Source organism: Anolis sagrei, chromosome 1, assembly GCF_037176765.1.
Source record: "Anolis sagrei isolate rAnoSag1 chromosome 1, rAnoSag1.mat, whole genome shotgun sequence".
Taxonomy (NCBI): Eukaryota; Metazoa; Chordata; class Lepidosauria; order Squamata; family Dactyloidae; genus Anolis; species Anolis sagrei.
In genome coordinates this window covers 48567492-48855849 of record NC_090021.1, presented here as the reverse complement: position 1 = coordinate 48855849, position 288358 = coordinate 48567492, and the positions used below count along the sequence as shown (strand labels likewise).

At 40.6% G+C, this 288358-nt stretch overlaps 3 protein-coding genes across 5 annotated transcripts; 2 read left to right on the top strand and 1 right to left on the bottom strand.

Annotated features, from left to right (window-relative positions):
- Positions 1–102359: 102359 nt before the first annotated feature.
- On the bottom strand, positions 102360–131195 carry MRPL14 (mitochondrial ribosomal protein L14). The gene is made up of 3 exons (XM_060754046.2): positions 131091–131195; positions 110772–110865; positions 102360–103160 (listed from the first exon to the last, which is right to left on the bottom strand). The coding sequence occupies exons 2-3, from the start codon at positions 110843–110845 to the stop codon at positions 102797–102799; spliced, it is 438 nt and encodes a 145-aa protein (XP_060610029.1). The 5' UTR covers positions 110846–110865; positions 131091–131195; the 3' UTR covers positions 102360–102796.
- A 92-nt stretch (positions 131196–131287) lies between these two features.
- TMEM63B (transmembrane protein 63B) lies at positions 131288–227106 on the top strand. 3 transcript variants are annotated; one of them, XM_060754044.2, is made up of 24 exons: positions 131288–131476; positions 184073–184274; positions 185965–186048; positions 188748–188782; positions 195392–195482; positions 198436–198473; positions 199026–199168; positions 202118–202169; positions 202360–202468; positions 203811–203881; positions 204649–204729; positions 205562–205685; positions 207965–208098; positions 208231–208368; positions 208647–208800; positions 209956–210062; positions 213977–214063; positions 215951–216016; positions 217567–217729; positions 219290–219395; positions 219777–219944; positions 220985–221100; positions 222458–222541; positions 224178–227106. In XM_060754044.2, exons 2-24 carry the CDS (start codon positions 184095–184097, stop codon positions 224340–224342), a joined length of 2496 nt encoding a protein of 831 aa, XP_060610027.1. In that variant the 5' UTR covers positions 131288–131476; positions 184073–184094; the 3' UTR covers positions 224343–227106. The 3 variants fall into 3 exon arrangements, with proteins under 3 accessions (XP_060610027.1, XP_060610026.1, XP_060610028.1); XM_060754043.2 differs by having other exon boundaries at positions 224175–227106; XM_060754045.2 differs by lacking the exon at positions 188748–188782 and having other exon boundaries at positions 131289–131476; positions 185965–186044; positions 224175–227106.
- A 14129-nt stretch (positions 227107–241235) lies between these two features.
- LOC132761299 (calpain-1 catalytic subunit-like) lies at positions 241236–272607 on the top strand. Its single transcript, XM_060754047.2, has 22 exons — positions 241236–241391; positions 247821–248111; positions 250179–250248; positions 252410–252528; positions 252774–252907; positions 253256–253424; positions 255053–255136; positions 255218–255303; positions 256665–256739; positions 258417–258577; positions 258876–259045; positions 259153–259164; positions 260674–260885; positions 261887–261926; positions 262848–262913; positions 263446–263503; positions 263613–263677; positions 266387–266455; positions 266584–266662; positions 268391–268507; positions 269940–269998; positions 271052–272607. Exons 2-22 carry the CDS (start codon positions 247884–247886, stop codon positions 271076–271078), a joined length of 2100 nt encoding a protein of 699 aa, XP_060610030.2. The 5' UTR covers positions 241236–241391; positions 247821–247883; the 3' UTR covers positions 271079–272607.
- Positions 272608–288358: the final 15751 nt, after the last annotated feature.

Below are 288358 nucleotides of genomic sequence, written 5' to 3'. Positions count from 1 at the left end.
AGATGCCAACAGGGGACAGACAACAGAAGCAGGCAGGCAGTGTAGGGATGGTTGCAAGGCAAAGATGACAAGTAGTGGAGGAGGCAGACGTGAAGAAAGTAGCAGAGAAGGCAAGCAGGCACCTTAAACATAACAACAACAACAACAACAACACCTTTTCCTGGTGGGCACAGTTCCCTAATAAGCTTGTTCTTCTCCTTCAGCCACTGGAGGTCTGCATGTTCTTACCTTACTGTAACTTATACCTTAGGTTCCTGTCTTTTCCACTGAATATAGTTCCATCAGTAGGTGGAACTGGACTTATTTGTATTTTGGTCAGTGGTGATTGGAGGCTCCCATACCAGTGGGATGGTGAATCCATTCCAGGTTTTGGTTTGAGAGTAAAAGCCTCTATAAGGGGTTATGGACTGATTTGAGGGCTAGGTTTCAGCACCTTGGTTAGTTCTTTTAATGTCTGGGCTAAAACCTAAATCAGGATCACCAGCAGCAGCTCCCACCCATTTAAATGTTTCCATGAGTTTCTGTCTCTCTTCTTGCTTGAATGAAATAAAAAAGTTCTTCCCTCAGTTTAAATAAAGCCACATCCTCCAAACCCCCAGTAGGTAGCTGGGGTGGTGGTGGTTACAATGCTGTTGTCCAAGCTTACCTTGTTTTCAAGAAGCATTCTAGTCAGGATCTTGGGAAGAACTCCATTATTTCCTCTTTTTTGCAATAGTTACATAGCTGATGGTGAGCATACCCTCCAACTGTTTCAATTTGGCAAGGGCATTCCCAACTAATTCTTTGCCATCCCACATATGAGGAAGTTTTTAAAATGCCCCAGTTTCTCCCTCTTCCTCCCCTCTACCCTCAAACTTCTTCAATTGTTACACATTGAATTCAAAGAGCATCATAATTTGCACTCTGTTAACTCAGAAAAGGGAAAATGAAAGGAGGGTTGGAATTTTGCCATCCCCTCTCAACTTAGACAAAAGCAAACTGCTGCTTTGTTTTTTAGTTTGTGTGGTCTTCTAAGGTTGACTTAAAGCCAAACTTCAAAACTGCGGCATAGACACTGCGAACTGGGAAGTCCTGGCCCTTGGGCATTCTAACTGGAGGTCAGCTGTGACCAGCAATACTGCAGAATTTGAAGAAGCATGAATGGAGGGCAAAAGGAGGAAGAGGAAGGCATGTTAAGCCAACCCTGGCCAGGACCACCTTCCACTTGGAAACCAATGTCCTCACCGCAGGAGAACATGCAGATCAAGAATAGGGCTCCACAGCCAACTACGAACCCACCGCCAAGACACTGGACTTGAAGGACCATCATCCTTGGGCTATAAGGGATCACCTAAGTAAGTAAGGTCTTCTTCATTAATAACTTCTGCTATACTGACAATTGTTTGACCAAATGTGTCCCATTTTTTGTCTTTGAAATATTGGAGAAAATGGGTAGAAAATTATGTAAGTTGTAGTCCAGACACATCTGGAGGGCCACACTAACCATCTTTGAGTTTATTAAAATGCCTTCTAATTTAATTTAATTTTAATTTAAAAATATTTCTATACCACCCCTCTCAGCCCGCAGGTGACTCAGGGCAGTTTACAAGGCAACAATTTAATGCCAACAACAGCATAAAATATTTTAAAACATGAACAAATAATATAATATCTTAGCAAAATCAATTAAAAACATAAATCCTAAGTGTCTCTTAACTAACAACATTGTCCAAAATCATTTCTACAAACATCCGTTCTACAGACATAGATGTCAAAATCTTGCCAGGACCCTACATAATGGAGTCTTCAACTTCCATTTATTAAGGACTCAGGAGCTACCATCTGGCTAGACAGCTCTGCCAGAAGGAAGGTGGGGAAGCATTTTCTCCCACACTGATCTAAAGACTCACAGTCTTGTGCCCTGAAGACAAGGGGCCAGGTTGAAATGTTTTGTTTACTTCCTTCTGTGAGAAAGACAGAGATTTCACAGGGCTATTTTCCCTGCCATGGTAAAGTGGGCCTGTTGAACAGATCTTGGCAAAGAGGACCTTGTTTGTTTATTCCTCCCAGGCAAGGAAAACATCTGATTACCTCCTGAGATGGGGACCCTTAGCGGGGACTGTTCTTCCCAATGGTCCCTGGAGATCAGAGTAAAATTGTGGCTTGTAAACTCCTAAGCTCATCATCATGAGAGCTATGGAGGCACATGACTGTTTTGTTCATGTCCCCCTCCCCTGCTTTCCACTCTCTCCCAGCTGGAGTTCCTCAGTGTGTACAAACAAACAAGTGTCCATCTTCCCCTTCCTCCTGGGCATGTCCTCTCTTGGACAAACAATGCAAATAGTTTCCAGCATCCAGAATAGAGTGGCCACACTTATTCATCTCAAAGAGAGAGAGAAAGGGAATGCATCACAGAGACAGAGAGGACAAAGGAGGACTGGAGTCTGCAAAACATTGACATATGCTAAATTCTATGTATATGTACACATTTAAAAATTATTATAATTTAAATGATTTAAATAAACTTAAATCTGATGAGAGGAATGAATGGCCCTTCAGATATTGATGGATGCACCTAATAGTGAAGGCTGATGGAACAGAGACATCTTTGGTCATCTTAGTAGATGACTAATGGCAGGAACTGTACTGAAACTCTTAGCTGATTTTGTTATTATCAATCATCCCCCAAGGCTGACTCATTGAAATAGTTCTTGAAGACACTTGTACAGTAGCTCCAATCTTTCAATTGACCTGTGAAATCCCTCAGAGTTCTGTTTTATTCCTGTAGCTCTGGGAATAAGCATTTAGTCTGTCTGTACTAGATGGGGTTACAGTGCCCTTATGATGCATGTCTGCAGTTTGGGCATACTCTTATATTTAGCCTTTGAAAAATGTTTTAAAATTTCAATTAGCATATTTTGCTGCAGCCAGATTAAGTGGTTTTTGTTAAAAGAAGCGACAACTCAATTTTTTCAACAGCTTTACTGTCTATCAGTCTATTTCGAGGGAGAATTCAAATCACTGGTTGTAACCTTTAAAGCAGTGGTTCCCAACTTGTGGTCTGTGGACCACCATGGGTCCACAAGAACTAAAATATGGTCCGTGGCCTCACCATTACTACACCTTTGCAGCGAGTGGCTGGGCATGCGAAACCTTCTTATAGTGCTGAGGCAATGGAGATGTTGAGAGTCGAGAGGCTGACTACCCATGAAAGGCATCACAACAAGCCTTCTGACTGCTCCTGCTCCTCCTCCTCCTCCTCCTCCTCCTCCTCCTCCTTCCTCCCCCTGAGCGGAGCCATTCCATGTGGCGCCTGGAAGTGGGGGTGCCTGGGGTTATTTGGGGTGCTGATTCAGAAAATATCATTGGATTGACCACAACAGCTCTAGATTATTATATGGTTTTCTGTGGGTGAGCAGATGGTGACTACTGAGTGGCATATGCTGTGTATCAGAAACTAGAGCTGATTCAATTTTCTGAATCAGCATCTCAAATAACTGAACCAAATCTAAAGTTTACCAAAAACTGATTCGTAACCCTTTTGGTACTAATGTTGGAGTGTGGCCCCTGGTCAAAGTGGTCCCTGGTCATGTGGTCTCTGGTCAAAAAAAGGTTAGGAACCACTCCTATAAAGCTTTATAACAATTGTGTCCAGGTTATTTGAGGGACTGGCTCTTTCTATATGAGCCTGATTCAGCTCTGAGGTCTTCAGGAAAGGCCCTTCTCATTATCCCCAGCACTTTCTCAAATTTGTTTGGATGGTTACTCCCAGACTCCATAGCTAGAAAAGCTAGGATGGCTTCCCCTTTGTTTGCCTTTTTTCAGGCATTGTATAAATAAACTTTCAAGATTTGATTGTGATTTGATGATGGCCTTTTATGCTGAGGAAGAGAAATACATGACAGAAAGACAGAGAAATTGTGTTTTTGTGTAGATTTTTATCTTATTCTGGTGGTAATCTATAATGGCTGTAAAGGGAGAAAAGACGGGATATAAATGAACCACGACCACCATCACCATCACCATCGTGTCATCATCACATGAGATGTAGTCCAATGATATCTGGAAGGCCAAATACTCTTTGTTCCCAATTTAAACATAAATACATTACATCTCATCCTAGTGGAGAAGACTCATTTGGTTACCTGTGTACTTACTCTGTCAATTGTCCAGAAGCCAACTGTTGATGGTCGAGGATTGCCATGCTATTATGTAAAAATAAAGTGATGGCTTCAAATATCAGAAGTGGGTGGGCAGTGTATACAGCCCCTTGGCCACTCCTTTTGAGCTTAAGACTCTTTGTTTGAGGATTGACATGGAATCATACAGCCTGGCCTGCACTCCTTTAACTAACTTGGAAGTGCAGCCGAGGACAAAATCCTACCAAAAGTGTTGAAGTAGGATTGTGTCATTGCTCTGGTTCATTTTGTACATGTAACTGAGGAACATGACATCTCATCCTTTGCTTCAAGCAGACAAATGTCTAAGGCCAGTCCTATTGGTAGGTAATTGAACAATACAGCATCTTCTTAACAACCCTTTTCTTGACCCTTTTGACCTCTATTGGATTTTTTAAGAAAAGTCTTCACCTATAAGGACAGCATGGAGATGCCATCCTAGCAAGGGAGTTCCAGAGCCCAGTCACCAAGAAGGCCGTGTCTCCACCATCTCTTCTAGTGAAAGTGGTGAGGCTGAAAAAAGGCACCTGTCTTGGTGATGTCTCCCTCTTCACTTTGTTAATTCCAATCTATAGCAGCAATTTTAAAGAGAGAAATCTTGAAGTTAAATGAAGTGAGAAAAGGAATCTAGCAACACTTTTGAGATGGCTAGAGAGCATACCACACTCTTCCTAAAGCAGCTCCACTGGCTCCCGATGAGTTTCTGGGTTCAATTCAAAGTGCAGGTGATTACCTATAAAGCACTATATGCTTTGGGTCCAACCTATCTTTGAGACTGCATCTCCTTCTATGAACTGGTGTGGGCATTGAGATCTGCTGGGGAGGCCCTTCTCTCGGTTCCACCACCGTCTCAAATATGGTTAGTGGGGACGAGAGAGAAGGCCTTCTCGGTGGTGGTGTCCCAGCTCTGGAATGCCCTCCCTAGAGAGATCAGGCTAGCCCCCTCACTTCAAGCCTTCTATTCCAGTTTAAAAACTTGGTTTTTTAAAAAACCTTTGATATTACATAGGTTTTTTAGGATTAGTGTGAGGACTTACTGTTGGTGTCACGTGGGCACTGGGCTGTGTCAATTGGAAACAACTTGTTTTTATCCGTAGCTATGACTACATTTTATGAATTTTAATGTTTTACAATGTAATTATATATGTGCGTGATTGTAACTCTATGGTTTTATCATTTTAGATTTATGTATTGTCTATATGCAGCACTTTGCTGTATTTTGTTAGCTGACCTGAGTCCCTTTAGCGAGATGGCGGCAGGGTAGAAATAAAATTTATTATTACTGTTATTATTGTTGTTGTTATTATTATGTATGCACTCTATCAGAGCATCTGAAGAAGTGGATTGAAATCCACTAAAGCTCATGCTAAAATGAAATCTCAAAGATGTTGCTAGTTTTCTTCTCTTGCCCTCATCTCACTTCCTTTGCACACTGATACATACTAAAACTGCTATTTTCTTGAAGAGGAAGGATTACTAGGAAAATTTGGCCCTGCACAATACTTTTCTATTTAGGAGGCTGGACAGTATGAATCAAACCATGTCATTTCATGTTTTGCCCAGAGCAAAAACTTGATGTCAGTCTTCCTCCTGGTTAAACCCCTCCTTAGTCATCATTTCTTAAAATAAGATGATTTGTGATCTACCAGCAACTGAACAAGAATTCTGTTGGAAATGCACTAGATTGGTTAGTGCTTAAGAGAAAAGCTGATTCACAGAGACTGTACATATTTTCTTAGGTCATTTCATAGAATCATAGACTCATAGAGTTAGAAGAGAGCTTGTGGACCATCCAGTCCAACACCCTGCCAAGAAGCAGGAAAATTGCATTTAAAGCACCCCCGACAGATGGTCATCAAGCCTCTATTTAGGAGGCTGGACACTCTGAAGCAGAGAGTTCCACTGCTGAACAGCTCACACCTACTTTTCCCTATCCCTTGTTATGAACATTTGAAGGGAAACTAACAGATGTTCACATGGTCTTAACCAGAAAAAATCCACATCAGTTCCACATCAGATCCTGTGTGTTCAAACCATGAACAAATGTGTTTAAGTCACTGGAGTAAAATACTGGAGTAAAATGCATACAAACGTGTATCCAAGTTGGGGGGGAAACTACACAGAAATATGTAGAAATTTCCATGCCAGGGGCAAGAGAGAATGTGCAATCTGATATGGACCCAGTTTGGAATGAGCCTCAAGGTGCAAATGGGTGAATCTCAATGAGTGTGTGCTTTGCAGATTTGTGCCTCTTTTTAGCTTAATTCTTGCAGGCTAACTTGTGTTATTTATGTTAAAGTAGCAAAACACCTATCAGTATGGAGTTCAGTATCTGAGTATGAGGAGGTCCTAGTCTTGGACAGCACCTGGTAAGGGCTTTGTCTGGTACCTCATCACTCAGACAAGACCCTCTATATACAAGCCTTTCTCACTCACTGACCAATCTATCTAGTAAGACAAGTCAGCATTGCTGGCAGGATGAAGAATCAATTTACAAAAACAAACCTACATGGCTGAAGCAAATGAGCCATGCCACATATTTCAAGAGAAGGTTTTAAAAGGGGAGAGGTCATTAAACAAGGTCAGAAAGCTGTTGACCTGTGAGAAAATATACTCCTGACCCTAAATATCAGTTGGACACAAAGCACAAGAGGAAAATATGTCTGTTGAGCTACCCAAGTGAACAAGTTCTTGGGTTTTTCTAAAGACTGAACATCCCTAATCTGAATTTCTGAAATTTGAAATACTTCAGAATCCAAAATTGTCTATATTGACTAAAAAGGGGGCACCTTCGCTTTCTGATAGTTCTGTATACACATACCTTTGATTTTTTGCACAAAATGATTAACATTATTGTATATATCATTACTTTATGAAACTTAAATGTTGTGTTTAGCCTTAAGTCCAATCTCCAAGACGTTTCAGTGTGTGTGTGTGTGTGTGTGTGTGTGCAAATACTGGACTGATATTTGTCTTCTGTGTCAACACTGGTTGTGGCTATGTGCTTCCAAGTTGTTTCTGTCTATCCTGACCCTAAAGCGACTTATCAAAGGTCTCCTGCCTATATTTGCTCCCTAGTAGATGTGATGGGGAGCATACCCCACTACTCATACAAAACAAAACAAAACAAAAATTATTCTTGAATGTCCCTCAATACCCTCTAGGGCAGGCATGGGCAAACTTTGGCCCTCCAGGTGTTTTGGACTTCAACTTCCACAATTCCTAACAGCCGGTAAGCTGGCTAGGATTTCTGGGAGTTGAAGTCCAAAACACCTAGAGGACCAAAGTTTGCCCATGCCTGGTCTAGGAGCTTTAGGGGGCTTTTTGCCATATTATTATATCCTTCTGATAAAAAAGGCCTTTTCATGGAGCTAAAATAGCTGGGAGGAGGAGGGCAAAACATGGTGAAAATGTCCCACATCCACCATGAGGGCATTTGGGGATGTTTGGGTGCAAATATTTGAACAAAAACTTGACCCCTGTGGTTCCCTAGAGACTACCAAAGCAGGCCTGTGGTCCTCATGAAGCTCACAAACCACACTTTGCACATTCCTGCTGTATTGATTCCTATCCAATATATACCATAATGAAAGCATATTTAAAATATTAGACTAGATTTAGTCTGCAAGTTAAAAAAAATTAAATGAAAAACATAATCAATCATCAAATGCCAAAGTGAATAAAAAGTTAATATCCTTAGAACAGCTGTTGATAACAGGGCTTCTTGGGGGTCTTGGAGGTCTCTCATTCACTGGGATGCCATAAGTTGAAGTTGACTTGGCAGCACTCAACATATATTTTATTTCAAGAGGGACCCAGACGGTATCCTGGAGCATGGCCAACACCACAAAAAAGGCCTTCTTCTCTGTTCCCAGTTACCCAAGACATGCCAAAATCCAAAAGGCTTCTCATGGAGAATGCAGCAGCCAGGCAGATCTATGAGTCAATAAGTATTCTCTCACATATTCCAGTTCCAAACGGTTGACGGCCTTCTTAGTTAATAGCAAAACCTTAAAATGGAAGTTGACAGCTAGTGCCAATAGTAGCACAATGCTAATTAATGAAGTAGTGTGTTCAGTTCTCAGTGCCATAGTTTAATAATGCCAAATGTAATTATATCCAGAGAAAGCAGATAGAAGAAAAGTTGAAGGAGTTGGTATAGTGAATCTAGAGAGTGGGTTGTGAGAGCACAATCATCTTTACATATCTGAGGAGCTGTTATACAGATGTTGAAGTACAATTTTTCTTGCTCCAAAGAGTAGGACAAAACGAATGGTTTCACAAGCAATTCTACAAAATGTTAGGAGTAGCTTTCTTATTGTACAAGCTGCTTGAGAGTGGAATGGTAGATGCACCATGAGGCTGGAAGTCACCTACCATGAATACTCTCATGATGAGTCCATCCCGTATAAGTATCAATATGTACTACTGTGGAGCAGTGGTTCTCAACCTGTCAGTCTCCAGATGTTTTGGCCTTCAAATCCCAGAAATCCTAACAGCTGGTAAACTGACTGGGATTTCTGGGAGTTGGGGACCCACAGGTTGAGAACCACTGGGGACCCACAGGTTGAGAACCACTACTATAGGGGGTATTTGATATTTCTTCACATTCAGTGATACTATTTATTTCAACTTCAGTTTGACCCAATCCAATAATATGAAAGTTTACATAACTCTTTTAAGGATCCAGACTAAGAATTGACATTGAGGGTGGGGGTTGTACAATTATTACTTTTAAATTTGCTGCTATACAGATATATGTGCATCTTTGTTTTGATTATTTAAATACTGGCTTGTATAAAAAAAAGAAAGACTGAGAAGTGAAGGGACACAATGAAGCATTTTGTTTGTAATTTTTTCTGAGATGTTCTTCAAATCTTGATGTATGAATACGATTTTCATAATAGAGGACAGAGAGCCCCCATTTCAGTATCAAAGTGGCTGAAAACTGATGACAAATCATTTTAAAAGATGTGTACAGAGATACGCCATAGTGCTACCTTTCCATGATGGTGGAATTGCGTTCTTCTGTGTGGAGGAAGGCTATGCTATAACAACAGTGCTTTTGCTAGGTCTCCCATGTCAAACAGGATTTTGCTAAGAAGCCAAAGTAAATTTGTCAAACAGTTATTGGACAATAGCAGTACTGGGGGTGATATTGATAGAGGAGTTGTCAGAAACAACAGCAGTAGCGTCATAGCTAATCTTTGGAAATTCTGATAAAAGCATAACAGAAGCAAAATTCTTCTTCTCTGGTGCCCAAATCTAGTAGTAGCAATAGTAGTAGTCTCAAAGTGACTCATAAGACTATGATACACACATGCGTATAGCAACTGAATTTGTCTTATGGCCACAAAGTTACTATTTTTTTAAGCTGTTCTTACAGTTTTAAATAACATCTCTATTTTCAATATTACTTTTAAATTGGCAGGATAGTGGTTCATGATAATAATGAAATGATTTATTAGAAATTGTCTACTTGGGTTTTGGGTTGTATAGCCATGTTCTAGAACACGGCCATACAGCCTGAAAAACCTACAACAACCCAGTGATTCCAACCATGAAAGCCTTCAACAATAAATTGTCTACTTTTTTGAAGAAACAGCCAAACAAATATTTAATTCTGTTTTAAATATTGCGCCATATTGTAATAACTAATATATCTAGCAAATGATGCTTTATACTTCAAACAGTATGATAGTGATTATTTTTAATTTGAATGTCTTTTTCCTCTGCGGTTTTTAATATGTATTTTATGTGCCGCCTGATAGTCTATTGACTGTAATAAAGTCTATTGTTGTTGATGCAAAACCTTCTTAGTATCGTGCAAAGTGAAGCACAGTAACCCTACTTTTTAATAACTTTTGCCACAAAACCCACATATTGAGACAATTCAAAGTGAAACCAGAGTGCCAGAAGATGAAACTCCATGGTCAGATAGTACTCAATAAGTTACTTGGGTACGATAGTAAATAATTACCACTAGCACTGTGAATGATGTAAATGTACAGAAAGGGCATTTCACTGTTAGCATGCAGAGACAAAAAGAAAGTCTGAAGCTACATAACACATAGGGACGTGGAACATGGGAAGCATAAATCAGAAAAAGCTAGACATCGTAAAACAAGAAATTGAACATATAAACATTGCAATGTTTGAGGCACGAAAGCTGAATTAGACAGAAATGGGACATTTTGAATGAGCATATGACTCAGGAAATTAAAGTCTGGGAAGAAATAATGTTGCATTAAAATGAGGAGCGATGTATCAAAATCAGTCAAAGGATATAATGCAAAGTCTACTCAAATACTACCAAAAGATGTTGCCTATTACCTGGTTGTATGATAATACCAGGTAGAAGACATGTACAAGTACCACTGTGGCTAATAATCCAGTTAGACTCAAGTTGTCAAGTCAACATGATCAGAGGCAAATGGAATATCCAACACTACATGATATATATTATAGAAACATGATGTGGGGAGCCTGAATCGAGGGGCGGGGGCAGATATAGTAAATTAAGAAATAGAAGATATAAACATTGCAAAACTCAGAATGCGCAAGCTAAATCTAACAGGAATGGGAGATTATAGAAGAACCCACAAGTTATTTTGGAAAGCATTCAAACATGAACATAATGTTTGTTATATCTTGATAAATGTTCATATAAAGTAATTACTATGGAGATTATAGAAGAACAAATGATTTATTTTTGAAAGCATTCAAACATGAACATAATGTTTGTTATATCTTTGTAAATCGTGTTTGTTAGTTTCCCATGTTCTTTACTTATATGTATAGTATTCTATCTTGAATTACAGACAAGACTGCAGCAACAGGACAACTTTGTATTTATACTAGATTTATAAGAATTTCAAAGAATTCTGGGAGTTGGAGACCCAAACAGCTGAAGGACCACAGTTTGAGGATGCCTTGTATACAGATTGAGAAATTCCAGATGTACAAAATGGGCTGGGGAAAGGAAGAGGCACTAGGGATCACAATGCAAACATACATTGGATAACGGGAGGCATCAAAAAATTCCGAAGGGAGGGGAATCAGCCTGTGCTTTTTTTATTGTGAAGATTAGAAAAACTATGAGTCATTCTTAAAAATATAGGTATGCCACAACTTTTGATTATCCCTAATATGCAACCTGTATTCAGAAGAAAATAATTCCACAGTATATAATATGGAGAAACAGAAGAGCTTCAAATTTGCAAGGTGGCATGGCTGCATTTTATTACTGTCTACAGACCTCTTCACGCCTGGGTTTTTCAACCCCATTTTTCCTTCTGTTCATGGGGTCTGGATAGGGCCTGCCAAGCATCATCCAATGACATTCATCTCAAAGTGGAGGGGAAGCATTGCAAGATGCTTCCTTCTCCATGATGGAGATGAAAGTGTCATACTTTCCTCTCCTTTTCCCCATATGATGGGGAAAAGGGCAACACAGCAACATGCATTCCCACGCATTGCCACCCTTTCTCCAGATCTGATGGGGATGGGGCACCAACACAAAATGGCACATCCTCAAGGTCCATGTGAAGAAGTCCTACATTGTACAGTAAACATATCATATGTAAAGCTTTATTAAACTCTGAGGGAGGAACATTGACAGCTTATGATAAGCAGATGACACTATACTAATAGGAGAAAATTGCAAAGACTTGGAATGACTATCGAGGAAAGTTAAAGAAAAAGTGCAAAGGCAGGTTTACAACTTAACACTAACAAAAGTAATAACTAACAATGATTTACATAATTTTGAAGTAAATAGTGAAGACATTAAAACAGTCAAAGTTTTCCTATATCATGGCTCAGTCAAAACAGAAGAAGCTTCCCCATGTACTCCCTAAAGCTTACAAAAAAGGTCCCTGGCAGCCATAAATCTCCTCTCACTTCCTCTTGGTGTAAGAAAATGATGCCTGAGGAGATGGGAAAGGTGAGGAGGAAAATACATCCCAATAACCCATTAGACCCAGGCTTTTCAGGAAAGCCTGGATATAATGGGGTATCTAATTAATTTGGAACAAACCAGGAAAAAATTGGTTTGTTCTGGATTAATTTGTTTTTATTGAAAGCATTGTTTGGATGCCTCCAGTAAAAAAACAGTCAGATCCTGCTTTGGGGGCCTGTCTGGATGGGCCATCTGTCTTTTTGCTACTGGCTCTTATGACTGCTGGTATCTCAATGAACCACAAAATCTTCAGGGCCCATAATGGCATCATGACACCAAGGTATCTATCCTTCACAGTGCTGAGAAATTTCAAGCCAATGGCCAAGGAGAAACTTGGAAAGTGCCTTCTCCACAACCATAGTTAAATGCTTGGATTATTAACAGTGAATGAAAGAATGAAAATAGGAATAAGCAAACATCATTTGTATCCCTTGAATAGTATAAATAATTCATAGGAGATAAACTGGGAACATCTGTACTTCTTTGGCTCAGATCTAGAGTGAAGCCATCTGAATCAGATACCTTTCACCTGTACTTTTTTTATCTTCCTTTGTTTTACGATACTCTTCCATCTGTCACATGGGATTGGGCTCTTCTACATCGTGGCATCATTGTGCATTGTTACATAATTACTTACTTGCTTTTCCATTTCACTTTCCACTTCTTCTCTCTGTTTGCTTTAGGGAGAGGCTGTGGCTTGACAAAGTACACAACCACAGTTTTGGCTGACAGTAAGGTGTAAATTTAAGACCCCACAGTGGATATTATTATGGTTTGAGAAAGACGGCACGTATCCTGAAGGTCACTGTAATAGACTTACATTCCTTTGGTCAGTCACAGAAAGAGGAATTAATCACAAACCGACATACAGTCAACAAAAACTACTTCATTTTTTATGTTTTCTTTGCTAATAGAAATGGCTATGGCTTTTTTTCATATGTGTCTGGTCCTGTAATTTTACCCTTACTAACTTGTAAAACAGCCATATTTTTCTTTGAATACATTTGGGATTCTTCCTTTCTCAGAGTGTTTTCACACTTGAGTGCCCTCAGTTAGAATGTATCTGCATCGTAGAATCAATGCAGTTTGATGCCAGTTTAACTTTCAGGACTCAATGCTATTGAATCAGAAAGTGTTGGTGTGGCTCTTTGGCTGAACAGGCTAAAGGACTTGGAAGAGTCCAATCCCTATGATTTCATCGCATTGAGCCATAAAGTGGTGTCAATGGGCATTCATTCTACAGTATAACTGTAGCCTTAGTTCAAAAGAAGTTATAATGAAAGATAACTTCTTCATGCCTGCCACGCAATAGCATGGCCAGTTCTACCCTTAGACAGATTAAAGCAGGTCCCTTAGGCAATGTACAGTGGTGAGCTGTTCAACATAGCTGTGTGGATTGTGTAATTTTCTCTACAGTTCCATCAAAAACACCGAAGAAAGATTCAACTGCTAAAGCAGTAGAGGAATGTAGAGAGGATGCCATTTTGTTTTTGGCAGCAAAATGTCTTAGGTGACATTCTCCAAAATTAATGATGGACTATTTCATAACAATAGCATAAAGATTCTACTTTAACTGCCATGGCAGCATCCTATATAATCCTAGTGTTTACAGTATGAGAGACATTTAGAAATTTCAGCCAGAAAGCCCAAGTGCCTCATCTACATGTCCCAAGACCCAACAGGAAGCTGCAATTACAATTATCATGGTACTATAACTATGTAGTACAAATGGGCCCTATGTGAACATGGCTCCCTATTTTGCAACAAGTGGTTGCCAGTTGTTTATATTTATATTGTTTATACCATTTATGAAATGGGAGATTTGAGGTTGGTTATTTTCTTTTCTTGTTTTGTTTGGTGGGAGGTTGTGAAAGAATTGGTGGATATACGAGGGTTAAAGGGAAAGTAAGGCTACATGGGGAATTTTCACAGGGGAAGTTGGTATCAATGCTATGTAGTGGGAAACCAGTAGAAGCTAATGAGCAGTGCTAGTTGTCAGTAGCTCATCGACTGGTGTGATGAAAGTTAGAGATGAGTGTCCTCATTCCGTTTCCCTCCAAGTGTGAAGTTCACGCTGTAATATGCTACCTAAATGCTAAGGGCATAAATGCTGCTGTGATTCATCGTGAAATCATTCAGTTTATGGAGAGGACATAATGTTAGGAAAACAAGACCATGAAGAAACTTCGCAGAACCATCCAAAACAAACAAATTAATCAATTTGTACTCAAATCACCCCAGTGATTACAACAAAATACCTACATAGTAATCTACCAAGAAAGGCAATATTACATAGATATAAAAAATAGACTATTATTCATAAAAGTTCATGGAAAACATGGTTACAGTATTTGAAAACGCTGGGAAGGGATCCTCTGTGTAATAAACAAGGGCTAGCATTCGGTATTGCAGTCATGGATGCATAAGCTCACATTACTGAACTGTAACTGATCCTTACGAACACTACATTGGCTTTATCAAGTGAGAGAGGAAAATTGCAATTACAGCAGGACAACAGCATCCAGTTCCCCAACTTTTTACATAATTTTGGTCCTTTCCCAATGACGGTTGGAAGAGGAGGGCATTAAAGGATTATTTGAGTTTGTAAAAGAAATGTTTATCAGGCTGTTTCCCAGCAGGAAAGCAACAGGAAACAGTGATGTCACATGATAAATCTAAGGCAAAGATACTGTTGTCATGTTGCAATTAAGATTTGCTGCCTCATGTGATAAATTCTATGTCACCTTTGCCATGATTTTGAGTGTCCTCCCAACCTAATTTAGAAGAAGAAGAACCAGAAATACTTCTAGTCTCATTGGGGGGGGGGGGGGGGGACAAACAAGATGGAGAATAGGTTGTTCAAAAAAGATGGATATAATATATGGCAGTATAGGAATAGAGCAGTTGCAATAGGATCATTTTAGCTTAAAAATACAGTAATCAAATACAGGAACTTAATTTTAGGCCATGGTTAGAGACCATCTATCAAAGTGATCATCAATTGAATGCACAACGGAACATCCATGTCTTTAGTTCTTTATGCAATGTGGATAAGGAGGGTGCTATAACCTGATCTCCCTGGGGAGGGAATTCCAGAGATGAGGGGCACCACCGAGATTGCCCTTTCCCTCATCCCCATCAACTGCGCCTACGACGGGGGTGGGAGCAAGAGAAGAGTCTCCCCCAAAATCTTAGTGACCATGTGGGGTCATAGGGGAAGATACGGTCACGAAAATAGGCAGGTCCTGAACCGTTTAGAGCTTTATAAGTAATAACCTGCACCTTGAATTGGGACTGGAAACTTATTGACAGTCAGTGGTAGTTGCCATTCAGACAGAGGAGGCCCCATTCTGCTTACAATCGGGGTACAGGAGGAGGATGTTTCGACAACCACCACCTTCCCACCAGTCATACAGGTGTGACAAGCACAAGCAAGAGCCTTGTTATAAGGTCTTGTCTCAAATTACTATATGGAGGGAGGGGATGGAAACATCATTCTCTTAAACTGTAACTGACAGCTGAACTAAGTTCCAAATATAATTGGGGTGGGGGGAGAGAAATGCAACTGAGTTATGCATCTACACATTCATAGCTAAGTAGTATAGAATTCCAGCCAATATATATTTCAAAGCCAGTACCACTTTAAATTGACAGCTATACTTTTCCTCCTTATCATCACTCTACTACTTTTGTTTCCATCTCTTGTTCTATTTTGTTCTTCTATTTTGAATTATTTTACAATATGAAATATGTGAAATAAATATGCATTATATGTGTGTGTGTGAATACATAAATCTCCTATGTATTCCTATTTCTTAGGATTACAAATATGTCTCATTAAATGAATCTTACATATATGTCAGGTGTGGAATTCATTTAGTAAGACATATCTCTACAGCATGAGTAGTGAATTCTGCAGGGCTGTGAGGTCAATTTTCACCCCTAGAGCAGGCTGTACCTCTCCTTTATTGGCCAAAACTTTATTCATCACTGTTAGATTTAATTCATCCTCTAAATAGATTAAAAGCCACAGAAGTCTCCTTTTGCATAAAAGAAGTGGGCAAAAGAGTGACTATATATTTTGCCTCATATCTCAGAGACTCACTTTTTAAAATTCTATGAATCTGGATCTGCAGTGGTTCAAATTAACACTTTATTTGGCTAAAACCTAGCCAAACAAACAAAATTGTAATCTTAATGATAGTACTCAATAGTAGGAATTACATAGGAATCTTGTGAAAAGGATCCAGCAGTCCAAAAAACCCATTTTGCTGAATTGTATTTTTGTAAATAAAGCTGAATACTGAGGGGGCCGCCAACCATTATTCCTACACTTGCAGGTAGGGGGTAGCAGTACACAGATCTCACTCCACAGGTACAACCTCAACTTTCAGACCTGTCCTGGCACTGGCACTAATGGTGTCTGAAGTGGCAAAATGCAACATTATAACACCACTCAATGGCTGGGGTTTATTTTGTTTTTCTCCTGTAACTGCATGGCATTAAACACTTAATTCAAAGCAAATGCTTCTCCTCAACCCAGATCTTTCCATTTTATATCCCATTATTTCTTTAAAAATAATTTCAGCCAAACTTAATCAGACAATGCAAAAAGATACTTTTAAAAAAGTAATATAATGTGTAAAGGCCATCCTCAAAATAACTTATTTGTAATTGGAAGGAAGTCATTAATAGTTTTGTTTAATTACTTATTTCACCACTTAGTGGTTTTACACTGCTTTTTAATGCCCTTTTTTCAAAAACTAAAAAGGTCTAAATTTGAATATATTTATATGCATTTTTTTATTTACTTTGTTTTATACCTCACCCTCTCTTCCCCACTGAGGAACTCACAGCAGCCAAGTTTATTGAATAAGAAGAATCTCCTTTAAAAGATGTCAGAAGAAAATTGTTTGGTCAACCCAAAAGTAGCGAGAAAAGGAACAGATAATGTCACTACACAAAAATGTAATAGTTATTAATTGTTACGCTTGGAAGTAGAAGACCGAGAACTATTTTGCCCACTTGTTTTGTGTGAAAGGAGTCTTCTGTTGCTTTTAGTCTGCATATGCTCATAACCTACTAACCCACTCATTTATAACATGTTATATATCATGTTGCTGATTTTAGAGCTATGTATTTATCACGTCAGAAGTGAGTTGAGGGAACAGTTAAAATGCATTTAAAAACACAAATAAAATTTAAAACTTGGTGGTATACCAAATGTCCTTTGACCAGAAGCTGGCCACTTAGAGTGCCTCTGGTATCACTGTAAGAAGATCCTCCATTGTACATATGGCAGGGCTCAGGTTGCATTGTAGGAAGTGGTCTGTGGTTTGCTCTTCTTCCCACTCGCAGGTTGTGGACTCCACTTTGTAACCCAATTTTTTAAGGTTAGCTGTGCACTTCGTGGTGCCAGAGTGCAGCCTGTTCAGCACCTTTCAGGTCATCCACTCTTCTGTGTGCCCAAGGAGGGAGTTTCTCATCCAGTGTCAGCCACTGATTGAGGTGCTGGGTTTTAACCTGCCACTTTTGGATTCTTGCTTGCTGGGGTGTTCCTGCGAGAATCTCTGTAGATTTTAGGAAACTGTTTCTTGATTGAAAACATTGACTTGCTCTCTGATATCCTGAACAGAGGATGGGCCAAAGATGTCAATGCCTTGGTCCTTTCATTGCTGGCTGTTACTTCCCGGCGGATGTCAGGTGATGCAATACCAGCTAAACAGTGTAATTTCTCCAGTGGTGTGGGGCATAGACATCCTGTGATAATGTGGCATGTCTCATTAAGAGCCAGATCCACTGTTTTAATGTGGTGAGATGTTTTCAACACTGGGCATGTTTATCTACACTGATTAAAAACCCTGGACTTACCACAAAGACTTCTGGCAACTATCTCTCATTTTCTGGATTTTGTGTAACTTTGTCCCACTTTAGACGAAATTGGTGAAAACTCCAGAGTTTACTAGGAACTCCAGAATATCCTGGGGTTTTGCTACAGTCTGGAGAGCTGGATTGGGTCTCATACAATCCTATTCCATTTCCAGACTGATACTGGGCCATCACGGGATTCCCTGGGAAGGGGAGAGGAATAACAGGCTACCCCTATGTTGCCATCATTACTCCTTGCCAAACACAGAATCCATGCAAATGCTTGCCAATTGTGCATCTGCTGATGTCAGATGGGGCACCCATATGATAGGCCAGGAGGAGGGGAAATTGACCCCCTCCCTCCTTTTTGCTAGTCACACAGATTTCCCATTCTGATATTAGAAGGTGTGACTGCAATAGCCAGGTCGTAACATGGAGGTTGGTGACTGGCAGGGAGCAACAGCAGTGGCATAGAGGTCAAGTTAATGACCCCACTCCCAGAGTCAGCCTGCATGCGCTGGACCAGTGGCTGCTCCAGGGCACTTTTACATCAGAGTAGACTGATCAATGTAGATAGAACCCTGGTGTGTTATATCCAGATTTGAAGACAATAAATATCTTGTCTTGATCCTGTTAACTGTAAGGCTCATAGACCACATCATTCTTCTCATATCCCTGCTGTAGTAACATGTTCATACAATGTTGAAGAGAGAAACCAGAATGTGACGAAGCCGTGCTAGTGATCATTCTTCCTGATATTGCAATGCAGTTATCCCCTGCATTCTGACTCCAGACTAATTTGGAATGTGCCTGAGCTTGCTATTGTAGACATGAAAAACAGAATGATGCCAAGGACGACAAGACTATACCAACCACTGTGTCAGTTAGTATGCTGCCGTAACACTGCCCTCCTTGAAGTTGGCATGAAGACGGCAGACACAAATATTAATAGGGGAATAGTTGTGTTTTGTTTAAAAAAATCTCCTATGCCAAATGCAGGTTGTTAATGGGTTGTTGTAGGTTTTTTCGGGCTGTATGGCCATGGTCTAGAGGCATTCTCTCCTGATGTTTCGCCTGCATTTATGGCAAGCATCCTCAGAGGTATTGAGCAGATTGTTAATATCAAAAGCAAGCTGCTCAACCATAATCTGAAATAATTTCCACATAGAAAATGTTTCCCTTTCACAATGCTGGCATTCCAAGCAGAAACATACACAGTCCAAGGGCCAAATTGATTCCAGGCCAAGAAACTGGAAAGAGAATGCTGGCAGTGCATGTAAGTAGCCATGTCTCTGTGGGCATGAAGTCCCTATATTAGTGCCTAGACCTTACCCACTAACATATATGAATCCAATCAGACATCTTCCAACCACGATCAGACTTTTAAATAAGTCCTTTGTTGGTTCCACTGGATATTTTAACTGACAGATTACAGCATTAGGGGTGGACACTTTGCCATTCTTGGGGCTCCTACAGAATGGCTAATAGAATCACTCATTATTTTTGCAAGCTATGCATTATGCCCAATATTTGGCCAATGGTCATGATGTAAGTGAGCAGATGCCAGTTAATGTATTGTCGAAGGCTTTCTGAATCACTGGGTTGTTGTAGGTTTTTCAGGTTATGGCCATGTTCTAGAAGCATTCCCTCCTAATACTTCTAGAACATGGTCATACAGCCCAAAAAAAACCTACAACAACCCAGATACCAGTTAATCAATATTAGAACCGGCCTCTGTGCCATTTACAGAAGCAAACTGGACTGGGTATTGAATTTTACTTCAATATTTTACTTCATACACACCACAGCTGAAAAGCAGTTTATGGAAAGAGCACAGGCAATGTGGCACACACAGGAGGCAATTACTACTATGACTGCCCCCTCCATTACCTTCTGCCTGATGCCGTTGCCCCACTCTGTCTCATGGTAGAACTGGCTGTGGTCCCAGGTCAGGGGCTGAGTAATGTTAGGCATCTCAGAGCCGAGTCATGGATCATGTTCTACTTTTCTGGGCACCTAGGTTCAAATTATTTAGGCTGCTTCAACGTTTCTTAATCTTCTTCTGTCTCAAGGCTAGACATCATTGCCTGAAGCTTTCAGGATCTCAACACATCAGCTGTTTCTCAAAGTCAAAACGCTATTTAATGGTGTGGGAGTGGAGAAGATTACTTAAATCAGCCACTTACAAGATATTGTGTAGCCTAGTTCTCTGCAAATTCACAGTACCTCCCACAGACTGTCTCACACACAGTGTGTGGGGTGGGGCTGCTGCCAGAATAGGGTCAGGGCTTTAGGGCACTCCTCCTTCTTCTCATGGCTTTGTCTAGGATCACTCCACATTTCCCTGGTACGTTATTGGCCACTGGGAGCTGATACCATTGCAGTGTCATTTAGATCATTCCCTTGCAGGTTGTAAAAGCATCATGTATAATGCGGTGCTTGAGTTGCTCATAATCTGCCTTGATTTTTTAATTGCTTCTTTCCTCTTCTCTTTATATCTGCAGTGTGTGTTTGCCAAAAGATTTTGGATGGCTGAACCACCAAAGCTGTTTCATGGAGAATTTTTAAAAAAATGCAAAACAGTGACAAACAGCAAAATATATTTCCATGCAGTGCTCTGGGTATGTATATACATACATACAGGAAGGCAGACAGGCAGGCAGACATGAGCTATGATGTATTCCTTATTAACCCTTTATATATGTTGTAGAATTCAGAAATAGTTACAACTAGAGGTAAGATTACTGATGCAAATAATCCATTATGCCTGTTTTTCTTGAACTTCAAATACAATCAGTCCTCTGTATATCCATGGATTCTGCATCCCAGTCTTCAATCATTCATGCCTGAAAATATTCCAAAAAATCTAAAAGCCAAATCTTGATGCTTCCGCCAGAATTTTACTTTGCCATTGTATATAAAGGGACTTGAGCATTCACAGATATTGATATCCATGGGAATCATAGAATCATAGGAAGAGACCTCATGGGCCATCCAGTCCAACCGCCTGCCAAGAAGCAGGAAAATCACATTCAAAGCACCCCAAACCGATGGCCTTCCAGCCTCTAAAAGCCTCCAAAGAAGGAGCCTCCACCACACTCCAGGCAGAGAGTTCCACTGATGAACAGGTCTCACAATTAGGAAGTGCTTCCTCATGTTCAGGTGGAATCTCCTTTCCTGTAGGGTCCTGGATTTAAATCCCAGCAGATACCAAGAAACCACTATATGTGAAATTTTATTCCATATGTATGTTACAGTAGTGCAGTATTCTTGCCCTAATGCAGTCAGAGAAGTAGACTTGTTTCAAGGTGAGGGAAAAGGCAAATTGGCCTTCTTTTGAGGACTACCTTCTTCCAAGAATTCTGTTTATACATATTACATTTTTTGTTTGGTAGATTTTTTTTGTTGGTGGTGGTTTGGTTGTTATTTTAAAGGGATATATTAATACCTTCATGATGGCATGACAAAAGTAAATAATGAAAATAAAATAAACCATGTTTTTCTGTTAAGGGTCACATTCCCTCGAGGTTAATATGCTGAGGTCACAGGCTGCTGGTGGCCAGTACTAGAGTCCTAAATGGCAAACCTTTCTTAACTGCAAGTTCTCTCCTTCTTCCTCCCATTTTCTGCTATCCACAAAACTCAGAACCAGACTTTTTTTGAACTGCAAATCACAAAATCCCCAGGTGTTCTCTCTAGGCATTTTTAGGTCCTCTAATCAGACTCTATGATATGCTTCCACCAGAAGTCATTCATTTCAATGGGGTTTGCTTTTATATAAGGCTTCATATTTCCTTCCAGATATATGGTTCATATGATAGTGGAACCATGTCCTTACAGAGTAATTATAAGTAGTACCAAAATAATAAATACATATAAATTCAGTCTCAGTCTAATGGGCACTACAGTAACACAAATACTATGTCACTAGTGGAGTAATTATATGCAAAGACTAAATGCCTGAAAGACTTCAAAATACACCAACTTGGAATTTAATTATATTTAAATCAGTGGGATTTACTTCCATGTAAACCAAATAGCATGGAGTGTAAACTACAAATGACCTGAACTACAGATTAACGTTGGGTGCCATATATTGAACTGCAACCCTTAACCAGCACAACCAGCACAACCAAGAGTAAAGGATAGTGTGAGCTGAAGCCCAATGACTTCAAGAGGGCTGCAAGTTGTCCATTCTTTGCCTATAGCCACAATATCACTGTCCACATGCAAAAATATATTTTGAAGCTTGAAATGATAGCTAGGAATAATTGCAGAGGCACAAATATACAAAGGGGGGAAAGCAGCAATAGAATCAGGTACAACCCTTTTATCACATTACTGCAAAATCCATTACTATGTCTTGTACTAGAATGGGACATGAGAGAAGCCTCCCACAGGATGGTAAAACATCCGGGCATCTCCTGGGCAACGTCCTTGCAGATGGCGATTCTCTCACACCAGAAACAACTTGCAGTTTCTCAAGTTGCTTCTGACATGATAAAAATATATTGTACTAAAACAACTGAACCTCCAAAATTGCATGTTTCAGATTTACAATACAATGGACCCTTGGTATCTGCTGGGGGTTCATTCCAGGACTGCAATGTGGATTCTGAAATCTGTGGATGCACAAGTGCCATTGTCCCTTAGCAAAATCAAGAATGCTTTATTATTACATGGGTTGAAGGACCAACTGTAGAAGATATGCAGTTAAATAAGCTTAAGATACAGTCCAGGGTCAAAATATATTGTTGGTGACCTTGGTTACATGCCATTGCCTTACTGAACAGAGATACTGAAGTTTAGCCTTTGACTCCTGCAGGGTTCCCCATGCCTTGCTCTTCCGGGCTATTGTAAAGTCTGCCTTCCTGGGAGGACAAGTCCGTGAGCTCATAAAGATTTTTCAGAGTGGAAACATTTCCCTTTTGGAACAGATCAGATCACACCAGGTATCAAGTGCTTCAAAGAGAGAAACACCAGAGTACTGAAAAGACCTTCAACCCCATCTCAGATGGCAATGAGTCACCCCAGCAATTTACTGCACTTCAGAAACACAAACACATACACACACATATCCTTTAAAGCATTATATTAACTGACAGCGTGGTTCTTATGTACCAGGGTAGTTTTCTTTCTCTTATAATGGAGAAAAACATAGATTCAGTTCAGTTCCTTCTCTTGTTCTCTTTTCACATTTAAAAGTCTAATTTGTAAGCTAATTTGTTTCTAAAAGTGATCACATTTCAATTCTGTATCAGAAGTGAGGAAAGTTTTGGCATGACAGAGTTAAAAAGAAAGAGGGGCATACAGTAATCTATGGTAAACTGGAGGTTTTCATGTAATAATTAGGAAAACAAGCATGTCATATCAAACTTGCCTGATGAACACATCAAGTTAATTGTACAATATTTTCATGAATTTGATACTCTAAAGTACAAAGACAGTTTAACAGTATCTGTATGACTGAAGTTATAGTTTACTTCAGTGGAGTGTAGCTACAGATTACCAAATACTTGGGAGCAGGAATATTCCATTTTTCCTATTTTTTCAGATTTTGGAGTATCTGTATATTCCAATGAGATACCTTGAACATGAGACCCAAATCTAAAGTGCATTTATGTTTCAAATACACCTTATACGCATAGCCTGATGGTAATTTTATGCATAATAGAGTATTTGGAATAATTTGTGCTTGAAATAAAGTTTTAGTAGATTGAAACATCAGAAAGCAAAGGCCTCACTGTCTCGGCATTCTGGGCAAAGAATTTTGGATGTTTGGAATATTTTGGTTTTTGGAATTCCACATGAGGAATTCCAACCTATAATGCCATTATCAAAAATGTGATTGGATAAGAGACACTACAATTTTTGTGAAGAAGAAAGAACTTCCTTCATAGGTCTACCCATACTATAGCATTAATACAGTTTGACACTACTCTAACTGCCATGGCTCAGTACTATGGATTACTGGATTTGTAGTTTGGTTAGATGCTAGAACTCTTGAGCAAAGAAGGCTAAGATCTTTTGAAATTATAACACCCATAATTCCATAGGATTGAGCCATGGCAATTAAAGTGACATCAAATGGCATTAATTCTATTGTGTAGATACACCACTAGGAGCCCCAGCACTCCATGCAATCAGGACAGCCACATGACCTTGGAGGCATATATTGACAATGCTGGCTCTTCAGCTTAGAAATGGAGATGATTACCACCACCCAGAGTCAAACACCACTAGACTTCATGTCAAGGGGAAACCTTTACCATTAGATACACCAAGTGTATTTCTGTCACTTGCCAGCCCTTTTTGAAAATTGTGGTGATAGCAACACAAATAACACTATTATCTTTTTTTGCTACTTTAACAAATAGTGAGGTCGCAAGCCGCCAAGCATTACACTCACATCCCAATTATTATGATGAATTGGTTCCTGTTACTTCAGTTATGTAACATAGCTTTGGGAAGTGATGCTGTGCTCTATTTTTAATTCAAATATGAAGGTTACCCCCAACAACAACAACACTCACAGAACTGTGGCATTTTGTCTGCTCCTTCTCCTTCTCGTTGACTTTGTGGGTGTGGATGGAGGACTAAAACATAAAGGTCAGACCTAGGCTCAAACCCCATTCAGCCCTGAAATGTGCTGGCTGACCTTGGGACATTGCTATCTTTCAGCTGACTTTTCTCACACCTGTGAGACCAAATGTGCTGAGAACGAACCTCTCCATCTGTCAACCCCCCTGAGTCCACTAGGGCTGAAAGGCAGGACAAAAATAGCTTCAACAAATAAGCAAGGAGCTTGACATAAGTATTTATAACCTCCAAATGAGTCATCAAGGTATTATCTCCATTTTTATTACGTGTTCTCTGAAGCAGACCTAATGCTGTCTAGTGTCATTTGGTAAAGTGTCTCTTCTATACTTGTGAGATTATCACTCTCAAAAATCCACTCGTTTTTAGAGCTGTAGTGTCTGCATGTGTCCATGCATTGTATAAAATTCTACACTGATGTCATATCCTGTGCTGATGTCATTTTGAAATGAAGGCCATCTGGTAACGCTGGCAGGGAGACTTTCCAGTTGCACGAAACTGAATGGCACACTATATTCTGAATCACTCTCCACAATGTATTTATTTAGTGTCTTTCCAGCTAACACACCCATTGCCAATTTTGTTGCTTCAAGCACTCCAGGTGCATGGAAAAAAGCTGCTTAAAATAACGATATACATTGGATGGACTTTAGTATTACATAACTTTATTCCTTAATGAACATGTTCAGTCTTTAAGTTGTTTCCATAGAAATTCCCTTCTGAAATTCCCTTTCTGCTTTCCTTCCATCAGTGGGCAAAGACCATTTTTACCAACAGAGGAAGAAAGCTGGTGTGCTGTTTGAACTGCTTTTTATTATACCCAATAGCAGCCAAGACCTTGTCCTGGGATAGTAGACAGATAGATAGATAGATAGTAATAAAAATAATAAATAGTGCCTCTATATAAAAGCTAAAGCTGAACTCGCACTGCTGAACCTGGAGACAAGGATTTTGAAAAGATGATGATGACCAAAATTAAACCTCAAAATTAAACCCCCACTGAATTCAATAGAACTTATTCGTGAAGTATAAGAATATATCTCATTCACATCCACACCCAATTTGTCTTCAGTAGGTGTAATTCTGATCTTTGTAAGCTGCTCTTGAAGCTTCAAGATGATTGCCCCAATACAGCGAACCGTGCAAGTTTGCAAAACCTAAATGGGACAATTTGTGACCATAAGTTTTGGAGGTCTCTCATGGACAGACTCACTATAGATTGATGTCACCTTCATGGCAAATAACAATACATATCTGGAAACCCTTTTTCAACTAAACAGAAGTATTAAAATATTCTGATATATGTATATGTATATGTATGTGTAGAGAGAGAGAGAGAGGTGAAAATATGTATGCTTGAATATATGTATGCTTATACGTTTGTTCCGCAAAGACTCCTACATGGCTTGATGGATTTGGATCAAACTTGGTATACGTACTCTTCATGATCCAACTTAAAATACTGGTAGGGTTTCAACTAAAACAGCAAGCGTATTTGGGAATAGGACTCTAAAAATGAATAAATAAGTATGTATGTATGCAGCACTCAGGTATAAACACTAGAAGGCAGTATATAAATAAAAAGGCTAGATCAGAGGAAAAGTTGAAAAAAATGAAAGGGTACTAGAACTTCACCAGGAAGGCACTCTTGGAGGCCCAGAGCATTACCATAGTGATGAGTGGCCTTCTCAGGGGGTCAGGCAAAGATGGAAGCAAGCTGGAGAACAGCTATAAGATGATAAAACTCAAGCAATAATTTAGTTCTTCACAGAATCCTATATTCAGAAAATGCATATGTGGGCAACACCAGGTACACAAGTTAGTATATCATAAAATAAATTGAATTAAACTATATTGGTAAGGGGAAAGGACAGGACCAAGAAATGTTGCTGCCTAAAGCAAATGGGGAATGGCATCTCCCTCAATCCAAGGTTCATAGGTATTAAAATCAGCCAATTTATGTTCACCCCTAAAGTGGAAAATCCCATTAGTACCACTTCCTGTCCCTGACAACAATAAAACAATAAATTGAGACTGGTATCCTGTCAGTGACATTTGCATGTAGAAATCCTGCTATGAAGCTGAGGTGAATTATTCAGCATGACACAACAGATCTATTGTGCTGACAGCAGCAGAGTTGCACAAAAGTAGTGTTGTGCATTACAACAGCACAGAGTAGTTGTGCATTACAAAACAGCATCCAGCCAGTGACATACATTGCTCAATGTTGTTATTCTGGACCAGAATGGTCTAGTGCTAGTTTTGCATATTTCTGCAAGCTCTATCAATGGTCAGCCAAGAGAGAGGTATGATTCAGATGCTGCAGATCCTGGTTACAGCAAGAGAGGCAACCCAGGGAGGGAGCTCCTCATTTCCAACCATGCTGAAGAGTTTTCTGTCGGAAACTGGGCAGCCATCGAGGGTCTTCTGTTCTAGTCAAGCGCTTCTGGCTTTGCCTGAAGTGACCGCCGCCTCAAGTTACCAAAGCAATTTGGTAAGCACCTGCTCAAAAAGAGTCAAGGGCCAGAAACGTTAGTGGGACTTGCTCCCAAATTAAGAAAGGATTACTTAACAAGTGTTAAATGCCCGATTTGTTACGGGCCACATGCCCTTCGTTAATACTTTAGACTCACAGTTAACTGGAACTCAAACAGTATTAAACAAATAACACAGCCTTCACAAAGCTGTTTGTATAATACAGTAAAATACATTACATTTACAATACATTGGTTTTAATTTGCCTTTAATGACAGTTCATGCATGTCCAGCCCTAATGGACCGATAGATTGTACTCAGCACTTTACCTCTAGCCCTTTTTGCACAAGTCCATGACTGGCCCTCTCTAATTCTGATCATGTCCACTATATTCCTAGTTACTAGTTGTTCAGGTTTGCTTTTCATACATTTTAATGATGTTTTATACCCTGCTGTTTTAAATGGTTTAATTAGATTGTTATATGTTATTCTGTTTTTAACTGTGTTTTAGGTGTAAACTCTGGTGTTTGCTCTGGCCTTGGTCCCATATGTAAGCCACCCCAAGTCCCTTTGGGGAGATGGTGGCGTGGTATAAAAATAAAGTTAAATCAAGAAAAATATTTCTAAGATCTACAGAGACACCTGCAGGAACACCTCAGCAAGTGAGAGTCCAAAAGTGGGAGGGTTAAAACCCGACACCTCATTTGAAGCTGATACCAAATGAGAGACTCCCTCCTGGGCAATTGGAAGAGACCTCGTGGGCCACCCAGTCCAACCACCAGTCAAGAAGCAGGAAAATCACATTCAAAGCACCCCTGACAGATGGCCACCCAGCATCTGCTTAAAAGCCTCCAAAGAAGGAGGCTCCACCACACTCCGGGGCAGAGAGTTCCACTGCTGGACAGCCCTCACAATTAAGAAGTTCTTCCTCATGTTCAGGTGGAATCTTCTTTCCTGTAATTTGAAGCCATTGTTCTGTGTTCTAGTCTCCAGGACAGCAGAAAACCAGCTTGCTCCCTCCGTGAAAAGCAACAGAAGGAAAGCATGTAGACAATTCCAACAGAAAGGAGGAAACCATGAAAATGAACAAAATCTGGCTACCAGTGTTTTTTAAAAAAACTCCAAAATCAGGACAGTAAATAAAAAACACCACTCTGAAAACAGGAATTCCAGACATGAAAAAATCAGGGCCAGTTAACACCTCCCAACAAAGGATTTCCCCCAGGCAGATTTCCCCCAGGCAGGAATAAGCCAGGCCTTAAAGCTACAAGGCTTTGCAATACTAATTGGGGTGATTAATTGCAACATTCACACTTGCCTCCAACAGACAAGAGTTCTTTCTCCCACCCTGGACCTTCAACAGATACATAAACCTCCCTTGCTTAATGTGTTGTTGAAGGCTTTCATGGCCAGAATCACTGGGTTCCTGTAAGTTTTTTGGGCTGTATGGCCATGTTCCAGAAGCATTCTCTCCTGATGTTTCACCTGCATCTATGGCAGGCATCCCCAGAGGTTGTGGGGTCCTCTGAGGATCCCTGCCAATGACGACTAAAGCTTTGGAAATGGACTATGATAAGCGGAATGAATTTATTAATTACAGACTTGGCAAAACGGTGGCCACCAGGCTGGCATTTTATTGTATTTTTATTGTATTAATGTAATGTTTTAACTGTTATAATTTATTGTTACTATATATTTTACTGTGTGAATTGTAGGCATCAACGTATGCCGGTTGGAAGCCTCCCTGAGTCCCCCTTCGGGGGTTGAGAAGGGCAGGGCAGAAATACCCTAAATAAATAAATAAATAAATGTGGGCGAAACGTCGGGAGAGAATGCTTCTGGAACATGGCCATACAGCCCGAAACACTTACAGCAGCTCCCTTGCTTAGTTTCCAATATACCTCACATCCTCTGAGGATGCCTGCCATAGATGTGGGCGAAACGTCAAGAGAGAATGCTTCTGGAACATGGCCATACAGCCCGAAAAACTTAGAGCAGCTCCCTTGCTTCGTTTCCAATATACCTCACAACCTCTTGGGATGCCTGCCATAGATGTGGGAGAAGCGACAGGAGAGACTGCTTCTGGAAGATGGCTATGCAGCCCGGAAAACTCACAGCAACCCATGAAAGCCTCCCAGAATATATTGAGCTGGTTGTCGCCGTAAGTTAACGGGCGACTTGGAAACAAACAGAAGGAAAGCTACACATCATTCATTGCGCACTGTATCAGCAATAGAGGCGTCCTTTTCCCGCCCCGATTGAGACAAAGGGTGCGCGGTCTGCACTGCAGAATTGGGAAGGCACCAGAGCACACTGAAAGGCATCTACCCTTCCGGGGGTTCCCTAGCAATGGGTCAGCAGGGCAGTGTGGATGCGCCCAAGGAAGGAGGCATCTCCAAGCGCCGGCCGCCTTCCTCTGACCACCTGCAGGCGCGCCTTGTGCCAAGAGAAAGGAGGGGGCGAGGCGAGGAGGGCGTCCCTTCCCCGAGGCATCCGCCTCAGCCTCGGTTTCGGGCTCCGCTTCTCCCCGGCCCCGCCCACTCAGGAGACTCCAGCCTCCCCTCCCTCCCCTCCCCTCGCCCGGCCGGCTCCCAGTGCGGACTCTCGACTTTGCACGTAGCGAATGGAGGCGGCTGCTGCTGCCGCGCCCCCCCTGCCGCCTCCTCCTCCTCCTCCGCGCATGGCAACTGCCACGCCGCGTGTAGTGGTTGGCTCTTCCCCCCCTCCCCGCCCCTCCCTTACATTTCCAATTCCATCCCTCGTCGGGAATTGTGAGCGAAGGGCTCCAGGGAGGCGGGGCTCCTTCCACAGCTCGGCTGCTAGCTGTCCTTGAACTGCTCCTTCAGAGAAACGGAGAGCAAGGACCCCCCCCCCCCCACACACACACACACACACAAACCTGGGCGTCATTTCACTGTCCTTTCCCTTCCTTGCGACCAATCGAACTGTGTGCCATGCCCTCGCCTTCCCTTGAGGCTGAGAGAGAGTGACTCGCCCAAGGTCCTCCAATGGAGATTCGAGCCCTGCTCTTCCGAAATCCCTAGCCTAGTGCTTCAACCAAAAGACTATGTATTATTATTTATCTGAGTATTAAAAACAAACAAAAGGTTTGCAAACTTGGTAGTTGATTTAAATGTCCTTTGACCAGTAACTGGCCACTTGGAGTGCCTCTGGTGTTGCTATAAGAAGGTCCTCCATTGTGCACATGGCAGGGCTCAGGTTGCATTGCAGCAGGTGGTCTGTCGTTTGCTCTTCTCCACACTCGCATGTTGTGGATTCCACTTTGTAGCCCCATTTCTTAAGGTTGGCTCTGCATCTCCTGGTGCCAGAGCGCAGTCTGTTCGGCGCCTTCCAAATCACCCAGTTTTCTGTGTGCCCAGGAGGGAGTCTCTCATTTGGTATCAGCCATTGATTGAGGTTCTGGATTTGAGCCTGCCACTTTTGGACTCTCGCTTGCTGAGGTATTCCAGCAAGAGTCTCTGTAGATCTTAGAAAACTATTTCTTGATTTAAGTCATTGGCGTGCTGGCTGATACACAATACAACTGTTTGGTTTCTCTCCTGACACGATAAATAAATAACTTAGTTCTTGTGGGTTTTTTCGGGCTATATGGCCATGTTCTAGAGGCATTTCTTCTGACGTTTTGCCTGCATCTATGGCAAGCATCCTCAGAGGTGAGGTCACCTCTGAGGATGCTTGCCATAGATGCAGGCGAAACGTCAGGAGAAATGCCTCTAGAACATGGCCATATAGCCCGAAAAAACCCACAAGAACTGAGTGATTCCAGCCATGAAAGCCTTCCACAATACAATAAATAACTTATCTGAGTAGACCAGATATAGGCAAACTTGGGCCAGTAATAGTATGAAAGCTGCGTCCGGAAGCTCTGAGCCTTATGCTCTTTCTGCTTTGCTCCTTTGGGAGCACTGTTTGAGCAACACAGAATGGAACACAGATATTATCAAAGGAATGTAAGAATTCTTTAATGGTAAAACCATAACCTGAACCCTAAGCCATACCCTAAACCTTACCCTAAGCCTAACCCTTAACCCTAATCGTAACCCAAACCCTAACCCAAACCTTAAACCTTACCCTAACCCCTAAACCTAATTCTAACCCTAATCCTAACCCTTACCCTAAACTTTATCCTAACCCTCCCCTCCTTTCTATCCTTCCACCAAATTGAAGTTTATTCCTGCCCTCAGTGTGCCGCTCTCCCCTTCCCTTACTCACAACCGCCGTTGCAGAAAGTGCGTAACACTCGGAGCCTCCGGACCCAGATATCATACTATCACCCTTGGGCCTTCTCCCCAAGTGTTTTGGACTTCGACTCCCAAGTCTCAGGCCCTTTCCTTTTCCTTCTCTCACTCCCGCCCCCATTGCAAGTGTAACTTGTGGGGGCGACGGAGAGGGCCTTCTCTGTGGTGGCCCCTCGGCTCTGGAATTTGCTTAAGTGGCTGAGAGGGAAAGAAAGGGGCCTGAGGCTGTTAGGAATGGTGGGAGTTGAACTCCAGAGCCAAAGTTTGCCTATGCCTGCTGTAGAGACTACTGGCTGCTAAAGGGTGTATACATATTTGCTGGACACCCTATATCAGTGGTTCTCAACCTGTGGGTCCCCAGGTGTTTTGGCCTACAACTCCCAGAAATCCCAGTCAGTTTACCAGCTGTTTGGATTTCTGGGAGTTGAAGGCCAAAACATCTGGGGACCCACAGGTTGAGAACCACTGCCCTATATGTATCACCACCAGTGGTGTTGCGCATCTTCCCCTGAATTTTGGTCCTCCTGGTGTTTGGGACTTCAGCTCCCAGAATTCCAGACTGTGGACCAAGTTTGCTGAGGCCTCTGGGAGTTGGAGTCCGAAACATCTAAAAGTCGAGAGGCACTGCAGGAGCATCTTTAGGAGCTGAAATAGCAGAGCAACAAAGCGCGGGCCGTGTCCCAGAGGCCACGCGGGACAGAAAGGAGAAGGGTGTCGAAGACATTCCTCTCTTTAGATTAACACCGGGCTACTTGCTCCTCCCACTTCGGAACAGCTGTGGGAGCGACATGAGTGTGCGCCCACGAATGTTGTGTCTTCCATCATTTTCCCCACAGGCACACACACCCCTTTTTCCGAGGCTGCTTCAAACAGCCACAGAAACCGACGGGAGTTAGGAGAGAGGCTCGCGGCTCCCCAGAGAAGAAACCGCGGCGCGCCACAGGGGCCTTTGGTGCCCTCAGAGCTGTGGCAAAGTCTACACGCCGCTGTGGCCTCAGAAATACCCGGGATTTTTGGTCGGAAAGGGCTTCAAGGCGCCCAACCACCAAGCCCTCCAATATATTTAGGTGGGCGAGCTTTTCCCTCAAGTTCTCCCCGAGCTTCCCGGGTGGCGGGACGTGAGGGGAGTTGCGGGGTGGCGAGAGGAAAGGCACCTGGCCCTCTCAGAGCCCGCGGCCATATTATGGGATGTGGGCACTGGCAATAGAGGCTGCGGGTGGGCATTCAAATGAGGCGCCCTCTTGACAAAAGGGAAATGCTAAGCGCCGTGGCGTGGCAGGAGGAAAGAGGCGGTCTCTTTGGACTGAGAGAGCAAGTCTCGAGGGAACCATGATTAAGCTTCCCTGCCTGGTCTCTTCCTCATTAAAATGCTGTCTCTCCCCACCTTCTCCACACACACACACTCAACTGATTTCCCCAAAGGAACAAAACAAATAGGTATTGCACAAAGGGAAAAGAAAGATTTGACGCCTCTCCCCTCCAGCACCACTGCGCTGCTACCACTAACCACCACTCCGCACAAAACGTCTTTAGGAATTTCTCTTTCAGAGATGCAATGAGGCTGATTGGTACAGTTTGAGTGTCGGAAAAGAACCCTGGAGAATAACGTTTGATTCCCTGCTTGGACAAGTCGCCCATTCTCGGGAAAGCCTATTGTTTGAAAACATACAATTGCCTTGCACCTCACTTCAGATTCAGCCCATCCAAAAGAAGAATTCACCACAAAACAATTCTGTGTGAAGCAATGCCTACGAAAGATTTGATGTGGTAGATCAGCCAGTTTTTACCCCCAACTTGTGTGCCAGTGACTGACTGTAACTACAGTATTATTACGATATTAGTACAAGGTGTTGTCCAAGGCTTTCATGGCCCCAATAACTGGGTTGCTGTGAGTTTTTCAGGCTGTATGGCCATGTTCCAGAAGCACTCTCTCATGACATTTTGCCCAGATCTATGGCAGGCATCCTCAGAGGTTGTGAGGTCTGTTGGAAACTAGGCAAGTGGGGTTTATATATCTTTGGAATGTCCAAGGTAGCAGAAAGAACTCTTGCCTGCTTGAGGCAAGTGTGAATGTGGCAATTGGCCAGCTTGGTTCGCATTGAATGGCCTTGCATCTTCAAAGCCTGGCTGATTGCTGCTTTTGTTTAGAGGTGTTAGCTGGCCCTGATTGATTCTTGTCTGAATAATATGCTGTGTTGGCATAGCATGCTGTGTCTACAGACCACCAAACACAGCATCCCAACACAAATCAAGGCATGCAGACTAATTCAACCAGAGAAGTCAGCCATAGCACAGCACCAACCTGGACACAACATATTATTCAAGAACACAGAAATGCTGGACCACTAACAACTACCATGTTAGATGACACAGAGAAGCCACTGAAATCCACAAGCATGTGGACAATTTCAACAGAAAGGAGGAAACCATGAAAATGAACAAAATCTGGCTACCTGTTTTTTAAAATAAAACTCTAAAATCAGGACAGGAAATAAAGTAGGGGAATTCTAGACAAGAATCAATCAGGGCCAGCAAACACCTCCAAACAAAAGATTCCCCCAGGCAGTAAGCTTTGAAGCTGCAAGGCCATTACATGCAAATCAAGGTGGCCAACTGAAACATTCATACTTGCCTCAAGCCGACAAGAGTTCTTTTTGGACATTCCACAGATATATAAATCTCACTTGCCTAGCTTCCAACAGACCTGACAACCTCTGAAGATGCTTGCCATAAATATGGCTGAAACGTCAGGAGAGAATGGCCATGCAGCCTGGAAAATTCACAGCAACTATATTAGCACAGCTTTTTAAAAGCTTGGCAGTGCATAAACTATCACTTTGCATAGTACTAATATGAGTATATATAGTTTGCTGCTCTGTTAGCTTCAGGCCACTTACCAGATCACTGCCTTTTTAAAATATACTGAAATCTTGCCTTTTTATCAAGATACAATGCATGCAAAATCTTGGGTATTTCATGCACTAATAGTGTTGGTTATAATGGTGTTTTCCTCAGCAACAGATATACTGTGTGAAGAGGCGAACACTTGTTTCTGGAAGCTTGGACTAGGCACCGAAGACATCTGTTTGGCCTCTGCTCTCCAGAGCTTGTTCAGTGTCTTTAGCAATCTGTGTCTTCCTTTTGCACTTCCATGTGCTTTCTGCAAGAACCACTAATATAATACCAGGATAGAAACAAGTGTCTCGACATTGTAGCCTTTTTAGGTAGATATGGAAACTGCTCCATATGGGAAGTAGAATTAAACATCTTAGTTGTTATGCATATGTGACTGCCATCTGTAATATCTGTTTCATAGAATTATAGAATAACAGAGTTGGAAAATACCACAAAGGCCATTTACTGCAACCACCTGCAATGCAGGAAAAGCACAATCTGTGTATGAATATGAAATATCCAAGCTGTCTTCATCCGTGGCTTCCCAGAACATCTTATTATTATATGGACATTTGCACAGGGGTAGTGTGTACTTTCCTTATAGAGTCATCATGAATAATGATGTTTCAGATGTTGGATTCAGCTCCAGTGATCCTTATCATTCGCTATGCCAGCAAAGGAGGCTGAGAGGTGTAGTCCAACAACCTTGGAGGGCCGCATGATTCCCACCTGTAGATTCTCACCTTTGTTGGATCACCTGTTGACCTATGGTGACCTCCATAAATTTCATTGGATTTTCTTAAGACAAGGAATGCTCAGCAGTAGTTTCCTATTTTCTTCCTCTGAAATATTGCTTATAGATACTTTTATTATTTGGCAGCCCCCATTCAAATACCAACCAGATCCAACCATGTTTACCTTTCAATATCAGATGGGAATCAATACCTTCAGAGGACTTAGGCCTCTTTTTAAATAATTTTAGAACAGAGTCTCCTTATTTATTTATTTATTTATTTATTTATTTATATCCCACTTTTTCCCATGGGTGGGACTCAGATGACACCCAACTCTACTGCTCATTTCCACCAAAAGCCAAGGAAGCAGCCCAGACCCTGAACAAGTGCCTGTCAGCTGTTGTAGACAAGGATAAACAATTTGAAATTGAATACAGACAAGATGAAGGTTTAATGATCTGTCATAGGGCAGTTCAGGGTATAGGGCCACACTCCCCCTGAAGCTACAGGTCCTCAGTTTGGGGGTTCTTCTGAACTCATTGCTAAGCCTGGAGGCCCAGGTTTTGGTGGTGGCCAGAAGGACCTTCACACAACTAAAACTTGTGTGTCAGCTGCAACCATACCCTGAGAATTCAGACTTGGCCATGGTGGTCCATGTCTTCGTTACATCCCATTTAGACTACTGTAACAGACTCTACAAGGGGCTGCCCCTGGTAAGTGCCTAGAAACTTCAACTAGTCTAAAGATCTGCAGTCATGTTACTTGCAGGTGCTGGACCCAGGGAGCGTACTACCTCCCCGCTACAGCACCTGCACTGGCTGCCAATATGTTTCCAGGCTAATTCAAGGTGCTGGTTTTGACCTTTAAAGCCCTAAATGATTCTGGTCCTACTTACCTATCTGACCACAATTCCTCACACCAACTCGCCCAAACATGAAGGTCTTCTGGAGAGGCCCTTCTCTTGCTGCCGCCACCATCGCAAATGCAGTTGGCGGTAACGAGAGAGAGAGGGTCTTCTCAGGGGCTCCAACCGTTTTGAGCAGCCCTCCCCAATGAGCTTAAAACAGCTCCTCCCCTGACATCTTTTTTGAAAAACAACTGAAGACCTTCCTGTTTAAGCAAACTTTTAATGAAAATATTTCATTTGAAATTACAGAAAGGCGAACTTTCAATGAGTCAAGCAGAGTTGTCATCTGAACTAACAAATTCTTGCAACAATGGTATCTAGTATCTGTTAAATGATTTTAAAATGTTTATTTATGTTTTATTGTAAAGTTGGTTTTATTGTTTATTGTTTATGTATGGTTGATTTGTGTTGTTTTAAAATGTTGTGAGCTGCTTTGGGTCCCATTTAGGGAGGAAAGCGGAATATAAATAAAGATTATTTATGTATTTATTTAAACCAGGAAGAATTCTTTTAAAAATATGTATAGAAAAAGCATGCATCGACTGGTACATAACTTACAAAAATATGATTAAGGAATGGAGCAATGAAAATAATATATGGTTAACTAGGTACATGGTGCAGGAGAAGTAATGACTATCATATATGGATGGTACCACCAATCTAGCTGAAAGAAAATTGTTAATTCATTGTAACACCAATGAAATTTAGGTATGGAAAAGGAAAGAACCAGATTCACAACAAGCCTCTTTTACAGGATAAAAACTGTTGCCTGGCTTCAAAAAATAAGGATAAATGGTGTCTTGGTTTGGCAGAGGCTAATGTGTGTTTTCCCAGGAGTTTGTGCCTGTAAAATGTCTAGAAACTAAAACCTCTCCCTTTGTACTAAACATTTCTCCAGCTGTGAAAAATGACTGCAAAAGCAATGACGAAAATGTCTTGAAAAGCACACAGCTTTTGTCTGGCTTGTAAAACCTACTGAAATCTCCACTGTCACATGAGAGTGAGAAGAAGTTTTGGGTGTCAGTAAAGGGCAAAACACTGCATTTAAGCATTTATAGCTTCCATTTGGATTTGGGACTCCTCTGAGAATCTGGACATTCTCTGATCTAATCTGCATCAGACTCTTATAGCCATCTTTGGTTATCTCCAGCTCACAGCTGGTTAAGATACTGGGCTGGGCTGTCCTGTCCTGATATGACACTAAACTTTTGGAACAAAATCCAGTTGTAACTTACACTGGTTTGATTTTTCTTGAAATCACCAGACTTTACAATATTGTCATCAAGACAAAAATTGACATCTTTGGCCCACTGCATTATTAGGTTTCACTTTCATGGTTTTGATTATTCATGAGTTTGTAGTAACTGCTTATCTAGCTTAGCCTCCTTCCCACAATCTTTCTGTTGTCCTAGCTCTCCACCATTGTTCGGATATCAGTCAGTACGCCAATGCTTTAATCAAGAAATAGGTTTCTAAGATCTACAGAGATGCTCACAGGAACACCTCAGCAAGCGAGAGTCCAAAAGTGGAAAGCTAAAACCCAGAACCTCAACCCATGGCTGATACCGAATGAGAGACTTCCCCCTGGACACACAGAAGACTGGGCGACTTGGAGGACACTGATCAGACTGCCTCTTGCACCATGAGATGCAGAGCCAACCTTAAGAAATGGGGCCACAGAGTGGAGTCCACAACATGCGAGTGTGGACAGGGGCCAGACAACAGACCACCTATTACAATGCAGTCTGAGCCCTGCCACATGCACAATGAAGGACCTTCTTATACCAGATTTTTAGTATAAGTATATGTTATGTTTGTATTGTCTGGTCTGTATTGTCGGAATTTATTGTACACTGTTCTTTTATGTTGCTGTTCACCGCCCCGAGTCGCCCTCGGGCTGAGAGGGGCGGTCAATAAATGCAAAAAATAAATAAATAAATAAATAAAATAAATACCAGAGGCATTGAAAATGGCCAGCTACTGGTCAAAGGACATTTAGAATAATGCCAAGTTTTTTAAACTTTGTGTTTTTTAAATACATTACAACTGTACTCTCGGTTCGCTTCTGATATGATAAATACCACTGCCTTGTCAGCAGTGCCAGTCTCTCACTCCTTTCCCACCTTCCCTCATCACAGTTTTAAACTTCTTCCTCCATCATTCCCTCCCCACTTTCCCATTGAAGTTCCACCTTGATTTTAAACCCTTTTCTCCATTGCTCCCCTCCCCAACTTCCCATAAAAAGCTTCATCCAGATTGTGGTTTGTAATAGCTGTTATTTGTGATTTTTAAATCTTTTGTGGGGTTCTTTGTCTCTAACACCAATGAATATGGAGGGCCAACTGTAATATAAGGCATGTGTGTAGCCTGTCTTCCATGATACATCTATACAATAAATATTCGTAACAGTTTGATAAAAGATACAGAAAAGTCTGAAAAACAGCTTGCAAATAACTGTTACAAAATATCACAGAAAGTGTAATTCAAGCAATCTCTTATAACGTTTAGGCAGTATATCAAGTCTATTCATTTTTGCCAGGTGGTCAATTTGGACAGTGCAGAACCAAATCCCTACTGCATTGATTGTGATTTTAACATCCATTTTCATTTACTGTGTTTATGTGATCTTAGATCTTTAATGTATCATCTGTCAAACTGTCAATTATTACTTTAAAGAGTGTCTATAAAACCCGGTGCCTCAGAGGCCCACAGGTATGAAATGTTTGGTTGGCAGGCATAAAGAACAGGTGCTTTTCCGTGGTGGTCCCAGACTTTGGAAGGCCCTCTCTAAGGCCTCTTCTGAAAACATGCAATCAGTGTTGCCTGTTTTAAAATGAGTGCTTAAAACTTGTTTATTCCAGATTGTTTTCTCATTAGTAGTTGTAAAATGAATGAGCTTCTTAAAAGATTGGCCATTCCCGATTGCGTAAGAAAGCAGTTGATGTTTTTAAGCTGACCTCTGTTTTATAACTGAACTTTTATGCTGCTGTCTGCTTTTGTGAACTTTGGCAGTATTATTATTTTATGTTTTCATTTATTGTTGTCACCTACTTTGTGCAGACTAGTTCTGTAAATGCTGTTATAAACCATTCCAATAAAGATATAGATAGCAAAATATCTTCCAGATCCTTTTTAGGACCAAAATAGGATATAAATGGTTTTATAAACCAATTCATAAATTAGGAAAGACTGTTGGACCATTGTAACAGTCAGGTTTGGCCCATTTTATGACCCCTAATGCCACAATCAGAAATTTCAGTTTTAAGAGTATAAGATGGTATCTATTTTTTAATGCTTGCCATTGATACCATAATGTAAATGGGTTTTATGTCTGTCAATACCATACAAATACACTTGCTTGATCACAGAATACACCAAACTGGAGTAACTATGAAACTAATCTGTCAAGTATTTCAAGTATTTCCCACACAAGTACTGATTTTTCTTTTGTTTCCTCTAGAATGCATATTTTTGAACTGACTTTGACCAGTTTTGAGATTTACACACAGGTTAATATTATAAACATTTCTGTAAGTTCATTACCAAACAATAAACTTTCCACTGGGTTGTGGATTCTTTGATATTTGTTTAACCAAATGGTTGGGGCTAATTGGTTAGAACTTGGTGTGACACAATTTTTAAGAATTGTAGAGGATGTTAATCAAAGTATTATTCATTTTTTTTTAAAAAAATGCTGGCTAAATTTCCTAATTCATTCTTATTCTCCAAGTAAATAGAACATCACTACTATTATTTAAAATGTCTGTTGTATCATATGACTTCACACAATTTGTTATAGATTCAGCAGACTGACAGACTATCTAATGAGAATGAAGACTATGCTATGCTGGCAATCCTACTCCACCAACTAATTTGAGTCCCTTTGGAATAAAAGCTTCAGATTTTTTAACGTGTTGCTCTGGAAGGCAAATTTCTTACACAGTTTAAACAATGCTTGGTGTTTCCACTCATACTGAATATTTTGTTCAAATTTGGAACCAACCAAGTATAAACAAAATAATACAATGCATTGATTTGTTTAAATTCCAATAAAACTAAGTAAATGACCATTTTCCTAACCACAATCAGAACCAATGCTATAGCAGTAAGGAGCCAATGGAAACAACTTGAGTAAGCGTTTTTAATTGCCCAAGAAAGTTAAAAGGTTCTTGTTTGTATCAAAAAGATACAAAATATAAACTGGCAAAGCTATATTTCAGAGTAATAAAGAAATAAAGAAACTATTTTAGAATTACATGAAATAACACTTGTCAACTATTCCTGAAGTCACATTGCCTTTTACAATTACCACATTAATATGGAACTTACCTCTTCAGATTGTCTCCTGCCTTCTCCAGCTCTTCTTCAAGACAAGCCACTGTACAGATACCACAGAGAGGTTCAGAATGTAAAATATTATTTGCCTGAGGCTAAAAGAATTCTCTCAATACGCGAGAGCCTGTTGGCCCTTAATAGTCAAATTATGGTTGCCTGAGTTCATAGCAGCCAATCAGCAGCATCGTTTCTATGGAAAAGAGGTCTACCAAAGGGAAAGAGTATATTAAACACTTAAATGTAACAGTGATGGCTGACTCAACATATCAAGTTGTATCAGCCTCTGAATTCCTTTCTGATGTTAGTCTTCAATTTGCCATCTTCTCACCAATATTTACTTACATTTCCTCTATGATTCTATATACGCAGAGAAAGTTATGACCTAACTCACTAGTACGTCACCCAGCTGTATAAAAATATCTGTTATAGTAGCTGATTTATAAGAAGTTCACACTTTATCTGCCATCTATACTAGAAACCATGTCTTGAAACGTCTCGGTGCTTCGCCAAAGAAAATCCAATAACTTCTTGAAATTGCTATTGTATTCCAAGATCCAGAGTGGGCTAATGTTTTGATTTCTTTTAAAGCTATGCTGAAACTATTACTGCAGCCCTGCAATGTTCTTCTGAACCCTAAGGTCTTGATGAGCAGTGAATTGTTGGTGTAAAGAAATATTACCAATAGTCGTTTGTTCTCTGTTCATAATTGATGAATACAAGAACAGGAAGATGACATCATGATATATGCACAAGAGGGACACAATAGTGTTAAAGATATGGAGCAGCCCTCCCACTAGGAGTCACTCATCCTTTATGGGTTTTTGTATCTTCCCATTCTTTCCCCTTTCCCCCTTTCTACCCTAGAACAAGAGTCTAAAGCAAGCAGAGCAAAGGAAGCTGAGCCCAGCTGCAAATCCAATCAGTATTGCCCTGGCAGACAGACCTGCACAGCTGGGAGCTGGAAACGCACTTTTCCAGGCACAAATTGATACCAAATGGAGCAGATGGAAGAAGGCCAGTTATGGCTCATGACTCATGCAGACAGACCTCGACAAGGAAGAGCTTAAGTGCTAGAAGCCGCACCAGATGACAGAGCACTGCTGGGAAGTTTCATATAATGTGTGTGTGCGGGCTGATTTACAGAAGGTAGCTTCCAGAATCTCACATTTTAAACAAGGCTGAAGATCTATGAGAATTAGTAGGAGTCCTGATGATCAGCAGGCCCAGGATCTCAGAAAAGTAGCCCACCTGCAGGAGACTCAAGTAGACTTGCTTCTTGCTAAAAGCAAGAAAGATATTTGCCCCTACTGTGCACTAAGGACCAATATGTACTGCCTCTTCAAAATACAGGTTATTATCCCAGTTTCTGTTCTCTTCATGGCAAAATAACATGCCGTAACTCAATGAGCTAATGCATGTCTAAAGCACAGTATGGGTTTCATAGTGGATAATCATCTCAGCATGCAAGTATCTAAGTAGCTGTATATCCTATACATCTTGTCCTTCCATAGACTTGCTGAACAATTGGAGATATCCAAGACTGCCTCATTTTTTCCATTCTCATGTGAATGATACTGATACATACACCACAGATACAGTTATGCACTTATTTATACAATGCTTTAATATGAAAAACTTTAATAAATGTCACTTCTGAAAACCTCAGCAGACTGAAGGCCCTTGCACACTGGCCCTTAGCTTTACACCTACATAACTTAATTTTTCACATATATTTATATGGATGTCTTCTCCACATGCAAAATAGAAACAGCAAAATCACAAACGCCTATATATATATATATAAAGAGAGAGAGAGAGAGAGAGAGAGAGATCCTGCCTTTCTCTCCATGGGGACTCAAGGTGGCTAACATCTCTCCATACTAAACAGTTTAAAAAGAGTAATACAAAAGTTTACAAACAATTCAATAATAACAGTGTAGTAAAAACAGAACTGGCTGCTGTTCTTTGGACCAAATGAAGCTTCTGAGCACTTTTTAAGGGCAGCCCCATGTAGAGCACATTACAGTAGTCCAGTTGGGATGTAACCAAGTCATGTACCACAGTGTCCACATTTGACTTCTCCAGGAACATGTGCAGTTGGTGAACTAGCTTTAACTGTGCAAAACCACTCCTGGTCACTGCTGATACCTGGGCCTCCAGGTTCAGAGCCAAATCCAGGAGTACTCCCAAACTGCAAACCTGCATTTTCAGGGAGAGTGTAACCTCCTCTAACACAGACTAACTCCCTATTCCCAGACCTGTCTTATGACTGACTAGGAACACCTCTGTCTTGTCTGGATTAAGTTTCAATTTGTTTGCACTCATCCAGTTCATTACAGCTGTCAGGCACCAGTTTAGCACAGAAACCGCTTCCTTGGAATTAGGTGAAAAGAAATGATAGATTTGGGAGTCACCTGCATATAGATGGCACCGCAATCCAAAACTCCAGATGACTTCTCCCAGTGGATTCATGTGTATGCTGAACAGCATGGAGGACAGCATAGAGCCCTGAGGGACCCCCCCCCCCCCAGGCCAACGGCCAAGGAGGTTAACAGAAATCCCTCAGCACCATCTTCTGAGAATATCTCTCCAGGAAGGAACGGAGCCACTGAAGAACAATACCTCCAAGCCCCATCCCAGAAAGGCAACTCAGAAGGATAGCATGGTTGATGGTATTGAAGGCCACTGAAAGGTCCAGAAGAACCAAGAGACCACTCCCCCTGTCTAGTTCTCTGTGTAAGTCATCCACCAAGGTGACCAGAGCGGTCTCTGTCCCATAACCAGGCCTGAAACCAGACTGAAATTGACTGAAATTATCAATTTCAGTCTGGTTTCAGGCCTGGTTATGGGACAGAGACCGCTCTGTCCCATAGATAATCTAGATAATCTGCCTCATCCAGGAACCCTTGGAATATTTTTTTAATCATGTCAGGAGCGACTTGAGAAACTGCAAGTCGCTTCTGGTATGAGAGAATTGGCCGTCTGCAAGGACATTGCCCAGGGGACGCCCAGATGACTTTGATGGACTGCAGGTCAGATCATTAGATACAACTGGTGAAGGAGGCTGGAATCCACTAAACTTAGTCGTCTCTAAGGTGTCACAGAATTTTGAGCACAGGCATTAAACTTAATACAATTTAGTTTAACCAATCCTTCCTTCCACTGCTTGAAATTGCAGAAAGGAGGCAAGTGAAGGAAGGGAATATAACAATATCTTGTTTTAATAAAAAAAAGTTTTTAAAAAAGCATTTGGCGCATCCAGTTAACAAAGCAGAAAAATATTAATAACAAACTCTAATGCACCCAAATCCCAACTCATGATGCAATGTTTTGAAACATTAGCCCCCTCTAAGAGAGGAGTTTAAGTTTCATGGACTTTCAACACAATCCTTTGATGCTTTTGGAGGGAAGAGAGATTATTCTAGGATGACTTTAGATTAAAGAATGGATCTTTAGTTGATCCTAAAAAGCACCACCCCACCAACTTCAAAAAGAGCAGCATTCCATATTCTAAATACCCAACAACCCACTTGTTAAGAGATCAAACCCTCACTGAAAATGCTGTGGCCAAAGAAGAAGGAATCAAGCCGATGTGATGCAATGAAATAAAAAAAATAATGAGATGATTTTTGATACTCAAATTCGTTTTGGCTCATTGTGAAGAGAACGGCTCCTTCATGTCTATGACACCACAAAGAGTGTTTATTCTTACAAGTAGCTGTGAGACACCACTGTCCACACAGTCTCCAATTCAGTCTCTGACCAAGGAACCAGAGAGGATTTGAAGAACACCCAGCAAAATATTTTCAGCTGTACGTATGCTATGTAATAGCTATGAAGCCCAGCTGAAATGTTCTTGCATAAGAAGCTAGGTTTGCATTTGTACAATAGAATAAATGCAGTTTGACACCACTTTTGACCTTGGCACATGACTGCCAGAGGTGCTCTGTTTTGTCAAAGGACAAGGGGAACCTGGTGCCCCACATCACACATCACCTGGCTTCAGCTGAGGGTGATCAGTGTGGAAGTATGGAGTGCATGTGGAATGTGCTGCTTCCTCCCCCCCCCCCCCCCCCATGGATTCCAATGGCAATGCGGAAGCCTTCCTGTGTTGCCCTGGTGGCAGTCTCCCTTCTGCACCCATGGAACTGTGCCGGCATTATCTGATGGCAGTCGGCAGGTTCCATGGGTAACCTGGGCTAAACTGGTGCATGCTTCTGATTTTAGCCCCATGTGAAGAGATTCACATACCGTGTTTTGAGGTATGGCAATTAAATTCTACAATGCAAATGCAAACCTAGCTTCTTAGACAATAACCTTTCAGCTAGCTTCATAGATAATACAGTAGAGTCTTGCTTATCCAATCTTCACTCATCCAACGTTCTGTATTATCCAACCCAGTCTGCCTCCTGCCCAGATCCACAGGTATTCCAATACATTGCAATATTTTGGTGCTAAATTCGTAAATACTGTCATTACTACATAACATTATTGTGTATTGAACTGCTTTTTCTGTTGATTTGTTGTAAAACATTATGTTTTGGGCTTAATTTGTAAAATCATAACATAATTTGACATTTAATAGGCTTTTCCTTAATCCCTCCTTATTATCCAACATTTTCACTTATCCAACATTCTGCCGGCCCATTTATGTTGGATAATCGAGACTCTACTGTATATAGCTATCTACATCCCTAGATAGTCTTTGGACTCTATATCACTATGCCGATATAGTGCTTTTATTCTACTTTAACTACCATGGCAAGATTATGGAATCATGGGATTTGGAGTTGGAAAAGCTCTCTCAGCTTTATGCAACTACAAATACCAGAGTTCTGCAGTGTGCCAAGGCAGTGAAAGTGTCATAGTGATGCTATAACATCACTATATAAAGCCCAATGGGTAAAAAAATTGACTGTTGGAAATTGTTTTCTTAAAATGCAATTCTCTTATAGTTTTTAAAAGTAGTTCGGAGCAAATCACAATGAAATGTCAATTGATGAAAATATTCCAAAATGGAACCACCAAGCTCTGAATGCTAGCAAAATACAAAAATCCAAGTATGCCAACCCATCTCCCCACATTTCTCGCCATTGGCTATTCTGGCTAGGATTTTTTTTTTTTGTCGTGTCAGGAGTGACTCCTGTTGTGAGAGAATTGGCCGTCTGCAAGGACGTTGCCCAGGGGACGCCTGGATGATTTGATGTTTTTATCATCCTTGTGGGAGGCTTCTCTCATGTCCCCGCATGAGGAGCTGGAGCTGATAGAGGGAGCTCATCCCCCTCTCCCCGGATTCGAACCTGCGACCTGTCAGTCTTCAGTCCTGCCAGCACAGGGGTTTAACCCACTGCGCCACCGGGGGCTCCTCTGGCTAGGATGATAAGAATGAAGTCTAATAATGGTTATTTTATTATTTATCTGTCTATTTATTTATTTATTTATTTATTTACTATATTTATATCTCGCCCTTCTCAACTCCAAAGGGGACCCAAGGCAGCTTTACATATAGGCAAGTATTCAATGCCTTGACACAACATATAATTAAAATAAACATTAAAATTAAAATTAATACACATTAAAAATTTTAAAACATTACAATCACTTTTAAAACCACGCCATCCATAATCGTAGTCCAGGGCCATTCCAGTAATCATTATACATAATCTGTATCCATCAGTTCATCTGTCCTTCCATTAATATAAAATTAGGCTTCATGACACTCTGGCAGTTCAATTTTCTTTTCTTTTTTATAATTTTTATTGATTTTCAAACACATTGGGAATAAAAACAACATATAGACAATAGTAAACAATAGTAATCAATAATAGACATTTACAAATACCGATACACCCAGAAGAGAAAAAGAAAAAGAAAGAAAGAAAGAAAAGAAAAAAATATACACCAACATTATGAAAAAACACCAACCTACACCCTACCATGACCTCCATTCTTCTTACTTTACCCATTGTCCATGTTTACTTTCTTTCTCTCTTTTTACATTTTCATATCGTATCTTCCCTTTATGTTTGGAGAGAAAGTGTATATTGTATTCTATCTCTCTTATTTCATTTAACTTAACCAATCTTTTCTTTCTATATATTCCTGTAACTCAGTCCAATCTGTTGGGTTTACAGCTCGTCCATTATGTTGCCTTAACCAATATGTAAGCTCATCCATATTTTTAATGTCTATTATTTTTCCAATCCAGTCCCCTTTTGTAGGTATTTCCTCCTGTTTCCATACCTTAGCGTACACCATTCTTGTGGCTGTAGAAAAGAAAGTAAAAGTTTTTCCTTGTTTTTGTCTTTAAAGATATCGGCATCCCACATCCCCAGTAGATACATCTCTGGCTTTAGTAGGATCTCTATTTTTAATATTTTTTTACATTCTGAGTGTATCATTTTCCAATATTTCTTTGCCTTCTCACATGACCTCCACATGTGGTAGAAGGATCCCTCTTGCACTTTACATTTCCAGCAGTTCTTGTTCACTTGTTTATACATTCTTCCCAATTTTTGTGGTGTCATATACCACCTATGCATCATTTTTAACCAGTTTTCCTATAAATCTGATGCATATGTGTATTTTAACCTTTTACTCCATATTACTTCTCACTCACTTAACATAATTGTTCTTCCAATATTCTTAGCCCATTGTATCATTGGCAGTTCAGTTTTCATTCTGATAAACAGTTCACTGATAAACAGTTCAAGAAATCTCTCTGTGTGGCGAAATATTTGGAGGCATGTCCAAACCAGACAATTTTTTTTGTGTAATCTGAAACCATTCCATTTTTTTTCTTTTCCACTCCATCACCCTATCTCATTCACTGAATTTTCCAAGGGCTTCAAATGGCATCATTCACCACTTGCAACCTTCCCACAGTTTCCACCGTTCCTTTCTTCCTCCCCTTTTCCCCCTTCAGATGGAAAATCTGTTAAAGAGGAAAAACAGAATGCATGTATTGCAACTTCTAACTGCTAGCAAAGTAAGATACTCATCTGGAAACACTTCACATCATATCACAACCAGCCTCAAACCTATGCCATAGCATAGAAGATCAGGAATGGTGAAAACCAGAGGTTTTACTGCTATTATCAGTCTTCTTTAGGAAACAATGGTGGCTGATGGTTCTTATGTTAGTAAGATAGTGGTGCTGCTCCAGGTTTTAGTGAGTATGATCTTTTTAGTCCATGTAGACAGATTCAGTGCCTTGGGACTAGCCTGCATAGATTAAAAAGAATCATACCAGATTGGCATTGCTATTCTGACACATGACGTTCTTGACTATTCACTTGTAATGCAGATCTTTGGGCTTTAATCCTAGCTTTTTACCTGTCATGATACAGAAAATATGGATTTTGGATGTGCGGCTAACCCTCCAGTTGGCATTGCTTCACTTTGGAATTGGGGAGAGGCACTAGTAGTAGGCTGGACTGACTGGTGGGAGGTAATCTTCCCCACCAGGAAGTAATTTTGTTCCAGGCTGAATATTATTAAAATAATTAAGGAGACTGTGTGTGCATGTTATTGAACACAACTACCCCCACCCCTACTAAAAGAGAGGCATAGTTTGACCCTGAAAGGAAGTGATAGTTTCCCAAGGACATGGAGCTAGGATGAACTGCAACAGCCTCCATCCATAACATGAAGCCTATCCTCACCCTTCCGGGACCAGCAGCAAACCCCAACCTCATGAAGCCCATTTCCTTTCCGCATACATATTTTGGCTCAGCTCTTTAATCTAAACCATTCTATAGTAGCGCATATCTGTAGGGAACTACAATTTCCCCAGGTATAGCAGGGCCAAGTGCAGATTGCATGAAGCTGAGCCCACTTGAAGGTTCCCACTGGTGATCCCCAAGCCTCCCAGATGTTGCTCCAGATCCTGATACTGCAGTGGCCAAAGGAAGCCTCCTGCTTCACCACACCAGTGATTGTCCAAAGAAAGCCTGATTGCAGTAGAGACCCCTCTAGGGCAGTGGTTCTAAAACTATGGGCTGCGGACCACACGTGGGCTGCGAAAATGAAAATCTGGTCCATGAGACACCTTCCTCTTTATTTATTTTATTTTATTTCCATTCCTTTCATGCTGCTTGCCACTCCTTCCCTGTCGCTGACGATGGCATATGTTCTGTATCAGAAGCTAGAGCTTATGTGGTCTGTTCAATGCAATTTTCTGAATCAGCACCCCAAACTAAATCTAAAGTTGACCAAAAAACTGATTTGTAACACTTTGGGTACTAGTGTTGGAAAGTGGTCCCTGGTCAAAGTGGTCCCTGGTTAAAAAAAAAATGGGTTGGGAACCACTGCTCTAGGGACGTACAACCTCCATTATAGCAAGACTGAAACATCATTCCTATGACACTACAATGTATCTCTGTTTTGGGAACTTCGCCAGCACTTTCCCTTCAACCCTATACAATGTATCTTTTCTTTTCTTCTTTGAACCTCCACAGCAGCGCAAAGATGATAATAAGAACAAAAAAGGGAACAACTTCTCCTATACTTTATACAGCCAAAACAGACCCCCACTTTTCCCTGAGTTCAACCTAAGAACTTAGGATGGAACCTCCCATGGTCCCTATCCCTATTTCTTGTCTTTATTTCTTTATTTTATTATTTCATTTTATTGTTTTATTTTTGATATTATGAAATACTTTAGACTGAAGGCAGAACAAGATGATCTCTTTTAACCTCCTGAGCAATCTCAAACTTTTCCAGGAATTCTCCTCCACCCTGAGAGGAAAGCATGGCCAGGACAATAATCTATTGGACAAAAGTCTTTCCTGACACCCGGCAGGAGGCCATCTATCCATTGGCCATCAGAAACTTCCCCTTTGGTGAATCCAGGCAGCCACTGGACAAAGACCCAGGAAAAGCTTTTTGATGACACACTCATCTTCAATAGATATTTTCAGGACCTTTTCTTTGTCTTCCCAGCATGGGAATATATCTGGGGAACCAGTATCCATTGTCCCCATATCATGGACCTGGTATCTGTATAATCCAATCAGTTCACCTATCTGGACTCTAATTTCTGTCTCGGAGCATTCGCTGTTGGCGGAACTCACCAGGCTTCCCTCAGTATCCACAGGGTCCTGGGAAAAACTCATATTTTTGACATCATACAGACACTTGCATATCGAGGTATCACTCTTAGCACACAGCTGATTAACAGGAAATATGTATATTACATGCATGGCAGAAAGAAAGAAAAGGTAGAACAGACATGGCCATGTGTCCAAAAAGTAATGCAAAGGATTGGAAATGTGGAGTACCATCTAACAGCCAAAATGAGTTGAAGGGGGGAAATGTATGGTCAGTTATGTCACCATGATTTTGGTGGTGTTGAGGGAATCACTGCAGGGTGCCAAACATTTTGTTCCTCAATATAGACAATCCCTTGGATAGTTTCTAGAAAATCCAGAGTATAAAGTGGAGCAAATGGATTACCCCAGGGCCTTTCCACACAGCCCTATATCCCAAAATATCAAGGCAGAAACTCCCACATTATCTGAGTGTTGACAGATAACCCACTTCAAAGCAGATATTGTGGGATTTTCTGCCTTGATATTCTGGGATATAGGGCTGTGTGGAAAGGCCCCCAGTGAAATTGCTGTCACCAGCTACCCTTACAAGGAGTCTCTCAAAAGGAGCTCCTTGGCATATGATTTGAAAACCACAGACACAGAAGATTAGACTTCTTAAAAGGAGTATTCTTGGTTATTTAAAATTTTCTGTTCCAGGAATCATGGTTCCAGGAATAGAGGTTGAAATAGCCATTCCATCCCACTAACCACCACTAACATGGCAAGTTCCTGGTGTGATTGGTTAAGAAAGATGTGGCACAGTAAAGTTAATCCCAGCTAAATTTGTCATGTGGGACTTAGAAAAGTGATCCTTAATTCACCAAAAAAAGGAGACACATCTGCCAAAGGTGAAACCACAGCAGCTGTTCCGTCTCTTGCCAGGGCTGAGTTTCAAGAAGCTGATGCAGGAGACCCTTCCAACAGCACATAACTGTATGAATAAGAACTTAATCGGCCACAAAAGCAATGGAATACATTCCCTTGCCTCTCTTTAGTTAATGACTAGAACATTTGTATTGATTTATTGTGCCGTTTCTACCCTGTCATGTATCAAAAGACTTCGGAGTACATGCAATAAATAAGAAGGGTCTAAAATAGTTGTACAAAATGCCTTAAATCAGAATCTTAAAAGTAAAAGAACCAACCCATGGCCTCTTTGGCATGAAGGTACGTATTGCTAATCCTATCTAAGACAGACCTATGAAATAAATGGTATTGCACAAAACAAAATGATTGAGTACCTTCTGGGACTGACAATGGACAAAAGGAACTGACAATGGACAAAAAAAGAATTGCATGGATGTGAGAGAGTGACATATGAATAATTATTTAATAGACTCCCTGCTTAGCCATGAAAACCCACTGGGTGACCCTGAGCCAGGCACACTTTATTTGTTTGTTTGTTTGTTTGTTTGGAATACTTTTACCCCGCCCTTCTCAACCCCTAGGGGGACTCACAGGGTGGCTTCACAGTCCCTCAAAAAATCTGTGAAAAGGTCACCATAAGCCAGAAATGACTTGAAGGCTCACATTTATTTATTTATTTACATTTTCTTTAGCTTTAGCACAGCTGGTAAATCACCATCAATGATAAGATCTACCAACCGAAATGTTGCCAGTTCAAAGCCTCAGGTCAGCGTGAGCTCCCAACTGTCAGCCCAGCTCGCTGTTTACCTAAGCAGTTCGAAAACAGCTTAAGCTGTAAGTAGAGAAATTAGGTACCACTAAACAAGTGGGGAAGGTATTTTATGCCACCATAAAGAAAAAGATCAGAAAATGCCCAGGAACAAAAAGGAAGGTGGAAGTCCTGATGGCTCTTCGTCATAGGTGATGGAGCGACAGCACCCCCCATGGTTGGATTCAAGCACAACCTTCAAGATGCCAAAAAGCTGGATGTCAATACAACATATGTCCTTTTAGTTCTGTCTGTCTTTGTTCTATATGTCCAAAATGGCACTGAATGTTTGTCATGTATGTGTACTGTGATCTGCCCTGAGTCCCCTTGGGGGGATAGGATGGAATATAAATAAAGTGTTTATTATTATTATTATTATTATTATTATTATTATTATTATTATTATTATCTTTTTCCTTCTCTTTATTGTTTGTAATATATTTTAGTAATATTTTTAATTTTTAGAAAGTGGACAGCTAGATCTCAACTTGGTCCCCAAACAGAAGCAAGAGTTAGTGCCAACTTGGCATCTAAGAGGAGGATATTGAACTGTTCCAACTATTTCTTTGTGGCTGAGGGTGTATAATAATTACATTACCAGATAGTTAATCAGGACTGCATTGCCAGATATTCAGATGATGAAATGCTGTCACTTAAGTAAAATAATTATACTTATATAATTAAGTTGTCACCGTAGGCTAGGAGTTAAATGATTCTTTGGGGAAGACTTTAGTACTTTGCATATATGTTTCTACCTGTCTCCCCATTTCATGATTAAAGAACGCCTACAGTTACATAAGATGAAGTGCTGTACTGTGAAAAAATACATAGGCCTAGAGTGCATCAAAACTAGTAGCAGAGTGATGGAAAACAAGTGGCCCTCCAGATGGAATTAGATGATAACCTCCAGCTGTCCCAGTTCAAGGGGGACAGTGATTACTAGTGATGGGGCCATCTCAGAGAGGTACCCAAATTTGTGATTAGTCATTCCTAGAAAAGAACACCTGATACTGCCATACTGTCTTTCTAGCACCAGGCAAACATTTCAGATATGACTTCAATCCTGCTGGTTTTCGGTGCTGCTTTTAGGTCCTTTCAGATACATTATGTCCCTATCTTAACTCGTTTATTCATGGATCCTTTTAAACTTTGCTGAGAATATAATGGAAGGGGGTGCCATTAAAAACATTTCACAGAAATAAATAATCAGATAAATAACTAGATATTTGTGGCCTTGTTCTTAATTCCATGGGAACAGGCTGTGATGTCATAAAACAGGATTTGGTGGAAAGAACAAGTGAAACAAGTTGATCAGTATGGCAAGGGAGATCAAGGAAAAAACTAATCTTGTATAATCTTAGGCTTCCTGGATAAAAGTATGTGGCTTTGCCTGGCATAGAAGGGGACCCGAAGATTCGTTTAAATCAACTTCTTTGCTCCGATGGAAAGAATGCACATGTGAAGCTGAGAAGCAAGTTCACTTCCTCTCCAAGGAGGCTGATTAAGGTTTTTGCTGGTTCATAGAATTTTTACCTGAACTAGATGCCAGACTACTATGGGAAAGAAAGAAGACTCTGCAACTAAGTATTTCTCGATTTTCAATGTAAAATCCAACAGTGCCAAGAACTGTGAATTACTGTCTTGGCAGCCTATGGTCTGGATGTCAGCTGCAGTGATCAGTTTTAGACTTTATTTGCTATAACTTCACGGTTTTGCTTCTTTCCAAGGCTGTCCTGCTCCTTAACACCAGATCTTGGGAACTGGAGCAGTAGCAGCCAGTACTGAGTGAATTAATTTATATCCTGCTTTTCTCCCAGTGTGGGGCCCAAGGTGATTTTCCTTGTAAATAAAACCAAATACAGTTAAAACAATGAATAATGCAAATGTTAAAGAGTGATTAACTAGATAACTATATTAAAATAATATAGTTATATATTAATATATTATATATTCAAATAATATAACGGTGCTCCATGCAGTCATGCTGGCCACATGACCTTCGAAGTGTCTACAGACATCACCGGCTCTTCAGCTTAGAAATGAAGATGAGCACCAACACCCAGAGTAGGACACGGCTGGACTTAATGACAGGGGAAAACCTTTACCTATATTAAAATACAAATTTAAAACAGTTTCAAGGGCAGTCAAAACATTACAATGAGCGCATCCCACTCCATAGACTTCCTGTAATGGCCAGTTAGCAGTCAAAGGCTCAGCTAAATCAGATCTTTGCTTGATGGGAGAAGACATCAGAGAATGAACCAACCTAGCCTCCTATAGAAGAAAATTCCACAGCCTGGGGACAACAGGCAAGAAGCTTCTCTCCCTTCTCCTCACAAACTATACCTGAAATAGGGGTGGGACCAAGATAAAGCCATCTCACAGAGATCTTAATACTAGGATGCTAGCCAGCACTCAGGCAATTTCTCCTTGGATACCTAAACTAGGTGGAGACCCTCAAATATGATAAAGAATGTTCTCCTTTTTTGCCAGGGTTGATTTAAGATTCAACTGGCAAATGAACAGGATTGTATATCCTTAGGCTTGGGCAACAAAATATTTTTAACTGACCCTATAATTTACTCAATTTTTTTTTTCATTTTCACATGCTAAACTTAAGAGATTTTTTTTTCTCAACAGAGACTGAAGGACCTGCTTGGTTTCATGTTTTATAAAAGTCTCACATTGTTCCAATACAGGGCCAATCCTGCTGTTGAGCAGAGATGGTGGGAGGCATGATTTAAAATGTATTTAAAATCAAATGAAATACACAGCATATCCATTAAACATTCTTTTTCCCAACCAGTTAAAAGCTGAAGGCCTGTTTACATTCAAAAAGATATTTGTTGGCATCACCATCCCAAAGGTTTTCCCTGCTGTGTCCTCACAAACAGAGCCCATGAAGGTGATGGGAGTGAGAGAAAGCCCTTCCTTGGAGACAGTAAGACCCAGGCAGTTGTGCATGGACAAAAACAGACTTTCCGATATTCTAAACCCATACTGCATATTTCTATGGATCATATTCAAAGTGCTGGCTTTAGCTTATAGAGACCTAGATGGTTCCATCCCAGCTTACATGTCTGAACAGATCTCCCCCTATGAATTATCTCAGATCTTAAGATCATCTGGGGAGGCCCTGCTCTCAGTCCCACCTCCTTCGCAGGCACCACTGTTGGAAGCAAGAGACAGAACCTTCTCGGTAGTAGCCCCTTGGCTGTGGAACTCCCTACCCAGCCATTTTAGATCAGCCCCCTCCCTCCTCACCTTCATGGCTCATGGCTCTGGAATGAAGCCTTCAGAGAAGAACCATGGTGCAATTAGATTAACTGGAACTATGTGCAATGACTACTGGAATGACCTGGATTATGATTGCAGATTGTGTGGTTTTATACTGAGATTGTTTTATGATGTTTTAATGTATTTAATTTTAATTTTAATCTAAATGTATTGTAACTGTAAATTGTTGTGAAGGCATTGAATTATTGCCTATCTGTAAGCCGCCTTGAGTCCCCTCCGGGATAGAGAAAGGTGGGATATAAATATAGTAAGTAAATAAATAAATAGATAAATAACCAACACTATAAACTGTGCTTGGAAACAGACTGATAGCCAATGAAGGTTTTTTCAGCAAGGGAAGTATATGCCCCCTGCTACCCCTTTTGTGTAAACATACAAAAACAGCTAGGCTGTTTGGAGCAGTACATGGCCTGTAATATTGTTGATGGCAACTTTTAAAAGCATCTCAGTTTTAAAACAGCTCCACAACATATTTGGGTTTCCTTGCATCGGATCTGGACTGTGGTTTCCCTGTCGTGTTAGCAATAGATTCGTGTCCAGAAAAGTCAGAGACGTCTTTCCATGGAAATACCAGTGATGTCAATTCCAGGCCTCTGAATGCCTGATTCTCTGCATGCGGCTCTAACCGAAGGGGGAATTTGCTGAATGGAAGCCATGTATAAGTTCATATGCAATGTTAACAAAAAAAGACTCCTTGTTCTAGGCACACATTGCGTGTTCAATCTCATTCTGTTTAAATGCCCATTCTTTTTCATTGGCATCCACCAGCCTCTCTTTCCTCTGAATGAAAAGGGGAGGGGGGGGCGCAATAATGACATAATTATTAAAAGAGAAAGAGAGGGAGAGAACCACCAGACCCAGCTGCAGCACAGAAAAAGTCTGAAGGGAAATCTGAGAGCCTGTGGTTCTTTGTTAGGGTTGCCTTGGCTATAGAATAGGCAGGGTGAAACATTTTGCTTGGAGTGCAATCTCATTTGGTCATATGGATAGATGGATGGAAACTCTTTTAAGGTGGTTCCTATTTCTGCATTCAGCCCGCTCTTTGTCTGAGCCACAATTCCACCTGTTAGGACCTTCTCTACCCCTGCCCTTTCACCCTTTTCTAATCCCCGATTACTCCATGCTCATGTGCTTAGTCAGAGCACATGAGCGGTGTCAGGCTTTTGGCAGAGTGACAGACACCCTGCACTTTTGAAGTAACAGAGACTTTAAATTCAGTATACTGCATCCAACCAGCTTTGGAGACTGGAGATATTATCTCCTCTTCCTGCTTCCAACACTTTACTAGGTATATTCGACACAGAAGTTTATTATTCCAGCTTGTGAAATGAAACACACATTAGGTATGGACCAATTCATTCATATATCCAGGGCTTGTGTTGTACATATGACAATTAAACTTTGCAGTCAACATGTGCACTAGACGGACAATGGGATTTTGGTTTGCAGCCCACATTTTCAGGTTTTGTTTTTGTAGATTTTATTACTCACTAATTTGATCAATTTGTCCTCTCTACTAATCTCTAGTTCCTTGGGTGAACATTGATCATAGAGCAGTTCTGCACAACCTATGGCCATCTAAGTGTTTTGGACTTCAGCTCCCAGAATTCCTGAACAAAACAGCTGGAGGGCCACAGTTTGAGGATCTCTGCCATCTATATAAATAAAAACGTAATGTTCGTTTGTGGGATTAACTTAACTCAAAAACCACTGGACGAATTGACACCAAATTTGAACACAATACAACTCTCAGGCCAACAAGTGACCATCACTCATAAAAACACTGAAAAACACAGCATAAGAGACTTTAAAAGCAAAAAACCCCAAAAATTACAAATGTGCAAAACTATATATATATATATATATATATATATATACACACACACATACATATATATATATATATATCTCGCAAACACACATGTACACAAATATAGATACACATACATATACACACACACACAACACATATACATAGACTGGGCCACAGCAATACATGGCAGGGGGCAACTAGTATACAATAAAAGTCTTGGTTGTGGAATTTTGAATATAGAATCTTTCAGTTTCTTCCTATTTTTACTCTATAGTTTGAACATAATCTTGGATTAAGGTTGTGTTGTGGGAGATTCCCTGAAGTTTTTTTAATCAAAGTTTGCATTATGTCCCTTGACTGATTTTACTATCTCTCTCTTCACCTTGAGTACCACCCCATTTTGGGAGTTAGAGGCTAAAACACCTGGAGGGCCACAGGCTGTGCAAGCCTACCATAGAATCACTGTGGAGGATCTAGAGCAGTGGTGCCAAATGTGTGGCCCTCCGGATGTTTTAAACTCCAGCTCCCACAATTCCTTGCCATTGGACAAGCTGGCTAGGGTTTCTGAGAGTTAGAAGCCCAAATATCTGAAGGACAAGAGGTTTGAGATCTTTAATCTAGACAGTCCTAGAGAAGTGTTCTCTCAAATAAAAAAGTAGGTTTTTATTTGCAGTTTTTCCACTTTTGCAGACGACTATGTGCCTCTAGCTCCTGCAAATGAAAAGGGTTCACTATAGTTTGTCCTGAAGTGGCATAACAGTGTCTGGGCCAAAGCTCAGAAACATCAGGTTTTTGAACTATAACTCCCAAAATCCCCCATCTAGCATGAGGTATACTAAGAGCTATAGACTATAATCTCGTGTAGCATTGACAAAGCTTCTTTAACTGTGGGCCATGACCCCATTTGGGGTCCCTTAACTAAATTTGGGTGGTTGCAAAAATTTGTGTAGTTTGCCACCTAGTGGCTGTTTTATAATACAGGCGAGAAAAAGGGAGCGCCAACTGAGTATGTTCTGCCACTTGAGGCTACAAACCAAGCCTGTCAGCTTGGCATGAAAAATGTTGATGCTCTATGCCCCGCAGTATTAAATATTCAGCCAAGAGTTAATTTGTTATGTTAAAATAAACAAGTACATCTATCTTATTAATATGCAAATTTGCTTTAATAATTAATATTTAATAAATAGTAATATTATATGTATACCAAAGAATGGTTTTGAAATAAAGTACTTCATGATTTATTATCAGTCAATGTTTGAGGCAAAAAAAAAGTTGCAAGTAGTTTTTTTAAAAAAAAATCCTGAATTAGAAAATCAATTTTCTAAGCTCAATGAGACTATAATTTGGGGGGGGGGGGGGGGGTTACAAAACAGTGGCCAGAATTTAGTTGGTGACTATGTCAGAGGTTGTAAGGGAAGGTAGATGACATCTGACACCTTGAAGCAAACTGCATATCCAGTGCTAACATCCTGCAACATTCAAGGCCTTTTTCCTCCTGACACTACTGCTTATGCAGCATAGTTACACCAATATAGTGCATCATAGCACTCACAAACAACATTCCTCCCTGCTGCATAGATAACCAATTATGGGTGCTAGAGTAGATAACTTTGAGAAAGGATGGTGTACACACTAAAATTTGCCAAAGACAGAATTAGCAGCAGTCCTCTTCTCCTGATACTATGACTTGATAGGTAGGTTTAAAAGGGAGAATTCTTAGTGGAGATTCTCCGACAGTGATCTCTTGTCATTTGGGTTAATTGATGTTGCAGACATGTTGAAAAAATGAATAGCATTACAATTTATTTATTGCATGGAATAAACCTCATGCTCAGAAAATAAAGAAGGAATTTCCAACTATTTAGAACTGTAGAATCCTGAATCCTTATTCCAAGTTATTTTTAATAAGTTACGAATGTATACCTTCCAATTACCTGTTAAAATGGAGGGAAGGAGATAGCTTTTCCCTGAGTCAGGCCACTGCTTCTTCCTAGACCAATACTGACTGACAGCATCCTTCAGACTTTCAAGTAGGGTTATTGCATAGCCTTTCTCTTGTAATGTTTATTGAGATGATGCATGTCTGTTTGTTACTACAAGACGAACAGGGCTATGCAGATATATCAGATTCCAGCTTGATTCCAATAGTTTCCATTATGTGCCATGAAGTAATATATGAAGAAATTACTGGAGGAAGAAACTCCTTGCTCCCATCAAAAAGCTGGTGCCCAATGCCTATTCCATGAAAGGTTATTTATGTATTTCCCTATAGATGTCAATGGCTTTTAAAAATAGTGTCAGAAGCCTTTTGAGAAACTGCAAATCGCTTCTAGTGTGAGAGAATTTGCCGTTTGCAGAGACATTGCCATGGGGATGCTCGGATGTGTTGTCATCTTGTAGGAGGCTTCTCTCATGCCCTTGAATAGGAATCTGGAGCTGACAGGCAGGAGCTCACTCCATGCCACAAGGGAGAACTTTATCACAATTGGAACAAAAGTAAAAGACCTGGTGCAGCACAATAACCCCTAAATATACTAGGGTTTTCTCTCCTCTTTATTCCTACTTGAGATATAGATTTCCTCCATTTACTTCGGGGTTGCCAGCGTGAAAACCAAAGAGGGCTCATGTACCTTTAAAGGCAGAAGAGGGTTTTTCAGCAAGTGTTGCTTGTTACCTGGTTGCAAATTCCATTTTCTGCCCAAATATTAGTCACAAAAGCCTTTTCCAGTCTTCAGCTTTGCAATTTAAATCCTCCTGTCATCCCTTTCATGAATTATTCAACCTCCCATTCCTTATTGTGCCAATATTTTCTGTTTTAATCATCATGATAAAGTGCTATACTATTTTACCATTCTAACTGTAAAACAAGGGAGGAGGAAACGTTCATTCTGGAAGTGGACATTTAACGAAAGAAGGAAGTTCCTAGTAAATATCACACCCTCATTGTTGGGAATGCTCAGAAATACAGAAGGAACTGAGATGATAAATAATCTCCTGGGATTTCACCCTTGCCTATACTAGACATTTCCAGGATGGGTAGGTTAAAAATTGCAGCTAAGTCCTGGAAATTTACACACACACAATCCCGGCCAGGACATATTATATAATAGGTAGAGTTTGATTTTTGCATGTTTGAATATTCATAGATTTGTTCCATGTAGAAATCTGTAATCCTCTAGTGTGACTCTATGGTCAACTTCCTTCAGTCATCCTGGAGAAACTATAGACCTCTAGAGCAATGGTGCTTAACCTGTGGGCCACAGACCACCAGTGGGCCACGAGGACAAAAATCTAGTCCACAAGCCTCCTTCCTCTTTATTTATTATATTTCATTTATTTTATTTCTGCTCCTTTTACACCACCTGCCACACCTTCCCTGTCACTGACCATGGCATATGTTCTGTATCAGAAACTAGAGCTGATGTGGTCTATCCAAAGCAATTTTCTGAATCAGCAACCCAAACCGGATCTAAAATTGACCAAAAAGTGATTCGGAACCCTCTTTTGGTACTAATGTTGGAGAGTGGTCCCTGGTCAAAACGATCCCTGGTCAAGTAGTCCATGGTCAAGTTGTCCCTGGTTAAAGTGGTCCCTAGTCAAGCGGTCCCTGGTCAAGTGGTCCCTGGTCAAAAAAAGGTTGGGAACCACTGCTCTTGAGAGACCATCTCTCTAGGAATCTCTAGCTTAGACATGGGCAAACTTTGGCCCTGTAGGTGTTTTGGTCTTCAATTCCCACAATTGAGCCTCAAGGGATCCCAAGAAGAGGAAATCTGGCATCTCTTTTTCTTGCCCAGAACTGTATCCTCTGTTGTTGATGCTTTTCAGCAATTCATTTGGGACACAGCTGGCAGGTGGCTAACCATGTACTTTCCTTCCATGAATTCATACAAAAAAGTTATTCAAAGCCAACAAATTAAATAAAGAAGTAGATGTTGTAAAAAATGCAATTGGTCCTTCAAAAGGGAAATATGTCTTATTCCAGTAACAAGAAGAAATAGATGAGAGGATTTCTATTAAACTATATTCAAACTCAATCACACCTTCTGTTATCTGTCTGTTTCACAACTGTTTTTCTATATGCTGCTGCCAATGTCTGCTTGAAATAATTCATTTTCTACTCTTGCAAGTGTTAAAATGGGAATTTAATGTTTTGTTTCCAGAAATATTGTCTTTATGCCATACCACAACAGTTGTTAAGTGGCCATAGTGAAGTGGATTTGTCTTGCAGAGCTTGCAGTGTCTTTCTGCTCCGTGCAGATTTACAAGGCCAGGAAAGGTGAGACTGAGGAAAGAAATCCTGGCATCTTCCAGAGACTTAAATGAGAAAAACCTCTTTGGGGCACCATTGTTTTTTCCTAGGCTCAAGATGAGTTGAGAACATAAACATTTCCTCTTTATATGAAAGACTTGATGAGTTAAATCTTACATTAACATGGTGGTGGGACTACATCCTCCATTACTCATGAAGGTAGATGATCACTGCTGGACATATGCACATACTGCCTTCATTGTTAGCTGTATGCTATCCTGCTTTAATAATGTTGGTCGAATTTTTAACAGTTTTTAAGAATTTGATATGTTGTACATGTGTGTAATGTATGATGTCTATTTAAGTTGTTATTTTTACATGTTATTGAGTTTGTTTTTTATTTGCTATATGTTAAAAATGCATTTAATGTTTGCCATTGTGTTTTATTTGCTGGAAGCTGCCCTGAGCCTTTCGGGGAGATAGGGTGGCTTACAAATGAAGCATTATTGCTGCTGCTATTATTATTATTATCATCATTATTATCATTATTATTATCTATCCTTCACCCCCTGCCTCCTCTCATTTGCTATTTGTTCTTATTATCTTCCCATTTGCTACTTGGTACAGTCACTTCATTCTGTGTAATGCTAGCCTTGCCTGAAGTAAACACAGAGAGACACTCCAAGCACGATGCACTTAATTTCACAACACATTGCCTCTCCTGTCCTGAAAGTAAGTCACTCTGAATGCAATAAATGTGTATTCTCACAATTTCTGACACACCTGTGTTTGGCTTCTCTTTCCATGTAGAATACTCCTATTCAAATGGCTTTGAACCTTAATACTCTAAAGAGCACTTCTCCCTATACAAACCTTGTCAAGGACTAAAGGACAATACAATGCAGATGTGGGAAAGGTTCTTCTTAACTGTGGCATCCCAAACTTGCAATGTTCTTTCCTCAGAAGTCCAATTCATAGCAGTGCTTCCTTTATTCAGATGTTAAGTCAAAGCATGCACCTCAGTGATTCACTCCAAAATATTTGGACATGTTTAAAATTGCTCGAACCCTTTTCATCTTTTAAAGATCTATCAGCTATTTCAAGCTACAGGAAAGGAGATTCCACCTGAACATTAGAAAGAACTTCCTAACTGTGAGAGCTGTTCAACAGTGGAACTCTCTGCCCCGAAGTGTGGTGGAGGCTTTTAAGCAGAGGCTGGATGGCCATCTGTCAAGGGTGCTTTGAATGTGATTTTCCTGCTTCTTGGCAAGGGGTTGGACTGGATGGTCCACAAGGTCTCTTCCAACTGTATGATTCTATGAATGTGGTTGTCGTATGTTCAAATTTTATTTATTATTTTAATCCACTGCTGCTATTTTACTTGTAGGTCACTCTGACATGATATAGACATGATATGAAGTTGGATATAAATGTTTAAGTTTGTGTGTGTGTGTGTAAACCCAGAGATCCCGCATTTAGTGAGAGCTTTTTTTCCTCATAATCGGAGCACAGGTTAGATCATCTGGCTCCTGTTGTTCCACAAAGGAAGGAACACACTTGTACTGTTCCTTCAAAAACCTTGTTCTCAGCAGAATTTTTTGTCACATGGACCACCCACTAGACAAGGAAAACCAAACGTCCAACTCAAGATTGCCAAGTGAGCCAGATGTCTTCTGTGCAACTTTTATTACCCCTGCCTGGCTTGCTGGTGAATTGAATTAGTGGAAGCCCAGCAATTGGTGCTTTGCAGCTTGTTGGGAAAGGTGATAATTAACCATTTAAGCATGAAGGGTCCAGCCAACTCACGTAGCGGTAGTTCTGAAAATAAGATTTTCAGTGCCAATGTGATGGAAGACATAGAGCAGACCTAGAAAACCTTCAGTCACTTCACCTCATCTATGTCCTGAACTCATTGTGTAGCAGTGGGGGGAAAACTTTCCAGCTTTAGTTCCCTATCTATAAAAATAGGACAGAGATTGGTAATGTCACTTTTATGGCTACAGTTACCAGAATTTTTCAGTCAGCCTGGCCACTGACCATGTTGGTTGATGGATCTGGAACCTGTGGGCCAAGAAAGCTGTTTTTCAAAGTTCTGGGTGTGAGGTGGGGGCAGTAATAATACACACAAATACAGAAAATATTTGGAAGGGCATTTCTCCCATTTTTACAGTAAGGCTATAATCTAAGCAGGAAAAGGCTTGCTCCCAAATGTGAGAAGAGACCTCCTAGCCTGCTCCTAACCACTAGCTACAACCTTTGGTATGGTTCCCCCTCATATTTTTCATTCTGTGCTATTTGTGGCATTGTGCTGTAAATAAATAAATACAATTTACCCAATGGTGCCTCATTCATTTTACCACTAAGGTCATTCAATGCACAGATATGCATTAAATGAAGGTGCTGCTGTTGTTGTTGCTGCTGCTGCTGCTGCTGCTGCTGCTGCTGCTTCTTCTTCATCATCATCATCATCTTCATCTACTCCTCCTCCTCCTCCTTCTCATCATCATCATCATCATCATCATCATTAATATCCCGCTTTTTCTTTCTTAAAAGAGACTCAAAGCAGATAACAACCAGTCAATTGCTGATGGCAGCGTTTTTTAGGATTAGGACAGCTTCCATGGTTTTGGGTAGAAAGGAGTAACAGAGTAGGGTATAATCTACATATAGGTGGTACCATTCTCTAAACCTCCAGATGACCTCTTTCAGCGGTTATATGTAGATGTTAAATAGCATGGAAATCAAGACAGAGCTCTGAGGGACTTCATAGGTCAACAGCCAGATGTTCAACAGGACTCCCCTAGCAACACCTTCTGGTTTTGCTCTTCCAGAAAGGAATGGAGTCACTGTAAAATTGTGCTTCCAAATTCCATCAAAGTGAGGTAGCCCAGAAGGATACCACAGTCAATATTACTGAAAACAACTGACATCCACAAATGTGACCAAACCATGTTGAAATGGATCCAGATAATCTGTTTCAACTGAGGAAGGTCTTCTCTTTGTCTCACCTCCTGCTGAAGTGCTTTTGGTGGGAAAACAGGAGAGAGCCTTTTCGGTAGCTGCTCCCAGACTGTAGAACTTCCTCCCAAGACAAACTAGAATGGGCCATCCCTGCTGGCCTTCCACAAGAAGGAAGAGACCTTTGCTTATGTTTGTGTGGCTCGTACAGTAGTATATGATTTTAAAGGCCTTGAATGTTTGCCTATGCATGTAAATACTGTAATTCACTTTGAGTCCCCTAGGAGAGAAGGGTGGAATATAAATAAAGTGTATTATTATTATTATTATTATTATTATTATTATTATTATCTTCCAAGATCAGATGGAATCTGGTCCCTTTGAGGTATTTAGCCCCTATCAGCTAAAAGGTTTCTTGCATACAAAGATGAAAAGGGATTTTTTTTAAAATTAAATTAGATTTTTAAAATGCACAAAGCATCAAAAACAGCAAATGGAAGTCTAGCACATTATAAAGACCTGTTTCCCCTTCAAAAAGTTAATTATCAAAGTCCTGCCAGAATAAAAAGTCTTCCCTGGCCTGCTAAAAAATAATGAGGGTGGCAGTCCAACCCCTCTTGGAAGGGAGTCTGGGAGAAACTATGGAGGAGGCTTTCTCCCATGTTCCTGCCAGTTGTAACTCTGGGACCAAGAGATCTCAAAAGTCTTCCATTAGTAAATGACAACAAAGTACTTCAAATAACCTGAACCTGGGCTGCGCTAAGTACAGAACAACCTATAAAAATATGGGGGTTACATTTATCCATTCTGACACTGTACTCCCTAGACATTTTCTAGGTTCTCTAGTGCAATTCTATGGTATTTGGAGGCTGGTCCCTATGGTATTAATTTCAATTTGTTGTTCATTCGTTCAGTCGTCTCCGACTTTTCGTGACCTCATGGACCAGCCCACGCCAGAGCTCCCTGTCGGCCATCACCACCCCCACCCCTAATTTCAATAGGGTTCACTAATTTCACACAGTTCAGAAATGTTTCCATCATGGCTGGCTACAGGTGTCATTCTGTAATTGCAAAAGCATGCACAAATGCAACAATATCTCAAGAAGGAAAGGCCAGATCCAACACAGATAAAAGGCAGGGACTGATCCTGGAAAGACATCCTTCCTTGACACAAAGGGTTGTAAAGGTTGGAGGCCAGCTTTTTGCCCACTCACAAACACACCCACTTTAATGTCTGTACAAGCAGAAATTCAACACATGACTTGGGAAATACTGTTGAATCGTGACAAGATAAACGTTCACCTGTTGAATGTTTACCTTATCACCACTTTATGAAAGGAAGGAAAACACAAGTGAATTGCTTACCAGGCAAGCCAGATTCACTACACGGGGAATATTCCATCCCAGTGACAGTGATATATATATATATATATATATATATAGAGAGAGAGAGAGAGAGAGAGAGTCCCAAATATGTACACACCCTTTAGCAGCCAGTAGTTGCTACAGCAGGCATAAGCATATTTGGGCCCACCAGGTCTTTTGGACTTCAACTCCCACCATTCCTAACAGCCTCAGGCCCCTTCCTTTTCCCCCTCAGCAACTTAAGGGCCAGAGGCTGTTGGGAATTGAAGTCCAAAACACCTGGAAGGCTGAAGTTTGTTCATGCCAGCGCTACAGTGATTATTTGAAGGCCGAGCAAAATGATAGGCTCAATTTCAAAGCAGCATATATCATACATGGATATTGAAGAATAGAAGTTACAATAATGATTCAACCAAAATTACAAATTCCTTCTGAAATTACAATTTTGTGTCGAGTGTTCAAATTGTGATCCCTGTGCAGCAATCCACATATCTCATTGTGGAAGTGTCTGTTGTGATGTCATGACACCTCTCTTCTGTTCACAGAATCATAGAGTTGGAAGAGACCTCATGGGCCATCCAGACCAACCCTCTGCCAAGAAGCAGGAAAATCACATTCAAAGCACCCCCGACAGATGGCCATCCAGCCTCCACTTAAAAGCCTCCAAAGAAGAAGCCTCCACCACACTCCAGGGCAGAGAGTTCCACTGCTGAACAGCTCTCACAGTTAGGGAGTTCTTTCTAATGTTCAGGTGGAATCTCCTTTCCTGAAGTTTGAAGCCATTGTTCTGCTTCCTAGTCTCCAGGGCAGCAGAAAACAAGCTTCTTCCCTTCTCCCCATGACTTCCCCTCACATCTTGATACATGACCCTCATCAAGTCTCCTCTCAGCCTTCTCTTCTGCAGGCTAAACATTCCCAGCTCTTTAAGCCGCTCCTCACAGGGCTTGTTCTCCAGACCCTTGTTCATTGTAGTTGTCCTCCTCTGGACACATTCCAGCTTAGAGCCAACATCTCTCGCTGCCCAGAACTGGACACAGTGTGATCCCAGGTGTGGTCCGACCAAGGCAGAATAGAGGGGTAGCATGACTTCCCTGGATCTAGACACTATACTCCTATTGATGCAGGCCAAAATCCCATTGGCTTTTACTTTTGCTGCCACATGACATTGTTGGTTCATATTTAACTTGTTGTCCACGAGGACTCCAAGGTCTTTTTCACACGTACTGTTCTCAAACCATGCGTCCCCCATTCTGTATCTTTGCATTTCATTTTTTTCTGCCTAAGTGAAGGATCTTGCATTTGTCTCTGTTGGAGTTCATTTTGTTAGTTTTGGCTCATCTCTCTAATCTGTTAAGATTGTTTTGAATCCTGCTCCTGTCCCCTGGAGTATTGGCTATCCCTCCCAATTTGGTGTCATCTGGAAACTTGATGATCCTGCCTTCTAGCCCTTCATCTAAGTCATTAATAAAGATGTTGAACAGGACCGCGCCCAGGACAAAACCCTGCGACACTCCGCTCGTCACTTCTTCCCAGGATGAAGAGGAAGCACTGGTGAGCACTCTCTGGGTTCATTAGATCCACCTAACCGAAGTTTTGCCTAGCCCATATCCGACTAGTTTGTTTGCCAGAAGGTCATGGCGGACCTTGTTGAAGGCCTTACTGAAATCTAGATATGCTACATCCACAGTGTTTCCTGCATCTACCCAGCTTGTAACTATCAAAAATGTAACTCTATTGCCATCTTTCATGCTGGGAGGGATGTCTATGTTGAACCACTTTGGATCTCAATCAAGAGAGAAAAACAGGATGATAACAACAATTATAATAGTAGGTTGTTCTAAGGTTTTTTTGGCTTTATGGCCATGATCCAGAAGCATTCTCTCCTGATGTTTCACCCGCATTCTCAGAGGTTGTGAGGTCTGTTGGAAACTAGGAAAATGGGGTTTATATTTCTGTGAAATAATGTCCAGGGTGGGAGAAAGAACTCCTGTCTGTTGGAGGTAGGTGTGAATGTAGCAATGGCCACATGCCACAGATATATAAACCCAATTTTCCTAGTTTCCAACAGACCTCGCAGCCTCTGAGGATGCCTGTCATAGATGCGGGCAAAACGTCAGGAGAGAATGCTTTTGGGACATGGCCATACAGCATGGAAAACTTACAACAACCCAGTGATTCCAGCCATGAAAGCCTTTAACAATATATTATAATACTTTTGGGGGGGGGGGGGCGGTGTTGCAAAACAAAACACAATCTGGGGTGTGCATTTTACAGGTGGAGCTCCCCTATGAAAGGAATGGCCCTTTAAAATCCAGGGTTGCATAGCATATGGCATTGAAAGCGATGCTAAATGGTATTCATTCTGCAAGATAGATAGATACACTCTGCCTCTCCTGCTGCTATGGCGGAGGGGGTTGGGGAAAGAGAGAGATGAAAGGAGGGATGTCGAAGCGAAAGGAGCATTGGGCAGGCTTGACTGCAATTGCAACCCCAGGCGCCGTCATCCTCCCCAGGCAGCCTCATCCTGGCTAGCCACTCTCCCGCGCTGCCTCCCGGGAGCCTTCCCTTGGCCAAGGGACACCTTAAAACCGGCGGCGGCGGCGTCTGCGGCTGGGCCCGCCCCCCTTTGGCCTCTTGGGAAGCAGCTGACTCGCTGGCCGCCTGCCAAGGGCCCGCTCACTGCCTGGATCACGGCGAGGCAACGTGCAGAATGACATGTAAACCTCCCCCGCCCTTATGCTAATACCCGGGGGCGGGGCCGCCTCGCCTCCTTCCAGGCTCCGCGCTCTGCGCATGCGCGCGACTCCCACGGCTTCATTCATAAAACCTAGGCTTCCACTGCCACCTAGTTTAGGGACGGCGGAGCTGCCTCCCCAGGCCCGTGACACCACTCTCACTGCCATGGCTCAAGAATCTGTAGTTTTGTAAGTTTACCCAGGTGTGAATGTTGCAGATTCCCCTAGGCAGCAGCCAGCTGGGCTTTGAAGCTGCAAGGCCATTCAGTGCTAATCAAAGTGGTCAATTGGAACATTCACACTTGCCTCAAGCAGACAAGAGTTCTTTTTCCCACCCTAGACCTTCAACAGATATATAAACCTCACCTAGTTTCCAACATTCCTCTCAACCTCTGAGGATGCCTGTCATGGATGTGGATGAAAGAGAATGCTTCTGGAACATGGCCATACAGCCCAAAAAACTCACAGCAACCCAGTGATTCTGGCCATGAAAGCTTTCAACAATACATTGACTTGCCCAACATCCTCCAGTGGAGATTCAAACCCTGCTCTTCCCAAATGCCTAGCCTAGTGCTTCAACCAAAAGACTATGGATCATTATATATACAAGCAAACCAAATATGGGCCCTCCAGGTGTTTTGGACTTCAACTCACACCATTCCTAACAGCTTAAGTGGCTGAGGGGGAAAAGGAAGGTGCCTGAGGCTGTTAGGAATGGTGGGAGTTGAAGTCCAAAACACTGGAAGGCCCAAGTTATTATTATTATTATTATTATTATTATTATTATTATTTGTACCCCGCTAACATCTCCCGAAGGACTCAGTGCGGCTTACAAAGGCCAAGGCCCTCAATAAAAAAGTTTGCCCATGCTTGAGCTAGAGCCAGCCTCAGGTGCAGCAGCCCTACAAAAAGCGGCTGGGGGAGCTGAAGATGTTCAGCTTGGAGAAAAGAAGGCTGAGCAGGGACCTGATAGCCATGTTTACGTATTTGAAAGGATGAAGAGGGGAGGAATTTGTTTTCCTCTGCTTTAGAGACTAGGTGGCATAAAAGAGATCCCACCTAAACATTAGGAAGAACTTCCTGTTGGTAAGAGCTGTTCAGCAATGGAATATGCTGCCCCAGAATGTGGTGGATTCTCTTTCTCTGGAGCAGTGGCTCTCAACCTGTCCTTCAGCTTCCAGAAATCCTAACAGCTGGTAAACTGGCTGGGATTTCTGGGAGTTGTAGGCCAAAACACCTGGGGACCCACAGGTTGATAACCACTGCTCTGGAGGTTTTTAAGCAGAGGCTGGATGGTCATCTTTCAGGAGTGCTTTGTGTCTTTCCTGTATAGCAAGGAGTTGAGGCAGTGACAGACTTTGTATTTCTAGGTGCGAAGATTGCTGCAGATGCAGACTGCAGCCAAGAAATCTTGGGAGGAGAGCCATGGCCAATCACGATAAAATACTGAAGAGTAGAGACATCACACTTGTAATGAAGATCTGCATAGTTAAAACAATGGTAGTAATCTATGGGTGCAAGAGCTGGACCATAAGCAGGGCTCAGCAAAGGAAGATAGGGACTTTTGAACTGTGGTGTTGGAGGAAAATTCTGGGAGTGCCTTGGACCCCGACAAGATCAAACCAGCACATACTCCAGAAAATAAAGCCCGACTGCTCACTGGAGGGAAGGATATTAGAGGCAAAGGTGAAGTATTTTGCCCACATCATGAGAAGACAGGAACGCTTGGAGAAGATAATGATGCTGAAGAAAATGGAAGGAAAAAGGAAGAGGGGCCGACCAAGGACAAGATGGATGGATGGATGTTATCTTTGAGGTGACTGGCTTGACCTTGAAAGAGCTGGGGGTGGTGACGGCTGTCAGGGCTGGTTGGAAGGGACTGAAGGAATAAACAACAAAAACAAAGGAGTTGAACTGGATGTCTCTTGTGGTCTCTTCCAATTCTGTGATTCTATGATTCTACCCTGTGGAATTAATGTTGTTTGATGCAATTAATCAAACCTACAAATAAAGATGGCCAACTGTATGTATGTGTATGTGTATATGTTAGACACACACACACACACACACATATACACTACCCTCAGAAGCTAGAGCTGACAAATTAGAGGATATGGCTGTGAAGGGGAATACCGAAGCCATTTCAAACTTGCCTGTCCCCTGTTTTGTCACACACTATCCCATTTGAAGAGGAAACCGAATCCTTCTTTGGCACTGCACAGGCAAATCTTTCAGCAATTGAAAACTTTGTGGACAAGGCTTGGGCCTTGGCACATCTGCACTTGAATTTGCCACTGCCACACATATAGGTTTGCACAAAACTATTACTACACTTCAAATTACCAAGCATCTGGCAAGCCTGGCTGGATCTGATAATAGCCCAGGTGCCAAAGGAAAACATGACTCCCCTGCTTCCCCCTCCCCATTTCCTCCCCTCCCCTCCTCACCCTTCCCTTCTCTCTTTACATCCTTTCCCTTGAAATGTGCCCCTTTCTGGCCCACTTCCAAGATTTCTCTTTTTTTTTTACTTTTTCTAATACTCTTTTTCCTTGATTTTCCTAATCCCAATTTTTCAAAAGATCCCCCCCCCTTCCTGCTTTCTTTTCCCACAGTGTCTCCAGGACACTGTGTGACCTTTGCTTCCTAAAGCACTGCCCAAAATGCTAACAGAAGTATGCATCTTAAAGTGAAAAGCATGAAACTATAAAGTCATGGGTGGGCAAAGTATGACCTAACATATGTTGGACTGCAACTTTTGTCTTTCCACATCTTTCTTTGGACTTACAGGAGCTGTAGCCTATGAAATGTCTATAGGTGGCCCTCTGGTTTGCCCCAGTCATAACACTTGTCTGCAGCTTTGCCCATATTAGACACAGCTTAGAAAATTAGTGCCTTGTGTTACAATGGTCAGAATTGCCTCACTACCATGACCTTGTTTATTTATTTACTTAACATCCCATTTTTCTTCTATTACACAATAATGATTACAGGATCCAAAGCAGCTTACAACATGAGTTACAGAAAATTTTGCTGAAATAAATAGGCTATAAAGTTAGAGAACAATGAACAAGCAATTAAATAAATCAGATTAAAATTAAACTTGGTTGTAAGATCAGAGATATTTTGACCGAGGACAATGTGTTACTTGATATGAAAGACAAGCTCTACTTTGGGTACCAAAGCCACGTAGGCTGATTGACAGATTTCCATCTTGCTGTTATTTCTTGGTATCTGTCTCACTCTACCTAATCACAGGGATGCCTTTGATGACATCCCTAAAGGAGTTCCTCCAATTCTTGGTTGACTCATAACAGTGGCATATCCCACACAAGATCTTAGTGTCTACATACAGTGTCCCACACAGGATCTTTGTGTCTTCATGATTAACCTAGTGGAATAAGATCATATGTTGGAAAGATGTTTATTTGCTTGTTCATTTCCTTTATATCAGTGGTTCTCAGCCTGTGGGTCTCCAGGTGTTTTGGTCTTCAACTCTCAGAAATCCCAGCCAGTTTACCAGCTGTTAGGATTTGTGGGAGTTGAAGGCCAAAACATCTGGAGACCCACAGGTTGAGAACCACTGCTTTATATGCTGCCTTTCTCCTAGACAGCTCCAAAAAAAGGATAAATTTTCAAAGCAGCTACATATTAATTTCTTGAATTCTATATCTGTTCAGTTTCTGGATGTCAAGGTGACCAATACAATGGCCTTCTCGTCTCTGTCTCTACACCTCAGTCTAGAGTTGTTTCCATGTTGCTCGTGGATGAACAGCCCTGAAAGATAAAGGCTGTTCCAAGGATGCCCTATGAAATAAATAATCAGCTAGTACTGAACCATAGCAGATTTAATCTAGTCAAGACATGGATGAAGACTATGTGAAAATTCCTGTGGCTCCAAGTGTTGCTATCAAGGCCAGTCCTGTCTGTTAGGGAGAGAGGGGATGTAGAAATCTACACTGTAGAATTAATGCAGTTCAACACTACTTGGACTTCTATGGCTCAGTGCCATGGAATCCTGGAATTTGAGGTTTGGTGAGGCATCAAGACACTTTGGCAGAGTAGCCTAAAGACCTGGTAAAACCACAACCCCCATGATTCCATAGCATTGAGCTGTGGTGTTTTGTTGTTGTTTATTCACTCAGTCACTTCCGACTCTTCGTGACCTCATGGACCAGCCCAGGCCAGAGCTCCCTGTTGGCCATCACCACACCCAGCTCCTTCAGAGTCAAGCCAGTCACTTCAAGGATACCATCCATCCATCCATCTTACCCTTGGTCGGCCCCTCTTCCTTTTTCCTTCCATTTTCCCCAGTAACATTTTCTTCTCCAAGCTTTTTTGTCTTCTCATGATGTGGCCAAAGTACTTTATCTTTGCCTCTAATATCCTTCCCTCCAATGGGCAGTCAGGCTTTATTTCCCGAAGTATGGACTGATTGGATCTTCTTGCAGTCCAAGGCACTCTCAGAATTTTCCTCCAACATCACAGTTCAAAAGCATCTACCTTCCTTCGCTCAGCCTTCCTTATGGTCCAGCTCTCACATCCATAGGTTACTACAGGGGAATACCATTGTTTTAATTATGCGGATCTTTGTTGCCAGTGTGATGTTTCTACTCTTCACTATTTTATCAAGATTGGTCACTGCTCTCCTTGAACTGCATTAATTCTACAGTGTGGATGCACCCTGAGATGGCTGCCTCAGCTGGCAAACAACAGAAGGCAACAAGGAACGGGTTATCCATCCTAAATTAGTTTTATTGATATACAAGCAAATAATCTGTGAGGTAGGAGACATCGTTGAACGCTTGCGCCCCAGCTTTCATAGTAAATATCCCAAATTCAGTCTCTGGCTCTCCAATGAAAAGCAGGAAAGGAACCTCAGACCGTTGCTGCCAGTAAGTTTGACCACTATTGGTTTATGTGGGATCAGGACAGTGAAAGGCAGCTTCCTTGCTTTCTGCCTACTCCTTTTCCTTCAGGGCAACGTACACCAAGGAAGAGTTTGTCACGTTCCTCAGAATTCCTTCTCCTTTGCAGGAGATAAAACAGTTCCTGTGAAAAGAAAGGGAGCTATAAATCCAGGTGCTCTTTTTTCCTTCTGACAGGTTACTAATCCACAAAGCCTGAGGGTGTCACCAATGTAATCCTTTCCAACCCGCTAATGGAGAACACTCCCAAGGGTTCTGCTCTTCCTTTTCCTTCAGGTTTCTTAATATTCTCTTCTACTCCCCACTCCTCACATACATATACAGTAAGGAAAGAGGTTGTTATTACTGGCAAAGGACTCAAATGTGTCCACTCCTGAGCACAGATTTGTATCCTGACTCTCAGCTACCACTTGACCACATGTGGAAAACTCAAGGCCTGCTGGCCAGATCCAACTCACCATGTAATTTCATGTGGCCTTCCAGATGCTGGACTACAACTCCTATATTCCTCACCATTAAACATCATAATTAAAACTGGTGTGAATTGTGATACTGTAACATCTGGAAGGGATGAGGGAGCAAGCTTGTTTTCTGCTTCCCTGAAGACTAGGACATGGAACAATGGCTTCAAACTACAAGAAAGGAGATTCCATTTGAACATGAGGAAGAACTTCCTGACTGTGAGAGCTGTTCAGCAGTGGAACTCGCTGCCCCAGAGTGTGGTGGAGGTTCTTTCTTTGGAGGCTTTTAAACAGAGGCTGGATGGCCATCTGTCAGGGGTGCTTTGAATGCAGTATTCCTGCTTCTTGGCAGGAGATTGGACTGGATGGCCCATGAGGTCTCTTCCAACTCTATGATTCTATTATTCTATGGTGTGGTTTGTTTTGTTTAGTCAGGATAATAGGGTTTGAGTTGAGATGCAAGGCTTGTGAGTATGATGCCCGACTTTGAAATGTCCTTTAACCTTTCCCTGGTCTAAGATCCACAAGTGTGATTGAGCTGCAATTCCCATTATCCCCAGTCCACATGGTGGATAATAAAAAAGGAGTTATCATTTAGTGGATTTTAGATACCCAAACTGGGTAAAAGCAAAAGTGCACTGACCACTATTTTTAAAAATTACAGTTGTCCCTTTGTATCCACAGATTCTCCATCCATGGATGCAATGTCCCTTTGAAGGCAGCCATAAGGCTGATGTGGCCCTAGATGAAAGTGAGGGTGACACCCCTGACTTAGACCATCTAGAGGTGTTCTCACTGCCTCGGTTCCCCACCTCCACCAAGCTTGCAAATGTTACTTTTTGGACAATGGCTCCCAGAACTTCCCAGACGACATGGCCCCCTGCCCCTGCTGTCTATGGGGATAATGCAAAAAAGTAATTTTTCTAAGGCCACTTTCTCCTCTCTGTGAAACAAGGCATCCGGACCACTGATAGCAAAATCACGCCTGCACAGAAGTGGTTGGCATGCGTACAAAAGGCGTATGAGCATGGCCTCCAACGCAGGTGCAGGCTCTGCCAGTTTGCTAATCTGAATGGAACTCACTGTCTGTCTTTGCATCTCCGCTGGGGGAAGAAAGAAAAGAAACAAACTCCTCTGTGAATGAGCTGGCAGGAAACAGAATAGCTGGAGGATAGAGACAGCATCTCTGTACGTGAGGCAGAGCACGCAGGGCTGCACCTGATCTGGGACGCTCCCTTTGCATCACTGGAGGAAGTGGCATCATTGGCTCATCCATCGGCCTTGGGCAGCCAGATGCCCATCTACAAGCAATGGCCAGGTCCCAAAGAGACACCAAGGGCTGCAAATCAAGGGTGGTAGTGTTTGATTCACTAACCTGAAAGAGACCACAAGAGTCATTCGGTCCATCTCTATTTTACTATGCAGCAGTACAGAGTTCACCTTACATCCCATAGCTGAAGGCAGACAAATTCAGATCATTTGAGAAATGCATGACAAACAATGTCATTATCTATACTACAGAGCATGGAATTGTACAGCCCTCCAAGATGTCACTGGACTGCAATTCCCAGCAGCCCTAACCAGCATTGTCAGTAGTGAGAAATGTTAGGAGTAGCATTTCAATGTCTGGAGAGCCATACAATTCCAACTCTTGCTGTACTGAGTTACCCTTTTTAAGTATCCACAGCATGAGGTTCCACTTCAAAAAGAATATTACAAACTGGGAACATGCCCTTGGTAGAACAAAGCTCATTTTAATGTGTTGTTGAAGGCTTTCATGGCTGGAATCATTGGATTGCTATGAGTTGTCCAGGCTTTATGGAAAACTCACAGCAACACAAAGCTTATTCTAGTTGCTTTTGGAAATTGCTTTATAATAGCATATTAGTGAGAACCCTTATCATTTTTATGCCATTCTCTTATGAATCCTAAGTATATAGTCCCCTAGTGATTAAAAAGCAGATGGCAATGCAAACTAATGTATGTATTTCTACTTTTTTTACTTTCCCAACACCACAATTTGCCATGGGAATGAATTACTCTTTAAAAAGCACACTTCTATGTCTTGTACCGGCAAGGCATCCCAAAAAACTCATCTAAGATTTCACATGTATTTCTGAGCAGAATTTGATTCCCTTTGTATCCGTGACACTCTTTCCAAACATTAAAGAGATAGACTCATAGAATCCTTGAGTTTGAAGAGGCCTTGTGGGCCATCCAGTCCAACCCCCTGCCAAGAAGCAGGAAAATCGCATTCAAAGCACTCCCGACAGAAGGCCATCCAACCTCTGCTTAAAATCCTCCAAAGAAGGAACCTCCACCACACTCTGGGGCAGAGATTTCCACTGCTGAACAACTCTCACAGTTGGGGAATTCTTCCTAATGTTCAGGTGGAATCACCTTTCTTGTAGTTTGAAGCCATTGTTCCGTGTCCTAGTCTCCAGGACAGAAGAAGCCAAGCTTGCTCCATCCTCCCTATGGCTTCCACTCACATATTTATACATGGCCATCATGTTTCCTCTCAGCCTTCTCTTCTGCAGGCTAAACATACCCAGCTCTTTAAGCCACTCCTCATAGGGCTTGTTTTCCAGACCCTTGATTATTTTAGTCACCCTTCTCTGAAAAAAAAATCCCGTTTGACCCAAACATTAAATTGTGGTGCCCAGAATTGGACACGATATTGCAGTTGTGGTCTGGCCACAGCAGAATAGAGGGGTAGCATGACTGTACTCCTACTTATGCAGGCCAAAATCCCATTGGCTTTTTTAGCTGCCACATCACATTGTTGGCTCATGTTTAACTTGTTGGCCATGAGATGGGAGAGGACACACAAAGTCATCTTCAGTCCTCATACATCTCTTTCCTCCTAATCCACAACCAGCAAAAAGAGACGAGGGCTAAATTTTAGCTGCTAAAACATGACATGTCCAAATCCCTGGCTGCATATTATACTCCAGGATGGGGGGAAAATCAGCTGTGCCCAATGGGTGAGTTGGCTATGATTTGTTTTTTTTCCTGGTATAACACAACACTGATTTTGTTCTTTGCCTGCAAATTGTAGTTCAGGAAAGGACTATGCTTTCATTATTATAGGAACAAAATGATATAGTCCTTTCATGTTTCATATTTTATCACCCTTTAAGAAAAATTAGATTGTGGTTTTCCAAAATCTCCGCTCTCAGTTTTAAGCCCTGATAAAGTCCACAAAGATAAGGTAGTAAGGAATACATGGATTCTGGGAACAAAGCAAAGTACATTATCCCAAAACTAATTTAGCCAGATACTTACCTAAAACCTCTTTAGTCCAAGAATTTCCTAAAACAATACCAGTCCAACACGTGTGGCATTATAGTGAAAAGGAGATAGGGAGAGTTGGGGGGAGGACCACAGCTGCAATACCTCTGTATTAGAGACAACAATGTGTTATGCAGCTGTTCTGCAGGTGTAGGATGTATCATAGTTGTGGTTCCAACAGATTGCTAGTGGAAACATGTTAAACGCAACAGGCAGAAAGAGGGTCCCTCCTAGCCAGATTCCGAAACTTTATTAATACGAGAAGAGAGTTCCCAAAGCTGTGCAAGAAATTACCCTGTAACCACCTGACCCTCTGTTCATGTATCTCTCATGCTTCTCACATGTTTTCTCCTTCTTTTAACTTGTACTATCTTTCACCTCCCTTGCATCTTTTGCTCTTCACAGAGCTTGTCCTATCAGCCAAGGACTGAGTGAATCCCTAGCAGAAACTCAACCCTATAGTGCCACCTAGTGGCTCCTTTGTGTTCTACAGCTGTCTATCCCAAACAGGGGTGCAGCTACAAGTTGGGGGGAAATACATTGCCTTCAAGTATGAAGTCTGTCCCTGATGAAATTTTCCTTCAGTTCCCAAATTTGTAGTATTGCAGAAAGTGACACATTAAAAACTGTTCTCATTTAGGATTTACCATTTTGCATTCTCTTGGTAACTCTGCTTACTCATTTTCTCTGAATTTCTAACTGTTGAATTGAATATCAGACTTACTACAGTATTAGAAATTTGGAGAATGAAGGAAAATTTCATTAGGGAGTTCAATTTTTATTGGGGAGCAGTATCCATATTTCCTTTTCTTTGTTCAGTATCCATGTTTCCTTTTCTTGTTCTTGTTTTTTATTCCCCTACTTACTGACACTTTATAATATCTTTCTCAATATTTAATTCATTGTTTATCACCAGAAAGTTGCTACATATTTTTGTACAATCTATTTTTGTCTATTTATATCTTATCAATTACAGGTTACAGATGCTAAGGAGGCTGTCCAGGCCACTGTGATGGTCTGGATGAAGGTGAACAAATTGAAGTTGAATCCAGACAAGACAGAGGTACTCCTGGTGAGTCGCAAGGCTGAACAGGGTATAGGGTTACAGCCTGTGCTGGGTGGGGTTACGCTCCCCTTGAAGGCGAAGGTTCGCAGCTTTGGGGTCCTCTTGGACTCATTGCTGAGCCTGGAACCTTAAGTTTCAGTGGTGGCTAGGAGGGGCGTTTGCACAATTAAAACGTATGCACCAATTGTGCCTGTACCTTGGGAAGACAGACTTGGCTATGGGGGTCCACACTCCCGTTACATCTAGGATAGACTACTGCAATGCGTTCTATGTGAGGTTCCCTTTGAAGCACTGTTCGGAAGTTTCAAATATTCTAACAAGAGGCAGACAGGTTAATAACTGGAGCAGCATACAGGGAGCACACAACTCCCATGTTGGGTCAGCTCCACTGGTTGCCAGTTCGCTACTGAGCACAACTCAAAGTGCTGGCTTTGTCCTATAAAGCCCTAAATGTCCGTGGCCCAGTTTACCTGTACGAATGCATATCCTTCTATGAACCATCGTGGAGATTAAGATCCTCTAAGGAGGCCCTGCTCTCGGTCCCACCACCGTCACAGGCATCATTGATGGGGACGAGAGTGAGGACCCTCTCAGTGATTGCCCCTTGACTATGGAACTTCCTCCCTGACAAGATTAGATCAGCCCCCTCCCTCCTGTCCTTCAGAAAGATGGCAAAAACTTGGCTGTGGAACCAAGCCTTTGAGACAGTGCAATAAGGCAACAATATGAAACTTTACCCTGATGACCAGATCTAGTCTGGCTGATCTGAAATGGTTTTAAACAATTAATTTTAAAGTGGAGATCATTGATTTTAGTGTTTATGGATATTTGTAGTTAATTTTATGTTCCAGCATTGAATGTTTGCTGTATATATGTTGTGCTCTGCCATGAGTCCCCTTTGGGGTGAGAAGGGCAGAATATAAATATTTTAAATAAATAAACTGTGTAGCTATTTATTACCAGATAACCCTCAGGGGCTGTTGAGATTATTAAAAATTCTGAATTCCTCCCATGTTTTGTTCTCCATGCCTCCTATCATACTCATAGCACTTCTCTGAAACTTCTACAGCATGTATATTCCCCTTAAGATGGATGGGAATGTCTGGCCATTGCTTGGCACACTACGAGAGTCTTCTATTTAAAAATAATATTATTTCTGGGGGGAAACTAATGGTGAAAAGACTATTTGAAAAAAAATAAAGGGAGATATTCCTATGCAATATGTTGGGGACCCTAGGGTTTCAAATATGATTGATATGGTGGAGATAATTCTTTTGTATACATATGCAAGGAGGAGCAAGAGCCCACACTCTGTAGACCACTGCTTCTTAAGCTATGGGTCCTGACCTCAAATGGGGCCCACTTAGTTCAATCTTGGGATTACAAAACATTTGGCACTAGAATGAGGTTTCTGAATGTCACCTTGTGGTTGTTTTAGATATTTACATGAATCTGTTAGCAGCAATGTGCAGTGTTTACTCTGCAGATGTTTCAGCTGTACTTCATTGAAAAAACCTTGTGAATACTGATTATTATCAATAAATGTTTGATTTCATACCAATTTTATATACCTATATCCCTGCAATCTTGGGTAAAAAGGGGTTGCAAGTGGGGGGGGGGGGGAATTAAAAATCCTGCTGTAGATGATGGTGATTCTTCATTTTTGCCCCAACCAAGTTCTCTCCTCATTCCTGATTAAGAAATGGACGTTTGTATGTGTTTTAAAAAATAAAGTGCTTTTTGGGTTGTTGGTTTTTCAGGCTGTATGGCCATGTTCCAGAAGCATTCTCTCCTGACGTTTCGCCTGCACCTATGGCAGGCATCCTCAGGGGTTGTGAGGTCCTCTGAGGATGCCTGCCATACATGCAGGCAAAATGCCAGGAGAGAATGCTTCTAGAACATGGCCATACAGCCGAAAAACCTACAACAACCCAGTGATTCTGACCATGAAAGCCTTTGACAATACAGAGTGCTTTTTATCTTTATGGACACTTTATGGGCAGGGTGCAAATTTGATTAAACTAAAACATTAAACTGTAGCACAGGCAGTCCCAGAGTTACAAACATCTAATTTACAAATGTCTCATAGTTAAGAATAAGGGTGAGACAACAGGAAGCAAGAGAAATGTACCTCTTGGAAGGGAAATTCTCTCCTGAAAGAGATGTCATGGGGGGAAAGTTCCTCACCTGAAGCTTTATCACCAACAAGCCAACCTTTTCAAAATCCAATTATCACAGGGACAGAAAGTGAGGTGAAATCTTCTGAAAAGGGCCACAGACAGCAAAACAAAACCACAGCGGTATTGATACTTCCCTATGCTATTCAAAGCTCTGTCTATCTATCTGGAGTTAAACTTAAAAATTTACCTGTTCTGACTTACATACAAATTCAGTTTAAAACCAGACCTACAGAACCTATCTTATTTGTGACTTGAGGACTGCCTGTAGCCCAAAAGCATTTCATTCTAAGAAGAACAAAGAAGGCAGAAAATACAGTAGAACATAAAAATGACCCATTTACAATGCCTGAGTAAACAAAGGTTTGAAGGTTTACAACCATCCCTTTGAAGATTTACGACCAACACTAAAATTGTCATTTTCGGTATCCTATTTCACCTTGATTCCATCCCTGGCACTGTGTAACTGGGATATGTTACGTATACCTGACACTTGAATATTGTGTTCTGTCAAAGCATTGAAGGAAGTGGGCTGTAAATCTACAAAATCCCATACTGAATTGGTTAGTCTTAAAGATGCCAGAAAACTCCCTCCCCCTTCCCCTCCATTTTATACACATTTTTCCAATAGGATAAATAAACAGAAAGGTTTTGAGTTGGCATCAAAATAATTACAGTGTGGGTACCACCTGCTAGTATAGCCAAAGTAAAAGCTTAAGAAGACTCTTACAGCTTGAATGCTTGAGTAAAAGAGGGAATTCCAGAAGAAAAAGAAGCTTGTAAAAAACATCTCACAATTTCATTTTATATGCCCATAAATAAAGCTGGACCATAGAAACAAAAAATACTTAGATGGTAAAAAGTATGATAGAAGGCTTAAAATAGAATAAATAATTTTACAAAGTTAACTTTCAACCCCCCAACCTTATTTAAAATTCAATGTTATATATTGTTGCTTGCCATGCAACAGGTAACAAGCAATACTGGCTGAAATTCAGTTTCCTATACAACTATTAAAGGGAAAGAAGATCTCGCCAGTTTTCACTCTAGCAAACCCTACCAGCCCATGGGATCAATATACATAAAATACAGCAAAGACACACACCTCCTTGTTAACAGATAAGGCAATTCAATGTGCTTGGAGAAGTGGTGCCTGGTGACCTTAAATCATAGATAAGCTGATATAGCAAAGGACATTCTTTCAGAGATTTGGGTCCCAAGCCATTTAAAGCTCCGAATTACACACCAGAACTCTGAACTGGGCCCAGTTGCAAGAAAAGGACAACCTGTCTGTGCATCTCTTTCAGAATTGATGTGCTATCTGCAAGGAACAGTTCCCACCATTACGTTCTTTTAAAGTCTGGGCTAATCTCAATCACTTCCAGCAACATGGGAGTCATTAGATGCTATTGTACAGAGAAGGATGGAAACAGTATTCACTGTTATGTATTTCTCAACGACAAAAATGGAAAAGTAACACAGAGAAGATAATTGTGCATGGTATTAATCTAGTGGTGTTTCTACATTGAAATCTTTTACCCAAATTATTCTGCACAGAAACATACATAGGTTGTTTGTGTGCAAAAAAAAAAAAAAGACTTCGGGGGGGGGGGGGGGGATCCACATCTTTTCTAACAAAAGACATTGTTTTGTGCCAATTCCCCCACACACATTTTACCAAAAACATGCCTTTGTTTTTCCTGCAAAATTGGTGTTTTGTGCACAAAAGACATGATATTTTAAAAATAAAAACTCATATTTCTAAAATTGTGCAAAAAACCCCCCTTTGTTTTCAGAAGCAGACTTGATTTTCTAATGTAAAATGGGAGTAAAAACATTGTTGAGAAAAATACAAGTGGGGTTTTGTATGCAAAAGTTTGAAAAAAATCAATAAATGTATCTTTCCTTTTTGGTACAATAAAATGTGAGGTTTTTTAGCCAATAATGTTATTTTTGTCCTAAATCTTCAAGCGTTTTATGCAAAGGATATGTAACTTCTAGGAAAAATAACTTCACAAACATTTCAGGAAGTGCATATACCAGTGAAAATTACACAGCAGGGAGGAAACTATCACCCTTATTTACTTGTATGAGAAAAATAATTCAGTTTATCAGCCCCTATCCAACCTACCCCTCATACCTGGGATTGGTTCAGCACCTGCATTACATCATCTAAGAAGAATAAAGAGACCTGAGTATTATGAAAACTCAAGTGCCAACTCAGATCCACTGATTCTTACCTTCAAATCCATCAGTGGTTACACCTGGATTGACTATTTCAGCACTGTGTTAATAAGCCAACCTTTATTAGAAAAATAAATACTCCAAGTCTGTTCCCCAGGTGAGAGCTTTCTTTGTGTTTATATATCCACCATTACTAAAGAGACCTTTGGGATACAGCTTAGCAAGTCTGGTAAGTGTAGAACATCACTTTCATGTCAACAGAGAACCCTTCTCCACATTACTAAATCCTGGGAGGAACTAGAATATTATATCCCAGTTCCTCCCGGGATTTAGTCCCTGCCCCCATCCCCAGCCCAAACCCGGGCCTTCCCTTACATTAAGGTCCCAATATTTCCAGGTGCTTAATTATTCTTGAGTAAACTGGGATATGCTCTGGATTAATTTGGGTTTTCCTGAGGCGTCATTTGGATACCTCAGGTAAACCCGAGACAGGTTGGAGAATATCAGCCTGTCTGGAAGGGTCTTGAGACTATATGTGTTTATACACATTCAAACAGGTGCACCGCAAAATGACCACCATGACTAAACAAGAAGGTGGAATGCCACTACAGGAAAAACAAGCATACATGAAGACAAACTGTGGCAAGCCAGGAGAAAGAATCAGACTTCACTGGATGAGAAGGACTAGCCCTATCATTAGGATGGTAGATTCTAGAGAGGCATCATCGACAGCAGCTTCTCTGTGGTGATTTCTTCCATTGCAAGAAAGATCAACATGTGTCACACAGCCCGTGACACACATACACCTCCTACTAGCCTTCTGCCTCCACTTCTGTAAATGGAATGATGAGACGGGCCATATCTTGTCCTTTGCTTCAGGCAGCAAAATGTTTTGTGATGTGAAGGAGAAGCAAAGTCTAGGGATGTATATAAAATAAAGTTTCATTCCAGGAATTAAATACCACCAAGAGATATTTATTTGGGCTTCTTTTGGGGTTGTTCAAAAGAAAAGAAATTACACCCATGTGTTACTAATTTTAAGCAAGACATATGCTATACAAGTATAAAAGTTACATGTGCATATGTGCCTACTAGTGGCTTAAACATAAAATAGGTTCTATGAAAACGAATACAGTAAAACAAATAAAAAGACATACATGTAAAACTAACCCATCATATATTTATACAGCTATTTAAAAATCAGCCTCCAGGGACTTTATAAAACATGTGTACAAATTGTCTGTGGATAGCATTCTAGAAAGAGGTGAAGCCATAACAGTTTGGCAGAAAATGCACGGAGAAACTGTTTCTCAAAACAGCTGGTCTATTTCAATTTGCTCTTCCTCCTCTATGAACATGTGGCACACCTGGCACAATACTTGATGCAATTCCCTGTGAGGCAGGGGGCCAGCCCACAATCATGGGGCCATAGACATCAGCATGGCACTGATGTCTATGGCCCCATACAGACCTGACTTTGGACAGTCTTTAGAAACTTTAGTTAGTGGGTTGTTTAGTTTTTTTGGGCTATATGGCCATGTTCTAGAAGCATTCTCTCCTGACATTTCACCTGCATCTATGGCAGGCATCCTCAGAGGTTGTGAGGTCTGTAACAGTAAATGTCACCACTCCATAGCAACATACTTTACTTCAGCAGCAGCTTCTTGGACTAACTATAGTTATGCTATGGACTAACTATAGTTATTGCTATGGAGGGGGGACATTTTCTGGTACATTATCTTAGCAGTGGAACTCTTTGTTTGGAGCACCTTCACAAACATCTTTGTGACCTTGAACAATTGCATTTTTTTAATTTAAAAAATCTAAAGTTTTGAATTTCTGACATCTTCTCTTGCTGTTCTCTCTCACTGTCACAATTGCTCTGAGTGCTATGTAGAGTTGTGGTCCTTGGACCAATGTTAGTGAAAACCTGGTTCTGGGGTCACACCTTTAGAGATTAACTACAGTGTAATAATAACTACAAAATATGTGCAATGATTCTTGGAATGGCCCGGATTACGATTGTAGATGGCGTGATTTTAATAGTGATTATAATGTTTATATGATTTAACTCTAATATTTAAATTTTAACTTAAATGTATTTAATTGTCTGTTGTCTAAAGGCAGCAAATAGTTGTCATATGTAAAACCGTCTTGAGTCCTCTTCAGGGCAGAGAAGGGCGGGATATAAATAGAGTAAATAAATAAATAAATAATAAATTAGTTTGTGAGCTATTGTCTGCCAATTCTTGTTGTGTTTACAGGAAAGCAAGAAACAGTTGGAGCCAATAGGCACGAAGAAAGTACAAGTCTCTGACAGATTGGAGGAAAGCCCTGCTGGTCACCTACACCAGAGAACTTCAAAAGCAGGTTTACTGTGTTTTTAATTTTTAAGAAAACACTTGTTCAGATAAGAATGGAGGTAGAGGCCAAACTGTTGTTTTTAAAATGATAATGTGTACATTCAAAGCACGTAGATAGTAAATTTTCTGAGATTCACACTGAGATGTAACTTAGATCATAAAAAAAAAACCTCGGGACCAGACTGTGCCAGTTGAGATCTCCCTAAAACAGTTTAGCAACAAAGGTCATGCTTTGTTCTTCACTTGCTATCATATCTGCCCGCCTTCTTACCCAAACATATGCAGCGCCAGGGGCAGCTGGACAAGAATCAAACAGGTGTCAAGGCAGCGAATAGGTTGTGCTTTGCATTCCACTCCCAGAGACAATCCTCTCTTATCCAGCCAATCCCTATTAATGGGAGTCTCTGACTATGTTGACTTAATTGTTATTTATTTCTCAGGCAGTGCAAGGAGCCTTCTATCAAGCTGCCTCTGGAATGTTGGCAGCCGGTGATTCCTGAGATGTAGAGCCAGTCTTCGTAAAGGAAAAAGCCTTCTGCCAAAAAGCAAAATGAAGGTGGAATCTGCCTTGTTAGAATTAGAAAAGTCTCCTGGTTTTTAAAGGACACTATCATAGAGAGGGAAAGGATTTGAGGCTACTTCTTCAAACTGTCATAAGAAGCAGAATCATATGTATTGAGTGGTGTAGTAGAGTGAAAGTCTGGATCCAGGTCCTAGTCAGTGCTAAGTCATGAAACTCACTGGGTGATCTTATTTATTCATATATTTTATTACAATATGCATGTTATTCCCTATTTTCTGGAATCTCAGGGCAGCAGAAGGATAATCTCAATTTTAAAACAGTTTAAAATTATGTGGACTTCAAATTAAATCAATTTTGGCCAAGATGCTGTAATTAAAGGCCATGTTTTTACCCGGCACTAGAATGAAGCCACCAACCTAGCAGTTTAAAAACATGCAAATGTGAGTAGATCAATACTTCAGTGGGAAGGTAACAGTGCTCCATGCAGTCATGCCGGCCACATGAAGGTGTCTATGGACAACACTGGCTCTTCGCCTTAGAAATGGAAATGAGCACACACACCCCAGAGTCGGACACGGCTAGACTTAATGTCAGGGGAAAACCTTTACCTTTACCTAGAATGAAGTCTTCCAGTTTCCCAAATGGGATGCCACAGTTTAGAAGACCCCCTTGGTCCAGTTTCACTCTTATTCTCTCTTCCTGGCCTGCTCCACCGGATTGCTGTAAGGAGAAATTGCAGGAGGAGAATGAAATGATTGTATTTTGGGTGAACTGGGGGAAAGGTTGGATATATAACTATTAAGTAAGCAAATAAATGAGATTAGAATCCACGCCAAAGCCCTAAACCTAATTTTCATGTGGTTTTTTGCCTAATATTTCCTTAGCATGCTCTGACCTAGGTTTTCTTTATTTGTTTTTTATTTCCAAGTTAAGCCTCACAGCTGTTGGGGGCAAAGAACCTTCATCACAATCAAAGACAGCAAAGCTAATCAGGTTCTACCCCAATTCACCCAGTGCCCAACCGGATATCTGTAGGAAGCACGCATGCAACACATGAGTGCAACTATACCCGCCCATTCATGTTCCCCAGTAATTGGTACTGACATTCCTGTTTAGAGGGAAGAATGTGTCCAATCTCCTTTCAAAGCCATCTAAGCTGGTGATGATCAATGCATCTTGTGGCATCTAATCCCACAGTTTAAGTATGCATCCATATTCTGCCACAGGACAATTATCTCTCCTGAATCACCCACCATGCATAACCATTTCATTAGTAGCATCTCCCCTTTCCTGCATTTTTGTAAGCTAAGTGATAGTTCATTAGATTGAAGACAAACTCATTCCAACATTGCCTTGTCTCATTAAAACTGAAAACTTCAGTTGCATCTCATGGGAAAACGTGATTTCACCTTGGACTACAAGCCCAGATTCCAAAAATGATTTAGATGTAATGGGAAACTGTCATTTAAATAAACCAGAGACAACTTCAACTATAACAACAACAACAACAACAACAACTTTTCCTTCTCTTCCTCCTTCTCCCTCTTGTTCACAGCACACAAGAAAAGAATTAGAGGAATGCGTTAGAACATCATTATCTATTAACCAGACCAAGGACTGCCAAAGGACAGAAGAAAAGATGGCGTATCTCTTAGCAGAACCATTTATTTTGCTTTAGGAAAGATGGCTGCTGCAGAACTGTCACAGAACTGTCTGTCAGATAGAACTTTTGGCGTATATGGTCCAGGTTGTTAGTCCAGAAGAGATCGTTTAGCCAATCATTCCTGATTCTTAACTCACCACATATGTTGGCCAATAGCTCTCATGTAGGCAGCATGGGGGTGCTGTAATTTACATTAGGAGATCACAAATTGAGAAATAGCTGATCTCTTCCTAGGAATTTATGGAATAGCCATGATGGGTAAATTTAATGAAAACTTGGAAGATTTCAATTACTTCTGTACTCAGAGTACAAAGAAATGCAGATGAAGAAAACATGACAGATGTTGTGCAAATTGAGGACTGACAAAATATTAGAAATTATTTAGTCAGTGGTGGGAAAGGGTGTTTCCGAAGTATTCCCCCAGTATTGAGAATCTTCACACGAAAGGATATTTCTGCCTAAGAATTCTCATGTGATTCTCATATCCACCACTGTTTGGCTCAACAAGGACCTTTTCCAACTGGATCGGACTTTCTGTAGTTGTTATTGGGAGCTGATTTACTGGGGCAAAGTTAGGATTACTGTGGTTCCAACTGATGCTGGCTGGTTCTTCCACAGGTCTCTTGGGTGAGCAGTGTTCGAGACCTGAGCCAGTGAAGGTGCTCTGTCATAATTACATCACTACTACAGGGTCATTATTTAGTTGATCAGCATAAATGGACATTATCATCTCCAGAGTGCTTAGAGCTGGATTCAAGGATGGAGCCCCATGGCAGCACAAAACAAAGTTACTCATTGCTTCTTGTGAGACTGAAATGACCAAAGATTTATGTATGTAGTGGAACTGTATTAGCTCCTAGATGAATCTCTGGTATTTTGAATGAAGGTTTCTCTTCTCCTTATGCTAAAATTGATGGGGGGAAATGGGGCTGAATTCCATGAAGTTTATTTGCAGATAAGACCATAGTTCTACCCACCAGGGCTAAGAAAACTTTTTTTCTGGAGGGAGCTGAATTCTAGTTTGGGGCAAATCCTTGGGGTACTGTTCCAGAAGGGGAAAGCAATTGGAATATATTCGCATCAAGCAGACAAAAGCTCAAGATCCCACGAATTGCAAACTGCCTACAAACTACACATTTAGTTTTGTGTAACAACTTGAACAACATCTGCAAAGCACACAGTTCAGATCCATGCAAGAGTTTCTAAAGCTTGCTTACTTACTTACCTATGAGTATTCTTTACTGAGTTTAGTTGGGATTTACTTCAGGGTAAGTATGCCTGAGATTTTATTGTTAAGAATGGTTTCTTCCGTTTAGTTAAGGATGATGAAGTTACCGTAGCTTTTCTTTCAGCCATGGTATGAGAAGAAACCCAAGCTGGACACGCTAAAACTAGGGTATTGAAATGTTGATCTTTCATAATGTTGAAGGGATTTGTTCATTTGTGAAGCTATTTTGGCTTGGACAAACTAATTTAATAGGGGATCTTTTCCATTCTTATGTTCTCAGAATGATTAGAAAGAAAATATTCAACTTGGCAGGAAAAGAAAATTATCTCACATGTGAGAGAAATTATGCAGTTCAAACATTCTCAAAAAGACAACTAATGCTGTAGTTTTGGTTATATGCAGGCATACTCAAATTTTAGAAAATTAAATGTCAAATTGCCAAATAACAGAGTGAGGGGATCCCAGTTTGCTCTGGACCACTAACAAAAAATTTTCAACTTAAAATTGGAAATTGGCAGGCAGTGTTTTTCAGTGTATAGAAAGAAGAAGAAGAAGAAGAAGAAGAAGAAGAAGAAGAAGAAGAAGAAGAAGAAGAAGAAGAGGCCATGGTCTGAAAAGGTCTGTGCCTTATGCCACTATTAAATGTAAAGTCGGCCTGCTATATTCACTTGCGTTAGAGCCCTCACAAATTGTGGGAAAACTGTAAATTAAAAAAAACTTTTTACTTGAGAAAACACTTCTCTATGAATCTTTCAGTCCTCCAACAGGACTCTATGGAAATGTTCTGCCAGAAACTGACCACTGAGTGACACTTACGAACCTAGAGATTTCTAGAGAGGTATTCTTTCTATGGTCCACCACCATGACTCTCTGGTCAATTTCCAGTGGAAGTTGACCAGTCATATTGGTGGACCTAAAGACTCCTTAAGAGACATTTTAATAGAATCTACAAAAGTCAAACCCACAAATTTGAAGGGCAGACTGTACAACAGAAGCAGAATGAAAAGTTGACCATGCTAAAAGTTGCTCTTTGAACAACTCCTCCTGGAATCCCATAGGATTCTGGAAGTTGTGATCCAAAACAACTTTTCCAATCTTTATCTTAGTTGACAACATTATTCAAAATCTGATAAAGGCATATGTATTAATAAGGTGGATACCTGGTTCCATGACATTGATTTGCCGTTTGGACTAGCAAAGACACCAATCAGGCTCCATTTATAGCAAGCCAAGCAAAACTGAGGTGTGGTGCCTGGGCCTCAGAGTTGCCAGCTGCTGCGCTGGAGGCAAGGAACTGTTCCTCTTGCAAAGTTTGCTCTGAGCACACCTGCCACTGGAGGAAAGCTCCAGGCAAAAGTCTGGGTGCTGACAAAGACCAACCTCCCTCAAAAGAAATACAAAACAAAAACCCACAACTGAACAAATAGAAGCAGCAGGGAAAGGGTGAAAAGGAGCTACGTGAGCTTTCTCAGGGAGACCCAATCTTATTAATAAAAGCTGCTTCTTCCCAAGGCCTTGATAATTCTCCTGCTCCAGATTATTTACAGCTGTGGAATTTAATACTCCAATGAACAAAGCTTCCCAAAGCATGCCAGAGAAAGCGAGTGAGAATGTGAGAGGTCTGAGTGGTGTTAACCCTTCTGAGCACTGTAGGCTTCCAGGCCGAATCACAAGGGCCTTCCACTCAGATTTTGCCACTTTGGGTCAGGTTGCTGTATCTCTCGAGCCAAGGTAGTGCTCCAGATCTCTTTAGCTTGGCACCACATGTAGCATTGTGGGGAGCAATAGGAATTTCCCCCAATTCTGTCTTCTGGGCATAGTGTTGCTGTCCCTCATGGATGATGGTACATCTACTCAGATGCTGCAGAGGCAAAAAGAAAGAGCGGAAACCATCATGCTGTAGTTCTGCTGTACGATTTTAAGAATGTTTTCTCTCACTCCCAAAAGACCTAGAAGGTAGAAAGACCTTCCGTTATTTTTTTAGATCTTTTTTAGAACTTTCTCAACACATAGCCAGTCATTTGGGACTTTAGCATAGCTGGTAAATCACCAGCAATGTTAAGATCTACTAACCAAAAGGTTGCAAGTTCAAAGCCCTGGGCCAGTGTGAGCACCCAACTGTCAGCTCTGCTCACAGTTTACCTAAGCAGTTCGAAAACAGCTTACAGCTGTGATTAGAGAAAATAGGTACCGCTAATGCAGGGGAGGTATTTTAAAAGAAAAAAGATCATAAAGAAAAAGATCAAAGAAAGTTGGTGACCAGAAGGAAGGAGGAAGTCCTGATGGCTCTTCATCATAGAGGATGGAGCAACAGTGCCCCCCTGTGGCTGGAAAGCACCAACAAGCTGGATGTTCAACTGGATGTCAACATAACACAATATACCTCCTTTCTGTCTTTGTCTGTCTTTGTCCCGTCCAAAAAACGGCATTGAATGTTTGCCATGTATGTGTACTGTGATCCATCCTAAGTCCCCTTCGGGGTGAGAAGGGTGGAATATAAATACAGTGGTGTTGTTGGTGTTGTTGTCGTTGTTGTACTTACTACTACTATTATTATTCTTCAGAGAAGGTACGGTTTTTATCTTTCTTTAACAGTGCTCTAAATGGTTAGGCAACAGGCAGAAAATTCAGCCAGGGAACTTTCTACCATCAGCACATTTTCATGGTGAGGTGAACCTCATAGGTTGAGTCCAGGGGCTAAACTTGCTTTGATTTCTAGGTAGGGATCTGGGGCTAACTTCGTACAGCTGGGCCTGATGTTGTAGCTCACAGCACAGGAAGAATGGTAGATCACAACATGAGATGGGAATTTAACTTCTCTCTGTTATTATTATTAAAAACATCTGTTTTCAAAGGTGTATCTATCACATGTTTAGTTTAACAAATAATCAGCATATCATTTGCTCCTTTAGGCAAAACTTCTATTTTTTTAAAGGATACATGTCCTAGCCTATGAAACAAAGAAAATGTAAGAGGAAGCACTGATCAAGCACAAAACTGTGTCATCTCCTACTCCTTGTTGATCTATCAGAGGCATTGTTGTGGCTGAACCTTGAGCCATGGAAAGGTTACTTTTTTGTATTACAATAAATCCCCAGTGGAAAAGCATAATAACCAAAATTCTAGATCACTTACTTAATTAGGTTGCTAATATAGAATGTTGTTTATAATGTTTTTCCACTGGTCGTGCTGGCTGAGAGATTGGGAATTATTATTATTATTATTATTATTATTATTATTATTATTTACTTTATATATCCCACCTTTCTCCACCCCGAGAGGGATTCAAGGCGGCTTACAGTATGGCAATAATTAAATGCCTTATAAACAATATACATCCAATATACAATTAAATAAACTTTGTAATGAAAACTTTAAACAAGATTAAGAGCATTAAAACATATAAAACATATAAAACATTGCAGTTACAACTATAAAACCGCATTATCCACAATCATAATCAGGCCAGTCCAGTATTCATTACACATAAAACCAAGTCCATCTGTTGCACTGTATTTGCCAAACACTTGATCCCAAAGCCTTGTTTTCTCCCTTTTTCTGAAGGTCAGGAGGGACTGATCTGATATCGCTGGGGAGGGAGTTCCACAGTCAAGGGGTCCCCACTGAAAAGGCCCTAGTAAAATTTACATAACTAAGTTATGCCTCCCGGTCCAATACAGCTGGAAAGACAGAGGTCTGTTACCGTGGGGATTGGGTGCAGCAGATTGACATTTCTCCCTTCCTCTGACCAGCAATATGAAGTGTGACAGTTAGAAGCAGGCATCACTCTACTGTAGCCCAATCAACAAGAGAATAGATTTCCATCACTTTCAGCAGATGATGCCAAGTAAATCAGGATTGGAGGTGCTTACAATCATGACAATAGGGCCATTATCATAAATGTATAGGGGTTGCAAATTCAAATCAGTTACAGATATGTAACTCTTAGGGCTGGGCGGTTTCGTTTCGTTAATTCGTAATTCGTTAATAATTCGTTAATTTTTTTAATTACAAAATGATAACGAACCATTCTGGAGCAATTTTTTTAAAAAACGAATTTTTAAATAGTTTTGTAAATGCTTCGTATTTCGTTATTGTATTCGTTTCGTTATTGTTTTGAGGTCGTTTCGTTATTATTTCCGCATGTCTGGGGCAAGTTTTATGGTTGTTTTTTGTTTAATTAGTGAAAAAAAATTATAATATCACACCAACAGTCAACAACAGAGGGAGAGGGAAGCTTCAGAAGTTTTTGGAGGTTTTTTAGCGTATTTCGCGGTCGCGTCCGCCATTAATGAATCGATTCGTTATTGTTTCGGAAATCGATTCGTTAATGTTTTGTAATTTTTTTCACATTTACGAAATTTCGTAAATATTGAACTTTTTAAAAGGAAAATTTTGTAATTATTTTAAATAACGAAACGCAAAACCCCCCAAAAAACGAATCGATTTTAGAAACAAATTTTTCTGTTGTTACCCAGGCCTAGTAACTCTATATTGGGAGCACCTGGCGGCACAGTGGGTTAAACCGCTGAGCTGCTGAACTTGCTGACCAAAAGGTTGGCAGCTCGAATCCAGGGAGTGGGGAGAGCTCCTGCTGTTAGGCCCAGGTCCTGCCAACCTAGCAGTTCGAAAACATGCAAATATGAGTAGATCAATAGGTACCGTTCCAGTGGGAAGGTAATGATGCGCCATGCAGTCATGTTGGCCACACGACCTTGGAGGTTTTTACAGCCAATGCCAGCTCTTCAGAAATGGAGATGAGCACCACCCTCCAGAGTCGGACACAAGTAGACTTAATGTCATGGGGAAACCTTTACCTAACTCCATATCATGGATTTGTAATTGCAAAGGTGGTTTCTAGCCAATGCTTCCTAATGTTCACCTGGGAATACATGAGCTGTAGTCCATCCAAACCCAAGCAAGAGCCAACTCTCTTAGCTACAACTGCTTATTCAGCTATGAATTGATAAAGGAGGCACTTATACAGGCATAAGCAAATGAGTGCCAAAACGGGAACTACATCCATCACTGGAGTAGCAGCCTGTTTTTGAGGGACTCTTCTTCCTCCTCTTTCTTCTTGGTTTACAAATCAGTCCTCTTTCTTTCTTGATTGTTTTATGCTCTGGCTCGCCAGTGCAAACAATCCAAGCCAAGAAAATAATTTTGAAAACAATAAGAAAGACAGACTGGCCGAGTGACCTCTCATTCTTTGGCTCTGGCCAGCCTAAGATCAAACATCCTGCCTTCAGGGCAAAAGACTCTTTCTTCATAACAAATGTGTGGATTTCATCCCCTTTCAAGTGCACTCCAGTGGTAGGACTCTGGGGAAGGGGAAGCATGTCTCCCAAGATTGGCAGGCATATTACACACTGGCTTCCAGAGCTGGCACTATTTTGCTGGAGTTGGCATCATTAGTCTCAAACAGGAGTTTGTAACAGTAGTGGATCAGGTGCAGCCTGAGTGGTCATTTATCACAGACCATGCTGGTTAAGGAGCCACAAAGCCATCACCAGAAGGCGGCAGTTGGTCTTCAGTAACAGGGGTTCCCAAATTGTGTTAAGAAAAAAACCCTAGAGTTATGCAAAAGTTTTAAGGGGTTCTGCGGAAAATCTTTAACATTGTTTTAAAAGTCCAGTTTGAAGATATTTTTGAAATTCAGTATGCCTCAGTGTTAAAAATGAAGTTTGAATCTGTGCTAGGAAGGACTGATAGCTGTCAGTAGCCGGAAAAACTATCCGAACAATTCTCAGTTCTCTCCTTCATGTCCATATCAATGCAGATCAGGCTTTTTAGCTCATGCTTACACTAAAGCAGACTTAGTTGGATGCTATCCTGAATTTACGCATTTAGTTGTCAGACATAAAGCCCAATTTCAAAACTGTTTTAAGTACTTTAAGTACAAAAATGAAACAAATTCATTCGATCATCACTTTAGGTGTGAATCTAATGTTTTCTTGCACCAAAATAGAGGTTTGTGGTTATATTTGAAATATCTTTTCTTTTTTTCAGTAGGAGCAGATTAGAGCCACTGTGCCATGACACAGTGTGCCTGCTTCAGTGTGTATGTTGACAAACATAACGAGAAACCTGAGTCTGGGTGAAAAAAAATTATCATGTCAGAAGCGATTTGAGAAACTCTAAGTTGCTTCTGGTGTGAGAGGATTGGCCATCTGCAGAGACATTGTTCAGGGGACACCCAGATGTGTTGCCATCCTGTGGGAGGCTTCTCTCATGTACCTGAATAGGAAGCTAGAGCTGACAGATGGGAGCTCACCCTGCTTTGTGGTTTCTAACCACCAACCTTCAGGTCAGCAGTTCAACCAGCACAAGGGTTTAACCCATTACATCACCATGGCGCTCTCTCTCTCTCTCTTTTTATATATATATATATAGATATGCCCCCATATATTTATAAGTATTAGGCTTGGTTGATCAAGAAAAAAATGGTTCTAAACTCGTTTTGTATATAGGGGGCGCTGGCGTTTCGATTTTAAAATTATTTCTCAAATTTTCTTGAAAAAAAGATTGGACATAGCAAAAATCTGAATAGCTTCATTTACTTCGTTAATTGAAGGTGCCCCTCCCCCCCGTTAGTTTAAAATCTCGCAGTTTCCCTGGCCTCCCTGGCAACAAGCGGCGATGCGGTTTCCCCCAGTGGCCGTCAAGAGCTGGCCGTAGCTACACCCACCTCATACCTTCCATTGAGACATGCCACCTCCAGGGATGGAGAACATTTGGGGACAACCTGACATTTGAAAGCCCTTCAAGCATATATTGGTCCCACCTGACTGGGTTCTTCTGTAGACAATCATCATAAATCTTAGAAAGCAAGTCAGATTTTTATTTTTTTATTTTTTATTTTACATACTGACCTTTTCTTCAGATTCTCAGCTCAGATAATTTGAATAGTCTTGGGAGTAAATTTCACCTCGACTGTGCAGAAGTGCAGTGTAGCCTTCTTTACATTTGTATTCTCTATCTCCCGATAAACATTTCTTAGTACATTACAAAGGTGTCACCCTATTGCACATATACATGGATCTGGAGCTTCCTTATTCATATCTGAAGTGCTTTTTTCCATTCACTAAACGCCAGTCCCTTTCCAGCCTTGTCTCATGTAACAAGATCTATCCAGCAACATTATTTTTCACAGACTTTCTGAATTGTTCAATCACTTTTGGATAAATTTTATTCAGCTTAATTTCTATTGCAGAGTGTAGAATGAGTCTGAGTACGGTGAATGCTTTAATAACTACAAGAGTTGTTAGAACTTAAGCTGCCTGGATTTTACACACTCCACTTTATAATCACGGTTACATAAAAAACCAAAGGAAATTAACTTTGCACATGTGCAGGGACACCTTCTCTTTAATTATTTTTCTCCTGTTCCAAAACTAATCTCTCTGATGGCTGTCTCTGGTAATCTTGTTATTGCTTTCAGCAGAAAAAAGTTAAGCAAACAAAAAAAACCAAAAAAGGTTCTTGTGGAAAATATTTTTATTTGTGTGCGTTTATGTGTGTTTTTCTTTTAGTGTTTGGGGCCATGGTGTTGTAGCGGGTTAAACCGCTAAGCTGCGTAACTTGCTGACCGAATCCGTGGAGCAGGGTGAGCTCCCGTCATTAGCCCCAGCTTCTGTCAACCTAGCAGTTTGAAAACATATAAATGTGAGTAGATTAATAGATACTACTCAGTTGGGAAGGTAACAACCCGCCATGCAGTCATGCCAGCCACATGACCTAGGAGGTGTCTAGGGACAATGTCGGCTCTTCAGCTTCTAAATGGAGATGAGCAGCACCTCACGGAGTTGGACGCAACTAGAGTTAATGTCAAGGGGAAACCTTTACTTTACCTTTTTATTCTTTTTATTCTGTTCTGCTTTATATTTTAACTGTATTTGTTTTGTTTGGTTGTATGATTGATAACTGGCTTGAGTATCTTTCTTTCGTGGAAAAGTAGAGTATATAAATTAAAGAAACATCAATATCTCCAAATGAATGAAGTAATTATTACCTTCACCCACATGTGAGATAGCATCAGGCTATTCTGTTTATTCTTATTCTTATTCTTGTCATTGCTGTCATCATCATCACTATCATCATCATCTATTTGCATACTGCCATCAAGTGTTCATGGTGAATTACAATAAAACAAGCAAAAAATGGGTTGTACCAGAGGTTTACAATCTAAAATATATGTGCATATACATAAACACAGAGGGAAAGAGGAATACAATTGCAAGCTCTCATTTCCTCATGGGTAAGAACCAGGCAGAGATACTACAGTCTGCCTTCAGCAGGATGGATTCCCTCTTGCTTTTCTTGCCAGATTTCTTTGTGAACAGCCAACATCTTTTCCTTCGACCCGGGAGGCCTCCTTTTCTTTTAGGAGACTTTGGGCTTTTTTTCCCCCCATGCAAAAGTTGCCTGTGGCTTGGGAACGCGCTGACAGAGGTAGATTTTGGTTATTTAATGTCAATCAGGCTTAATAAAATCTCTTAGAATCCGCTCGGCTGTTCATACCATTCTTATTCCTGCACCAAAACTGCCCCCTACTGGTCCCTGGGCCTCTTTACTGTGCTGTCAAATAGATTTCAGAACTCTCTGGTGGCAGTTTAGGCTAACAGAGTTGTTTCAGCATCAACTTGTTTTTATGGTTATATTTTATTGTGATATGTTTTTATTCGGTTTTGTTTTTAATGATGCTTTATTGAGTTATGTGTTTAACTTTGTGCTCTCTAGGCTTGTCCCTTTGTAAGCTGCCCTCAGTCCCTATGGGGAGATGGAGGTGGAATATAAAAATAAAGTTGTTGTTGTTAATATCATTATTGTTGTTGTTGTTGTTGTTGTTGTTGTTGTTGTTGTTGTTGTTGTTTTCCTGGATTACAGTCTACTTTCCTAAGATGAATGGAGCATAAAAAGTCATGGAGTTGTAGGAGTAGATTACCATTAATTCAAACACATACTAAAATACATTTTAAAGGGGCCACATGAGTGTTGCTTTACTTTACAGGTGACACGAATAGTGTTAAAGGTTTTCAAAATTACGGTGTGTCTCTGAAGCAAAAGGTCTTGGATGTAACTATGGGTGCATCTATACTGCAAAATTAATCCAGTCTGTATGACTATGGCTGCTGCAGCTCAATGCTATGGAATACTGAGAGTTATAGTTTGGTAAGACATCAGCACTCTTTGGCATTTCTAAAGGGAACCTATTTTGGACTTTTCTTGGCAAGGTATATCCAATGAAGGTTTGCCAGTGGCTTCCTCCAAGGCTGAGAAAGTGTGACTTGCACAAGATCACCAAGTGTGTGTTGCCATGCCTGAACAGAGATTTGAACTTTGCCCTCCACTGTTACTGTGACTGTAATCTTAATTTACTATTAAGAGATTATTTCTATGAAAGTATACAGAACTGTATGCAACATTCCAGATATGGCTGCACCATGGATTTGTACTAATTTCTCTTTTGTTTTCCATCTATTTTCTCATTTCCCAATCTTGTAACCAGAAATACAAACAAAAACGAAGTGTAGTTGAGTGTAGTTCCCAAAGACAGTCAGCCTGGCATTGTGGTTTGAATGTTGGACTATGACTCTGTTGACCAGGGTATGAATCCCAACTCAGCCATGAAAACCCACTGTGTGACCTTGGACAAGTTACACTGAGCCCCAGAATACCCTCTGATAAGTTTCCTTAGAGTCAACATAAGTCAGAAATGACTTCAAGGCACAATAGCTCTCAAGCAAAACTACGGTATATGCAGTGAAATCCATTACACATTAAGTGACAATGGAATTTCATTAAATGGCTGAACCACAAAACTTGTGGATTTGGTGTCTTTGATTATTCTTGGAGATGATTAAAATGCTCTATCTCGGAATCTCTGGATCCTTCAGTGCAATTCTGTGATCATAAGATCAGGTCTGAGGACCTAGAGATTCCTAGAGAAGTTTCATTTATTTAAGGTTTTTCATCCCTCAGCAACAAGAGTATCCCTCTAGGCAGCCAAACCAAGAAATCCCAGTTGGATGCCCCCCCCCCCCCCCCCGTCACGAGGGTCCAGCTCAAGGGTCAAACCAAGAATGGGCAACTTGGAAGTCCCTGAACAGACTCAGAAGTGGAATGGACAGATCAAAAGACAACCTGGCAAAATTGCACTCCCTAAAAGAATCATAGAGCTGAAAGAGATGTATGTCATGGGCCATCCAGTCCAACCCCCTGCCAAGAAGCAGGAAAATCACATTCAAAACACCCCCAATAGATGGCCATCCAGCCTCTGTTTAAAAGCCTCCAAAGAAGGAGCCACCACCATACCCTGGGACAGAGAGTTCCACTGCCGAACAGCTCTCACAGTCAGAAAGTTCTTCCTACTGTTCAGGTGGAATCCCCTTTCCTGTAGTTTGAAGCCACTGCTCCGCATCACAGTCTCCAGGGCAGCAGAAAACAAGCTTGCTCCCTCCTCCGTATGATTTCTCCTCATATATTTATACATGGCTATCGTGTCTCCTCTCAGTCTTCTCTTCTGCAAGCTAAACATGCCCATCTCTTTAAGGCACTCCTCATAAGGCTTGTTCTCCTGACCCTTGATCATTTTAGTTGTCCTCCTATGAACACATTCCAGCTTGTCAGTATCTATCTTCAGTTAGGCACAGTATCCCAGCTGTGGTCTAACCAAGGCAGAATAGAGGGGTAGCATGACTTCCTTGGATCTAGACACTATATTCCTATTTATGCAGGCCAAAATCCCATTGACTTTTTTAGCTGCAGCATCACATTGTTGGCTCTTCCACCTTATGTGACTGTGGAGCAGAACAGACAACTCCACATCTGTATGCTCACCCACAATGCCCTGCCTCATGCGCAGAGGTAGAACTGTTTAAAGCTACAGACAATGCGGTCTCTGTTGCCCATTTTTTGGTCTAAAATTATTTAGTCACTTGTACTCCTCCTATTTTATCAGTTTTATATTTGTTTATTTATGCAATGCTTTTGACTCAACTTTTTTAAAAATGGTGGGATCCTGTGCTCCTAACCCCAGTAAATGTGGAGAGCCAACTGTACCACGTTCGGATCAATGGTGAGAAATTATGGATATAATATTCTACCATAACTGCCTCAGAAATGCAGATGTCCTTGAAAATATACCATAGAATAAAAACAACCATGAACGATCTGTTTTCATGTGTTTAAATTGTTTTAATAGTTTTTACTGTTTTTAATACTTCCAATGTTTAATTCTTTGTTTATTTCTAATACTTCCAATGTTTAATTCTATTTTAAAATTTGTATGTGTTAGGTTTTAATTCACACATTGGTATGATTTTACTGTTAACTGCTTTGACATAGAAAAGCAGGATATAAATACCGAGACTAATAATCTTAATAATCATAATAATCATTTGAACTTCATATACAAACCCAAAGCCTATGTACAATCAATAGACTTTGGCTGTAGACAGGCCAATCTCCTATACTCAACCAGAGTGAGAAACGCACAACTATTTCTGGGATGGACATTTGTAATTTTCTGTTCTTCTTAGGGGGTGTGTTTATTTATTCACAAATATTCTCCATCATTATGCCCCTTTCTGAAATAATTCTGAGGAAAACTGTAGGTGGGCCCCCTAACAGGAAAATATTTGCTGAGCTGTCTGGCATACCTACTGTTATTAAGCCTCTTATTTAAGGATTTATTCAAAATATTGCAAATAAAGTATCTCTCTGTGTTGTGATTAAAGAATTTCCCATTGTCTTGTCTGATTCTGTAGTTCACCATCACTATAGGGAAGATGAGATTCCAGTGCAATATTTAATATGACAACAGCAGGAACTGTTCAGCTTTAAAGAAATGTAGACCCCAACAGTTCAGTGATCAATTGAGTAAATTGAATAGTTTCTTCTAAAACTAAGTGATAACTTAATCCAAGTTTTTCTGTGTTAATAAAAAATATCTGTAGTAAAATGTTAACTTTTATTTTGTCACCAAAATTTATTCTGCAAAAGGAAACATTTGAGAATTCCTAGTAGCCATTATCATCCATACACCTGCTGATTTTATTTGTTTTGAGTGACATCATAACTCAAAAACCGCTGGACTAATTGCCACCAAATTTGGCCAGAAGACACCAACTAACCCAAGGAGTGACCATCACATAAAATAAATGGATTTTTTCATTTGGGAGTTGTAGGTAAAGGTAAAGGTTTCCCCCTGACATTAAGTCCAGTCGTGTCTGACTATGGGGGTTGGTGTTCATCTCCATTTCTAAGCTGAAGAGCCGGCATTGTCCATAGACACCTCCAAGGTCATGTGGCCGGCATGACTGCATGGAGCAATGTTACCTTCCCGCCAGAGTGATAACTATTGATCTACTTACATTTGCATGTTTTCGAACTGCTAAGTTGGCAGAAGCTGAGGCTGACAGCGGGAGCTCACGCCACTCCCCAGATTTGAACCTGTGACCTTTCAGTCAACCAATTCAGCAACTCAGTGCTTTAACCCACTGTGCCCCCAGGGGCTCCTTGGGAATTGTAGTTGCTGGGATTTATAGTTCACCTACACTCAAAGAGCATTCTGTTGCTCATCTCCATGTCTAAGCCGAAGAGCCAGCATCGTCCATAGATACCTCCAAGGTCATGTGGCCGGCATCACTGCATGGAGCACCGTTACCTTCCCGCAGAAGCGATACCTATTGATCTACTCATATTTGCATGTTTTTGAACTGCTAGGCTAGCAGAAGCTGGGGCTAACAGTGGGAGTTCACGTCACTCCCCAGATTTGAAACTGTGACCTTTTGGTCAGCAAGTTCAGCAGCTCAGCGCTTTAACCCACTGTGCCATCGGGGGCTCCTCCTTTACATAATATGTCCTAATAATAACATTGGGTCATATGCATATAAATTTACTTTTAATTCTCCCTTTCCAAACTTATTTTGTTTTTGTTTCTAATTAAATTAGCTAGGGTTTCCATCATCATTGCAAAAGGGATTGGTGAGAGGTGACATCCTTCCTTTGTTCCCCGTTTAATCTTAATGGTTCTTGTTTTGGAGTTGTTAATTATTATTTCTGTCTGACTATCCCTATATAATTCCCTGATTACCTCACAATTTTTTCCACCAATTTAAATTCCTCACAAAGTTGAAACAGGAACTGGTGGTTTTCTGTTTTGAAGGCTTTAATAGACATGATAAATCTGTTTTAATTTTATACTGTATATGGTTACGGCACCAAATGGCTGCCGGGTTGTAAGCCATCTTGATTCATCTTCAGGTTTGAGAAAGGTGGGATAGATATACCCCACCTTTCAGTATCAAAAGTCTTGTTTTCTTTCTCTCTTATTGCATGGTTGACTGCGTTTGGTATGTTTCTGATTGGATCTGCAACCTTTCTGTTTTTATTAAATCCACATTGATCTTCCTCTATTAAATTTGACATATCTTTCAGTTTATTAGTTATAATCTTTGTAAAAAAAATTATAATCCACATTGCATAGTGTTATTGGTCTATACGAGTTTTCTGTCAGCCAGAAGTTGCTCATCCATTTAACGCAATTGTTTGATCCAAGAAAAAGTGGAGCAGGGATGAGGAAACAGGTTTGATATAGACGTAATATAAAACCGTACAGTGGTTTTACATAGATAGCACACAGGAAACATTAGCAGCATGATTTCTATATAACCCGGAGATCACCACCAGGTGGCACAAAGAGATGAAAGAATCTCTGTGCTTATGAATGGAACAAGTGAATGGTCAAATTTTCATCCTATTTTTTCATCCTTAATTCTCATACACTGCATCATTTTCAGAAGATTGGATCCTATCCCACTTACAAAGCTTGTTCATCAGTGTCTGAAGACATGTTAATTCTTATTTGTATCCTGACTGATTAAAACCACCAGAGAAGACCTAGCTAGGATTTTGTGTGTTTTTCAGGCTGTTTTCCAGACATTCTGCCTGAATCAATGGCAGACATCCTCAGAGTTTGTGAGGTCTGCTGGAAACTATGAAAATGGGATTTATATATCTGTGGAATGTCCAGGTTGGGAGAAAGAACCCTTGTCTGTTTGAAGTAGGTGTGAAGACATCACAGCCCTGTTTCACCATCAATTGGGAAGAAAAGTAACTCTTTACTGGTCCTTCGGGTATTCCTGAATGGAACTCCTGGTGGTGCAGCAGGTAAACCGCTGGGCTGCTGAACTTGCATCAAATCTGGGGAGCAAGGTGAGCTCCTGCTGTTAGCCCCAGCTTCTGCCAACCTAGCAGTTCAAAAACATGCAAATGTGATCAAATCAATAGGTTCCGCTCTGGTGGGAAGGTAACAGCCTGCTGTGCAGTCATGTTGGCCACATGACCTTGGAGGCATCTACGGACTACACTGGCTCTTTGGCTTAGAAATGGAGATGAGCATTCCCCACAGAGTTAGACACAACTAGACTTAATGTCAAGGGGAAAGCTTTACCTTTACCTACAGGTATTCTGGTGGCATTTGATAGCACTCTTTGTATGGCTGATTAGGGACTCGGGGGAATAATTTTGCACTGGTTCTGGTCTTTCTTGCCTGAACTTTTCCAGTGGATTGTGATAGAGTACTTTTGATCAGCTGTGGAGTTTCTCAAATGTCAATACCATCCTCTATGGGGTTTTTTTAAAGCATCTACAAGGATATCTGAAACGTCATGTCTTCCCATATGAGGCTGCCATAAAATGGTCATCTTTAGATCCTTTTGTATTTGTCAACACCTCGTGAAATTAGGTTGGTACACGTAACTGGGTTTTTCTGCAGCAGCTCAACTGTGGAACCCTATACACAAAAAAGTTATGCTGGCCCCATCTCCTTTAAGCCTCCTGGCAGGCCGCTAAATAGTGCTGTTCTGCATGGCATTCAATGTTTGAAACTACTGTTTCAAACCTGGACTCTATGACTGTTTTTAAGTCTTCCTTTGGAAGGTTTTAAACTTTGTTTCTTTGTTTTACTTGGCTTTTATTTGTTCATCACCCCAGGAGCCCTTGTGGGCTGGAAAACAATACAGAAATACTCTAAATAAACAAATAACAGTACAATAAATACAATAATCATTAAAATACCAAGGAAACTGATACTGGAAAAATTAGAGGGCATTTTTATTTTATTGATACAAACACAAAGGGAACACAACTGCTTCTAACTGTTTCTAACATTACTGTTTCTCTTTATTGAAACCATAACATCAATTTTTGTTTTGGGAAGTTGCTTTTGCTGGCAACAGCCTGGACAAAGTTTGTATAAACAATATGAAACATTGCAATAGAATAAAGGCTGAGAAACCCATCATGCCAATAAAAATAGTGGACTGACACCCTGAACTTTAATTATACCATGTTAGAACAACTCTTGCAAAAAAGGGAACAATATATCCTTGAACAGAACTTTTAGTAACAGTCTTTTAGTTCACACACCTCTAGAAAGTCATGCCAGATTTATTTCATTTTAATTCCTCAGAATTTGGAGAAATCAAAGTGAGAAAAATGCCATTTGTTAAGATGATACATTGCATTGCCTTGTTTGTCACACAAAATTCTGGGCAATGGCCAATATCTTCGAGAAGTCTTGCCGTTTCCGAAGATAAGAAGGTAATGGTGTTTTAATCCTCGTCCCAACTGGATTCCCGTTGTCTTCAATAAGAACCACGTTGTTTGAATCAAACCTGGGGGTCATGCGAGGACCGGGCATCTTGTGACCAACAATTAAGGCTTTTTTCTTTTCCCCTTTGATAGCTAGTAGGATTTTGTCACCTACTTTGCCCACTCCATTTTTGTTGTAGACATGGATGCATTTTGGAGGCCGATGGTAGGGTGTGTTTCCCAAAGCACTGTTATCCACCACCCGGACACGAGTCATCTTCTGTATGGCACCGCAGAGTCTGCTGAGGCTGGGAAAAGAGAAGCAAAAATGTTAGATACATGCTCTGCAGAAACAAGCCCAGTTCCAGAACATCAGGTAAAGAAACATACAGTATTACATGTAGAGTCAGCCCTCCCTCTTACTAGGATTAAGGCATAGGGCCTGCAAATAAAGAAATTGCTATATTGTCACTTGAAGAAACACCTATCCAAGAATTTCTAGTTCTTCCAACTCTATGGTCACTATCTGCAGGAAACTTATCAGAGTCACACCAGAGAATTTATGAGATTCCTGGAGACATATTCTCTCTAGAAATTTCTAAACCTTCCAACAAGACTGGAGGAAATCGACAGCAGTCCCACTGGAGGACAGGATTCTTAGAAAGAACATTTTTAATCTGTGAATGAACAAACCCACAAATGTGAAGGGCAGACTATAGTACTATAGACCCATCCACACACACGTTAAAGTTTTATTTAAAGCTGCTTGGAATTGCTATTGTTGCTAACTTTAAAATACAAATTAAAACAAAATACAATAAAAATAGATACTACAAAAGTTAGAAGCATTTAAAATTAAATGTTAAAAGGGCAACTAAAATAGGATGATGATGAAGAAGAAAATAAAGCTCACAGCCAGTTAACAAAAACTCCCACAAGACTCAATAGTTAACCATCAAATCCCTAGCTACATTTATATTTATTTATCTCTCGATATATAAATGTCAAAGTATGGGTGTTTGTTTGAGCCACAAAGGCTACTAGATCACTTGATGGATCTGGACCAAACATAGCACACATACCCTTCATGATGCAATTTAAATTACTGGTGGGTTTTGGAGGGGTTAATAGAGGATGATAGCAGTTGGAGTCCATCCACATCCAGAGAGCTGTGTAATTCCTACCAAAAACCAAAGGCACAGCTCTACTCCTAATCAATCAGACAGCTCAGCCTACATCTCCCAACATCCTTATCCCTTGGCTAGGCCGGCTGGGGATAATAGAAGTTGCAACCCAACAACAAGGCTGAGCCATCTAACCAGTTAAGAGGAGAGCCCTGAATTACAGCAGAGCCAGATCTCAGAGTGATGGCAGTTGGAGTCTGGCAACATCTGGAGCTAATGGGAATTGCAACCAGCCAGATATGGAGCTGATGCAACTTAAGAGTTGGGCAAATTTGGAACTGGTGGGGTGGCAGATCCAGTTGGCTAGACCTGTAGCCATGGGGACTGCAGTCTGACTAGATCTTGGGCGGGTGGGAGTTTTTATTAAAAGTCCCATTATATGTGTATGCATTTCTATTGTGACCATTCATAAAATGAAATAAAAGCAATGTGTATTTCTAAAAAATACCATTAGAAAAGACCTAACCTGGGCAACACTGGGTATATATGCTAGTATTAAATACAAACCATCGGCAATTGCTATGGTGATGATGTCAAAGTACACAATTGTTTTGAAGTACAAAACTGTAATTTTCACACCTTTGCCATTCAGGAAATCTTTCCTTATCTGTTAAAGAAACCTGGTATGCTGGAAAATATTTTAAGAAGAATTTCACAATAAAATTCAGAGGGTGGGGGAAGAATAAGAAGAAATCCGTTATGAAGTTTGGTTCAGCCCAGAAGGCTGACTGATGCTGATAAAATACCAGTCTTACAGGTTCTTCTGGATTTGTTTCTCTTTCCCTAAAGTTACAAAGAGGAATTGGGCTGAGAGAAATCAGACTACAGCCCTAGGAGAAAAACTAGTAGAACTAGTAGTTTACCTCCGTTTAAGACGCTCCATTGGCTGCCGTTCATTTTTCGGTCCCAATTCAAGGTGCAGGTTATCATCTACAAAGCCCTGAACATTTGGGGCCCAACTACCTTTGTCACCACATTTCTGTCTATATATCTGCACGATCCATTCATTCAATGGGTGAGGCCGTCCTATCGCTCCCACCACCACTGCAAGCGCAACATGTGGGGACGAGGGAGAGGGCCTTCTCTGTGGTGGCCCCTAGACTTTGGAACTCGCTACCCATTGAGATTGGGCAAGCACCCACTTTGGCAGCCTTCAGGAAGAGCCTAAAAACTTGGCTGTTCTGGTGTGCCTTCAAGTATTGAACAACAAACCTCTTACCTTTGACCAATTCCTTTGACCAATTTGACCTTTGACCAATTTGACCTGAACATTAGGAAGAACTTCCTGACTGTGAGAGCCGTTCAGCAGTGGAACTCTCTGCCCCGGAGTGTGGTGGAGGCTCCTTCTTTGGAAGCTTTTAAGCAGAGGCTGGATGGCCATCTGTCAGGGGTGATTTGAATGCAATATTCCTGCTTCTTGGCAGGGGGTTGGACTGGATGGCCCATGGGGTCTCTTCCAACTCTTTGATTCTATGATTCTATGAATTCAGCACATAATGTCTTTCGATGCACTTTAGCTCACCCTTCAGTGAATTAAATCCCATTGTTTGCCCCCTTCAAACATCCCACCAGATACATTACCCTACTCATCCAACTCACCCAGGGTTTTAAAATCATATCCGTTGGATTTGGCCCTTCCCACTTGGTTCAATGTTTTATTTTGTTTATACTCGGTTTTATTTTGGATTTGTAAAATTTATTTTATTGTATTTATTTGATGTATTATTTTATGATATTTCGTTGTATTTTTGTTCTGTTGTAATTTGTTGCGCTTGGCCTCATGTTAGCTGCCCCATGTCCTCTTGGGAAGATGGAGGCGGGGTATAACTAAAGTTATTATTATTAGTAGTAGTAGTAGTAGTAGTAGTAGTAGTGTAACACAATGGGGTTTACTTCTGAGTAAGCATATAAAGAATTGCACCATTAACTCTCAAAATGACTTCTGAATAGTTACCAAATGACTTCCACTGTGCCCTTACAACTCGTATATTAAATATGACTAAAGCTGCTTTCTTTAAAAGCAAAACAAATCCACAGAATAAAAGCACACCAGGAAATCTTAGTCATTTCCGGAAAGCTGCTTCTTTTTTAGCATTAAAATTTTAACACTAAATGACAGAACACCGTGGAAAAGGCAAGCAAAAAGTATTCATAAATTACCATACCTGACACTTAGTAGACTTAAAGAGAATTTGCAATCAGCTTTGTACTGTAAGGTTAATTCCTCACAAGGGAGAACGGCTAATTAGATACTGGTCTGACAGGTTTTCTGAAGATGATTTTTCATTTTTTTAATGGCCTTACACTTTGGAGAATTGGATTAGAAAGGAAGAATCTCTGCTCAGTAAGTAAAGGCAGTTATTTATACTGAAAAACAGGTATCACAACAAAACTTAATTGGAAAATATTCAGGTTGAGATCTCAGGCATGAACAGGCAACAGGACTTCTTTACAGTTTGTTTGTTTTTTTAAAGGAAACACCATATTTTTGCATCTTATTACGTACTAGTTACATTTATACCCTGTTGAAGGCAACATATATGGCTCTTCTCTATATTCCTCATAAAAGTTTTGCAAGTCCAACAGAAAATCAAATGGTCAACATTATTGCCAATACCATAGTTAATCACATTCGAGGTAATAGTCAGAATTTTTCCTCCTCAAACAAACAGCTGCAGAACCATTTGGGATCAATTCTCCCTCCCTCTTTCCCTCCCTCCCTCCCTCCCTCCCTCCCTTCCTCCCTCCCTTCCTTCCTTCTTTCCTCCCTTCCTTCCCCGAAGACAAAGCAGTTTAAGAACTATAAAATGGACGTCTCTGAAGCTCCATGCTTCTCTCCTTTTTTCTTGCTCTGAGGCAAGACAGTTGAAAAAACCTGAAATGGGGGTATCCAGAACTGGAATTGTCTCTTCTTCCTCCTTTCTCCAAAGAAGGAGGGAGAAGGGAAGAGTGCACCTCTAGAGGACTCTATTTTATAGTAATTAAACTGCCTTTGGAGAAAGAAAGAAGGAAGGAAAGAAAAATCAGTCCAAAATGGGAGTGTGACTAGTGTGCCAGAAAAACAATAATACAATTTTTGGCAACCAAACAATGGAGGTGCAACTACTACACAATGGTGACTATTATCCAACAAAATACAGTATTTAGAATAGCTGTCATTTTGTTGAAGACATTCCTTTATGACCCTCTTCCAAAGTGGTCGTTGTTTATTTTCTTAAAGGACCGCTTTGCCAAAATTGCCGCAGAACATGATACAGACATTCTTGTATCCTGGTATTGCCATAGTACATTCGCCGTGTTTTAAATTATCTTTATTTATATTGATTAAAAATGCCTTCAGTGATTATGACATTTCTTTCTAAGTGCTTACAGAACAATCTGCTCTAACATCTTTCCTTCAGACTGACTGGGCAGTGTTTCCGTCCTTTTCCCCACCTTCACCCCTTTTATTTTTTGAAAATTTGGACAACTTGGTCTCTAGGAATTCTCAAATATTACTGCCAGTGGTTCTGAGATAGCTTCTGACAGTTCTTTAACACCCCTTGGACCTAGCTCACCTGGCCATGAATGACTGAATTCTTTCAGAGGAGCCAGATATTGCTGTACGATTGCACTACCTCCTTACCTGTTCTGTGCTGCACCTCCCCTACTGTATCACCTGCTCCATTTCCACAGATAGAGCACTATTTTCCTTTTGAGAGAAGACTTAGGAAAAAAAATAGGTATATCTACCTTTTCTCGGTCCTTGTTAACATTTCACTATTTTCTACATGTAGTAACCCTACTAATTTCTCCTTTGGTTTGGACAAAAAAAAAGCCCTTTTGTTGTTTTTAACCTCTCTAGCAAGCCTGAGTTTGTTCCAAGCTTTAACCCATTTCACATGCTCTGTACAGGAGAATAAACACGCATAACAAACAAGCTTCTCAGTTGTGTAGGTTATGTTTCATGTCATTAAACCAAGACAATGGCTTTCTTGATGTAAGAAACCACGATGACCAAATTTAGCAAATTCTGTATAGTCAATTAGTGAACTTTATCCTTCAAAAATAGTAATAAAGACCGAAAGTTTTATGGCTTCAGATGGTCAACACACAGTTGTCATTTCTGTTCAAAGAAATTCAACAGCTGTCATTCCAAAATGGAAAACAGATGGACTGCAGTACATTTGAACAACACAACAGAACCCCAGAGGCTGGCTGAAAATGCTGACCTTGGTTGACATGCTGTCTGCTTCCATAAGATAAAGGAGTTGTAAGATGCAGACTAAGACATTACAAACAAGTTGGATCCTTAGAGCTTAGAGGACCACAGCTAAAATGCTGGAGCACACAGAACAACAGTCCCAGGTTCAGTCCTCAGATCTCAAGGATGGGCTGGGAGAAAGACCTGTTTATTTTCCATTAGTATTCACAAGTCCAGATATCTGCAGTTTAATTCCCATTAGCTCCAGATAAAGGCAAAGGTTGATGGGAATTCAAAACGTGAAGGGTTGGAGCAATATGAGATTACAGAAAGTTGTGTAGACAGTATGGAGTTAGGTGAACTATAAGTGAACCTCAGTATGATGGTTCCTTATTTTCCTACATCAGGCTCTCAATGTGGCAACCTGGAGACACCATGGAGTTAAAGATCTAAAACATGTCTATGTACATGAATTGCCATATACTGCGGAAGATAAATATTACTAAAGGAAATTTCCCATAATATATTGTTCCCAAGGAATATATTCAGCTTAGGTACTCTGCCTTGGAAACGCTCACCTGTGTAAACAAAATTTTGCACAACATGCTTGCCTCATCCAATCTGGGCCCTCAGGGCATGTCCCCAGATTGCTGAGGGGGGGGGACGACGACACTCAAGAAGTTCTTGAACAGCCCAACCTTTCTGTCAGGAACTTACTCATTCTTTAAAGAACTCATGTAATGGAGGAACCACAAAAGTCAAGGGTCTTTGTTCCCTCTTGAAAGTGAAGCATTTGGCACAAATTGTCTTCTAGAGAAGCACGCTAAATGCCAAAGGAGGAAGAGGGGGAAGAAAGGTCACATAACCATCTGGATTTGATAGAATATGAATGAGCACCTGAAGCTAACACAGATTCTGGGAACTGGGTACTATTAACTAAATGGCAGTGGCTTTTGCAAAATCTCAGGCAAAATATTTCTTCGCGTATCTATTTAAGAGTCTTTTAAACTAGAGATGCCTGTGATTGAACCTGCTTGTTTCTATTTGCATATTTACTTATTTTTAAATGAGCAAAATATGAAGAGGGATAAGAAACCAAGTCAAGCTCTCCTTTTACAAGTGGAATATATGAGAGTGGATCCCCATAACATGGAATTTCTTCATGTTGATAGACTGTGTAGCTAGAGCTGATGGGAGTTGCAATCCAAGAATATCTGGAGGGCTACAAGTAAGTTCTCCATCATGGTAATTTCCTGTACTTTTGTAACTGTACATCCTGTACAACAACAGATTGTAATCTTAAACACTATGGGAATACAAATTGAGTTTCCTGTATCCAGAAATCCAAAATCCTCCAAAATCATTCACATGGGTGGCTGAGAGAGTGACACCTTTGTTTGATAGTTCAATGCAAACAAACCATATTTCATGTACAAAATTACGTTTAAAATTGTGTATAAAATTACCCTCAGACTATAAGGTATACATGAAACCTAAATTTATACTTGAATGGCATCTCCAAGATATCTCTTTATGTACATGCATATACTTCAAAATCTGGAAAAATCTGAAATTCAAAGCACGCCTGGTCCCACGCATTTCAGAGAAGGAATACTCAACCTATATGCACACAAGGTCTATTGATAGTATTAACGTAAGTACACAAGGCTTGTGTGTCAGCAAACATGAACAGAGTTGTAAATCTTTAATGAAAAGGTCACACCTATGCTGTAAAAATATTATTTTCCAAAATCACTCTTGAAAGAGACTTCGAACAATAAGCAAGGAAGGAAAGAAACCCCTAATTTTATTGTGGTTCTTCCCCTTAGCCATTTTCTTGTCCCAGCTCAAGCGTTGCTTGTTTATTTCTGGCCTTGATTTGCAATTTAGTAGGATAAGGTGGCCAACACCAGGTTTATCACACAGAAATGAAGAGGACAGCTTTGGCCTTTAGTGATACCGCAAAAAAGCATTAGACATCCCATCTGTGGAAATTGTCTTCCTGTGTTGCACAACATCAAAATTAGAGAAAACCACAACAATTCAGTCTTCCAGTTATGTATCGACTCTAGGAGGAATTAAAATAAATCTCTACAAGACACTCTTGTCTCTTTTGTTACTGGGGTGCCTTTTTTATAGAAACAGCCAGAAATATTATAATTTATTAATGTTATTGTTACTGTTTATTTCATCACTTTTTACATTAACTGACATCCAAAACTATGCAGATAAACCTTTAATCCCTCACTTATTTTCACTCTAGAAATAATTATGGGTGACATATGCAGATATAATGATTTTTAGAATAATTAGAATTTTAAAACAATAGTTTTTTGAATTAATTGTTTCAATCAATGAGAAGAATTCGGAATACACTTAGTATAAATAAACAAAATAGCTTTCTAAAATGGCAGACAATTTCATATAAAGTTTCTTTTTCAGAAAACAGAGTGGATTTGCATAGAAACATTTTAACAAATTTATTTATATTCTGTTAAAAATATACTTAAGTGCAAAGCCACATTAACAATGAGTCATGATGGAACAAATACCTGAAATTTCTTTGATTTGTTGCTGTACATAATTCTGGTACGAATAATCCTAGGGACCTTTTCAATAAAGCCATTGGGATTCAGGGAGGAAATCCTAGACAAAAAGAGAAAAAATAATTATTGTTGGCTTTAGTTTGCTATAAATATCAAACAAACTTAGGAACATGAGGGAAGAGCAAGATTTTGACATCAGGGATCAAATGTCCCTAAGATACACATTCTGTTGTCAATGGAGTACCGTAACATTTCCTCCTCAAATCCAAATCAAAATGAAACAGATGAATATAATGCACTTTAGAAATGTGAAAGAGTGCTAATGTCTTGCCAAACTACAGCTCCCAGGATTCCATAGCATTGTGCCATGGCAGTTAGTAGTGTCACACTACATTAAATCTGCAGTGTAGATGCACCCTCAGTTGGCAGCATTTTCAGCTTTCATTCCAGTAAGAATTGTGTGTGAGAGAGAGAGGGAGTGCAATCATTAACCATGCCACTGGTTGGGAACCTCATTCTGTGAAGAACTTGTGTTGACCAGCCAGAAACTGGCCTCCACACATTAAAAAACTCATGCACAAGTGTATTCCAAGATAAATAAAACAAAACCAAAAGTCCCATGCCAATCAGCGAGTTGCAATAGGGGCAGGACTGTGAAATCTGGAAACCCCGAGTCACAGACTGGCACACAGGCGGTGGATATGGATTCAGTTGTTCTACATCAAGGCCCGAGGCAGTTGAGTAGTCCAGTAGCTGTATCCATGACTGAGCAGTCCTTTTTATGATCCATTCTGCTCATCTCACATGGAGAGGGAGCTAGAAAAGATGTGCTAACCATACATCTGCCTCTGTAATCCCTGACTGGACTACTGTGTCCAGAGGGGTCACCATCTTGTGGTCAAAAAAAGAAAGATGAACTTTGGAACATAGAATGTATGGACACTGTTAGACAACACAGACAACGAACGACCTGAACACAGGTCTGCTATTATTGCAAGGGAGCTGAGGAGCTTTAACACTGACATAGCAGCACCTCAAGAGACCCGGAGAGCAGGAGAGGGACAGCTGAAGGGGAAAAAAGGAGGCTACACCTTCTTCTGGAAGGGACTGCCTGAAGAATGAAGAATACATGGAGCTGGCTTTGCTATCAGAAACGACCTGGTGACACATCTGTCTGAAGCACCCATTGGCATTAATGAATGACTCTCAAACCTCCAAATTAATCAGCAGACAACCCTCATAAGTGCCTATGTACCAACACTAGATGCTGATGAAGATATCAAGGAAAAAATTTACTGTCAGATGGACACCATCCTATCGGAGATACCTAAGGAGGACAAAATCATCCTCCTGGGGGATTTTAACACAAGAGTTGGATGAGACTTCAGCTTGTGGCCAGGGACCATAGGGAAAGATGGGGTTGGAAACAGCAACCAAAATGGCATCCTGCTTTTCACCAAATGTGTGGAACACAATCTCGTCATCACAAACACACTCTTCTGCCAGAAAAAAACAAGCTTAAGACAACATGGAAGCACCCTGGTCAAAGCATTCTTCTGAATGAAGCAGAATGTGTTTGAGGATCGGGACATCCATAGAGAGACCAAGATGCTTGTTTATGAAGCCACTGTCCTCCCAACCCTGCTATATGCCTGCAAAAGGTGAACCATCTACAGATGTCATACTCCTGGAACAACTCCATCAGCGTTGCCTCTGAAAAATCCTACAAATCTCTTGGAAAGACAGGCAGACAAACATCAGCATGCTGGAAGAGGTAAAGACCTCTGCCATCAACTCTGCTGGACTGGCCATATTGTCTGAATGCCCAACTACCATCTCCCAAAGCAGTTATTCTACTCCCAACTGAAGAATGGAAAACGGAAGGTTGGTGGACAAGAAAAGAGATGTAAAGATGGGCTTAAAGCCAATACTAAAAAACGTGGCATAGACACTGAGAACTGAGAAACTGTGGCCCTTGAGTGTGCTAACTGGAGGTCAGGTGTTTCCAACAGTGCTGTGGAATTCAAAGAGGCAATAATTTATGGTGAAAGGGAGAAATGCGTCAAGAGGAAAGTACATCAAGCCAACCCTGATCAGGACTGCTTTCCATCTGGAAACTGATGTCCTCACTGTGGAAGAACTTGCGGGTGCACAGTCACCCACCGTCAAGACCCTATACTTGGAAGGCCATCCTACTCGAACACGAGTGATTGTCAAGGATGATGCACTCAATAAGTTCATTTTTCTTTATAGCATAAAAGTTTTGCTTTGGGTAATTCTTTTTTTCCCAAATTATCAAAATATTATGTATTAGAATAAATGTATTGTAAGTAAGAAATCCTGCTATATATACATTTACCAAGGAATTGGAAGAATCAAGCTCCCTATTAGGAAAAAAAGAGTTTCTATATTCATGTCTCAAGCCTTCAAATGGATATTGCATATTTTTAATATCTTGCTTTGGGTTTTGGAATATGGATACTTCTTTATTTTATGCAGCAAGAACTTCAGATTCAAAGTGACCTATACATTAAAGAGAGCTTTTGGCAGACCATAAAGTAACCACACTCCTTGACAGCAACCACAAAAAGGACATAAATAAAAGCATTCATTCTTCTTAGCTTTAAGCATCAAAATTATCTGTATGCTAATTATGTGCCTGCTTGAGGGAAAAATCTGCCCTCGCTTTGCTTATTTTTCCTCTGTTGATCACTTCCTACACTCCATCTAAAAACCCTTAATAACACATAAGAGACAAATAGGGTCATACAACAGAGTCGCATGATGCACCCCTAGCATGTGGGTTACTCAAGCTGTGCATTGGGGGGGGGGGCAAATTTGGCATTAAGACAATAGTGCCTGTTGTAATACAAGTCTTACTCTGTGTGCAAAATTATTTAATTACAGCATTTACGGTTCTGAACAGTGAAAGCTCATTTGAAGTCTTTATACAAATAAATGGACCATAAGCCATCAGGATGTAACTCAGTTTGCTTTGAAGCATCGGGTCAATTTATGTAGTCCTGCCTCTGGAATGGAAAACTAACTCTGGTCTATGCTGTAGGGCAACTGTGAACTACTGTGTCTCAACACAGCCAAGTCAAAATGGACACAACCTGCAATAAGGGTTATAACAATTAAATATAGAGCAGTAGGCTAGTTGTAGACAGTAGAGCCCCCATATCCACCGGAGGTACTTTCCTAGATTTACTGTGGAAATGTCAACCATATTGGACAGTTTCTGGGAAAGCATATCACAGAATTAGTCTGAAGGACCCAGAAAAAATCTAGAAAAGACACCTCTCTAATCATAACAACAACAACAGTGAAAACTGTAGTCAGCAAAGAATATACTCAAAGGGTCATAAAAATTCTCAAAAGCAAGCTCAATGGAGGAAATACTATCAAGGCCATGAACACCTAGGCCATACCTGTCATAAGATATACTGCTGGCAACTGGATGCAGGCAGAACTGGACAATTTGGACAGAAAAACAAGAAAACTCATGACCATTCATTATTCACTGAACCCTTGCAGTGATGTTGATTGGCTATATCTACCTAGAAGGTCTGGTGGCAGAGGACTCTTACAAGTAAAACAAGCAGTCAAAGAAGAAAAACATAATCAGAAACTTCTCAAAGCACAGCAGACAAAGATTCAGTACAAGAAAACTGCACTCCAAACCAGAGCTGACAGCTGGCACAACAAAGCATTGCATGGGCAGTTCCTTGACAAAATTGAAGGGAAATTTGACAGGGAGAAGACCTGGCTATGGCTCATGAATGGAACACTGAAGAAGCCATCAGAACAAATGCAATTAAGGCCAGGATCGAAAAATCAGTGGATGACCCAAAATGCAGACTGTGCAAGGAAGCTGATGAAACCATGGACCATATCCTCAGTTGTTGCAAGAAAATTGCACAGACGGACTACAAACAAAGACACAACTCTATGGCCCAGATGATTTACTGGAACTTATGTCACAAATACCACATGCCAGCAGTAAAGAATTGGTGGGATCATAAACCTACAAAGCTCGTGGAAAATGAACATGCAAAAATACTGTGGGACTTTCAAATTCAGACTGACAAAGTTTTGGAACACAATACATCAGACATCATGATTGTGGAAAAGAAAAAAGTCTGGATTATTGATGTCGCCATACCAGATAACAGCCGCATTGAGGAAAAACAACAGGAAAAACTCAGCCGCTATCAAGACCACAAAATCGAACTGCAAAGGCTCTGGCATAAACCAGTACAGGTGGTCCCAGTGATCATTGGCGCACTGGGTGCCGTGCCAAAAGATCTCAGCCGGCATTTGGAAACAATAAACATTGACAAAATAATGATCTGTCAACTGCAAAAGGCCACCTTACTTGAATCTGTGCACATCATTCGAAAATAAATCACACAGTCCTAGACGCTTGGGAAGTGTTCGACCGTGATTTTGTGATACGAAATCCAACATATAGATCTTGTTTGCTGTGACATACTGTGCTTTTGTGTCAGAATAATATTTATTTATTTATTTATTTATTGGCCACCCTATCTCCTCGAAGGGACTCAGGGCAGTTTCCAACATATAAGGCAAACATTCAATTGACAGAAAGAAAACCATATACACAAATTACATCAAAATAAACGCATTTGACAATATAACGCAACCTTATTTAACTTAATGACAAAATAATAACTAAAAGCATTATAAAATACCAAAATCCCGCTAAACACACTTAAAAAAATATTAAAATCCCATTTCATTGTAGCTCCATCAGTAGAGGTTCAACTAACCAATGGCCAGGATTACAAAATTAACATGGCCAGCTATAAAAGGGCTGGGTAAGGGATAGTGCAAATAGCATATCATATGACCAGGAAAGTGGATGAAGTGCAGGGCAGAGTGCTATCTGGCTATCTAGTGACTGGGCCTAGGGACTAATCATTCTCAAATTTCTGGAACATCTAGGTTTTCAGATCCCTACAAAAGGAGGACAGTCTGGGGGCTTGCCTAATCTCCCTGAGGATGGTGTTCCAAAGTCAGGGCCACCACTGTACATTCTTTATAATTAGCTCTAGTTAGAAGCCTGGCTGCCAATCTTTGTACCAACTGCAGTTTCCGGATCATCTTCAAAGGCAGCCCCATGTAGAGTACATTGAAACAATCCAATCTGGATGTAACCAAGACATGGATCACCGTGGCCAAGTCTCGCTAACATTTCTAGTACCTCCCATGCATGCCATAAAACCATGCTGGAGGACCTAGAAAATGCCTAAAGAGAATATATATTTTTCTGATGCAGGTAAGTAAAATTGCAGATACTGGTCCCCAGATACAGGGATCAAACAGTAACCCAACATGGAATGTGAGTAGGGAAACTATGCATTAACATTTAGCATGGTGGTTGTAATCCCCTTGAAATTATGGTAGTCTCAAGATGCAAATAGGAGACCATTTCAGGGCTGATGTAAATGACCACAGTGTTCTGTTATCTGCAACTATGCTGCAGAGCTGTTGTATCTCATGTATTTCAACTAAAGTCCTTCCAAATCAGTAATATGGATACATTTGCTTTGGATGTACATTGTTCAGAACTGAGGGTATACCAACACTGTAGAAATAATGGAGTTTGGGACCACTTTATCTGTTCAATGCTCAATGCAATGGTTTGTAGTTTGGTGTGGCACTAACATTTTTTGGCAGAGAAAGCAAAAGACCATGTGAAACTATAGCTTCCATGACTGCATAGCATTGAGCCATGACAATTAAAGTAATCTCAAACTGCATTGATTCTACAGTGTAGATGAGCCCTAAGTTAGAAAGTGGAGGTTTTTTTTAATCTTCACTGACATCTTTTGGGCTTTTGGCAGCACCGTTTTTATTAGCAATTCTGATGTGGCCTGGGGACATTTAAAAACAGCTCTTTGTATGATCTAGGACAGGGGTCCTCAAACCCGGCCCTCACTCAGGGTCAACCTAAGTCTGAAATTATTTGAAAGCACACAACAACAACAACAACAACAACAACCCTATCTCATCAGCCAAAAGCAGGCCCACACTTCTAACTGAAATACTAATAAGTTTATATTTGTTAAAATTGTTCTTCATTTTAATTATGATATTGTTTTAAAGTGTTTTTTGCACAACAAATAATATATGCGCATAAGAATTCATCAATGGTTTGTTTGTTTTTTTCAAATTATAATCTGGCCCTCCAACAGTTTGAGGGACAGTGACCAGGCCCTCTGTTTAAAAAGTTTGAGGACCCCTGATCTAGGAGAAGGACTGAATTTGTGTAGCCCTCTATAGGTGGATCAGCAACCCACAAACTTACTCACCATTGGCTTTGCTGGCTCGAGTTGCTGGCAATTACAGTTCAATAACTTCTGAAGGGCCACATAATTCCCACCTCCATGTATGAAATATCTTATCCAGTCAATAACACGATTCCATGCTTTTTCTATCTATGAATATCTTTTTCCATCCATCATTTTTATTTAGATTGGATCCCATCTTACTCCAAGACTGGAGCTCAAGGCAGTTTACAAACAAGTAGAAAACTGCATGTTTTCTGCAGTCCTCAAGTAATGAACAAGATAGCTTCTGTAGGTTTAGTCCTAAGCTGAATTTGTATGTAAGTCAGAACAGGTACATTTTAAAGTATAACTCCAGCCATAAATGTGTGTGTGTGTGTACACAAAAGCATAAGCTTCGGAAGAGTTAACACTCCTGTGGTGTTTGTTTGGTTGTCTGTACCCCTATTTAGAAGATCTCACCTCACTTTCTGTCCCTGTGATAACTGAATTTTGAAAAATTCCCCATGGTAACTCTTCCGGGAGGGAATTTCCCTTTCTAGGGGTACATTTCTCTCACTTCCTGTTGTCTTACCCCCATTCTTAACTATAAGACATTTCATAGAATCATAGAATCAAAGAGTTCGAAGAGACCTCATGGGCCATCCAGTCCAACCCCCTGCCAAGAAGCAGGAATATTGCATTCAAATCACCCCTGACAAATGGCCATCCAGCCTCTGCTTAAAAGCTTCCAATGAAGGAGCCTCCACCACACTCCGGGGCAGAGAGTTCCACTGCTGAACGGCTCTCACAGTCAGGAAGTTCTTCCTAATGTTCAGATGGAATCTCCTCTCTTGTAGTTTGAAGCCATTGTTCCGCGTCCTAGTCTCCAAGGAAGCAGAAAACAAGCTTGCTCCCTCCTCCCTGTGGCTTCCTCTCACATATTTATACATGGCTATCATATCTCCTCTCAGCCTTCTCTACTTCAGGCTAAACATGCCCAGTTCCCTAAGCCGCTCCTCATAGGGCTTGTTCTCCAGACCCTTGATCATTTTAGTCGCCCTCCTCTGGACACATTCCAGCTTGTCAATATCTCTCTTGAAATGTGGTGCCCAGAATTGGACACAATATTTCAGATGTGGTCTAACCAAAGCAGAATAGAGGGGTAGCATTACTTCCTTAGATCTAGACACTATGCTCCTATTGATGCATCCCATTGGCTTTTTTTGCCGCCACATCACATTGTTGGCTCATGTTTAACTTGTTGTCCATGAGGACTCCAAGATCTTTTTCACACGTACTGCTCTCGAGCCAGGCGTCCCCCATTCTGTATCTTTGCATTTCATTTTTTCTGCCAAAGTGGAGTATCTTGCATTTGTCACTGTTGAACTTCATTTTGTTAGTTTTGGCCCATCTCTCTAATCTGTCAAGATCGTTTTGAATTCTGCTCCTGTCCTCTGGACTATTGGCTATCCCTCCCAATTTGGTGTCGTCTGCAAACTTGACGATCATGCCTTCTAGCCCTTCATCTAAGTCATTAATAAAGATGTTGAACAGGACCGGGCCCAGGACGGAACCCTGCGGCACTCCACTTGTCACTTCTTTCCAAGATGAAGAGGAAGCATTAGTGAGCACTCTCTGTGTTCGTCCACTTAACCAATTACAGATCCACCTCACCGTAGTTTTGCCTAGCCCACATTGGACTAGTTTCCTTGCCAGAAGGTCATGGGGGACCTTGTCGAAGGCCTTACTGAAATCCAGGTACGCTACATCCACGGCATTCCCCGCATCTACCCAGCTTGTAGCTCTATCGAAGAAAGAGATCAGATTAGTCTGGCATGACTTGTTTTTGATAAATCCATGTTGACTATTAGCGATGACTGCATTTGTTTCTAAGTGTTTGCAGACCACTTCCTTAACAATCTTTTCCAGAATCTTGCCCGGTATCGATGTGAGGCTGACCGGACAGTAGTTGTTTGGGTCATCCTTTTTTCCCTTCTTGAAGATTGGGACCACATTGGCCCTCCTCCAATCTGCTGGAACTTCTCCCGTTCTCCAAGAACTCTCAAAGATGGTTGCCAATAGTTCCGAAATGACTTCCGCTAGTTCCTTCAATACTCTGGGGTGTAGTTGATCTGGCCCTGGGGACTTGAACTCATTTAGAGCGGCCAGGTATTCCTGGACGACTTCTTTCCCAATTTGGGGTTGGATGTCCTCCAATCCCTCATCCACTCCATCTTGCGGAGGTTGAAGACTCTCTTTTTGTGAGAAGACCGAGGCAAAGAAGGCATTAAGTAGTTCTGCCTTTTCCTTGTCCCCTGTCAGCATTGCCCCATCTTCTCCTCGAAGAGGTCCTATCGCCTCCTTGTTTTTCCTTTTTCTACTGACATAAGAATAGAAGCTCTTTTTATTGTTTTTAATTTGTAAGTCAGATGTTTGTAACTAGGAGACTGCCAGGATTTAAAACACAAAATTACAACCAAAACAGTATTTAATGACAACAGAATTAAAGCTATCTAAATCTTACTTTAAAATAACAGTATTTAATTTTTTTCTTAAAAATTATTTTCTAACAGCTTGCTGGGAAAAAGGGTCTCAACCTAACCACAAAAAGACATCAAAAAGCAGTTATCTTGTTTGCCCACAGGAGGCGTTCCAAAGTATGGGAATGCCATAGAGAAATTATTCTTCTGCATTCCCACCAACTTTGGTTGTATTCTGGAAGGTTTCACACACACACTTACAAGCAGCCTTGAGCATTCATTTGGTTTATGGACACAAGATTTCTATGAAAGTGAAAAAAATGCAAACAAAGAAAACTTAGATTCTAGAGAGAAGACCTTTCTAGGCATTTGCAGGCATTCTACAAGAAGCTGACCATAGAACATTCTGGAGGGCCTAGAGCCATTCTGGAGAGGTGTCAAACCCATTTTCATCAAGGGCCACATCAGCCTTATGGTTGCCTTCAAAGGGCCATTTAATCCATGAACGGAGAATCCATGGACACAAAGGGCCAACTACATATATTTTTGTTTTACATCATGGTCGGTGCTCTTTTATTGAATGAGAATGCCCATCATTTTTTATTACCCACCATGTGGATGCGGGATAATGGGAACTGCAACCCCACAGCACTTGTGCCTCTAAGGTTGGAGAAAAGGTAAAAGACACTTCAAAGTCAGAAATCATATCCACGAGCCTTGTATATAATTCAAACCTCATTATCCTTACTAAATAGAACAAACTACAGCCTTCCAGATGTTATTATATTCCAACTCCCATCAGCTCTAGTTATGATGTCTAATGATGAAGAATATGGAGTTAGAGTCCAGCATCTGAAAGGCCACATAAAATGACATGGTGGGCTGAGTTCATCCTGTAGGCCTTGAATTTGACACATGTGATTTAGAAATTCCTAGAGAGGTAAAAGAAATTAGTATTCTCAAGCATGACCTCTGATGGAAGTGGAGCATAGAGTTGAGCTGGAGGATCTAGAGATTCCTAAAGAACATTTTAATCAAACCTACAAATAATCAAACCTGCAAATGTGGAGGGCTGACTACACACACAAACTATTTTCACTTCTGAAAATCTTAGATTTTCCTAGGTAGGCAAAAGTCTCCCTATTGTGCATGGTTGTTGTATGAACCCTCTCCCCTGAAGGTCAGAAACAAGTTAAGATGAGGATTGCCCAAAATACAGATAGAAAAGGCACTCCTGTTGTTATTTATATTCTTCTCATGGTTCAATTATTCATGATGCACCAATTTTCAGGCAGATGCTGGCATTTCACTCCTTTTCAAACCCACTGATCAAAAAAGTCTGCTAAACTTAGAATTCATGTTCACTGTGTAAAGCAGACGTGTGGAAAAGTGTTTTCTGCCAGAAGGAAATTCATAACACCAGGCTATTGTCCTTGTAAGTAGCAAGACACCATTATTTTCCTATTTTACACCATAAGTGCTGTACTTAATCTCCGATCGTCACTTTATTTAAAGCAAAGCAACAAAAAGGCAATTCCTTCAACATTTGGAATCAAGATATCTCATTCCTTTCTACCATCTAGGAATATTCAGATTGAAATCCTGAGATAAGGGAAAGGCAGGTAGAGAAACATGTAAAGTCCTAAATAAGGTATTTATTTTATAAGGCATGCTGCTGTGTGCCTCCAAGTTGATTCCAACTCCTGTTGACCCATCACAAGTTTTCTGGGGTTGAGGGTATGTCACGTGACCAAGATCACCCTGTGGGTTTCCATGGCCGAGTGGAGAATCGAACCCTTGCTTCAGAGTTGTAGTTATTTTGGTGAAGACTTGGGAGAAAGTGAAGTTGAGCCCTTTCCTTGCCTGCTGAGTCACTCTTTGAAATCCTCCGGTCTTGAGATAGAAAATATGGGGCACACCAAGGGGATTTGGACTTTATCCCATATCACCCCTCACCATTATCTTCACTGATAGCAGATGATGATATCCACCAATACTTAGAGGACACAAATTCCACTATCCTTGTCCCAGCCAATTAAAAGTACTCTTTCTTCCCTCCCAGTATATCTGGGATAGAAAGCATATGAGGATTTGGCAGGAGGGAAATACTTATTTCACTTGCTAGTTCTCTCTGATCTCGACTCTGTGTGCACTCATATTATCTTAGCAAACACTAGTCTTGTGACATGTGTTTTCAAAGATAAAGTTCAGCTCCACTCTCAGTCTCAGTATAAACAGGGCCAATGGAACCACTCTGTTGTGAGAGAGACAGACAACCTTAATGTGGTAAATTTGCAGGATTTGGAGTTATAACTACCAGAATTCTTCAGCTAAGGTATTACTAAGAGCTGTGGTTTTTTTTAAAGGGATTGCATTCTTATTGTATATCTAGGATTTTTTTCTGAATACAGAAACATTAACTAATCATATGTCCTACAGTAAGACGAAGAGACAAAAAGGACACATCCCTTGGAGACAAAAAGGGCACATCCCTTGGATACAAGAACCATAACAGGGGAATGTTCAGCACATTGGGAGGACACCCAACTAAGGGAAATATGTGCATAATGCTCACAAATGCTCAAGAAGCTATCAGAAGTTTGCCTCTGTACACTCCATCATTGAGTGCAATATTAAAAACTGGCATACTTTTAAAAGTGCCTCTATTATTACTGTGATTATAAGGAGTATTTCAGACTAACAGAACAGTAAAGCACTCAAAATAATGTATCTCATATACCTAATGAGAGCACAAATGTCCATTTCTTATTTGATTGTACTATTAGCCCGCTCCAAAGTAAAACAAGGAAATGCTTAAAGACCTTAATGTTCTCAGCAATCCAAACACCTAAGCATTTCACCCTGCCTCCAGAAACTTAATGCTGGCCCTTTGGAATTTAAAGTATTTCCCAGATCTGCTTTCAGCCATGGGTCAAAAGAAGCATTTCATTAACTTTTGAGCAATGAGGAGTTCTCAAAGTTCTGTAAGAATGGAAAAAATACTTCAAACAAGAATGCAGAAGTATCATTCTCATTTCTATGAGTGCTTCTTGACAGAGGGCACCTAGTGCCAGCAATCTGAAGGTGCAACAGTAATACAGGTTGAGGCAAAATGTGTTGGACCAGAAGTTTTTTTTTAATTTTGGAATATCTGTATTTGCATATACATTGTGAATTAGGATGGGAAAAAGATGGCTAATTTCACATCTAGTGTGTGCTGAGTTCTTCTTCAAGGACAGTCAGCAAACTTTCCATCCTTTTAACATAGTACCTGGGAAAGAAAAATCCTTCCTCTTGCAAGTCTTTCTCATTCTGTCTGGGCCAGATTCAGGCAGAAGTCAATGAGGACATTCTGTATTCACACTTGTAGCCATTTCCAAGGCTCCTGCTCCACTACACACAATTACTGAGAAGTAAATGTGAAAACATCAAGAATATCTATATCTTACAAGGGCTTGTGTAAGTAGAGTGTTCTGTCCCATGTCAGGGATCCTTGAGGAAAAACTCAGCAGCTGCTGGATGCGTGACTAAATGGGTGTCTGGTGACAAACGTTTCCTTTTGGGGAGGAGAATCAATCTGCACTTGATCCTGTTCTCCTTGTGATCCTCTGTAGAAAGAAAGATGGAAATAATGCTAGGAGAAGATAAGAGGATAGCAAGCTGGAGACGCTATCATTCAGAAATCATCTTCACCCATTAGACTTCATAAATGAGACAGTATAGCCATCAATACATTCATTCATTCATTCATTCATTCATTCATTCACCCATCTCTTTATTTATACCTCTCCTTTTCCCCAGAATGCTATTCAAAGTGGTTTAAAGAACAAAAAAAACAACAATAAAAGGGTGTATTTTTTAAATATAACTGTTACAATTAAAGTATTATTAAACTATTATTCAACTTACTTTTAAAAACATTACAAAATCTGTGCGTGTCTAAATCCCATTTTATGGCAAAACCAAAGTTTGCTTTTTGGATTTTGTTTTCTTTTAGAATAGTTTCAAGCCATGGATAGTGGAATCCATAGATACAGAGGGCTGACTGTATTTTAAAACAAGGAATAAAAGCAATCCAGGGCTTTCTCTTGGAAAGCAATCAGTTACCAAAGGTTTATTGGAACAGAAAGATAGTCACTTGTCACCAAAATACTGCAAAGAAATGCCATCTTCCATATTCTCACCAAATATGATTGTCAAGGCAATGTCTCCCCTGAAGTTCTTAGGGCTTCTTCAGGCTTGTATGAGATGGTTTGGCTGAATCTCCATCTGAAAGAACTCTAGGCCATGCTATTTTCTCAACCAGATACTGCTTCATTCAGGACCTTTCAAAAGTTTATATCCCACTCACCATATTGGTCAGAGCCGATAATTCCTTACTAGCAACTATAGAGGCATCAGGAAGAATAAGGTCCATGCTGACAAATTGGTTTTATAACTTGGATAATGTGATGCCCTCCAAATATTGCTGGATTGCAATAACCATCAGCTCTAAACAACAATGTGCCTCATTTGAAGCTGGAAAGCAATTTATGTGAACTAAACAGAACACCAAACATCCCGTATTGGTGTCCTTTAAGAAATGATGTGGTCAAGTCGCAGGAGCAAACTATTAGGTCTGAAACTGACAGCCAAAGCAAACCATTTGATTTCTTACCTTCCTTCTCCTCTGCCTTAAAACTAGTGGATATTTCCTTCTAAGAATTCCAGCAAAATGGGTGGGAAAGATGTATAACATGCAACCTCTCTGACCTAGAGCCCTCATTTTTATCCTGAAGTAGGCAGAGTAAGTAACTGGATGAGTTTCATGGGGAAAATCTGAACTTTGTAATTCCATCATGCAAATTCTATGGAAACCCATAGAATCCAAAAACAGGAAAGGATCCAAAAGCCCTTCTAAATCCAATAGCCTACCTACACAGAAACACACAGCTATGTCATGGCCACTTGGTGTTGCATTTCAACTCAAATAGGATATTGTAGAGTTCAAAGGGCTCCAGAAAAAAATCAACAACATTCTCCAAGGGCTGAATTATTTTTTTCTACAAAGAGCAGATAAAATGTTTGGGACTTCAGCAGTCAGTGGTGTATATCCCTTGAGGTCAACAGTGGACTTGAATGTAGCTGTTGTTGGAACTTATTATCTGTTGTTTGGGAGTATGTCAGGGTCAAATGCTTTTGTAGAAAAGGGCTTTTCAAGTATATGCTCCACAAATAGAATGGTGAAAAGAAAAAATATTCTGTAAATCTAGACAAATCTGAAATGGTGAATTTTAATCATAGCTATCAAGCATTTAAAAGCAGATTGCAAAATCCATATTTATGCCCACCTTTCAGGCTTCCCATAGGCACTTTGTTGGCCTTCATTCTGGTCCACCATTTTTTTTTCACATTCTCATCTGAAGACTGACTAAACTCAGACTTTGCGGTTTTACCACAATGATAGCTTCCTAAACATCCAGCATGATGACATGTTCTGGAGAACTTTTGATTAGTTCTAGAAAGGTACTGCTCAATTTCAGGTGTAAGATTTTTGAAAAAATAATGTTTCAGAGGTTGGTAGCAATTGGCTGCAAAGGAAATGAAGCAATATAGAGCCAGTTTGTGTGCATCAGCCAGTTTAAATAACTGCTTACATAGGATTATCATACTATATGGCATTGTTTGAGTATTATTAATGTGCTTTTCCTGGTCATGGAGGAAGGCTTGCAGTTCCCTATTGTTACATTATTATTTTTGTAACATAATGTTTGTGAACTGCTTATTTGTATCTCAAGAAGCAAAGTTTATGTTACATTAAAGATATCACACACAGCTTTCCTGGTATTTTCTATTTGTCTTCAAGTTGTTTCTGACCTTGGGTGACCCTAAGGTTGACCTATCACAGGGTTTTCTTGGCAAGACTTGTTCAGAAGAGGTTTGCCATTGCCTTACTTGTGAGGCTGTGCGAGTGTGACCCAGCAGGTTTCCCTAGCCAAGTGGGAATTCAAACTGTGATTACTAGAGTTGCCAGAACTCGAAAGTACTGCAGTGCTATATAAGAGAGCCCTTTATTCAGAGTAGGACAACTATGTATAAGAAGGAGAGGTTTGTATCATGAGTGTTTTGTCATTTTTTAAAACCCTTTAAAAAAAAAAACAGTACCATGTAACAGTGAATGTCAAGATGGGAATAAGTGGGTGGAGGAAAGTATAAATTGGGAGTATCTATCTCTATTTATTTTATTTATTTATCATGTTAGTATCAACCAGACAATTGTATTACATTTTAAACAATTTTTAAACAAACAGACAAAACAGAGTTTGCAAGCTTGGTAGTTGATTAAATGTCCTTTGACCAGTAGCTGGCCACTTGGAGTGCCTCTGGGGTTGCTGCAAGAAGGTCCTCCATTGTGGCGGGGCTCAGGTTGCATTGCAGCAGGTGGTCTGTGGTTTGCTCTTCTCCACATTCGCATGTTGAGATAGGGCCTTCTCGGTGGTGGCTCCTCGGCTGTGGAACGCCCTTCCTACAGACATTAGACTAGCACCATCTCTAATGGTATTCCGCAAAAAGGTGAAGACCTGGATGTTTGCGCAGGCGTTTGAGTAATTTAGTGCAATCTGGTAATGGAACATAGGAATGGAACAATGGACGACGAACCTGGACTACGCTTGGATGATGAGAAGATTGGGTACGGTTGTTTTTTGTAATAATTGTGCATTGTAATTGCTTATTGGTAATTTATGTATAATGTGTTAAGTCAATTGTTATATGTTGTATGGAACCACTGCTGTTTCTACTGTTTTTACTGTTTGTGAACCACTGTGAGTCGCCTTCGGGCTTGAGATACAGCGGTATATAAGCAAAGTAAATAAATAAATAAATAAATGTTGTGGATTTGACTTTGTAGCCCCATTTCTTGAGGTTAGCTCTGCATCTCGTGGTGCCAGAGCGCAGTCTGTACAGAACCTTCCACGTTGCCCAGTCTTCTGTGTGCCCAGGGGGGATTCTCTCATTTGGTATCAGCCATTGATTGGGGTTCTGGGTTTGAGCCTGCCACTTTTAGACTCTCGCTTGCTGAGGTGTTCCAGCAAGTGTCTCTGTAGATCTTAGAAAACTATTTCTTGATTTAAGTCGTTGATGTGCTGGCTGATACCCAAACAAGGGATGAGCTGGAGATGTCTCTGCCTTGGTCCTTTCACGATTGATTGCTACTTCCCGGCGGATGTCAGGTGGTGCAATACCGGCTAAACAGTGTAATTTCTCCAGTGGTGTAGAGCGCAGACACCCCGTGATAATGCAGCATGTCTCATTAAGAGCCACATCCACTGTTTTAGCGTGGTGGGATGTGTTCCACACTGGACATGCATACTCAGCAGCAGAGTAGCATAGCAGAAGGGCCTGGCATCCAATGATTATCTATGGTGGCACATTGCCCAATTCCATAAGTGAGGGCACAAATATCAGACTTGACTGGATTACAGAAATTATCACCTTTCTAAAAGCATCTGTTTCTAGGTGTTTCGACCACAACTCCCACCATCCCCAGATAGCATGTGAAATGGGCATGCAAATCGAGAATGATAGGAAACTTATTACAATGCACTTGGGAGGCAATAGACTGCAGACGAGTGTCCTGTGTTATGTATGTTTCAAGTCATATGTAGGATTGCTGAGACAAAGAAACACTATGGAACTACTCCCACATTTTAAGAAGATAAAATCCAGCAATTGCCTTGACCTGCCTCCAATCTTAAGCGCCAAACAACCCCACAAGACAACAGATCAGGATAGTACTGTCCAGATAAATCTTTTTCTTAACCTCCACAGGGAAAGATGGACTTCACCCCCCACTTTACAGCTACCTAATGCATCATTCCACAAAGGAGATGAAACAGATCCAGGTGATACAAACTGATCTATGTGCCTCCTTGGAATAAAGTCCCACAGAGTTTAATAAAGCACTCATTCTGACACACTGGCCAGGGAAATACTATTCTGAAATATGATGGACCAACTACAGAAACTCCATATCTGTGAAGGACTTTTTATGGATTCACAAAATCATGGATAATCCAGCCCAGTCAAAAACTTCCAGACCAAGAGCGGCATTAAGTTGTGCTGGTTGTCTGGGAAAATGCTTAGAGAGGTCATATTTTGCTAAACATAGATGAATGAAACTGCAGGCACCAGTTCAGCAGATACAGTCATTGCACTGTGCTGATTTTTCACACAGTGGGTTGACTTTCTGATTTCAAACTACAGAAGAGAGAAGGGCTTCTGAAAAAACTTTATTACGGTCACTGCACCACACAGTATTGTTTCAGAATTTTCTTCAGTGTACAAAAAGAAAAATGGCTGCTGCAACTCCCCTGCCCCATTCTTCTATTCCCCAAGGAAAACCAACCCTTATCTCATGCAAAACAACTAAAAGCCATAAGAGTTTTCTGGGGCCATTGAGAAAAGTGAAACTACCTCCTACTACGATCTGGCATCTTCAGTGAGATGACAATAGTCACAACTCATGTGGATATGGCCAGAAAGTTAGCAAATTATTTCTCCTCTCTATTATGACTGAATTCCCCAAACAGGATGTGTACACCTACTATAGAATCAATGCAGTCTGGCACTACTTTAACTGCCATGGCTCAATGCTATGGAGTCATGGGAATTGTAGTTTGGTGAGGCACTCTTTTGGCTGTGATATTTATTTATTTATTTTTATTTATTTAGTATGTTTATATACCATTTTTCTCACCCCTGGGGGACTCAAGGCAGTTTACAACATATTAATGGCAAGAATTCAATGTCAACATACATATGATAAAAGAAAATCACAATAACTAAAAATGGATATATAACTATAAATTAAAATCATTAAAATCATTAAACATAGGCATATAAAACATGTAAACACCAAGTCAAATCATTAAAACACCCTAATATAAATATTAAAATAATATGATCCAAAATTGTCTGCTATGGCCTGATTGTCACAGCACATGTTTCCTGATTAAATACAACCAACATTTTAATGTTTGTGTGCATGAGAGATCAGCTGACTTTTGATGGTTCATTTTCAAGGGGACTGGAATACACAATAACCCTGCAGTCCAGTTTTGCCTGATGTTTTAGAGCCCCTTCTATTCTGAAGAGGGCCTTGATCTCTTTCTTCTCCAATTCCAGGGTCAAGGTAGATAACCTGTCATGGTGCTGCAATGCCAGTATGATCTAGTACTGGTATGGGTAAGCTTTGGCCCTCCAGGTGTTTTGGACTTCAATTCCCACAATTCCTAACAGCCTCAGGCCCCTTCATTTTCCACGCTCAGTTGGAATCCAAAACACCTGGAGGGCTAAAGTTTGCCTGTGCCTGGCCTAGTGCTTTGCACACTTGGCGGTGAGTGTGGAGAGTTTGGTTGGCTCCCCTAATCAGCAGAAACCCGCTGAGAGACCCTAGGTGAGCCACACTCTCTCAGACTCAGAGAAAAGCAAGGGCAAACCTCTTCTGAACACATCTTGACAAGATAACCTGGTGATATAGTGACCATAGGCTGGAAATGACTTCAAAGATGCCATAGGACAAATAATAATAATAATAATAATAATAATAATAATAATAATGCAACAAAGCATTGCATGAGCAGTTCCTTGACAAAATTGAAAGAAAAGTTGATAAGGAGAAGACCTAGTTATAGCTCATGAATGGAACAATGAAGGAGACAGAAGGCCTGATACTTGCAGCCCAGGAGCAAGCCATCAGAACAAATGCAATTAAGGCCAGGATTGAAAAAACCTGCAAAGCAAGTGGAAAATGAACACGCAAAAATACCTTGGGACTTTCGAATCCAGATTGACAAAGTTTTGAAACACAAATACACCAGACATCAGAAAAAAGTTTGGATTATTGATGTCATCATACCAGGTGACAGTCAAATTAACGAAAAACAGAAAAACTCAGCCGTTATCAGGACCTCAAAATCGAACTGCAAAGGCTCTGGCATAAACCAGTACAGGTGGTCTCAGCGACAATCAGCCAGCATTTGGAAACAATAAACATTGACAAAATCACGATCTATCAACTGCAAAATGCCACCTTACTTCAAAAATATATCACAGTCCTAGAGGCTTGGGAAGTGTTTGACTTGTGATTTTGTGATACGAAATCCAGCATATATATCTCATTTGCTGTGTCATATTGTATTTTTGTGTCAGTAAAATAATAATAATAATAATAATAATAATCTTTATTTATATCCTGCCACTACCTCCCTGACGAATTTGGGGCGGCTTACAAGGCACTCCAGGGTGCACATATAACACACAACAGGTAAAATGGTACAAAAGCATAAAACAAGTCATCTAAAATTATAGCAACAACCGCCGTCAACACATGTAGCATAAAATCAAAATAATACAATTTTAAAGCAACAGTAGATAAAACTAACTGCTGTCAATTCACAAGACACCAAGTGTCAACTTCATATGGGCCCATTCAGCCTACTCAAGGTCAAAGGCCTATCTGAACATCCATGTTTTCAGGTTGGAAGGGAAAGATTGAAGGGTGGGGGCTAATCTCATCTCTTTTGGGAGGGTTATTACAAATACTAGGAGTCCCCGGTGACGCAGTGGGTTAAACTGTTGAGCTGCTGAGCTTGTGGATGGAAAGGTCACAGGTTTGAATCCGGGGAGCGGGGTGAGCTTCCGCTGTCAGTCTCAGCTTCTGCCACCTAGCAGTTTGAAAATATGCAAATGTGAGATCAATAGGTACCGCTCCGTCGGGAAGGTAACAGCGCTCCATGCAGTCATGGTGACCACATTTTTTTTTTGTTGTGTCAGGAGCATCCTGTTGTGAGAGAATTGGCCGTCTGCAAGGACGTTGCCCAGGGGATGCCCGGATGATTTTGATGTTTTATCATCCTTGTGGGAGGCTTCTCTCATGTCCCCGCATGAGGAGCTGGAGCTGATAGAGGGAGCTCATCCGCCTCTCCCCGGATGTTGGTCTTCAGTCCTACTGGCACACGGCTTTAACCCACTGCGCCACCGGGGGCTCTGCTAACCACATGACCTTGGAGGAGTCTATGGACAACGCCGGCTCTTTGGCTTAGAAATGAATATGAGCACCAATCCCCAGGGTTGGACACGACTGGACTTAATGTCAGGGGAAAACCTTTACCTATCCCAAATGCTATAGAAAAAGGAATATATGCACCCTAGGCAGAGTGGTGCAGCAATTTCACTTACATCTACATTATATGTATACTGACTCGAGAGTAAGTAAGGCTTTTTTAAAACGTAAGGATGTATATGAGCTCCAGAATTAGGGTATTTTGAGGAGGGGCGACAGAAGAGTCAATATTGGGCTGGTGGAGAGACCAACTTCCTGTAATTAGCTGGAAGAGTATTGACTGTTCTTCTCCGCCTCCCCCCTCGCAAATATCCTTAGCTGGAGGACTATTGACTCTTCTGCCCCCGCCCCCGGAAATATCCGAATTCTGGAGCTCGTGTGACGTCACGCAGGGACCCCCCCCCGTTCTAAGAACGTTTCCCCCCCCCCCCTCCGCGTCACTCACCAGCTCGGCCGCGCCAAATGCTCCCCCAAAACCGCGCAGGCGCCGTTTGCGTGGAAGAAGAAAAGAAACCACCTCAGGAGGCGCGCATGCGTGCAAAATCGGGGAGGGGAAAAAAACCCTCTCCTCTATCCTTGCCCCGCCCCTTTCTCCTGCCTGCGGCGAGCAAAAGGCCACGCCCCCCGCTCTCTCTCTCTCTCTCTCCCCTCCCTCCCTCCTTTTTCTTATTCGTTCAGCTGGGAAGCCGGGAGGTGCGACGCAAAGAGGAGGAGGAGGAGGAGGAGGAGGAGGAGGAGAAGTAGGGAAGGGGTTCGCCTTCCTTTTGCCAAGTGGGGGGGAGAAAAAAGAGGAGCGCAAGGAGAGGCGAGGAGGAGCCGCTCTGCCTTGGGGTAAGTGGCTATTGCAATGCCTCCCGGGGCTTCTTCTCCTTCCTCCTCGCTCACCTTTCTTATCGGCAAGACCTTTGTGCTGGAAGGGGAAGCTGGCCCTTCCCGGAGTGCCGGGTGCCGCCTCCCTCCTTGCCCCTTTCCCCAGCCAGGAGGGAAAGACCTTGGCTCCGAGGGCGAGGGGAGCCATGGCAGCAGCTTTGCCGGCCCTGAGGACTCCCTCTCGCCTTGGCCCCGTCCCTTTGCAGGGAGTCCTGCGGCAGCTCTGAGGCGGGGAGAGCCTCCCACTACCCCCCTCCTCTCCTCTCCTCTCCTCTCCTCTCCTCTCCTCTCCTCCCAAAGAGCCGCTCCTGCTGCTTTCCCCTCCGAGGAAAGAGCTGCTGCTGCTTCCCGCTTTCGTCCTTTCCTCCGAGGAAAGAGCTGCTGCTGCTTCTCCTCCTCCTTGCTGGCTTTGATCCTCCCCCTCCTCCTCCTCTCCCGGACAGAGGGACCTTCATTCACCATTCGGTGTCGTCCTTCTCTGCTCTCTCCCAACCTTTCCTTTCCTCACCACCCAGACTGCGTTGCACTGCAGTTTCCTTGGATTCCCCCCATCCACAATGTCAAGAAGAGAAGGCCAAATGCTTCCTTTGCCATCCATAGATAGGGATCGACATCAAGATGGCAAGGAGGAGGAGGAGGCGGGGTGTTTCTTTGTTGCTGTCTCCCTGCCCCCCCCCCTTTTTTTTTTTCCTAGGGTGGTGTGATCGCGTTGGTCTGCGGTGCTGCAGTCACTCCCCCTCTTCCTTCCTGTTTCCCTTTCCTCCAGGAAGAGTGCAGGAGCCGGGAAGCGGGGGAGAGGGAGGAAAAGAGAGCCACACTCCCCTTCTTCCTTTAGGAAAGGATTTTGTTTCCCTTTCCTCCAGGAAGGGTGCATTAGCCGGGAATTGGGAGGAAAAGAGAGCCATTTCTGTTCTTGGAAGGGTCTGGAGAAGAGTGGCTCCAATGCTGCTGGGAAACAGGCCTCAAAGAGGCTGCAGGCACAAAGCAACCCCCCTGCCAGGCTCCCCTGCTTCTCCCCCCACCCCCTTTCTCAGTTCCTCCCCAGGGATCTCTCCCTGAGGATCATAATGGACAGCAGGCTGTCAATCTGTAGAGCTTCCCCTTAATTGCTTGAAAGGATTGGAATGGGTTACTCCTACCCAATCAGCATGGGAGGAGACAAGGTATGTGTCTCCCATACAGTTCCACCCTCAAGCATTGGGCAACTGCCTTCTCTGGCTTAAAGCCTGAGGAAGGGTTGTTCCGACCCAATCAGCGTGGGAACAGTATGGATGTGTCTCTTTCCTACATGATTGCACCCCTAAAGCAGGCATGAGCAAACTTCGGCCCTCCGGGTGTTTGGACTCCAACTCCCACAATTCCTAACTCAAAAACGGTAGAATTCCAGACAAGAAACAATCATGGCCAGCTAATCACCCCAACAAAGGATTCCCCAGCCAGATCCTTGAAAACTGCTAGGCCATTAAATGCTAATCAAGGTGGGCAATTGCTGCATTTACACCTACCTCAAACAGATAAGAGTTTTTTCTCCCACCTAGGACATTCCACAGATATGTAAATCCCATTTTCCTAGTTTCCAACAGACCCCACAACCTCTGAGGATGCCTGCTCTAGATGCAAGCGAAACATCAGGAGAGAATGCTTCTGAAACATGACCATACAGCCCAGAAAACACACAACAACTCAACCAGTAGGCTGTTAGGAATTGTGGGAGTTGGAGTCCAAAACACCTGGAGGGCTGACGTTTCCCCATGCCTACCCTAAAGTATTTGGACAGCTGCCTTCTTTTGCAAACCCCAGAAGCAGCAGATCGTTCTGAACTTAAATTACAGGTGTGCACAAGGATGCCTTCATCTAGATGCCATCGGTTGCATTTCTTCTCCTCCTCTAGCATCTGCATGGGTACTGACCTGCTTCTCCAGTTTCTTTGTGCATGCGTCCCCACCTTCCCACCCACACACCTCATGTGTTGTCTCCTCCTTTCGCTGCAGGATCAACCTCCAACCCCTTCCAGCCCTCCCTCCACAATGCTTCTCCTCCTGTTCTGATCATAAATAAAGCATTGGTTGAACACAAAAAGAGGCATATGGGAAAAGGGGCTGGGTCGGGGAGTGACTCTTGTGATGTTCTGTTCCAGTTTAATATGATGGTGCTCTGCAGTTCTTTCTTTTTTGAAATCCTCTCCCCCATTTCTGCTCATCCTATCCATACTGGCCGTTTCTAAGTCAGGGTCTGTAAGTGTGGGTGTGACTAGCTGTCAACGTCTAGTGATCAGTATTGGGAGTGACATGTTTGGTGTTGGTGCAGCAGACTGAACATTTGGGATGCTGGATCAGTGTGGGATACATTTTTGTTTGTTTGTTTGTTTATTAGAGAGCAGAAAGCTTGCTTCTGACTGGGTTTTAATCCAGCATCCTAATGAGAAAATACAGATGTTTTGCCTGTATCTTTTGCTCAAGGCTTGGATGTCTAGTTACCAAACAGTTAATTATTGTTCGTATTGGAGAAGGCTTAAGGCTATGTTATATCTTCTCCGGTTGTACCATAATCAAGCTTCCGTTGTGTGACTTTTTGCATATATGCGTATATGAAATTTGACAGTTCTTTGTGGCATTACAAAGAATAGACTTGTAAAACATGACTATGCTGTAAATTGGTTGCCATCCATTAATCCTCTTTTTATTTCAACAGCTGTTTCTGCTGTTCTTCATTTGCATAATACGTTAAACCTGCATATCGATTTATAGTTTTAGTGTTGATTTGCCCAAGAACCTCAAAGGGCATTCACTGTTGTTCTCATGTCAGAGATGTCAAACTAATTCTAAGAGATACTGACCTGTCCAAGGTCACAAAATGAATCCAACCTGGTTGTGCAGTTTGAATGCAGGCAAATGCAGGCTTCCTACATATGCATCCAGCTGTCCATCACTGGATCACATTTGTTCTTGGTTAGTCTGAGATTACAGTTTCTCCTATGGATGATGCAACACTGCAGTGCTAAACTGGAAATTGTGTTGAGAGATGCAGAATGAAGGGAAACACGTTAGAGCAATAGCTAGTTTTCATTCACACTTATTATTGGTTTACAACAGAACTACACATTTCTGTGATCATCCAGGTGTACAGGGACTTCCTTAACCAGCACTTCTCACCACTGATTAGACTGGTCTTTGGGAACTGGAGTCTCAGTATTTCAGGTCTTCAGCCCAGGTCTACAACATGAACATCTGATGATCTTTATGCAATCTGTATAATACTTGCATGAGTTTTGATCAATTACAAATTGGAAAAACTCTAGCTTTTTCACAAATGTTCCACATGGGAAGAACAGTGCAATCTAGGTGTGTTACATGCATTGGGTTAGTTTTCCTCAAGAATATTTACCCAAATTGTTAATTAAACATTAGTGTTATTGAAGTGTGACAGACCAACTCTGCTTCAAGGGATGGTCTGTAATCAAAAAAGCAGTTCTTGAAGCATGGGGTGGAAAACATCTTGTTATTTGAGATGGTTTCTTAAAACACATCTAATGAGGAAAAGTCGTAGTAGAACAGTGGTCCCCAAGAACTAAAATATGGTCCGCGGCTTCAGTGTTACTACACCGTTGCAACGAGAGCGACTGGTCTTGCAAAACCCTCTTATAATGCCGAGACTTATTAAATATGGTTTTCTGTGGGTGAGCAGGTGGCAACTATTGGATGGCATATGTTCTGTGTCAGAAACTAGAGTTGATGTGGTCTATCCAGTGCAGTTTTCTGAATCAGCACTCCAAATAACCAAACCTAATCAAAAGTTGACCAAAAACTGATTCATAACCCTTTTGGTAGTCATGTTCGAGAGTGGTCACTGGTCAAAGTGGTCCCTGGTCAAAAAAAGGTTGGAAACCACTGTAAAGGGGTGGTTTGTGCCTCTTTTGTGTAATACTGTTTTATGTCTGCAATCGATCCTCTGTGTTTTCTGGGATTAAAGAGACAAGATCCTTGTCAAAGTGGGAAAACTTTACATTAAACATTGTTCTTTTTAAAAAAAAAACTGCGAGAACATTTCTAGGAATGTCTAGGTCCTCCAGTCTGACTTAATGGTCAAATGATGACTGTAGTATTTCACTGGAGGACCTAGAAAGACCATATTAATCACCTCTGTGAATAATCAAATCCGTAAGAGTCTAACCTGCATATGTACTAAGAAATGAGTACAGTTAGAAAGTCAAGGATGTTTGGTAATTGAGAAGTCAACTTGCTAATGCTTGATTTTGTTAAATGGAAATACAGCCATGCTTGTGGTTCTATATTTCATAAAATGCAGCTGATTTAAGATGAATCCTTTGTCAAATATATATCTCTATCTATCTATCTATCTATCTATCTATCTATCTATATTCCTCAAGAATTAGACAGGTCCAGACATGGATATTGATATTGTGTGGGGGAGGGAATCATGCCATTCAACATTAAAAAAAAACAAAAAAACAAAGAGTGTGAAATCTTAACAGTAATCCAACATTTTAGTAGATATGGAGCAGCTGTGTCAATTATATACCCCATAACATTGACTCTTTCAAACAGTCTTTGGGAATGCAGTGGAAAGTATTGTTTTGTTTCTTGACTGTTATTCTAAGCATATTTATTCAGTGAGCTCAGTGGAATTTATTCTATAGTAAGTGTATTTAGGTATGCAGTCATAGTCTCTTAGCAGATAGGGCATGATCAAAGGTATTTGGAAAAAGATAAAGTAAGTCAGATTCAAGTCCTTTGGTTTGGATTTTTCTTCTGAATTAGTGAGACAATAAAGAAGACTCTGTTTCTTCTTAGGCCATAAATCCAAAGAAGCAATTCACTGGTTTTAAGATGATAACCTAAAAAGGACATTATCTACTGAGTACATAGACTTGGCATTTTAAGAGGTGAGACCTTAAGGCAGAGAATGTCTATTTTAAAGTAGTTTGAACTTTTATGTATGCCAAAAACAATTTATATTGTATGGATTGTGTTGAGCCCCAATATCTTGCATTACTTAAACAGAAGCATAGTTAAATTGTAGGACTAAATTAGCAGTGAAATAGATTGTTAAACCTGAACTTTATAGGAAATGCTCTTCTGGTAAGACACTGCATATTTAATCTTTCAGGACAGAAACATAGCTTCTGTTAACCATAATTCAGAATGATTTTTAATGCTGTGAGTTTATTAATCATGTAATTTGAAAACACAAAATATTGTGGCTTATTTTATGAGCCTTTTTGCTGCTTTGCATTACGGCCAATTGATGTGTGTACTTCACTGTTTGGTTATAAATCACATGCATATTAAATTGATGGATCAGCATTAAACTTCCATGTCATGCAATGGTAAACACTCACATGTTCTTTATCTCTCAGTCTCTCTCTCCCTCTCCCACACACACACACACACACACACACACACACACACCACTGGAGGCTAGAAGGAAAGCAGATCCAGTTAACAATTTAGTGATATCAGTGGGGATTCTGTAAGACTATTTCAGTCTCAAGATCAAGCTCAGCTTGATCCTGCTAATAGCTGCTCAGTGCAGGGAAGGGGAAGAAGGAGAAACTGACACATGGACAGGAAAGCCTTCAGTTGTGTTACCCAATGACAGGTGAAATGATCATGACAATTAGAGAAAGGAATCTGTCCCACTCCCCCCCCCCAAATCCCCACCAATCCAATGATATCACCCAGGATGGTAACTCATTGTACTATTAACATGATTCATTTATAGCACAAAATGAAATCGTGGTGGCAAAGGTGTAATGATGTGCTTCTCTCTTCACTGGAAGCAAAGGAGAAGCCATGACTTCTGGTTTCTTGTGATTGATGTTTTGCTTGGGTGACAAGGAATGAATAGGGCAGGAGCAAATTAGAAGGAGTGGTCGTGAGAGGAGGTGTACCTTTTCCTGTGACACTGGTCATGAATTAGGTGTGACCTTGGTGCTGGTAGGCAAGTTAAAGAAAGTGAGGGAATCTCGCTTCAAGGAGGCATGTGGAAGTTCTGAAGCAGTAGAGAATGCTGCCTTACCTTTTCTTCTGTAGAGCTGTCTGCCATCTTCTCAAACAGGTCCACTAGACAGAGATGGTGCATAAGTCCTTCAAGGAAGTGTAGTCTAGCATGCTTTCTCCAGATTCCTTCTGTGGGTCCTGAGAACTCTCTAGCCTTGCAACATGTGGCTGCAGGCAGAAAAGGAGATGGGTTGGAGAGTCTTAAGACACAACACGTGAGTTATTTGAATACATTTGCTAAATTTCAAGGGAGCCAGGGAAGAGTCTTTTCTTCTGACCTGGGAAAGTATTTTGGAATTCATCATATGTGGGAGTGGGGCAGTCATTTTGCTGTCACCCCTTCTGATGGCTCTGTACACTATCTCCCTATTGACAACACTGGCACATTTCATACCTTCAAGAAGGTAGAAAACATATTTCTGAATCACAGTTCCTAATTTAAAACCAATTACGTTTAATGCCCAGTTTATTTTTGTTGATAGCCATTGAAGATTGTACAGTTCCTCTTCAGCTGACAGCTAAATCATATCTATGTGCTGCAATGACCAACTTATATTAACCAGATGTTGATAGAAAACTCCCTTTAGGAAGTAAAATCAGAAACTTATGGGATAGGGCAATCATGTCAAAGGAATCAAAAGTCTCTTATATAATAAAACTTTCTTGGAAAATGTACTGTTGGTTTGACAGCCCACAATACCTTTGCGTGCTTGAACATTAGCCACATTGTCCAGGAACGTGTGGAAAGCTATGTGATTCCCAGCCCTTAACAAAATCTAGTGTTAGATCCCGAGTAGACCCACTGGAACTTAACAAGTCTCATTCATGCGAATGGATCTAGTTTGGATTTTAGCCATCTTCTGCATGAAATGCTGGATAAGTTATCCTGATAATTTGAAATGAAGTGCTAAATATATGTAAGTAATATGTCAATCTCTCTTTCATCTCCTACTGGGTAAGGAGTGAAGAGGGGATTCTGGGCCATTATTTGGTGCAGGGTTGTATTGGTTGTGTGTAAATAAGCTGAAATATATTCCACTGTTCTTTGGAGTTCTGTTGATCTTAACATAGATGTTGCATCTGTTCTGTGATGCTACATCATTTGAAGGCTGAGATGTATACCTTGTGGGTGCTTCTAAGGATAAAATGCATTCATATTTTTTAATTGGAAAATATTACATATCATAAACTAGCAGCATCCATCTGCTAGAAAATGCTTCCAAGTTTGAGTCCCAGATGTTGGGTTTCAGGTTCCAGAATCTCCAGGCATTGGCTATGATGGCTGGAGCGTGTGTGAGATGAAATCAGCATCATGTTGGAAACCAAAATGCTAGTGATTTATTTATAAAAGGTAAAGGTAAGGTTTCTCCTTGTCATTAAGTCTAGTCGTGTCTGACTCTTGGGGGTGGTGCTCATATCCACTTCTAGGGTGAAGAGCCAGCATTGTCCATAGACATGTCCAAGATCATGTAGCAAGCATTACTTCATGGAACATTGTTACATTCCCACTGAAGCGGTACCTATTGATCTGCTCACATTTGCATGTTTTTGAACTGCTAGATTGGCAGAAGCTGGGGCTAACAGCAAGAGTTCACCCACATCCCAGATTTGAACTGCTGACCTTTTGGTCAGCAAGTTCAGCAGCTCAGTGCTTTAACCCACTGCATTACCAGGGGCTCCAATTCATTTATTTATTTATTTATTTATTCATGCTATTTATTTTTTATTTATATATTCATGTTATACTAACAGTCTCTTAAGACCTCTAAAAATTTCCAGCCCAGTAGAAGCTATAGTTGTGAGGCTATAGTTCATGCATAATTTTTTTTCTATTTCTTCATTTCCCAAACTCAGAGATAATCTCAATTTGGCATGGCTTCCCCAGTGAACCACACCATGCTGGTATTATTTTTCTCTCCCTCTTATAAACTGCTAAGATTGTTTTTCAGAAACTCCAAATGTCATATCAAGGAAATTAATTTCACTTCATTAATTATGCTTATGCTTTAATGCCACATAATTTATTGGATCTGCTTGTGAAATGTGTCATTGTTTTGCACTAAAAACACGACAGATCAGGAAAGCTCATGTTGCTATAGAGAGATCACAACCCTGTGGCACCTGTTTTTCAGCATTATAGAGCAGAGCATTCTGTTTTTCCATTTATTATTTATTATTCATTGGTTTAACACTTTTTAAGTTTCTGAAGCATGCTATATAATGTGTCAACCATAAACCTTCTGGGAGGTAATGATGTGCCTTGTGGTTGTTAGAGACAGGATGGGTTACTATTGGCAGTCAAATTCAGATTCTATAAGCAATGCTGTCAGAGGGGCACTTGATGATTCTTTCAGAAAACAGCTTGGCCTGGTTTGTCATCATGTAGCTGAGTTTGCACATAGAGGGGAGGATTGATTCAACCTTACATCAACAAAAACCAACAGGAGATGAAGTTCTTTTTTAAGGAAACACTACAAAGAATACAGCAATACCTTGACTTAATAATGTAATGCATTCCACGACCATGTTCTTACTTCAAAACATTCTTGTCTCAAAGCATTTTTCCCATTGAAATCCTATTAATCCATTCTGCCCCCCCTCCCAAAAAAACCACCCCATTTTTGTTATGTATTTAAAATAAGAAAATTTTCTTTATAAATAACAAATATTGTATAAAATGTTCAGAGATAAGCAGTGTTTGGTTCCATCCAGCCACTGTGGCAAGGAAGCACATTTGAGGCAACAAAATGTGTTGGCCAATGCACAGCAAAGCAAAACAGCATCATTTTCTTCAAACTGTAATTCCAGCTTCCCTCCTTCCCTCTCTTGTTCTTGCTCTGCCTCTCTCTCATCTTGAAGGGAAACATACCTTAATCTCTGTTTAGGCTGAGGCTCTGCTGGACCAGGGTGGGCTGCACTCTCTGGAGTGGAATCTCCAGATTGGATTCCTCCCAGAACGTTCAAGGGAAGTAATCACATGGAGGTGGGGTTTCTGCCTTGCAGAAAGAGCTGCTCTGGCTAGGAATCCAGGTTTTGTTTCCCTCTGCCTAGTTTAGGGGGGCAAACTGCACTCTTATGTCAAGCCATCACTCTAGACCAAGTGAGGATTTGTAAGTTAAAACATACTTCCATTAGGACATTCTTATGTAGAGGTTCTACTGTATGTCTCTCATTCCCCTGGAGTCTGATATTGGCCACTGCTTCATCTGGGTTGGCTTCTCTGTAGTATGGTCTTGGGCCAACCTAATACTGTCCTATCATTGACAGATCCTTTGAAACACTCCATGTTGGAGACCAAATTCCCCATGAAGGGTGGAATTCTGTGAATTGTTCCTAAATTAGCTTTTTGAAGGTCTGCTGATAATTTCACCTTATACATAAGTTCATGCATATACACATGTGCACATATGTATAGCAATTGACAGATACACAAACATACATATGCTCACTCTCATGGGAATGTTTCCATACTGCTGCAGAATGTTTGTTTAGGAATTTACAAGTACTTGTGTGTGATCAGTTAGCATCCCAGTTTAAGAAGAGAAAAAACAGAAGCTGATTGACAAAGTTATAAGGATGACTACAGTAACTACTTCCTATTGGAAGTAGGAAGTATTTGTGAAACAAAGACAGCAGTTGATATTGGCTATGGAGTAATAGTGTCACAGGGTGGTATACAATGTTTCACTGCCTGAGATTAAGGATCCCCTTCGTAGCACCCCTGCTCATACAGAATCTAATTGGATTGGCAGTTTCATCTCATATCAACACTGGAATAGTGTGCTTCATGACCCCTGAGAGCAGGCGTCTTGTTTAGGAGGTGCAGGACTAGTTATGTGGCATATACAGCTCTCTTCAAACAGAGAGAAATGACCTGGAGGACCAGAAGAATTGCTTGGAGGAGTGCCTCTAGAATTGGTCACCTGAAATGGTCATTTGGCCTAGGTAGGATTGAATCTGAGGTGTCATTGAGTGTATGACTTATCTATGGATAAAAAGGTAACTTTTTCAAAATGTATTTGGAATCTCCCTTACTGTACTAAGTATAGACATACCTTTTCTCACAAATATTAGCTCTGAAAACATTGGTTTCCTCCTTGCAGTTAAAGTGATAGTGAGCCGTAGTGATTGACTAGTGCTTCTCACATCCCAAAGCAACTCAACTGATGTCATTAAATTGTCTGTGACTGCTGTATATAATATTAATAATTAACAGTTACATGGATGAGAATATAGAAAAGAGAAAAGAAACTACCTGAGATATGGTGAAGGTGAAGACCAAAGCAGAGCTTGATTGGCTAGTGTGCAAGGCTGTTATTTCAATGACAAAACCATAAAGAAGTCAGGCTTCAATTACTGCTGGGGAAGACACCAAGAACACTTGTGTAACCTATATTTACCAAAGATCTCTGAGGAAATATATGATGGGATTAAAAAATAGTCTCGTTATTAATATATGATTGGCTAATAATCTGAAAGTAGGAATAAATGAACAGGTTTGTGAATGGGGGTAAAAGTTGGGAATCCCCCAATGGTTTGTATTTGGATAAAATCTTAGAGTTGGAAGAGATCTCATGGGACAATCCAATCCAGCCCCCTGCCAACAAGCAGGAAAATCACATTCAAAGCACCCCCGACAGATGGCCATCTAGCCTCTGTTTAAAAGCCTACAAAGAAGGAGCCTCCACCACACAGCAGGGCGGGCAATGTTGAATTAAACTAGGTAATAGATCTTTTGTAATGGAAGGTGACCAGTGAGGAAAGTAAGCTGATCTTTCTGAACTGAGTGAGTGATCTGAAACCCTGCTTGTAAAATAGTGAAGTTTATTTCTGAGTACAAATTTAAATGATTTTGCAGAGGAAATGGAATGACTAGTAATATTCAGTGACTAGAAGGATATAAGAACATGCTCTAGAATTAACAGTGGAGCATTACCTCTCACAATGGCAATAAAGTTACTTTTTCTTACATTTTGAAAATCTGAGAAAATGCCTCCTTTTAGTTGAGAATTGCACTGGTTTGAAAAAAGTTCTATTGATTTCTTTTTCTGGTGATGAAACTCTAGCCATGCTTGATTTTCAGCTTAACTAAAGGCCAGTTGAAGTAGATTGAATAAGTACATGATACAAAGCAGGTTGAACTGGCCCCCATTCTCCTTTGTTGTCATTTCTGTCACCGCCTCCATGTGACAGATAACTTTCTGAAGATGAGAGTTCTTCCTGTGCATGGAAGCTCTCCATACTATGTAGTAATTATGAGGTTGTAGTTTATAAAAATGGGAAATGTCAACATAAATTTCATAAGAAGGGATGCTCTGTAGAATGAATTAGAAACAGGTGTGAGAATTTTTATGCTGAAGTGCAGAAATCAATGAGATTCAATATCCTTTGATTAAGTATTGGAAATCTGATTTTCTAAATAATCATGTCCCTATTTATATCTGAACTTGCTAACCATGTGGAATTTTATCTTTCAGGCTAGAACATTGTCTTGTGTGTGTGTGTGTGTGTGTGTTTAATATCACTGTTCAGTTGCTGTTCTTGGCTGATACTTTCTCCATGTGCCTTTTTAAACCTCCTTTGATGATATTTTTTATTGTTTCCCTTTTTAGCCAATTGTATGATCAATGGCTTATCAAAAAATTGAAAACTAAATACTCAGACAGCCAAAAACGTATTTAAAACAGGAAACCAAATTAAAAAAAATTCCACTGTCAAAAGATGGAGAGGTGAGGCTTTCCGCAATTCCATTTTTCACCACAAAAATGTATAGCATTCTCAAAAGATCACCTACCCCTCCTTTTTCTATATATATCAGATTTGCAGGGCCTGCACCAAAGGCAAAAATGCTAAAAATTGCACTCTGCCCTCTTCGGACCTTCAAAAAGGGAAGCTAGTTGGACTGGAGAGGAATGCATTTCTAACTCACTTCTATTACCTGTAGCACTTATTGTTAGCCTACCAGAAATATTAAAAGGTCTTTCAAGAGAGGCAGAGTGCAGTGCAGTTCCATAAAATGTTTGCATATTTAATTTGTGCCTGCAGATAACATTTCAGTGAACAAAGCTGGTCTTCTTAAAAAAATACCATTTTGAATGTTTGGTGCCAGAAAAGGAAGTTGTGTCACTAGCTGACTTTCTGTTCTCTTTTGGATCAAATCTGAAATTGGTCTCAATATAATTATGCAAGCTTAGATCTCCTGATATGAATAGTAAGCCAGTTCTGTGGGTTTAAATACTGAGCTGACAATGTAGTTTCTCAAGGCTGCGTGTTGCAGCAAGTAGTGGTTCCCCTTGATTGGAGATGCTGACATGACATGTTGCGTGCAGAGACACTTGGCCTTGGTCTTCAACATTTGTGTGGCATTCATTTTTGAATGTAAACTGTATGGAATTTTTTAAAATCCCAAAATGTTATTGCATAAATGTGTGCCTGTTTAGCACTTTTGGAATGACTCATCATAACTAAAGAGTTAATAGCTTAGTGTCTGCAAAGATTAGGGATAGGGCACATTTTCATTGCAAGATGTGTTTTACTGCATTCTTCACAGTCATTTACCAGTGATTGAGCCAACGGAGTTTCACAGTGATGTGGTAAAGTCACCTTTGACCTTTGCCTTAACTTTGAATGGGACTCTCTGTGCATGCAATTCTGATTACAGATAACATTGAATAATTGTTTGATTTTGGAGCGAGAGCATGAGAAACAGTTGCTGCATGCAAGGAGAGCAATAAGGCCTGCGGTTTATCCACTTCTAAGCTTGGGAGGCATTGATGGAAAGTAACAATAAATGATTTTTTTTTTTAGTATCCATAACTGGAATGAATACATTGAATATCAAAGAACTTTCTAGTACCAATTTAAATTGTATAATTGCCTTATCCCCAAATATGGCAAGTATGGGGCATTTCTAAAACACATGGGTTAAAGAAGTATCATTGCTCAAGAAGAAGCGGATTTAGAAAAACCTTTATTCACAAGACATTGTGGTGATCTCTGGTAAACCATGGATAGCCTGAAGACAAGCTGTGTGCTTGTGTGTTTCTTTCTCAAATCCTGCCCTCTCCTTCTCCTTGAACTTTATTGCATATTTCTGCCTTGGCTTGTTACATGTCAGTCTGCAGAATTCTGCAGCTTGAGAACTACTGAGAAAACTTGGTTTAAACACTAAACACAGATCATCCAATTAGAGTAAATAGTTAGTAGGTTAGACTGATGTTATGTCTACAACCAGTTTGAACAACAAGAGCCACCTAGTAAGATGGTAAAGTCAACAGTGGGCCAATAAAAATAAAATTGCCCCAGGTTCACTTAATTCCAGCCAATAGAAATTTAAACTATGAATTTACCTTAAAAGGTTTTCAGAAATGCTATAATTTGGAGTATGAAAAGTCTGTTTCAATCCAGCTTCCAATCAGCAGTGAATGTGTTTATTGCTCAAGGGCATGAAAAATGTATTTGAGAGGGAGCCATCAATATCCCTTTCTGACTATCCCAGTGCAATTGATTTGGCACATAAAACCATTAGAATGATTTTGCAATTTATGTAAGAAATAGAAAAGAAATACTCTAAAAGTTGTGCAGGATCCAACTCCTTTGAAAAATCAACACTAGAAGGTATAGGAAAGCTTGCTGTGGTACTCTGTCACCCCAAAAGGGTAAAGTATAATATTAAGTACCACATACAGTCTTTAAGCCAGTATCACAAACAGACATTGGAGTAGGTAATACTATGCATTATAAGGGAAAACACAGCGCTAATGTAGGAGCCACTGTTCAATAAGCCTGCAAAGGCTGTGTGGATAAGTTATTTTCATCTTGGACCAGTCATGGTGGATTACAGTTGGAGGGAGAAAAATACAAAGAGGAAGCTATTCCAGCCATAGCAACAGTCAGTGACCCCCTAAAGGAGGCCCTTTTTACGCATGGGGAATCCTGCTTTCAATCAGAAAGGTTATTGAGGCTTTGTTAGTGAGTGTGCTCTGACTGAAGTGTACAAATATTGATTTCATGCCCTGAAAATAGCCTTCCATCTGGAACTGATGGGAAATTGCATGACAGTGAGACCATGCCTGGGATGAAGTTGCAAATTTTGCACCTTGGGCTTCTTCAGCCTTTCCCGCCACCTGCTGCCAAGCTTCTTTCTTCCCTTGAGAGGAAGTGTCACTTAAAACTGCAGACGGCCAAATAAAACAGCATGTAAAGAGAGGAAGAGAAAGTCACCAGGCTAATTTGATATGGAGATCAGCGTGTGAAATGGTGATTCTCTTTGCTCTTGGGTTAAGAAGAGTCATACCCAGTAATTAGACTGAAAGCCTGTTTGCACATCCTATTTCCAAGCATGGGCAACTAGGTCCTTTTTGGGAGGCCCACAATATCAAACGTGAGTATCAGACATCAGGAATCTGTGACAAAGAACAGTAATCCCCATAGGCATTCATTTGTTTGGGGCGAGGGCAGTCCAAAGAGAACCTAGTTGAGTGAAGTATCTTGAGTGCCTCTTTCTACCACCAATGAATGGGTTGTGCCAGATTTTACATACAGTACCTTCCAAACTGATTTAGCCAGAAGTGAAAGTGGGACAAAAGAAGTGTTGTGTGCTGTTTATTAATAGAATGTATATTCCACCATTCAACAATAACAGGAACCAAGGGGAACTTGTAGCAAGATGATTAAAAATAAACAAATAGATACAAATTACAGTTTTAGAACAAGATCAGATAATTACATTTTCAATTAAATTAACTTAAAAACAATTTAAAAGTGGAAAGTATATTTCTCCCTCCAGTTCAAAAGCCACTTTCACAGAATTTATTTATTTATTTATTTATTTATTTCACATATTTGTATCCCGTCCTCCCTTCTCAGGAGGGACTCAGGGCGGCTTGCAACAGTCAACCATTTGATGCCATCATACAGATTCATAAATAACAATTGCATTTAAAACAGTAATTAAAACCTTTTAATTATTTTTATTGGAGATTATTAGGGGTTCTGAAGAGGGGGGAAAGAGTATATTTTGTTATACATAAAAAGTGGGGGAACAATATGTCAGAGAGAAAGTAAGAAACTGAGGAAATAAAAGGAGGAGGAAAAAAATAAAAATAAAGGATAAATTAAAAGAATACAAAAGGGAGGGGGGAAGCTTGTTTGTCTGTGACTTCCATCTACTCTTCAGTGGTCAGTTTTTTTCCATACTACTTCTTGTTTCATTACAAACTCCAGCCTTTCCGTTGAATATCTCAAAAAACGTATTCTCGATTTCTCTTTTATTATATTCTTAGTTCTAATTTAAATTGTTTAAAGTAGTCCTGTACTGGGTCCCAGTTTGCTTGTGCATACTCATTATTTCTGATATCTTACATTGCCAATCTTCTATTGTAGGCACTTCTTTAGGCTTCCAATTTCTTGCATACACTATCCTTGCTTCTGTACATAAATAGTTGAAAAGGATCTCTTTATTTTTTTTCTTTTTCCAAGTCCAGCATTAATTATTAAATGATTAAAACATTCATTTAAAATCACGCAAATTCAAGTCATAGTCCAGGTCAAACCATTGTCACTAACATAGGGTCGGTATCAATCTTAATTGCTCCATCTATTGTTTGAACACTTGGCCCCACAACCATGTTTTGAGTTGTTTTCTGAAGGATAGGAGGGAGGGACTGTTCTGATGTCACTGGGAAGGGTGTTCCACAAATGAGGGGCCACCACTGATTAGGCCCTCTCTCTCATCTCCATCAGTCGCATTTGTGAGGATGGTAGGACCGAGAGCAGGTCCTCCCCCAATGATCTTAACCTTCATGGCAGTTTGTAGCGAGAAAGACATTTGGACAGGTAAACTGGGTCGGAGCCATTCAGGGCTTTATAGGCTAAAGCCAGCACTTTGAATTGTGCTAAGTAGCAGACTGGCAGCCAGTAGAGCTGGCATAGCAGAGAGGTTGTATGCTGTATGCCGCTCCGGTGAGCAACCTGGCTGACGCCCGTTGGACTAATTGAAACTTCCAAGCGGTCTTCAAAGGCAAAAGGTTTACATCAACTGTCAAGACTCCAGAGAGGCCTTTGCTGCTGTCATTAACCGATGGGAAAGGAATTGTGTGGGATTATTCAGACCACAGAGAAGTAGCTGGTCCCGAGTAGGAAGAAATGGTGTGCATATGGGCATTGAGTCACGTCATCATGGTCTGAATTACTACCACACTGTTTCCCTTTGGTAAGAATAGAAGCAAGACCCTCTCCTGGACATCTGAAGCTTTAGCACAGACTGCCCTAATATACAACCCAGAGCACCCCATCTTATCAAGTAATTTGTGCACATGTAAGTTGCATTGATGAACATTTAAATCACTTACAGGATGTGGCCATAGTAGGGGAAAACAACAAGATTTTCTGGCATTTTATCTTGAAGCACTTGATGAAGTGTGTGCTACTTCTCAGATACTTGCAAGTGCTGCGTCCTTGTGCAAGTTGAATGAGCTTCAGTTTCTTATGAAATCTGACACAGTCACATCTGTTTTAAAGGGTTCCTGCCTACCTGTACATTCAGGGTTATGCAAAGTAATATTTACACACTAGACAGACAAAACTATCCAAAGCACACCGGTGCTCCAAAAATATGTTCCTGAACTTGAATATCATCCTGCTGATAGTTCATGGGCTCTCACTGTCCTGCACATTTTTCTCTCCAAGTTCCTTCCTTCCTAAAACATATCCTAAAACTGTTGTTTTGTGTGTGTGTGTGGGGGGGGGGGTACTTTTGGAATCCATTCTTTTGAATTGATATATATTTGATATATATTGGTATTCCATTCATTTCTACCCACGTGAGAAAAGAATAGAAATCTGTCATTTAAATAGAATATGTATTCAAGTCAATTTAGCATTTGTTTACTAGCACTGTGAATAAAAAGACAGGTTTAAGCACCACTTGTGTGAATGGTCTCCTTAGTCTCAAATACCTAACACTGCATGGAACTGAGAATTTCTGTGCACAATTGGTCTCCTCTTGCAGCATAAGAGTCTCCTGTTTTGACCTGTGAGTGAGGAGGACTTTGGCATGTTCACTTTTAAAATTGGCCTATGGCTGCTAGCTTAGGGATATGTTACTGGATTACATAGTATTGTGAAAAGTGCTGCAGTTTGCAAAATATTCTATAGCTTTGAGGTTGTTTCTGCATCAAAGGCTAAGGAAGGTTCAATTGGATGCATCTGTAGCATAATAATAATAATAATAATAATAATAATAATAATAATAATATACAATCTGTCCTCTCTCCCCAAAGGGACTCAGCACCTCTCTAATTTTTGATTAATTACTAATAGAGCTTGCACCGGTGCTTTGATAAACAGACAAATGAGTTGTGGTATTCCATGTTATATTTACTAGTTAATGTTTGCCTGTAAGCATTGTTGCCTCTGAATTTCCCTTGTGGGTATTACTTTAAAATACTTCTCCAAAATGTGTGGGGAGGAGGTCATGTGTGTATTTCACAAGTGAGGTTGGCGGGGACGAGGGGCAGGGCCTTCTCAGTGGTGGCCCCCCACCTGTGGAACTCACTCCCTGGGGAGGTTAGATCGGCATCTTCCCTCATGGTGTTTAGGAAAAGACTGAAGACCTGGATCTGGGATCAAGCCTTTGGTCATTCTGAAGGTTAACTGAAGGATCTGATGTGAGACAAGAACAATTAGAATGGAATGGACATATGGACTCCGAACCCGAGCATGAGATTGTTTATGTTTTTTATGTTTTATTATGTTTTTATCATGTACTGATGTTTTAATTAATTGTTGTGATGGTTGTATTTGTATTGCTGTAAATTGTTCTGGGCATCTAATTGTGCCCCCACTGTAAGCCGCCCTGAGTCCCCCCCGGGGTGAGAAGGGCGGGGTATAAGTAAATGAAATAAATAAATAAATAAATAAATAAATAAATAAATATTTGTTTGTTTTTTTTATTAATAGGATCATAAATACTCAAAGGATTCATTCAAAATGTATGTTGAAAAAGTAATATGATTTTATTTTACAAGTGGTAGTGATTACATGTATTTCTTACCTACCTTTCCGTATGGATCAGGGCAGGGAACAACAGATTTAAATACAATAATAAATAGGTACACAATGCAGTTAAAGTATGAATACCAATTAAAAATACACTGTCAATTAAAAGAGTATAATATTAGTTTTAAAAGCATATATGTTAAAAACAGTCAATTTGAAATGTTAAACATGTTACTGAAAAGCCATCTGGAATGAATGAAGTAGCTTAGGATAAGCCTGTCAGAAGATATTGGTCTTTTAAAGCTGTTTTACATTCAGACAGTGTATCCAGTTGTCGAATCTCTTCTGGCAAGTCCTTCCACAATTTGGGAGTGGCTGATGAAAAAGTCCTGTGGTTAACAGTTGCCAACCTGGTCTTGGCTGACTGAAATAAATGTTCTCTGGAAGACTTAAGTATATATACAGAAGATCCTATAAGTAACTTGGACCCAAACTATATTTATATTAATGAGAGAATGGAGCTCAGGCACTTGCCCATTATATACAGTGACACTAAACAGTGTATATTATACAAAAGGACAAAATGCTTTTTGGATTTTGCGAGGAATTGAATATGTTCAAACCATGGATGGTGGGATGCAATGATGCCAATTCTATTGAATTTGAAGGCCTGTCTGTGGTGTATTTTTTTCTACAAGACATGTTCCTCTGTCTTCTGTGTGAAGCTGCTAAATGTGGTGAATTTTTCCAGTCTGCCTTTAAGCCATGACTATCACCAAGCTTCAAGCTTATATTACTGAGCCCTGGGAAATGCCTTTTGGAGTCTCATGGACTATGAAGATATTGACTCACACTTTGGAAAGTCACTTTTTGGACAGATTTGCTTTTTGAGAAATTGCAGTTCTCATTTGTGTATTTCTTTTTCAGTATTTCTTGGGTTCATTTTCCACTGTTATGGTGCAAGTAGGGTTCTCAGTCCATCAAGGTTATTAGTCCACCTGGTTACCCTTGACTGTTGAACAGCAGCCAGGTAAAGGAAGAGAAATTAAGTTAGTGGAAACTTTGTTTATATGGAAATTATTGTGTTAATCGGAGTCCTCAGCCATCAGGAAATAGCATGGGCAGCTCTTGTGACTAATCTAAAAGGCGTGTCATTACAGCAAGCTTTGACTCATCGTAATTATATGTCACACATAGCATTTGACTGGAGTTATATGAAGGCTTCTCCAGCTTGGGCAACTTGTCCTACTGCCCACTTATCTTTGGAGTTAAGTAGTTTTGTCAAACTGTTTGTCAGGTAGTAGGAAAGTTCCCTTTTGAACTACAACATTCCATGCTACCTAGAAGGTTCTGGTAGTCAGTGCCTAAAAAGGTAACATTTCCAGGCTTTACATGTCATATAAATATACTTTCCTGTGGCTTCAGATTCTTGTTAGCTCTAGTTTCTCAACAGTGAGTATCATATTGACTCTGCTTTATCTATGGTAGGCTTAAATATTTAGAATTCTATGACTGAAAGAAGGCTAGTATGCTGTCTAAAACAACACTTAAATGAATTCCTCATTGTTCAAAGCTGTACTTTATTTTCAGTCTCAGTAGTCAGACTGAACAGCTGTCTCCTTTTTATTTTAATTTATAACATTGCCAGATAAATCTTCTGTCCCGCCCTCTGTTTATCTTGGCCATTTCTAATACTCTCAAAGTGTGTTGTTCTGACATTGTCCATGGGGACACTAGAATTGAACCCTGGAATCCTTTGAAATGCTTTCAGCTGTGATTGCTTGTCTGTTGAACTACTAATCTACAAATCCTACAACAAAAGAAAAAATATCGTTTTTAAAATGTTATATCTGAGATTGTCTAAATAGGATTGCTCCAGGTTCCTTGTATCTAAGGAGGGAAAGATGGTACATCTGACATATACCCAAGGAAGTTATAAAAGCCCCACTGGATCATGTCAGTTGCTTCTTAAGTTAACATTCTGTCCTTATAGCCAACCACATGCTTATGAGAATCCCATAAGGAGGACAAGAGGACTGTTTTTACCTGTGTACTTCAGCAAATAGCATAGAGATATATATCGGTACTGTGTAATGGCAGCAGTAGCTGTAGCTCCCAAGTGCAAGAGGCAGCGAATTCTTCCTGAACTTATTTATTACTTATTATTTATTTGCCATACTTGTACCCTGTCCTTCTCTACCCCGACAGAGGAACTTAAGGCTGATTCAACTTTGATGGAGCTTTCCATTTTACTGAATCATACAATCAGAATAGCACTTTGGATAGCTCCTTTGAAGTTTAGGCTAACACCTAAAGCAGATTTACTATCCTTTCAGCATGCTTCATTGCCACTGGATGCCAGAAGTGTATGTTACCTTCTGGTTCACAACAGTTGATACACTGATTGTTCTTGAATGTCTTTAATATCTGAAGTTATCCATTATCATTACATCATCTGGAGACAATTTTTATGTTGTATGAAATAGGTGTGTAGGCTATATTTCAGAGGATGGAATTGGAAAAACCACTTCTGAGCATTCCTTGCCTAAGAAAACCCTATGAAATTCATGGGATCACTATAAAACAACAGATGGCTTGAAGTCACACCTACACATACAAGCTGTATTGAGTTCCCTCGTGGGCAAAAGACAAAATATCACCATCATCTTCACTACCACCACTATCAACATTTTGTTTCTTAATTCTGAACCTCCAGCCATTTAATTTCATTGGATAAGCTTGGAATTTTGTTGTTAGTGTGTTTATCCTTAAATAACTACATAGATATGATAAAAACCTCACTAAGACTTTATCTGTGTTGTGAATAATATAATACATCCCTGCCATGTATCCCCTGTTTGGCCATACATAGAATCATAGAATAATATAATTAGAAGTTGGCCATCTAGTCTAACCTCCTGCCATGCAGGAAAAGCACAATCAAATTACCCTTGACAGATGGCCAGGCTCTGTTTTACATTGTCCAAAGAAGGAGCTTCCACCACACTCCGAGGCAGAGAGTCAGGAAGTTCTTCCTAATGTTCTGGTGGAATTTCCTCTCCTGTAATTTGAACCCATTGCTCAGAGTCCTCATTTCTAGGCCAGCAGGAAACAGCCCTACTCCATCTTCCTTATGACAACCTTTCACATAGTTATACATGGCTATCATGTCTCCTTTACCTCCTGGGCAGTTGTTCTTTGATCTCATTGCCTTTTTCTACAATATTATTTTGGAAATGTGATGACAAGAACTGTGTATAGCATTCTGAACATCTTCACATCTTTACAGAATGATCTTAAAGTTGAGTATTATTGGTTTTATTTTTCACTATTATTTTCTGGTAATCCTAGCACGGAATTTGTATTTTTCATAGCAGTTGTAGAATGGATCAACATTTTTTAAGATAGCCACCATAATCCCAAGGCGCCTTTTTGGTGAGTTTACCATGGAACAATGTCTTCTGCTACTTGAGTTGCAAAGCAGTGTGCCACTTCCTGCCTCATGGTGCAGCAGTTATGGCATGCCTCCTCCTAGTTAGGGAATGCAGCAGTGCTCTCCCACTTGTCCCATGTTCCAGACTTCAAATGTCCCAGAAATCAGGTGGCTGGAATGCTAGAGCTGTTGGATAAATAATTCAGTCAGTCACAGGTTATCCAACAGGCTGAAGGTTGAAACAAGAGAGTGGCCATCATCCAATACAGGAAGTGTTATGGCAAGTCAACAGTCCAGATACAAGGAGCCAGCAAGAAGTAAATAAAGTTGTAGCAAATCCAAGGTCAGGAAAAAACACTTGCTGAAGCATACTATCAGTCATCCAAAAATGACTGTTGTGAGCTTTATGTTCAGCTGTCTTCAAAACACCAATTGCTGAATATGGTCGGTGCTTTGTATTTAGCAGCTGCTGGAATAGATGTAATCTCTCTCTCTCTATCTCTTCGTCATTCAGAAAGGAGTAGTGGCATGTGTTCAGCATTCTCAGTGTCTACCACCACCTGCTGGGGAGCAGGGCCCCCACTCCCTTAAGCTTCAGCTTTCCAGACTCTGAGAGACCTTTATCATCACATTCCTGGAAATCCAACTTCTCTGTGAATTGTCAGACTCTGCAGGATGCATTATGACATCCCTGAAGGAGCCAAGAACAAGGTAGCAATGACACTCCTGCACTCCTCCTCCTCTGAGAGGGAGGACATTGTACCATAATTCCTGCATGTGCCCCCTACCCAAAAGAGGGAAATGCAGTATGTGCCCCAAAACATATCTAAACAAGAATAGAGATAAGTACATGTCCGTATTAGCTAATATTTCCAGGTTTGATATTTTGCTAGTCTTTTGATTGTAGGTTCTGAAATATTTTTATGATGATTGTGATCATTTATTTTTATTTAGGAGTGGCTTTTATTTAGCCTTAGCATTTGGCCATATGAACAATATACAACTCATAATTAAACTGAGTTAACTACAATTCCACACACTCTCCACTCCTTTTAAAAGAAGTGATAGGAGAATCCCTGCATGCAAAAGAGGAGAAAGTGACATACATACATACACACCTGTCCTCCGAAAAGGAAAGCTGACACTATGGCATCACTTCTAGAGAGAGAGAAAGGGAGGGAGGGAGGGAGAGAACATGGTGACATCGGTCCATTTGTACTAAAGGTCACCTTTGGAGAATATTTTCACCAACTGGAGATAGATCTTGGCCACAGTTGAGCTTGAATGTTGTGCTTGGATCTTAACCAGTTTTGTTGTACGCCCCCCCCCCCCTACATTTCCTTTCTTAAAACATTACAATCTTGAAATAGCTGAAATTCACCTTATAATCTATATTCATTTTCTGGCTCCAAATAGACCAGACCCCTTAAGTCACTTGTTGAATAGTAAGTCATCCTTTGTGAAATCCTATTAATTCAGTGGGGTTTACTATTGTTAGGACTAGCATATGGATTTAAGTCTATTTTGTAGCTTTTGAGTTTACTAAGCAAACTTATTATCTTAGTATAGGACTTGCAGTAAGTGAGGTTGTCAATAATGTTAAGTGGTGTTGCTGCTTTCTGCATCTCAGATACATTATTTCTCTTTATGTTACACCAAGTAAGACATTTGGTGTTGCAACAAATTTACACTGTTGATTCACGATCAATTTGTTGTTCAGTCCTCTTTGATCTGATTCAGATCAACCCTGGACAGTTAAATAACAATTACGTTTGAAGTAAGAATGTGAACTGATAGAAACAAAAATCAATTGCATGTTACAGTCATAAATCTTTTAAATTGGATTTCTTCACTTGCCTACCGCATTTGCATGGAGCTCTGCAGTGAATGTCTTAGTAAACTTAGATGCTTTATTTTTTTCTGCAGCATGAGAAGCCCTTAATCAGGTAAAAATGCTAGATATTTTGAACAGGGTCTAAGGAATACATATTGACACAGTTGCACAGGATCTAAAGAATTGAAAACAGTAAAGAGTATGCATTGTGTACATTGGATCCCAGATTCAGTCCTTGCTATTTGAACTTTAATAAGACCAGGTAATGCAGGATGGAACAAACCATTCTCTGAGATACTTCCTTTTAATAAACATACTTATGTTTTGTTAATAGTTTGGAAAGGATGCATTTGAGGACCTTGGATCCTATAATCACATAGATTGGGGATTTGGGGAGTTGAAGTACTCTGTAAGGACACAGACTTGTTCCAAATTGCCCTCAAGTAAGAAGACATGCAATTTGAGAAGGCATTTTATTCGATTTTGACTATTATGTATTATCTAATACATAACTTTGCCAGAGTGGCTATTTCCAAATCTGCTGGGTGACTTTTTTTTTCAGATTAGTGAATGAGCACATCCCAGAATCACAGGATTAATCATGAATTGATTTTCAGCCTAAGCATTGCATATGTTCTGAATCTATATTTTGGCTAATAACCTCTCATCTATGTAACCACCCTTTGCCATTTGAGGTGGGCTGCACAGTGGAGGAAGACCTAGTGGAGGAAGATTTAGGATGTGGCATCTTTTCTTTTAACTTCTAGTTAATGGTGATCTGTACAGTTTCTGTAATCCTCTTTTTTCTGATGTCTCTTCTACATTTATTTCACCATAACATTTAATGGATTGGAGGTAGGGTTGGATGGCCTTAGTTCTCAAAAGAGAGAGAGAGAGAGAGAGAGAGAACTCCTACCCTCAAGACCTATTTGTACTTTTTCTTCCTCATGTAAGGAAGGTTATTTGATTTGATTTTCTAAACATTAGCCCTTTTGGCTTTCCCTGTAACAGCAGCAAAAAAAAAAATAATTTAACTGTCTTATTATTGTCTTACATTTTTTTTGTTGATATGATGTAATGGCCCAGACTTCCGCCATGAATTCAGTAGTGGGATTAGACATCAACCTCATTCTTCTCTCCTGCCTTTGCAATATGAGGATACAATTCAGGCTGGATCTACTTCCATATAATCCAGTATCTGATCCCGGATTATCTGCTTTGAACTGGATTATATGTGCCTATTCCAGATAATCTGGAATCGGATGCTAGATTGTATGGCAGTCAAATTCCATTACAGGTGTGGTTAGATTTTGAATGCCTTTGAACGTTCTATAAAAATGGGGGGGGGGGGGGATTAAATGCAATTCCTAAAACCTTCTAACTATCTTGCCCAGTGACAAGGTAACTTTTCTATTCTTTGATTTTCTAAATCTGTTCAGTTCTACCCTCTCTCAGTCCTGAAAAACAAATTGTCGAGGGTCTGTTGACAGGCCACTAAAATCTATATGATTTCATTATAATTGTTCTGCCCCCAGACTATCTTAACTACTTGGAAGGTGAACTGCCTATGCAAGGAACAAGGAGACTCTATGGTTGAATTAAACAAGAATTTATTAACTGACAAGAATTTTAGGCTTTCTCTCCTCCTGAGTCTCACTACAAAGTTTTTATGAGAAGAGGTAAAGTCTGAGATATAAACACAGTTCTGGACTGGTTTCTTCTTATTGTCTCTTTCTTGTATGGTGCTCAACTGTCTCTAAGATGGTCTCAACCTTTAACTCCAACTGGACATGCTATTTTGTAGACCTTCCAGCCTTCCTTTCTCTTCACCTTCCAGTCAGGAAAAGGCTGACTCTTCCAAGAACCAGAAGTGTGTTCCCTGAGGCTCCGCCCTTGAGGGGATTCTTGAAGGGACAGGGCGACAGAGGCTCCAAATGCAAAGAGGCTGTCTAGACCTACCCCCCTAGAAACTGTACATAAAATATTAATCCCTGTAATTAAAAAGAACTTAACTAGGGGTAAACAGTAAGAGCCTTCAAGGGGCACGACAGTAATGACTGGTCATGTAGCCAGTATTAATTACCAATATGAAAACCAAAGATTTAAATATCTTTTAATATGTTGGTACTGGCTGCATTTTCTTTTTGGATATGCCTTTCCAGTCACCACTGACATATGTCACCCTCATAACAGAGGAAAGTTGCAGTTGCCTTCCTCTGAGGCTTAGAGACTTGCCCAAGATCACCCATTGGGTTTCTGTGACTGAGATTGGATTCAGACCCTGGTCTTCCAATGCCACACTGACCATTTATTGCAGTTCAAAATTAGCTTCAACTGCAGAAGCCAGACAACAACTTCCTACAAAACTACATGGAAGAAAGTTCCCAATGTGCTCTGTGGTTTCTGTCATCACTATCTGGACCATAAACTGGTTCCAGCATTTCCTATGAAAAATCATCTGCACAGTGACACCACTTTCTTTCTTCAATGCTAGTTTGAAACTGCATTAAATTGTTAGTGTAGATGGGGCTCTAGTTCAACACTCAAAATTCTGCACCATGTTGGTTCATACCATTAAGTGTATGGCTTATACCGTGCTCTTGGGACTGGGTCATTAGATCTCTTATGAATCATCCATGGCCTTGAAAAAGGGAGTACATCCTGTGTCCTTACTTATTTGGGCTAATTCCAGGACAGCTGCATCCTAAGCTGCATGCATCACTTAGTTTGTCATTTCCCCGCCCATCCACCTTTACACTGTCCTGTTGGCTGGGGGATCCTTTTTGTGTAATTGTTGGGAAATGTGGCATAATTACACATTCATGCATAGCAATCATGACTAGAACTTGCTTCAGGCATTTTCAGACCTAAATGTTATTTGAAATAGAAGAAACTGAGCAAAAACCTGCTGAGACATAGTTGTCGAGAAGGCACCAATCAAGTAATAGCTTATCTAAATTATTTGTGTGTGGATGTGCAGTGTGTGAGAGAAAGAGACAGGGTAGTGGGTAATTAGTTTTGATACTGGTAACTCTAGAGGTTTGTGTGAAATAGGTGCAGTTGCACAGGATCTAAATAATTGGAAGCATATCCATCTTTCCTGCACAGTTCATGCTTGTGACAATATGCTAACATGCATGCATATGAACTACTTTTTTCCTCTTTCAGATTACATTTGTGAGCAAAACGTCTCTTCCTATTTGTCTTTTAAATTATGTAATGAAAACCCATCTTAATTTGCGTAATGGTCACATCCAATGAGCTGTTCTATGAACTGTCTGTTTCAATCTTTCATCAAACACGGTGCAGGCAGTGTCATGAAAGGAAACTGGAGCCTTGTGCATGTCAATTCATTGTAAACCTATAAAACATTAGAAAACAAGCAAACCTGTGGTTTTGTTTTCTAATTCATTTGGCATTTCTCCCAACCCTCTTCATCAAATATATGAGCTCACTGTAGGTAATTTACCGAAAGACTTCTGAGCTCAGCAGCCATGCCCACTGAAGGCAAGATGATGAAGCCCGGAATGGGTGAGCTGTCCTGGCTTGGCCTTTTAGCCCTTGATTTCATCATTGTAGCTATCCGAGGACAAAGGGAAGAAACAGAGAGAAACAGCACCTCAAAGGATTGTCTACCATCAACCAAATGAGACTTTTGCTCTGCTGTATTCTGAAATATGACATTTCCCTCCCAACTGGGGGAAAAAGAGCATTTTACTGACATCCTCATTTCAGCAAAAAAAATAATAATTGTATCTTCTGAGATCTGTGTCACGCAAAGTACTTTGCAAGAAAAATGTGTTCATTAGCAAAGAGAGCAGACAGTGCCTTTTGTAGTATTATTAAAATATTCCAAAACCATACATGCAATCCCAAAATGTCAGCTAATAACAATGCCTGTAGTTGGAAAATACAAATAAACACTCATTAGTCAATTGTGAGTCATGATGCTTCCATTGCATTGACTGGACTTTAGTCTCAGGATCATAGTGATGGACCCAGCTTTCATCCTGTTTGACTAGTCTGTTGAAAAGTCCTCCTGGTTTCCATAGCACATTGTCAATTGTCGATGGACCAACAGCAGCTCCAGAACTGGGCAGCTGTGATCCCGCCTAAGAGCTTCTGGAAAAGTGTGAGCAGCCGGGGGACCCAGCGAGCAGATACCTTATGCATGTGAAGATGGTCTTGGATTATTATTTTTTCCATGGACCCTACACTAATGTTGACATTTTGGGCTAGGTGGCGAATGGTTACACAGTGATTTTCCAAAATGGCAACCTCCACTTGCTGGATGGTGTGTTCATCAATAGCAGAGTGGGGTCGCACTGGAATTGGAGCTGTTTCCACCAAAGTCCAATCACATTTGACTTGATGATGCCAATTCATTACTACATCATATGATGGGGAATCATCACCATAAACCTCTTTCATCTCATCGAACGTCCCTTTGGTGTGCAGCCCTTGAAGTAAAGGAATTTGATGACTTCTATGTTGGGTCCATTATCAAACCTCACACCACTTCAGCACCTGTAAAATCAAGACCGTTATCAGTTCTGAGTTATAAATTGGCACATAACCTATAGAGACTTATATCATAACACATGTGCAGTTTCAACATCCTGTGATAAATAGAAGTGGATCAGAGAAAATCTTTAATGAATGCCCTTTGTAGCAGTCTCACTAGAAAACACAGGGAGAAAGGCAGGGTATAAATAAAGCAAACAATAATTTAAAACCATTTTGAAATATATTTATGAATATACCTACTGCAACAACAAATAAACAAAGTGTTGCCATGTTACAAGAGTATTTTACTGCCACTATATGAGACCATTAAAGGGAGAACCATCCAGCCTTGCATAGGAGGTAATTCCAGGCTGAGAGCAACAATTGAGAAAGCCCTTTCTTGCATTTTCACCACATATGTCTGACAGTGCTGGGAATGAGAGAGAATGCCTTTCCCCAAGGATCAGAAAGCGCAGACAGGCTCATATATAAACAGCCTCACAGTCTTTCAGTTGACATGAATACTGTGGTCAAAAAGAAGAAAATAAGTAGCCAATGAAACCACACAGGACTAACGTACTTCCTGTAATCAGCCCTGCTCAGCAGTTTGGCCAAAGCATTTATGGAAGTCCAAAGATTCATAACTTCAGTGGATCTAGATTAGTGTTGATTTAGCATTTAGCATGTGATTCAGTGGTTTTACTTTTGTTAGGATTAGTAATCAGATTTCTGTTCCCAGCCCTTCAGTTTTAAGTTGTGGATACCTAATGCAGCTGTCTGGCACAGTTTATATCTTGCAGTTATCTCTTTGTGCTGAGTCAATCATTTTCTCTTGTTCATGTTATTGAATCTAAACCCTATGGGAAAGGGTGTCTCAATCATTTAGATTTTTGTGTCAAAGGTGAAAGAATGAAAGCGCCAGATCCCCAAAGGGGCCAACACCCTTATTTCCTGAAGGTTTTATCCTTCACCCCCATGGCGGGTGAGAGCTTGAATGGTGTAGTGGTTTGAGTGTTGCACTACAATTGTGAAATGCCAAGATTTAAATCTCTGCTCAGCCATGGAAACCCATTGGATGACCTTTGGCAAGTCACACTCTCTCTTATTGCAATCCATAATCCATCCTGGGAGAATCACTTGTCAGCACTCAGACCTTGCATCTTTCTGTTTTAATCCAAACGTATAATAGTATAGGCCTCACATCCCTACACATCACAATTTTCACTGTACCAATTAATCACCATCCACATTTCAATTAATTCTGCCCTATAATATCCATATCAGTTAAGCCTCACATACCATTCTGACTATACAGTTAGCCTTCCACATTGGCTGGATTTAGGAGAACTGTGTCCCCATGGAAGTGAAAAACTGCAAATAAAGGAATTGTTATTTTTCTCCGGAGAAAATACCTCTCTAGAAATTTATAGGTATTCCAGCATAATTCTGTGGTCAGTTTTCACTGGAAGCTGACCATGGAATCACTTTGGAGGACAAAGAGATTCCTAGAGAGGTATTCTCTCTAGAAATTCCCAGGTCCTCCAGCATGACTAGAGCAAGTCACACATTTAAAATCAAATCCATGAATAGTCAAATCCATCAAAGAGGGACAACTGTCCTTATCATCTCATTTTTTAGTATATGTGCTTCCGAAGCGAGCACTATCCTTATCATCTCATTCAGCTATATGAATAAACAGTACAATTCCATTATCCAGGTAGAGGCCACAAGAGGGCGCTAGAGAGAGAAAGATAGTCCATTTTACAGGGGTGGAAGGTGGATCGAAGGAGGAAAATCTTTCCGCCTGTTTTCCTGTTATCCCCTCCTATGTCCCTGTCATGGAAACAACCCTTGTTTACGACATGAGAAGTGGGGAGGGAAAATAACCAGTGAAAATGGGGGAAATTGTTTTCAACTCCCCCCCCCCCCCTTGTAAAATGGACTACCCTTCTTTCTCTAGCACCCCCTTGTGGCCTCAGCCCAGAAAACAAAGCAGTACCGAATAAACAATGTAAGAACCCAACTGTTTTTACAGGTTCATTTGCAACGCATGGGGGGTAAAAATAAGAAAAATGGCTGCAAGCTTATATTTTCCTCCCCACCCCCACCAGCTGCTGTGTAATATCTTTGCTAACATAATAATCTGAAATCAGAACCTAGATAAAACTCGTTCCTTAATACAATTGTTTTGATTAATCATATTTGTCAGAGTTAATTCACAAACACTATGTAGATCACTGTATTAAATATGCAAAAAAAACCTCTTAACAGAAATGTTTGAGTGTGACTTTCATGGAAGGGATTTCTTACAGAGTCATATTTCCTCCTTCATGTTTTATCTCTCACATATTTTTGACAAATGCTAATGCTAATGGCTTATTTTTAAACTTGGTGCAATTTTTTAAAAATGCCTTCCAACTGCATCAAAGAACAAATGCATTTGGTCATTAATTTTCAGGCATTTTATCCCACTTTGCAAAACATCACTGTGTGTTGATGCTAAAGCAAACTAAACAAAATTGAAAATCAATTTAGAAATGAATCATCATCTGAAAACACTAAACTGCTTGAATATTAATGATATTGGCAAATACTTAAGTCAGCAAACATCTGTCCCATGCAAAAGAAGCAAATATTTAGCAGCTTCTGTGAGGTCTGGGCACAGAAAAGTTTTTCACGTTGTGCTGAAAGAATAACTCATTATCTGTAAAGGATCCTAAAGACTGTCACAGAGGCCTGCTGCTTATTTTGCATTGCTACTGCTTTACATCGCAAAGTAGAGATATATTGTTAAAAAGAACTTTTTAATATGACCTGAAGATCTGGGCATTTTTTAAAAAAAATTTCCCCTATATTATTATTAACCTTTACTACTAAAATTTCTGGTTTTGTTCAAGCCATAGTGTAATGTCCTAAGTGACAAACTGGTTGAAACCAGTACGTTGGGCTTTTCCTGCATGGCAGGGGGTTGGACTAGATGGCCCAGGTGGTCTCTTCCAACTCTGTGATTCTATGATTCTCAAGTTATCTGATATGGTGGACTACTAACTCTTTCCCCCAGTGTATCAGGAACTGGTAGCATATGTGTGCTCATTGGGTGTAACTGTTTGTTTCATTCCTAGGCACTCACCAGTAACCAGCAACTCATGGTCCGTGGAGCAGCCAAGAGTTTCAGCTCAATTGATTTAAGCAATCTGTTCAAACCAATATAGCTGACTGTGGTTTACAATTCTAGCTTTGTTTGCTAATTTGGATATGTCAGCTTGGATGCAATAAGAAATCACATATTATGGCATTCAGTCATACACATGAGGCAGAGAGGTGGCATGTGAGCAAATTATTTGGCAAATAAAAGTGTTTCTTGTATATTGGATTTAAACATTTTGAATTGATTACATCATTATGTTCCACATGACACACTTGAAGAAATACCAGGTCTGCATCTTGGGCCTGAGCTATCTGAGGGACCATATTTTTAGGAAAGGTATTGAAGATCAAGGAGCTCCCAGTGGCAAAGTGGGTTAAACTGCTGAACTGCTGAACTTGCTGACTGAAAGGCTGGCAGTTCGAATCCAGGGAGCGGGGTGAGCTCCTGCTGTTAGCCCCAGCTTCTGCAAACCTAGCAGATCAAAAACATGCAAAATGTGAGTAGATCAATAGGTACTGCTTCGGCAGGAAGGTAATAGCACTCCATGCAGTCGTGCTGGCCACATGACCTTGGAGGCATCTAAGGACAATGGCTCTTTTGCTTGGAAATGGCGATGAGCACCCAACCCCAGAGTCGGACACGGCTAGATTTAATGTCAAGGGAAAACCTTTGCCTTTACTTTACTATTGAAGATCATCATGCTCAGAAACATATTTGTTGGAGGTACAAGGTCTCCTCTTCATAGATGCTCTCATGCTATTGAGCTCCACTCCTGGAGAAGACCATTTTCATTGCTTCTGTATTATCTTTCCAGTAATAGGCAAAGAATTTTTAATTCATGTGGAATTTTAACAACTAACTGGCTCCTGAGGAAGAATCTTTAGTGGATGGATGGTGCCTTGTCCTTGTTGCTGTGTTTTTTAATTCAGTTTGCTTTTTGACTTTGTTTTATTGTGTTTTTACATTATATTATTTTGTTTTAATTAATGCCTTTTGTTGTTATGAGTAGCCTCAAGTGTCCCTGAGGGCATAGGTAGAATATGAAGGGGAAAGAAAGCTACTTTTTACACTGACAGTTTATCACCATCACAGCATGAAATCCACTTTAGAATAAAGTTCTGTCTACCTCCTTATTTGGTTTGTTGTTTTTTGGCTATGTGGTCCCTAGAAGAATATTGACCCTGTCAACTTAGTCTTCTCCCACAAAAAGTAAGAATCATACAGCTCTCCATATGTTTTTAAACTCTTAACTTTCAGAATTCATTCAAGATTGGCTATGCTGGACAGGGCTGCTAGGATTTGCACTCCAATAATATCTAGTGGGCTTTGTGGGTTCCACCCCGGCCTATGCACATACTTTTCCTATACTGTGTCATTACCAGATAAGATAACTGCCCTCAGGAAGCTCTGGATTTTAACTCTTTCCATCATGATACACCATAGTGATGAGTTAACTAAGGACCACCCTAAATTGCAACTCCTTCTCCTGGAAAAGGCATGCAAAACAGTTGGTTCCATATCATCGTTCCAAACCCCAAGGAGAAGCACAGCTGAGAATAAACCCACCTGCAACTTGTCTAGCTTTCCTTTTGGATTCACAAAATGTTCCCTTGCCTTCCCTGGGTAATTTTCACCATCCTTGTTCAGCTTGTCTTTTTATAACAGCAAGAAATTTCTGATGCCTAACCTGGATCTGAGCAGCCTAAATACCATCAAGGCACTGGATCCTGTCCGATAATGGAAGTGACATAGGGCTAAATAACAGGTGCTGCAACCTATATTTTAACAGAATAACTGGTAAACCACATCTGAGTAATTAAAACTTGTGTACCAACTGCGGCCATTCGTTGAGAAGCCAGGTCTGGCCATAGTGGTACATGCCTTAGTAACATCCTGTCTGGATTACTGTAACATGCTCTACATGGGGCTGCCTCTGAAGAGTGTTCAGAAACTTCAGCTGCTCCAAAGAGCTGCAGCCAGGTTGCTTACTAGGGCTGACTACAAGGAGCAGAAAAGCCCCCTGTTGCAGTAGCTGCACTGGCTGCTAGTTTGTTTATGGGCTGTTTGGCCGTGTTTCTGAAGCATTCTCTCCTGACAGTCCTCACAACCTCTGAGGATGCCTGCCATAGATGCAAGTGAAACATCAGGATGCTTCTGAACCATGGCCATATAGCCACAAAAGCTCACAACAACACAATGATTCCGGCCATGAAAGCCTTCTACAATACATGGAAAGTTCTGTTTGTAATGTAGACTTAATGGCTGTCTTTTGACTTCACCCCAACACAGAAGTTTTGGAACCCTTTTCAAATAAATGACCAGTGTAGTCTGCAGGTGCAGCTACACTGTAGATTGAATGCAGTTTGACTCCACTTTAATGGTTCAATGCTATGTGTTTATGGGAGTTGTAATTTTACAAGACCTTTAACTTTCTTTGCCAAAAAGTGCTAGTGTCACCAAACTCTGAATCACATGATTCCATAACTTTGAGCTATGGCAGTTAATGTGTGTCAAACTGCATTTATTTTACACAGTAGGTGCACTCTGCTTTAGTATAAAGAAGGAGGAGAAAGGAATATTATGGCCCATGTAGATCAAGCTGGTTTATTTTAGCTTGAATTTCTATGGAGTTCACTCCTTTTCTTCAGATAAATTTGGAGAAGTAGATTGAAATCCACAAAGCGCATGCCAAAATAAATCAGTCTTCAAGGCTCTCTCTTTTTCCTTTTTGCCCCTTCCTGCAATTTTTTATACTGATCAATCCTTGTGCCTTGAGTGCAGGTCCCTCTCCTGGGAGCCTTTATGTTCTGTAAAATGAAAAGATAGGGCCTGGTTTTCTGATAATAAAAAGTGCCTGGATTCCATTTGCCTATCTGCTCCTTGATGGCATTGAGATCCCTAGAAGTCTGGAAGAGCCTCTGAATCCTCATGGGTAAAACAGGGTGCCGCTGGCACAGGGCAGCCTGCCAAGTGTGAAATTCCACCCCTCTGCTTGTTCCTAGGCTATGGCAAGATTAAAGTGACAGGAATAGACTGTAAACAAAGTAGGTCAGTTGGCAGCATCCAGTCAACAGAAAGCAGGAAGGGAAACGCTGAACAAAGTTCCTCCCTTTGACTTGCATCCTTGTGTTTTTCCACCTCCCAGTGTGGTCTTAATATAGCCCAGGTTCAACTCTGTCTAGCTCTGGATTTTCTCTGAAGGGCAATGCCCCTACTTAACCGAGTATTTCTTACACAAGCTAGCCAATGTCTCCATTGACTTTGCCAGGTCGCTTGTTTGCTGCTTCCTGTTTGCATTCCCAAGTAAAATAGAAAAAGCTGTGCCGTAATAGCTGTGGGCATCCAATTTACAAGTAATCAACAGTGCTAAGCTCTGTCACCTCTGTGAGTCGTATGCAATTTCACGTTGTTGTTAGGTACCTTCAAGTCATTCCCTACTTATGGTGACTTGTTCAGAAGTGATTGTCAGTGCCTTCCTCTGAGGCTGAGAGATTGTGAATTACCCAATGTTATCCAGGACATGTTTATGGTCAAACAAGGAATCCAGTGCTAGTCTCTAACCTCATAGTTCAGTATTGTTCCATAGAGGTTACTATTTCTAGTCCTGGTGCTGCTCACTGTTTAAGAAGTGATGGAATCAGTGGTGCCACACAACAGCCTGCCCTCTAAATAGCATGTGCATCCTTTATCAAATTGTGACCAATAGTTCCTGCATCCTATTTTTTTTTTAAAAAAAAGGTTCATTGGCAAAATGATTCCTCCAATTGTACCCTTTCCCTCTGACCTTAAGGAACTTTTTAATGAGTTTTTTTTACAAGACTTTAATCAGAATGCCAATGCTGGCTTTAGCCTATAGGGCCCTAAAGATCAGCCGGGGAGGCTCTCCTCTCGGTCCCGCCCCTCCCCCCTTGCAGGTCCCGCCCCTCCCCCCTTGGGAATGAGAGACAGGGTCTTCTCAGCGGTGGCTCCTTCGACTGTGAAACTCCCTACCCAAGAAAATTAGATCAGCACCTTCCCTCCTGGCCTTCAGAAAAAAAGTAAAAACTGGGCTACGGGACCAAGCCTTTGTACAGTAAGCAATACAAGGAATGATCTGGGATTATGTGCATTTGATATTTGGAATGGCCTTGGACCATGATTTTTGGATTATATGATTTTAACATTTAGATTAATATGTATTTAACTCCACGTTTAAATGTTGTTACATTTTGAATCATCAAATCAATCGTTATATGTTATTGTTGTTTTGTGTTAGGTTTCATATGTATGTTAGGCATTAAATTTTGCCATAAATATGTTAGAAACTGCTTTGAGTCCGTCTCACCCCCCCCCCCCCCCCCGGGTTGGGAAAAGCAGTATACAATGAAGCAAATAAATAAATAAATAATAGATTTGCAGTCCACTATAATGGAGAACAATATAACAATATTTTCTATGCATACTATAGAGATATACAATGCTCAAAATTGAGATTAATTTCTGCAAGCTTTGAGTACTGCCATCTTTACGATAGGAACTTTGCTTGTGATCGTGTTGAATAAAACTTTAGCTCAAAATACATTGCAAGTTTAGTCTGTTTATAAAAATGTGTCATATTTGTTATCCCCACCCGTCATATCTCAGCAGAAGTAAAATATATGCAGTTAGGTAGCATAAGGTACAACAGTGCTTACAATAGGGCATGTTCACAATTTTGGTTTGTACAAAATTTTATTATATACTATTAAAATTATACATACACACATATATAATGTAATTTAAGTAGTAAGTTACATACAAAATATTTTATGTTGATATGAAAAGAAATGTTGCATATATTTCATTTTTATGGCTTCAAAATGTCCAGAAACTTTACATTCCTAAAAGATGATTATATTTTCTTCTTACGTGTACATTAGGCTAGTCTGTAACGTCCCCGTGTACTTCTTGCTGTAGGGTGGTGGATGGGAAGACTTGAACCTTGTTCTCCCTAGTCCATGTCCCCAACATTTTAACTATCATATGGGTTTTCAGCTAGCTGTCTGGAGCCAATACAAGATTGCAGTGTAATTGTGGAGACAGACTTGAATCCCCAAAAGCACATTTGGCCGAAAGGGAGATCCTAAAACCAGAACTTAGACAGTTACTATTGGGACAACAGCTCCAAATATTTCCCAGGTAGTATGCCTAGAGAAGACTTTAAAAAATAATTTTTCTGAGCATTAAATCTGATTCTGAAATGTACTATGAGCTACATTACATGTTGGATTGTATACAGTACTATTTTTTCATATAGGATAAGGAACAAACAAACTTTGGAGTTAACTTGACTTTCAGTAGTTTTTTTTAATGCTGGCTTGAACAATCTGCCTACTAGACAGAAGCCAACAATTTACCTTTTCCTCAGGTGATTCCATTCACAAAATATAGTACCTCCCATGTCAATAGGTGACTCAAGGCTGAAAACCACTGCCAGGTGAAGAGTAATATTGATTCCATTTTCCTAAGGCTTTTGGTTCCTTAAAACATTAAAATCATTATTTTTATATAAAGATTTTACATAAAGATTACGCTTTTCTCAGTTCATTTGTGCATTAAGTAAGATGATGCATGACTCATAACATGTTGATTCACTGCAGTGTTATAAACCTCAAAAAACATTTTGCAAAAGGGCAGGGCTAATTTTTTAAAAAGTTGAAACTTGAAGAACTATGTGTACCTTGTTCACCAGTGCGTTAATGAATCAAAAATGGACAGCCACAGCACAGCAGAAAACTAGTGACACTGCTAGGGATTCTTAAAAGCTTGATCTTGGTAGGCGGTTTGGGACTGTACCCAGCTGTGCTCGGGCTACTAGTGCAGCCTTGTAGCACTGCAGTGATCCAAAGTGAGGTGAATAACTTTCCCTAAAGTTTTATTCAGTATGGGCTGAATCCAGTTTGTGACCCCCCCCCACACACACACACACACACACACACACTGAAATAATCACCCAGTCTCTTTAAAATAAATCAGTTCAATTGTGTCCATTATTTTTGCCAAAACATGTCTTTCCAGTAGTATTTTGTACTCTTCTTCAGCAGGCAGACCTACCTTTATCTCTGTCAACATTCAGGATTCAAAAGCATCATCCAGCTCACTTTCTGTGCTGGCATGAAGTTAAATTTGAAAGAATCGGTCATTGGACTTTTCATAGAAACATGGATTGAGTCCACTCTGGCCCCACACAGCCAGACCCACTGTGGCACTGTGTTAGTGACTATACAGTCCAGCCAGGCCAAGAAATGCATTGGCCTTGATGGACTGTCACCTCATTCTCTGTACAGTCACTCCCAGTAGGCCACAGTGCTCTGAGTAGAGCTCCTGCTAGTGCCCAAATCTGACATATGCATATGAGGAGCTCAGTTAACCAGCAAGAATGAGAGGGTGATTTTCCTCACCCTCTTGCAGGCCATGCAGGTGATTTTGCCAGTGCCAGAATTGGATACCCTCAATGGCCAGGAGCTTGGATGGAGTGCCATGGCTGTGTAAGAGTGAAAACAGTGGAGAAACGGACACGGTCCTCACTGTGCTGATGAGAACAAGGGAAATGTGATGATGTCAGCATTCCATCCCAGTGGCTAATAAAGAAGAGTATTCACAAGAGGAAAGTACTAAGAACAGTGATGGGTTTGAAATCAAAGTGAATTGTCAATGTGATTTTTACCCTGTGCAAGGGAATCAAAGAGTTGTACAGAATTTAAAATGGCTGATTCTCCTCTGTGGTGAAAGCAGATGTGGTGAAAGGAGATTCTACTAGCTGAAGTTTCCAGGAAGCTCTAGTGCAGTGTTTCTCAACCTGGAGATTGGGACCCCTGGGGGGGTTCGCAAGGGAGGTGTCAGAGGGGTTGCCAAAGACCATCAGAAAATACAGTATTTTCTGTTGATCATGGGGGTTCTGTTGGGAAGTTTGACCCAATTCTATCATTGATGGGGTTCAGAATGCTCTTTGACTGTAGGTGAACTATAAATCCCAACAACTACAACTCCCGAAATGTCAAGGTCTTTTTTCCCCAACCCCCACCATGATCATATTGAGCATATTGAAGTCTGGTCCAGATCTATTATTCGACAATACATAGATCCATTATTGTTTGAGTCTACAATGCTTTCTGGATGCAGGTGAACTACAACTCCAAAACTCAAGGTCAATGCCCACCAAACCCTTCCAGTATTTTCTGTTGATCATAGGAGTTCTGTGTGCTAAATTTGGTTTAATTCCATCGTTGGTGGAGTTCAGAATGCTCTTTGATTGTAGGTGAACTCTAAATCCTAAATGACACAATCAATATACCCCACCAGTATTTGGGCATATCGGGTTATTTGTGCCAAATTTGGTCCAGTGAATGAAAATACCTCCTGCATATCAGATATTTACTTTATGATTCATAACAGTAGCAAAATTACAGTTGTGACATAGCAACAAAAATATTTTTATGGTTGGGGATCACCACAACATGAGGAACTGTATTAAGGGGTTGCGGCATTAGAAAGGTTGAGAACCACTGCTCTAGAGTATTCTCTATTCACAGTACTTATTGGAAGTTGGAAAACATTGTGGAGGCAGACAGAAAGAGATTTGAAGTAAGTCTGAGTTTTCTTGCCCATGTAGATTGGAAGCTGTGGAAGCTGCCCTAATATCCTCTTGTGCGTCTAGCTCTGCATTTTCCACTCTGAGTCACATCAGCAGCTCTTCCTGGTCTTTAATTCAAAGAACCCATTCTCAGTCATACCAGCAGACACCAGGGAATAAAACCTTTGCACTAGAACTTCCTAAGGAGGTGACCATATACTTCCTCAATGTGAGTAAAGCTCCTGCTTCTCATGAGTTAATTATACATGCAGGTGGTCTCCAAAATGTAAGCTTGTCCTCCAAACTTTTGTGAAATGAAAGATGATTAAAAATTGAGAGTTGGATCTTTGTGGAGGGATATCCTAAACACTTTTGGGCACTCAAAGGATAGCTTTTTGCATCCTGTTTGCAGATTTTAGTATAGGTTTACAAGTACAGAGTTTAGTATAGGTTTACAAGTACAGAGTATGTGGCATGAGGTAGTAGTTCTAAGATTACTCTCTTGAGCAAGAAGGTAAACAGACAACAATAGTATCAAGGAGCTACCAAGCCCCAGCACTGCTCACCGTCCAACCTACTCACAGCACTAGCCAAGATATTGTTTGTTGTCTGTCTGAGAGGATAGCAACTGGAAAGTTGTGTATTTGATTGTCTGACATAAAGACTGTATTGCTTAGACCCTGACCACTTTAGAGATATGTTCTATAATGCTCTCTTCATTTTACCAAGAAGATATTTCTAACCATCTTTGGTATTTCTACACCAGTTCTAAGTGATAGATTATTCAGAAATTTCTGATTTTTGCAGCCATCAGTTAATCTTGGTGTGCAAAAGCAATACATTTGCTTCCTAAAAGTTCTCTGAAAAGACTCCTTTTTATGTGTGCTGTATTAATGAACTGGAATGTGTAAATATAATTCAAATCAGCTGTTCATCCTTCTAAATTTCCTTTGTAATTTCTGTGTTCAATGACTGCAATCTGTAAATGCTATAGTATTGAAATGCTCTTCAACTGATTTTTGGATATCACTGCCTCTAATGTCCAAATTGTGCCCATTTATCCTCTTCCACAGAGAACTACCCTATCTAGCCAATCTAGGTTGTAAGGGGCATTGCTGGCATCAGATGGCATACAACATATTGTTGCCCTGGAAGAACTGGTGTATCATGTTACTTGATGCAAGTTCTGGCTTGATATTAGCCTGCTAATGGAGCGAGGAAAGTGATTTAAATCTGGTTCATACTTTTCCATCTGAGCATACAATAGAATGTATTCTATTGGGAGTAAGTAGATATATGTTGGTTGTTGGGAAACCATTTTAGTGAGTGGAAAGTTTTAAACATGAATATGAGACATAGTTTTGTTAACCGTTTTCAGACTTTACAATCTCATTTTAAACACGTGTGCTACTGAAGAATAATTATTCTGGAGGATTGATTTAGTAACATTTTGCTTCTGATGATGGTACCACTATGACTCTTCAAGAGAGCTCTGATGACATATTCAGTTATTTCAGGGGACAGAATTGGAAAAAAAAGAAGATGAAAACATGGAAGTCATAAACATTTTGCTTAGAAGAAACAACAAAGAATGTTATGGCTACTTTAAAATCTAGCACAAGTCACTTCACTGTACCCCCATTTCATCAGACATGTGTCTGTCTCCTTTTCATCATTTGCTTTACACAGACATCAGGGCTAGCAGTAAGAAAAATGGAATTTGGTTGATTCTGGATTGATCTCAACAATGTCTTGCTTTAAGCAATGTTTTAAAGCAAAATGATTTTGCTGGCATTTTGATTATATGAACTCTTCCCTGCCCGCCACCCTGACCCCAATTAATTGTCATGAATTACTGTGCAGTGACCATCCCACTGGGCAAAGTTAAGATCTATTTTATGTCATCATTAAAATATTATTCTCCTCTTGAGTTCAGCCCATTTGCCTTTATCTACTTTTATATCAAGAATGGAAGCATAGAAATCATTCATACTTCTCAGAGAAGCATGTGAAAGTGTGAAGCTTTCTCTGTTTTCTTTATCTCTCTCTTTTCTTTAAAAAAAACCCCCAAAATAGATCTCATTTGATCTTGGAAACTAAGCAGGTCACCAATGAAGACTGAGTGCTGTATGCCATATTTGAGAGGAAGAAACTGGTAAAATCACCTCAAAGTATTCCTTGCATTTAAAAAACCAAGGAAATGTGTGGAGTCACCCTAGGTTGACAGGCAATGTAAAGACACACACACACATGCACATTTCAAAACAATCACTAGAGTCATTGTTTCTCTCTACTATTTTTAATCAGCTAAAATATCTATATTAGAGTAGACTCAGTTCCAAGGAATTTGATTGCTGCTAATGGGGAATCATAAAATGTAAAGTGAAAGGTTGTCCCTGTCATTAAGTCTACTCATGTCCAACTATGGGGGGGGGGGGGGGGGGAGGTGCACATCTCCATTTCCCAGCCGAAGAGCCAACATTGTCCGTAGATGCCTCCTAGGTCATGTGGCCAGCATGACTGCATGGAGCCAAGGGATCATAGAATAATAAAGTTGGAAGAGACCACATGGGCCATCTAGTCCAAGCCCCTGCCATGCAGGAAAAGCACAATCAAAGTATCCCTGACAGATGGCCATCCAGCCTCTGTTTAAAAGTTTCCAAGGAAGGGGCTTCTACTACACTTCTACCACACTTCGAAGCAGAGAGTTCCACTGTTGAACACCTCTTGCAGTCAGGAAGTTCTTCCTAATGTTCAGGTGGAATCTCCTTTCTTGTAATTTGAACCTATTGTTCCAAGGGCAGCAGAAAATAAGCCCTGGACCCTTGAAAGAGTGTTATAAGCCCTATAACACCCTTTCACATATTTATACATGGCGATCATGTCTCCTCTCAACCTTCTCTTCTGCAGGCTAAACATACCCAGTTCTTTAAAACGCTCCTCACAGGGCATGGTCTCAAGACCTTTGATCATTTTAGTTGCCGTCCTCTGGACACCTTCCAGCTTTTTAACTGTGGTGCCCAGAATTGGATGTAGTATTCCAAGTGAGGTCTCACCAAAGCAGAATACAAAGGCACCATGACTTCCCTCAATCTAGGCACTATACTCCTTTTGTTGCAGCTCAGAATTCCATTGGCTAGTTATTTCTCTATCCCAAGAGTCCTTGGACATATAAACACAAGTGTTTATGTGTTTTAATGGGTTTTATATGGTTTTTATACTGTTATGCTGAATGTTTTAAATTGTATTTTTTATGAATGTGTGACATCAAATTATTGCCAATGTGTAACCCGCCTTGAGTCACCTTAGGGCTGAGAAAGGTTGGCTAGAAATACCATTAAATAAATAAATAAATAAATTTGAACAGTCTCAAGTTGACACAGCATGGAATCAATAGAACCTAACTGGCATGTCTGTGACATGTCCCATCTTGAGGTTGTGATTCAGTATAAGCCATCAACACCTATTGCTATGGAGCCCTCAGTGGCACAGTGGGTTAAACCCTTGTGCTGGCAGGACTGAAGACCGACAGGTTGCATGTTCAAATCCGGGGAGAGCATGGATGAGCTCCCTCTGTCAGCTCCAGCTCCCTATGTGGGGACACGAGAGAAGCCTCCCATAAGAATGGTAAAACATCAAAACAATCTGGGCATCCCCTGGGCAACTTCCTTGCAGGTGGCCAATTCTTTCACACCAGAAACGACTTGCAATTTCTCAAGTTGCTCCTGACACGGGAAAAAAACCCATTGCTATATGTTCCTCTTAACCTGGTGAAGAATTATTGCTAACTCAAAGCTTTGTTGTTGTTTTTTTCTGAAGGCTACCACAGCTATCTTTTGCTTTTTGTTTGACTAAGAGTCTCAATCTCCCTGCTCATGATTACTGAGGGTAACATTAGATTTCAAAGTAATGTTGCTTTGAAATCACCCACACTTTTTCTTTCAAAAGATGCAGCTGACACCTCAACCTTCTTTTCATGCAGCAGAACTTAAAGATAAAGGGATATGTTTGTAATTACACCACACTATCTGTTAGTATTAATTACGTTTTTGTTGTTCTTTTCTGCTGTTGCCCATGGTAGGCATCTTCATATCACAGGGGAACTTGAAAGACAGATTGGATGCCTTACATCATGTTCATATTCTCCGCTGTTGGAAAACACTGCTCTGGTGCCCTTCCAGGCTTGTTTGCTGCAATGCTGGCCTTTTGCCTTGGAAGTGTTTCCTGACCTCTTCTGTAACCGATCTGCATGTATTGTTCTCTTATGCTCAACCACCCCCCACTCGCCCAGTTAGTAAGTTTTCTCTCCTTGAAATATCACTGGAGGGAGTGAGCACAGGGAGACTTTGTTCTAACCACAATGCAGCTAGTGCTAATGATCCTGGACTCTGCCCCCCATGACAGAGTCCAACTGTAAGTAAGCTCCTGTCAATCCATTAGTCAGGATTCTGTATGCCACAAACCTATAGTTCATAAGCAAAGACATAAAAGGGATAATTATTTGCCATCTGGGAATTTGTGTCTCCTAGTTGCTACTGTGATTTCCTGATCCATATGAATATTACTGACCTGCTTGCACACTATTTATACACATTTACATTCTCATTTATACATTATACCAGACATTAGATGATCCACCAGCTTTATCTTTAGGAGTTAGGTGCAAACCACAGGATGTTGGGTTGTTGTTGATTTTTCGGGCTGTATGGCCATGTTCCAGAAGTATTCTCTCCTGACATTTTGCCTGCATCTCTGGCAAGCATCCTTAGAGGTTGTAAGGTTGTCATGTTATCCATGCTTGCCACAGATGCAGGTAAAATGTCAGGGGAGAATTTTTCCAGAACATGGCCATACAGGCCGAAAAACCTACAACAACCCAGTGATTGTGGCCATGAAAGCTTTTGACAATACACAGGATGTTACTTTTTCTGGATGACAGCTCCTAGGAGTCCCCAGACTGCATAGAATGGCAACTATGATGGTGGATACTTTAGTCCAAAGAGGAGCTTTCACAAGTTTTGGCTGGGTTTCTTTTTCAGTGTTTTCCCCTCCAGCTGTCACAGACTGTCTTTTCTTTGGTTTCTCTGCTTTTGATTCTAATTCGGATCTCATCCATATTTATCCACAACATATCCTCTCTAATTACTTAATTAAATGTCCGCTTGATTATTAACATGCTGCAGCAAGCATTCAATTTCACTTACAGTACATACAATCACTAACATTTTATGTCTTGCTTTGTTACATCTTAAATAATATTTTTTCCTTTTGCCAGTACTGGGAACCACAATGGTTTCCTTAGAAATGAACAGACCTATAAACTTTTATGTGTTTAGGGTAACCATCCCGAAACAGATGATAGATAGACCGAACTACAGTTCCTACCATCCTCAGCCTTTATGGCCATATCAAATTGCTGTGCTAAAATCATATCACTTCATCCTCTCTTCCCAAGATGGTTATGCGCTCCGGAGGCCTATGCTCCACAGTGCATGACTAAAGACAAAAGGATGGAATCACAAATACAGTATCAGCATATTTTGGTTTAAAGCTCTTACTGTTATGGAAAAGGGGGCGTGGCTTTGAGAATTAAAAAGGGGTAAATTGGAACAGATATGGATTGGTCCTCAGGAAGAGAGGTTCCCCATTCCTTTTCTTGAAATATCTTTTCTCAACCTGGTGTCTTCCATCATATTGGACTACAATCCCAGAAAGCCAGCATGGTATGTGTTTGTGTGCTGGACTATGACTCTGGAGAACAAGGTTCAATCCCCCCTCAGCCATGAAAACCTACTAGGTGGCCTTGGCCAAGGCACACTTTCTCAGCTTCAGAGGACGGCAATGGAAACTACTACTAAACAACATAAGAGGTGTCATAGGTTGGAAATTATTCAAAGAAACACAGTAATAGTGACAACCCCCATAATTCCCAGTCAGCATAACTATTGAGAAGAAGTTCCACATGTCTGGAGGACATCTGGATAAGCCATAAACAATGTTTATGTACTTTTTAGCACCGTTTATGTGGCATGCATATTGATGCTCCAATGTAGCTGTTATTTTGAGATGCATGTTCTGAAGCCTAATTGTTTCCCAGGCTTAATTACTTTTATTATTATAAAAGTAATGTCCTTTGATATAGCCAATTCTGCGTTATAATACCTTTTCCTGTGGAGGTATGGGACCCATGTGTTCAAAAATACGTGTGAACTGGATGTTAGAAAATTCACAGTCCTTCCAAAAACAACTCATAGTTATGCATTGACATGCACAGAAGAATAATTTATACTTGAAATCAATTAGAAAATTATTTCTCAAAAACATTTGATGATTTAGGAGGGTGATTACTACAAAAGGAGAACAATCAAGTTTTATTCTACCTGAAACTGCCATTCTAGTTTGCTCTGATTTATTTATGTAATTTCATTTTCAATTGTGTGTACTTTAGAAGCTTCTACTACTTTCTTGTAACTGAAACTTTGGGGCAATTGAAAGTTAACATAATTGAGCAAAACTAAAGACACAAAGTGAAAGCAGATACTCTTTAACATCCGTAAGAATGTTAAAGTCTGTCTAAATGAAACAGACTGTATAACAAAGTGGCAGTCTGAGAATGCAATGGAAGGTGTATTAAAAAGTATACCATTTTAAAAATAGTTACTAGGCTCCAATAATTACAATACATTCATAGATATATTCTCCAGCTTCACGCTCACCGAATGTTATAGTGCAATTGATGTTGGCTCATTACTCGCAGCATACTATTCTATGATTCTATGATTCATAGCCTTTGCTGATGCAGACACAGTCTGAAGGGAGCTATAGCTTAACACATCCGGAAGGCACCAGGCTGGAAACAGCTGTTTTTTAGAACATTTCTGGAGAACAATGCTGCTACATGCAATCACTTGTGGCTGAGTATGATTGTGGTTTGTCGTGGAAAATGCCAGCGCACAAATTTATTTATATATGGGCATTGGTGCACAGTGACCAACACACAGTTTTCACAGAAAGAGGTTTTGATCCAATGGCATGGATAACAGGACAACCAGTGGCCTCTTATCTGTTGCAGCCTTCATTCGCTGTCACAACCATTGTAACATATACCATGTTATCATGTGCCTGCTCCACCGTTGAGGTTTTCAGATCATGCTTTGACCAGTTCCTCCCCTGTGACCTTGCCACCATGGCTGACCCTGTTGGGAATACATGCCTCCAGTTCCCATCACTCTCATCCCATGGAGAGTGGCATTAGGAAAAACTTTCTGACAGTAAAAACTGTTCAGCAGTGCAATATACTGCCTTAGAGTGTAGTGTCCTTCTCTGGAAGTTAAACTGATGCTGAATATCCATCTGTCAGGAGTGCTTTGATTGTGTGTTCCTGCATTGCAGGCAGTTGGACTGGATGGCCTTTGTGGTCTCTTCCAACTTTATGATGCTAAGTCAGGGGACTGACCTTTTCCTACTTGGGAAAACTTTCCACATAATCAGAAGCTAATTTTTAAGGTTTCTGGTTGAGGAAGAGCACGCACATAGCTGAAACACCAAGTAGCATTGGTCACTCTCCATTAGAAGGAGAGAAGCAGATGTGGAGATGAAGGAGAAAAGATGGTTGTGCTTTCCACATGTTGACACATATCTAATTCAGTATATTGGATGGTTCATGTCTCATATATAAATGGGATGAATTGAGTGGCAGAGGATCAGTCCAGTCCATCAGCACCATTCCCTTCTTTTTCCCAGGATGTGGCCTCAGCCAACCGGTCTTGCTTCATTTAGCCCACATATCAGAAGGAAGCACATTATCCAAAAGCTTAGATGAAGAAGAAGATTATTCTTCAATCTTTTACTTCTAAGATTCCAATTCTGTTCAGCCATATAAAAAATAATTAATTGGATTTCCTTGGTCTGGACCAGTTTGATCTGGAACTATTTGATCTGGAATAGTTTCCTTAGCGGAATAACAAGAGGCCCAAATAAATTCAAATTATTCTCCCAACCAGAGTAAATCCATTCAGTCAATGGGAGCATGATAAATAAATTGATATGAAAGTTCCATTATTTTATGGGTCTACTCAAGATGAGGCAAACAATTAGATTTAGCCCAGGAATTGATTGGGGTTATTATATTGTTCCAGATCCAGGTCTTCTCTGGTTACAATGGTAGTTCAGTTCACAAGTAAAATATCTACTGTCTTCTATCTTTCTGTCTCTTTCTCTCAACAAGACAGGGCATTGTTAACCAAGCCTTGCACAGCCCAGCCTAGTCTCTGCCTGGTGTCAACCCCTGCTATGCAGAATGCAAATGCTTCAGCATGGTATCCTTGTTGAACTTCTCTTCTAAGACAACTCAGTGATAGGGTCTGAGCACAAAGCACAAAGGTAAAGTGCTTCACTAAAAGCTATTTGAGGTCTATGTTGTGAAATTTGAAGAGCTGCCTGCAGCAGTCATTCCTCTAATTGTTCAATGTATTTATGATTTGTGGGATCACTGGTTTTTCCATTTACTGTTACAGTTCTCAGATGCAACTTGTAGAGTTTACTAATGAGAGCACATAGATGCCACAATGCAATAAAACATTAAAGTCAAGTAACACAAGGGCAAGTGATAAACAACAGTAACTTTTTTTTTGGTAACAAGTATATTAACATTTCTTCTCCCTAATGCAGTTGTTCTTAACCTGTAGTCCCCAAGTGTTTTGGTCTACAACTCCCAGAAATCCCAGCCAGTTTACCAGCTGTTAAGATTTCTGGAAGTTGAAGGCCTAAACATCCAGGGACCCACGGGTTGAGAACCACTGCCCTAATGGACCAAATACCTGGGAAAGTAAATGCCTTCAGCTGTTCGGTTACCAAGGGAGGAGAGACCAACAGGGTTTTTGGAATGTCAGGGATATAATATCTAGATGTAGCCTCAGGGTGGGGGGGGGGGCTTCCCCAAGGAATCAGACATCAGCCAGTGGTGGGATACAGTGAATGCTCTCACCAGCATGTACTCAAAAACATTTGCAGCATCTCAAAGCAAACATGTAAACTGCAGTGGTTCTCAACCTGTGGGTCCCCAGATGTATTGGTCTTCAACTCCCAGAAATCCTAACAGCTGGTAAACTAGCTGGGATTTCTGAGAGTTGTAGGCCAAAACACCTGGGGGCCCACAGGTTCAGAACTACTGACATAGAGGATATGACCACAACAACATCACATTCCTTCCGCTATGTGCCATTTTCTTCGTTTTGCCTGATGAAAAAAACAGTGAGCTTCGAAAGATAGTGAGATGTATTTTGTGTCTTTTGGTTAACCCAATACAGGCATCTCTGCAAGATGAATTTTGAAATTGTGTACTCATATACATTTATGCAACACAGTTAGCCTTGTAATTTTTTTGATTCCAGGATGCAGGAGAGGTATAGTGCAGAATAATAATGGAAGGATCAGTTGAACTCGAAGAACAGACAAATGATTAAGCAAAAATGACAGCTTGTGGAACAATTTTGCATAGTCTGTCAGGACTGGATGGCACTGGACTAGAAAGTGACTCTTTTCAAGAATCGCAGCTGTGAGAGAACAGTGGGGAGAGAAACAACAATCAACACATTCTTCTTAGAACTGACAGATGGCTATCACAGGCTACCTGGTTTGACCCCTTTCTCTGATAAGAGGTTACTCAACTTGTAACCTCCCCACCCATATCCTACTTGCCATTCTACTTCCACTTCAGGCAGGATATTCTGAATATCAGGTGATGGGTTAGCAAGCTATTCTGAATTATCAGTTGCAAGTTCTCATTATAACATTTTAAGGGATAATCTCATCATCCTGCATACTCCCAATCCCCTGAATGGCTGGAGTATTAATACCCTCAGATTAAAACTGGGACATGTGTGGGCAAGTAATATCCAAGTCTTCTCAACAGGGTGCTAGAGTTGCATCTATACTGTAGCATTAATGCAGTTTGACTTCACTTTAATTACCATGCCTAATGCCTAATACTATATACGTTTTAATGTTACAAGATCCTTAGCCTTCTCTGACAAAACGTGCTTGAATCTCACCAAATTACATCTCCCATGATTCCACAGCCATGACAGTTAAAGTGGACTCAAACTTCATTAATGCTATAGTGTAGATGCACCCCAGGATATTTTAAAAGTAGCTGAGAAAGATAGTAGAGGATTAACCACAGTGCCTTTCCCTGCTTTATCTTTAACTTTTTGTGTAGGTAAGAAGACCTACACTTTCCTTTCGATTCATCTGTCCACTCTCCCCGCCCCAAAGTTACTCACACTTTCTTCAGTTTGGTATCTGCCTCACTATTCTTTTCTTGCAGACATTCCTCCCACTGCCTTTCTTAGGACTCAGCCCTGCTGTTCTGCTTTTCATCGTTTTAGCCAACCATCACACTGGCAGTATTTTCCTATCTTTTCTGACCTATCTCTGCAATGAATTTAATGCATTATGTGGCTACCTTCCCAGCTCTTCTTCCTGCCTCCTATTAAATCAACAAAGTCCTCCAGCTTTGAGGTGATTCCCTGTATGCATAGCTTGTCAATCAATACTCTGCATGGCCCTTTGTTTACCTTTCTTCTGCCAGCTTGAATCCATGTGACCTGTACTCATTCAAGGCAATAGTAATTAATTTGCGAGAGCAAGGGGAGGATTTCAGCTATACAGATTTCATAACAAAGCCTGTTCCATTACCAGTTGCTGCTGTTGGGATGCCAGTCTGCTTTTCAAGCTAAATATCTCAAAATCTGATAGGTAGCCTTTCAGTCAGAAGTTGGAAAAGTTCCTTATTTAGATGACAACTCCCAGAATCCTTCAGACAGCATAGGAACTAACGTTTTGGCTTTTGTATAAGAATCCTTTTGTTAGCCACACACCACTGATCAGTTCTGCATTTGAAGAAATGAGTTATGCACATTTCATTTAGAGGTTGGGTAAAGGTAAAGGTTTCCCCTGACATTAAGCCTAGTTGTATCTGACTCTGGGGGAATGGTGGTTCTCATCTCAATTTCTAAGCCAAAGAGCCCGTGTTGTCCATAGACACCTCCAAGGTTATGTGGCCAGCATGACTGCATGGACCGCCATTACCTTCCTGCAGAAGTGGTACCCATTGATCTACTCACATTTGCATGTTTTCGAACTGCTAAGTTGGCAGAAGCTGGACCTAACAGTGGGAGCTCACTCCGTTCTCTTGATTCGAACCGCCAAGCTTTCAGTCAGCAGCTCAGTGGTTAAACCAGCTGCACCACCAGGGGCCCAGTTAGAGTTAGAATGAACCAAATTTTGATTTCCTATTAGCTTGGAAGGAGCTTTTTTGTGTGAAGCTATTTTTGTAAATTGCATTCTTTTATAATTAGTAAAAAGGGGAAGCTATGACCATGTACTTAGGACCAATTGGACAGAATGTTTTGTACATAGCAGGTTACACTTGGTCAGCACTGGGTGTTCCCAGTGTCCCTCAAGAGAGATACAAGGGACAGATGCAAACTCCAGAAAGAGGGCATCATTGATAGTCCCAGTCCAGGCCTAGGGCTACAAATATATCTCAAAGTCTCGCAGACCTTTTGGATATTTCCAAAACTAGTGCACACATTGCAAAATATGTATCTTAAAATACACTACAGGTTTATCAAAACCATATATGCAGCACTACTTTTACAAGGGATATGGGAAGCATTGTTTTTGTTCTTGTACCCTCATATATGTTATTTTCTTATTGTAACTTTGACCATTCACCAATTTGTAAACCCTCAAGGATAGTAGCCAGAAACAAAGTGCTCTTGGATCAATAAGAGATGTAGTGCCTTCGTGTGCGTCCAGCAATAGGCATGGAGGTATCTCATAGGGAAGCATGAGCTTTGGCATATTATATAAATACTCTAAAGGCACCAGATTTTGTCTGATCTTGGATGTTAAGCAAACTCAGCCTTGATTAGTATATGTATGGGAGACCATTAGTGAATAGAAGATGCTATAGAGTTTGTTTCGGAGGAAGGAACCGTAAAAAAAAAAACTATAAGTGTTCTAAGAATATTACAAAATTCATGCGGTCACTACGAGGCTACTTCAATAAGATAATGATGATGATAATGATTGTTTCTTACCCATCCCTTCCTAGATGCATATAATAGTTATAAAACATGAACATCAATGAAAAATACATATTGTTAAAAGAGCATAACAAAACAATACCAGTCCCAGTTATAAAAGGATATATATTCAAACAATTATAATTAAAACTCATAATTAAATTTGAAGTCATATACACTGCATACTGCTTCCGTATTACTTCATATCAAATGTTAGCTTAATGATATGTAATTGGAATATTTTACAAAGAAAATATCTTCTGCATTTAACCCACAGAAAACAGATGAAATGAGTCTATTAACATATCTCCTTACCAGTATATTAGAGATTTTTTAAAAAATCTCTAAAAAAAAGACTAACCCTGGTATTTAGAAATGTGGAAAATGACTTGTTATTTTAATATTAATGGGGGCAAAGTTTCATTCATTGCATCATTACTAGTATTATTTTCTCAAAAAAAATTGAAATTACAGAATATTGTGCGTTTGTCACTATTCTCTCCAACCAGTGGCACATTTTGTCTGTCAAAAATGTTCTTTTTGTAATTTTTAAAAACTTCCCTGTAGATATATTGAACCACCAGCCCTCCAGTCTAATGCAGTGGTTCCCAACCTGTGATCCATGGACCACCAGTGGTCTGCAAGAACTTAAATATGGTCCGCGGCCTCACCATGACTAAACAATGAAAGTGTGTGGTCTTGCGAAACCCTCTTATAGCGCCGAGGCTTATTAAATATGGTTTTCTGTGGGCGAGCAGATGGTGACTACTAGATCTGATGTGATCTACCCAATGCAATTTTCCAAATCAGCACCCCAAATAACCAAACAAAATCTAAAGTTGACCAAAAACCGATTCATAGCCTTTTTGGTCATAATGTTGGAGAGTGGTCCCTGGTCAAAAAAAGGTTGGGAACCACTGGCCTGTGTCACTCATCTCTCCATACTGTCTGATAAAAATATGTAGGCAATTTCTTCATCCTGTAAACAGTTTGAATACTTTGTCTGGATTGGAAAATATAAATAAGTAATTTTGTGCTAATTTCAGTTAAGAGGACAGTATTGCAATGGAGTACTGAAGTCAGCAGTGTATGGATACAAAGAGTAGCCAATGAGTCAAGGATGGAGAATTCTTAATTGGAATTATTGAATGCCTCTGACAATATGCAGAATATTTTCTGCTCACTGGAATAATTGTTTTTTCAATGGCCCTTTTCTTGTATGTGTCAGAAGTCGCAAATGTAATCCTTCCTAGCTTTAATTTCTAACATTAATTAGCATCTACACTATAGAGTTAACTGCCATGGCCCAATGCTGTGTGATCATGGAGTTATAGTTTTGCAGAGTCTTTAACTTTTTTCTGACCAAAATATTGGTGCATCATCAAACTACAACTCCCATGACGCTATAGCATTGACCCATGGCAGTTAAAGTGCTATCAAATGGCATTAATTCAGCAGTGCAAATGCTACCTGGTTTTGTCCATTCCAAGTATCCTTTCCCTGAGACCAGCTACCCCAAAATGAAAAATAATTCAAAATCTTGAATTTATTTCAACATATAATAGTGAGTACTATTATCCAGCATTTTAATTATTAAGTCTCATCAGCAGAAAGGGAAATACATTAGAACTTAACTAGTCAAATGTAACTAAATTAAGTTCATTCCAAGCTCTGATTTTATGCAATACTTGCTTTAGTACTGGCAGGAATAAAAAGTTGTTGGCTTGGGGACAGGTGGGCCTCATCAGCTGTCTAGCTTGCCAGTTCAAGGAGTTCTTGTCTTCTGAGCCCATGCAATGCAAGAGGTAGGGCCAGGGAGAGAAGCGTGGGCAAACAGGTCCCTTGGCTGTTTTCATCTCGCATGATCTGAGATGCCAACTAAACTAGCATTTCTCCTTCAGCTTCTAATGAGGTTTTCTTCTTCCTTCCACAGGTAAAACAATGAAGCAATAGAGATGCTTCCCTTTGTGTTCGTCGCCTTGGGCGCGGTCGAAACTACCTGCAGATCCTCCAGCTGCAGCAACAACAGCACCAAGGACTATTGCTACAGCGCCCGCATCCGCAGCACCGTGCTGCAGGGCCTGCCCTTCGGAGGGGTGCCCACTGTTCTCGCCCTTGATTTTATGTGTTTTCTTGTAAGTACTGTTGATATCTGGCTTGGGGCAAGAATACTGTTACTACTTGGTGCAGCTCTAGAAGCAAAATTATATGGTGGCACAGACCTTTATTGGCTTAAGCTGACATGTAAGGACTTGAACCTGGAATCTTCCTCATGAAAAAAAGAGGTGCCCTATTCTTGAGTGGGGGATTCAGAGAATTGTACTCTTACAAGATAACTTTGGCCTTCAGTAGAATTCATTTTCAGATTTTGAACTGGAGATTATGAGAAACATTAATCCATTTCCTACCACCAACTATTCCAGACCCTTTGAATTAATGGAAGAACTTGAATACTGAGTTCAAATTGCAGTTCCTATTGATTCATTGAGGCTGCTTTTGGGACTAGAAATTAGATTCAGGTCTTAATACAGAGTTAGAAATCATGTAGTCCTCAGATGATGTTGGATTTCAACTCCCAACAGCCCTAAACAACATAGTCAGTGGTGGTGATGAATGCTAGGAATTCCAGTCCAAAACTATCTGGAGGGCCATGCGATTCCCACATCTTGTAAGCAACCTTTTTTTTCCTTCCACACTCACTAATATTTTGCTATTAAGGAGCAAGTTAAGTATTACAGCTATGTTTATTATTAGCTTGATATGCATTTCAGCAATTGAAGGTACATTTAAGATTTTTCTTCTGAATATCTATGCTATTGTGCACTGTATTTTAAAATGCTAGAAATATTAAGGACTTGAATGTTAATGTTTTTATCCTGGAAATTGAAGTCCCAGAAATATTTGTGTGGGATGCCAAATTCTACACCAATGTCCACACTATTAAAATAAAAATAGCACAATTACCAGCTCATCATGTTTGAGGTTAACACACTGTAGATATACTTGAACCTAATGCTCACCTTTTCCTTTTCTTGTTGTTGTTGTTGTTTTTGTTGTTTTTTTTGTTTTTTTTTTGCTAAATCACCTTGCCAAAATTAGGGTGTGCATTAGATTCACGAAATACAGTAACCTTAGTGCTGAGTTAAAACAAAAAAAAAAAAAAGGAAGCCATTTCAGGAACTGCACCTGGAGCTCCTCTTTGAGGGATGTCATCTGTAATTTAATTGTCATAGACCAATGCTAACTAATCCTGGGATTTGTAGTTTGGTGAGGCATCTGCACTCCTTGGTAGTAAAACTACAGTCCCCATGACTCCATAGCATTGAACCAAGGCAGTTAAAGTGGATTCATTGTACAACATAGATGCATCCAAGGATTCTTTTCCATTGCTGAAAGCTTTGGTGTTCTACCACTTTTGCTTTTAAAGAAGGAATCCTAAGCAGACTGCAACTGTTATGGCCATATTACAAAGAGTGCCTCCTTTGCTGCTGTGCATTACATTTGTCAGCAAACACTTTTTGGGGGGGTTTCAGGTTTTTGAACATTAAGGTGTGCATTGAATTCAATGGTGCCTTAGACTCGAGTAACTATGGGGTGTTAATCACAGCAGAAACAATATTTGCTTCCTTTTTTTAACCTAATATTATTTTGTGATGAATTTGGAGATTCACTGGCCTTTGTAGTTTTGGTTTGCAATATACAGTAAGCTAGCTTTCCTGTTTGTTATATATTATTGGGAACATTACAATGATGTCAAGTGAGCTGGGCGAAAGATAGCCATCCTTGAGAACTCTGGCTTACATTTTCTTGTTTGCCTTTCTGCAGGCACTACTGTTTGTTTTTTCCATTTTACGTAAAGTGGCCTGGGATTATGGGCGTCTGGCGCTGGTGACTGATGCTGACAGGCAAGTAAAACTCTCCGTTACTATAACAATGCTGAAATGTCCTCTTGAGTCCAATACCAGTTAGTATAGCAGCCACTTGTGCCATATCTCACAACATTTTTAAAATTCCCCTTGTGTTCAAAGCAGTTGTGCTGTATAAAACAGCCATTGGTCCCAAATCTCATCAAGTTAGTGTTTTGGGCTGCAACTCCTTGAATTCCCCAATTAGCATGACCAGTCCTAGCCTCATTCCTCTTTCAGTACAGCAGCCTTTAATCTTGGTTTTGGGGAAAGGGGAAGTATAAATAATGATAATGGTGATATATAGAATTAGCTATTAAGTTCTTTGGATAGCAAGTGTTATTTCAAGGCAGAGTTGTTGCTAACATTATTGTTTTTCTCCTACAATAGTTAAGAAGTACAGTCTTTCTAATGGCCAGCTCTCCAGGCCATGTGTGTTTATGTGTTAGTGAGATTATTGTTCAAGTGCTAATTTGGAGAGACCAGCATAATCTATGTCCTAAAGGGAAGCATTTCACAGACTAACTTTTCTTACAGGTGTCTTGGGTATATCAATCCACCTCTCCACAGTACTCAAGTTGGCATTAATAAATTCAATGAAATGTATCACATTAATAATAATAATAATAATAATAATAATAATCTTTATTTATACCCCAGCACCATCCCCACCACCAAAGGGGACTCGGGATGGCTTACATGAGGCCAAGCCCAGTAGTGCATTACAATAAAATAACATCACATTTTTCTTGACAATGGTAAATAAAATGGACACGCTTTTAAAAGACCCACATTTAAAATTAATAAGTCAGAGAAGGAATAAAATGTCATGACCAAATGCCTGTGTGTTGAGAGAGATTTTTCACAAACCAAGAAGATAGTCAGAAGGGTGCAAGCTAGAGATAACTTCTAGGTTTGGATTCAGACACCACAAAAGCCTACCCCCAGTTTTCCAATCAAATACAATCTAATGCCCATTGCATTTCAGAGTATCGTATATACTCGAGTATTTAATATTATTATTACATTTATTATTTACTGTTTATTATTATTATTACATTTATTATTTTACTCTATTATTATTATATGTATTATTTACTCTAATTATTGTTATTATATGTCCCGTATTATTTTATTCTATTATTACATTTATTATTTTACTCTTTGTATTATTATTATTGAAAAGATATGTAAGCAAATTTACATTGAAGAAGGTTAGAATAATGGTTTAATCAGAGTTGGACAATTTTAAATTACAGTTTTATTTAAATATTCAAAAACATTTAACCTACTGATTCCTCAATTAATGTAATTTTGTTGGTATCTATTTTGGTTTCGAAATTTACTAGTAGCTGCTGCATTTCCCACCCTTGGTTTATACTCGAGTCAATATATTTTCCCACGTTTTTTTGTGGTAAACTAAGATGCCTCAGCTTATATCTGGGTCGGCTTATACTTGAGTATATACGGTACATATATCATTAAGGATTATCAGAAATGTGGTAATTTGCAGCCTCAAAGACTGCCAATAGATTATAGGGATGATTGGAGATATTAATTCAGAACATGTAAAAGTGCTTTCTTGCTCTTCCAAACAGCTCACTGAGAAAGTCAGATCTTTGATTTTACTGACATTTCCTTTCCCAAACAATTTGAAGCAGGGCAGCCTGCTACGTTCTTGGATGTTGCAGCTTTCATTTGTATAGGCATTACAGTTTTCAATAACCTCAGGAAACTGAAGGAGAAAGAAAGGATTCGGTACTGTTGCCCCTGCATATCAGTGCAAGTCAACAACAGAGAGCAGAGAATAGACAACCATCTTGAAGGAGAATCGTGGAGTTTGCAATAACCTTAAGGATCATCCCATCCAATTCTCTGCCACAGCATCAGTGATAAGATTGCCATCCACTTCAATTCCTCTAGTGGAAAGCATATAGCTTACTGAGGGTTTCACCATGAGCACAAAAGAGAAAAAGAAAATGTACAGCTAAAGAGCACAACTTGAAGTATGCAACTGGTCTATTTGTATTGCCTCTCCTCTATGAGCTGAAGATACATAAGATACTGAGAGGATCTTCCATAGAAACACTAAGTAATCTTGAACTTACGTCTTCCAAAAATAATTCCCCTTAAACAAAGAGAGAAGAAACTGTTGTTCCCCAAGAGTTGTTGAATTATAGCTCCCATTATTCATAACTATTAGGTAAGCTGAGGCTGATTGGAGATGGTGTCTTAACAGTATCTATTGAAGTTTTCTTTAGATGGAAAGAGAGATTGTGGTGGCACCATGGAACTGGAATGCTTTCACAAGGGGGATATGATTGGGAGATATTATCTTTCAGAGAGTCTCGGTATAGGTCAGAATCATTGTTTTGAATTGTGCCCTGAAACAAACAGTGAAGCTGTTTCAGTAGGAAAATTATATGCTTTAGGAAGCTGGAGTTCAAACATCATTTTTCCAACTCTACATAGGAGTGTAGAATAGATACCATAGAGTGCAGAGAAATCTTCAAATGGGTGAGCGAAAGAGGTTCAGAACGAATCAGTTTCCAATTCTGCACTGCAGATGAGCTGCAAGACTAAGTTTATTTTCTTCTTCAGATTTCCCTCAAATATCAGCCAGGGGCAAGGAAAATCCTGGCACGTCATTGAAAGTCCCTTTATTTTTATTTTCTTCATTATTTTTCTTCTGTCCCCAGGCAGCGGCGCTGGCAGCAGGAGCGAGAGGAACGGGAATAGTATGTTGTGGGTTTTTCCGGGTGCTTCCTTTCTTCCTCAGTCCTCTTTCTTGCTGCTGCATTTATAGTTCTCTCCTTTGCTTCTAAACTAATCTTCATTTTGGGAGAAGGTGGCATTGATATTGTTTCTGTGTTGTCTGTGTTTTTTGTGTGTGTTTATTTTGATCATTTACCTTCTGGTGCTCTCAAATTGCTTCAAAGTAGGGATGGGAAGAAAAGGTTACTAAACAGGAGAAAGGTTTGAGGTGCAGAGGCAAGCATGTTGTGGTGAAATTGGTGAACAAGTCCAACTCCAAGGTTGGCAGGATTCTTCAGCTGATCATAACCAGTTCTGGTGTTAGGATCAACTGCTCGTTGTTTCGACTAGATTCCAACAATGTAAAAATTGACCCACTTTGCCATAGCGGCTTGACGTGTATTATCCATGACATAGTCCAAGACAGATTTTTGAAGTTTGAACTCAGAATTGCAAGATGATGTTCCAAAGGCACATTATTTTTTTCCATTTTAGAAATGGTTCAGAGTTACAGCATGCATAATAGCAAATATTTCTTCACTACACATAGTTAAGCTTTAATTTGCTTCTGGGTTCTGTATATTTTCCTCTACCCTCATAATACTAGAACACAAGAGCATCTACTGAAGCTATGAACTGAAAGATTCAAGACAGATAGGAGGAATGTCTTCATACAGAATAAGATTAAGCTCAAGTGTCTGGAGAACAAGTCCTATGAGGAGTGGCTTAAAGAGCTGGGCCTGTTTAGCTTGAAAAAGAGAAGCCTGAGAGAAGACATGATGGTGATGTATAAATATGTGAAGAGGGAAGAGGGAGCAGGCTTGTTTTCTAATGCCCCGGAGACTAGTATGTGGTACAATGCTTCAAACTACAGGAAAGGAGATTCCACCTGAACATGAGGAAGGACTTCCTAACTGTGAGAGCTGTTCAGCAGTGGAACTTTCTGTCCTGGAGTATAGTGGAGGCTCCTTCTTTGGAGGCTTTTAAACAGAGGCTGGATGGCCATCTGTCGGGGGGTTTTGAATGCACTTTTCCTGCTTCTTGGCAGGGGGTTGGACTGGATGGCCCACGAGGTCTCTTCCAATTCTATGATTCTATAGTTCTAGACTAGAACTCACTGAAACAAAATGCTGCAATAGCAATTAGGAATACTCTGAATTAGATGACAAGCGTAGTAATGGCTTCTAGTCACAAAGGATGAGCCTGGATCTCATTTCAGAGGCCATATGCCTCCATGTATTTCCCAATAAAATCACTGTATTGAAAGGGGACTCAAGGGCCATCCAGTCCAACTGCATTCTGCCAGATAGGAAGAAACCATCCCAAGCCCCCCTGACAAATGGCCATCCAAAGACCTCCAGTTGCCTTCATGATTTGCTTTTGTGCTTCCCATCAGCAGACCTATCTACACTGTGTTGCAAGAATTCAAATGGGAGATAACTAAGCCATATGTCATTGTGGCCAGATTTGACATCTCTAAGAACAAGCACAAGCCCTAACTGTCCAAAAAAGTCTAGAGCTCCTGGGAGATGTGCTAACACTTTTGACAAGTGTAAATACTACTTTCTTTCTGAAGGCACTTCTGCCCTCCCTCCTGACTCATGCAAGACAAGTAACTGATTAACTTGGTTCGCAGAATAGTTGTTCCCAACAGGACTCAACATCCAGAAAACCAGTCCCTGAAGCTGATAAACACTATTCCATGCTACGAATAAAACACTTGAATTCCAGATCTCGCAACTTCATTTGGGATGGGGGATGATAATCAGCCTTTCTGTGAGATTTGAGTGTTCTTAAAGTAATCATAATAGTAGCTGGTTAGTTGGTTTTGCCACATATTGTGCCTGAGGTTTATCAGGAAACCCTCAGTTTGTGAACTGCACTTTCAGACAGGCTACCCCCCACAGCCAGCTTCTCACAAAAAGCGATTGAGAGAATGATCAGACCAGTGACATAAGTTGTTGTCTCTTCACTGCTTTCTTGATTTAATTCCTTACCTTCATAATTAGCATCAGGAGATAGGTAGCCACAGCAGAGTGATTCCTGACAGTGGGGCTTTTAAGCAGTGATTATGCCCCCCGTGTTTTTAGTAATCAAAATGTTGAAATTGTCTGAGTGTACTTGAATGAAAAGTTGTCTAAATAAGTGTGGAATTCCTCCTTGCAGGTCTTGGATGCATTACAGTGTTCCCTCACTCTTTGTGGGGGTTCCATTCCAGGACCACCCACAATAAGTGAAAATCCATGAAGTAGGGACTCTATATTAATTTTAATATTTATACATTATTTTATATATTTTATATATTATTTTCTTACCTGCACTTCCTTGCCCGTCTCCCAGCCCATCCCGAGGGCACCTACCTGCCTCCCGGGCCTCCGCAGATCCTGGCAGAGCCTCCAGAGCCACACAGGCAGCAGCAGGCCAGGGAGGCAGGCCTTCCCCACCGCGCTTCAGACCGCTGCACTTCCAGGGTCTGTGGAAGCCAGGGAGGCAGGCCTTCCCTGCCGTGCCTCAGGCTGCCACACTTCCAGGGTCCCTGGCCTCCACTAGATGTAAATACTTTATATTTTATATTAATAGTTTCAAAAACCCGCGAAACAGCAAGTCCACATAAAGTGAACCACAAAGTAGCAAGGGAGCACTGTATTTGTTGTGGGCAAGGGTCTTGTGGAAGTCATTGTCCAAAAAGTATTTTTTTAAATAAATACATATCCTTTCTCTAATTTCTATATTGTAACTTCACATATTACAGTAATGCATCTTGGCATCAGACAAGGAATCTCCATTGCTAGGGCCCTAATGCTACAAAATTGATCCAACTTGATAGTGGTGTCAAAACTTTGGAGTGCCCAATACCTTTGCTGCAGGATATATTTTCCTGTATAACACTTTCTGTCTTGAGGCTTTGCAACAGAGAAGTCTTTGTTTCTCTTTAAGCATCTGTTTATGAATTTTCCTCTGCATTGGTGCTTTTTGAGATACCTGATGTGGGGAACTGGCATTTTCTCCCAATGATATGCCATATTTGTGCCATGTTATTATTATAATGGCATATCTTCCTGGAAATGTACTGCAGACTACAGCTGATGACTCACAGACTGGCACCATTCCATGGACCACATATTTTGGTCCCTCCCATTCTGTGGCTACTTTATAAAGCTGAAAATAATATAGAATAGATGTCAGAGTGCACTGAAGGCAGAGCCCAGTGCTGGGCAAGTTCTAGCATTGTGTAAACAATGAGGTGCAAAACTATGGCATGAGACCCTTGTCTGCAGGGGATGTGTGTCGATACGTGAAAATGCATATAATAGTGACCCCAAGCTAATAATATAATAATAAAATATTAATAATATAATATATAATATAATATTGAAATGAAGGACATAGAGTTGCACAGGATGACTTCCAAATGCCTACAGAGGACACATTTTGTCAGATGGTGATAAATGAACCTATGAATATGGGGGCTGCTGGGTACATTTATTTCCTTCCTTCTCGGTTTAGATTTAGTGAGATGTTTCCTCTCCAGAATCATAAAATGTCCACCATTTATTCTTTAGCAGGAGGAGAAAGATTAAGTGCCTAAGAATGTTTTCCTGCTCTTAGACAGACCAGGCAATTGTACAGGCCACCCCCTCCATCTTTCCATTGCCACTTCTTATATTGCACAGTGCCAAACCCTCTCTTGAAATCTGCCTAGCAACATGCTACCTTCTGGCTCCCCCTTGCGGTTCTAGGTATTGCAATGCAAATAAATGAATTCATAGACAAGAAGCTATTGCTCACAACGATCATTCTGAGGCTTAGAAAACATTCCGTGGTGACCCGTCATCTTAGTTCATGTGCTGCTGACTGTACATCAGAACAGCTGAGCATGCACTTTAATGAATAACACCACTCCATTTAAAGTGTTTTGCTACTACTCTTCTCATTGTGACACCATGGGATCAAAACTTTTGTTAAAAGTAATATCACATGAAATCACATTTATTTTAACAACATACAGAGCCCTGCATACACAAGAAAAGTAATACTATAAATATAGCTTGGCTCTAGGACCCTCCTGTAAATACCAAAATCCATCCCTTATATATATATATATTGAGATATTAAAGGTTTACTTTTCAGATTTTTTTTTAAATCAAGCTATGGATAATTGAGTCATGGAGGACTGACTAATTGAATGACAAGCTTAAAGGTCATCAACTGCTTCATCTAGATGATGTATAACCTAAATTTCCAGACGGATTTTTTTACAAATATGAAACTGTCATCATTATCAGTGGTGTGACAGTTTTCCAGTCGGGTGGAAAATTTACCATTCAGAATTCAGTTTTACTCTCTTTCATAAATTCTTACATTTTCTGTTTCATAACCTATATCATTAAGGAATTCTGTACTAGTCTGTACAGAGTCCCTGGTGGCACAGCAGGTTAAACCACCAAGCTGCTGGACTTGCTGATTGAAAGTTTGTTGGTTCAGATCCGTGGAGCGGGATGAGCACCTGCTATTAGCCCCAGCTTCTACCAACCTCACCATTCTAAAACATGCAAATGTGAGTAGATCAATATGTTCTGCTCCAGCAGGAAGGTAATGGCGCTCCATGCAGTCATGCTGGCCACATGACCTTGGAGGTGTCTACAGACAACGCTGGATCTTTGGCTTAGAAATGCAGATGAGTATCACCTCCCAAAGTAGGACACAACTAGACTTAATGTCAGGTGAAACCTTTACCTTACACTGCCATACAATGCAGTCTGAAATTGTATTATATGGTCCACGTAGACTCGTGTAATATAGTTTAACTGCATTGAACTGCATTATATGAGTCTACTACACTGACCATTTTCTCTCTCTGAGCTGCTGAACTTGCTGACCAAAAGGTCAGTGGTTCGAATCCAGGGAACAGGGTGAGCTCCCACCGTTAGCCCCAACTTCTGCCAACCTAGCAGTTTGAAAACATGCAAATGTGAGTAGATCAATAGATACCACTTTGGCAGAGAGTTAACAGTGCGCCATGTAGTCATGTCAGCCACATGACCTTGGAGATGTTTACAGACAACGCCAGCTCTTTGGCTTAGAAATGGAGACGAGCACCACCACCCCATCACTAAACTTAATGTCAAGGGGAAACCTTTACCTTTTTTACTAGTCTGTGGCTGAGAGTTCTTAAGCTTAATTTTTTATTATCGTGATGTGGGGATGGGTTTTTTTTTATTTTTGTGTTTGTGTCTGTGTCTGTGTGTACGCATTGTCCTCTGATCATTTCCTAGGGAGTTACCTGGCTGTTGTATCTCAAGAAGGAAAGTGCAGACCTTCACAGCTTCCTTGTTATTAATTCACATCTCTCTTCTTCTTCATGTTGGGACAAGCTTAATCTTTCTTGTCTTTTTCTTCCTACATCTCCTTGCCTTCACATGCAAGTTTGGCTGCGGAGTAGGTGATGGACATCCTGGATCCCATTTTTTCCAATGCATGCAGCACATTGGTAGTGTCAGTGGCAACACTGATGCAGCCATGTAGTGAATGAAAGCCCCTCTTTTTCTTTTTGTCATAAATTATTTTTAAGTTGTAGTTTATTTTGTTAGGCTATAAAAGTGCCTAATAGATTCTGTGCCTCTTTTAGCCTGGCATCAAGTTTACAAGGAAGAATGGGATGAGAGATGGTGGCTGTCAAGGCCACTAAGTTGCATTTTTTCCAGAAAATAGACCAATCTTGAAATAGATTAAATTGATTTCTTTTCTTTCACACACATATATGTTGGACAGCTAATCTCTACACAGGACATTCTCATTAATGAATCATAGAGTTCAAAGAGACCACAGGGCCATTCAGTCCAACCCCTTTGTGCAGAGATACACAAAGCTAACCTGACAGATGGCTATCCGGGCATTGTTCAAAACTTCCAGAGATGTGAGCTTCACCATACTCTGAATATAAAAATATCAGTTTGTAGGTTTCTGATAATATATTGATGTTTTAAAAATTCCTATGGGTTTCTATGCTTGAAAGCCCATATGTACTCAAGAGTACTTCAGAAGTCGTTAAGACAGAATGTGATATTTCCTTAATGGTGTGTAGGTGTATCTGAACATAAGGCCACAAGAATAGTAATTGAAAATATTTCAACTTCCAAAAGGAAGTTTCTAGCTCTATGCCTGCTAAGATATATTCAGAATCACATGTGAGCAATACCTATTGAAATTTCAGAAACTGGTAGGGATTCTAGGACTTATAATCCAAAAAACTACAGTTTTTCTGGCATTGACTATATGCCATCCTGCACATGAAGTCATTCCCAGCAAGTATTAAAGGCATCCCTGTTTGAATCCAAGGCCCATCTGAATTGGTATATTTCATGGGCTTGGCTCTGGAAGAGATAGATTTGCCCTGGATCAAAGTGACGAGAAAGAGAGGGGCAGTCTCTGCTAATGGCTTTTCTCTCCTGCCTTTTTTTCCTCTGGGCTTTCTGGACATTTTTCTCTTCATCTCAGCTGGAGCAAACTGATTTGTGTTAACTACTCTGTGCTTCTGGGTTCTCATCTTCTTCTGAGCCTCTAGTTAATAACATTTTTGATTGTAATTCCAGTGTGGCGTCTGCCCTGCATTCTGACAGCCATGATCGCTATGAACGTCTCACTTCTGTCTCCAGCTCTGTGGACTTTGACCAAAGAGACAATGTGAGTAGCAGCAAAAATAAAGCTTTTACAGCAATACCACTTGAAGGCTTTTAATTATAGAAGTGAAGGGATGGTGGTTCTTCTTGGACAGGTTCAGATAACACAACATTAAGCCAGGATATGGAAACAATGTGACCAATAGCATGTTTAATAGCAACATAACAGGTCATTTATCCAAAATGCTTAGGACCAGAAGTGTCCTGTATTTGGGTTGTTTGATTTTTTAATTTTGGAATACTTGCATATGCATAATGACTTCTCTTGGAGATGTGGCCCAAGTCTAAACATAAAATGTATGTTTCACATACATCTTAGGCACATAACCTGAAGGTAATTTTGTACACAATATTTTAAAATACATTTTTGTACATTGAACCTTCAGTAAGCAAAGGTGTAATTATCTCAGTCACTCATGTGAACAATTTTGGATTTTGGAATCTTTCAGATTTGGAATTCCAGATAAGGGATGCTTAACCTGTATATTTATTTATTTATTTACAATATTTCTATCCCACCTCTCTCGAACCCAAAGGCAGCTTACAACCAGACATCCATTTGATGCCTTAACAATATACACTTAAAACCACATTTAAAACAGAATTAAAAAGTACGTACAATGAGACCTTTAAAAACATATAAAACCAATATCTAAAGCCAATACCTTCACTGTTAGCCTAGTTATCAAAAATCATCATCTGAGCCATTCCAATATTCAGTTTGACATAATTCTGTGTAGATTTCAAAGACTTGTTCAAATAGCCACGTTTTCACTTTTTTAATTAAATCATTAACTAATATCCCCCTTTTGCTTCAGTATGAGGGACTCAGGACAGTTCAAAATGAGGAGGTGTGCTTTTAAGCAGGTTTTTAGTACTACCAGTGGAAAAGTATAGTTAAACTTTCCAACCTTTTCCTCCCTAATGATTTTTACTCTTAATATTAGTTAAAGAGGAGCTTAATTTTGTGTATCTTATACTGAAAATAGAGCTTTTTTGGCTTCAGGTGATCCAGACCTGATGTTTCTGTAAGGATCTTGTAAAGAACCACTGGAAATGGGTTTGATTCTTGGTGAAAAAAAATATTTGGGCTGCTCACAGCTGTTCAGTGGCAGCAGATCTGTGTGAAGGGTGTAGACTACAGGCGAGTGATTGTGAGCCATCTGGTAAGTGCCAAGGTGGTGAATTTTGATCATCCAGGAAGAGGCTAAGTATTAAAGAAAGGAAGGGGTCTATATAATAATAAAAGTAATAATATTATTTCTTATCCTCCTCTCCTCATGGCTCAAGGCGGGTTACAACATCATTAAAAACATGTAATTATCTAAAACATTTTATAAAATACACATATTAAACATATTTCTACAAAATCCATGTAAAAATACACAGACAAAGATTAAAACACAGTACACGAGTTCAAAATTCATGATTAAAACTGGCTGGGTAGACCTGCCGAAAGAGATAGATCTTTGGATGGAGCGCTTCCAGCAGGTCATTCCACAGTCTTGGGGCAGCTGATGAAAAGGTCCTCTGGGTGACAGTTGCCAATCAGGTTCTGACTGGTTGAAGTAACCTCCCCCCAGAGGACTTAAGTGTTTGGGGTGGATTGTACAGGGAAAGACAATCCTGTAGATAACCTGGACCTAAAACCTGTAGGGCTTTAAAGGTCAAAACCAACACTTTGTGCTCTGCCTATATGCTAATTGGCAGCCAGTGGAGTGAGTGCAGTATGGATGCAATATGTTCACTCCTGGAAGTTCCCGTAACCATTCTGACTGCCATATTTTGAACCAATTGGAATTTCCGAACTTGGTCCGAAGGTAGTCCAGTGTAGAGCGTATTGCGGAAGTCCAGCTTTGAGGTTACCAGCGCGTGCACTACCATCTTTACGTCCTCCAAATATAAGAAGGGGCACAGCTGCCATCAGCTGAAGGTGATAATAAGCACTGCTGACCATCACATCTACCTGGGCTGACATTTGGAGAGAAGGAATCCAGGACCACTCCCAACCTGCAGACACAGTCTTTCAGAGAGAGTGTTACTCCATCCAGGACTGGTTGACATAACTCCATCCCCCTTGCTATCAAAGACCCTTGATAGGAAGAACCTCTGTTTTGTCTGAATTCAGTTTCAGTTTGTTTTTCCTCATTCAACCCATTACCTCCTCCACGCGATCCTTAGTTGAAGGCATGGAGAAATATAGTTGGGTGTCATCAGCATACTGATAACACCCAGCCCCATTCCTCAGGATGATCTCTCCCATCTCCTCTCCTTCCCTGATTTCCTGTGAGTCAGAAAAACATTCTAGAGTGGGCACACCCAGCACATTCCTGATAGCAAGGAAGATGGCCAGACAAAGAGATAAGGCAGGAAGGAATAGTGAGCTGGCTGTTTATTGCAATGGCTGTTAGGGAACAAGGGAAAGTCTTGGGTACCTGGAGTAGCCTGGTAGCCCATTTCCTCCCATTGCTGTTCTTGGCAAATGCAGAAGCAACTTCCAAGGAATACGGCTTCCTTCCTCGCCTGCCGCGGGAGGAGTGTGTTATAGTTTTGAGCCCCTGTAGACTAGGTAAAACGTGCACAGACAGATTTGCTATTTCATTTTTATACTTTTGAAATGTGAAAGTTTTACAGTAGATGTCAAACAATTGACAAATAATGATTATTCCAAAAAAGACAAAAAGATATGCAACATATCTGGGCCTTTCCAGACACTGGGCTCTTGTAATTTGTACTCCCCCCCCCCCCCCCCCCCGCAAATTGGTTTTAATTTTGTATATTATTAGTGTTCAATATTTTAATTTAACCTTTTTTTGGAAAGTATTGTAATGGTTATGGAATGAAGTTGTGAAAGCTTTCTGTTATGTGTGTTGTACAAGGTAATAGGAGTAGCAAAAAAGAGGAAATTAAGGAAACTCCGATTAACCTGGACTCGTTTTTGGGTTTTTTCTGGGCAGGGTTTCTGCTCCTGGTTGACAGCTATCTTCAGGATAAAGTAAGTTGAACTATCTCAGTCAGGTGAGCCTCCACTTCATTTTTAAATGTCACCAACATATATATTATGGCTGAACAGCAATATTAGGCCTGTCATGTATAAATAGAATTTTTTAAAATGAAGATAGTATATTGATACTGTGAAAACTTCCTAAACAAATTTCCCTGTATAATAGTAGGTTAAAGCATAAGGCTTTATCATCTTCTTCTTTCTTTAGGAAGGTTGGGATCTGTAAAATCTCCAAGGAGGCTATCAAACCAATGAAATGGTTTGATTTCATCTGACATTTTCTGGGGACTAAGGCTGATGGGCTTTGCAATCCAGGTTATGGGGATAATTTGTTCTACCACATCCTACTTCATACCAGAAAAAGTACTTTGGGGTGGATTTCAAAAAGATAAATCAACAGCCTGTTCAAAAAAAAACACAAGAATCAAAGAACAGAACTCCTTTTAACATCATGGTCTTTATTTTTCTGGCACCTTGATTCAGCTTGTACTATCATTCCTTAAGCTCATCAGCAGGTCAACACATTTCTATTTCTGTTTCCAGAGATGATGAGATCCGGGATAAATGTGGAGCTGATGCAGTCCATTACCTCTCCTTCCAGCGACACATTATTGGACTGTTGGTTGCTGTGGGTGTCCTCTCTGTGGGAATTGTGTTACCTGTGAACTTCTCAGGAGACCTGCTAGGTAAGATTAACATGGGAAACTCCATTATACATTAAGACCACCATAAACACAGAACTCCTCAAAGTTACCATAGAGTTGCATTAGAGGACCTAGGTCAGTGGTTCTCAACCTGTGGGTCCCCAGATGTTTTGGCCCTCAACTCCCAGAAATCCTAACAGCTAGTAAACTGGCTGGGATTTCTGGGAGGTGTAGGCCAAAACACCTGGGGACCCACAGGTTGAGAACAACTGACCTAGGTGGTATGCTAAGATCAGAAGCTAGGTAATCACAAAGGTCTTACTGTACTAAGTCAGAATATTGGTCCAATATTATCAACTTTAATTGACAGCAACTCTCCAATATTTCTTCCACAAACCTATTTGGATTACACTGACATTTCTTAAGAGTTTCTCATCCAAATACTAATCAAGTTTCTGGAATCAGGGATGATCAGGTGGTCTGACGTATGTTGGTCAATTTTCTTATTGGCTGCACTGGAGAAGAAATGGACGTCTACTCAGTTAATGGGGTCTCATTCTACTTCAGGCAGAGGACCCCAAAGAGACTGAAAACTATTCAATATATGAGCGCACATTCTTGCCTCATTTTCTGCCTCAGCACCAACTGCTGCTCTGGGCCAGAGTGAAGAGAGAGGGGGCCAGGAAGACAGTTCCATCTTGTCTCCTGTGTTATGCTAATATAATATAATATAATATAATATTTATAAAATTATAACATAATACAATATAATATTAATAATAATACAATATTATAATTATATATTTATATTACATGTAATATTACTAATAATATTACAATATAGTGGTATAGTACAACATAGTAATATATATATATAATACTGATATTGAACTATGCTAATAATATACTATATTGTGTGTGTGTGTGTGTGTCTATATATATATATATATATATATATATATATATATATATATATATATCTTGTAAGCTGTTCTGAGTCCCCTGCAGGGTGAAAAGAGCGGCATATAAATGTCATAAATAAATAAATAAATAAATAAATTTTCCTTGTCGTTGCACAGCAGTTATTAAATCTTTAGAGGGAAATTAATGGAATTGAAATTTATTAGAATTTCTGTCCAATTGTAGGTCAAATTAGTCCCCGGATGGTGGTGTAATTTGGATCCAGAGAGCCACTGTTTTCTCTTACTGAATCTGCTCTACCCACCCATCCCACCCACCAAATCTTCTTACATTAAAAAACCTCAGATAAATGATAATTTTTTAAAAAATGGCAGGAAATTTCATTTTACAATAGTATTTCCTTGTCTTGCCAACACTCCCATTAAAATTCTCCAGTGCGACATTCACCAGACATCTTAGACTACAACTCCTATTACAAGTCAGGATAGCCAGTGGTTGAGGGTAGTGTCGGATTTACCATTGTGCTTAGGTGTGCTTAAACACAGAATCCAGGAGGGGCCATCTTCCTGCCAATTTTTTTTTATGATGGATTTTGGTCATGTAGTGCAATTCTAAATTTGAAGGCGTTCTGTTTCAGAGCTATTTCAGATGTAATGATAACTTTACTCGCGCAGGGCCTCATTTGTCCTAAATCTGGCATTGGTTGAGTGTGAGAGGATATTGTAAACACACAGATCTGGAAAGATCCATCTGGAAAGAAGGACTGCCAGGTTAAAGGAGAACCCTTTCATCATGAAAGCTACTTAATATGCTTTCAAAGTTTATCTGCACCCTCTGTCTACTCAGAGTTCTTTATCTTTCCCCTTTACCTAAGAAATAATATTTCAATGCTGGGAAACAATTGGCTGATAACTTTGAGTGCTGCTTAACTTGAAGGAAAGACAACTAAGGCCCTTTCTGCACTGCCCTATATCCCAGGATATGATTCCAGAGTATCTGATTTAAACTGAATTACATAAATCTGCGCTGCCAGATAGTCTGGAATAAGAAGATAATCTGGGATCAGATCCTGGGATACAGGGGCAGTATGGAAGGGGCCTAAGGCCCTTTCTACACTGCTGTATAAATCCAGATTATCTGTTTTGAACTGGATTATATGGCAGTGTAGACTCAGATAAGGTGCATTATCTGTTTTGATTATATGACAATGTAGAAGGGGGCTAAGGCTAGATCTACAGGGTCCTGTATCCGAGGATTTGATCCCAGGTTATTTGCTTTGAACTGAGTCTCCACTGCCAGATAATCTGGGACAAACAGATAATCGGGGATCAGATCCTGGGATATAGGGCAGTGTAGATCCAGCCAAAGAGGAGACCTACCAAACGTGCATGTTACATTCAGTGTGCAAAAAGAGGATACTTGAACTTGGGGTTATCTGCTAATACTCAATGCTAGGATATTCAGAACAACTATAGTATTTCTTTACACAGTACACAGTTGAAAATTGCTGTTATGTAATGATAGCCATTAACTTTGATAAACTTAAATGAAGATTTGGCAGATTGGGGGAAGATTGCTAGACTGTATAGGATTTTGGTTTGATCTAGCAGGACTCTTATTCTTTCATTTGTTCCAAAACAGCACTTTTCCAAAAACATAGATGTTAACAGAACTCAAGTTGCAGGAATACGGGGATGTCAGTCTCTCTCTGCTCAGTAATCAGAAGTCCTCCTTTCCTTTCAGTTGGTTAGTCAAATGCCACTTTAACCAGCAGGTGTCTTGTATGGAGTAGCTGTTGGCTAATGCAAAACGTCCCTAGTACCTGTGTCACTGAATCAGGAAAAAGTGGGTAGTGGCAGAAGCATTTGAGAATTGCAAAATAAGTTGCAATCTGTAAAAGTTAGTATCTGTCATTCTCCCTTGTGATGCACTGTTTATTACAGACACTCTTGGGTCTGGATGATAAAATCAAGGCAAAGGTTTTCTAAATAAATGTCAGCTGCCTTCTTTTTCAATGGATTGTGTCTAATTTGTGTTCCTCCTCTTTCTCTCTTTGCTTTACTTTACCAGAGAATAATCCCTACAGTTTTGGTAGAACAACTATTGCCAACTTGAATTCGGGGTAAGTATGTTATTAAGTGTGGTCAAGAGATTGCATTATTTTTTACAAAACAGAGAAACAGGAAATATTATTTTTTTTGAAATAAAGATTATTCAGGAAGCATTTGAATTGATACTTGACTAAATGGGGCCAAGGTGAATAATATTCAGGCAGAAATCAGTACCAGCTATTTTCCTTTACCTTCTGACAGGAATAATCTCTTATGGCTACACACATCTTTTGCCTTCTTGTACCTGTTGCTGACAGTGTACAGCATGCGACGCCATACCTCTAAGATGCGCTACAAGGAGGATGACTTGGTAAGTTTAACCATCTCCTAGCTTACGTTACCTCGCTAAATCTGTTTTTGGTCCCAGCTAGAGCATTGGTTTACTATTCAGAGCCAACCATTTTATGTGGTGGCTAAAAAAGCCAATGGGATTTTGGCCTGCATAAATAGGAGTCTAGTGTCTAGATCCAGGAAAGACATGCTATCCCTCTTTTCTGGCTTGGTCAGACCACACCTGGAATCACACTGTGTCCCATTCTGGGCACCGCAATTGAAGGTAGATGATGACAAGCTGGAATATGTCCAGAGGAGGGTGACTAAAATGATCAAGGATCTGCAGAACAAGCCGCATGAGGAGGGGCTTAAAGAGCTAGGAATGTTTAGCCTGCAAAAGAGAAGACTGAGAGGAGACATGATGAGGTCCAGGTATGAAGATGTGAGGGAAAGTCTTTGAAATCTCAAGGTCTGACACAGTTCCAGAAAAGATACCCTCAACATCTTCTTGTGGATAATTCTCTATCCTCAGTAGTTTAGGTAAAGGTAAAGGTTTCCTCTGACATTAAGTCTAGTCACATCCAAATCTGGAGGATGGTGCTCATCTCCATTTCTAAGCCAAAGAGCTGGCATTGTCCATAGATGCCTCCGAGGTCAAGTAACCAGCATGACTGCATGGAGCTCCGTAACCTTCCCACAGAAGCGGTACCTATTGATCTACTCACAATCTCACAGTTTTCAAACTGCAAGGTTGGTAGAAGCTGGGACTAACAGCGGGTGCTCGCCACACTCCCCGGATTCGAACTGCCAACCTTTCAGTCAGCAAGTCCAGCAGCTCAGTGGTTTAACACACTGCATCATCAGGGAGTCTTACCCTCAGCAGTTTATATTTTTATAAGCAAGACAAGAAAGAGAGAAGTGTGAATAATAAGTAGGAGGACTATGCAAATAGTGAGAGAATATTTCAATCATATATAAACGCGCCCTATACTGGGCATTCTGTGAAATGGGGTGAATCTATTACTTCAGGCAACAGAGCAGGAGGGAGAACAAATCATGCTGACCCCCATATCTCACCCTGAGAGGGCCCTCCAAGTGACAGATTGAACAGGCAGATGCACTCTCCAGAGACAGACAGTCTCCATGCCCACTTTCCCCAAGGTATCTTACTCTCAGGAGTGACCCTTCATTAAAAAAAAGCATTTAGATTCAGAAAATATATGCTTACCTGCTGTCTTACTCTGAGGCTGGTGTTATTCATCCTCCAGTAGCAAGATGTCTTGACTCAAGTCTGCTTAGTCTAACCTCCACCCTGTGAACTAGCTGGATGCAAGTTCTAAGGAAACATTGGTTTATTCCTTGCTACTTCTCTGTTCCAGGTGAAGCGAACCCTTTTCATCAATGGCATCTCAAAGTATGCTGAACCGGAGAAGATCAAGAAGCATTTTGAGTGAGTCTTGCTGCCTAGATTTCTTTCATTAGAAACCCCGCCTTCTTCCATCAGTGAGAAAATTATTAGTTATTTTCCTCATATATATCCCTGTGGCTCAATCCAATTAGAGTAAATGTGAGTAGTCTGTGACCCTCCAGCCCAGTCACAGTCAGTGTTATCACTATCATTATGGCAAATGGATAAGCAATGTGATAGTCGTAGGCTAGTAACAATTTAGGGATGGGCTAAATGTAGCCTAAATGCTGTATGGACTCAACCGCCCAACTTATTTATTTACCAAAAAAATAACAAAATGATTCCAAATTAGGGAATATAGGAGGCAAATTAGACATATCATCCATGTAGCACAGGATGTAGCCCAAAAGCCAACTTTCAGATCAATTCCTATCAAAAGTAATGCTTCTTATGGTATTAAAATGGTTCAAATAGAACAAGAGAGAGAGAGAGAAGTTGTTCTGAAATTTCCAATAAATGCCTGGGTTATTTGGGGCAAAAAAGTTAGAATTTCATTTTAGGGAACGTAGCAGTGGTCTTGCAAGATGTTCGGAGGAAAGGCAGTACAGTCTCCTAAACCCTACCTTAGATGAATGTACATCACCATAGTTATTCTTCTCCTTTTCTCTACAACCTGTAGTGAGGGCAAAAGTAGAAGGTATCTTCCTTTGCAGGGCCTTGCCCTTGCTTAGGATCCCAACTAGTATTGTGAAGGTTTTGGTCATCTCAACGTTTCTAATTAGCCCTTCACATCTCTTTTATTTTTCCAGGGAAGCCTATTCTAATTGTACTGTACTGGAAGCACGTCCTTGCTATGATGTGGCCAGGCTGATGTTCCTTGATGCTGAGAGGTACAGGGTTAGGGCTCTTACATGATGCAAATGAGGTGATGTGGAAAAGTGAAGTTTGTTGGTCCGTATGTTGCAAGGCAGCGTACAGTCTCAAACCACAACCAGTTCTTGCAGCTTTGAGCACGTTGAAGCGGGTATGAATCTAGATCAGTGGTTCTCAACCTGTGGGTCTGCAGATGTTTTGGCCTTCAACTCCCAGAAATCCTAACAGCTGGTAAAGTGGCTGGGATTTCTAAGAGTTGTAGACCAAAACACCTGGGGACCCACAGGTTGAGAACCACTGATATAGATGATGAAAGCACAACAACATGATAAAAACAGTACAAAACGGGTTCTGGTCTAGAATTGTAATAGCCTCCGCTTAATAGTGGGTCAGAATGGGCCGATGCTGTCGCTTTTGCCCCCAAGACTGAAACAGCAGAGAATGTTAAGCAGAACTGAGATATATTGACCAAGCTCTGTGAGAGATTGATTTAGCTCAAAAGCCCTTAAAATGGTGGGTGAAAACCAAAAGTGACCAGCAATGAATACACAAATAATGTTAGAGCCTAGTTTTTTTCAAACTTGCTAGAGGTTCACATTAGAAATCACAACCATTAGCTTTACGTCATTATGACATTTTAAAGTATTTTGTAGAATAGTTTTTGTTTTGGACTTTAAATTTTAATGGAAATGTAAACTTCTTCAGGAGAAGAAGTTTAGAAAAAAAATTGCTATAAAAAAATGCATGCACGTACAGTCAGAAGCCCTATGGTATGCTCACTTCTTTCTGCCACACCAACCACAATATATTTTCTGTCCTTCCTCTTTTCCTGTGGTGTTCTCTTTTCAGAAAAAAGGCAGAGCGTGGGAAACTCTATTTTACTAATTTGCAGACCAAGGAGAACATCTCATCTATGATCAACCCCAAGCCCTGTGGTCATCTCTGCTGTTGTGCAATCAAAGGTTGTGAAGAGGTACAGAGGCAGGATTGGGATTGGGGAATGAGCAGGTTGTAGCATGGGGTCAGGGGGATTCTGGAAGGTGGGAGGTCTGTTCTTAGGAGGGGCTGCACTGCTTTTGGGAGGTTTGCAACTCATGCATGTAAGTGAAGCTCCGATAATCTATGCTCATATTTCTGCTGACACTTTTTATTCTCAGAAAGTTATAAATATCGCATTGCTTTGTGTTCCTGCACCCATTCTGCACAGTTTAATATACATGCCTGCACAATCACAATGCTTATTTATTTATTTATCTTCACCATCTAAGGCAAGGATGGGGAATGTGCAGCCCACCAAATGTTGTTGTGTTGCTATTGTTGTACTCTAAGGCAGGAGCACCTCTGTACTTAACCACCACACTCCAGTCCAGTATAAATCAGCAAAGCAATTTATTGAAGAATATATACAAGGTACAGAGCAGCTAAATAGTAAGAAACATCTAAGTCCGAAAGTATTCAATAGACCATAAAATCCAAGATACAAAAGTTGAATCAAAAACTAGGAATGCAAAAGAATCAGGATACAACAAGGCAGCAGAAAACCCAAAACACAGAACTCAAGAAATAATCTGTTGCACTCCAGAACAGGAATAACCCTCTGACTTTAAAATACCACACGTTGAGTAGGAAAACAATCCTTTTTTTAAATGAAGATAAGTAAAAATAACAAGGTAAACATGCTTTAAGAAAATAGATAAGTCCAAAGAATTAGGAAGGTAAACAGGAACAAAGTATTCCAAGGCAAGATTCAGCAAAGTTCCAAAAGCAAAGTCCAAACTTTTATAACAAAATCCACAGAGGCAGGAAAACATTAATCCACAGCATGAGTATAAAATTCTAAGAGACAAAGAGTCAAACCATGAACGAGAAATCCTTAACATGAATCTTCCAAGCAAGACTTCCATAGAACAAGTAAGATTCTGAAACGATGCTTCATCTGACTAGATTTTCCCTGGTGAGAACTTTATCCTTCCGTTAGGCTATTTCCAGCATCCCGAAACTGGTTTCGTTTTCCTTGACTGCCTCTCGCTCTTATCTCTTGAAGCCTAGCAGAATGGCAAAGACCTTGGCTGAGCTGTCTGTCTTGGCTAAATCCCAGCCGTCTGTCTATGTGCGTATTATCTATCTGCTAATTAGTTTTTCCAGGTGTCAAGTTGTCTTCAAACCCCAAATCTTGGGAAATCTCTGGGTCAGGGAGTAAACTAACATCCCTATTCTCTGTAGGAACATTCTCATGGGAAACTACACTTGGAACCGGTGTCCCTGTGTCATTCTCTGCATTAATATCATTGACCAAACCATCTCCATCTTGACCCTCAGTGAGATCATCATTCCCCACATCAGAAGCTCCTTGATCCTGAAACGCAAACACAGGCTGAACTCCAACACTGTCCTTTAAACTTGAACAGCTGAAGACATAAAACTAAAATTCCCTTGAAAATCTTGGATATAGCTCAACCCAAGATGTTACTTAAAATCCAACATTGACCAGACTGCTGAAAAATCTTTTTTGTGTCTCTAATAAAACCATGAAATCATTTCATTTACCCTTGCAAACAGATTACAGCTTTTCCCCTAACAAGCGCATTGACCTTTGATGAGTCTGAGAATCAGTTCGAAAGCTGTGCCTCCTATCTTTTGGCTCATTACCCTCTCCACCTGGCAATTCCATCTTCTGAACTCTCTTCCCTAGAGAAGGGTGGGGCCTTCTCTGGAATGTGGCCTTCACTAACTACAGGAGACACAGAACGCTAAATTTCAGGACTTAAACTCGCTTGCTGACTCGCAAGCTCAACAGTCTCAGAAATCCCATCATCCATTTCCACTTCCTCATTGACATTAGGTACAGTGATTGGCTGAGTTACAACAGGTACTCTCATCACCTTTCACAATTGGCTATACTAGCTAAGGCTGATAGGGTCTGCAGTCCACTAACCTCTGCAGCCTTGCATGATTCCCACCTCAGAATCAATTTATCCCATTCTGAACTCCTAATAACCCCATTCATTAAACTAAACTGAAAGAGAATAACTTATCCAATATATAAAACAACCCTTTAAACAGAACACATTCAGTGTCCTAGCTTTGTAACACTTTGTAGATAGCAAAAATGAAACATCAATTAGCTGGGTCAAATTATGAGTGGTCGTTCCCATTTGCTGGGGTGCCCTAGATCCTGAATGGTTGTAGTGCTGCTGTGTTATGCCATGGGGTGACAGGATCCATATTGTGATTTTGTGTGTGCTTGCCTAGGTGGAAGCAATAGAGTACTACACCAAATTGGAGGAAAAATTGAAAGAGGATTATAAGAAGGAAAAAGAGAAGGTGAACGAGAAGCCATTGGGTATGGCCTTCGTCACATTCCATAATGAAGCCATTACAGCCATGTAAGTACAGGGAGTTCAGGTATAGGAGGGGAACAGTTTAGTTAGTAGGAAGGGTGGGAACATGGACATTTCTGGCTCACTCTAAGAGAAACACTCATATCCCCCTATTTATTTCATTTCTTCTTCTGCCAGAATACTGAAAGACTTCAATGTGTGCAAGTGTCAGGGCTGCAAATGCCGTGGAGAACCTCGGGCTTCATCCTGCAGTGAGTCCCTCCATGTCTCCAATTGGACCGTCTCATATGCACCTGATCCTCAGAACATTTACTGGTAAATTGAACTACTGGCTTGAATCATTGCTCTGAAATTTTATACCTAATTCCAGACCTCATACTGTAACTTCTCTGTTATATGCTAGATATTCTCTTGCAACATTGGGTTGGCCCAGGCCATTGGTTTACTGAGTACTACAATATAACATTGTTTGTGTGGTTTATTAAGGAAGTCAGCCACACATAGGCCTGAATTCCCTGTAATTTTCCATGAAGTGTCTTTCTGTTGCCTTCCATCCCACTTGATTTTGTTCCTTCATTTTGTTTCTCTTTCAGGGAACATCTGTCCATCCGTGGCTTCATCTGGTGGTTTCGCTGCCTGATCATCAATGTGGTGCTCTTCATCCTACTCTTCTTTCTCACCACTCCTGCCATCATCATCACCACTATGGACAAGTTCAATGTCACCAAGCCTGTTGAGTACCTGAATGTAAGAGCTTGAGTTGATATTTTTGTAATAAGCAGCTTCCTTTCTCCTTTTCATCCCATGGGACAGGAATAGCCTCTAGAAAGAGGTTCTTTGCTTCCTTCATTCAGTGGGATCAAGCTGAGTCTCCCCTCAGCTTCCATGAAGAAAGGAAAAGGAAAAGACAGATTGCAAATAAAGATAAATTTTCATGAGTGTTAGAAGTTTTTAAACCATTACTTTAAAGTAATTCAAACTCATCTAAGAGGAAACCAACTCACACAATTTAGGAACACTAATTACATTTAAAAGGATATGTATACATCCATACCCAACAAATCATGCTACCAAATAGTTTTCTATTAGATGTATTTAAATATTTATTCTTCACACAGTCACACAATCTCAGGATGGCTTTAAAATAAAATCCAATTTAAACCATAGCAAATAATCAGAGGAATCTAAAAACATATTAAACCTTTTTAAACTGCTGAAGCTAAAACAGTTTAAAACTATATACTTGAACAAAATCATGAGACCCCCCCCCCCCAATACTTTGATTAGAAAGTAATGTTTTTAACTTGCTGCTGAACAGACTCAGAAGTGGCATGGTCAGATCAAAAGACAACCTGGCAAAATGGCACTACCTAAAAGAATCCTCCACCTTGTGTGACTGTGGAGCAGAGCAAACAGCTCCACACCTGTATGCTTGCCCACAATGCCCTGCCTCATGCACAGAGAAAGAACTGTTTAAAGCTACAGACAATGCAGTTGTTGTTGCCTGGTTTGGGTCAAAAAAATTATCCATTTGTGCTCCTTCTATTTTTATCAGTTTTATACTTATTAATCAATGCTTTTGATACAAAATAAAGAAATACATTAACTTGCTACTGGAATGAAACCAATTCTGGCACCAATCAGACCACCAAATCAGGGCTTTCCGCAACTAGTGGGACACAGTAAAGATGTCTCTCTCCCATGTCCCCATATAATATGTTGCTCCTACTGGTGCCATACAGATGAGGTCACTTTCACCCGATTGCAGTCCTCAGCAAGGAAAGGTGGCCCTACAGGTACTGAGGACGAAGGACTCATTCCATTGAGTACTCAATAATTTGGCATGAAATATTTTCATCCTCAAACTGCTTAAAGAATTTGTTTGTTTGTTTCCCTTACCAGAATCCCATCATCACGCAGTTCTTTCCCACCTTGCTGCTATGGTGTTTCTCTGCTCTGCTTCCAACTATTGTGTATTATTCAGCATTTTTTGAGGCGCACTGGACAAGGTAAGATGAAAAGTTATCCCAGTCTGATTGAGGGCAGAATGAACCTGAATTGCAGTTTAGAATCCTCTCCATGACCATTGTAGCTTTGATCTTTCAAATATATTTTGTAGATGTAGGGGTTTTTTTAAAATCAGAAAGTAAGCCATCACCCATCCTCAAATCTTGTAAAATGCTTTTGAGAAGAAGAATAACTTGCAAAAACATTTTTTATTTCTTTGTTTTCTTAAATTATTCTTCTATGATTTTGCTTTTTAAGTTCATACATACATTTGTATGTATGTTAGGCATTGAATTTTCCCATGAATATGTTGGAAACCGCTTTGAGCCTCCCACCCCCATGCCAGGGTGAGAAAATCAGTATATATATGAAGTAAATAAATAAAAAAATCACAAAGTATTCATCTTACATCTTATTGCAGACACCTGATAGTTGTTGCATTGGACAGAAATGTAAATTATATTTGGAAAAACAATATATAACTCAAGAAACATTTCTAAACACTATTTTGTATGTTATTTCTATGTATTTTAATTTGTGCTGTCAACCAGAAACTGGAAGATTTTTTTACAATATAGTCTGCTAGTCTGAGCATATGACTAATAATGCAATATTCCTTTATTATGTTTCCAGAAACATTATGCCACATAGTGAGTCTTCAGTGTCACCCCCCTGAGGTGGCATATCCTTAAGAGAGTGCTCCCATGATGCCAGATAGAGAGGTTTGCCTGGAGAAAATAATAGATTTTTGTGAAATATAAAAACAGATATAATTATGATTTTTATTCAGAGGGAAACTTAACTGAAGAGAAAAATCACCTTTATTCATGTCAGAAAATAGTAAGTGAGTAACATAGTTTATTTGTATAGCCATGGCCATTACAAAAGAGAATACAGTTGGCCCTTCACATCCACAAGTTCATCCATTTTGAAAATGTTTTTTAAAAAACCGAAAAAGCAAACCTTGATTTTGCCTTAATATGTAAGCCCGTATTTTACTATGGCATTGTATATAGTAGGAGTCAAGAATCCATAGATTTTGGCATCAACAGAAAGTATTCGAACCAAACCCCATTGGATACCAAGGGCCCACTGTACATATAAGTTTGTGTTTCTCAATGAAAATAATTGCTAAAAGAAAAAAATCTTACAGACTTTCTGAATACACTTTCATATTTAGATTCTTTCACATATTTGTGCTTCTTAACTTTCAACTCATAGAATCATAGAATCATTGAGTTGGAAGAGACTTCATGGGCCATCTAGTCCAACCCCTTGCCAAGAAGCAGAAAAATCACATTCAATGCACACCCGACAGATGGCCATCAAGCCTCTGTTTAAAAGCTTCCAAAGAAGGAGCCTCCACCACACTCTGGAACAGAGAGTTCCACTGCTGAACGGCTCTCACAGTCAGGAAGTTCTTCCTCATGTTCAGATGGAATCTCCTCTCTTGTAGTTTGAAGCCATTGTTCTGCATCCTAGTCTCCAGGGCAGCAGAAAACAAGCCTGCTCCCTCCTCCCTATGACTTCCCATCACATATTTATACATGGCCCCCATGTCTCGTCTCAGCCTTCTCTTCTGAAGGGTAAACATGCCCAGCTCTTTAAGTCGCTCCTCATAAGGCTTGTTCTCCAGACCCTTGATCATTTTAGCCACCCTCCTCTGGACACATTCCAGCTTGTCAATATCTCAATTAGATTGCAGTGTCTAGAATTGTACACAATATTCCAGGTGTGGTCTGACCAAGGCCGAATAGAGGGGTAGCATGATTTCCTTGGATCTAGACACTAGACTCCTATTTATGCAGGCCAAAATCCCATTGGCTTTTTTAGCCGCCACATTTCAATGTTGGCTCATGTTTAGCTTGTTGTCCACAAAGACTCCAATATCTTTTTCACACATTCTGCTGTCAAACCTGGCATCCCCAATGAATTAAATTGTGATATTTACTTCTTTTACCCCCTTTTAAGTCTTGATAAAGTATTCACTGTATTAATGAATTATTTTGGTAGCTCTGAGTTGAAGAGAACCATAAATGTAGATAATTTAAAGACTTCACCTGCTCAATTAATTTGCCATCTATATATCTCGGCTTTCTTGCATCAGTGATCCTCTCAACCTGTGGGTCCCCAGATGTTTTGGCCTTCGACTCCCAGAAATCCTAACAGCTGGTAAACTGGCTAGGATTTCAGGGAGTTGTAGGCCAAAACACCCAGGGACCCACAGGTTGAGAACCACTGATCTAAGAGATCCAAGATATATAGATGGCAAATTAATTGAACAGGTGAAGTCTTATATTTATAGTTATTTTATGGAATACTTGCCATGTATATGCTGTGTTCCACCCTGAGTCCCCTTCAGGGTGAGAAGGTATAGATGTTTCAAATAAATAAATAAATAAACCACTGTCTTAGATGAATAATATAATTTTTTGTCATAATTCTTGTTCAGTTTTTCTTGCACTGCTAATTAGTTGATAGGTTTCCATAGTTTCCCAATCCATGGTGTGTAACAACAAAATAGTATTGATATATGTGATTACAATATCATAATTTGCTTGCTAATTTAGGAGGTTAGATAATCATTGTTGCTTAAATTAGTTGTTCAGGAATTAACCTAAATATTTATCAATGACAGAGCAAATATATATCCCTGACACACTCCTCACATAGTGTGACCCAAATCTGAAAGTGAGCCTTAAAAATCTATTCTGACCTGCATTTTAATATTGGAATTGAGCTCTCACATCAGCATCATTATGCTTTTGTCGGTGGGGATTTTACTTATTTTTTTTCCAAAGTTGATCACAACTAATTAAATCAAAAGCTGTTGGAAAAAAATTAATCAGTGCTACACAGAAATGTCAGAACTCCATTTTTATATACATGGAAACCAGATGGGAAGAAACAAAACAGTGATTATTGAATGATTGCATCAAAAGGCTGTCTGTTCTTCTACAATCATCTCATTTGGACTCAAGCCATTCATTTAATTTTATTTTAACAGTATATAGGTAGGTCTGTCAGTCGGTCAGTAGATAGATGAATAGACGGCAAACAATTAGGACAGTAATCGTATGGATTTTATAAACATAGAGATCACAGTACTTCTTTTCCACATGGGAGGAGAACTGACAAATATTATTGCTAGAATGGGGGCCCACCAACTAGAAACCTACCTTGTAAACTATCCATAATTTTATCTTCTCTACACACTTTCTCATTCTATATAGTGATAATTATACCACTCATTTAATAAGGTATTTTGTGACGACAATGCTTATATTATTAAAATGTGATTTAGGAAATTTTTTAGAACGTAGATTTATGAAGCAAATATCAGAAATAGCCTACAATATACAAAGGAATATTTAGTTAGATCAATACATGACTATTTATGAACAAATTTCCAAAGTCTTTGATCAGCCATTGAGAACTCATTTCACTCTATTTTAGAATTAGATTTTATATTAATGTTTTCAGTGTTGAATTTGTTGTGGTAATACCATATTTCTTCAATTCTAAGACATCACTGATTGTAAGATAGATAGTAATGTGCATCTTTTCAGTACCATGACATACATATATAGACAGGGGGGGAGGCGCCCACAATTCTAAGATGCACCCTGTTTTTGGAGAGGTTTGTGTTTATATGGGGAGGGAAAGTGCATCTTAGAAGTAAGGAAATACAGCAATCACTTTCTTTAAAGTATGAATGTACCTCCTTAGCAGGAGGGAGCAAAGAAGATTTTATGCAACTTGCTGAGTAGTAACGAAGTAGTGGTAGCTAAATATTCCTAACACAGTAAATATCCTTTGAGAGGTAGATGATCTTTCTCCTAAGAAAGTTATTGAATATGCCTAAATCTGTATTCAGTTTTCATTGCTTATTTATTTATATTCTCAATCTCACCAGGTCTGGAGAGAACAGAACCACCATGCACAAATGCTATACTTTTCTCATCTTTATGGTCTTGCTGCTACCATCACTGGGGCTGAGCAGGTAAAGCAGGCTTAATTTTTTCTCTCTATGCATGTTTCCCACCACATTGTTTATTACATTTGGGCAGTGAATAATAAAAAATTGACTATGCCATTGACTTACTACCAGAATATCTTAAGAGACTGCACAAGAATTAAGAGCCATCCTTTTGCCTTTTCTGGTATTTTGTGTTATTTCTTAACTATGTATCATGTTCTCTATGGTCTTGGCTCATGGCATGTGACAGGGAATTTCTTATTTCGTGACATTTATGGCAAGTAATTTTAAAATGTCTTATGTGATGTTATGTGTGTTTGATGTGTTGCAGTTGTAATTTCATGTTGTTATTGTTTATGCCTGTGTGTGGCATATTTTATGTGTGGCACTCTGGAGTGCTTTTGTAAGCCACCCCGAGTCCCTTCGGGGAGATGGTGGTGGGGTATAAATAAGATATATTGTTATTAATGTAAAAATAAACAGTGCAGACTGCAGAATAGTAGTGGAAAGTTTGTAGATCAGTAGGTGCCTCATAAAAGTTTGGCTACCTACTGAGTATTTAGTGTTGAAGACCTTGCTTTTATCCCAGGTATGGGCAAACTTCGGCCCTCCAGGTGTTTTGGACTTCAACTCCCACAATTCCTAACAGCCAGACTTGAGCACAGCAGGTTAACCACCAGCTGCATTAAATCTTGCCAATCAAAAGGTTGACAGTTCGAAGCCTGGGTTGGTGTGAGCTCCTGGGCTTTAGCTCAGCTTCTGCCTACCTAGCAGTTTGAAAGCAAAATGTGAGTAGATAAATAGGTACCACTTTAAAGTGGGGAGATATTTAAGGCATCCATAAGAAAATGCCAACAATTCAATCAAGGAGGTTTCTCTTTGGCAGAGAAGATGGAGCGACAGCAATACACACACACACACACCATAGCCAGAACTGAGCACAAAGCCTCCAAGATGCTGAAGATGGGAAAGCCTATATACCTCTGTATATGTACAGTTGTCTGTCTTGTCTATAACGGCAATGAATGTTTGCCGTATATATATTCTGTGATCCACCCTGAAGCTCATTCAGGGTAAGAAGGGCAGAATATAAATACTACAAATAAATAAATAAATAAAACACTTGGAGGGACGAAGTTTGCCCATGCCTGTTCTATCCAGATATATTTCCTCAGCTGGTAAAGTCACAGACAGAATCAAAGGCCAATTCAAAACATATAGTTGGGTGCACATAATATAATGGGAAGAATTCTGTTTTACTTCTGGGAAAAAAGAAATGATGATCTCATTGCCAAACCATAAAACAGAATTTCTTGTAAGACAAATAATATTTTTTAAAACAAAAAAACCTACTTGAATATTTACCATGAAAACAGACAATCCAAATTATCAATATCACAAAGATCAGAGAAAAATACAATTCAAGATATGCACATTTGTTATAACGTCATTGTTCCTGCTAGTCTGAACAAACAAACCTGTTGTATTACCAATCTGTTTTAAGGCAGAGAATTATAGCTATTGACTCTAAATAAATATAACCCCAACCTGATAAATACAATTCAAGTTATGCACATTTGTTATAACATCATTGTTTCTGCTTGTCTGAACAAACAAATCTGTTGTATTACCAATCTGTTTTAAGGCAGCGAATTATAGCTATTGACTCTAAATAAATATAACTCCAACCTGTCAAGGACATATTTCAGAGGAAGAGAAGAAGAAGCTCGGTAATAAATGGTATTTGGATAGGTGTACATGTCTGGACCGCTGTGTTGATCACTCTCTAAATGAGATGGCCTTTGACCATTTGCAAAATGTAGGATCTTATGCGATATCTTGCAACAAGGTCTACATGCTGCAACTGCCTTTAGAAGTTATGTTCCTCTCTTTGTACATTTCTGTTCTTAGTCTGGATGTATTCTTCCGCTGGCTGTTTGACAAAAAGTTCCTGGCTGAGGCTGCTGTGAGATTTGAGTAAGTAATGCCTTTAAAAAAGGAGATTAATTTGTTTTCCATGCTATCTGTGCTCCTTCCATGTCCCAGCTCCCTTAGAAAATAGATTCTGGTGGCATCAGGTCAGCCAAGCAATTATATACAATGTTCCCTCCGCCTTTCCTGCATCTATTCGGACCCATCTATATATATATATTGTGTTCTGAATTTTGTATGCTGAAGATAAGACAAAAGGGGCCAATTGCTTCCAGAAAAGGGTAAACCAAGACAGTATGTGTATGAAATAGAGGTGCATCTACCTGTGTTGGAGAAAAAACCTATAGATGTGTAAAATCACTAATAGATCTAATATATTGCATGAGAATAGCCTGAAAAATCAATGAATTAAGATTTTTAAAATATGCATGGAATTATAGAAGGAACCATGAATGAAGTAGGCAAATGCACCAATATACCTGAGACAGAAGTTACTTGGCAATCTTCCCTTTTCATCTTTGTGCCATGGATGTTGTGATGAATTTCCTACCTTTTAGGCCAGGGAAAAGCTCAGGAAGTAGGCCCAAGTGTTTTGGCAGCCGTTGTGTGAGATGGTCCAGGGAGGCAGCCATCTTAGAGTACTCATTTCCTAGAGGGGGTGGAGCTTAAGAGCAGCCTGGAGGGAAATGTGGAGAACCTTTGTGATTGGCTGGGAGAAAGTGGGCAGAGCTTAGCTAGAGTGCAGGAAAAAAATTGCCTGAAAGGGTGCATTTAAAATCTGACAGTTTAGTCAGGGTCTGTGTGTTGAAGAAGAAAGTTAGGTTTTGGGAGAGTTGGGAGAAGAGAAGTTAATAAGCCAAAGATTGATAGAGAAGATTGATAGCTGTCAGGTAAAATAGCTGGTATAGAGAATAGACAGATCCAATGGAAAGGACTTCTAGGAATTCTAGTCAGAGGGACGTCTGCTAGTTTCCTGAGGGAGTGAAGAATTGTTATTGGAACTAAGCCTTAAACTGTTATTAAAGCAACCATAAGCTTCATCTCTCATTATTGCATCCATTACGCTTAAGTGCCTGTATTGTTGAAGTTCACACAAATAAACAACTTTATTCTTTGTTCATCAACAACTGTCTCAGTGAGCCCCTATATAAAGAAATATTCTTAACAAGATGGGGAAACAGAGTTTCAGATTGGTGGCAGCAATTATTTAGGGGGATCTCATTGTTATTTACCTCAGGGTTCAGAGCCCTGAGTGTGAATCCAGCACATTCCAGCCTACTTAAAACCTCTTGCCAAACCAAAAGCTGAACACTCTTTTTAAGTGTGGTGGTAGCCAGTTTTCACAGTAAATTACTTCAGAATACAGTGTGTTGGTGGCAAAGTCTCTGCAGCCTCCAAACACTTAAGTCGTTTTAAATAATAATCTATTACAATTGGTGACTCGGCGGTGAGATCTCCAAACTAATGGTGATCCTCTCTTCACGTAATAGATTCCCCTTCCACTCTCTCTCCTCTCTCATATTACAGACGTGCATTCAGATTGGTGTGCTACTTTCCTACTTTCTTCTGTACTCTCTCCTTTTTTGCCCCTCCAGGTGTGTATTCCTGCCTGATAATGGGGCCTTTTTTGTGAACTATGTCATTGCCTCTGCATTTATTGGGAATGCCATGGATTTGCTGCGCATCCCTGGGCTCCTGATGTACATGATCCGGCTCTGCCTCGCTCGCTCAGCTGCTGAACGCAGGAATGTCAAGCGGGTATGTGGGTCAAGATAGAAAAGGGTTGTGCCAGTTATATAAATAAGGACAGTACTAGACTTAAACAAGGGGGTGCTTGGCTGCCTCAGAAACAACCTGACAGACACACAGAAGCTGCACCTACTAGCATAGCATAACAGAGTACAGAAAGATCAACACCATTCATGGCCCATAACTTTCCCATACCAGTGACTCCATTTTTGTTTTTAGCTGAACTTTAAAGGGAATTGTCTAAAATGACAAACCTTTTTAGAGCCTAGAGTACAATGCCTTGGATTAAACCCAGCATACATTCACCAGCCCACTGAGATGGGAGCCACCAACTGTCATTGTAAGCACATTTTAATGCAGTGGTTCCCAGCCTGTGGTCCATGGACTACCAGTGGTCTGCAAGAACTAAAAATGCTCCACGGCCTCACTGTTACTACACCATTGCAACAAGAGCAACTGGTCTTGTGAAACCCTCTTATAGTGCCAGGGCTTATTAAATATGGTTTTCTGGGGGCAGGAAAGATGGCAACTACTGGATGGCATATGTTCTGTATCAAAATCTAGAGCTGATATGGTATATCCAATGCAGTTTTCTGAATTGCCACCCCAAATAACCAAACCGAATCTAAAGTTGACCAAAAACTGATTTGTAACCCTTTTGGTACTAAAGTTGGACAGTAGTCCCTGGTCAAGTGGTCCCTGGTCAAAAAAAGGTTGGGGACCACTGCTCTAATTGAAATGGTTTATCATAGGGGAAGGTATTTGCATCAGAGGGAAAGGTAGGAAGGAGGAATTAAATGTATTGTCAAAGGCTTTCATGGCCGGAATCACTGGGTTGTTTAGGTTTTTCAGGCTGTATGGCCATGTTCTAGAACAGGGGTCAGGAACCTTCGGCCCTCCAGGTGTGGTGGACTTCAACTCCCACAATTCCTTGAGGCTCGGCATTCGCCCCAAAGGCTTACCTTGGCCTCAAGGAATTGTGGGAGTTGAAGTCCACCACACCTGGAGGGCCGAAGGTTCCCCATGCCTGTTCTAGAACATGGTCATACAGTCCAAAAAACCTACAATAATCCAGAGAAATTAAATATTGCAGTATAAAACGTATCTAAATTTCATTTTTCTAATGGACAGCTAAATGTATCCCCTACCCCCTGAAAAGAGGTTCCCAGGTGACCTTATGTCATTGCATAGAACACATTGCAACTGAGAAGTCTAGGTCCCTTCATTTTTGATGTGGAAGTCTCCAGAGAGAGATAGACAGAAGTTCTCAGAAACCTAATATTCCTTGCCTCCAATTGCTGTGAGTGCTTGATTTGTTTCATTGATTTTGCCTCTTTCCCACCCACTCCTCATTTGACCTATGGAGGGCTCATCCCTTACGCCAATGGTTCTCAACCTGTGGGTCCCCAGATGTTTTGACCTTCAACTCCCAGAAATCCTAACAGCTGCTAAACTGGCTGGGATTTCTGGAGTTGCAGGCCAAAACACCTGGGGACCCACAGGTTGAGAACCACTGCCTCAGGCCTTTGTATGTCCACTGAGAGGACCTTTTCTTTCTCTGCTTTTCAGCATCAAGCCTACGAATTCCAGTTTGGGGCTGCCTATGCCTGGATGATGTGCGTCTTCACTGTGGTAATGACCTACAGTATCACCTGTCCCATCATAGTTCCCTTCGGTAGGTATGACTGCAGTATCTGCTTAATCTTTCTTAGCCTTTGATAGATATCAGATACATAAGCAGACATAGGCAAATCCACAATTACTCTTGTTGCATTGATTCATTACAATAGCTTCTTGCAATAGGGGTAAATAGTAAGCTATGAGCTCATAGTAGTTTGGATGAGAATTACTATACACATGTTTTGGTTTGTTGCCAGAAGAAAAGTAAAGAACGAATTTCTCTCAGCCAGCAAATTCAGGGTTAAATGGGCTTTTCTTTATGTGCAACCCATTCTCTAGTAGAGAAAAGGAAACTGCCTAACTCTGTAAACTGAAATCTGGTCGCTTGTCTACAAGCTAGATTTCTACTTATTTTCTCTTCACATTTTCCTCACAGGCTTGATGTATATGCTACTAAAGCACCTGGTTGACAGGTACAACCTCTATTATGCTTATCTGCCAGCCAAGCTGGATAAGAAGATCCATTCAGGTGCTGTGAACCAAGTAGTGGCAGCTCCTATCCTCTGCCTCTTTTGGCTTCTCTTCTTCTCTACTGTACGCACAGGTGAGCAGTGTCTACAGTTTCAACACAGTTCTTGCTTAATGTGCTTTTTGTGTCAGTGGTCCCCAAATTTTGTTACACTGGAACTATCAGAATTCTCAAATATGCTGGGAAATGAAGACCAACAACATTTCAGGACTCATAGTTGTGATTCAGTGCCATAGACCACTGCTGGAGACCTGTATTCCATTTTTCAAGAATTTAGGCTTTTGTTAAACAAGCACAAAAGGACGAGTTCAGCTCTGCCACTGTCCCATCTGCTATCATCCATCTGATTTCCTTACTGCCTCTGTTCTGATATCTTGGGTTGGACTTGATGATACAAAACAATTATATGAAGGAGCATCTTCTGTACATATCACATCACATCTGATATAGAGCCAAGTTAAACCCTTGTGCTGGCCGAACTGCTGACCTGAAGGTTGGCAGTTCGAATCTGCATGGTGAGGTGAGCTCCCATCTGTCAGCTCCATCTTCTCATGCGGGAATATGAGAGAAGCCCCCACAGGATGGTAACACATCTTATAGAATAAAAAGATTGCTTGGCTGCCCTGGTTTCTGTGCTGCTAATGGAGCCTGTGTGATACTACTGCACACTGTGGCATAATATTTTGTGCACTACAGATACTCTTATTTGTCACAAATCTTGCTGCCTGTGGGACATACACTGTTTCATGTACCACATCAGCCAGGAGTTGCACTAGTCATGCTGGTGGGCAAATTCTGTGAACTGTAGCAATAAAGTAGCACACTAGTTCTGGATCTGTAGCTTCAACCATATTCCAAATAGCAAGCTTAAATTTTTGTCATTTTTTATAAGGGACATCATTTTACTGTGCCGTTGTATATAATAGGATTTGCATATCCACAGATTTTGATATTCATGCTGAGTCCTGGAACCAATCCCCTGTGGGTACCAAGCCCTTACTGTGTTTATTCAGGCCAGTTTGAGGACAAGCCAGTTTGAGGACACTTTGAATCAAGGCAGGAAATAAATAGGATTCACATTTGTAGTCATTATATGATTCTTTTATTTTTTTCAGGCTTCCTAGCTCTCACATCCATGTTTACCTTTGTGGTCCTTGTCATCACTATTGTGATCTGCTTGTGTCACGTCTGCTTTGGACACTTCAAATACCTCAGTGCTCACAATTACAAGGTAAGGCACTAAAATATTTCTAAGGGATGGGCATTTTTAGAGTTCCTTTAGGATTGGGTTAAATTGTTAAGATTCCCTAAAGGAATACAGGAGAACACCTGTGTGCAGTGTGTACAGTTGTCATGTATACCAAACAAACGATGGTTTGTTTCATTTAAATAGACAAACAAGTAAAGAAGCATAATTTACAGTGTGGACTACATATTGACCATTCACTCTCCACTGATTTCCATTGCTTCATAAAAACTCTCTGGGGAATTATTTCAGAGCTTGAATGTCACTTTAGGGGACTGTAATCTAAAACATCACTTTTACAGTTAACTGATCTTCATGTTACTGTGGATTTTTTAAAAAAAACCTATCCCCCATGGCTTCCTCATAAGCCACTTCGACAACATTTATACAGGGAACTATCCTGCAGAGCCAGAACACCTACTTCACTCTACATAGAAGATAAACACTGGCATCATACGCTGCCCACGTAGATCCCTTGTTGCAGGAATTGTGTAAGGCAGTCATTCCCAATGTTTGGTTCTCCAAGTGTTTTGGACTTCAGCTCCCTTCATTCCTAATGGCTAGTAAGCTGACTGGGAATTTTTGGAGTTGAAGTCCAAAACAACTTGAGGACCAATGGTTGGGAAGCACTGGGTAAAAGAGGCAATGAAGCAGCAGCTTCCATAAAAAATCAGTAAAGTACAAACTGATGCTCCACATTTTCCTGCTGAGATTTAAAAAATCTTGTCTGCTCCTTTTCCATAAATTTCTAGTTGTGATAGTTGGTTAGATTTGTTGGACAGGGACTGTGGAGATCACATTTCAAAAGTGCTCATCCATGAAAGGCTTTGAATCTGACCCATCCTCTTAGACTAACCACCACACAAGATTGTTGTAAACATGAAATAAAGGTGAGGAGAACCCCATGGAAAAGGCATCAGATACTGTTTTAATGAACAGAAAAACTAATAAAGAAATATGTTGAACACACAAACCCCAGCATTTTGCAATGCTAGGCCTTGCAGAATTATCTTTTGCATGGTCTTTTGATTTTTCCAGATTTTGTTAGACTTGAAATGAAAATGTGTTTTTTTACCCCATATCCATACTACAGTAGAAATAATTTGCACTTTCACAATTCTGAGTACCTTGTGCACATCAAGTGGTAACAATGCCGATTAAACACAACAAAACATAAAAAAAGTCAGAGGGGAGTGAACCTATCTGCAAAGGAACTCTTTTCCAGAGTCCTCATTCCACTCTGCCTTCTTCCTGAATTTATAAACACTCCTAAACATAAATCAGGATGGAATTGGTTAGTTGGCTCTGCTCTTTGGCTTTATGCTATATCTTTGTCTTCCAGATTGATCACACAGAAGTGGATGCTGTGGATGGAAGGGAAAATGGACAGCCGGCCACAAACCCACCACCAGCTCCTAAATCAGCTGTGAGTCTCCAGCTTCTCTGTTTGCCTTCTGCCTCAGAAGATGTTCTGTGTCCTCTTATGTCTGAGTTTGGAGAGGAACAAGAGGCCTTTACAGATTTCCTGCCAGATTTCCACCTTTTTGGCTATACTAAGGCAACAATCAAGGAATATGGACAGGAAACAGAATTAATAGCTACTGGGCCTCTATAAGATGAGGGATGTTCCAAGCCCCTCCTAATACTGTTTATTTACTTTCTGCCTTTTTGTTAGCTGAACAGTGAAACCAAACTCAGTCATTTCACTTTCTGACTCTTACACACCGCCATGTGCTGCAGAACCTTCATTTCCCAATACAATTTAGTGTTAAGTGGAATGGGAACATTTCTTCAGCGGAGGCTTTGTGATACACCCCTTCCCTACACTCCCGAGTTATTTGAGAGCAGGATGGTTTCTGAACAGCCCTGTGGAAATTTCAGTTACTGCAGTCATGTCACAAAGTGTGCAATAGAATACCTCATACATAGCTTCCAGAAGCCTGCCAAACTCCTAAGTACAATGCCTATGTTTTAGTGATTTTTTTTGCCATTATAAAATCTGATTGGTTCATGTAAGAAATAGGGAAAGGCTGGAAATCATCAAATGGTGCCCCATAAGATTATGAAGAATTTTACACAAATGTGTAAAGCCTGCATAAATGGAGTAAACTGATATGTGATTGTGAGTTGTGGTGGATAATGTTGAATACGAGTCTCCATTTACGCAGCACTTACACACTTACGCAAAATTCCTTATGATGTTCTACTCTGATCCTACATGTCCTTTAGGTCACCCACAGAATTTCTGCAAGGGCCAATCACACCCTTTACCACCCAGTGGAGAAGGAAGGACCAATTCCTCCCTTGTGGGGTTTCCTCTTCCATTATCTGATTGGTGCTGTATTGATGCATCAAACTTCTTATAAACTTGCCAGGAAACATTTGGGTTGTTTCCCCTTGGAATGTATCCTGATGTGCTAAGTTACTATAGTTTATAATAGAAATTCTACTAAGAGAACTTTTTGGGTCTGACCTGCACTCTGAAGATGAGGCAAGTACTCAGCTATTGCTGCAGGATTAACCATGATTGAACCTGTTATCTAGCTAATGGCCATTTACTGTATAATAACTTGCAAATAAGCCAGGATGTGAAGGGAGATCTCAATGTCTTCCTGTAGACTTGGCAAGAGGGAGCAGAATCAAGATCTCTTAATGCTGAGATCTTCATGACCAAATTGTGAGCCTCCTTAGTACATGTGTTAGCCAGCCTGCTAAGACTGTGTTCCTCCTACAAGAGGTTTGAAAATATTCATTTAAAGTCGGATTTTCTGCACTTCCTAAACAAGAAATTAACTCCCTGATGGTGCTAGGAGCATTGTTTAATGTTTGAATCCAAACTCCGAAGGCGTAAAACCCTTTTTTTTTCATCCCCAACACCATACTGTAAAACATTTATCTCATGCACAATGTTACTCTCTTTTGTTTGCTAGTATGACTGCTGTCAAACTCCCAAACTGCATGGCACATACCCATTACACCCTACTACCAAGGTCCTCACACAGACCAGAGGACTAACCACTCCATTCTTTGTTTGTCTGTTTTATATATCCACTCCACAGCAGAAGTACATTGCTCAAGTCCTGCAAGATTCTTCACCAGAGGGTGACGTGGCAGAATCCGAGGAGCAAGGGTCCCAAGACGAGGAGCTCATCAACCCAAATGGCATAAACGATACGGATTTCCAGTCATGCGAGGACAGTCTGATAGAGAATGAGATCCACCATTAGGAATGTGGGAAAATGCAAGCAAAGCAGGGGCGTCCCATGAGCTGGCGAGGCTGCTGCGCACTGTGTGTATGTGTTCTGTGTGAGCGAGTGATAGAGAGAAAGGCCAAGAAAATGGAAAAAAGGGGAGCATGAGACAGGTACCACCACAGCTCCTTCCTCACCCACCTGACTCCTGTATTAGCGCTCATTCCAAGGTGGGGAGCAACCTTGCCATCAGACATCATTCCCTGTCTTCCCTACCCCTGTTCTCTCTGTGTCCTCCTCCTATGGAATGGGAGGTGAATTTCTCTTATAAGCTACCTACCCCTTAACACATTCTGGAACCCTAGAAACCCAAGACAGTGGGGAGGAAATGGCTGTGTACAATTGCAGCTCCGGCACAACAGGGAGAGGAGCAGAAGTGAGGACAATCAGAGCCCAGATGTGGTAAAGTGGTCCTCCTTTTCTTCGTCCTCCTCTTCCAGGGAGCACATGCCCCATCCTCCCCATCACTGTTCTTTTCTCTTTTGTCTAAAATCATGGACACTAATAAGGTATTAGATTTTTAAAAGAGCGGAACTGTAATCAATGGTACTGGTATCTTCAAACAAAAGGAGAGCTGGCTTTGAACTTGGCTTGAATCAGTGATTCCAGCCAAGCACAGCTGTTTTTAAATCTGTGTATACATTTCCCACATGCTTGTACATCGGTGAGCATTTTGCCTCCAGTGCCCAAGACAATGCTGGGACAGTTATGGTCTCAGCCACTCTTATCCCTCCAGCAAAGGCTGCGCACATTCAAGTCTAGAGCCAGAGGGATTGTACAGAAAAGGGCCCTGCTGCCATGACTGCGATCCAATGAAAGCCACGACTGGAGAGTGCTACCTGGCACCAGAGTCTGCCAGTGAGCAGCTGCTAGTGGCAAATGCAGCTCCTGTGGCAAAAACAAGCCCCTTGCAGGGCGAGGGGAATGCCAAGAATTAGCAGGGAAGATTGTCCATCCAGTACTTCTCTTTTCTTCCTCTGCTTCCTTCCATGGCAAACCAACTACATGGGGGCCCATATTACACGTTGCCGGGATTCCCCATCTGGGGTACAGTGCAGTTTGGGGTCTGCAGCATTTTTTGCACATTTGTTTTATCTTTAAACCTGACTAAAACCCAAACACTCTCTTTGTCTTGTCTAATTTCTAGGGAGGCAGAAGAGGGGAAGGGTTGGTTTTTGTACAGTTTGCTATAGAGGGAGAGACCACTGAATCCCAGGGGCTGTGAAGCTTCTGAAATCATCCAGCTCCACCTCCAAGCTTTGCATGATACCTCCTCTCCTGTGCTTTCTCTCACAGGCAGCTCACTCTGCTCTGTTTTTCCAATCTTGCTGCTTTGCATGCAGCTCCAAGAAACCATCTTCTTTCTGGCTCAAGGTGTTACTGTCTCCTAAGCTTTCTCTTCAAGGATTCTTCAAGCATTATCTTCAAATTCACATCTTATCACTGTATTTGTCTCCTTTGCACATACGTTTGGGAGAGCTCCTGTGTTCAAGCACAATAGGGCATTGTTTGGTTTGTTTATTCCTGTTCGATTGGCAAATAGATCATCTTGCACCAATTTCTGAAGGCCCTTTCAATAAATCTGCTTGGGAAGATACTTTCAGCCTTGCAGGGAGATGAAAAATAGAAGAGATGTAGATGTTACAAGCAGCAGTTCTGGCTCAAATGGCCAGCTATTCAAGGGTGCATTTGGGGGACCCAGGGATTTTAGACCAGAGTGCATCAACTCCATGAGTTGAATACTCTTCTCAGACATGGACAGAGGGCTCAGTTTCTGCTGCTTAAGTGTCTTAATGTTTGCCCTCCCTTCATCTCCACCTCTTTGTTCCTTGTCTGCAAGAAGCTATCCTTGAGGGATGCTGCCAGTGTTACCAGAAGCAGAGACCCAACTGTCTCCAAATAGGATACAAGGTGTTTTTGTTTATTTTAGCTAAGGTATTTTATAAACCTGAATGAAGTCACCATCTTTTCTAACACTGGACAAGGCTGTGTACCTCCATATGATGCACCCTAGTTAAAACGGGGGAGCTAACACACACAAAGATGAGACTCAGGATTGCTTAAGTTGCAGACAGTCACAAATATAGCCAAGACTCTGCTTGGAGCTTTTTGACTAAGACCCTAGAGAACTGGGAGAAGGAGATGGACTTCATGTGCCCATCTAGGCGGAGATGTGAGGATCTGAGGATGCCCTCAGGAGCTGAGCCATGGCTTGTGGTGGGTTTTGTAGTGGGTTTCCTTTTCGGGTGTTGTCTGGGACTTGGTTTGGGGGGACGGGGGAGAAGCCTGTGTTTAAACTGTCTCTTATTCTTTCCTTGCCATCATCACCACACATTCAGCCACACTGCTGCTGAAATGCACGTGGATTTTATTTTAATTGTTTGTCCCGGGATGTTTTTTCTGATACAGTCTAGAAATAGTATGTGTTCCATGCCAGGGTTTCCTCTCCATCTCTGTACTGGCCCCTTGGCGCCATAATTTCTAAGCCCAGCCACCACTGCCCTACCTGCATCAGCCCCACAGCCTCAACTTGGGATGGCTCTGATCTCTCTGTACATACAGCCGCAGGACAGGGCTGGCTTACTTGTGTGGTTAGTGGATGGGGTTGGGTGCGGACCATTGGCCCCGTCCCCCCCTTTTGCAGGGAGCTGTGTTCTAACTGGCACTGTGTCTGCGTAGAGATGTGTATAATACTCTGTATATATTTGTGTAAAAAAGAAAAAAAGAGGAACTTATCATATTTTGGTGTCTTTTGTGTGTCTTTGTGTGGAGGTAAATCAAGGGAGTGTGCCAATACAAGCCTATTGACTGAAAGCGAAAAACACATGCTAGTAGCTATCAGGAAGAATAAATTTACTGAGTTCTGTCTGTAGTTTAACAAAGATGGAATTAGGCAGAGCTCAGGAAATGTATTTTTTGAACTACTGCTCCCAGAATCCTCTTAGAATAAGCCTGCTCAGTTGCACTTCCCCAAAACTACTTCCATCCCTGTTGTAGAGAGGAGATATTGTTGCAGAAACAATTTGAACAAATCCATAGGAACCGCTTTCCTCTCAGTGCCCCTAGCGCGTATGCCCTGGTCCAACGCTAGAAGCTTAATTGCGATATGCAGGAAATAATTTCACTGAAATGTAAGTTCTGCTAAGCTAGGCCCTCATCACCAAGGCAACTGTTTGAATGTTTTTATACTGTTTTTATACTGTTTTTATTTAAATTGTATATTTATGCTTTTGGTTGTGGGCACCATGGTGTGCCGGTTGTTAGCCACCCTGAGTCCCTCTGCAGAGGTCGGAATAGGACGGGATACAAATGTCTGAAATAATAATAATAATAATAATAATAATAATAATAATAATTGTCTCAGAGATACTCATGCATTTTTTAAAATTCAAAATTAACAATATGCACTAGTGAATTGAGGCAACCAGGTCTAATAAGCCTGTCTTAACCCAGCAAAAATGCTGGTATTTTGAAATGTCTAGAGATCATCTGAAAGCTTTCTCTAAAATACATCTGGGGGTGACCATTTCCTCCACCAAACTCCACTTTTCTTACAATTTCCATTTCAGTGGTCAAGCGTATAAGTATAAATCTAAATAAATAATTTTATTACATTGTTTACTGCAGACACACTGCTGCAACCCAATGCAAAAAAAGTCTGTATTTCCAATCCCGATGCTGCTAAAAATCCATTTACATAGATAGAGGATGAAGAGAAAAAGGGGAACTGTACAGGAGTAAAAGGACTATAAAAGGGTTTTTTGTCAGAGACTTTGTTAAGTGACCTATACCTGAATTTCAGAGTGCTACACCACTTCTTGACTTCCCAATACTAAGTTATCTACATTTACTGTTGTTTTTATCAGCTTTTCTCTAAACAAAATGCAAATGGACTTTCTAGTACTTTTGAGAGTCTAAGAAGTTTGTAGCTTAAGCTTTATGAGACTCAGTCCATTTCATTAGATACTACGAGATCCCATTGTATACTGATAACATGACTATGTCTTTGATTGAACTAGAAAAAGGAGCTGATAAACATGAGCTGATAATTACAAGGCAAAACAGATGAAATGTGTCTTTTCACTCATAAAAACATGACATAAGATTGCCAGGTCTCAGGTCCAAGTTGTAGATTAAGGAAATTATTGTGCTTCTTCAAATGGGCAAACAAATCTCAGGTCGAGCAACACTAGAGAAGGGAAATTGATATATTTTGTTGTGCAGTTGCATTTAAGGCTAGAATCCATTCCCACACATTTCCAGTTAGAAGTGGGGTTCTCCATCTTACTGTGAAAATGTTTTTGTGTTGCCACTTGTGTAACTTCACTACATCAAAGCAAGAAGAAGGCACTGAAGAGAGAGAGATCATAAATGCATACACTTGGATCATGTGAAACAAGGTAAGGAATGATGCAGCAATATTATACGGTACCTTCTAAGCCTTTTGCAGCCTTCTAGTCATACACACATGTCCTGAGGAAAACAAATGCCTAGGTGGCTGATGTGCTTTCCAGAAGTCTCAATGGATGTGTGAACTCTGGAAGAAACTTACCATGTAAGTCATGCAAACTTACCATGTAAGCCATGCAAACTCTAAACATGAATAGCAACAACTGGTTGTGTTTACTGGAAGAATTATGTTGCTTGCTGCCTAGCTATTTGAAGAATGTTTTCTGTGCTGGCTCTGTGTTGTCCTGTTACCTGATTAACTCAGTTCTAATCCAAATGTATTTATCTCTGTTTCCACAACCCGCTGACCCAGAAGGAGACCCCTGATACCATCTACTTTTGGGTTTTGGCCTAAAATCTCAGGGAATGGAATGTGCCTGACCCAGCATTGCACAAGTTCTTCCTTGTTTCTAGTACACTTTACCAGCCCCATAATCCAGCTAACACCATCAAACTGCTATTTCTGCAGGAAATAATCTTAGGAGCTCTTCCATGAGCCTGTCTGTTAGAATCTTTTTCAGATTTGTGTTCAAAGGAAACTACAAAGCAGAAAGAAACCACAGAAATAACTAATACTACATTTGCAGCAGAATTATCTCTTAAGTGATAGGAGCCCCCAGTGGCCCAATGGGTTAAACCTTTGTGCTAGCAGGACTGAAGACCAACAGGTCAGAGGATCAAATCTGGGGAGAGCACAGATGAGCTCCCTCTGTCAGCTCCAGCTCCCCATGCGGGGACATGAGAGGAGTCTCCCACAAGGATGGTAAAACATCAAAACATCCAGGCGTCCTCTGAGCAACTTCCACGCAGACAGCAATTCTCTCACACCAGAAGCAACTTGCAGTTTCTCAAGTTGCTCCTGACATGAAATAAAATCTCTTAAGTGGTGAGTCTGATATTATTACTAGTTGCCAGTTCCTTATTGAAGTTCTTTATTTGGCTTACTGATTGGGCTGTTTCTAGGCTTCCTCTAGTGTAGAGCTCAGAAATTGCAACTACCATTAGTGAAAGGGAGATGGTTCTCAGCTGAGGCAGCAAATATGGAGATGTAGCATTGGGAGTTCCTCACTTGCTTTTTTCTAAATTGTTCATCACTGGATAATTCAGGATGACACATAACTTCTCATGGGCCTCGAAACATGAGTACCCTGTATATTCTGGCATATAAGACGACTGGGCATATAAGACGACCCTCAACTTTTCCAGTTAAAAATACAGAGTTTGGGATATACTCGTCGTATAAGACTACCCCTCTTCCAACACACACCAAATAAAAAATGTTAAAGCATCAGATTTGATTTCAATATGGTAATTTTCCTATTACTGTACCTCCTTCTCTGACTCTCAGATCTCGCACATGCGCACCTGCACCACTTCACTGAAATTTTCAGGAGCGAGATCTGAGAGACAGACGAGGAGGTACGGTAATAGGATACAAGGGCGGGCCAGACAGGTAAAAGAGGTGTGTTTTTCTGGACCCAGAGCCACTCTATCTCTTTTTTCCATACACCGGGCACCCCAGACTCCTGCAGCTTGCTCCGCCCTTCACTTACACCTTCCCGGTGAGGTGCCCCTTCACCTCACCATCGGGACCACATTAAGTCCACAAGTCCTGATGAATGGATTTTCTTCTACCATACTTGTACAGCATCACCTGTAATGCTTTCATAGAGTTGCTGCATATGGCAGGGAAACGGCCACTGCCATTTTTGAGCTTCCCCCACAATATACAGCAACCACAGATTCTCCAATCCAGATTGGAAGTTTCAGCACCCACTCTCTAAGATGACTCCCGGTGTATAAGACTACTCCCACATATAAGATGACTCCCATGCATAAGGCTACTCCAGCGTATAAGACAACTCCTGCGTATAAGATGACCCCTGACTTTTGAGAAGATTTTCTTGGGTTAAAAAGTAGTCTTATACACCAGAATATACATTAAGTAACGAGGAACTTATTACACATAAAGTTACCCAAAATGTGCTACTTTTTAGAGTAACAGTGTTCCTTTTGGGATGGGGGAATATTTTATGTTCTTTAGTTGACTCAAAAAAGGTATTGCTGTTTTGTGGATTTTGTGTTTTATTACTTTTCCCAACTGGGAAACAAAAAAAATGGTTTGGGGTTTTTTTTGTAGGCATTTCTTGCCACACTTTAGCCACTAGCAGACTCTTTTGATCCGTCAAACACAAAGAATCAAAAAGTTATCCAAAAATGACATAACAGGACTTATGGTTTCAACTGTGATACAACATTAATCAACAAGTTTCAGTTTGTTCTAAGTTGGGTTGTTGTTGGTTTTTTGGGTTGTATGGCCATGTTCTAGAAGCATTCTCTCCTGATGTTTCACCTACATCTATGGCAGGCATCCTCAGAAAAACCTACAACAACCCAGTGATTCCATCCATGAAAGCCTTCAACAATACTTTGTTCTTTGATGCCCTCAGGACACCACTCTGATACCAGTCTAGGCAATTCATCTGGCACACCATACATTTCTGTGTGGAATAATGACACTGCTTTATCCTTTGCCTCAGGGAATAAAATTTCTTGGGAAGAGTCCTTCCACCCACAGCAGCATTCTGCACTCAGAATTACTAAGGATGCTTAAAAGTGCTTACAAATGACGGTACTGTTCTGTTATCTGGGCAGAGACCAAAGGGGGGCTCTAGACTGAGAAGGATAGACCATTTTGTGGGGGGGGGGGAGTTGAAGGAGGAAAACCATTTTCGCTGGTTATTCCCCCCCCCCCCCTTCCTATATCATAAATGAGGGTTGTTTCCATGACCGCAACATGGGTGGAGGGCAATAACAGGAAAACTGGGGAAAATAGTTTCACTCCTTCAGTTCCCCACCCAAACCCCAGTAAAATGGACTGTCTTTTTCTACCTAGAGTCCCCTTGCGGCCTCCATCCAGATAATGGAACATTACCCAAATGAGCCCACAAGGAACCAAATTCTCTTCCTACTTTGCAAGCAAACCAGGGTGTATGCATGTAAGAAGTGCCCTCTCTATGCCTGCAGAGGGAACTCTTGATGTGCATGTCACTGTGATTAGTTATACCCACCACTGCCATTTGCTAGTCACAAAGGGGAATTCGGCTTGTGCACCACCTCCTTTCTCAATAGGCCTAATGAAAAAAGGCTGGTCCGCAGGAGGAAGCCTGCGAAACAATCTGCGCTTGCTCTTCCTGCATTGCAGACTGAGTCATCTGTGATGGGGAGGGCTAGAGGAGTTTTAGAGGAGGCATTCTTTTTCTAAAACTGAAGACCAGGAAGCCTTTCAAAACTTTCTTGAGTTGGAGAGGAGTTTTTCTCTGTATTGCTGTGGCTAGACATGTTTACAGGACTTGCTCCCAACAAGAATCACATATAGCTTTCAGTATCTCAGCCTCATAACATTAGGGAAGGCAGAGAAGGTAACTAGTTCCAGGACTAATTCTGACATGCAGGAAAACCCCATTTATGTTCCATAATCAATCTGGCTGTGGTGTTGTTTATAAGCTATTGTCCACTCAACCCGGTTATATGCCTGCAAAACGTGGACTGTCTACAGGTGACACACTCAACTGGAACAATTCCATCAGCTTTGCCTCCAAAAAATCCTGCAAATCTCTTGGGAAAACAAATGACAACAAGCTGGAAGAAGAAAAGACCACCAGCATTGAAGCTCTAGGAAAACAAGGACAGACCTACACTATCAACTCCGCTGGACTGACCATGCTGTCCAAATACCTGATGACCATCTCCCAAAGCAGTTACTATACTCCCAACTCAAGAATGGAAAATGGAATGAAAGAGATTAAAAGATGGGCTTAAAGCTAACCTTAAAAACTGTGGAATAGAGACCGAGAACTGGGAACCCTGGCCCGTCTGAGACCCCTTTAGGATTGAGAAGGGCGGGATATAAATAAAGTAAGTAAGCAAATAATTAAATAAATCAATTGAGTGTTCCAACTGGAGGTCGGCTGTTACCAGCAGTGTTGTGAAATTTGAAGAGGCACAAAAGGAGGGTGAAAGGGAGAAACATGCCAAGAGGATGGCATATCAAGCCAACCCTGACCAAAACCGCCTTCCACCTGGAAATCGATATCCTCACTGTGGACGAACATGTGGGTCAAGAATAGGGCTCCACAATCATCAGCATATCCACCGCTAAGACACTACTCTTGTTAGGCCATCAAACTCCAACAATGAGGGATTGCCTAATTAAGTAAGGTATCGACCTCTGGTCGAACCTCTGTGTCAACATAACTGAGGCCTGACTCAGAACTGAGCTGAAATCCAGCAGGACACTAATTTGTCAAAAAGATGAAGAAGGGGGTAGGCAGACTCTTAAAGGCATTGAAATTCCTGGTCTCATCTCATATTCAACATTTGTTCTCAAGGTTCCCACTTCCCACTACAGCTGGATTAACCATTAAGCAAAAAAAAAAAAACCACATGCTTAGGACATCAAGGAAAGAAAAGGGGTGACACCCCATAAAGTTTGTATTGCTGGATTTAACATGAATTCTTTGCTGCAAAACTGCAAATGATGCAGCTGAACCATTGGTGATATGGGATTGTCAGTTCTGACCTTCAGAAGTGGCTCAAGACATTTTGGACAACAAAGAGGCCTCCCCAAAACAAATAGTGTTGTGACATTGAGTAAAAAAAAAACCTAGAAGTTATTCTGCCTTTGCAAAGATACAGAATGGGGGATGCCTGGCTCGAGAACAGTATGTGTGAAAAAGAACTTGGGTGTCCTCGTGGACAATAAGTTAAACATAAGCCAACAATGTCATGCGGCAGCAAAAAAAAAAAAGCCAATGGGATTTTGGCCTGTATAAATAAAAGTCTAGTGTCTAGATCCAGGGAAGTCATGCTACCCCTCTATTCTGCCTTGGTCAGACCACACCTGGAATACTGTGTCCAATTCTGGGCATCATAATTGAAGGGAAACGTTGACAAGTTGGAACGTGTCCAGAGGAGGGAGACCAAAATAATCAAGGGTCTGGAGAAAAAGCCCTATGAGGAGCGGCTTAAAGAGCTGGGCATGTTTACCCTTCAGAAGAGAACGCTGAGATGAGACATTATGGCCATGTATAAATATGCAAGGGGAAGTCATAGGGAGGAGGGAGCAAGCTTGTTTTCTGCTGCCCTGGAGATTAGGACGCAGAACAATGGCTTCAAACTACAGGAAAAGAGATTCCACCTGAACATGAAGGCGAACTTCCTGACTGTGAGAGCTGTTCAGCAGTGGAACTGTCTGCCCTGGCGTATGGTGAAGACTCCTTCTTTGGAGGCTTTTAACTAGAGGCTGGATGGCCATCTGTCAGGAGTGCTTTGAATGTGATTTTCCTCCTTTTGGCAGGGGATTGGACTGGATGGCCCACAAGGTCTCTTCCAAGTCTATGATTCTATTCCTTCACAATTGAACTATAATAATAATGAACTACACAGCTATCAATTTACTGTCCTTTTGAGACACTATACAGCATGAGGAAATGAGCTGGTTGCTGTTATTCCATCTTTCTTGCGATGCACATATGTATACCTTACTTTTGTGGGTTTTAATACATGATCATGGTATAGTGGTTCCAACTCTTCTGATCAGGGTTCTAATCCCAACTTGGCAATGGAAACCAACTGGTTGACAGTGGGCAAGTCACACTCTCGCAGCCTCAAAGGGAGACAAAGCCATTCATTTCAGAACAAATCTGGGGAGTAATAGTGGTAAGCCACATATATATATTAGTAGGTTTAACTTGCAGGTCATTGAAATATGTTTGACCTTTTGTTTGTTAAGAATTATTCCTCGGAATTCAATAAAACAGTTTTTTAAAAACATTGGGCAAACTTCCTTATTCTCCAGAACTACTTATTAGGTCAGACATGAAAGCAAAAAAAAAAAAAAGTTGCTGAGTCATGCCCAGAGGAACAGTAAAAACAATAAATGAGAATTGGCAACAGAACATCCAGGTGGGATGGGATAAAGCATCTTGAATAAAGACTAGCTGCTCTTGTTTATTTCCTCTACAGTTGCCTTCCTGTCAAGCAATCATTAGTTGTAAGGAGTGAGAAGGATCACTTTAAAAAGGCAAGTCCCCACTTAGAGGGCTCTTCTCCCAACACTGTAGTTATGATCAATTGAGGCTAATTAGATCTCAGCTAGCCTAAAGACAACTTAGTTCCAGTCCAGTCAGCGAAAGAAGCAGTTATCAAAGAAGAACTAAGGGCTTGAATATACTTTACCTATTTCACATTCACACTTATGTTTTCCTCAGACATTAATTGAGGTGGTGGCAGCGAATCTATCAATTACATCGGCAATTAACATTGTTAACGTAGTTGGTCACTGAATAATATTACTGAGGTGGGATAAGAGAGTCTTTCCCCCTTGTCATAGTTGTTTATCGTCATTAAAGTAGTGTCCAGCTGAATGTTAAACCCTTCACCCTGTTGGGCAGTGGTGGGTTTGCTTGTCCCTCCTGCCCAGTGTGTCATTGATCTCCATTATACAGGGCATTCTGCCCCATGCAAACACTGAGTAGCTTATATACAAGGCAAACTTTTCCCCCTTCCATTATTGTTATTAAAAGGATCAAGAGTTTAATGCATCTAAGAGCCCTGTGGTTCATTCCCCTTACAATACACACTTTCATGCCTTCCTACAGTGTTCTTGTGTAGTGGTTTCGAGTCCAGGGTTCCAGTTCCCTCTTGGCTATGGAAACCTACTGGATTACCTTGGACAAGTCACACTTTCTCAGCCTCAAAAAAAGACAAACCCATCCTTCTCTGAATAAGCATTGCCAAGAAAGCCCTGTGATAGGGTTACCATAAGTTGGAAAACACTTGAAGGCAGACACCAACTTTTTTTCCCCTTTGGAAGATTTAGAACAGCTGGAATCTCTAGTGACTAAACTACAATCCATGCATAAATGTTAGTTCCTGTATAACATACTAGACTGAACGATGGACTGTGATTTTGGAGAACAAGGTTCAAATCCCCACTTGGCCACAAAAACCCACTGAGTGGGCTTAGGAAGTCACACACTCTTAGCACACTTCCAGACAGCACTAAATTATGGGTTTTAAACAGGGGCAAAAATCCTGGGACTTCAGAAAAGGTCCACATACAGACCTGTTGGTCCTGATTGCAAGGGCATGTGGATATTCGGCTAAAAACCGCAACATTCCCACGCCTGGAAATCTCATGTTTTTTGCCTTTTGTAGTGATTGCTTCTGCGTTTACAGGGAATGGCGTCTGGCACCCTCCTGTTTGCTGCAGAAGCTCCTGGGATAAAGTGTCTGGAGGGGCCCTCAGCCTCATAATAACCTATGATAGTGCTGCCCTAGGGTCACCATGTGTCATTTGATCTATAGAAATTATAAAATATTATATCAATATACATACAAAAAGATAAAAGAATGGACACCAACACAGTTATTATGACTGGTAAGACTAGCAGCTATTAAAGCACATATCCTCCCTTAATTAATGGGAGTGAAAAGTGGTCTCTTCTCATCCTATTTCAAAAACACGCTTTTGGATGCTTTTAAAAAAAATGCTTTCCATGTGATCTTTGACAGTGGATTTATACTCTGTAATACTAAACTACATGTCATGTATGTATGTTTCTCTTCAAACACACATATGTCTTTTATTTTGTAAGAGCATGAGTTGACTTGATTTAATATAAATCCTCTCTAAAACATATGCAATTCAAGTTATCTTACAGTCTATTGTTGAATACTTTCATGGCCGGAATCACTAGGCTGTTGTAGGTTTTTCAGGCTCTATGGCCATGTTCTAGAAGCATTCTCTCCTGATGTTTTGCCTGCATCTATGGCAGGCATTCTCAGAAGGTGTGAGGTCTGTTGGAAACTAGGAAAATGGGGTTTATATATCTGTGGAATGTCAAGAAAGAACTCTTGACTGTTGGAGCTAGCTGTGAATGTTTCAATTAGCCACCGGGATTAGCCTGATTAGCCGTGATGGCCTGAGAGTTTTTAGGTGTGGTTTGTTACTGCCTGGGGGAATCCTTTCCTGATTGTTTCTTGTCTGGAGTTCCCCTGTGTTTGAGTTTTGCTCTTTATTTACTGTTATAGTTTTTGAGTTTTTTTAAAACTGGAAGCCAGATTTTTGTTCATTTTCATGGTTTTTTCCTTTCTGTTGAAATTGTCCATATGCTTGTGGATTTCAACGGCTTCTCTGTTTAGCCTGACATGGTAGTTGTTAAGAGTGGTCCAGCATTTCTGTGTTCTCAAATAATATGCTATATCCAGGTTGGTTCATCAGGTGCTCTGCTATGGCTGACTTCTCTGGTTGAAGAAGTCTACAGTGCCTTTCATGTTCCTTGATTTGTGTCTGGGCAATTCTGTTCCGTTTGGTGGTCTCTATGTAGATTTGTTCACACCTGCATGGTATGCGGTAGACTCCTGCAGAGGTGAGAAGATCCATCTTGTCCGTACAGTCTATAGCGACCCTGTTAATTCCTAGGCAAGGAATGCACAGAGACAATTTTACCAGTTCCTTTCTCTAAAATGCAACCTATAGCACCCGGAAGTTTTCATCAGGCCAAAAACAGCATGTATTTAGTTACTAAACTAACAGGTTTCAGAGTACTTATCAAACTTCCTTATTCCCCAGAACTCTTGTCAGGCCAAGTGTTAAAGTAGAAAAGACAGTTGGGTCATGACCTGCAAAATAGAATGTGTTTAAAGAAACAAGAACAAATATGAAAGCTAAGGACGTAAACTGCTCCCCCCCCCTCCAAGAAAACAATGAAGATTTTCCACAGAATATGGACTGTCTGTGTTAAGATGGGATAAAGTTGCCAATGTGGACTCCTCCCCTTTTAATATTTATTTTTACCATGCTTTTATCATTCAGTTGAACTCTAAAGCACCTTATTTTCCTTTTCTGTCAAGAAAGCATTAATCCCCATAAAAAGCAGTCTGCCCAAAGAATGCCCCTTTCAAATACTTCAGCTGCAATTGACTGAGACTGACGCCCCTTCTATACTACCATATAAAATCCAGATTATCTACTTTGAACTGGGTAATATGGCAGTATATACTCATATAATCCAGTTCAAAACAGATAATGTAGATTATCTTTGATAGTTTGGATTACATGGCAATATAGAAGAGGCTTGAGGCTGGATCTACACTGCCCTATATCCTAGGGTCTGATCCCAGATTATCTGCTTATCCCAGATTACCTGGCAGTATAGACTCATATAATCCAGTTCAAAGCAGTTAATGTGGGATCAAATCCTGGGCTATAGGGCAGTGTAGATGAAGTCTGGGAGTCTGTTACTCAAAGTCTGGGGAAAATATATTTTATTTTGTAAATTTTGTGATTAAAATATGACAACAGGGATAGGTTTACTTAAGCTATTTTCATCTACGTTAGAGGGAGTAATAATAATATGTGGAATTATACGCTTTTACTAGATATTGTTAGAAGTCATTTTCATACATTTAACGTTTTGTTCCTCTATTTATTTTATTACTAGCTTGGGGACCCGGCGATGCCCAGGTTATTTGAGAAAGGCATTGTTTGTTTTTGAATGTTAGGTATTTTCAGTTTGGGGAAAACTCCCTTTTCCCCAAACTTCTCCAGTATGTTCTGTTGGACTTGCGGCTTCTCTGTGCCAAGTTTGGTCCCGGTCCATTGTTGGTGGGGGTCATTGTTCATCTGGATGCAGGTGAACTACAACTTCCCAAATCAAGTCAACCCCTCCCCCCCCCCCCAAAAAAAAAACAACCCTGCAGTATGTTCAGTTGGTCATGGGGATTCTCTGTGCCAAGTTTGGTCCCAGTCCATCATCGGTGGGGTTTGGAGTGTTCTTTGATTGCAGGTGAACTATAAATCCCAATACCTGCAACTAACAAATGTCAAGGCCAATTCCATCCCAAAACCACCAGTATTAAAGTTTTGGCATATTGGGTATGCATGCCAAATTTGGCTCAGATCCATTGTTTGCGCTTACAGTGCTCTCTGTAAGCGCACTAGTATTCATATTTGAACTCTAATTCTTAAAATCAAGGTGAATTTGCCCTAAAACCTTCTTGCATTTTTGTTCGTCATTGAGGTTCTATGTGCTAAGTGAGGTCCAGAGCCATTGTTAATGGGGTCCAGTCCTCTTTGATTGCAGGTGAACTATACATCCCAGTACCTACAACTTCAAAATATCCAGGCCAATTCCCCACCAAACCCACTAGTATTCATATTTGGGAATATCAGGTATGCAAGTCAAGTTTGGTCCAGATCCATCATTGTTTGGGTTCATAGTGCGCTCTGGAGGTAGGTGAACTACAATTCCTATAAATCCCTCCAAAGACCTCCAGTGTTTTTTCTTGGTCATGGGGGTTCTGTGTGCCAAGTTAGTTCCAGGTCCATTGTTGGTGGGGTCCAGAGTGCTCTCTGATTGCAGGTGAACTATAAATCCCAGTACCTACAACAGCTATTAATCTAGGTGAATTCCCCCCAAATTCCTCCAGTATGTTTTGTTGGTCATGGGGTTCTATGTGCAAAATGTGGCCTAGATCCATTCTCAGTGGGGGTCACAGTGCTGTGTTTGCAGGTGAACTATAAATCCCAGTACCTACAAAAGCTATTAATATAGGTGAATTCCCCCCAAATGCCTCCAGTATGTTTTGTTGATCATGGGGTTCTGTGTGCAAAATGTGGTCCAGGTCCATTCTTAGTGGGGGGGGGTCACAGTGCTGTGTCTTGATGCAGGCTGAACAATAACTTCCATCCTGTTCAGTCAGTCCCCCAAACTCCTACAGAATGTTCAGTTCCAGATCCTTTCCTCTGTCTGCTGTGTGCCATAGGAAAGGGTAATGGAAGAAGCAGTGAGCAAGGTCATGCAAAGGGTTATGGGAGAGTCAATGGGCAGGGCCATGCAAATTTCATACCAATTGAGAAGGAAAAGAACCCTAGGAGGTGTCTTTGGTGGAGGAAAAACAGAAAATCTAGGCTGAAATTGTCACCATCTCAAAGCCTTCACCAGAGTGGTGGGCAGGATAGCATTTGTGGACATTGGCAGGGTCCTTGGATATGTTCACGGTAACCTACAATATCTGTTTTGGGAGGGCCATGGGTGTCTCCTGCTTAATGGGAACTATAGCCTGTTTGTGGAGGGGGGACTCTGTCTGTGTAAGCAGAAATCCCTCCCACATACACACATACACAACATGTGTGATAGATAGATAGATAGATAGATAGATAGATAGATAGATAGATAGATAGATGGTTCAAACTCTTTTATTCCCCAGAACTCTTTATCAGGGCTATGTGTTAAAGCAGAAAAAAAGACAGGCAGGTCATGCCTTGGTTTGCAGAAATAGAAAAAGATACAAAAATATTGTTGTTTTGATCTGTTTATTACAGGTATGTCTTTGAATTCAAGAAAGTTAATTAAATAAATAAGAATCAAACTTCCTTATTCTCAAGAACTTAAGAAATGTAATGTTAAAAGGGGGGGGGGGGGGAATTAAGAAACCAAAACAGGTCACTCCCTGAGAAACACAGTCAGAAAACTATTGTATTTAGTTACTCAACTGAGAGAGCTCCAAGGACAGGTCAAACTCCTTTATTCCCCAGAACTCTTTATCAGGACATGTGTTAAAGCAGAAAAGGACAGTTACGTCATTACTTGAACTGTATGGTTTACAGAAGTAGAAAAAAATATGAAAAATGTTGGCCACAGAATACTAACTGCCTGAGGTGAGAAGGGTTGACTGACAGTCATACACATTCACTTGACTTAGGGGCACAGGACTTCTGTGAAAATAAAAAAAACTACAATTTTTCCAAAACACTTGACTATCATAACCCCATCTTTATCACCCAAAGCTGGACTAATCACCTCTCAACAAATGATTGCTCCAGGCACTGCCAGGCAATCAAATGCTAATCAAGGTGGTCAGTTGAAACATTCGCACCTAGCTCCAACAGACAATAGTCCTTTGTCCCACCCTGATCATTCCACAGATATATAAACCCCTTTTTCCTAGTTCCAACAGACCTCACTACCTCTGAGGATGCTTGCCATAGATGCAGGTGAAACGTCAGGAGAAAATGCCTCCAGAACATGGCCATATAGCCCGAAAAAACCTACAACAACCCAGTGATTCCGGCCATGAAAGCCTTCGACAATACACAAAACTGGACTATTATGCTAGTCGGAAGCCCCTCTAAGACCTCCAAATATAGTCACAGGAACTCTCCGGGGCCGTTCCCCCCCCCCCAGAAGGACGTCCCCCACAGCTGATTAGGCTGTCCGAAGCCAACCACAGCCATCCCCTCCCAACTGGGAGAAACCCTGCCTGGAACCAATGATGTTGGATTGGCTGAGAGAAGGGGCTGGACTGAGCCCAGCCAATCAGAGGGAAGGCTCAGTCCAGCCCCTTCTCTCAGCCAATCCGTGGAGGGAGCAGGAAGCTTGAATGGAAACTGAACTGCTTAAAATCTATACTGTCTGTATTAATTTTTATGCCTCTATATTTTGGCTTCAGCTGTACAAGGATCCTTTCTGGCCGGACTGAATAAACCTGTTGCTTGTCTTCACTGTGGTGAGTGTGTTCTCTAATCTGAAACTTTTGGCTTTTCGTATAATGCTTGCAGGGCATGGACAGGGCATGGACCCTCCATATCTGTGGACCATAGTTCTAATTTTGACTTCATGTTAACAGCAAAACAGAGAGAAAGGAAGAAAGCAGACAAGCCTGCCTCACCAGTCACCCATAGCATATTGAAATGCATAAAAAGTTTGCTTAAATATGTCTAACTGCTTTATTTTCTGTGCTGTTTTTATTTGTGTTATTTCTGCATTGGATATTAAATTTCTTGCCAAAGAAGTAATGCCAGGAACACTTCTTCACTAACTTCAGTATATCTGAAGTGAACTTAGCATTTAAATTGCTCAAACCCAGGCCTTCTAGAGTTGCTGTGAGTTTTCCAGGCTGTATGGCCATGTTCCAGAAGCATTCTCTCCTGATGTTTCAGCCACATCTACGGCAGGCATCCTCAAAAGTTGTGAGGTATGTTGGAAACTAGGCAAGTGGGGTTTACATATCTGTGGATTGTCCAGGGTGGGAAAAAGAACTCTTTGTCTGAGGCGAATGTGAATATTGCAATTGGGAAACTTATATTTTACATCAGCTGTACTGATCCTATACCTTTTCCGCTTAAACAGATGAAAAGACTGTTAGAAAGAAGGAAGAATTATTTAGGGGAGCAGCACTTGAAAGTATTTTCTCTTCTTAAACAAGAGATGTCTCAAATGAATATGAGCATTTTGGAATGAGACAGGAAAATTCTCAGCTAGGTTTAAATTCCCAACCTTATGCTTAATTGATTGTGGGACGGGGACCATAGGGATGAAACATTATTATTTTTATTGATGTATTACAAATGTAGCTATCAGGTTACATGGTACTTTGGAGAACTACAAAACACACCACTTTCCTCAGGAGTCCACAAAAAATAATTGATATGGCAAAAGGAGAAGGAAATAAAAGCACTCACTGATTAATACAGGGAAAATACATCATTAACTCTGGACCTCATCACACTAGTGAATGAATCCACTTTAAATCCGGTTGCTGCTTCCTGCAGAATTCTGGGGTTTGTAGTTTAGTTTAGACTTTAACAGCCTCGCAAAACTACAAACTCCTTCATTCCTCAGGAGGCAGAATCATAGAGTTGGAAGGGACCTCAAAGGCCATCCAGTCCAACCCTCTGCCAAGAAGAAGGAAAATTGCACTCAAAGCACTCCCAACAGATGGCCATTCACCCTCTATTTAAAAGCTTCCAAAGAGGCTGGATGGCCATCTGTCAGGGGTGCTTTGAGTGCAATTCAAAACCAGATTTAAAGTGGTTCCATTCAGTACTTCTGATAGGATAAATAAATAGCAGCTTTCAAATGCTGGACTCCAATCTTATCCTGTCAAAATGGCCAATGGGGATAGATGTAAAGAGTTGAAATCCAACTTTGTAAAAGGATATATTTTAATACCCCACCTTTCACCTAGTTAATGGCCTGAGACAGTTTATAATATGAATGATTTTAAACCAAGTAACTTATGATATTAATACCAAGCACTTAATTGAAATACTTTCAAACATTCACAAAGGTGAACATTACAGCCACAGTTTAAAAGCTTTAGGCAATAAATAGAGTAATAGCCTAGCACAGGCATGGGCTAGCTTAGGCCTTCCTTCTAGGTGTTTTGGACTCCAACTCCCACCATTCCTAACAGCCTCAGGCCCCTTCTTTTTTCCCCTCAGCCGCTTAAGCGCTTACCTACATAGACTTAAAGAAATATTGTTCTGGAAGGAGTAAGGTAAAGATAAATATTTCCCCATGACATTGAGTCCAGTCGTGTCCGACTCTGGGGGTTGGTGCTCATCTCCATTTTTAAGCCCAAGAGCCGGCGTTGTCCGTAGACACCTTCAAGGTCGTGTGGCCGGCATGGAGCGGCCGTCAGGAAGGAGTATGATGATTGAAATTCGGGAGGGCGCTTTGATGGCCTCGCCTCCAATTCTCCAGTCCCTTATCTTCTCTCTTAGGCTAAAATCTCAGCCGCAAAAGCCCAGCTCCATCTTGCTGGGCCGAGCCCATAACTCTGCAGCTCTGAGGAGGAAGGGAAAGAAGAGTCCTCCCGCTGCCCTGCCAAGCGATTCACCAATCCAGGAGGAGCTTTCTCCGCACCGTTCTCCCATTGGTCGACGCGGACTGCAGATCACTGGCTTGGCCCCGCCCACATTCCTCCAGGGCGGAGAGGAAAGTGTTTTTTGGGTAGTATCTCTGATAGAGCTGCCCGCACTTTCCTCTCAATTTCCCCCTATGGTGAGGGAAAGGGTGGCCAGGGGCAGGGCTCCAACTCGCCTTGTCCTCTCGCCACTATATGATGGAAAGGGTGGGGCCAAGGGTGCATCTACACCAGGCCTGGGCAAACTTTGGGCCCCTTCTCTGAGTGTTTTGGACTTCAACTCCCACCATTCCTAACAGCCTCAGGCTCTTTCCAAGCAGAAAAGAAAGGGGCCTGAGGGTGTTAGGAATTGAAGTCCAAAACACCTGGAGGGTGGGCCCAATTTGCCCATGCCTGATCTAAACTGTCAGTAGAGTCAGTGCTATGGGATCAAGGGAGCTGCCAAAGAGTCCTGGCTCCTCATCAGGCTCTGTGCCCTACACCATTGGAGAAATACACTGTTTAGCCGGTATTGCACCACCTGACATCCACTAGGAAGTAGCAGCCAATAGTGAAAGGACCAAGGCAGTGACATCTCCAGCTCATCCCCTGTTTGGGTATCAGCCAGCATCCCAACGACCAGGGGCGGCTCAACCCATTACGTAAAGTAAGCATTTGCAGTATAGTTGATTTTGCCCAGGGGAACTCTTGAGGCGCTCTTGGGGGGAAATAGACCTTGACATATGCAAGTTGTAGTTACTGCTTACCGTTGAAAATTACCTAGGGCCGCCTCTGCCAACAACTTAAATCAAAGTATAGTTTTCTAAGATCTACAGAGACACTCGCTGGAACACCTCAGCAAGCAAGAGTCCAAAAGTGGCAGGCTCAAACCCAGAACCTCAATCAATGGCTGATACCAAATGAGAGACTCCCCCCTGGGCACACAGAAAACTGGGCGACTTGGAAGGCGCTGAACAGACGGTGCTCTAGCACCACAAGATGCAGAGGCAACCTTAAGAAATGGGGCTACAAAGTGGAATCCACGACGTGAGTGTGGAGAAGAGCAAAACACAGACCACCTGCTGCAATGCAACCTGAGTCCTGCCACATGCACAATGGAGGACCTAGGTTATTGTAGGTTTTTTCGGGCTATATGACCATGTTCTAGAGGCATTCTCTCTAAACATTTCGCCTGCATCTATGCCAAGCATCCTCAGAGGTAGTGAGGTGAGGGGGATCTTCTTGCAGCAACACCAGAGGCACTCCAAGTGGCCAGCTACTGGTCAAAGAACATTTAATCAACTACCAAGCTTGCAAACTTTGGTGTTTGTTAAAATGTATTTTAATAATACATTCATGTGTGCTTTTGTCCATTCTTGCTTTAAACTACATCAGTTTTAATTTTGTAATCCTGGTTCTGGGCATTAATGGTGAGATATAAATACAATATAATAAAATAAAATAAATCTAGATTAGTAGCTAGCTAATGGTAGTCATATCCTTATTTAAACCCACGTGTTTAATCACATGAATGACATCACTTGGAGTTTGATTTTTGGAGACAAGGTTTCATTAAAGCAAACTTTCAAAGATGCTTGGGCTAGCCAGTTCTGTTCCTCTCTTTAATACTTTTCTCCCACCCAGCATTTCATAACCAATTTTCATTCTTTTGGTCCTAATGAAAAAGAAAATGATGTCGGGAAAACCACCAAGATCCAATTCTTAACAGTGTACCACTGTTTGTTCTTTGAAACACTGCATAAAAATGGCCAAATTATGTTCCTTTTCAACCACAGCGAGCTCCCTCCGAACCCTTAAAATGAGGTTGATATCTTTTACATAAGCATATTGACTACAATTCAGAGCATGACATTGGGGGGGGGGGGGGGGGGGAGAAAGAGAAACCTGTTTTAATTCTGCCTGTCATGCAAAAGTTAGACACGAAGAACACTACTAGAAAATTCAAACACCCCTAATACTCAGTGAATTAGAGTGGTCCCCAGGTGTCCAGGGCCATAATGTCCTCACAGTGTAGGGGACCCCCTGCTTGGGGTCCTTGCTGAGTTTGTCGCAGAGGGCAGCAAATGAAGAGAGTCTAGCCTCCAGAGGTAAAGCAAATCTCGTTTATTTTCTTCATGGCCGTGGATAGATGAACAAGCCAGAAACAACACAGTTGTGTTCTACATCTCAAAAGTGGGGCTTCTTATACCCTTTAACAAATATCTTAGACAATTAGATTAAGCACAAGGCCAAACATCCTATACCTGGTAATACATTAAAGTTTCCTACTTTTGCTGGTTCTGCCTTCCCTAAATTAAGCAATAAGGATGTGAATGAAAGGTCATATAGGCAGAGAAGTTATGTGTCACTCCTTCCAGTATGGGAGGGGGACTTCTCTTTCCCCTCAATCTTTGGTTCATAGTGACCTATTAAGCCTGAACTCTTTGTTATTCTGCTCCTTAAGCAGACCCTGTACTATGTGTCTCTATCTTGCTGACACTGTAACTTGTAACTGACTCTTTGCTTTGCCAATTAGCAGGAAATGCCTATTTTCTGTTCTTATCTTAATTTGCCAAAGTACAGGAACTGTTGTTGGTTTTCTATACTTATCTCAGAAGGAAAACTGACTTTAAAGAGTAACCTGTCTTGTAGTTTCATGCCAAAGTCCTCCTAGAATATGCTTAGAATATGTTTAAGATTTTAGGGTTTTGGAGTTTTAGGGGTCTGTTAGGGGGCTTTTGGGCCTAAGCTTCCTTCAACAGGATCTATATGAAGACTTGAAGAAATGTTACGAGCTTTTACACTTTAAAAAGGAAGGAAGACACATGATAACACATAGATTTCAAAGAGCAGAAATCCAACATCATTTCCATAAAGTTTAATTACAGTATTTCAAAATAGTTATAAAAATGAGAACAAAAATATACTCAGCAACTGTTACTTCTGCACACAGAGAGAGAGCATGCAAGTGAATGATGCTGAAAGAAAGCATATGTCATTTCTTGCTAGCACCAGAGTATGCCTTAGTAGTTGCAAATTTTGTGCCACCATGTTCATGGAATATATATGTTCCTTCTGACACGAAGAGTCAGAGAAGCCAGTATGAATGACTGCTCACAACCAGATTTTCTAGAGCCGTTGAAGAAAGTATTGATCCCTTTTGTAACAGCATACCTGTTGGAAAAATCATCCACTGATCTCTCTTACCTTAAAAATAAGTACAGAAACCATTTGAAAAAAAGTAGTCAGAACTCAGAATACAAGTTTCAGCAATTAAGCCCAATTTAACAATTCAGTACCAGCCTTCTCACTCAATCCTCATTAACTAATTAATTAACATTAATTAATACTAGGTCATGCTCTGGTGTTCAGGTACTATTATTATTGCTATTATTAGTATTATTAATTTGCACAGAATCCTTCCAGTAAAAATATTATAATAGAAGAGTATTTACTTCTTCCTCCTCTACAAATCTGAAGATGTTTGATGAGCAACTTAAAATAAACATGTGATACATTGCATGGTTTAAAATGATTCAACACCTTAATGTAAAATTAAACAATGTATATAGAGGATCCTATAAGATTGTAGACAAGGAGGAAGAGGATGTAAAGTAAGAGTCTACGATATTTTTATGTGTATTATTTAGATAGTAGACCCCTTAAAGGATATATATTATCAGATACATGATTATGGAATATTAATAGATAGAAAGTATTGCACTGTATGCAACAAACACTTGCAAATGTATGTCTACTTAAATAAAATAAAATTGAAAAATGAAACAAAATCTTCAGCTACATTATAGTCTGTAGCAATATAATATATAGTATCTAAATTGGTAAAGAAAAGTTTTGGAATTGCTACTTTATTACGTTGTTTACTGCAGACACACTTCTGCAACCCAACTCTGAGCGTCTGTCATTCTCTGGCCACCTTTTCACCATGTCCTCATTGCCACTGTTTCAAAAACAATTCCAGCTAGATAGATGCACCTTAAAAATACTTTGTGGGAAGGATCTTCTTTGTCAGAAGCTTTTTATAACTGAAATACACTTTTATATTTATGTAATAGTATTATTTTGTGCCATATCACGCTTATTTTAACCAATTGTTCTTCCATAATCATAAGAATAATTTAGCACAAGGCAGGCAGTTGTTGCATTCTTTGAGGCTTAACTTGTTTGCTGCTAGATGGTTTGCAAATATTCTTATCTGTCAAATTGAGTCCCTCCAAAATTGTCGGAAAGACACCAGGATGCAGCAGAGGCTTCCATGTTTCAATGTACTCTTATTTTGGTTTTTAGGGGAGCTGCTGAAGCTTCATTTTCCTTCATCCAGCTGGACGTGTGGTGATACCTTTTAGAGGAATGGCTGCCAGATTGGAAAGGGACCGTCTGCGAGCAGAGGGTGTGGGCAATCACCAAAATGCTGTTAAATATCTGGGTCAGGATTACGAAACCCTGAAGCAAGAATGTTTGAAGAGTGGGAGATTGTTTGAAGATCCCAAGTTTCCTCCCATCCCTTCTAACCTTGGCTTCAAGGAACTGGGGCCAAATTCTGACAAGACCCAAGGAGTGCTCTGGAAGCGCCCATCAGTGAGTACCTAATAAAGAGGAAACCATGAAATGCCATTAAATGCCTAGGCTTTGCATTCTGCATTGCAATAATTCACATTAGCAGCTTTCATGAAAAGCTTCTTCACTCACTGATTCTATGCTAGCATTTTTTGTGCTTTTTTTTACTGCACCTAAGGTTGTACTATTTATTTCAATGACCCATTTCCATCTTCTTATTAGTCCCTCTTTCCCATTTAAACCTCTTGCTTTGCACTCTAATAAATTATGAATGTGAGCTCCTGCCAAATTGCAAAGGAAGTTACACTTGCAAAGGGTTTTCTTGTCTGCAGAATGGGAGAGATGCCTGGCAGTGTCTGCTCTTGAACTTTCATTTCAGCAGAGCCAACTGTAAGAAATGGGGCTACAAATCGGAGTCCACAACATGCGAGTGTGGAAAAGAGCAAACCACAGACCACCTATTACAATGCAGTCTGAACCCTGCCACATGCACAACGGAGGGCCTTCTTATAGCAACACCAGAGGCACTCCAAGTGGCCAGCTACTGATTAAAGGACATTTAGCATAATGCCAAGTTTTTTAAACTTCATGTTTTTTTTTTTAAATGCAACTGTACCCTCCAGTTCACTTCTGATACGATAAATAAATAAGCACTGTATGGATCCCTACTGACCTCTTTATATCAAAGACTTGTCATTGCTTTTGAACCTCAGTCAAGTTATATATTTACCTCTCTTTTTAGTTTGTAGAACTATGATCTACATAGTTTTTCAGGTCAGTTTTGGTCTTGTTTGAAGAAATTGAAAGCTAGTAATAATCATAATCATAATCATAACAACTTTATTTTTATACCCCACCTCCATCTCCCCTAAGGGATTCGGGGTGGCTTACAAAGGGACAAGCCCAGAGAACACAAAGCTAAAAACATAACACAGTAAGATAGCATCAAAACAAAAACAAATAAAAACAAAATAACATCATAAAAACAGTACCATACAGAATGATAAAAGTGCAGAGTTCAAAGGGCTCTGGGTTTGTGCAAATTCCTAGACAGAGCTAAGTGAAAGTGCAAAATTCAGAAAGGCAGGGCTGGGAGGATAAGTTTCATGAGCATTAAAATGTCAGGTTTGTAGAGCAGAGGGCTATGCTAAAGTGCTGGAACTTAGGTAACATTGGGACAATTCTTTGGAACTGCCTATGAACTAGTCAAAGGCACAGCGGAACATTCATGTTTTTAGGTTCTTACGGAAGGTGGACAGGGTAGGTGCCAGTCTGATCTCCCCAGGAAGAGAGTCCTAGAGCCGGGGAACCACCACCAAGAAAACCCTCTCCCTCGTCCCCACCAACTGCGCTTGAGATAGAGGTGGAAGTTAGAGAAGGGCCTCCCCGGATGATCTTTGGACTCGTGTTGGTTCATAGGGGAAGATGTGACCACAAAAATAGGCAGATCCTGAACCGTTTAGGGCTTTGTAGGTAATCACCTGCACCTTGAATTGGAACCAGAAACTCATTGGCAGTCAGAGGATCCATTTGAACAGGAGGGTTAACTGCTCCCTGTAGCTTGCTCCAGTTAGTAATCTGGCTGCCGATCTTTGCACCAAGAGCCATAACAAAGAATTTGTACAGGATATGAAATCTACACACACCAGTATAAATGGTTCATAGAAATGGAGTGAGAAGTAAGGTCCAAGAGTCATCTCATGCAATCCCATGCTTATGAACTGGATGTTATTTCAAGTTCTGACTGAACTATGAACTTCCTGAGGAACACCTGGCCCTTTCTTTGGCCACCTCAAGATGAGAGACAATCTGAATCCAACTAAAGAAAAAGAAAAGCCAAGTAGTCAGAAGGAAAAAGTCCATAAAGATTTTCAAGATGCTAGACCATAAATATTTTTAAGATGTTAAGAATAATGCATTAAGCATATGCTATTTAGAGAACTTGAAAAGTTAGTTGGAACAATAACTCCAAGGAGTTAAATGTGGCTTTTTTCAAGTTCTACCCATTTCATTTTGTTGTCTGTTCAGCTTTTGTGGGAATGTTGAAGAAACCACTGACAGGTTTCTTTTTATTTTTCACTTCTACAGGAAATTGTGGAGGACCCAAAGTTTATTGTGGGAGGTGCCACAAGGACAGACATCTGCCAAGGGACTCTGGGTGAGTAATGTGTATTCATTCTTTGGAGAGGTAACAGGATGAGAGAAATGAGTAGATTGGTTGGTAAAAGGGAGGGTCAGAATTGGGGTTTAGAAAAAAATTGTGGACAATAAGCCTTAAGCAGTTAGGCGTTGAAGCCAGAAATTGGTTTACCTTGTGCCAAATTTTGCTGTACCAGCTCCCTTGATGACTAAATCAAGATAGAAAGCATTACATGAGCTGCATTAGACAGCAATATTATCAGGTCTTCAGGTTAGTGAGGAAAATACTTTAAAATAGAAAGACAGTTACTTCTCTTCTCCTCAGTGGTTAGGAACATGTGTAAAAGAAAGAGTGACTATTATAAGTGATAGCTGTAGGAAATACACAAGGGTTTCTTGTGGGAAAGACAAATATTGTGTATAAAATTACCATCAGGCTGTGTATATAAAGTGTATCTAGATGAAGCATACATTAATGTTATCTTTGCTCATGGATTCCATCTCCAATTTGTATGTATAAGTACAAATATTTCAACATTAAAAATATCCAAAACACATCTGATCCCAAACTTCTGCTGACGCTTACATATTCAACCTTCATCTTTATAACCTTTATAACAGTAATATAAGAAATATTCATCATAAGTCCAACCTACAACCCCAGCCCTTGAAGTTGTGGGTTCCTCTCATTGGAGTATCCCATAGTTCACTCAGTGAATGTTTTTGTTTACTTTTAAAATTCTGGTCTCTGGTCATTAAGGATTTCCCCATTGCTATAGCATTATGGTGGAATAAAAGCATGCCCTCAAACATAAATAAAATGGAAAAGAAAGATATAATTCAAATTGACTAATTTGAAGATGGGCATAATGCCAACATTAGGTACTGTCTAATGTGAAATTCTTGTGACTTTTTAAAAGAAGCATCAAGTAAGATATTTTCATTTTATGGAGACATACATCCAGTTTCTGGTTAAGAAATTCATAGAATCATAGAATCATAGAATCAAAGAGTTGGAAGAGACCTCATGGGCCATCCAGTCCAACCCCCTGCCAAGAAGCAGGAATATTGCATTCAAATCACCCCTGACAAATGGCCATCCAGCCTCTGTTTAAAAGCTTCCAAAGAAGGAGCCTCCACCACACTCCGGGGCAGAGAGTTCCACTGCTGAACGGCTCTCACAGTCAGGAAGTTCTTCCTAATGTTCAGGTGGAATCTCCTCTCTTGTAGTTTGAAGCCATTGTTCCGCGTCCTAGTCTCCAAGGAAGCAGAAAACAAGCTTGCTCCCTCCTCCCTGTGGCTTCCTCTCACATATTTATACATGGCTATCATATCTCCTCTCAGCCTTCTCTTCTTCAGGCTAAACATGCCCAGTTCCCTAAGCCGCTCCTCATAGGGCTTGTTCTCCAGACCCTTGATCATTTTAGTCACCCTCCTCTGGACACATTCCAGCTTGTCAATATCTCTCTTGAATTGTGGCGCCCAGAATTGGACACAATATTCCAGGTGTGGTCTAACCAAAGCAGAATAGAGGGGTAGCATTACTTCCTTAGATCTAGACACTATGCTCCTCTTGATGCAGGCCAAATTGTCCCTCATTGTTTAGGTATCATAATAAAGGAGAGATTATTACTGTTTCTCATACATTCTGAAGATTTTACCAGATAAATAGTGTTGATGCATTTGTGCAAGGTCTTCAGTTTCCTCTCCCAGAATACCCCAGCCAGCATGGCTAGTTGCTTGGTGAGTTGTAGTTCAAAATGTAACTTTCCCAAATTTTGACACAAATGTGTATCAAAGCAAAAGAAAATGTCTTGAGTGGCCTGGTAAGAAGAGGTATAAAATACACTGAGCAATTGGAAGATTTAACTATTGCAAATGTAAATAATATGTTTTTTCTAGATCTTTAGTATGACCACAGTTGTGCTGGAGGACACAAATCTCTTGGTCCTCCAGCACCACTCTGTGATCAGTTATCACTGAAAATTTCCTAGAGAGGCATTCCTTCAGGGAAAAATAGTTATTTTTAATGCATTTTCCCATTTTTGTGGTTTTCTTTTGTATTGAATTCCTATGAAAGTAGAGGGCCTACTGTGCTGATATTGAACACATGGGTCAGAAGTAAGGATGTTGGAACCTAGATATTATAAGAACTGGTGTTCTGTTTTCCTACTCTTCAGGTAATTGCTGGTTACTGGCTGCCATTGGCTCCCTGACTCTCAATGAGGATCTTCTGCACCGAGTTGTGCCTCATGACCAGAACTTCCAGAAGGACTATGCAGGCATCTTCCACTTCCAGGTGAGAACAAGGAAAAGGTCATTCATATTTCCCCTAGAAAGTGCTTCATTGTCCTTTCTCAACAATAGAATGGAATTGAGATGTGGAAATTGCACAGTCATGGACAAGGAAAGTTTTGACTGACAAACAAGGATGTTGTTTAGCATTTGGCTTTCCCATTCACACCTAGCATCTATTTTACTTTTATCCCACCATCAGCAACATTTTTTTGGCCCCAACCCATTGTTCTCCTGTTGCCTCCCCAGATCTGGCAGTTTGGTGAATGGATGGATGTGGTAATAGATGACCGCCTGCCCACCAAAGATGGAAAGCTGTTATTTGTGCATTCAGCAGAATGTCAAGAATTCTGGAGTGCTCTGCTGGAAAAGGCATATGCTAAGTGAGTACTATCTTACGCAGGGTATTTGAGAGGCTTCCCCTCCTTGATATACCTTTCCCAGGAAGTTCTGCTCATTCTTGGAGTCCATTCCTTTGTTTATTGATTTGTTTTCATATTACTTTTGGCATTGAATGTTTGTGTATTTTGTTGTAAACTGCCCTGAGTCCACCCACACTACTATTTTTAAGAGACCAGGAGGTGTGGTTTAATACTATCTACTTAAGAACTTAGGAATTACTTTTTTCCTGTGCACCTCCAAGACTCTCTCTATTTTGAGTTGGGTAGTTCAAAAAATAAACTTTTCAGACTCTGATCCAGCTAATTGTCTAAATTCTGTTTGGCATATAGGTTGAATGGATCTTATGAGGCCCTGTCAGGTGGCAGCACCACAGAAGGCTTTGAGGATTTCACAGGAGGTGTGGCAGAAATTTATGATCTCAAGAAGCCACCTAGTAACATTGCCAGGATCATTTGCAAGGCTCTCGAAAGGGGTTCCCTCCTTGGCTGTTCCATTGATGTAAGTGTGTCAGACAGGTGTCATTTGTGAAATGCTTCAGATTTGGAATTTTGGAGGGAACAGATCTGTTCTTCCATTCTGATCTGGTTTTTGAAAAAGTGTTATGGGACCTGCCATAAATAATAGTGGCTTTAATTGGTTGAGATTGATCAAGGCAGAACAGCAGAATGGGCCCAAAGATTAGATAAAAATGTAAGATGGGACACAGAATGTTAAGCTACAGACTTCCTTTTCCCATATTAGGCTGTACAAACAGAGTACTGCCTGGTGCCTCCTTGTGGTGGGTAGGTGCACTGAAAACCACTCTTCAAATACCATTCAGACTTCTGTTCTTTGAATTTTTCATTGTGTTCTTCAAAAATATAGCATTGCTGTGTGTAAGGAGCTGGTCAGGGGCTGGTCTAACATACACCATTCCATGTTTGATTCTTTTCTCATGGCAATTTTTCTCTATATATGTTTTCAAAATGAATAAATAAAAATCATATTAGGAATTCCACACAAAGGGACACTAGTCTTTGCAGGAGAAACCCATTAGTTCTAAGTTTGAAAAGGGGATGCCTCAAATAAAGGTTTACCCACATTTTGCCTTTGTTTCCTTTAAGAAGCAGAACCTGAGATTCTTTCAATTGATTCCACAAAAGAAACAATGAATCCCAAGAAGCTAAAAATCAATTGTTTAATTAGTAGAAAATCCAAATACATTTTGGCCTATGTGTTTACTCTTAAGGTTTTCTTCAGTGTGTTATATAAAATCAAAAAAGAACAACACGTAAATGCATAATATCAATTACATGAAACCTTATTACTTTGCCTATAGATTAAATATCTATTTTGAATTAAACTTGAAAACATTTGCATTAGGAACTCTCAAAGTGTTTACTAGAGATTTGTCTTTTTATGACTTTATGTATCCCCCCAGGGGGGAAAAGGCCTTAAACACAGATCAAAACACATCAGGAGTTTCTGCTAGTAAAAGTAAAATCTGTTTCCCATATTTATTTTCATTCCCTGCCATGGCTGTTAATGCACTGAATCCTCAGGTAAGGTGTATTTAGATATATTTGTAATCTGAAGGTTTTTTTCACCTCCAGTTCATTTTGGAAAAACTAGAGAGGCAGTATGGAGCAAGCAAGAAAAATGAATGATGGCCACATCCTAAATATAGAATCATAGAGTTGGAAGAGACCTCTTGGGCCATCCAGTCCAACCCCTTGCCAAGAAGCAGGAATATTGCATTCAAATCACCCCCGATAGATGGCTTTCCAGCCTCTGTTTAAAAGCCTCCAAAGAAGGAGCCTCCACCACACTCCAGGGCAGAGAGTTCCACTGCTGAACAGCTCTCACATTTAGGAAGTTCTTCTTAATGTTCATATGGAATCATATATTATGATGGGATGGATCAGAGCTACCCTTCTAGTTGGAGGCTTGTGTTCTTTATAAAGTTTGTGTATTTCCAAGTTGGTTTACACTGTTTCAGGATTTTGAATTCCTAATCATATGTTATGTTTGGTGTGCATTTTCATCTATCAGTGATGTCTTGTATTCCTCTGAAATTTAAGAGGCATGAAAGTGGAGCCTTTCTATGGGGAGCCTAGTGACCAATGCCACTTTCCCTTTCTTGACAGGTCACCAGTGCACGTGATATGGAAGCAATCACTTTCAGGAAACTAGTGAAGGGTCATGCCTATTCTGTCACAGGATTTAAGAATGTGAGTTTCTCATTATCAGGTGGTAAGCTGTTCATGGGGTTGGCTGGGTTTGCAGGTTGTCTAATATCCCAACTTTGGCAGGTGGACTATCGTGGCCAACAAGAATCGCTCATCCGCATAAGGAACCCCTGGGGTGATGTAGAGTGGTCTGGAGCTTGGAGTGACAAGTGAGTGTGACAAGGCCCTATTATGTACGGGCACATAAAAGTGATCCACAGATGCAGCATTATCATTTGGTATAAACGAAACATTGTAGAAAAAAATGGCAGTATCATTTCAAATACAAGTGCTTTTTTGACTGAATAAGTTCATCTTTGTAACTCTGAGGCAATGAAGGGAAAATCATGTAAGGACACTTACACTGGATCAATCCAGCTTAGTTTACTAACTGGCAATATCTCTTTAGGATTTCAGATGGATCTTTATAATCTTCTCTGGAAATACTAGGAACTGAACGGAGGACCTAATTGTATGGAAAGCTGGTGCTCTACCACTGAATTGTTGCTCTTTGAGTCAGACTTTTGTTGCTCCTTTGGATTGGAGGAATATCAAATAGTCCAGCAGAATTCAAAACAATCTGAACAGATTAGAGAGATGGGCCGAAACTAACAAAATGAAGTTCAACATAGACAAATGCAAGATACATAACTTAGGCAGAAAAAAAGGAAATGCAAATATGAGAGATCTTGGAGTCCTCATGGACCACATGTTAAGCATGAGCCAACAATGTCATGCGACAGCTAAAAAGCCAAAGGGATATTGGCCTGCATAAATAGGAGATTAGTGTCTAGATCCAGGGAAGTCATGCTGCCCCTCTATTCTGCCTTGGTCAGACCGCACCTGGAATATTGTGTGCAATTCTAGGCACTGCAATCTAAGGGAGTTGTTGACAAGCTGGAATGTGTCCAGAGGAGGGTGATTAAAATGATCAAGTGTCTGGAGAACAAGCCCTATGAGGAGCAACTTAAAGAGCCTGCAGAAGAGAAGGCTGAGAGTTGACATGATGAGGGCCATGTATAAATATGTGAGGTTTTGCTTGCTTGCTTGCATGCTGGTCGCTTCTGTGGCGAGAGAATCAGCTGTCTACGAAGACGTTGCCCAGGGGACACCCGGATGTCTTGCAATCCTGCGAGGAGGCTTCTCTCATGTCATGTATGTGAGGTGACGTCATAGGGAGGAGGGAGCAAGTTTGTTTTCTGCTGCCCTGGAGACTAAGACACAGAATAATGGCTTCAAGCTACAGGAAAGGAGATTCCACCTAAACAGAACTTAGGAAGAACTTTCTGACTGTGAGAGCTGTTCCACAGTGGAACTCTCTGCTGCAGAGTGCGGTGGAGGCTCCTTCTTTGGAAGCTTTTATACAGAGGCTGGAAGGCCATCTGTCAGGGGTGCTTTGAATGCAATTTTCCTGCTTCTTGGCAGGGGGTTGGACTGGATGGCCCATGAGGTCTCTTCCAACTTTATGATTCTGATTTTAATTTAGAAGAGAGAAAAACATAGTATAACAGTCTTTCCATTGGTATCTTAGCTCTTCTGAGTGGAATGAAGTAGACCCTAATCAGAGGGAAGAAATGCACCTAAAAATGGAAGATGGTGAATTCTGGTAAGTTTCTAGATTCATGGCACCATTTATTGTTAATTTGTTTGTTCTCACGTCTGTGTCAGTAGATTAAAAATATTTGTTGCCAAATATTTGTACTACTTATACACCACTTTTTTCTCTTAAAGAGACTCAAAGAGGTGTATAGTGGTAAAAACAATACAATGTGATGGGAATCAGAAGCTGTTAGGCTCAAAAATAAGCCTCACTTGGGGTGATTCCACAAAAATATAGCAGAGTGCCAGAAGCACAGTTCATAACCAGAAGAAACTTACGTGAAGAAAGTGAGGATTAGTCTCCATTCAACAGGATGGAACAGGATTGCAGGAGCCACAATTTCATAGGCTCTAAAAATATGTTTATTAAACTCAAAAGAAATCCATTCTGGATAGAAAAGGTTCTTGGAGCTAACTAGTTTACTAAGCTATATTTGAGGGGGGGGGGGGTAAAAATAACAAAACGGTATCACGTGGCTACATCTTGCCTGGAGAAAGGCAAGATGCATCTTCACTCAAATAAGACAACGCAAGAGAGAGGCCAAAATGGAGAGAATGATCACAATGCCAAACCAGAGCAATAAAGCCAGGGCAATCAAAATAGCTTTAAAGAGGAAGTTGCCTCATCCCTTACAGATATCACATGGCTAAATATTCAAGGGGGAGAAGATAATAGCAAGGAGGAAGAGTGAAACAAAGCCCCTTCTGAGATAGGCATGCATAGGAATTTGGAGAAGGAATCCTTCACGCTAATTCTATATAGGCTAACTACTCATTGAGGGCTGGAGACTTGTGCAATCTCCAACACAATGTAGAGTTTAAAACCTGAAGACTATAAATATTAAAATAGAATTAAACCTGTAACTATCTAAAAATTAATAATTTAAACCAATTTAAAATACATAAAACACCACACAACACCCTGACCCTGTCTTTAAGACTTTCTGCTTTAAAAGCCTGTCTGAATAAAAAGGTTTTAGCCTGCTTCCCTAGGCAGAGAATTCCAGAATTGAGGGGCTGCCACTAAGAAAGCCCTCTTGTTCATTCCCACTAACCAAGCTTGTGATGGAGGTGGGACTGAGAGAGAAGACTTCTCAGGGCCCGGGCAGGTTCATACCAGGAGATGCGATTTGCCAGGTAGCGTGGACCTGAATCGTATAGGGCCTTATAGGTCACTTTGAATTATGCTCAGAAATACACTGGCAGCCAGTGGAACTTCCACAACAGAGGGATTGGATTGTTGTAGGTTTTTTGGGCTATATGGCCATGTTCTAGAAGCATTCTCTCCTGACATTTCACCTGCATCTGTGGCAAGCATCCTCAGAGGTTGTGAGGTTTTGTCCGCTCCTGTTGAAATTTCTAAACACGCTTCAAAACTAGGCCACACAGAGCAGATTACAGTAATTCAAAAGGGATGTAACTAAGGCATATACCACCATGGCCAGATCCAGCATCTTGGGGAGCAGGCACAGTTGGCACACAAGTTTTAGATGTACAAAGGTATTGTGGAAACCTGGGCTCCCAGGTTCAATGCTCAGGCAGTAATATACTTCCTTTTGTGTTTGTACCAGACAGTTGGAAAAGAGTGGCAGCCATTGTTCTTATGTCCCTTTGTGTTCTTGTCCATTGCCATTAACGTCATTGCTCCTCCTATGTGGTCTCACCATCACTTTTGTCCCTGCAGGATGTCTTTTCGAGATTTTATGCGTCAGTTTTCCAGGCTGGAAATCTGTAACCTCACCCCAGATACTCTGGACAAGGATGGGTTAAGCAGGTGGCACACCACTCTCTTTGAGGGAACCTGGCGCCGTGGCAGCACAGCTGGAGGCTGCAGGAACCATCCAGGTGACACTTGGTTTTCTATTCTTTCTCTTTTGTTGTCGATACATTACAGAAGTAAGCTCTGTGTTCTGCATAGTTTATATGTTTTGAAAATTGGGACCCTGGTGCATGACTGTATGCTATTAGTTGAGTCAGAGTGAGGCTGGGATGCATTGTATCTTATTTCCTAAAGTGGCTTCTCTCCTGGAGACCTCACATTCATTTCTACTGATGTTATTTATAACCTGCCTTTCTCTCAGTACTGAACTCATGAGGGCTTTGATAGCACTGTGTAACTGGAGTCCTCCCTCTCTTCTTGCAGCAACATTCTGGGTTAATCCACAGTTCAAAATCAGGCTCCTAGAAGAGGATGATGACCCAGAGGATGATGGGGTGGCTTGCACTTTCTTAGTTGCCTTGATGCAAAAACATCGCCGCAAAGCTCGTCAAGCAGGAGAATATCTGCATACCATCGGCTTTGCTGTCTATGAGGTAACCTTGAAAGGTTTTTTGGTGTGACTTTTCACTAGCAACGTTTAACAAAAGCTAATTTCTAATCTATTCTTCTTTTTTTCTCTCCTCCCCTGATCACTTTGTAGGTTCCTGAGGAGGTATGTCCTGAGCAATTAAAACATTACGGAATTGTGATAATGGAGATTTCATAGTCAACTTAAATGGATTGATCAAACGGTTTAATATAACACAAGTAAACAAGATAAACAATAACTTTTCTTTTGTTATTATATCTTCCTAACTTGGTGTCCATCACAAAGAGGTTTTTGGTTCACAAGACTTTCCCTCCATCTGTATTGGTTGTATCTGTACCTATTCATGGAAGGTGTTGTCTCTTTATCATCTGAAGGGAGGGGCAAACTTCAGGCAGACCCTGGATTATGAACAAGATAAGATTTGTTGTAAAGTTGAATTTATATGTAAGTCAGTACAAGTACATTTTTAACTGCAACTCCAGTCAGATATAGATATAGATATAGATATAGATATAGATATAGATATAGATATAGATATAGATATAGATAGATGTGTTAGTTTTTAATAGTATAGGGAAAGGTTAACACCCCTGTAACGTTTGTTTTGCTGTATGTGCCTCTGTTCAGAAGATTTCACCTCGCTTTCTGTACACTCTGACAATTGGATTTTCTTTAAAAATTGGGTTTTTGTGGAAACAAGGATTAGTAGCAAAGCTTCAGAGGAGATACACTTCCCCATGATAACTCTTACAGGAGTGAATTCACTTCCTATGGCTTTTCCAGACGGGGCTTTATGCCAGGGGCATTCACGTTTAAAAACGTGAATGTTCCTGGGGCCCTGTCCACACACACTCCAGAAAGTATGCGTTTCTGGGGTGGGTGTCCTGATGTCTTTTCGGGACAGGCCCAGGAGGATAGTGGGACACTCTACTCCCTCCCTAAAAGCCCTAAAAAGCCTCTTTAAAAAGAAAAGTACCTACCCAGCCTCCACTGGAGAGCTGCCGCAGCTCTCCTAGCATGTAGAAATGTTGTGCCAGGAGAAGGGGGGGCAGGAGTGATTTTCCTCTCCCCCCCCCCCCCCTTTCTCCTGGCGTGCCATTTCTATGTGTCAGGAGAGCTGCGGCAGCTCTCCAATGGAGGCTGGTAAGTACTTTTCTTTTTAAAGAGGCTTTTTAAGGGCTTTTGGGGAGAGCAGTAGAGTGTCCCGGTGTCCTCCCGGACCAGTCCCAGAAAGACTCCCGGGACACCCCAGAAAGCTCCCGGGAAACTGGGAGAATGCTGTCTGTACTGCACTATTCTGCAGTCCAGACACCGGAAGTAGTGGGTTTATCCTGTGCCTTCCAGGAAGGCACGGAATAAACCCAATATCAAATTAATTTGCCACAAACCAGGGTTTTTCTGGTTTGTGGCCTATTAATTCCGGTTTGGCCAGAATGTTATCTGGACAGCCCCCTTTTTATTGCAGAAGTTACCATAATAAAGGGGTTGTCTAGATCCGCTCCAGAGGTAGATTTCCTCTCACTTCCTGTTGTCTCACCGCTCTTTGTAACTAGGAGTCAGATGTAAGTTGGCTGTTTGTAGCTCAAGGATTGCATGTATTTGCTTAGCTATATGCAGTTGCTTCTCTCCTAGGCACAGGGCTGCCAAAATGTCCACCTGAAGAAGGATTTTTTTCTGAAAAACCAGTCTCAGGCTCACTCAGAAACCTCTATCAGTCTGCGGGAGGTGAGCAACCACATCCGTCTGCCCCCTGGTGAATATATCATTGTGCCCTACACCTTAGAGCCCAACAAGGAAGCAGACTTTGTCCTGCGTGTCTTCACAGAAAAACAGTCTGATACAGAGTAAGTCCCATGCATTGTATGAGTTGCTCTATTATTTATTGTTGTTTGTATTGGTATTGATGAACATTCCTCAAGCCTCTTCCACAGGCTTGCCCTCAAACTTCAACAGTCTTGTGGTGATGAAGTTTGTTTGGAAGTGTAGAAAACTCATTAGGGTTGTAAGTGTGGGAAAAATATTCAAAAGGCAGTTCAGGAGAGACCTGACTGTACTATTAACTGCCATGATTATTTATAGTGACTGTAGTGACATGTTTAACTACCTGAGTGAATAACACATCTCTGTATCTGGCAATGGGACAACTTCTCTCAGACTCAGAGATGCAACAAGGGTGGTGGTCTGTTTCCCTCCAAATCTCAACCTCTCCCACATCCATTTTTTAAAATATTAATTTGTATTCAATGAAACAAACATACCATCATACAAACAAAGACATATTCAAAGAAGCAAATCACATCAAACACAAGCCTTTTTATCTTAATATAAAACACTAACCTACAACAGCTTACAAAACCAATTCAAAAAACATACATACAACAGCAAAACTAACAAACAAGTCTACTAGTCTAATCTACAGATCTCTCACTTTCTGTTTGATGGTTTCAGTTCTGATTCGTCTTCTTCTTTAATTGACATTATATAACCATACTTCTACATTTAATGACACATTACTAGCTCATAAGTCCCCTTGGGGAGAGAGGGCGGGTTATAAATAAAGTATCATCATCATTATTATTGTTATATTATAAATCCCACAATCAATCTCCCAATTTTATATTAGTAAACCCCCAATCTCTCTTGAAGCTGATACTTCTCCTCCATCAACCTAATCAGTTTGTTGATCTTAATTACTTCATAAATCTTTGTTAGCCATTGTCATAGACTCTAGACATTTCTTTTCCACTATGTTGTATATTCAGAAATACTCCATACAGGAGTTCCTCCCCTATCCTTTTAGGCATACTTACTAGAGACCTGTTTCACAGCCTTCTTTCTATTTCAGGGAACTGGATGAGGAGATCTCTGCAGATCTTCCAGATGAGGTAAGCACTCTGTCCAGGAGATGCATTATTAAAATGTCATCCCTCCTCCTTTTTACACTGTATTGTGCTTTTGAAAACTACAGTGTGGTACATAGGTACTTTGAAAGAATAATATGAGTATTGGCCATCACAATTGGCTTATTTACTTCTGAAGAGCTATGTTTATTAAGTAGGCCTTGCTGGTCAAAACAGTTTGAGGTGAAAGCTGGAGAAGAAAACCAAATTGAAGGAAAGAGAAAAAGGGAAAAGGTGTAAAGAGGTGACCTGATGATTGAGGAAACATGAAAGGCAGTTCAGCATTATGTGTTGCTCAGGATGTGAGCAATCAATAGCGTAAACTTATTTATTACTTGACCTTGGAGCATTGTTGCTCTCAACTTGATCTGTGTTACTGAGTTATTACAAGGATACCATTGGGGGTGGGGGTGAGGGGACAGAGAAAGTTCTGTATGCCTCTTTAAGTTCAATGGAGAAAAATCAGAGGTACAGATAGCCCCCAAGTTATAAACAAAATAGGTTCTGTAGGTTTGTTCTTAAGTCAAATTTGTTTGTAAGCCAGCACAGGTGCATTTTAAGTGAGACTTCAGCCAAATGTTCATTTTGCTGTCTGTGCTTTTATTCAAAAGACTTCACCTCCTTTTCTGTTCTGTGATAATTAGATTTTGGAAAATTTGGCTTGTTGTCGAAACAATGATTGGTAATAAAGCTTCAGTTGAGATACTTTTTCCCCATGATAACTCTTTCAGGAGTGGATTTCCCTTCCTCGGAATAGATTTCTCTCATTTCCTGTTGTCTCAGCGTGTCGTTTGTAACTCGGGGACTGCCTGTATAGATAGTATAGCTCTCAATTTAAACCTGAAATTCTCGAATGATTACAAGGAATGTTGGTTGATCAGCTCCTCCTAAATTTTATTTTCTCAGGAAGAAATCTCCGAGGATGATGTAGATGAGAACTTCAAAAACATGTTCCGTCAGCTTGCAGGAGAGGTGTGTGCTGAGATCTGACTTTCTATTAATTTCTCCCCTGCCAATTTTTCTATGCACTGAACAGTCAAAATCTACAGTGAATGTGAATATGCAAAGTATCAAAGACTCTAATTGCTAATGTAGAAGTGATTATCATTGTCATTTGGAGGGTTGTTCGTTGTAATGGATATAGCGCTTGGATTTAACAAGTGACTGATCTGACAGGCTTCCTCTAAGGTCACTTTCTTTCAAGCCCAACTGTTGTTGTTGTTGTTGTTGCTAACTTTATTTATATTCTGAATTCTCCCACCCACCCAAGATTAGGCTTTAAAACAGCATATACAAAGATTACAAGTCTCCAAACCCCCAGCTCAACATGAACATTGTCCCAATACTGTTCCCAATACTGAACTGCTTTTGGCAAAGGTTGGGGAAAAAATCCAAAGAATACATATAGTAAATAGAAGCACCATTCTTATTTACACTGAAGGTGAGATTCTGAACAAATAGGAACATTCAGAAATGGCTGATGCTCTGCTCCTTCTTCCTTCAGGACATGGAAATCAGTGTCTTTGAGCTCAGAAATTTCCTCAACATAACCATTGCAAAGCGTAAGTGCTTCTTATTAAGCCCTCTGACCCATAGTGTATGGGAGTATAACTTCTGCTCCTTCCTCTCCATGCAGAGATTCATAATTGTTCTTGTTTCTCACTTTGACAGACAAAGATCTGAAGACAGACGGGTTCAGCATGGATTCTTGCCGCAACATAGTCAACCTGATGGATGTATCCTTTCTTGTGGTCAATAGGTTCAGGGGGAATTGATTGAAGATATTCCTGCTCGAAACAAAGTCAAGGAATATCTAATACAAATGTAAGAAATGGCAGCACCTTTAGCCTTGTAAGAGATGACAATGGCCAATCCTTAAGACTTATAGCTGAAATGCAATGTGACTTTTTGATTTGCTTTTGCTCATAATTTATTAATCAGAGTGGGAACTCTGTGAGGTAGTCACAATGTTGTATAACAGTGTCATCTCACAATTGTGTATAGTTTTTCTCAGCCCCTAAATTTTTTGGAAACAGATCAAAAGTTCAGATTGCTACTGTATTATAGGAATTAATCTGTACTGGAGGCTGTGCAAATGTATTGGCTCATGCCTCACCCTCTGAAAAACATTTTATGCTATTGCATTTATGTTAATGTCTGTGGCTGTGTTTTTGACTGAGTGCATGGGGGGGGGGGGGAGAGTCTCTCCTGAAATCCTTGCCGTTTCCCAGAGCATTTAATTCTTTCAGCCTAAGACCATTTTGGGCAATGTTTCTTTTGGAACAACATGTGACAGTGTAAAGAAGGACCGAAGCAAAGTGGGCAGAGAATGGATACAAAGAATAAGATCCAGAAGTGAGAGCAGTTAAACTAATTTGCTACCTTTTACATATTTATGTTTTCTCTTTTCAGAGAAGCACCGCATCAGCACAAGTAGATCAGGATGAATCATTTGGCAATAGTATGAGAGAAGAGACTAAAGCCTTGAATTGTTGTACTCCACCTCAAGCCAAAAGGAGAGGTGGATTATAAATAAAATAACATAGAGTAGTAGCAGCAGTAGTAACAATTTAGTAGCAGTAGTAAATAGGGCTGGTCAATTCATTTCGTTAATTCGTAATTCGTTAAAAAATTCGTTAATTTTTGAATTACGAAACGATTACAAAACCTTTTTTTTAACCTGGAAGTGTTTTTAAATATCGAAACGGCAGGCGCCAAAAAATTTTGTATTTCCGTCCATTTCGGAAATACGTAAGATGGCCGCCTGCCGATGCTTGCTGGGAGCTCTCCTCTCTCGGCGCCGGCTGAGCAAGCAAGCGAGAGGGGCGAGCGAGCGGCGAGCAAGAGGGCCCGCCAGAGTGAGTGCCTGCCTTCCCTCCTTAATAATAATTTTAATTTCTCCTCCCTATTCTACTAAATTAATAATTAAATTTAAAAAATATTTTAAAAATATTGAAAAAAAAAGGGTGCCATCTTTACAAAATGTTTTGTAAATATTTACGAAATTTCATAAATACCGAACTTTTTTTTTGGAAAATTTTGTAATTATTTTAAATATTGAAACAAAAAAAAACCCCAATTACAAATCGATTTTAGAAACAAATTTTTGCGTTGTTACCCAGGCCTAGTAGTAAAGCTGGTTGCCTGGTTCTGCTTATGGAAGGCATTTCAGAAAACTGTCAAAACATGGATAGCACTGTATTCAAGCAACTTTGTGAACAACCACCATTAGGAAGCAAGCACAGCTCTTTATTACATGTTTTTATACACTGTCAGCCTTCTGTATCCTCAGATCCTGCATGCATGAATTCAACTATCCACACTTTAAATATTTCTCCCCCCCCCCCTCCCAAATCCAAAAAGGAAACCTTAATTTTGCCATTCTATATAAGGGACACTATTTTACCACATCCCTGTTTATAGCGTGACTTGAGCATCCACAGATTTTCGTATCCAGGGAATTGGGGAGGGGAGGAGTTCTTGGCAGGAAATTGAGATAAAACAATCATAAATCAGCTGGGTTTATCTCCTCTTCTCAACCTTCAAAGACTCTGTCCTTAAAGGCATGAGGTATCATAAAACACTTGAAACTGAATCCATAAATCTGCTCATGGAAACACTTCCGATCTTGGTCACATCATTGGGAAAGAACAACACACTTTTGTCTTCTCTTCTATTTGATACCGGAAATTACATAGCTTGTATTCCTTCTATGTTACTCCCCAGATTGCATTATCTCATGAACTACTGTAAATTATCTTCACATTCAGTTTAAACTATTATTATTTAATTATTTATTTATTTATTTACTTACTTGCTTACTTACTTTTATCCCACTTTCCTCTCATGGATGGAATTTAAGCAGCGAAAAAATAGAAAAAGTAATACATAAAATCATCATCCCACCAGCCTGACATATAAACAATAAATCAACACATTCCATAAGATGCAAATTACAGAAATATAAATACTCATAAAAATAATCATGTATACCATCATTAAAATCCCCATGCCTCAAGCCACTGAGATTGTCCTAATATGTTAAAAACACTAAAACATATGCTGTATCCACTCAAACATCAAAAACAGTGACAGTTCTGGAATCAAAGCCCAGCAAACACCAATGGGTCACCCTTTGGCACAGATGTGGGACAGTTGTATACTAGTAGTTTTCACCACTCCAAGGTGAAAAGCACACAAATGTAGTACTTATATAACATCTCTTGTGTCTGGGGAGTCGGTCTAGAATGGAGGGGTGGATGGGATTAACCTCATAAACTTGGAACATAACCAATACTATTTTTGGATTTTGCATCATTCGGTTCTTTCAGCAGTTTTGGAAGCCCTACCTATATCATCTGTTCCATCATATATATTTTTCTCAGACTTTGTGATCGTAAGCTTTATTCTATTGAATTTTTCTCCTTGACTCTCCTGTTCTTCAGAAAGATGGCAGTTCTCGCCTGGGTCTTGTGGAGTTTCAGATCTTGTGGAACAAGATCACACGCTGGCTGGTAAGGAAGTGAAAGAGGCATGGGTCCATGATGCATTCAGCACAGTTCTTTGGGAAGAGAGAGAGTACATAAAGCGTACCCATTGGGAAAAGAATCGCAGTGTCATAATTTTTGTCTTGTCATGACAGAATATCTTTCGTCGGTTTGATCAGGATAAATCAGGCACCATGAGCTCCTATGAGATGCGCCTGGCTTTGGAAGCTGCTGGTAAGTTTTAGAAGGGAAAATAATAAGCATGCTGGGAACATTGAGGAGTTCGGAGTGCTTATAAACTGACGTAGCTAATAGACTGACTAATGCTACACTTTGTATGTACATGTATCTTGTGTAATGCCATTATTTTCTATTTCCCATTGAGGAGAGGGGGCATGGCCAGTTTATGTGTAAGGTTAATACTCACTCACAGCCTCAGAAAGCACAAGCAGTAATATCAGAATAGAGATATACAAATTCATCAGTTATGTTCTCATTGCATTCCTTAGATTCCTATCAATATAATCCCAACTCCATTATCAGGTTGTGATGTCTTTTTTTGCCCTTCTTCATTAATGCAAATAGAAAATGTGAATGTGTTTTTCATATACATGAACATAAAATACAAGTTTCAAACCTAGTCATAGTTTGCAAACATGTTTTGTTCTCCAGAATGTTTTACAGCCCTTGGATGGATTTCCTAGGCGAGATGGATTCATCTTATTGCCAGTCTTCAAAGAACTGACATTTTATAGTGAAATGAACACCGAGAAAACTCCTCTGTCTGAGGCCTCTTCTGCATTGCCATATAATCCACTTTATCTGATTTGATCTGGATTATTTGAGTCTGCTTTGATAATCTGGATATGGCAGAGTAGAAGGGGCCTGAGAGAGATCAGTGTTCTTAACCTCTCTTGTTCATGCCAACCCCAAAGTGGCTGTAAGAAAATAGGATCAGGTTCATTTTCTGGTGTCATTTCCACCACCACCTATAATAATAATAATAATAACAACAACAACAACAACAACAACCAAACGTGTGATCCAATACAACAGCCAGCAGAGTGACCTTGTTTGCTGTGTACTAATCTTGTTGTGTATTCTTATACCCCACCACCATCTTCCCAAAGGGACTCGGGGCAGCTTACTAATGGGACAAGATGTCCACAAAACATAACAGCAAAAACAATCCATAAAACAAAACATATTAAAATAGGAACATCATAAAATACAGCCACCAAGATAAAACAGACTAGACATAACAAAATAGAACAGATTACATTGGAGATCCAACAGACCAGGTTCAACAAAAACAATGACCAAGATTCCTAAAGTGGTTGTGATCAAGCCATAATAACGGCTGGGCAAGGATAGTGCAACTAGTGTACCATAGGGCTGGAGAAGTGGGTGTCGTTCAAAACAGAGTACTATCTGGTGACTTGGGGACTGGGCATGCGTAACTAGGGACTAATCAATCTCAAATGCTTGCTGCAACTTCCAGGTTTTCAAATCCTATGAACAATGAAGAACTTAATCTGATGTATGTTCATACTCCACTTTCTCCCACTTTGGGATCATTGAAAGGTTTGCTTGCTTTCCAGATCATTCAGTTTGAGGTAGAGTCTTTTTTATTAATTTCAAAAGAAGAGTAGTCATGAAGATGTGCCTCATCACTTCATTTATAAAACACACTCAATATATTGATTTTAAAGTGATTGATCTTAAGAAAGCTTGAGAGAGTTTGAGGAAGAAGTAGGTATCCTTAATTAATAAACTATTTTATTCCTTCTTTTGTGCACTCTTCCCCACACATCTTTTTTCTGAGTTAATTGAATTGTATTCACGCTCCAGTTTGTTGTCTTGCTGAGAATTCTTTTCTCAAAGAACAAAATTATGAGAATTGTGTTCTTGGTTTAGACTCTTGTTGGACTTAACATTCATATCCGTTTTTTCATATTTTAGGATTCAAGCTGGACAACAAGTTGCATCAAGTGGTGGTGGACCGATATGCTGATGACTCACAGGGTGTTGACTTTGATAATTTTGTCTCCTGTTTAGTGAAATTGGAGACCATGTTCAGTAAGTTTCTCTGTTGCTGGGTCTGAGTAGCCTTCTATAGGAGCTATTTGTGAGTCCCAACCGTATGTAAGGATACACCTCTAATGACTGATATTGTTGTTGAGTGCTGTCAAGTAAACCCCAGCCTTCAACAACACTGTCTTTGGTCTCATTGATTTGGTCTCAGTGATTCTGAAGAAGTTTGGGTTGTTGTGAGTTTCCTGGGCTGTATGGTCATGTTCCAGAAGCATTCTCCCCTGACGTTTCACCTGCATCTATGGCAGACATCCTGAGAGGTTGTTGGCAAGTGAGGTTTATATACCTGTGGAATGTTCAGGGTGTGATAAAGAACTCTTGTCTGTTTGAGGTAGGTGTGAAAGTTTCAATTGGCCACCTTGATTAGCATTTAATGGCCTAGCAGTTACAAGGTCTGGTTTTGTACTTTGTTGGGAGGTGATTAGCTGGCCCTGATTGTTTCTTATCTGGAATTCCCCTATTTTTGAGTGGTGTTCTTTATTTACTGTTATGGTTTTAGGTTTTTTTAAAAATACTGGTTGCCAGATTTTGTTCAGACTGAGAGACTGGGGAGCAATAAAAATACATGTGGCTTTGTTTGTTTGTTTTTTTTTCAAAAGGAAGAAAAAAGTTGATAGCAGCTCTAGCCACTGCAGCCATCCCTTTCACTAGGAGTGGGGCATGCTTTGGGCACTCATTGTCCTGAACTAAAAACTGAGTTTTGCACTTATTAGAAAAATAAAGGAAATGTAGGTAATACAGTTCTGCATTTAGCAAGATTGTGTAAAAATTGGAGATATGTATTGTTGAAGGCTTTCATGGCCGGAATCACTGGGTTGTTGTAAGTTTTTTGGACTGTATGGCAATGTTCCAGAGGCATCTGGGCATGCCTGCCATAGATGCAGGCAAAATGTCAGGAGAGAATGCTTCTGGAACATGGCTATACAGCCTGAAAAACTTATGCTCCAGATTTTGAAGGAACAAATCTCTCTATGAAAAGTGCAAAGGAGAACTTCTCTTTCCAACACTGAAACAGAAGCCATGTTCAGTTTAAACCTATAGGTTCCCATTATGGCAAGAGGGAAATTTGTCAGGGTTTATATGTGTACATTGCAGACTGTGTAATAGGAGCTTAAAGGAAGCTGAAATAATAGCAATTAAGCTCAATTTAGTTCTTTACCATTCAGCTTCTTGGCTGAGACTTTGCTTTTGGAGGTGACAGTGCAAACCACTGCGCCCATGGTGGCAATTGGTCCATGAAATTCCCTTCAGATGTATTTGTAAACCTATACACTTTACATGGGTCTCTGTTATTAACTAGAATGTCTATACATGTCTCAGCCTTTAATTTGTAAACTGCCATAGGGCAAAACTGATAGGAAAAGACAACTTTAGAGCTGATAAGTGAATCTCCGTTTCTTTTCTTAACACCTTGCAGGGTTCTTCAAAAGCAAAGATCGTGAAGGCACTGGCAGTGCAGTGATGAACCTTCGTGAGGTAAGAGAATTAAAACAGAGCCAGACAAATGGCAATATCAGCTCATATAAAAGGCAAACTGTGCAGTATAATTTTATGTATCATCTTTTATCTCAAGATGGGAGCCAAAATAGCCTAGGATATAAGTTAAAAATAAGACAACTGCTCTTAAACTTTCATGTATTGAACCCATTTTAACCTTGCAAATTTAAGGCAACTAATTTGTTTAATTTATTTACTGCATTTCTGCCCCACTTTTCTCACCTGAAGGGACTCAAGGAGACTTACAACACTCAACCAACACTCAATTTAATATTTTTTTGTATTTTTTTGTATTTTTTGAAGTATCTCCCTGGGGTACTTCAAAAAATAATGGCTTCTGCCAACCTAGCAGTTTGAAAATATGCAAATGTGGGTAGATCAATAGGTACCACTTCGGTGGGAAGGTAACGGTGCTCCATGCAGTCATGCCGACCACATGACCTTGGAGGTGTCTACAGACAATGCTGATTCTTCGGTTTAGAAATAAAGATGAACACCACTCCCAACCCCCCAGAGTCAGACACAACTAGACTTAATGTAAGGGGAAACCTTTACCTACTGAAACAGCACTCAGAATGTGAAAGAAAAATGAAATATCAGAGGAGATACAGGGATTTGTGTGAAAGAGGAATCAAGCTCAAGCTTGTCCCTTCTACGGTGGGACCTCTCTCTTTAAACTACTTTTATTTATTTATTTATTTATTTGGTACGCTTATATACCGCTAATATCTCAGCCTATACGGCGACTCATTGCGGTTTACAGCATATTTAAAACTACAATATTCCAATTTCAAATATAAAGTTAGAATATAAAATACATACATATACATACATAGAAGTATTGGGCCACTTCTTTAGAGAAAACTATCTCTGTCCCTTGTGGTTACTCCACAATTTGTGTTGCAAATTGTAGTAACTTCACTACATTATTTTTTGGGCAAACTGTGAAAGGCTGATTATACAATAGTTAATTGTTCACCTAACATCTGATCTTCTACAAGCTCATTCACTGTTGCTGTCTTTCCTTCACAGTGGCTGACATATACAATGTGCAGCTAGAGCAAAGATGAAACTTCTGGCTGTGCTGACCCTGATGGACTGGGCTACCCAAGTGCCTCCTTCAGGCTGAAACTGGATGGTCCAACTCCCCTTCTTTCTTTCATCAACCCACCGCTGAGCCGAACGTCTGAATCTTCCATTTCCCTTGATTATCCACACAGTAGAACCCCACGGCATAAGCGCTCCTGCTCTCACCATTGTCTCTGTAGGAATCAGTCTCTTTTAGGGGCCAGGGCAGAGAGGAGGCAGATCTTTCCTGCTGTGAGCATACCTTGCGACATCTCTTGCTGAATCGGGGCAACTGAGAAAAGATCAGGAGTGTGTGCTGGTTTTAGAGTCAATCTGCCTATCAGGAGGGGCTCTCTTCAGAGTTGGCAGAAGGTTAGCCTAAAAGGTTGGCCTTTCTATACCACTTGGTCTCGTTAGTGATTCTGCTTTTGCAAGGAAATCTGCTCCTCTCTCCTGGAATCATTTCTCTTTGTTTTTGCTTTTCACTGGTAAATTCAGTGGCAATAGGCAAAAGGGAGATGAGCCCTGGATTCTACTCTTCAGTCTTGAATTAAAAAAAATACACTCACCTGAAGGTGGGGAAGTCTTTTGCAAAGACCACTCAAGATCCCTGTGTCTGAAATTATAAATTCAACATTTGCTTAGACATGTCTCCAGGATATATATTTTTATTTTTAATACAGGCACCACTAGATGGCAGAAGGGTTCTTTCTTCCCCGCACAGACCACTTGACTTTTGACTGTTACCTGGTAGTCCTACTCTGATCAAAAAGTGCCAATGGGCTGAACTCCAGCAAAGCTGCCCTCTTGGCCTAAACTCTGGAAGAAATCTGTATTGGAGCTCATGGGACTTTGTCAATTGGGCATAATCTTTCCTCCCAGTCCCAATCTTAAATACATGTTATTAGGTCATCTTTACAGCCCACAAAAGTACCTTCAAGGAAGAAGCATCTAACACACAGAAAAGGCCCTACTATTTTGACTTGCTCTTATGGATGTCTATTTGGGCTTGAATAATTGTCAGCTGTCATCCTCTTGATTCATTCCAAGTTGGATAGACTCATTCAAACAATTTATGACTAGTTAATCAACATTTAGACAAATGTAATGGATTAAATTGATCTATTTTAATCAAAACCAGATTTTCTTTTCACATTCTCTACCCCAGTAGCCTAAAACCAACTGCTTATTGCAACTTAAGTGGGTCCATTGAATCAACTACTATGATTTTTGGATGGCATGATTTAACACTGAATGTAATGCTTTTAAAATGTTTAATATGTATTTTAATTCAATTGATTTTAAGCTTAATGTTTGTATATGTTCGAAGGCATTGAATAATTGCCATATGTAAGCCATCTTGAGTCCCCTTCAGGGTAGAGAAAGGTGGGATATAAATAAGGTAAATAAATAATAATAAATTCTAAACACTATGTCAAACACATTTAAATTACATTAATTCTCTAGATCTACAGAATCAATGGTGTTCATGACATAAAATAAACTTTAATGCTATAAAATGAGTCATTCATTGTCATTCTAATTCCTCTAATTCCTGTTGGCCAACAGCCTCTTTCCTTTCCCCTTCTGTTGGGTTTCTTTACAGCCAGCTGTTTTGTGACGTCCCCACCATTTGCTTCTTCAGCAACTGCTTGCATAATTGAGGAGCCTTTCTCTAAACCATCCAGCAACTTCTGAGCAAAATGAGTGGTGGGGAATTCACACAGCCTGGGCCCACTTGTTTATGCCAACTGGTGTTGCTGCATTGCACGCAAACTCTCTGACATTCCTTCTACCCCAGACGTGTGGCCTTTTCCTTCCCCTACCTCTTCTTGCCATAGGAATTCCAGACTTGATGGCACAAAATAGCTTTTTATCTGCAGTAAGAATGAGCAGAGATGATAAGAGACACACCAGGACGCTCCAGCTGCTACTTCTGTTCATGGGATGGGGCCAAGTTTTGAACTCTTCAGCTGACACTTGCTGTAAAAGTATTCTGGCAGCTTAGACTAGCTGAAGGATCAAACTGGGAAACCATAGCAGGAATAGTCTCAGTGCAGCAACAAGCCAACCTGCATACACTGCTATCCTTTGACTGTCCTAAAGGAATAGTGAGCTATGCAGCCCAAGCCCAGTTTTTCCACTAAGGAGAGAACATGGTATAACAATTTGAGTGTTGGATGTAGGACTTCAGGGGCCAGGGTTCAAACCATCATTCAGTAAAAAAAAAAAAACCCACTGACCTTGGGTAAGTCACATTCTCTTAACCTAATAAGGTAGCAACAGAAAAGCTCTGGATATTTTTTAGGAAATCAATGAGCATGAAGGCACAGAACAGCAGGATCAGAGCCTAACATAGTTTGCTACCTGAGAGGGGAGTGTTAAACACAGTGCCTGAACCCATCACGAAGTGAACTCCATAGCACAAACTCTCCCCATATCAAATGGTCAAAACATAACAGTGAATTATAAACAGCCATTTTCCTAACTATCCTAAAGGTACCAGATCCCATCTGATCTTGAAAACCAATCAGGGTCAGATATGGTCAGTACTGGGATGGGAGTCCATGTAGGAAAACCAGGTGCTGTTGGCTATATTCCAGAGGAAGGAACTAGTAAAACCACCCTTTAGTATTCCTTGTTCAAGAAAAAGCTATGACCATGGGCTAACCATAAGTCAAGAGACAACTTGAAGGCACGTGGACACACACACACCCATTTGCTGCCTTTTCATGAAACCCCAGATTTGTTACCTGAGATGGCAGTATTGCTCACCCTAATGGAAGGCCCTGCCCTGTTAACAAGATGAAGATTATAATCTTTCTGAAATGTATGCGTCAAAAACTATATGCCTGTGAAAGGTGGACTGTCTACAGACATCACACTCAACTCCTAGAACGATTCCATCAGCATTGCCTCCGAAAAATCCGGCAATTTCTTTGGGAAGACAGGCGGACAAATGTCAGCATGCTGGAAGAAGCAAAGACCACCAGCATTGAAGTGATGCTCCCCCAACCATCCACTCCTCTGGACTGTCCACGTTGTCCGAATGCCCAATCACCATCTCCCAAAGCAGTTACTCTACTCTGAACTCAAGAACAGGAAACTGAATGTTGTTAGACAGGCAAGGAGATTTAAAGATGGGCTTAAAACCAACCTCAAAAACTGACATAGACACTGAGAACTAGGAAGCCCTGGCCCTTGAGCACTCTAACTGGAGACCAGCTGTGACCAACAGTGCTACAGACTTCGAAGAGGCATGAATGGAGGGCAAAAGGGAGAAACGTCCCAAGATGAAAGCGCATCAAGCCAACCCTGACCAGGACCGCCTTCCATCTGGAAACCGATGTCCTCACTGCAGGAGAACATGTAGATCTACAACATGGCGGTGGGTCTGTAGCCACCTACAGACCCACCGCCAAGGCCATCCTTGAGCTACGAGGAATCACCTAAGTAAGTAAAGTAAGTAAAAACGAAATGTGAAATGGCTCAGTATTAGTGAAACGGCTTAGATCATCTGTTAGGCATCAAGGCAGCACTATGATTCTTCATGCTGGAAAGGAAAAAAGAGTGGAATGATATGGCAGAACCTAAGAAGCCCCTCTTCAGAAGACATCTGAAGGCACAAACTGGAGTGAATCTCCAGTTTAGATAGGATAGATATCTACATAAAAACTCCAACCATCACCCAAGTCAAAAAAGAAGCACAATTAAAGCCTTGGCAGACCGTGCAAAAAGAATCTGTGAACCCCACCTTCTCCAAGATGAACTGAACCACCTAAACTGGGCTCTACAGGCCAATGGATACTCCATCTCAGACATCAGAAGAGCTGCAAAACCGAGAACAAACCACGAGCGTAAAGATGAAGATCCACCCAGAGGAAAAGTGTTCTTGCCATACATCAAGGGAACCACTGACCGCATAGGGAAACTGATGAGGAAACACAACATACAAACCACTTACAGACCCACCAAGAAAATCCAACAAATGCTACGTTCAGCAAAGGACAAGAGGGATCCTCTCACCTCTGCAGGAGTCTACCGTGTACCATGCAGCTGTGGACAAGTCTACATAGGGACCACCAAACGCAGCGCCCAAACAAGAATCAAGGAACATGAAAGGCACTGCAGACTACTTCAGCCAGAGAAATCAGCCATAGCAGAGCACCTGATGAACCAACCTGGACACAGCATATTATTTGAGAACACAGAAGTGCTGGACCACTCGCACAACCACCATGTCAGAGACGCCATTGAAATCCACAAGCATGTGGACAATTTCAACAGAAAGGAAGAAACCATGAAAATGAACAAAATCTGGCTACCAGTATTAAAAAACTCAAAAATTACAGCAGAAAAACAACAGAGGGGAAACAAACAGGCACATGAAATCACCCTCAACAAAAGATTCCCCCCAGGCGCTACCAAGCCATTGAATGCAAATCAAGGTGATCAGCTGAAACATTCACAGCTAGCCCCAGCAAACAAAAGTCCTTTGTCTCACCCTGGTCATTCCACAGATATATAAACCCATTTTTCCTAGTTCCAACAGACCTCATTACCTCTGAGGATGCTTGCCATAGATGCAGGCGAAACGTCAGGAGAAAATTTGCCTCCAGAACATGGCCATATAGCCCAGAAAAACCTACAACAACCCATGGAGTGAATCTGTTAAGGTTTCTGTAAAACTGGCTGTAAGTTTTGTGTGGGATTACTACCTTCTCTGCACCGGGTGTGTGAAGAAGGAAAAGAACTCATTTTGATAATTATTATAATATGCAGGTTACATGAGTAGTAATTACTCCCCATTAAGGCCAGTAAGTTTGAGCCACTCCTGGTGGGGGTATAACTGCGTGTCTCTTGGGATACATCTGGGTTCCCTTCCTTGCTCTATGGGAATGGATGTTGGAGGAGTCCAACCCTTTGTGTTGGTATGATTGCATTCAAAGACTATATGAGTTCTGTTATTCCGAAGAACTTATTTTGCTGCAATGTTACAAGCTTATTTTACTGTTTTGAACATTGCTGGACAAGAGTAAATTTATGTTTCCTCTTTTGTGTGTTGCTTGTACTGTGTCTTTGATGGACAAGCTTCTATATTATGACCCAAAAGAGTAAGCTAGTTACCCAAAAATGACATAACCAGACTTATAGTTGCAAATATGATTCAACATTAATCGACAAGTTCCAAAGTTTGTACTAAGTTCCCTCAGGACACCATTGATACCAGTGTAGGAAATTCATCCAGCACATCAAGCCACTTCTGTGTGGAATAATGACACCGCTTTATCCTTTGCCTCAGGCAATAAAATCTCTTGGGAGGAATCCTTCCACCAACTGCAGCATTCTTCACCCAGAATTGCTAAGGATGCTTAAAAGTGCTTACCAATGAGCTTCCCCCTATTTTGCACCCAAATCAGGGTGTATGCATGTAAGAAGTGCCCTTTCTGTGCCAGCAGAAGGAACTCTTGATGTGCATGTCACTCTGATTACTTGTACTCGCCTCTACCATTTGCCAGTGATGGGCAGGGAATTCGGCTTTTGCACCACCTCCTTTCTCAATATGCCCAATAAGAAAAGACTGATCAGGAGGAGGAAGCCTCCAAAGTCATCTGCTCTTTCTCTTCTGGCATTGCAGACTGAGTCATCTGTGATGAGGAGGGCTGGAGGAGGCCTTCCTTTTCTAAAAACGAAGGCAGAGAATGCCTGGAAGCCAGAATGCCTGGAGTTTTTTCCTCTGACTTGATGTGTACATGCCTTTTCTCACAGCAAGCCTCACATAGCTTTCAATGTCTCAGTCCCATACCACCGGAGAAGACAAAGAAGGCAAGTAGTTCCGGGGCTAATTCCGACATGCAGGGAAATCCCATTTATGTTTCATAGTCAATCTGGGTGTGGCATCCACCCCTGGCTGAACCTCAGCGCCGACATAGCTGCGGCCTGACTCAGAACTGAGCAGAGATTCCAGCAGGACACTGATTTGTCAGAGAGATGGAGAAGAGGGTAGAAAGACTCAAAGCAATTAAATTCCTGCCTTCATCTCATATTCAACATTTGTTCTCAAGGTCCACACTTCCTACTATTGCTGAATTGACCATAACTACATGCTTAGGGCATCAAGAAAAAAAGGGGATGGCACCACAGAAAGTTTCGGTTGCTGGATTTAACATGGATTATGTGCTGCAAAACTGCAAACAGTGCAGCTGAACCGGATTCCACAAAAATGCTCTTATAATAAAAGATTTGCAATCATAAAAAAGTAGAAGAAAACTTTTCAAATATAAATAAAAAATGGTTGTGTACAACAATAAACACTATTTTCCATCTTTAAGTTTTGTTTCATTTAAAAAATATTTTACAGTTTGTTGTTTGCATTTTTAATTAGATTTATATGGGAGCACCAAAATATTTTAAGAACTTAGAGCAGGAAAAGAGATTTAAAGATGGGTTTAACGCTAACCTTAAAAACTGTGGCATAAACACCGAGAATTGGGAAGCCCTGGCTCCTCTGAGTCCCCTTCGGGGTTGAGAAGGGCAGAATATAAACATAGCAACTAAATAAATAAATAAATTTTGTTTGTGATAACTGGAGGTCCGCTGTGATCAGCATACTATGGAATTTGAAGAGGCACAAATAGAGGGAGAAAGGGAGAAATGTTCCAAGAGGAAGGCGCATCAAGCCAACCCTGACTGGGACCACCTTCCAACTGGAAACTGATGTCCTCACTGTGGAAGAACATGTGGGTACAATCACCAAGATATCCACCGCTAAGACACCGTTAGGCCATCATACTACGACAATGAGGAATCGCCTAGGTAAGTAAGTAAGGTAAGTAAGTCTGAACCTGTCAACATAACTGAGGCCTGACTCAAAACTGAGCTGAGATCTAGCAGGACACGAATTTGTCAAAGAGATGGAGAAGGGGGTAAGCAGACTCTTAAAGGCATTGAAATTTCTGGCATCATCTCATATTCAACATTTGTTCTCAAGATCCCCACTTTCCACTATAACTGGGTTAACCATTAAGCAAAATAACCACATGCTTAGGACATCAAGAAAAAAAGGGAGATGGCACCACTTGAACTATAATAATAATGAATTACACAGCTGTCTTGAGGAAATTAGCTGGATGCTGTTATTCCTTCTTTCTTGCAATGTGCATAGTTATACCTTCCTTTTGTGTAGGTTTAATACGTGACTGTGGTATAGTGGTTCCAACTCTGGAGACCAGGGTTCTAATCCCATCCTGGCCATGGAAACCCTCTGGGTGACAGTGGGCAAGTCACACTCTTTCAGCCTCATGGGGAGACAAAACCATTCATTTCAGAATAATCAATACAACCAGTTTTTATTAGCAAACTTCCTTATTCTCCAGACATAAAAGTAAAAAAGAGTCACACCCAGAGGAATAGTAAAAACAATGTCATAAATTTGAGGTTTTCCAAGGACTAGTGGATACCAAGGGACGCCTGGCAAGTTCCACTAACTGCAAATGTTCAGTGTCAGAAATCTGATTTTTCTTCTCATGAGTCAGGAGATTCCCCAGTATGGTAATCACATTGCCCTAGCTGAGCCAATGGGTGACAAAGATGGTGCAGACAAGGTTTTTGGTGAAGAGATCAACTTGCTGCTTCCAATTGACGAGATCAGAGGTGGTGGAGGGGACATGGAGTTAGTTAGGTGACATTTCCTCCCTGGCCTAGGACCTCCCAGAAAGGAGCCTGGACAGCCTGGACACTTTCTGAAAGACTTGGCAGTGATGGTGAGCTCAAAGGACTCTTCCTTCTCCCCAGATTATGGGGCTGAGTCCAGTTTTGGAGCCTTGGGAGGATAGGCCTTGGCTTGAGCTCTAGAAGAGGGTCTTCCCAGTGGGACGGCCAGGAAAACCCATGGGACCAGGGCTTTGGAATTCTTAAGGGAGCAGATGGTGGGAGACTACCACCAAGAGCCTCATGAGTCTCCTGATCAGTGGTATTGTAGGGGACCCCCTGCTTGGGGTCCTTGCTGAGTCCGTCACAGAGGGCAGCAAAATGAAGAGAGTCTAGTCTCCAGAGGTAAAGCAGAAGTCTCTTTATTTCAAGTGTGGCCACACAGGGAGAAACAACCAAGACAAACCAGTGTCTTCAAAAAAGGCTGTCTCTCATATTTGGATATTTCAGTCACCTTATATACATGTCTTTTCACTGTGTCATGGGCACACACCTCTCTTATCGGATCAACCATTCAAAAACATGTTTTTCTCATATTTTGCCACTTCAGTGTCTTTCACTGCTAACCTTCTACAAACTACGTAAACACACACATTATTGTTACAGATAAGCATTTTGGGTGTTAACCCACCCTGAGTACTCCCTAGGCGAACTTGACAATACAGTATCTTGTGTCTTCCAGATTCATTATCTCCTCTTAGCTTTTGGTCTTCTGAAGGCCAGAGGAGAGGGACAAACCCCTCTTTAGGTTTGCATTTCAGCACTTAAACACTTCTAAGTTCTGTTAACCCTTTCACTCCTCCCTTTTCTTTTTGCGAAAGCTGATCATACAGAAGCTGAAGCAAGATCAATATCTAGTTATAACATTTTTACGATACCCTGGCATTTGGGAACCGCACTTGTGGTGAACTTATAACACATCTTCATGATGATGGGAAAACACATCACAATTATAAAAAATACAATAATCAACAGGACAATACCCAGGAACAATCCCTTTAGCCATCCGAAATCTGGTAACCCTGAGGTTAGCCAATTCCACCAACTTTCACCTGTTGGGGAGTAGACAGATTGTACCATAGCAACAATCTTCTCACAGGTGGGGTAATGTCCTAAATGTGTACTAACGGCAACTGTAGTATTTAGAGTCACACAAGTTTCTTCTTGGCACAGGTATGGCATCAGGATGCTACAGCCCAAGTCATAGAATCATATCAGAATCACATCAAGGAGAGCTCTCGTGCACACACACATTCATTCATACTCATGCACACACAGGCCTCCTCCGGCGAAGATGATCAGTCTTTTCTGAGGAAGCGTGGACGCTCCATTGTTGCAGTTCAGGAAGCGTGGAGATTGTCAGGGGTCCCCTGCATTTATAGGCCAAAATCCATTTTTCTTCATTTCAACAGTCAGGTTTCTCTGTCCTCTTATTAAAGGACACTATGTCTTTGTTCTCTCCAAAGTTCAAGACATTCGCATTCCAGGCCTCATGACTTATGGGGTACCTCCTGCACGTATCCTGCACTCCTTACATGCTCGGCCGCACACCTCATTGTCCATTGTTGTTCAGTTATGCCTTACTGCCTCCTCGCTTCGACTGCCAAGTTCGTCCCATATCATAACTCCACGTTGGTTTTTCTTCAGGCCTGTTTCTTCTCTTTTCCATGCATTCAAACATTCATTCCTCACATATTCCTCCCCTTGATACATAAATGCTAATTTATTGTATCACATACATGATCCATACATGATAAGCAATTCAGTGTTGGTTATACTTATAATCAAACTTGATTAAGTGTAGAGTATATATGTTTAGGTTAATATTGAACTTGTATGATTAATCAAACATCATAGTTCATAATTGTGTTTCTAAACACGTTAACTTGTTTTCAAATATAGATAATCGATTTGTCAGTCCTGTCATTCGTCTAAGAGGCCATAAGATCCAAATGATTAGCAGCAATATAAGTATCCCTATCCATACTATTGGATGTATCCAGTGAAGATATCATACCAGTGGTGTTCTGTGTTTCCCCATCAGACCAATATAAATCATTAGGTGATATAACACATAGGCATTATATTCCATTGTCATATACCATGGTTTTGGGCTTTAGCTTTTGTAACCTGCAGATTGCATCTGCCATTTCCAATGCACATGGTTCAACTTGTTTTACTGTTAAAGGACATACATATCCCATTTCTCATTTATTGCATCTATCAATATCAATTGTTTCATTCAAATTTGTATATTTGGACCTTGTGCATATGGTTTTCTTGGATAACAAATATGGAACCCAGAACCATTTCCCCACATGCATAGGCATAGGAACTATATCACAAACCAAATTTTCTTCAATATTGACCATTTTTCCCAAGGTTTCCAGTTCCAATCTTAGTATATCATCTTCCCAAGAACATTTGACAAGCTTACTTCATCCTTTATAATCTGTTCTTAACCAATAATGTAATTTTGTTAATTCTAGGAAGGCTTCTGAGTGTCCTCCCATTATTAACATCAACATTTTTCTCTCCAATCTCTCAAATTTATTTCCATAGTCAAACAACTCATAGACTTACTTATTTGTTGTAAGGTTTCATTTTTAGCTTTCATTAAAGCAACCAAGGATGATTCAGCTGGTCAAATATACTTAATTGCAATCCGGCAGTAATCCCATGAGTCCTGAATGTTCCCACAAACATTTGCTGGGAGACATGAGAGAAGCCTCCTCGCAGGATTGCAAGACATCCGGGCGTCCCCTGGGCAACGTCTTCGTAGACGGCCGATTCTCTCAACCCAGAAGCAACCAGAGACGACCAGGATTACCACCTCACCCGCCTCATAGGAAACCTGCTACAAAACAGGAGCTTCTTTGTTGAGTTCCAGGGCCAGAGAAGCAAATGGCGGAAACAGAAGAACGGCCTGCCTCAGGGGAGCGTGCTTGCTCCATCCATGTTCAACATCTACACAAATGACCAGCCACTGCCAGAAGGGACAGAAAGTTTCATCTATGCTGATGATCGTGCCATTACTGCTCAAGCAGGGAGCTTTGAGATGGTAGAACAGAAGCTTTCCGAAGCTCTAGGTGCTCTTACTGCCTATTACAGGGAAAACCAACTGATCCCTAATCCATCTAAAACACAGACATGCGCCTTTCACCTTAAGAACAGACAAGCTTCCCGAGCTCTGAGGATTACCTGGGAAGGAATCCCACTGGAGCATTGCAGCACACCCAAATACCTGGGAGTCACTTTGGACCGTGCTCTGACCTACAAGAAGCACTGCCTGAACATCAAACAAAAAGTGGGTGCTAGAAACAACATCATACGAAAGCTGACTGGCACAACCTGGGGATCACAACCAGACACAGTGAAGACATCTGCCCTTGCGCTATGCTACTCTGCTGCTGAGTATGCATGCCCAGTGTGGAACACATCTCTCCACACTAAAACAGTAGATGTGGCTCTTAATGAGACATGCCACATTATCACAGGGTGTCTGCGACCCACACCACTGGAAAAATTACACTGCTTAGCCGGTATTGCACCACCTGACATCCACCGGGAAGTAGCAGCCAACAGTGAAAGGACCAAGGCAGAGACATCTCCAGCTCATCCCCTATTTGGCTATCAGCCAGCACGTCAATGACTTAAATCAAGACATAGTTTTCTTAGATCTACAGAGACACTCGCTGGAACACCCCAGCAAGCGAGAGTCCAAAAGTGGCAGGCCCAAATCCAGCACCTCAATTCATGGGTGATACCAGATGAGAGACTCCCCCCTGGGCACTCAGAAGACTGGGCGACTTGGAAGGCACTGAACAGATTGCGCTCTGGCACTACGAGATGCAGAGCCAATCTTAAGAAATGGGGCTACAGGGTGGAATCCTCAGCATGCGAGTGCAGAGAAGAACAAACCACTGACCACCTGCTGCAATGCAACCTGAGCCCTGCAACATGCACGATGGAGGACCTTCTTGCGGCAACCCCAGAGGCACTCCAAGTGGCCAGATACTGGTCAAAGGAAATTTAACCAAATACCAAATTTGCAAAATCTGTGTGGTTTTTTTCTCTTTCTTTCTTTCTTTTCTTTTTCTTTTTAATCTCTGTGTTTGTTTTGCTCTGTTAGAATTGTAATACAATGGTTGCTGATGACACGATAAATAAATAAAATCACATTTGCTATTTGAAAAATCCCATATACCAAAGCTGTACTTCTCTATTTGAAGCTCAATATTTTCCATCCATTGTATTCTCTGTCTTTCCTTCTATCACTTGGTTGATCTGATTCAAAACATCATTTCATCCTTATTTTTTTCTATACCCTTTATACAATAAATCTTATACTTTATACCATATATTGCTTTCATTTGTGTTAGAGCAATTGTTCTTTACAAGTCATGTAAACCAATCTTAGCAAATTCTGCACTTTGATATCTCATTTGCTTTGTTTTTCAAAAAGGTCTGATGCTGAATAGCTCTGGCCTCTAGAAAAACAACTGCCAATAGGTTCTGGTACCAGATAATAATATGAGTCACCATTATTATTATTATTATTATTATTATTATTATTATTATTATTGCACTCCTTAAAAACTATAAAACACAAACAATACATATATTTACTGTTCCAATTAATAGTCCAATTGCAATTTTTTTTCATAAGCTTTGCATCCTTTTAATTGGTGGCCAGTTGCATTCCTGTTTAGAAACCAAATAAAGGGGGATATGATAGCCATGTATAAATATGTGAGAGGAAGCCACAGGGAGGAGGGAGCAAGCTTGTTTTCTGCTTCCCTGGAGACTAGGACGAAAAGGAACAATGGCTTCAAACTACAAGAGAGGAGATTCCAACTGAACATGAGGAAGAACTTCCTGACTGTAAGAGCCGTTCAGCAGTGGAACTCTCTGCCCCGGAGTGTGGTGGAGGCTCCTTCTTTGGAGGCTTTTAAGCAGAGGCTGGATGGCCATCTGTCAGGGGTGATTTGAATGCAATATTCCTGCTTCTTGGCAGGGGGTTGGACTGGATGGCCCATGAGGTCTCTTCCAACTCTTTGATTCTATGATTCTATGATTCTATGAAAACTGTTAATTAACTTGCACAGCTTTCCAAGTTTTTCCTGGTTCGGATGAACCCACTTCTGTTTGTCATTAGCCTGTAATCAATAAGGATGAGGGTCTTCTGCTCAAAACTGCAAACACTTTATGAAAACTATCATCAATAAGAGTGAGACTAAATAAAATCTAAAATTACATATGTCATGAATGACTTTTCAATGATTTTAAAGCATAGGTTCTTTTTAGTGCAATTTCCAGTGTGAGAAGGTATATAAGATTACAGAAAACATTTAGACAAAGAATGACATTGGACATACAGACATACAGATTCTATGCAACTACATTGGATTCACAATTACATTGGTTAACAAACAAACAAAGGGGAATTATATTTTCACTCAACATTCATACACATGTACACGCATTCATCCACATGCATCCAAATATTACCATATCCTTTTCTCCCTCCTTGGAGAAGCACCTGTAAGGCCAGACCCTGCTTTCCTGCAGCCTGCCAATGCACAGTTCCATAACTTCCATAATGCCATAACTTCAAAACACTGAAATGCCAAAACTTCTTTCCCTAAGCACAATGCCAAGGACCAGACCTCTGTTTTCCATACAGCAGAACCTGACTTCCTGCACAAAATCTAAGACTCCAAAAGCGCACTTTTTCCTCTTCCCTTGAGAAAGAAGCCCCAAAGTGTCCAGAATCATGCTTTCCCATAGCATATCTGACACTCTCTAAATACACTACCTCTGTCCTTCCCATGGAGCAGAGCATGTAAGTACTGGAGTCTGTGTCTATTTTTTCTCTGAAAGTGCCTAATGCAACCTGTCTCACTAAAAGCGGAATAAAAGAACCTATTTAATGTTTTTAAAAGTACTTATGACACATATGGTCCCTTTCTGTATCCAATTCATCCTGCCTTTCCTTCGGTTAAAACCTTACATACATTCTTGAATCTAGATGGTTGGCAGCTATGTAACGAAGGCATTGCCTTACTATTTTCAAATCATAAGTTCCAGTTTCTGGCCATCTGGGATTTAAATTAAATTTCAGCCATTCCACCTGACACAGAAATTGCAATTTCTGGGCATTGTTACATCCTGGCATCTGTTGCCTAAACTTAGAGAAATTCTTAACCATACATTCCAATGGGCTTGAGCATTTCTTACTCCCTTTTTGCCCCATTTTCCTAAGGGTGGTGCCTATTCAGTTGTATCACACTCCCAAACAGACAATACTTTCCAACCTTCCACCCTTCTGGCGCCTGTTTACTAGTCTAGACTTTCCCTTTCCCCAAGAAAAACTCTACTCGCCTGGTCACAATGTCTTGCGTTCCCTGACGTTCCTGGGGATGAGATTTCCAACTTTCCTCTCAAGTGGAGCGTTCCTGCTGGCGAGGGCACCCAACAAAGATGAACAAAAGGATCGGTCTGTTGTTTTGGGATCCCTTCTCGACCTCTGTTGATACATCCCAATTGGGCAGCCTTCGCCTTCAGGAATGGGTTGCCAACAACCTCTAGAATCTCATCAAACCGGCACCTCTGCTATATCTCGGTGGAACCTCCAGAAATGTAGGGGACCCCCTGCTTGGGGTCCTTGCTGAGTCCGTCACAGAGGGCAGCAAAATGAAGAGAGTCTAGTCTCCAGAGGTAAAGCAGAAGTCTCTTTATTTCAAGTGTGGCCACACAGGGAGAAACAACCAAGACAAACCAGTGTCTTCAAAAAAGGCTGTCTCTCATATTTGGATATTTCAGTCACCTTATATACATGTCTTTTCACTGTGTCATGGGCACACACCTCTCTTATCGGATCAACCATTCAAAAACATGTTTTTCTCATATTTTGCCACTTCAGTGTCTTTCACTGCTAACCTTCTACAAACTACGTAAACACACACATTATTGTTACAGATAAGCATTTTGGGTGTTAACCCACCCTGAGTACTCCCTAGGCGAACTTGACAATACAGTATCTTGTGTCTTCCAGATTCATTATCTCCTCTTAGCTTTTGGTCTTCTGAAGGCCAGAGGAGAGGGACAAACCCCTCTTTAGGTTTGCATTTCAGCACTTAAACACTTCTAAGTTCTGTTAACCCTTTCACTATGTAGTTCCCTATCCTTTGGTTGAGGGGCTGGAAGGAGCTCTGAGGGTAGGGAAGCTGCCCTGGAAGGAGATGGAGGTCTGCCATGTAGGGGATGCCACAGGAGGGGATAGGGGTTGGAGAGCAGAAGGTCCAGCAGCGAGGGGCATAGGGAGGCAGAGGGGACAATGGGGGCAAGGAAACCAAGGAGATCTTCCTCAGGGCAGGAGACGCAGAAAGGAGAAGGTTTGAATGGACGTAGGGCAGCCCCTTTGGCCGCAACTGGGGGGTCACCTTCCAGCTGGGCCACCCCAGCTGGACCAGTGGCCCTGGTTAGGGGGTTGCAGTGGAGGAGGCATCTCTGTAAGACATCAGCCTCTGGAGCCCTCCCTGCTTCCCTTTCCAACTTCATACACAGGGTCATGAAGCAAACAGAACAGACCAGCATTCCCCATTTGCTATTTAGGCAATAATAAACTTGGAGGGATAAGATGGTGTACTTATCCATGCTGTCATTTACTGGTCATGAAGTGCCATTGCCCAAAGGCCAACAAAGGTTACTTTTTGTTGCAAAATTTGACCAATTTAGATGGATCCAATGGTTTCCCTGCCAATTCATTCCAATTTTCCAAGATCTGGCCAAGAGGGGACTCTGATGGCACTGGAAGACAACCCATACCCTATTCTCTGGAACCTACCGTCCTTCATTCCTCAATTCAGGCATGCTCCAAAATAAAGTAATAAAAATATACTAAAACATCACATGAACTCTATTTTTATTTTAAGTTCATAGGTGGAAATAAGGGAAAGGGAAAGGGGTTTTTGTCTTGGCTGCATGCTGGATAGGAAAGTTATTTTCTTTGTTTTAATTTATTCCTCTGTGCTTGTGCACACATTCACAGAAAGGAAAAAGAAAAGAAAAAAATAGACAAAGGTATTTTGTATAGGATTGGGAGGCATTGGTGAAGGTGCAAGAAATGGAGACACATTGTACTTGTGGAGCTGAAGCTTGTAGGGCCGTGGAACGATCTTCTCCGGAGCTCCGGATGACCACTGGTACGGACCAGTGCAGGCTGAACAGCTGATTTCTTCATGTTGGGAGCTGGGTTTTATGGAGTTGGTACAGGGGGTTGCTGCTGGTTTGGGGATGGACAAGGGAGATTAGAGGGACTGAGGCCAATGCAGTTCATCCTGGCCTCTCATCCTTGGGAAACTATGAGTCCCTTCATGATGGGACTATGTCTTCCTTCTTATTTATGTGGGGATGGTCATGTTCGATAACAAAAATATTAAATGGGAATTGGAACTGAATATTCAGGTGGGATGGGATAAAGTATCTTGAATAAAGACTACCTGCTCTTGTTTATTTCCTCTACACTTCCTGTCAAGCAATCATTAATGATAAGGAGCAAGAAGGATCAGTTTTAAAAAGGCAGGTCCCCACTTAGAGGGCTCTTCTTCCAACACTGTAGTTATAATCGATTGAGGCTGGAAGTCCATTAAATTTTTCCATTGATTTAAAACTATGTTAGTTGGAACACCAGAAACAAATATATTTCCCTCAACTTTCCCAGGCAGCATCAATATAATAGCAGCAAAGGAAATAAGCATATTGCAGTTTCTTGCTGATTCATCATACCCAAAACTTTGCGATGCCATACAGCAGATTTCACTGAAGGGCCAAAAGGGGGTGGGGGAGGAAGTACAACAGTTTCATTTAAACTTAGTTCTGACCAAATAAAGAGGGCTGTTGAAAAGAAATTGTATAATTTTATTTTCATCTGAAAATAAATAGGTGGGCATCCTGCCCCATGCAAACACTGAATAGCTTATATCCAAGGCAAACTTTTCCCCTCCCATTATTGTTATTAAAAGGAACAAGAGTTTGAGGTAGTTAATGGCCCTGTGGTTCATTTCCTTTGCAATACACACTTTCATGCCTTCCTCTTTGGGGTTTTAATACGGAGTTGTTGTGTAGTGGTTTCAGCTCTGGAGCCCAGGGTTCCAAACCTCACATGGCCATGGAAACCCACTGGATTGCCTTTGACAAGTCACACTTTCTCAGCATCAAAGGAAGGCAAATTTCCTATTTCACAAACATGCTTTTGGATGCTTTTTTTAAAAAAAAATGCTTTCCATTGTGCTCCTTGACTTTGTATTTATATTATTTAACACTAAACCACATGCCACGTATGTATGTTCCTTTTCAAGCACATCTTTGTTTTTTTTTTATTTTGTTAGAGTATAATTTAAATCCTTTCTAAAATATATATGCTTTCAAGTCGCCTTATAGCAATGGTTCTCAATCTGTGGGCTGCTAACCACCAGTGGGCCGCAAGGACGGAAATCTAGTCCGCAAGCCTCCTTCCTCTTTATCTATTTATTTTATTTTATTTCTGCTCCTTTCGCA

Bases quoted from the DNA above. Each gene is read 5' to 3' on its own strand.
- MRPL14 (XM_060754046.2), bottom strand. From the start codon at position 110,845: ATGGCTTTATTGAAAAGGTCCCTAGGATTATTCGTACCAGAATTATGT. The intron at 103,161-110,771 runs GTATTTGTTCCA...CTCTTTTCCCAG, and splicing joins ACAAATCAAAGAAATTTCAG to CCTCAGCAGACTCTGCGGTG.
- TMEM63B (XM_060754043.2), top strand. From the start codon at position 184,095: ATGCTTCCCTTTGTGTTCGTCGCCTTGGGCGCGGTCGAAACTACCTGC. The intron at 208,801-209,955 runs GTAAGAGCTTGA...TTCCCTTACCAG, and splicing joins AGCCTGTTGAGTACCTGAAT to AATCCCATCATCACGCAGTT. The intron at 219,396-219,776 runs GTAGGTATGACT...TTTTCCTCACAG, and splicing joins TCCCATCATAGTTCCCTTCG to GCTTGATGTATATGCTACTA.
- LOC132761299 (XM_060754047.2), top strand. From the start codon at position 247,884: ATGGCTGCCAGATTGGAAAGGGACCGTCTGCGAGCAGAGGGTGTGGGC. The intron at 252,908-253,255 runs GTGAGTACTATC...TTTGGCATATAG, and splicing joins CTGGAAAAGGCATATGCTAA to GTTGAATGGATCTTATGAGG. The intron at 258,578-258,875 runs GTGACACTTGGT...CTCTTCTTGCAG, and splicing joins AGGCTGCAGGAACCATCCAG to CAACATTCTGGGTTAATCCA.